At 47.9% G+C, this 286,811-nt stretch overlaps 2 protein-coding genes and 2 long non-coding RNA genes across 9 annotated transcripts; 2 read left to right on the top strand and 2 right to left on the bottom strand.

The window, feature by feature from the left end:
* Positions 1-60,960: 60,960 nt before the first annotated feature.
* Positions 60,961-70,312, bottom strand: LOC148683728 (uncharacterized). The gene is made up of 2 exons (XR_015946886.1): positions 70,050-70,312; positions 60,961-69,925 (listed from the first exon to the last, which is right to left on the bottom strand). It is a non-coding gene; the product is annotated as an uncharacterized LOC148683728 (long non-coding RNA).
* On the top strand, positions 69,015-197,045 carry TNRC18 (trinucleotide repeat containing 18). 6 transcript variants are annotated; one of them, XM_088657184.1, is made up of 30 exons: positions 69,015-73,082; positions 74,182-74,636; positions 77,532-77,881; positions 119,827-119,952; positions 122,157-123,992; positions 135,291-135,393; positions 137,605-137,810; positions 138,885-139,031; positions 143,595-143,782; positions 144,813-145,233; positions 147,426-148,403; positions 150,337-150,512; positions 151,994-152,130; positions 152,535-152,663; positions 157,389-157,560; positions 159,035-159,401; positions 161,420-161,692; positions 168,759-168,998; positions 175,223-175,674; positions 178,027-178,218; positions 179,392-179,533; positions 181,940-182,057; positions 183,612-183,687; positions 184,581-184,689; positions 185,917-186,033; positions 187,332-187,499; positions 188,867-190,161; positions 191,473-191,709; positions 193,439-193,513; positions 194,348-197,045. In XM_088657184.1, the coding sequence occupies exons 3-30, from the start codon at positions 77,686-77,688 to the stop codon at positions 194,552-194,554; spliced, it is 8,883 nt and encodes a 2,960-aa protein (XP_088513310.1). In that variant the 5' UTR covers positions 69,015-73,082; positions 74,182-74,636; positions 77,532-77,685; the 3' UTR covers positions 194,555-197,045. The 6 variants fall into 6 exon arrangements, with proteins under 6 accessions (XP_088513310.1, XP_060138600.2, XP_088513311.1 ...); XM_060282617.2 differs by having other exon boundaries at positions 69,015-73,451; positions 150,340-150,512; XM_088657185.1 differs by having other exon boundaries at positions 69,015-73,451; positions 188,870-190,161.
* Positions 97,876-113,107, top strand: LOC148683727 (uncharacterized). Its single transcript, XR_015946887.1, has 2 exons — positions 97,876-97,980; positions 98,074-113,107. It is a non-coding gene; the product is annotated as an uncharacterized LOC148683727 (long non-coding RNA).
* A 4,791-nt stretch (positions 197,046-201,836) lies between the features above and the next one.
* Positions 201,837-238,027, bottom strand: SLC29A4 (solute carrier family 29 member 4). The gene is made up of 11 exons (XM_035131425.3): positions 237,864-238,027; positions 228,073-228,246; positions 221,867-221,998; positions 221,073-221,186; positions 218,743-218,871; positions 217,945-218,019; positions 212,147-212,415; positions 210,180-210,318; positions 209,420-209,607; positions 207,792-208,032; positions 201,837-204,348 (listed from the first exon to the last, which is right to left on the bottom strand). The coding sequence occupies exons 2-11, from the start codon at positions 228,233-228,235 to the stop codon at positions 204,206-204,208; spliced, it is 1,593 nt and encodes a 530-aa protein (XP_034987316.1). The 5' UTR covers positions 228,236-228,246; positions 237,864-238,027; the 3' UTR covers positions 201,837-204,205.
* Between the last annotated feature and the right edge of the window lie 48,784 nt (positions 238,028-286,811).

The following is a 286,811-nucleotide window of genomic DNA, read 5'->3' as shown; positions in this document are numbered from 1 at the left end:
CGAAGAAGATTGGCAAACTAAACTATTGAACTATACAGGATAAACTAGTTACAGTATGCAGAACCCAAGACAGAAAGAGGACTTTGAATAACAAAAAAGGGGTAAAGGTTTAATGCTCATCCTTTAACCTTTGTGTATAGATTATTGCGTTAGTATAACTTTTAAAAACTCACTTGTATTAAGAGGAAAAAGGTCTTAAAATGGATTATTAAGATTATAAGGTTATAAGAACATGCATGAACAAGCATTAAACAATTAAACCAAGAGGGGGAGGGGAGGGAAGTCAAGCAAAAATTATGGTTTAATTTTTTTGATTATGGTGATTTTTTATCCCCCCCCTTTATATATTGTTGTTTTTATGTTTATTTTTGATGTCATCTTTTTGGAAAATTAATAACTTGTTATATATTTATATATGACCTCCAACAAAGGAGAGGCCACTACTTCCCAAGGAAGTCCGTTTCACCGTTGAATGGCTTTTACTGTCAAAAAGTTCTTCCTGATCTTTAGTCAGACCAGTGATGGACAACCTTTTGAGCTTGGTGTGTCAAAATTCGCCAAAAAACCGAGCATAACTCGGGTGGTGTGTCACTTGGAGGAAAAAAAACCATAATTTCGCGATATTTATAGTTTAAATAACAAAAATGTATAATTGTGATATATAACTGTATTTAATAAACCAAAAACTAATTATTTAACCAAACCAAACCAAAAAACCCTTATTCATCAGAAAGTACCCAGAGTTGTTGAGCTTTTTTGGGGGAGCTTCTGATCAAAGTTTTGGAGGTTTTTTTGGGAGGTGCAAAAGTTGCTTTGCTTTTTTGGGGGGGATGCCCCAAAGCTGCTGCGCTTTTTTTGGGGGGGGGGAAGTGAACAGAAATAAATGACGAATAATACCTCGCTGGAACTAACACGCAACACCGACATAGTCTGCCAAAGCGCAAAAAATCCAGCACAGAACGGGTTAAAAAACGAAGGCTGTTACACCCAATCATAGTCTGCCAAAGCGCCAGAAAAAAACAGCACAGAAAGGGTTAAAAACCAATCTCTGGCTACCAGCAACAACAACAACAAAAAAGGATCCAGGTTTTAACAGCGGAGACAAGCTCTAGTGGAGACAAGCTCCACTAGAGGAGTGGGAAAACAAATGGGGGAAAAAACCAACAACAACAGCTTGAATGGGCCGATGGGGCGCATGCCAGCAGTGAGGGCTCTGCGTGTCATGTCTGACACGCGTGTCATAGGTTCGCCATCACTGAGTCAGACTCTCCTTTGTTGTGATTTGAATCCGTTGGTTTGGCTCTTGCCTTCCTGAGCTGGAGAAAACAAGCTTTCTCCATCTTCCATGTGACAGCCCTTGATATATTTGGATATGGCTGTCCTCTTTTCATCTCTGCAAATATAAATGAATGAATGAATGAATGAAGAAATGTCATTTACTCTACTTCGGCAATGGTTGTACAGAAATAAATGTCTTTATTGTTATGCCGAAATGGCAAAATTAACTGGGAAGCTCAGATATCAAGTTTATGATTTATTTACAAGACCTCCTTGGGCAGGTTAAAACATTAGAGCAGGATTTTAACCACACTTGTAAAGTAATGGAAAGTATGGATAATTTAGAAGGATAAAAACTTGGATAAGTATTGATATGCAGTTGTAATTATTATTATTATTATTATTATTATTATTATTATTATTATTATTATTAGGACCCGTGGAAGGGGTGGGGTAGTCAGGAAATTCAAAGTAATATCAATATTTGGATTTGGAATTGTTTTATGTTACTTTCTAAAAATCAAATGAAAATTATTTTTTAAAAAGGATACAGCGGTAAAAAGAAATAAAATAAAATAAAATAAATAAATGTCTTTATTGTTGGAGGAAATGGCTCTTGATTGGGAGGGGTGATTTTCAATTGGAGGCATTTGCTGAGTTGGACCCCCACCTGCCCCAAGCACACAAATATATAGGATGATGGTTCAGCAGCCGAGCACAGAGAGAGGAGGCTCACCCCAAAAGTGAAGCCCCTGGTTACTGGAATCTTTGCTTTGCATGAAATAAAGAGCTGGGAAGGTGTTCACAAGCTCCCTCTGTCTGGAGGGCAGCAGCCCAGCTAAAAACCGAGGATGCTTATTTTGGTTATAATATACAACCTTTGTCATGGGAAAAGTTATGGAAAGAGGATTTGAAGTTTACGGCTTGCTGTTTGTTGAAAGAAAACTATATGAAAATGATGTACCGGTGGTATCTGAATCTGAGTAAAATTGCGAAAATGTATAGAACCAGCTCAAATCTGTGTTGGAAATGTAAAGGGAAAGAGGGTACCTTTTATCATATGTGGTGGCCCTGTGGGGTGGTAAAAGCTTTCTGGGAAATGATATATAATGAGTGAAAGAAAACGTTTAAGAAAACTTTTGTTAAAAAACCAGAGGCTTTTCTGTTAGGTTTAATAGGTGAAGAGTTCCCAAGAGAAGATAAGAAGTCTTTTTTATGTATGTATGCAACGATGGCAGGGAGAATGCTTCTAGCCCAGAGATGGAAAGAAGGAGAATCTGTACCGATAAAAGAAGAATGGCAGATGAAACTGATGGAATATACAGAAATGGTGAAACTGATGGGAAAGATCAGAAACCAAGTATTTTTAAAAGATTGGAATAAATTTTAAATATATTTAAAAGACCACAGTAGACAGTTGAAAATTTCAGGCATAGGCAAACTCGGCCCTCCAGATGTTTTGGGACTACAGCTCCCATCACGTCAGTGGTCAGGGATGATGGGAGTTGTAGTCCCAAAATATCTGGAGGGCCGAGTTTGCCTATGCCTGGTTGAAATCATTGGCAGGAATACAATGACACTTGTAAAGTGAAATGAACTTTGGTTACTATGATTACAAAATAGATGGATAACGGTTAAAGACGCGGGGGGTGGTGGTGGAAGAAAATAACAAATCTTTAGAAATGGAACACAGGGAGGGAGGGGAGGAGGTCTGAAGGTTCGAAAGAATCTTTTTATGTTTATGTTTTGGAATGGTTATGGTTATAGTGCATAACTTCATGTAAAACTAATAAAAATCTGTTTTAAAAAACAAAAACCGAGGGTGCCTTGCCTGCAGCTGAGGTCTTCTTGAGCCTGCCTCGGCAAGCCTTTAGAAAGGGGGCAGAAATGTTTGTGCTCAGACAAGTATTGCAAGAGGCAGTGGAGGCAGGCTGGCATTTTGAGCATGCCTGGATATGCTGGCTGCAATAAAAGCATCTGAAGCAGTGTCCGTGAGGGGGCCTGACTCCAGTCCTGGGAGTGAGCAGCGGATTTTCTGGCGGAGCGGACATTCTGCAGCATTTGTGGCAGGGCCAGTTCCAGCATCTCAGACTGGTGGAATAGGGGTGGTGGTGGTGGCGGCAAGCCATTAGGGGTTTTCGTTTACTGAAAAGTAAAGCCCTGAGGAGCAGGTCCCAGGAACAAGCTGGCAGCCTGCACAGATTTCTGAGCAAAGGGCGTGAAACCTCCTTCACTTCGAAAAATTAACAAGCCACTTAATTGAAACCAAAGAAACTTCAAAGTGGTTCTTTATCTTTAAACCGAACTTGTGCCAGGCACTCTTTTAGCAAAAAAGGGAAAAAAGAAGAAGTCTGTCTTCTGTGAAAGGAGGACAGGCAGGTGCCAGAGTTCAGGGCAAGCTGAGGTGAAACGCTCCTTAGATCTACCGGTAGCTGAGCAACTTGCACCCATTTTTGCAAAAACATCCTTTGGTTTCTGCACTCAGTTATACACACCGCTGGTCAAAGGCGGTCCGTTTGTAACCAGTGTTTGCCAGTGTTGTCTTTGAATACATCTCCAACTCCTTGAAGGTTCCATCAACGGTGTCTGACTCATTTGGGAAGACAGGGGAACTAATGCCAGTGTACTGGAAGAAGCAAAGATCGCCATTGTGGAAGCAACGATTCTTCAACATCAACTTCGTTGGACTGGTTGTGTTGTGCGGATGCCTGATGATCGTCTTCCAAAGCAACTTGAAAATGGAAAGCGTCATGCTGGTGGTCAACAAAAGAGGTTTAAAGACTCTCAAGGCAAATCTAAAAAAATGTAGTATAAGCACCGACAACTGGGAAAGACTGGCCTGTGAGTGCTCCAATTGGAGAACAGCCTTTATCAAAGGTGCCATGGGCTTTGAAGACACTCGAACTCAGGACGCAATAGAGAAGCGTGCTAAGAGGAAGGAACGCTTGGCAAATCCACACCCGCCTGGAAACTGATGTCCCCACTGTGGAAGGACATGGGGATCCAGAATTGGCCTCTGCAGTCACTTACAGACTCACCATTAAGACTGTTTTAAGGAAGACATACTATGAGGGATCGCCAAAGAAGAAGAAAGAAGATATGGAAAACCAATAAAAATAATATTTCTATCATCATCATCATCATCATCATTTTTAAAAAATCTGCTCCAGTTATCAATAATGCTATGTCTTATTATTTCCTGAAAACCAAGGAGCTTTTGTGATCCTCGACGGAAGTCCCTGGAAAGAGGCCCTTTCCTCTTCCTCCCGCTGCCACCTGAGGCCTGGCAGGTGGGCTCATTCTCTCCGGGATGAAGAAGAAGAATCCCGCAGAACTTGTTTGGGCCAGTCAGCATTCCAAGGAGCCGCCTGGTCAGAAAGGCCTCTTGAAAAACTTGTCTGCACAGAAAAGGGACAATTGGGGAGGGAGGAAAATAAGTGTGTTGGGCTGGAAGGGGGAGGCGTTAAAAGTTGGGGGGGGCATGAAGGGACATGAAGGATGCAGAGGAACGAGTGATGGGCTTGCCTCTTTCTTCCATTCAGCTGGTGCAGGATTCGGCAGCCAGGTTGCTCAATGGGGCAAGACGGTTTGAGCCTCTTTTTTATTTATTTATAATTTCTATTGTACATAAATCCAAAAAGAAAAAACAGCCCAACATTCAAACCAAAAATAAAGATAAGCAAAAACATAACAATACATATTAACCAAATAAACATTTTTCCTCCCCCATTTACCTATAATTAATATTTTGAATTATCAATCATTAACATTCTAATCTTTTGAGATGACTTCAATGCACCTCAGTATGAGTCATCCTTTAATTAACTGCCGTCGTTAGATGTTTCTCATTTCTTGGCATTATATGGTTTATTTAGCAGGCATCCCCAAGCTCGGCCCTCCAGATGTTTTGTGACTACAATTCCCATCATCCCTGAACACTGGTCCTGTTAGCTAGGGATGATGGGAGTTGTAGTCCCAAAACATTTGGAGGGCCGAGCTTGGGGATGCCTGATTTATAGTACTGTAACTGTTTTGTATTTTGCAATAATTAGTCAAAACATAATAAAGGTTTTACTTGAGAACAATGTTTTTTTAAAATACGGTAGATTTTATAACAGACGGTTTGAGCATCTTACACCGATCCTGGTCCGGCTGCACTGACTACCAATTAGTTTCTGGGTCCAATTCAAAGTGCTGGTTTTGACCTATAAAGCCTTAAACGGCTCAGGACTGCAATAGTGTACCTCAAGGACCACCTCTTTCCGTGTGAGTATAGGGAAGTATAATAATAATAATAATAATAATAATAATAATAATAATAATAATAATAATATAATAATTCTGCTCAGGCAGAATGATCAACTAGTCTGTCAGCAAACTGGGGAGACAGAAGGATGCATTGCAAGGAAATTCAAAGGCGTGGACACAAGTTTTATACAGGGTCCATAGGACGCTTCCTGTCAAAATGGCAGCCTAGTATATTTATTTTTTTACATTGAATCAGGATTTTTCCATACCACTCAAAGCATCTGCACCTTTTATGCATTTGCACTTGTCACTGGTGTGGAAGCTCAAAATATATGGGGAGGAAAACCTTTATTTTGTTGGTGCGACGTGTGTGTGTGTGAGAGAGAGAGAGGGGGGGGGAATAGATAGAACCTCCCTCCCCAACATTTTAAGATTCCTGCCTTCCCTTCAAGAGATCAATACTAGACTCTGCAGAGCCAGTCAATTCCAGATTCTCCCTGACACCACCCTCAAGGTGCCAAATACTAAGCTAAGCCCTGGCCTCGTGGCTTAGTGGCTACAGCGTCTGGCTGGGTCGGGTTCGAATCCCCACTCAGCCATGAAACTTGCCAGGCAGCCTGAAGCCAGTGGAAGCGAGGAGATGGAGCACCCATCATTCTCATACTCTTAAAAACCCGGAAGTAAGTGTTCCTGTTTTCGAATGCTTTTCGGAAGCCAAACACCTGTTGCGGCTCTTGGCTATTGTTTCCAGGGCGCCTGCACTAACCAGAAGCTGCGCCTTGGTTTTCGAACATTTCGGAAGTGAAACGGACTTCTGGAACGGATTAAGTTGGTGCTTTTGATTTTGCTATTTATTTTGCGTTTTTGTTTTTGAGGCTTTTTGGGTTCATTTGTTTTTGTGACTGTGTGGAACCCAGTTCAGCTACTGATTGATTGATTGATTGATTGATGGTGTGATTGTGGAAATGGATAAAAGCCCCCCATCCAAACAATGACTATCATCAGTGCAGGGAAGAAATTTTTTTCTTTCCATTTTTATCATCTACAATACTGTCTTATTTACTTTATAGTACAGTACATTGATTATTGCTTTCATTTTATGGATCAATGGTCTCGTTGGATAGTAAAATTCATGTTCAATTGCTGTTTAAGGGGTTGTTTTTAAAAGTCTGGAACGGATTAATCCATTTTGCATTACTTTCCATGGGAAAGTACGCCTCGGTTTTGGAACGCTTTGGTTTTGGAACGGACTTCCGGAACGGATTAAGTTTGAGAACCAAGGTACCACTGTGGATGATAGATAGATAGATAGATAGATAGATAGATAGATAGATAGATAGATAGATAGATAGATAGATAGATAATTACAACTCTGTGGAACTCAACCTCTGTGGCACAACTTGCCTCTAATCCATTCCTAGTTGTATATGCGTTTTCCGTTAAAAAATTACAATTAATCCCCCACCTCCAAAGTTTGAGAGCCAGTGTGGTTTAGTGGTTAGAGCGCTAGTCTATGACCTGGGAGACCAAATCCCCCCCCCCCATGAAGCTCTCTGGGTGGCCTTGAGCCAGTCACTGCCTCTCAGCCTAGCCTACCTCACAGAGTTGTTGTGAGGAGAAAATGGACGAAGTGAGGAATCATAGAGTTGGAAGAGACCTCCAAAGAAGGAGACTCCACCACACTCCTTGGTAGCAAATTCCACTGCCGAACAGCTCTTACTGTCAGGAAATTCTTCCTAATGTTTAGGTGGAATCTTCTTTCTTGTAGTTTGAATCCATTGCTCCGTGTCCGCTTCTCTGGATGGAGCAGCAGAAAACAACCTTTCTCCCTCCTCTATATGACATCCTTTAATATATTTGAACATGGCTATCATATCACCCCTTAACCTTCTCTTCTCCAGGCTAAACATACCCAGCTCCCTAAGCCGTTCCTCATAAGGCATAGTTTCCAGGCCTTTGACCATTTTGGTTGCCCTCCTCTGGACACGTTCCAGCTTGTCAGTATCCTTCTTGAACTGTGGTGCCCAGAACTGGACACAGTACTCCAGGTGAGGTGTGCATGCACACGAAAGCTCATGCCAATGACAAACTTAGTTGGTCTCTAAGGTGCTACTGGAAAGAATTTTTTTATTTTGTTTCAAACAGCATCTAGCACAGTGCATTACGGCAGCTACAGGCAGAAAAACCATTAAATGGTCTGCAAAGGTTCTTAGCAATTTTTTGGAGGTCTGCAGGAGGGAGGGGGAGTTTGGGACCCCCAGGCGGAGACTGTCCTGAAGCAGGTGGATGACCAGTGGTTGGACTCGGTCCAAGGCACCTCCCTGCCCCCCCTTGGTTTCTGCATGTTTCTCCCCTGGTAAGCGATGAAACAAAATACGAAATATGACCTTTGCCTTCAGCTATGAGTGATGACTCTGTTTATTAAATTGCAAGCAATCTCACGCTTCTCGGAGAGGCACTCATGGGCGGGCCTTGGTGATATGCAAAATGTTTTTCAGTTTAATTGATCAGTTGAAAGGCAGGCGATTAATCCGCAAAAAAAAGTGATAATCAGTTGACAGGCCTGATTTCCATAGACTTTGCTGTCTGGGGCCCCAACCACTGACGGAGTGGGGCCCAGCTGCAGTTTAAAAAGATCTAGTCCAGCATCCTGTTCTCACAGTGGCCAGCCAGATGCCTGTGGGAAATCAGGAAGCAGGATCCGAGCACAAGAGCCCTCTCTCCTCTTGTGCTTTTCAGCAGCTGGGATCCAGGAGCGTTGCTGCTGCCTCCCACGGTGGAGGCAAAGCATAGCCACCATGTCTAGGAGCCCTCGATAGATAGCCCATGCATTTGCCCAATCCTCTTGTAAAGCCATCCAAGTTGGTCATCCCTGCCTCCTGTGGGAGGGAGTTCCGCAGTTTAATTGTGCGCTGCCTTAAGAAGTCCTTCCATTTCTCTGCCCTGAATCTTCTGGCATTCAGCTTGTTGGCTGTTTACAAGTTAGGAGGAGAGAGGGAGAAAACATTCCGTCTATCCACTTTCTCCATGCCATGCATGGAAACCGAGCCAGATGAGGAACGGTTGAAGGAGCTGCGTATGTTTAGTCCGGGAAAGAGGAGGCTGAGAGGAGATTGGATAGCATCTGAAGGGCTGTCATATGGAAGAGGTAAAAGGGAACAAGCTTCTTTTCTCCTGCTCTGGAGGGTAGCACTCGAACCCGTGGATCCAAGTTACAAGAAAGGAGATTCTGACTCAACCTCAGGAAGAAATTTCTGTCAGAAAGGGCTCTTTGACATTGGAATGGTCTCCTTCAGGAGGTGGTAGACTCTCCTTCCTTGGAGGTTTTTAAGCAGAGGCTGGATTGTCATCTGTCCTGGATGCTTTAGCCGAGATTCCTGGATTGTAGGGGGTTGGACTAGATGACCCTGGGGGTCCCTTCCAACTCCACCATTCTATGATTTTACACACTTTGGTCATGTTGCTTCTTCCTTTTTTCCCCATAATAATTTTTATTAATTTTATAGACAAAAGAACAACAAAAACATACAAAAAAAACACACATTACAACAACAAGAATGAAAAACAGAAAAATCTCATTATAAATCTAAAATTCCTTTAACATTGTATGTAGGGACCTCCTCGAGTTCCATCGATCTGCGCTTCATTACATTTATTATCTTTAGCAATTTCTTATACATTTTCATATAAATTTCACATTGTTTCAATTCTTACGTCTCTCTAACTACTTCACATATTCTCTAAATCCACAGCTTTTATACCTTTCTAAATCTAGTCTTAATATACAATTTTAGCATATTTTTTCAAATAAATTTTGAAATCTTTCCAATCTTCTTCAGGTCACGTTGCTTCTTCCTTGCCTTTCCTCTCTTTATCGTTTTGATGGCCCTTTCTTGTACATACCTGCAGCTTCTCCTTTGAACTGTCCCCATCTCCGCTTGCAAGGATATTTCGGACTGGGCTGGGCTGTGGTGCCAGGTTCCCCGAGGACCACTGGGACCAGTAGAACCAGTGAGGCCAACTGGAATCCCAGCACTGGCTTCCAGCACGAGCTCAGGGTGGCCACTTACTGGGAAGGGGCAATGTAGCTCAGTGGTTAGATCACCTCCTTGGCTTACCAGGTTCCATCGTCCTTGGGCAGCATCTCCGGGGGGGGGGGGGCTGGCTGGCAAAATCCAGTTCTCGAACCCCTGGAGATTTGCTGCTGCCGGTCAGTGCAGACTGCGCTAATTTGGCCCCTGGGGCTCAGGATGAGGGTGCAATCTGACCCTACCCAAAAGTCGCTGAAGGACGATGACCGCCAACTCACTTTTTCTTTACACCTAAGAGAAATGGGTGTGTTTTTGGGGTCCCCTTTTTGGTGGGGGCGTCTGGGCTCGGGGAGGCGTGAGAAGGCGGCAAATGGGGGAAAACTTTCTTCGATGGGCTGTGTGCAGATCTACTCAGAAAGAAGAAAATGGCATTCTGAAACACCAAATTGTGCTGTTGCCAATGCCATCAATATTTTTTTTGTTCCAATGCAATGCATCCCTCCGACCAAATACAATCAATCTTGCCTTTTGAAAAGGAGGTTTCTTAAGGGTTCTCCTTTGAAAAACAAGAGTGCCTGTAGCTCCCCCCCCCTTCTCTTTCAATCCATCGCCAACATATTTAGGGGACTTAAAATTCATTTTTTGAGCGAGGGGGGGGCGGGGAAAATAAACCCTCTGCTGCTTTTGCTTCATTGCACCTTTTCCTATTTGCATGGAGGATAAAGCTTCTTGCATACCTTTGCATTCCTAATTTCTTAGGGGTTAGAGGTCTCTTACCTCCCTCTTTTGTTGCAGCTTTTAACACACACACACACACACACACACACACACACGCACGCACACACACATTTAAGCTTCTCCCCTCCCTCCAGCAAAAGCAATCTCTTCCCCGCCCCCACCTGCAGAGCAGCAGGTCGCTTTATAAAGTATTACGAACCCCGTTTAATTGAAATGCGCCACACGCTACCAGGAGCTCCATTAGCAGAATTAATTTGAATAGATGGCACTGAACGCAAAATGCGGGGGGAGGGAGGGAGGGAGGGAGGGAGAGGAGAGGGGGGCAGGTAACGTCGGACAGGCACCCCCAAGACGCCGTAGGGATCCCCCCTGAAATGTTGGGGGGGGCTGTGTTTATAAATGTTAATTTGTCATGTATAAAATCCTAACCTGCACGCTGCAGGTACCTTGTAAGAAGGGAGGTTGATAATTATTTTTCTCCAAATGAAATTTTAAAGGGGAGATGGAGAGAAGGCGTTGCTTTGAAAGGACAACTGTTGCAGAGGAGAAAGGAAGGAAGGAAGGAAGGAAAGAAAGAAAAAGGAAAGAGGAGCGAGGGGAGGGTGTGTGTGTGTGTAACATTCAGGGTGTTTTAAAACGCCCTTGGATTAGCTGGAATAACATCCTAATCCCGGCTGGATTTCAGCAAAACTGCAATCTTGGTGGGTTATTGGGGGGGGGATGTTTCTGCCCAGATGGTGCCCAATGCAGCCGTCAGGATTAATGTTGCAGTGCTCACCCCCCCCCCCCCGCCCACAAACACACATCTATTTCACCCATAAAAGCCTTTCTCGTGGCTGCATTTGTGCCTCCGGCTCTGGGAGTTGTCTCTCCTCTTTCTGCATCTTGACAAGTTGCATTTATTTCTGTTTCCAAATGCCCACCTTCCTTGGCGGTTGTGTTTCGGGTGCTACCATTTGTACCCACAATTCCACCCCCCACCCCCCAATGCAAAAAACTGGGATGCCAGTTCCGCATTCCTAAACTGCTTTGCATTTCGCCCCCTCCGCCTCCTCCCTCAGATTCCATCTCTGCATGCACCCTGCAGGCTAAAACAGGTCTGGGGGGAAACGAGAGGCGCTTCAGAAGCGGCTTGTGAGACGGGATGCAAGAATGCTGTGCCTAGGGGGGGGGGGGAGCATCCAAAAACCTAAGTGCGAAAAGATCCTTGCTGGATCAGGCCTGTGGCCCATTTTGTCCTCACAGTGGCCAACCAAATGCACGCAGGATCCTTTGCACATGAGCAACTCTCCAGCAACTGGCATTGAGCCGCATTGCTGCCCTCCAACCGTGGAGGCAATAACCCTCTCCTCCTCCATGAATTCGACAGAGCCTCTTTTAAAGCCATCCAAGTTGGTGGCCACCATTGCCTCATGTGGAAGGGAGTTCCAGAGTTTAACTGCACTGTGTGAAGAAGTAATTTCTTTTATCTGTCTTCAATCTTCCATTTCATCTTCCTTGGATGTAGAATCATAGAATCATAGAGTTGGGAGAGACCACAAGGGCCATCCAGTCCAACCCCCTGCCAAGCAGGAAACACCATCAAAGCATTCTTGACATATGCCTGTCAAGCCTCTGCTTAAAGACCTCCAAAGAAGGAGACTCCACCACACTCCTTGGCAGCAAATCCCACTGCCGAACAGCTCTTACTGTCAGGAAGTTCTTCCTAATGTTCTTCCTAATGTCCACGAGTTCCCACGCTAGGAGAGAGGGTGCAAAACTTTTCTCTGGCCCCTTTCTCAATGCCAGGCATAGTTTCATGAACTTCCATTGCGTTGCCTCTTAGTACTTGCCTTTTCTCTAATCTAAGAAGTCACAAACGCTGGAACCGTTCTCCATAGGAGAGTTGCTTCCTTCCCTCAATCATTTTGGCCGCCCTTTTCTGAACCTTTCCCAGGAGAGGCGACCAGAAAGCACACCGTCTTGTGGGTGTAGCTAAAGTGTTCCCTGAGTTCCGTGGCGGAAGGTGATCCATGCCCCTTGTTAATTCCTCGGTTAGATCACAGCCACGGATTACAATTGTTCTTGAAGGCTGGAATTTTATATATACCCAGGAGCAAGTGCCTTTGACTCCAAGGGGCGCTTCCTTCTGAGTCAAGGTTTGCATTGTGAGGCTGTAATCTTAAGACACCTGGAGGCTGGTCCCCTCCAAACTATCGCCTGGGACCGCTCTGTTTGAGTATTTTAGAGAAACACTGACTTCAGGAAATAAAAGACCTGTGAAAAGAATAACGAAAAATGTGTCAGGATCACTGCACTGCCACGTTCCTTCCTTGCTTACCTATCCAGGTAGAAATAAATCAGATGTTGGCAGCAGCCTCTGGAGCAAATGTCATTTGATTATTTTTTACATAGCTCAATTATCGCTAGCCAGGAAACGCCCAAGTATCATAAAGTCATCAAGACGTTTGCAATTTGCCTCCAGGGGCTTGTTTTGTGTGTGTGGTACACTGGATGCAAGTTCATCTCCTCTTTCAGGCAACTGCTATGCCTGACTCACAGACATGTCTGGACAGGTGAGCTGGCAAAAAGTTTTAAAAGTTTGCGTGGAGGGGGTGGCAGCAACTTCGATGGAATTATTTGCAAGGCTGATCTGTCCGAAAAGCTGGATAAGATCTTGGCGTTTTCAGCGAAGGAGGCAGGTCCCATTTGCTGTTCAGCAAGTTCTCCCCCGGCTGGGGCGGAGGTGAACCGTAATCCAAAACTCCTAGATGGCCACATTTAAATGAAATTGGTCTACACCGCAGACCTGTTGTTGTTTAGTCGTTTAGTCGTGTCCGACTCTTCGTGACCCCATGGACCATAGCACGCCAGGCACTCCTGTCTTCCACTGCCTCCCGCAGTTTGGTCAAACTCATGTTCGTAGCTTCGAGAACACTGTCCAACCATCTCGTCCTCTGTCATCCCCTTCTCCTTGTGCCCTCAATCTTTCCTAACATCAGGGTCTTTTCCAAGAAGTCTTCTCTTCTCATGAGGTGGCCAAAGTATTGGAGCCTCAGCTTCACGATCTGTCCTTCCAGGGAGCACTCAGGGCTGATTTCCTTCAGAATGGATAGGTTTGATCTTCTTGCAGTCCATGGGACTCTCAAGAGTCTCCTCCAGCACCATAAATCAAAAGCATCAATTCTTCGGCAATCAGCCTTCTTCATGGTCCAGCTCTCACTTCCATACATCACTACTGGGGAAACCATAGCTTTAACTATATGGACCTTTGTCGGCAAGGTGATGTCTCTGCTTTTTAAGATGCTGTCTAGGTTTGTCATTGCTTTTCTCCCAAGAAGCAGGCGTCTTTTAATTTCGTGACTGCTGTCACCACCTAGGCTGGTTGAATGAGCACCATTCTGTGTGCTGGGGTGCTCTGGGAGTTGTAGTTCTGCAAAGAGGGAAATTTCCAGAACCTTCATCAAACTGCAACTCCCAGGATGTTCTATGGGGGAAATTGGAGCAAAGCTTTGCAGCGCAGAAGGCCTCGAGTGGGCATCACTCTGTGTCCCTCTGTGTAAGTCAAAAACGTTTGACAGTGAACATCAAAGCTTTCTGGCAGCTTGGCATGTCAGGAGCCTGAGAAATTTTGCACATACATCAGCAGCTCTGGTGAGTATTTAATCTGAGGAATAGGCAGGCCAGGTCTTGCCCGACTTGGCTGAAGGACGCCGAAATGTGCCAATCCCTTTCAGCGTGAAACCTGTCGAGAGAATCAATAATTTTCTCAGATGGAATTGCTCCATTATGCTTTAAGAAGGAAGCTTGTTGCCTTTTTCTTGCTTGTTGCCAAAACGGAACTTGTGAGGCATATGTGGAAATAGCCTTTCAAATTCTCATCAGCAATGTTTGCATTTTCAGGGGAACAAACAGAAAACTTTTTCCGCAGTGTGCTTGGCGCAATGGAGCTGCTATTTCATAGTTGTGCCTTCATTTCCAAAATGTTTAAATCTTATTCAGTATTGAGAAAATGAAACTTAAGCGCTTGTCAGCTATCCTAGAACATTTCTAAAAGCTAAAAAGGTTTGAAGCCGGGAACAGGCTTATTTCTTAGGGAGCCTTTAGCAACTGGATCTGCCCACATTTCTTTTTCTTTGTACCTTATAGCACTACCACTAAAATTCAGAGGCTCTTTGTAAAGTGGAAGCTGAAAATGCAAGGTCTCCCCCTGGAATATTCCTGAGAAATTTAGGTCCCCGCAGCCTTGCTTGCTCAAGAAATTTGAGCAAGCAAATTTGTGTAACCCTGAGCTCTACCGCCATTGCCATTTGTTAAAAAATAAAGATTTCTTTCTCTGTTTTCTTCACTTACAGTCTGCATCACGTCCCAAACCCTTTTGAATGCTTAGTCCCCCCCCCCGACATAATTGGAAAAGGCAGGTAACAGTAGTCCAGATTCCTTGAGAAGACACCTCACTCGCCACTGCTGATTTTTCCCTTTAGGGAAAAGCCATGGGGAATTCCTGGCATGCTCTACCAGATCATGTGGGGCAGAGTCACAACCCAGCAGGGGTCTGGATACTGCCTAGAAGTGTGCCACCAATGGCCACATACAGTGGTACCTTGGTTCTCAAACTTAATCCGTTCTGGAAGTCCGTTCCGAAACCAAAGCGTTCCAAAACCGAGGCACACTTCCCCATAGAAAGTAATGCATTCCAGAATTTTAAAAACAATCCCTAAAACAGCAAATTAACATGAACTTTACTATCTAATGAGACCATTGATCCATAAAATGAAAGCAATAATCAATTTGCTGTACTATAACATAAATAAGACAGTATTGTAGATGATAAAAATAAAAAATATTTTTTCCCTTCCTTATAATAATAATAATAATTTATTATTTATACCCCGCCCATCTGGCCGGGTTCCCCCAGCCACTCTGGGCGGCTTCCAAAAAAACAGAAATTCTAAAATACAGAAATCCATCAAACATTAAAAGCTTCCCTAAACAGGGCTGCCTTGAGATGCCTTCTAAAGGTCTGGTAATTGTTCTCTTTGACCTCTAGTGGGAGGGCATTCCACAGGGTGGGTGCCACTACCGAGAAGGCCCTCTGCCTGGTTCCCTGTAACTTGACTTCTCGTAATGAGGGAACCGCCAGAAGGCCCTCGGAGCTGGACCTCAGTGTCCGGGCAGAACGATGGGGGTGGAGACGCTCCTTCAGGTATACCGGACCGAGGCTGTTTAGGGCTTTAAAGGTCAACACCAACACTTTGAATTGTGCTCGGAAACGTACTGGGAGCCAATGTAGGTCTTTTAGGACCGGTGTTATGTGATCTCGGCGGCCGCTCCCAGTCACCAGTCTAGCTGCCGCATTCTGGATTAGTTGTAGTTTCCGGGTCACCTTCAAAGGTAGCCCCACGTAGAGCGCATTGCAGTAGTCCAAGCGAGAGATAACTAGAGCATGCACCACTCTGGAGAGACAGTCAGTGGGCAGGTAGGGACTCAGCCTGCGTACCAGATGGAGCTGATAAACAGCTGCCCTGGACACGGAGTTGACCTGTGCCTCCATGGACAGCTGTGAGTCTAAAATGACTCCCAGGCTGCGCACCTGGTCTTTCAGGGGCACAGTTACCCCATTCAGGACCAGGGAGTCCTCCACACCCGCCCGCCTCCTGTCCCCCACAAACAGTACTTCTGTCTTGTCAGGATTCAATCTCAATCTGTTAGCCGCCATCCATCCTCCAACCGCCTCCAAGCACTCACACAGGACCTTCACCGCCTTCACTGGTTCTGATTTAAAGGAGAGGTAGAGCTGGGTATCATCAGCATACTGATGGACACCCAGCCCAAACCCCCTGATGATCTCTCCCAGCGGCTGCATATAGATGTTAAAAAGCATGGGGGAGAGGACAGAACCCTGAGGCACCCCACAAGTGAGAGCCCAGGGGTCTGAACACTCATCCCCCACCACCACTTTCTGAACACGGCCCAGGAGGAAGGAGCGGAACCACTGCATGACAGTGCCCCCAGCTCCCAAGCCCTCTAGACGGTCCAGAAGGATGTTATGGTCGATGGTGTCAAAAGCCGCTGAGAGATCCAGCAGAACAAGGAAACAGCTCTTACCTTTGTCCCTAGCCCGCCGGACTGGAAGGGATCCAAATGGTCCGCTTCTTCCAGGCGTGCCTGGAGTTGTTCCGCAACCACTCGCTCAATCACCTTGCCCAAGAATGGAAGATTTGAGACTGGGCGATAGTTGGCCATAATGGCCGGATCTAAAGATGGTTTTTTAAGAAGCGGTTTAATAACCGCCTCTTTCAGCGGGTCTGGGAAGGCTCCCTCATGGAGAGAAGCATTTACCAACCCGCGAAGCCCATCGCCCAGCCCTTCCTGGCTAGCTTTTATAAGCCAGGATGGGCAAGGATCAAGGAGACAGGTGGTTGGTTTCATTCGTCTAAGCAGCCTGTCCACATCCTCGGAGGTAACAGATTGAAATTGATCCCACAAAACTTGACTAGACAGGACTCTAGCACTCCCCCGCCCTGGCCCTGCTCCCACGGTGGAGTCTACCTCTTCCCGAATCTGAGCGACTTTATCTGCAAAAAACTTTGCAAAATCATTGCAGGAGATCATGTGGCCCGTACTGGGCCCGGATGGAGCAGGTGGTTCCGCTAAATTGCGAACCACCTGGAAGAGTCTCCTGCTGCTGTTTTCTGCAGATGCGATGGAGACGGTGAAGAAGGTCCTCTTCGCCGTCGCCATTGCCACTTGGTAGGCTCGAAGTTGAGCTCTAGCCCGTGTCCGGTCTGATTCAAAATGAGTTTTCCGCCACCGGCGCTCTAGCCGTCTCAACGACTGATTATAGTCATTGTTTGGATAGGTTTTTTTTTTTATCCATTTCCGCAGTCACACAATCAATCAATCAATCAGTAGCTGAACTGGGTTCCACACAGTCACAAAAACAAATGAACCCCAAAAGCCTCAAAAACAAAAACGTAAAATAAACAGCAAAAACAAAAGCACCAAACTTAATCCGTACCGGAAGTCCGTTTGACTTCCAAAATGTTCAAAAACCAAGGCGCAGCTTCTGATTGGTGCAGGCTCCCCGGAAACAATAGCCGACAGCTGCATCGGATGTTTGGCTTCTGAAAAACGCTAGAAAACCGGAACACTGACTTCCGGGTTTTGGGCGTTTGAGAATGAAGGCGCTTGAGAACCAAGGTACCACTGTATCCCAGAATCCCCTGCAATTGCCCTGGGCATCAGGGACAAAACAGCCTCTGCAGGCAGGCAAACCGATGTGGAAAACTTTGAAAACCTCTGACACAGTATGCTGTGGATCTATGTCTTTCTTTCTTTCTTTCTTTCTTTCTTTCTTTCTTTCTTTCTTTCTTTCTTTCTTTCTTTCTTTCTTTCTTTCTTTCTTTTTACACCAACCCTGCAGGGAGGGACCTGCGCCTGAGAGAGAGAGGTGGGCCTCAAAAGCAGCCCCTGGCTTTGACAAATGAATTCCAGTTCTTCTCCTGCCATGCTCACTCCTTTCCCGTCTAGGTTTGCTGCAGGAGAAGGTGGGCGTCGCAGTTTTGATTTGTTTCGGAAATGTCAGTTTCAAAGGAGAGGCTTTGCGTTGGAAGAGGCTCCAGCTCCAGCTTCTTTGCCTCCCAGTTCTAGTAAACAAAGGGGGATTTCTTTTTGCAAGCAGCCCAGACCTTCCAGAGAAAGAAGAAAAACTTGCACACTCAGCTGTTTGAGCTGGAGAAAGACGTTTAAAAAGAGTCACGCCCCCATTAAACAAAATAAACCAAAGATACAGAGAATAATGAAATACAGACACAGCAGGTTGAAATCAGCACCAGGCTGGATATTATCACTGAAGTTGTTGTTCCAAAACATTACAGAAACTACCCATTTCCCCCCATAAACCTGTCGATGGGTTTATATGTATTCCTTTGTAATAAGCTAGCTTAATCATCATTTAAAAGGTAAAGGGACCCCTGACCATTAGGTCCAGTCGTGACCGACTCTGGGGTTGCGCGCTCATCTCGCGTTATTGGCAATGGAGCCGGCGTACAGCTTCCGGGTCATGTGGCCAGCATGACAAAGTCGCTTCTGGCGAACCAGAGCAGCACATGGAAACGCCGTTTACCTTCCCACTGTAGTATTTTGACATGCTTTCGAACTGCTAGGTTGGCAGGAGAATCATCATTTACTATAGACCAAATTTTCTCAATCCATTCAGATATAGGAGGAGATATTTTCTCCCCCCCCCCCCGCATTTTTGGCTATTATAATCTTATTTCTTGATCATTTTCCAGAATAACATCTTTTAGATAACCAAGCAGAAATGCTTTAGGTTCCATATTGGAGATATTAGCCTGAACAGAGTGCTTCTATTTGAGAACAATTCCAGGAGATGTGTGTGCAATCTGCCTTGTTTAATTCAGTTTGCCAACATTTATCAAACCCTAACTTAGATATCAAGTTCAAGGCATTAAATACCATTCATGGAAGGTTTTCAAACAGTTCTCCTTTAGGTCTGCTGAAATTACAGTATATCAGAATGGAAGTTGTCCCCCAATGCAATCCCCTTGTCTCCTGATGGTTCTCTGCTCCAAATTTCGTGCCTGTTTTCTTGTCCATGTATGATCCAAGGTTACAGAATTTTGTGATAATGCCTTTATCCAAATGGGAAATAAATAGAATTTCCCATTTGTTCTCTTTCCTGACTTCCCCGCATATCTTTGAATCAGAGAGGAGGTTGCAGTGCTGATTTGAAAATATTGGAAGAGCAGAGATCTCCTTCCTCCCATGCGCTTGTTGTGGGATGTGATACATAAGTAGCAGTCAAGTACAGCATTCCTTGTTTTCCTAGAGTGGACATGCAGGGGAATGTTTGGTCCAGCCAGTCGAAAACTTCCTGTTTCCTCCTGGCTGGGGCATCCTTCCTTTGCATGTGACTATAGGTGGGTGTGACCTTACCTGTCCAGGTAACAAAAGGACAAGGCACGCAACACTCTCTCTCTTTGATTTCTCCGTCGTTAGAGCAGCTTTTTAGCTAGAGGTGCTCTTCCAGCCAACAGAGGACACATGGAATAGATCCACATGTGTGTACTTTGTAACTAAGTCTGCCTTCAGGGATCCAGCTGTGAACTGATGATGCTAGTAAACTTATTTTATATACTTTAAACAAGATTGTGGCAGTGTGTTTATTCTTTTAAGAGGGATTTAAGGGGACTTACCAGGAACCTGATAGTGAGAGGCTTACACAAGCCTGCAACCAGCTACCCGCTGTGCATTTAACGGGGAGTGTGAAACTCTGCTAAGTAAAGGAACTTGCTAGCGCAAGTAAGGAAGGATATTAATAAACAATATATCCTCTCCTGCCTTCCTGAACATTCCCACACTTGTGACCTCCTCACCTGATGGAAGATTTTGAGTGACCTACAAGCCACTCCGGTGTGGTCCCTATCCAGCCCTGCTTAGGACCCTCCCCTCCTCAGGCCCCTGCTCCCCACCCAGCTGTCCTAGAAGGCATCCTCGCAATGCAGCCCTGCCTCTTCCTTGCCCGAAAGGGAGGACAGAGAGATTGGGGTGGGGGTGCCCTTTTAGAAACCACTGACTCTTGCATGGCTGGAATGCTGCCCTTGGCAGAAAGACCAGAGTTGCAGCCACCGTTTTGCCCACCCGTTAGCCCACTATGAGAGGGGATGCAGCCCCCAGGCTGATAAAATCGCCCCACCCCACCCTGGGTTTAAGGGCGCTCTTTGTTTTCCTAGCACTGAAGCATTTCCTGCAAAAAGAGAGGATATCGTGGAGTTGGAGAAGGTTCAGAAAAGGGCAGCCAAAAGGATCAATGGGGTGGGGATACTCCCTTCTGGAGGAAGGTTGTAGCATTTGGGATGTAGAGAAAAGCCTAGGAAGAGGTGGAATGATAAGAAGTTTATGAAATCATGCCTGGCTTGGGAAAAGTGGATAGAGAAATGTTTTTCTCCTTCTCTGATGACACGAGAACTTTGGGGTGTAGTCCTTGTGGCTAGTAGCCATAGATAGCCTCCGTGAATTTCTCTCATCCTCTTTTAAAACATCCAGGTTGGTGGGCACATCACTGCCTCCTGTGGAAGTGAGTTCCATAGATTAACTGTGTGCTGTCTGGAGAAGGACTTCCATCTGTCCTGAATCTTCCATTCATTGGCTGTCCACTAGTCCTAGTGTTTCTAGAGAGGAAGAAACAGTTCCCTAATATGCATTTTCTCCCCGTCACAAATCATTTTATACACTGCTTTCCTGTTGCCTCTTATTCGCCTGTTCTCCAAGCTAAAGAGTCCCTTTCCTCATAGGAAAGAGAGAGGGGGGGGCATAGATTCCTTGAAATCCCAGGGTTGCAGCTGGTGCCCCCTCCATCCTTTTTTGTACTGCAGTAACACAATTTGTGACAGAGAGGGGCTTTGAACCCAGGTCTCCCAGGTCGTAGACCAGCACTGTAACCTAAGGTTACCAGATGTCCCCGTTTCCCAGGGACAGTCCCTGGATTTACAGATCACTCTCCATACAAAATCCATTGAAGTTGAAAAGTGTTCCTGGATTCATTGAAAAAAAATCTGGTAACCTTACTCTAACCACTGCACCCCCACCGACCGCATTGGACGTGCCACGTTTGAGCAGCGAGGGGATCTCATCATTCACACCAGGATCTCACAAAGACGGTATAAGCTAGAGTTGTCTTACACCACAGATCAACTTGCTTCATTTATAAGAAGAAAAGGCTCAGGAGGAGGAAACCCTATACAAATTCAGAGTGGCGTCCCTAAGACGGTTGGGTGGAGCCTTGTACGCCTCCTTCCAGCAACTCCTGCAGCTAAGCTGGTGGCCAGCATCTTGCCATGCTTTCCTTTGGACCCCATTGGTGAGGCCGAGAGCGGGGTCTGGGCTGCCCAGGACCTCCAGACAAATGGCCCAGGCTTGTGCCCCAGGGAGGTCACTTTGGGACGCGGGTGATGCTGTGGTCTAAACCATTAAGTCTCTTGGGCTTGCCAAAGGTCGGTGGTTCCAATCCCCATGACGGGGTGAGCTCCTGTTGCCAGGGCAGTCTCAAGCAGGTTGCGCGCCCTGGCGCTGAGGGGCAGAGATCGCCCCGGCGCCCTCGTCCTCGCAGGGCGCAGCATGGCTTCCGCGCCTACTGGCCCGGCGCCCTGGCACCCCCCGCCACCGGGACTCTACCTAGAGCCGGCCCTGCCTGTTGCTCTGTCCTAGCTCCTGCCAACCTAGCAGTTTGAAAGCACGCCAGTGCAAGTAGATAAGCAGGTACTGCTGCAGTGGGAAGGTAAATGTTGTTTCCATGTGCTGTGGTTTCCGTCACAGTGTCCCGTTGTGCCAGAAGTGGTTTAGTCCTGCTGGCCACGTGACCCGGAAAGCTATCTGTGGACAAACGCTGGCTCCCTTGGCCTGAAAGCGAGATGAGCGCCGCAACCCCATAGTCACCTTTGCCTGGACTTAACCGTCCTTGACTTTTACTTTTACTCCATTGTCTCTTGACAACAACACAATTCCACAGTCAACATGTAGTTAACTCATGCAGCCCTTGGCATGATGATTTTTACCATTGACACTCCAGTGGCGACCAGAACGATGCTTGGAGGATTTACCCTGGCAGGGAGCAGTGATGAATAACAATGTTGGAAGCTGCCTTGTGCTGGTTTGAGGCCACTGGTCCCTTTCTAGCTTAGCACTGTGCAGTTGGCTCGGAAGCGTCTCTCCGAGAGCTGCGGCAGTCAGAGACATCTTCCCAGCTGGGGGACCTCAGATCTGTAGATGGCAGGACTGAACCTGGGGCCTTTTTCACTCCGAGAAGATGTCCTGACCCTGAGCTTTGGAGAATTTAGTTGAAAGTAAAAGAAACGAACTCACTCTACATTTCTGTTTGGGACTCTCCACCCTGCCTGCTTTTGGCACAAATTTAAGCCTTGCTTGTTTACCCCTCCAGATATGTTAATTAAAGTGTGTGATCTCGTGCCATATCAGAAGATACCGAGAAGGAGAAGAAAAACGAGTGTTTTAGCTTTATTGCAGCATTAATTAAAAAATGTGAGATTGAAATCGTTTCAAAGTGTGCTCTTCAACCCCCCCACTACCTTGATTCTCAGAATCAAAGAGGGTCACGGGCCTTTTCTCTGTGGGCGTTGCTGTCATTTTTCTTTAATGCATCTTTCTCAAACCTGGCGGCAACCTGCCAAGAAAGACTCGCAGGTGTAAAGAGGGAAGGTCAGCCATTGTGGAATCTGGGGTCCCAAGTGGAAGCGCAGAAAAGAATTGTGGAGCCCAAGAGTTCTTCTTGTTCACTGGAGGAGTTGGGAAAGGACTAAGTCGGTCCCAAGCAGAGAAAATTGCAAGAAGCCTGGAAGGGCCAGGATGAGGAGGGCTCTGAAATTAGGCAGGAAGAGCCAGATGCACAAATATTAAGATGGGGGACACCTGGCTTACTAGCAGTACATGACAGAAGGATCGAGAGCCCTCTCCTCCTCCACGAATTTGTCTAATCCAGGTTGGTGACCATCCCTGCCTCCTGTGGCAGGGAGTTCCACAGTTTAACTCTGTGCTGGGCGAAGAAGGATTTCCTTTTCTCCGCCCTGAACTCTTCCAACATTCAGCTTTGTTGGGTTTCCATGCGTTCTAGAGTTAGGACATGACCCCCTTTCTCCTTGCCATGCGTGATCCCACACACTTCCATCGTGCCAACTCTTGCTCTCCTTTTCTCTCCGCCGAAGAGTCTTTTTCCGCCTAGGGGAGTCTCTCTCCAGCCTCTTCTTTTCCAGGCTGGTTGGAGAAGCCGCCTGCTCTGCATGTGGCTTATAAACTAGCAGGGAGCCGAGCTCCTTTGTGTCCATCCGTTGCTACCCTTGCTTAGTAACAGCGAGAAGGTGCAGGGATGCACGTCCCACTGCAGAAGCGAGCGGTCTCAGTGCAGCTGCTGGTCAGATTTCGGTGGCCCATTTTCCTTCCTCCCCCCTGAAACTGCTCTCCACGATGTGTGGATGGTGGTGGCAAGAGTGCCTTTCTTTCGCTCCTTTATTTTTGCTTTGCAAGGGACCAGTTCTCACATGCTCACTCGCTTGTTTTCTTGGAAGCAGGCAAGTGGTCTCCAGGGTCTCAAGGAGAGAGAGAGAGAGAGAGAGAGAGAGAGAGAGAGAGAGAGAGACTCCCCACCTCTTTCCCCTCACCTGCTCTTTTTACCTGGAGATCCCCTGAGGAAATGAACCTGCTACCTTGTGCATGCAAAGCAAGCTTCGAGCCACACCTGAGGCTGGTTCACAGATGATGTTCTTCAAGAAGTGTACCTGTGGAACTCCCTCCCACAGGAGGCAGTGACGGCCACCAAGTTGGATGGCTTCAAAAGAGGGTCGGGCAGATGTATGGAGGAGGTTATGAATGGCTACCAACTGCGATTTCTACAGTCTGCCTCCACAGCTAGAGGCAGCAACACTTTTGAATGCCAGTTGCTGGAAGCCACAGGAGGGGGGAACGTTCTTGTCTTCGAATCCTGCTTGTGGGTCTCCCGCTGGGGCATCTGGTCGGCCACTGTGAGAACAGGATTCTGGACTAGAAGGGCTGTTGGCCTGATCCAGCAAGCATATCTTACGTTCTTGTGTCAGGCCTGCAGCATGGAGTGAAAATGTTCATGTGCTATCAATGCTCACGACCTCACAAAGAGAACTTCTTCTACCTCATCCCCCAACCCTGTCTAGGGGGAGATGGGTTCTGCACTTTTGTATCTTTGAATCCTGCCCTTCCCTCCAAGGCGCAGGAATATTTTGCCCAACATGGGACTCGAACCCACGACGCTGAGTCTTATGCTGAGCCCTCGAGCCAGTCACAACGGACTGCAAAGGTGGAAGCCAGAGAGCCACACTTCCCCCTGGAGCTGGCTGCTAAGCAGAGCTGCCTTGGACAGGATTGGAAAAATCATAGAATCATAGGAAGGGACCTCCAGAGGTCATCCAGCTCAACCCCTTGCACTGCAGGAATCACATCCATGACCCTCTGGCCAGCTCAGAGTGCTGCTTTCCTTAGAGAAGGACAGTCTCTCATGTAGGGCCATGAGAGTGTATTGTACTGGAGATGCAGGTGGGGTTTTTTTAAAACTTGGGACTGTCTGCATTTTCGCAGTGTGTTCTCCCACCGAGAGACGACTTCCCCTGCAACCGACCGCAATGCACGCTGACCAGACTATCAATTTTTCTTCTGCAGTTGTCAATAGAGGCACAGCAATGGTGGAAGGAGCAGCCACTGCTCAGAGGGGTTTGTATGTGTGCATTGCATGTATGTGAGCAGAAATCAGATGCTGGAATCAAGGCCTACCAAGGCATGGTGGCCTCCCTGCGAGGCCACCCCTAACCCCAGCTCCCTAGGGCCACCCAGCACCTCTGGGCAGCATCCACCTCCTCATGGTGGCAAGGAGGCAAAAAGGGGTTTGCTTCACAGAATCGTTCAACTCCCGAGTTGGAAGGGGGACCCCCAAGGGTCATCCAGTCCAACCCCCTGAAATGCAGGAATCACAGCTAAGGGATCTCTGACAGGTGGCCATCCAATCTCTTGGAGGCAGCAGCTGGACACGCCCCCTGCTCTGTGATTTTTTAAAAAATAAAAAACCCTTTTATTTATGCTTTTCAGATTTATACATTTCACTAATTTTACCATCGTTTTAGCATTTCAAAACTTGACCTCTTTCCCCCTCTTTCTGCGGTTCCTTAAATTTATTTTCAATATCTTCTGCATATCCAAATTAACTTATTTTCCTCATTTATTCATCTACTTTAAATATGTGCTCTTATGGAACTGCGGGTTATTGCAGTGATCTTGCCAATGTTCTTATCTGTTTACAATTTATCTGTAAATATTCCACAAACCATTCCCATTCTTTTATAAAACGTTTGCTATCTTGATTTCTTATTTTTCTGGTAAGTTCCACCATTTCTGCATATTCCATAAGTTTTGGTATCCATTCTTCCTTTACGGGGACTTCTTTCCATTTGGGGGCAAGGTAGTTCTGTCCCTATACCGGTAATTCCCAGAAGGAAAGCTTCTAGTTTTTTGTTTGTTTGTTTTGTTTGTTTGTTTTACAAACGTTATTTTAAACATCCTTTTCAATTCATTATATCTAAAAATCCTTTCCCCCACATTGGTGCTTGGACAGTAAGGCAGATATCTCTGCAAATTCTAGGGAAAGCGATTGCTTCCTAGGCAGCTTGCCTCTGGAAATCCATCCTCTTCTGGTGTGGAGGCAATGAAAGGTCTCCCTCCCAGAGCTTGAGAAAGAGCTTGAGAAAGAGAATTGTCATTGTCTAGGAATCATAGAATCATAGAGTTGGAAGAGACCACAAGGGCCATCCAGTCCAACCCCCTGCCAAGCAGGAAACACCATCAAAGCATTCTTGACATATGCCTGTCAAGCCTCTGCTTAAAGACCTCCAAAGGAGGAGACTCCACCACACTCCTTGGTAGCAAATCCCACTGTCGAACAGCTCTTACTGTCAGGAAGTTCTTCCTAATGTTGAGGTGGAATCTTCTTTCTTGAAGTTTGAATCCATTGCTCCGTGTCCGCTTCTCTGGAGCAGCAGAAAACAACCTTTCTCCCTCTTCTATGTGACATCCTTTTATATATTTGAACATGGCTATCATATCACCCTTTAACCTTCTCTTCTTCAGGCTAAACATACCCAGCTCCCTAAGCCGTTCCTCATAAGGCATCGTTTCCAGGCCTTTGACCATTTTCGTTGCCCTCTTCTGGACACGTTCCAGCTTGTCAGTATCCTTCTTGAACTGTGGTGCCCAGAACTGGACACAGTACTCCAGGTGAGGTCTGACCAGAGCAGAATACAGTGGTACTATTACTTACTTCCCTTGATCTAGATGCTATACTTCTATTGATGCAGCCCAGAATTGCATTGGCTTTTTAAGGAAAGGTTGTAGACAATGACACTTCTCTTTCTCAAGCTCTGGGCAGAAGACCTACAGACAGCCACCCAATCTCCTCACCCACAATAATACCACCACCAGACTTAACATAGACACTGGTACCAGAGCCTGCAATAAACCCAGATGCCAACTTTGCTGCCACATACACCCGGACAACACCATTACTGGCCCCAACAACATCAAACATACTATCTCAGGACTATTTAATTGCTCATCTTCTAACATTGTGTATGCCATCAAATGCCAACAGTGCCCTTCAGCTCTCTATATTGGACAAACAGGCCAAACCCTACGCCAAAGGATAAATGGACATAAATCTGACATCAGGAACCAGAAGACAGAGAAACCAGTAGGAGAACACTTCAATCTCCCAGGACATTCTATACAAGATCTCAAAGCAGCTGTTTTATTACAGAGAAATTTCAGGAACAGACTGGAAAGAGAAGTTGCTGAATTGCAACTCATTACCAAGCTTAAAACTACGGAGAGACCTGGTCTGAATAAAGACATTGGATTCTTACCTCAAAAACACAAACGCGAGATAAATAGGAAAAACAGACAGACCTCAATGTAACATTCAAAACGGAAGTGTGGCACTCAAAACGAAGCACGTTCGTCTTCCGAAAAGGTTACTTCTGGGTTTGCAGTGTTCAGGTTCCAAGTTGTTTGAGTACCAAGGTGTTTGCGAACTATATATATATAGTTTTAATTCTGTTAGGGTTTAATTACTTCTTACCGTTTTGCATGTTTTAGACTTTCTATATTCTATCTCAACATTAAAAAAACTAAGGTCATGGCCACCGGTCCCATCACCTCCTGGCAAATAGAAGGGGAAGAAATGGAGGCAGTGAGAGATTTTACTTTCTTGGGCTCCTTGATCACTGCAGATGGTGACAGCAGTCACGAAATTAAAAGACGCCTGCTTCTTGGGAGAAAAGCAATGACAAACCTAGACAGCATCTTAAAAAGCAGAGACATCACCTTGCCGACAAAGGTCCGTATAGTTAAACTATGGTTTTCCCAGTAGTGATGTATGGAAGTGAGAGCTGGACCATAAAGAAGGCTGATCGCCGAAGAATGGATGCTTTTGAATTATGGTGCTGGAGGAGACTCTTGAGAGTCCCATGGACTGCTAGAAGATCAAACCTATCCATTCTGAAGGAAATCAGCCCTGAGTGCTCACTGGAAGGACAGATCGTGAAGCTGAGGCTCCAATACTTTGGCCACCTCATGAGAAGAGAAGACTCCCTGGAAAAGACCCTGATGTTGGGAAAGATTGAGGGCACTAGGAGAAGGGGACGACAGAGGACAAGATGGTTGGACAGTGTCCTCAAAGCTACCAACGTGAGTTTGGCCAAACTTCAGGAGGCAGTGGAAGACAGAATCAGAGGTCACCGGCTCACCGCGAACCCACTCGCCCGTCACTCCCTGGGTGGAAAATTGCCCCACTGCCGTTGGGCCACGCAAAGCTGCAAGCTGCCCCCCTCCTCATGTCAAAGGTTGACCAGATTTATGGTTTTTAATATTTGCACTATTGATTGTGAGGTTGTCTCGAGGGTCGTCGCAACAAGCACAATTGCTGATCCTTGGGCAGAGGCGGCTGCTTTTGAAGACTCCTGTGCGTGAAAAATGGATATTAACGGAGAGTAAGAGATTTAAAAGCATTCATAAACCTTGATGGGTTTGTTTGTGCAGTTTCCACCCCAACTTTTCCCTCCTGAAATCTTCTTCCCCTTATCCCCTTCCTCCCTTCCACTCTCTCTTTCTCTGACATACGAAGTTCTCCTCTTTCATAGTAGCACAAGAACGTCCCCCTGAGGTCCTGCTCACCAGCTGGTGATTCTGCAATGGGATTTGCAGAGACTGAACTGTATTTCCCGCATTGCAGGGGGTTGGGCTAGATGGCCCTTGGAGATCCCCCCAACTCTACAACTCTGTGATTCTAGGTGTCCCTGAGAACTCTGGGCCTTTTGAGTCTGCCACATTTTCACTTCCCAGGGGCCAGAGTTAATATGGAGACAGGAGACCAAAGGCTGGAGGCAACCAGCAAGCCGTTGGGGAAATTTGTTAGCGGCTGAGAAGACAAAATTGTGGCTATTTATTTAATATGAAAATGTGTTTATTTTTCCTTTACAGGAAAGCTCGAAGTGGCTAACAACTCAGAATAGAAATAATAATAGAAATGCTAACATCATCATCATCATCATAATCATCGTAATCATCATCATCATCAAGCAAATACTATCAATGCAAAACTGTAGGAACAGAAGTCCATTGGGACTTTAAAAAAGCATAGCCATTCTGGCTAGTAGCCATCAATAGCCCTCTCCTTCTCCATGAATGTGTCAGATCCTCTTTTAAGGCCATCGATGCCTCATGTGGGAGGGAGTTCCACAGTTTAACTCTGTGTTGCATAAAGAAGGACTTTCTTTTCTCTGTCCTGAATCTTCCAAAGGGTGTGTGTGTGGCTGATAGAAGCTGGAGTCTAAAGCTTCTGGAGGCTCCCAGGTTGGGAAAGGCCAATGTAAACTGACTACTGCCTGGTTAAAAGAAAGGACCTCTTCATGCGGCACATTGTTAAACTATGGAACTGCCTCCCACAGGAAGCAGGGATGGTCTTCAAGTGGCATGGTTTTAAAAGAGGATCTCTCTCCCTCTCTCCCCCCCCCCTCTCTCACACACACAAGGGAGAGAGAGAGAGAGAGAGAGAGAGAGAGAGTCCTCCTTTGCCTTCCTCCAGGAATAGAAGCATGTTTTCTTTATCTGCTCCTGAAGCAAGATTTATGGTCCCCAGCCTTTTCCCTGCTTTCTTTCAGCATTCTCTAATTCTTCTCGAGAACAGTAAATCAAACAGTTCCCTTTTAATTCTGGCTTGTTCTTTTTTACTGCCTCCACCTCTCAGAGCAGCAACTGCCTTCGTGGGGTGGACCCAGGGGAGAACTGAGCTTGCTTGCCACGGTGGGGTGAGATGGAGACAATGCTATTTTTCCTAGGGGGCAAAAGGTGCCGGAACTCGCCACGAGCGCCTCCCTTGTTCTCTTATAATGGCCATGGCGCCCACCTGAGAGGGACTTGGAACTGTGTCCTGGTGAGTTCTCTGCTTAAAAAAAGCCCTGGATGGAGATAGGGAGTCTGTCACTTCCCTGGGGGACCTTTTCAAATTCTGATGTCTGTGGACAGATAAAAGAAAGCTGAACTGTGGAAATCCCTCCTGCAGGAGGCATTGACGGCCACCAGCTCAGATGGCTTTAAAAGAGGACAAATTCATGGAGGAAAGGGCTTTTGGTGGCTACTAGCTAGGATGGGACCCAGGTGGCGCTGTGGGCTAAACCACTGAGCCTAGGGCTTGCTGATCAGAAGGTTGGAGGTTCGAATCCCTGTGACGGCGTGAGCTCCCGTTGCTCGGTCCCAGCTCCTGCCAACCTAGCAGTTCGAAAGCACGTCAAAATGCAAGTAGATAAATAGGAACCGCTACAGCGGGAAGGTAAACAGCGTTTCCATGTGCTGCTCTGGTTTGCCAGAAGCGGCTTAAGTCATGCTGGCCACATGACCTGGAAGCTATACGCCGGCTCCCTCGGCCAATAATGCGAGATGAGCGCGCAACCCCAGAGTCGGCCACGACTGGACCTAATGGCCAGGGGTCCCTTTACCCTTTACCTAGCCAGAATGTCTACGCTCTGAATACCAGTTGCTGGAAACCACAGGAGGAGAGAATTGCTCTTGGGCTCGAATCCTGCTTGCTGGTTTCCCAGAGGCACCTGGTTGGCCACTGTGACAACAGTATGCTGGACTAGATGGGCCACTGGCCTGATCCAGCAAGCTGTTCTTATGTTCCTATCAGGCAAACTTGCCGTAGTGCCCAATTAAGATAGCTACAGCCTCTCCCATGTTCTTCTGCCTTAGCCTCCTTTGAAAAGGATGGCGACGGCTGCCTAGAGCTCCTGTTCATGTGCAAAGTGCCATAGCTCAGTGGCAGAGCATCTTCAGGACATGGAGGTGGTCTCAGGTTCAGTGTCTCCAGGTATGGCTAGGAGAGAGCCTTGCTTGAAACCCTGGTAATCAAGGTTCCTTCAACCTGGTCCCCTTCAGATCCCCCCCCATTTTAATTTTTCAAAACTATTTTATTACATAAAACCATACACATGGTTTTATGGGACGCGGGTGGCGCTGTGATCTAAACCACTGAGCCTCTTGGGCTTGCCGATCAGAAGGTCGGCGGTTTGAATCCCCATGATGGGGTGAGCTCCCGTTCCTCAGTCCCAGCTCTTGCCAACATAGCATTTCGAAAGCACATCAAAGTGCAAGTAGATAAATAGGTACCACTCCGGCGGGAAGGTAAACGGCATTTCCATGCGCTGCTCTGGTTTCGCCAGAAGTGGCTTAGTCATGCTGGCCACATGACCCATAAAAACTGTCTGCGGACAAATGCCAGTTCCCTCGGACTGTAAAGCGAGATGAGCGCCGCGACCCCAGAGCCGTCCGCGACTGGACTTAATGGTTAGGGGTCCTTTATACACATGTCTGAGGTATACAGAAACAAACCACAGCTTGCCGGCTTGCCATCGGATGGTCCACAGCTTAAGAAATAAAATGACGCAGAGCTGAGGAAGGGTTATTGCAGATATCTAAAAGCAATCTTGCAAATAAAAAGATTTTGATCCCATGGAAGCATGACAGAGAGGTCAATAATTCCTGGAATACAATTGACTCCAGATAAAATCATACTTTGCAGGAACCTGCCAGCCACGAGTGTGTCTCTTGACCTAAGCCACGAGTGACCACCCTGTAGTTGCTAGTCCCTAGTTTTGGCTTTATCCCTGGAAATTTGTGGAAAACGGGTGAGTTTTTTTTAAAAAAAAGAAATTGCAATAAATAAGACCTTCTTAAACCAAGTACCAAGGGGGAAAGGCTGTGTTAGTCCTCCATCCCTGGGTAATGGTTAGCCAAGCAGAGGCAAGCAAATAAATTATAAGGGGTTCACATGTAACATCAGCATTATTGTTGGTGAAGATGCTCTTGACTACAACTCCCATCACCCTGGACCATTGGCTGGGTGTGTGGGGATTATCTGCCCCCCCCCCCGGAGATACAGGTCCATCTGCTTTGCTTTTCATTTGTGCTCTTCCAGTGGACAAAGTTGGTTCATGGGATGGTGAATCAACAGTTGGGGTGGTCGAGGGCAGCCTTTCCCAACCTGGTGCCCCCAAGTTCTCTTGGGGGCTTTGATGGTGCCATTTGCTGATCTGGCTTGTTGGCCAAATATCCTTGGCTGACCCTGCCTGCCTGGCACCCGAGGGACACCTCTCCCTTTTCGGAGGCTCTGCAATAATTTCAAGGGGAGGAGGCCCATCTCACCTGCTCAGAGCTTTAGGGCAACTTTGGGGTCGTAAAGAGTGGCTCCCCCTTTGAAGTGGTTTCAATTGCCGTGGCCTATAAATTATTTTTGATGGCTCCTGAATTATTGAAACAACAACAACCCTCTGCCGTTTTAGTGTTTTATGGTTGCTCTAGCCCTACGTATTGCTGCTGGCATTGCTTTTAAAAGAGCTACGTTACTGTTTCAAGTGGGTCTTGCGGAGAGAGGGCAGGGCAGGGATGGAATGAATGAATGAATGGGAGGTGGAGGACTCTCTTTCACTTTTTAAGCAGAGCCTAGATGGCCACCTGTCATGGATGCTTTAGCTGAGATTCCTGCATTGCAGGGGGGTTGGACTAGATGACCCTTGGAGGTCCTTTCCAACTCTACGATTCTATGACCTTGGAAACCAGTCGCTGCCTCTCAGCGTAACCTACCTCGCAGGGTTGTTGTGGGGGGGTGGAAATGAGGAGGGGGAGAACCAGAAGCACCTGCTTTGTCTCCTTGGAGGAAAAGGTGAGATATAGATGCAATCGATTAATAACTTGGCCTTTCCTTCTGCTAAGGCTGGGCTGGAGCACGTGGCCCTCAAATCCATTATCTCTGGCCCCTGGAACATGAGAATGGACCCCGTTTGTAGGATGCTCCCCCCAGGGAGAGCACCTTTAGGCACCAGGCATAAACTTTTCTCTTCAACCAATTGTAATTAATTAATTAATTAAATTTCTATACTGCCCTATACCCGAAGGTCTCAGGGTGATTCACATAAAATATCAAATACATAAAATCAAAACAAAACCAGCCCAATAAGTCCATCAAAACCGTGCACCAGGAAAAATGAGTTCTGCTGTGTGTACCACATGTATCTACAGATAAACCCTGTATATTGGGGTAGGGAAACTTTCTGATCCATGGACCAGATCCCAACCTTGCAGGAAAAATTCAAATCCCTGGCAGGCCAAGTTTGGCCCTCAGCCTTTGAGGGGCTGATTGACATCCAATGCCCTTTTAAAAATGTGTTGGGGTGATTATTGCATTGTTCTTTTTTATTATGTATTGTGTGCTTTTATGTTGTGATTTTATGTTGGGAACTGATCCCCAGATGGAAGATACGCATGCGAGTGTTTTTAGCAACATCGGACTTTTGCAGCCCTGAACATCGCCGACTCTTTCCAGGTAACCTTTTCCTCTAGGGACCTTTTGCCTCTAGCCCCGCCCACCACCGACACACCACCCCTGCAAGGTAGTCCACAAGGGCTTGCCAACCTCAGGCCAAGAAAGCTTCCCAGTCCTTGTGCGAAGGACTAGTAGCTTGCCTTTTATTAAATTGCAAATTGCACGACCCTTTCCTCGATGCCACAAAGGAAGGCCTGCCCCGAGGTTTTTTTTGGCAATGTGCAAAATGCAGGCATTCTTTCGATTAATTCATTTGGTTAAGAGGCAAGACAGTTCATCACACATCTCTTCCTTGGGTTAGTTGACAGCCGCCATCCTTTCACCTGTTTCCACCTTCCTCCCGGACACCTGCAGGGTGCAGATAACACTCACCTGCCTGCAAGGAGCGATGGGGCCGCTCCTGCCTCCGAAGGACAAGAGATGGCAAAGATGATGAAGATGAGTTTTGATTGGGCCACGAAGCCTTAATGCTGGTGCTTTGACATCGATCTGATAGCAGGAGATTAACTCCACTGCTAGACAAGATGAAAGATGTCAGGCTGTGAGAGAAAGATCAGTTATTGATCTGAACTCTATGATGCTGAGAGATGGAGGACGCCAGGATTCTCTCTCCTCCCCCCTCTCTCTCTCACACACACACAACGTAAGAATCATAGAATCATAGAATCATAGAGTTGGAAGAGACCACAAGGGCCATCCAGTCCAACCCCCTGCCAAGCAGGAAACACCATCAAAGCATTCCTGACATATGCCTGCCAAGCCTCTGCTTGTTGTTGTTGTTTAGTTGTTTAGTTGTGTCCGACTTTTCGTGACCCCATGGACCATAGCACGCCAGGCACTCCTGTCTTGCACTGCCTCCCGCTTTAAGCCTCTGTTTAAAGACCTCAAAAGAAGGAGACTCCACCACACTTCTTGGCAGCAAATTCCACTGTCGAACAGCTCTTACTGTCAGGAAGTTCTTCCTAATGTTTAGGTGGAATCTTCTTTCTTGTAGTTTGAATCCATTGTTCCGTGTCCGCTTCTCTGGATGGAGCAGCAGAAAACAACCTTTCTCCCTCCTCTATATGACATCCTTTTATATATTTGAACATGGCTATCATATCACCCCTTAACCTTCTCTTCTCCAGGCTAAACATACCCAGCTCCCTAAGCCGTTCCTCATAAGGCATCGTTTCCAGGCCTTTGACCATTTTGGTTGCCCTCTTCTGGACACATTCCAGCTTGTCAGTATCCTTCTTGAACTGTGGTGCCCAGACCTGGACACAGTACTCCAGGTGAGGTCTGACCAGAGCAGAATACAGTGGTACTATTACTTCCCTTGATCTAGAAGACGCTATACTCCTATTGATACAGCCCAGAATTGCATTGGCTTTTTTAGCTGCTGCATCACACTGTTGACTCATGTCAAGTTTGTGGTCTACCAGGACTCCTAGATCCTTTTCACATGTACTGCTCTCAAGCCAGGTGTCTCCCATCCTGGATTTGTGCCTTTCACCTCCAGAAGGCTAAGGCTGCCCTCACAGGGGGCATTTCCAAGGGACGGTTTGAATATACAGTACGTATTTTTGCATATATGAGGAACTTTTGGGACTGAGCTCTTGGGTGAGACGCGATTGTACCGCAGTTTTTTTAATATAAAAAAACCTGCATATATAAGAAACAGATGGAACCTCTCCGAAGAATGCAAATCACAGGAGAAAGGCGAGTGTGGCTCTGTCCAGGCCTGCGTGTCTGTTAACCGTTGTCAAAAATTGTTTCTGGGAAGGGCCACGAATTGTTTCTGGGAAGGGCCTGCTCCACTTCCTCTTTTGATGTGTCTCTTTGGCTCCCCAACCAGCCTGAAGTGGCAATCACTTGCTCTACCAGCAAACAGAAGCCAAGTTTTTATTTTAAGGTTTTATTATTCCCTTCGCCCAAAGTTGCTATCCTCTTTCCCTCCTCAAATCCTGGTTGCCGTTTTCCTTTCGGGGGCTCAGATGTCCTTTTTAATGAGCAAGAAAGTGTCAACAGGAAATTATTTTCCTTGGGGTTTCGCCAGCTTGATACTGGGGTATCAGCCTGACACCCCTAGACAAAAGTCATATTAAAAATTGAGAGTCGTAAGATAGCGTCTGTTCTTCTGGATTATTACATAGCTTTAAGGGCAGGGGGAAAACAATAATGCAAAGGATAAAATGAGTTAATGGTGGGACGTGCTAATTTGTGAAATATTTAGCTCAGCGTGGGAGGATGTTTGCTGGAACGCAGACTGAGGGAGCAGGATCCAGCCAAGATTAAGCACTGGGCAGCTCCCCTCCTATTCCTCGCACTCAGATTTCAGCAGGAGGGTTCAGTTTCAGGGTCCGGTTTTAGCAGAGTTTTGATGGGGTCAAACATCATATTCTGGGTACACTAATTAAAAAAAATTCTTCCAGTAGCACCTTAGAGACCAACTAAGTTTGTCATTGGTATGAGCTTTCGTGTGCATGCACACTTCTTCAGATACACTGAAACAGAAGTCAGCAGACCCTTATACAGTGGAACCTCGGTTTATGAACACCTCGGTTTACGAATTTTCAGTTTATGAAGGCCGCGGGCCCATCTGGAACAGATCAATTCATTTCCCATTACTTTCAATGAAAAAGTTCGCTTCAGTTCATGAACGCTTCAGTTTATGAACAGACTTCCGGAACCAATTACACCCATGCTTCGGGTTAAGTACGCTTCAGGTTGAGTACTCCGCGAACCGTCTGGAACAGATTAATCCACTTTCCATTACTTTCAATGGGAAAGTTTGCTTCAGTTTATGAACAGACTTCCGGAACCAATTGTGTTCATAAACCGAGGTACCACTGTATATAGTGAAAGGGTTGGGGAGGGGTGTTACTCAGAAGGGTGGTGGGAAAGGGTGGTTGACTGACTGATAGCTGTTGACGACTGTTAACGACTGCAATTGGTCTTACAGGAAAAAGCAAGGGGTGAGATAGCTAAAAATAGCTTCATCGTGTATAATGAGATAAGAATCCAATGTCTCTATTCAGACCAGGTCTCTCCATGGTTTTAAGTTTGGTAATAAGTTGCAATTCAGCAACTTCTCTTTCCAGTCTATTTCTGAAATTCTTTTGTAATAAGACAGCTACTTTGAGATCTTGTATAGAATCTCAGTCTATCAGCCAATCACCCATTCCCGCCACCCTCTCACTATACATAAGGGTCTGGTGACTTCTGTTTCGGTGTATCTCATTGATGGCGAACCCATGACACACGTGTCAGATGTGACACACAGAGCCCTCACTGCTGGCACGCGACTCATCAGCCCATCAGCCTGTTGTTGTTGTCCCCCCCCCCCATTTGTTCCCCGCTCCTCCTCAAACAGATCCTTTGTTGTTGTTGTTGTTGCTGCTGGTAGCCAGAGATTGTTTTTTTAACCCGTTCTGTGCTGTTTCTTCTGGCACTTTGGCAGACGATGATTGGGTGTAACAGCGTTCATTTTTAACCCATTCTGTGCTGGTTTTTTTGGCGCTTTGGCAGACTATGTCAGTGCTGTGTGTTAGTTCCAGCGAAGGTATTATTCGTCATTTATTTCTGTTCTCTTCCCCCCCCAAAAGAATAGCAGCTTTGGGGCATCCCCCCCCAAAAGCAAAGCAATTTTTGCACCCCCCCCCAAAAAACCTCCAAAACTTTGGTCAGCAGCTCCCCCCAAAAAGCTCAAGAACTCTGGGCACTTTGTCATAAATAAGGGTTTTTTGGTTTGGTTAGGTTAAATAATTAGTTTTTGGTTTATTAAATACAGTTATATATTATTATACATTTTTGTTATTTAAACTATAAATATCATGAAATTATTATTTTTTCTCGAAGTGACACACCACCCGAGTTAGGCTCGGTTTTTTGGCGAATTTTGACACACCAAGCTCAAAAGGTTGCCCATCACTGGTGTATCTGAAGAAGTGTGCATGCACACGAAAGCTCATACCAATGACAAACTTAGTTGGTCTCTAAGGTGCTACTGGAAAGAATTTTTTTATTTTGTTTCGACTACGGCAGACCAACACGACTACCTACCTGTAACTGGGTACACTAAAGTGTGGGATGTTGCCTTCCTGGGGGAAAAAACAAACACCCTAACTAATAAGCTAAGAGTCCTTATGAGGGGCCAAAGAAGAAAAGATGATTTGGGACCTGTTTGGTCTGAATTTATTTCATTTGCAAGCAAGAAGAAACAACTCCCCTCAGCCTACAAAGGAATATGGCTGATTCAAGGATTTGGGGCGTTTGAATGCTTTATTTACCTTCCCTTGGCACAATAGCGCCTCTATGTTTTGTTACCACGTCTTGTTTAACCGTTATGCCTTATGCTATGAATAGTTACAGCCTCCACCTACCAGGCATTCACATATCTGCGGTTTATTTACTTTGGTTTTATTTCGTGCCCGCTTTTGTTCGGCAGCAATCTATAATTGTATGTGGACTGTGTATCATCGTCACCAGATCCTGTTTGATAAGACTGCATAGAACATTCTTTCTGAAAACGAATAAACATTGTGTGAAAAATGAAAACATGCTCTTTGTACTGTTGATGGCGTTCCCCGCCACCCCAATCACTGAGCGGCGAGAGAATCCAGGGGTTCTGGGAGCTTATTCAGGGTTTGGTTTCCTTGGAAGGGACATGGGTGGCGCTGTGGTCTAAATCACTGAGACTCTTGGGCTTGCCAGTCAGAAGGTCAGCAGTTCGAATCCCCACGAAAGAGTGAGCTCCTGTTGCTCTGTCCCAGCTCCTGCCAACCTAGCAGTTCGAAAGCACACCAGTGCAAGTAGATAAATAGGTACCGCTGAGGTGGGAAGGTAAACTGTGTTTCCATGCGCTCTGGCTTCTGTCACTGTGTTCCGTTGCACCAGAAGCGGTTTAGTCCTGCTGGCCACATGACCCGGAAAACTGTCTGTGGACAAACGCCGGCTCCCTTGGCCTGAAAGCAAGATGAGTGCCGCAAGCCCATAGTTGCCTTTGAGTGGACACAACCATCCAGGGGTCCTTTACCTTTTTTACCTTCCTTGGAAGGAAGGTCAGTGGAGACTGTGGTGTCTTCAGGATTTTGTTGTTGTTGTTGTTTAGTCGTTTAGTCGTGTCCGACTCTTCGTGACCCCATGGACCAGAGCACGCCAGGCACTTCTGTCTTCCACAGTCTCCCGCAGTTTGGTCAGACTCATGTTGGTAGCTTCGAGAACACTGTCCAACCATCTCGTCCTCTGTCGTCCCCTTCTCATTGTGCCCTCAATCTTTCCCAACATCAGGGTCTTTTCCAGGGAGTCTTCTCTTCTCATGAGGTGGCCAAAGTATTGGAGCCTCAGCTTCACGATCTGTCCTTCCAGTGAGCACTCAGGACATATGGTTTATTTACACATAGATACATGGTTTACACATAGATATATGGTTTATTTACACACAGATACAACCTGAGCCTACGATGGTTGGGCTCACAGCATTAGCACCCCAACAGATCTTGCTTCTCTGTTTTGTCTCAGCTTTGGATCCAGCACAGAGCAAGCAGGTCTTGTGTCTCCAGCTTCCAGGCTGCTTCCATACCAGCTATTGTTCTATTACCTAGCAGCCAGGTGAGAGGGGGTAGGAAAGGCCCACCCCTTAGCCTTGAGGGTCCTATCACTCAATTTCAGCTCTTGCAACCTGGCTCATTCTTTGGGGTTGCTGGTGAGGACACTCGAGTGGCCAGCTAAGGTCCTAGAAAGAAACTTGTCCGACTTGTTCAGCAATAGGCTCCTCTGCTAGATTCTAAGCGACCGGAGAGAAGAAGCGACAGAAGAAGAGTGGAAAGACTTTAAAATCTATTTGAAAAAACATGCAAAAATTGTATACCAAGAATAGATTTAGAATTGTATAGAAGCTGAGGATTTAAAATCTAAGTGAAGTATACAGAAAGGATAGATTTAAAATTTTAAGATATGTATATAAAAATGCATTAGAAATTGCTAAAAGATAAAAATGAAATGAAGAGCAGATGGAGGGAACTCGAGGAGGTCCCTATACATAATGTTAAAGAAATTTGGATTTGTATTTAGATGTTTGTTTTCTTTCTTTTTATTGTTATGTTATTGTTCTTTAATGTGTTCTACTGCTTTTTAAGTTGTTGTTGATCTTTTGTTTTTCTCTTTTGTGTTTATAAAATCAATAAAAATCATTATTAAAAAGAAAATAGATTCTAAGCTTCATTGGGTACAGGACCCCAGGAAATGTCTCCTGCGGTCAAGGCCCTTCCTTTTCCATCTATCATCTTCCTGTGTGTATCTTCATAAACTCAAGATAGGCAACTACACAAAACATAAATATAAATGGAATTTACAGAAAGAAAACAAGAATTAGGAATCACAGAAAGATAAAAGAAGGCACCCCGGAATGGATCGGGTCTGCAACCCGAGGTACCACTGTAACAATAATAGTTTATTTATTTACGTATGACTGAGTTGCCCCAGCCACGGCCTCGATCCAGTATACCTGAAGGAGCGTCTCCACCCCCATCGTTCTACCCGGACACTGAGGTCCAGCTCCGAGGGCCTTCTGGCGGTTCCCTTGCTGCAAGAAGCCAAGTTACAGTCATACCTCGGTTTAAGTACGCCTCGGGTTGAGTATTTTCACTTTAAGTACTCCACGGACCTGTCTGGAGCGGATTAATCCACTTTCCATTACTTTCAATGGGAAAGTTCGCTTCAGGTTAAGTACGCTTCAGTTTAAGTACAGACTTCCGGAACCAATTGTGTTTGCAAACCGAGGTACCACTGTACAGGGAACCAGGCAGAGGGCCTTCTTGGTAGTGGCACCCACCCTGTGGAATGCCCTCCCACCAGATGTCAAAGAGAACAACATCTGAAGGCAGCCCTGTTTAGGGGAGCTTTTAATCTCTGATGGGTTACTGTAGTTTAATATTTTGTTGGAAGCCACCCAGAGTGGCTGGGGAATAACAAATTAATTTTATTTATTTGTTTGTTTGTTTATTGAATTTATATACTGCCCTATACCCGGGGGTCTCAGGGCAGTTCACAGAATAAAATCAAAGATGTAAAAATACATAATAACAATAACAATAACAATCCAATACTCCCCCCTTCCTAACGTTGAGATGGAATCTCCTTTCTTGTCATTTGAATCAAGTCCTCTCTTCCAGACCAGCAGAAAACAAGCTTGCTCCATCTTCCACGTGACACCCCTTCCTATGTTGACACTTCATATTCTGTGATGTTGTAATATTGTGATATCGATAGGAGGAATTGACGCGTAACTCCTCCGGCGCAGGCAGCCCCATGATATCATTCCGTTTGGACACACATTTAGCAAAAGCTAAGCGACTTGCGGGCTTTGCCAAGTTGACTTTTGCAAGAAGAATCCCTTCCCTTTATCCCCCCCCAGCCATGAAGCCACAGACCTGCCTCTCAAAGGCTCCTGTGTTTAGCCTTGGAAATGCAACATGCCCGGGCCTGCCGGGTTTAACACAGAAGAAAACTCTGTTAGCTGAGAAGATTAATCTGCCTCTCCCCCCTCCCTCAATGGTGAATTCATGCATTTTTTTGCCTTGTGGCGCTGGCTCCCTCTTTTGGCATTCCACCCATGTGCTTCAGCCCCCATGCGCTGCATCAAATGATATTTTGAACCTGCCACTCTGCAAAGAGGAGGAGGAGGGGTTGTGGGGAGAGGGATGGCTGCCAGCTGGGGCTGGCTTTAAGAGAGTTGCACAGATCCATGGAGGAGAGGGCTATCGATGGCTCCTAGACAGGGCAGCTATGCTCTAGCCCTCCACGAATGGAGGCAGCGACGCTTCTGAATCCCAGTTGCTGGAAACCACAGGAGTCAGGGCCGTCTTTACCCGGGGGTGCAAGCGGTGCGGGGCACCCGGGTGCCGAATTCTGGGGGGGCGCCAAATGTATACCTACTGTATACCGGTCCCTCTCGATCGGTGGAATTGAAAAGCAATGGAGCAAAAGTCCCCGCTCCCCTCCTCCATCGCTCTGTTACTCCATAGGGTCAAATATTCCCGACAAGTCAGGAAACAAAAGCAGTTTTCCCCCGCAGTGTTGTCGTTACAGGTGAGTGATTTCCCCCCTTAAAAAAGTCAACAACTTTGGCTTCCCCCCTCCCCAAAAAAGCTCAATAAAAGTTAATTTGGGGGCGCTGGGCAGAACTTTGCACCCTGGTGGCGCATATGGTAAAGACGGCCCTGACAGGAGGGGAGAGTTGTGTTTGAATCCTGCTTGCAAGTTTCCAACAACAGGCAGCTGCTCACCCGCTGTCAGAATAGGATGCTGGACTAGATGGGCCACTGGCCTGATCCAGCAAGCTCTGCTTATGTTTTTAAGTGCCTGCTTGGCTGGGGGGAACCAGCGTGAACCCCACTATCATGAAGAAGGAGGAAAGGGGGGGGAACAGGTGTGGGGGGCGGAGCCAGCCCTGCCTCTCCCCCAACTCTTGGAACTACTGGTGGCAAGAAAAGAAAGATATAAAACCCGGTTGTCAAGATCCAGGTTTGGGGCAAGCCTATGTCAAGAATGCTTTGATGGTGTTTCCTGCTTGGCAGGGGGTTGGACTAGATGGCCCTTGTGGTCTCTTCCAACTCTAGGATTCTATGATTCTTTGGTGAGAGAACCTCAGCAAGGCCGAGCAGGAATTCAAACCCTGGTCTCTCCCAGAAAGCCGTGAGTGTTACCCACGAGTAGAAAGGCTGCGTAAGTCAAACGATTCAATTGCCGGAAAAGGTGTTCTCTTCAAAGTGATTTGTTACTGTTCCTTTATTTAGACATCTCATCACTGCCACGGCAACATTGCTGCCAAGTTTTCCCTTTTCTCGCGAGGAAGCCTATTCAGCATAATGGAATTTCCCTTAAAAAGGGGGATAACTTGGCAGCTATGCACAGCAATGTTGTCAACACGGGTCAAAAATCCCCCCGTCCCCTTTTAAAAACAATGCAAAGGTTGCTGTTTAAAAGATATTATTCATTGCAGATTACGTATTCAAAGGTTTTATTATTATTATTAGAGACAGCGTGGTATAATATTTAAAGAAGCAGAGAGGGGCGTGCAAAAGGCAGCTCAGTTTTTATTAAGCTCGCTGGGTGAACTTGGGCCAGTCTCTCTCTCTCTCTCTCTCTGCCTAGCCTACCTCACAGGACTGTTGTGAGGATAAAAATGGGCGAGGGAGAAAGAGTTGCCTGCATCCCAGCCACCTTGGGTGAAGGAAGGGGGATAAAAAATGTGGCAAATAAATAAATCTGCTCCTTTGACCTGCATTCAGACCTTTGCTCATAAAGTTAATCCATTTACATATACGCTATATACGTCGTTCTGTAATGTTAATAACATTTAATTGCCATATTGTTATTGTTGTTTTCCTGTGCCTTTTAAAATGTTTTAATGTATTCTCTTCCTTCCTTTTTTTACTTTAATATTCTTAATAAAATAAAAAATATAAAATAAAACAGTTCCCCACCCCACCCCACTTTTAACTTTTTAAAACTTTTATCCCTTTATTGCATTTCTATCCCACCTTTCCTCTAAGAAGCTCTAGGTGGCCTGCATAGTTCTCTGCCTCCCCATTGAATCTTCACGACGACCCTGCGAGGCAGGTTAAGCTGAGAGGCAGAGACTGGATTTGAAGGTCACCGAGTGAGAGCTTCATGACTGAGTGGGGATTTGAACCCTGGTCCCTGGGGTCCAAGACTGACACTCTGACCACTACACTACACTGGCCCACTGTGAACAACAACCCTGTGAAGTAGGTTACACTGGAAGAGAGACTGCGACTGAGCCCAAGGCACCCCAGCAAATTTTGTAGCTGAGCAGGGATTCGAATTCTGATCTCTCTCTCTCTCTCTCTCTCTCTCTCTCTCTCTCTCTCTCTCTCTCTCTCTCTCTCTCCATCTGACAAGCCCCAAGACAGGTTGCTCTAAACACTAGGCCATATTGCCTGCTTTGTGGGTGCCCTTGAGGAAGCGAGGCAGCATATCGCAGCCTTCGAGGGCCGGGTGGGAGGGGTTAACCTGGACTCAGCTTGGCAGAAGCACCCGTTTGGAGGTGGCAGCAGGTCGGGGGTGTGATTTATAGGGAAGGACGGAGGCATCACCTGATACAACCCCAAATGTCAAGCGTGTAAATATGGACACCCACTGAGCCCCCCTGCCAGGAGGCACCTCCGGCCTCCGAAGCTGGCAGGGCCAAGGCGGCTGTGCCGTCTCCAAGGCGAGGCTTAGAGGCCGGATCCTGTTTCATGCTTGCACCGGCCTTGCCCTCCCCCTACACTGAAGCCGGGTGTTGGGAGATTCGGGACAGATAAGAGAAAGCCCTTCTTTGCTCAGCACAGAGTTAAACTGAGGAACATGCGGCTGCAGGAGGCAGCGATGGCCAGCACATATCAAAAAACAATACCAACAACAATACATATTCATAATCAAACATAGAAAAAAGAAAAGAGTTTACTTCCCCCTAATCCTTTCCCTGGTTCCATTGTTCATCATCATACCGCATGTCCATTTTAAATAAAAAAATCATCAAAATTACTTATTGTCCATTCATAATCTCATTACAATTAGAATCAAATCATAGAATCACAGAGTTGGAAGAGACCACAAGGGCCATCCAGTCCAACCCCCTGCCAAGCAGGAAACACCATCAAAGCATTCTTGACATATGCCTGTCAAGCCTCTGCTTAAAGACCTCCAAAGAAGGAGACTCCACCACACTCCTTGGTAGCAAATTCCACTGCCGAACAGCTCTTACTGTCAGGAAGTTCTTCCTAATGTTTAGGTGGAATCTTCTTTCTTGAAGTTTGAATCCGTTGCTCCGTGTCCGCTTCTCTGGAGCAGCAGAAAACAACCTTTCTCCCTCCTCTATATGACATCCTTTTATATATTTGAACATGGCTATCATATCACCCCTTAACCTTCTCTTCTCCAGGCTAAACATACCCAGCTCCCTAAGCCGTTCTAAAATCCTGCTAATGTATCAACCTGTGTCCATTGCTTCTGTATATATATGCAATAAAGCCCTTCCAGTCTTTCTTAAAATTGTTGTCGTCTCTTCCTCTTAGTTTCAATGTCCATTTTGCCATTTCAGCATATTCCATTAGTTTCACTCGCCAATCTTCTTGAGCTGGGACACCTCCTTCTTTCCAATGTTGTGCTAAGACTGTTGTTGTCGTGCGGCTGTCGTTGCATACTTAGAATCATAGAATCATAGAGTTGGAAGAGACCACAAGGGCCATCCAGTCCAACCCCCTGCCAAGCAGGAAACACCATCAAAGCATTCTTGACATATGCCTGTCAAGCCTCTGCTTAAAGAGTCCAAAGAAGGTCTTTAATAAGACCTTAGGACTTAAATAAGGACTTAAATAAGTCTTTTTGTAATCGGCTCCTATAATACCTAGTAAGAAAGTTTCTGTTTTTTTAAACAAACGTTATTTGAAACATCTTCTTCATTTCGTTATAAATCTTTTTGCAATATTTCTTTACAATTTTGCAATCCTGACACACATGAAAAAATGTCATGTTCTGAAACTAGCATAGTAGCTCCCTCCGAACCCGAAGAGCCACTTTGGAATGCCGACATTTTGTTGGGAGAAGATGAGGAAATAGATTTTAGCCAACTGTTAGTGGGAGAAAATTTCTAATGGTGTTGGGGCCACCACTGCAGAGGCCCTGCTTCTGGTGTCCGAAGCTGCAGCTCTTCACGCAGATCTGCCTTATAAACGGAGCTGGCAGAGAGGTGGCTAGCGCAGAAGCCAAGTCCATGACTTTCCCAAAGCCCTGACATTCGAGGTGGTTGTCTGTGGGGCTTTAGTTTTTCCCCAGGGGAGGTGGTGGGTGGAGGCAGTTTGGAACAGCTGCTGAGTGGTCCAAGTTCCAAAAGTGGCAGGCGGAGTCTTCAGGGCGGGACCTGGCAGCCCTCGAAACCTTCTTTGATCTTTCTGATGGGCAAGGCTTTGAGCAAGGTCCACAATGATGTCACCTGGTGTAATATGCACCTGATGATGTCACCCTCCAAATGAGCAATGGATTCAGTGCCCAGTTCTTTTTGGACATGGCAAGGACCTTGAGAGCCAAAGTCCACATGGCTCTGGTGTGTGTCAACATTTGCTTTCTCTTACTTAAACAAATTGGGCCTCTGGAAAGCTAGTTGGCCGATCAATTCCACCATTTCAGGCAGAATTCACAGGACAATTCCCCCCCCCATTTTTTTATTTATTTGATTTTCCATATTTAAATTTATATTCACACCACAACATGCTAAATAATAATAACACTGTAATTATTATTATTATTATTATTATTATTATTATTATTATTATTATTTATACCCCGCCCATCTGGCTGGGTTTCCCCAGTCACTCTGGGCGGCTTCCAAGATTCCCAAGAATCTCCTGGACTTTGTGGATCTTATTGTTAGTCCTTTCCTTCTGCATCTTTTATAATAATCCAAATTTTCATATCTCCATTATGTCCATAGTTCTTCGTTACATTACAAGTGTTATCGCAATCCCACTAACAATTTTAACTGCTTGCAATGGTTTTTAAGATAAATTTAAAATTTCCCCCATTCCTTATTAAAATGTTGGTCCTCCAAAACCAAAATTTCACAGGACAATTTTTGTCCATGTTTTCACCTCTCTCTCTCTCCCCCCTCCCTCTCTCTCTTGAGGGGGGGGGGTGTTGTTGGCTGGTCAAGTCTACCATTTCAGACAAAGGACAATTTCCCTCTGTATTTCCACTTCTATTTGGCTGGACTCTGTAAACTCAACGCCTGGGAGTGACTGCACTGCGCACTTGTTACAGATTCCTGTAGGAGAGGGCTGTTGATGGCTATGAGCCAGGATGGCTCTCTTCTGCCTCCAGCTGTGCTTCTGAATCCCGGTTGCTGGAAAGCTCCGGAGGGAAGAGGGCTTTCGCGCTCGGATCCTGCTTGTGGGCTTTTTCCCATGATGGGCATCCTGTTGGCCACTGGTGAGAACAGGATGCTGGACGAGATGTGCCATTGGCCTGATCCAGCAGCCTCTCCTTATGTTATGAACTTAGGCAGGGATAGCCAACCCTGCCAGGGGTGATGGGGGCAGTTCAAGAACATCTGGAGGGCAGCCCCCACGTTACTCTCAGGCTAACTTACAACGTAAATCAAGATATGTGGTATACCTCTAGCAATACAGTGGTCCCTTGGTTCTCAAACCTAATCCGTTCCGGAAGTCCATTCCAAAACCAAAGTGTTCCAAAACCAAGGTGTGCTTTCCCATAGAAAGTAAGGCAAAATGGATTAATCCATTCCAGACTTTTAAAAACAACCCCTGAAACTGCAATATAACATGAATTTTATTATCTATCAAGACCATTGATCCATTAAACAAAAGCAATAAACAATGTACTGCAGTCACACAATCAATCAATCAATCAGTAGCTGAACTAGGTTCCACACAGTCTCACACACACACACACACAAACACACACACACAGCCACAAAAATGCAAACTAATTAGCAAAAACAGACAGACCTCAGCGTAACAATCAAAACAATCAATTTCTGTATTTTAGAATTTCTGTTTTGTTGGAAGCCGCCCAGAGTGGCTGGGGGAACCCGGCCAGATGGGCGGGGTATAAATAATAAATTATTATTATTATTATTATAACGGAAGTGGGGCACTCCAATTGTCAGTGTAACACTCAAAACGGAGCACATTCGACTTCCGAAAAAAGTTCATAAACAGGAACACTTACTTCCAGGTATGCAGAGTTTGGGTTCCAAGTTGTTTGAGTATCAAGGCGTTTGAGAACCAAGGTGCCACTGTATGGCTACAGCCATAAACTTATATAATTTTAATTGATTTGCCTTCCTAAAGGAACCCTGGGAATACAACTGCTCTCCATCAGTAAGCCTGAACTACCCCCCCCCGAAGACCCCTGTCTCTTCTCTGGGTTCCCAGAGGAGAGGCTGGCCGCTGGGGGAAGGAAAGCCAGCTTTGTTTGGTCCATATGCATGGTCAATTCCGGCAGAAACGGTCCTGCCATTTGGCAGAGTGAAGGCTCTTCCTCAGGCGGCAGATTTGGGTGTCATGAAAAGGCAGCAAATTGTTAGTTCATTAATTTGATGGGATTGTTTCCCACTGCCTCAGAAGGGAAGAGGAGCTTGCTGGGTTTTCTGCCTCAGGTCCCAACATAACTTGGCTTGCTTTGGGGGCTCTGATGGACCTCGACTTGGGGAGAGAGAACATTTGCTTCTCTGCCTCAGGCAGCAAAATGTCTTGAAGGACCAGGAGATGTTGTGGGACTCCAACTCCCAGAATCCCTGGCTGGGGCTGATAAAATCCATCTGCATGTGGAGGGCTGGATTAGATTCCCCCCTCCTAGACTGGGAGTAGCAGGAGTGTGATCCTATGCATGTTTACTCAGAAGTAAGTCACACTATACACGGTTGGACTTACTGCCAGGTCAGTGTGTGTTGGACTGCAAGCTAAATCCTGGCTTTCTGAATAAACATAATTCATTCAAGGGCAGCAGTCCAGATAACCAATGCCACTTTTTAAAAATACATGCATTTTCCCCCCTCTACTGTTTTTGGATAAATGCAAAAATGAGGGGACCCAACACCATGTCCCCAGGCCTCCTGTAATCTGAGCACTGTTAATAGAATCATAGAATCATAGAGTTGGAAGAGACCACAAGGGCCATCCAGTCCAACCCCCTGCCAAGCAGGAAACACCATCAAAGCATTCCTGACATATGCCTGTCAAGCCTCTGCTTAAAGACCTCAAAAGAAGGAGACTCCACCACACTCCTTGGCAGCAAATTCCACTGTCGAACAGCTCTTACTGTCAGGAAGTTCTTCCTAATGTTTAGGTGGAATCGTCTTTCTTGTAGCTTGAATCCATTGCTCCGTGTCCGCTTCTCTGGAGCAGCAGAAAACAACCTTTCTCCCTCTTCTATGTGACATCCTTTTATATATTTGAACATGGCTATCATATCACCCCTTAACCTTCTCTTCTCCAGGCTAAACATACCCAGCTCCCTAAGCCGTTCCTCATAAGGCATCGTTTCCAGGCCTTTGACCATTTTGGTTGCCCTCCTCTGGACACGTTCCAGCTTGTCAGTATCCTTCTTGAACTGTGGTGCCCAGAACTGGACACAGTACTCCAGGTGAGGTCTGACCAGAGCAGAATACAGTGTTACTATTACTTCCCTTGATCTAGATGCTATACTCCTATTGATGCAGCCCAGAATTGCATTGGCTTTTTTAGCTGCCACATCACACTATTGTCAAGTTTGTGGTCTACCAGGACTCCTAGATCCTTTTCACATGTACTGCTCTCAAGCCAGGTCTCACCCATCCTTTCATTATTATTATTTTGCCCAAGTGTAGTACTTTACATTTCTCCCTGTTAAAATTCATCTTGTTTGCTTTGGCCCAGTTATCTAATCTGTTAAAATTTCTTTCAGATAATTAGGATTGCCAACCACTTTTTTAAAAAAAGGAATTGATTAACTGTCTTACTTTTAAACTTATTCCCCTAATTAACAGCTTAAAAATAAATGCCACGGTGTCACAGATTGGGCAGTGTTTTCCACTGAACCTTAACACTAATACGTGGCATCATAACACATTAAGGGACTGGTCTTTCCTCAGTTAACCCCCCACCCCACTCCGAAATATACAGTGCCTTGATCAAGAGAGGAGCGCAGCATCTGTTCGCACTCCTAAACTCTTAACACACATATGAATTAAGTAAACCCCTTTTTCTTTCATTAGCAGTGGAATCTTACACATGGTGCAATCCTGGACCCATTCACCTAGGAGCGAGCCCCGTTTAACTCAGTGGCTCTTCTGAGTAAGGGTGCATCATTAATCTGGCTTTGCTAAACAAGGAGAAGCACAGGAACTGAAGCCCCGGCCCTAACTGCAACTTCTGTGGTATCTGAGATCTCATCCAGGCATTTCCCATGCACTTTCAAAGCTCTCCAAAAGGACTAGAAACTTGGTGGGTTTTTTTTTATTTTTTTAAAAAGGAAATTAAACCTGAGATTTCAAGACAGCAGGATTCGGCACACAGCACCACGTCTTCTGTGACTTTTTTAGTGCAATTGCATGCCAGAGTATCTGGGCATCCCATAGCCTCCCGATGTGAGACGTAGGTGTGCAGAGTCAGATCCCCATTAGATTTTAAATCCTGTTGTGGACGCACATCAGCACTTACTATCTCTGAGTGCCATGTACCACATTTGAAGACTGGGCCAATGCCATTTTATAGAGACCCAGGACGTCCCAAAATCCCACCTGGGAACCCACATTTCCTCCCTGCAAAGCGACCGGACAGTCCAGGGCATCTCTTGTTTCAGAGCCAGCGGTAATGCACCCCTTCAGATAACCCTCCCTCTGCCCGCCCTGCCGGTTCCTCCCCGATAATCCTGCTCGCTGTGTGGTCCTCCCTGTACTACGCAAGATTATGGGAAAGCAATAATGTAAGTTATGTTAATGCTCTGCTTACACATAACTCATCCACCACTGTCTTCCAGCGGGCTTTCTGTTACATAACATAACGGCGCATTTCCATTAGCATCCATCTGCCAAACAATATAACATGCACGTGTACAGGAAGATTACCTTAAAGGGACATCAGCTTGTCCTTGAGGTCCTCGAGTCCCACTTCCTGGTGGAAACCTGGCAGCCAGCAATCATGGCCAAGGGGGGGGGTCCTTCTCCTGGGGTGGGGGGACAGGATGGATGGAGAAACCCTGCTGGATCAAGCCAAAGGGGGCCTCATCCAGTACAGCACCCTCTTCTCCCAGTGGCCAAGCAGAAGCTTGTAGGAAACCCCTGTTGTTGTGCGTCACCCTGAGCTGCTTGGAAGAAGGAGCAGATTCAAAGTCTTGCCATTGCAGGATCCATGCCCCCCTAGAAAGGATTGTGTTTGCTTGGGTGAGAGATGATAAAATCTGAAGGCAGCCCTGTTTAGGAAAGCTTTTAATATTTGATGAATTGTTGCATTTTAATATTTTGCTCCCATCTCTTGTCAGGAGTGCGTGGTGTGCTCTGGTCCATGGGGTCACAAAGAGTCGGACATGACTAAACAACAACAATATTTTGCTGGAAGCTGCCCAGAGTAGCTGGGGAAACCCTGCCAGATGGGCATGGTATAAATATTATTATTATTATTATTATTATTATTATTATTATTATTATTATTATGTTCTCTCTGTGGGATCATGAGCACCGATAGTGCATGGACATTTTCACTCCATGATGAAGTTCTGGCATAATGGATAAAACAAAAAGGTGAAGGACCCCTGGACAGTTAAGTCCAGTCAAAGGCGTCTCTGGGGGTGCAGTGCTCACCTCCGCTTTCAGGCCAAAGGAGTCGGCATTTGTCCACAGACAGCTTTCTGGGTCGTGGGTCCAGCAGGACTAAACCATTTCTGGCGCAGCGGGACACCGTGATGGAAGCCAGAGCGCACGGAAATGCTGTTTACCTTCCTGCCACAGCGGTACCTATTTATCTACTTGCACTGCTGTGCTTTCGAACTGCTAGGTTGGCAGGAGCTGGGACAGAGCAGTGGGAGCTCACCCTGTCCTGCGGGGATTCAAACCACCGACCTTCCAATTGGCAAGCCCAAGAGGCTCACTGGTTTAGACCACAGTGCCACCTGTGTCCCTTAAGAACGTTAAGAACGTCCCATAAGAATGTTAAGATGAGCTTGCTGCATCAGGCCAACCAGATGCCCATGGGACCAGGATTCAAGCACAAGAGCTCTCTCCTCTCCTGTGGCTTCCAGCAAGTGGTATTCAGAAGCAATGCTGTTTCTGAATGTGGAGGCAGAACATACCCATCCTGGCTCATATGCCACTGAAAGCCTTCTCCTTCTCCATGAATTTGCCCCATCCTCTTTGAAAGCCATCTGAGTTGGAGGCCACCCCTGTTTCCTCTGGCAGTGAGGCCCATAGCTTAACTATGCAATGCACAAAGATGTACCTTCTGTTATCTGTCCCGAATCTTCCAGCATTCTGCTTCCTTAATTTGCCCTCTCTGTAGCTGGGCTGGGCTGGGCCTCTCCTCCCAAGCACTCCAGCCACAAAGGTGTCATATTTTTGGCCAGGTAAAGGTAAACAAGGAAATGATGTGCAGAGTCCTTGGAAAAAGCAAATACCAAAAGGGTTGTGTGCCAGGAGGGGAGAGTGGCGGTGTGGGTGGGTGTGTTTGCAGAATGAGTTGATAAATCAACGTGAGCTGACAGTTTGGGGAAAAGAGCTATTAATAGCACAGTTGTCCTTTGGCATTACATGATCAGCCTGTGCATTCTCTTGGGATCTGCCAGCAGCAGCTAGCTGACAGCATGGGGAATAATCCTCCATGCTCTGCTAACTTCCAGATTGGATTATTGCAATGCGCTCTCTGTGGGGCTGCCCTTGAACGCGGCTCGGAAATGTCAGCCGGTCCAAATTACAGTGGCCAGATTGCTGGCTGGGGTTGCCTTCAGACGACACACAGCTCTACCTCTCTTTTAAATCAGTGAAGGCAGAGAAGGTCCTGCATGAGTGTCTGGAGGCAGCTGGAGGATGGATGGCGGCTAACAGATTAAGGTTGACAACTCAGAAGTACTGTTTTGGGGGGACAGAGAGCGGGCAGGTGTGGGGGAACTCCCTGGTCCTGAATGGGGCAACTGTGCCCCTGAAGGATCTGGTGTGCAGCCTGGGAGTCATTTTGGACTCACAGCTGTCCATGGAGGTGCTGGTCAATTCTGTGTCCAGGGCACCTGTCTCCCAGGTCCATCTGGTACGCAGGCTGAGACCCTACCTGCCCACAGACTGTCTCGCCAGAGTGGTGCATGCTCCAGTCAGCGGCGAACGGTGCCGCTTGGCTGCCCGGGGCAGCACCCCCTGGGGGTGGGGCGTCATTCGTCGTGACGTCACGATGCACAACATGCGTGCCAGGATGGACTGCGCATGTCTGCACATGCGCAGTCCATCCGGGTAGCCGGTGCGCTCTGAAGCAGAGCGTACTACAGACTGGTTTGCCGGCACCACCGCCCGGCAACCCACTCCGTAGCACGCTCTTTTTCTTCCTGCTCGGGTGGAGCAGGCAAAGGCGGGCCAGGGCCCAGAGGCGCTGCCCCCCTGTGAGTGGAGCTAGTATGCCCCCTACGCCCCTCCCTTGCTACGCGCCTGGCTCCAGTTATTTCCTGCTTGGACTACTGCAATGCACTCTGTGTGGGGCTACCTTTGAAGGAGACCTGGAAATTACAACTAATCCAGAAGGCAGCAGCTAGACTGGTGACTGGGAGCGGCCGCCGAGACCATATAACACCGGTCTTGAAAGATCTACATTGGCTCCCAGTAGGTTTCCGAGCACAATTCAAAGTGTTGGTGCTGACCTCGAAAGCCCTAAACAGCCTCGGCCCAGAATACCTGAAGGAGCGTCTCCACCCCCATTGTTCAGCCATTGATGGAGAAACAAGATCTGTTGAGGATGCTCTGAGCCCCTCTATCTTATGCACGTGTTGTACGTATGTGTGCAACATACAATGTTGCCAGATTCTGCACAGCAGCGCTCAAAATTCATCTGATGATGACCTGTGCCACAATCTAGATTTAATGAGTGCTCTGTAGATTGATAGCTATAGTCTTATATATATACTAACTCTTATGATCTGCCACTCCCGTCTAATGTTCCTAACCCTTCTTTTAGACTTTACTAGCTTCCTTTTTTAGATTTTTATAGACTTTTAATTCTTTTTAGTTTTTCAAATCGTTTTTCAGATTTTCAATCACTGTACCCCCCCCCTAATGCTGGTCTATGACCGTAATAAAGATTTGATTTGATATATATTGGTGGATTTGATTTGATATATATTGGTGGCTACTGAACAGGTCTTTGGCCAGGATGGGAGACTGGTTGGGCCCCAATCCTTGGCCTGATACCTCATGTTCCACGACAAAAGAAACCCAGCACATAAATGCTGGAAAATAAGACAGGCACAGATATTTGGACAAGCAAGGCCAACTTTGGACTTTACTACCAGAGACAAATTCCGGCAACTGCAGAATCAGAAGAAGAAAACGAATCTGGATTGGTTTGTTTGCTTGTCTCCCCCACCCCCTCCTTTGGCAGCCCAAACTTAGCCCCGTTCCCCAGCCCCAGCCCCAATGCGCCTCCCCACCATTTTTCATCAAGCGAAGCTCTTGAGACCTCAGGACCCGCCTTCCGCGGCGATTTCCTTGACAACACGGAGAGGCAGCAACAGACAGCTGCTCAAAAGTCCTCCTTAGAGCAACCTGGAATTTGATGTCATAACAACAGTTTTTCTACTGTGTGTGTCAAAAAGGAAAGGGCTCTCCAGGAGGGGAAACGGGAGAGATTTAATTATAGAGCTGCATTGTCATATCCCTCTTCTCTCTCTCTCTGAGCATGGGTTGTTGTACATGTGCATCTCCCGCTATTATAATTTGGCTACAAGTGCGTCGTGGCTGATGGGACCACACACACAAAGGAAAGCTGTGGGTGGAACGGCAGGGGAGCGGGGCACCCGACTTACCTATCTCTGGGTGCTCCAAGGACACGCTCTTATTTTGATTTCTGCAAATAAAGTTACAAGAAAGTGGTGGCAAGCATGACCCGAGCACAAGGGCCCTCTCCTCTTCTGCGGTTTCAGAAGCATCGCTGCCTCCCGTTGCAGAGTCAGAGCGGAGCCATCCTGGCTAGTAGCCACTGATAGCTCTCTCCTCCATGAATTTGTCTAATCCTCTTCTAAAGCCATCCGAGTGGGTGACTATCCCTGCCTCCTGCAGGAGAGAGTTCCATAGATAAACGATGCGCTGCATGAAGAACGACTTTCTTTTCTCTGTTCTGAATCTTCCAGTATTCAGCTCCATTTGGGATGCCCATGAGTTCTACTGTTAGGAGAGACTAGGGGGATTTCCCCACTTCTGTCCATTTTCTCTATGCCGTGCATAAACTTTTATCATGTCATCTCTTAACTGCCTTTTCTTTAAACCAGGGATGTGCCAGGGATACCACGGACTCTCGAGATGTTGTTAGCCTCGGTAGGGCAGAGCACCCAGTGGGCAGCAGGGGCGCTGGCAGGAGTTGTAGTCTAGCAACATCATGGCGGTCCACATTTTCTGGTTAACTGCCCCAGCAGAGATTGCTGTCAGGAGTATGGGCAGGAGTCAGGCTCTGGGGCCTATAGTGCTTTGCAGGACTGGGGCCTGCCTCAGCTTGTGCTGGAGAAGCAAGGAGTGGCCTCACAGGTGAAGACCTCAGCTTGTGCTGGAGAGGCAAGGAGTGGTCACTCAGGTGAGGCCACTTGATACCTCACTGCACCTGGTGGCAGGAGCTGGGAGGGATAAAAGCTCAGCATTTCCCTTCAGCTCTTTGCCACAGCAATGCTATCCCTGCCTGGTTGCATCTGGCCTCTTGCTCCTTGGACCCTTGCCTTGCTCCTCGACCCTTGCCTTGCTGACACCTTGATCCTCGACCCTCGGACCTTCGCCTTGCCGACGCCTTGCTCCTCGACCCCCCAGACCTTCGCCTCTGCCTTGCTCCTTGACCCTGTGACTGCCTGCTGCTGGACCCTCAGCCCTGCACCTGTTCCTGCTTCTACACCACCATCTTGCCTCTGGTCCTGACGTCCTCAGCCAGGGCTTCAACCGCCCGCCGACCGGACAGTGGCATTGCTCCATCCAGGTGTGAAGAGATAAGTCCTGCTCCCTGGCTATGGGCCTACCTGATTGCAATGGCCAACAGCACTGAGACGTCCTTTAAGATTTTCCCACAATGCTCCAGTGCGCCCAGCATAGTGCCATTCTGGGGTGTTTCGGGAAATTTGAATGACAGCTTGTAGCTGCTCAGTGGGGGAAACCAGGTCAGGGGGTCAATGTTAATAGGAATCCTACTTTCTAGTCTTACTCGGGGGTTGGAAGTATTGACCTGGTCCAGATGTTTGGGTGAGCCTGCCCTCCCCTCCCTCTTCTTCACCACATCAGTTTCCAGTTTAAACCAGTGCTTTCCCCCCTAAAAAATGTTTAGGGGTACTCTCATTTTGACTCAAGAAAACCACCATTTTATAGTTCAAATTGGGAAAAACAAATACAGTAAATGGACTAAAGTACCAAGATTCACAAAATGTTTAGGGGTATGCGTACCCCTGCTTACCCCCCCCCCGGGGGGGGAAAGAAGCACTGGTTTAAACCAACCACTGTTTGTTGGTTCTCCTGTTCCGGTCACTGTGGTTAGTTCTAACTATGATTTATCTGACCATGCCGGGCTAAAAAGCACCATTTGATCTCGGCATGTGTGAAGGAAACAATATAAACCACAGTTCATTGGTTCAAACAGATGCATTTAAAATAGATGCTTCCAACCTTCTCACTACTGTGCTGGCAAAGAAGGCTTTGGGGAGGGCAGAACCCAAAGCTTTTGTATTTTACAATAAACTATGGGTTGAGTATGACATTTTAAACCTCCCATTGCCTGTCTCCAGGTGTAGAAGCCCCCAGAAGAACTTCAATTCCTTACCCTGCCTAGATCACAAGTAGCCAGCATGGCCAGTGGTTTCAGCTTCAGGAGACCTGACAAACTGTGGTTGATTTAAAATGATGGGAAGTGGAATCCAACTTTTGTTATGGTGCTTCTTGTAGCCAGTGGCTCCACTGAAACCGCACTTTAAATTTTGAGCTGCATGTGGGTTTGTGGGAGTTTTCAGGTGGTTCATTAATGCTGTGTGGGTGTCTTGTAGAAATTGTTTTTCAAATCTTTTAAATATCGTTGAAGCTGTAATTTTAATTGGCCATTGTGTAAGCTGCTTTGAGTTTTGCTCAGCAAGACGGCTTATAAATAGTTTAAAATAAATGGCATGAGGGACCCAGTAAGTGATTCTATGTGTGGGTTAAAATGAAAGTAATAGCCTCTGCTTCTTGCACAGTGACTTATCATGAGGCCAGTCCTCAATGAGAAGAGAGAGAGAGAGAGAGAGAGAGAGAGAGAGAGAGAGAGAGAGAGAGAGAGAGAGAGAGAGAGGAAGCCATAGATATGAATGCTTATTTCCCATCCACATTGTATTCATTGAGAGACCTGCTGTGGCCAAGGCAAATTCCCTTTTTGTGACATTTCATACAGCGGGATTATTCCCCCTCAGGGGTAACATCCTTTCATTGGGGCACAAGAATAGGAATGAATGGTTTTACTTAAAACTAAGCAGCTTCCTGCAGCTGCTGAAAACTTCACAGCTTGCAAGTGTTAAGGCGCGCCATGGCATTGACAAATGAAATTCTCCCATGGAAATACTTTGGGCGACTCTTAATTAAATTTGCTCAGGAGTAAGGGGTGAACATAAAATGAGATAGTTGAGGAGGGCAGCTCTGAATCCTTATCCTAGCCAGAAAGCACAAACCGGGGGGGGGGGGGAGGATGGTTACCTTTGTAGCTTTGCATTTCCTATCCACAAGGAAAACACCGCTGCTACATTTCCTGGCATGGGGTTCAGGAAGAAAACAAGACATGGGGTTTGTCCACACTTCTGCTTGTCCTGTAACTAGTAAGCATGGCTCCTAGAGGTTCTGCCTTTGCTTTGCCACTTTCCCCCAGAAAACCTGCTCTTTAGTGCTAAATTGGAACAAACAGCAGTCCATGGAAAACCCGATTGCCCTTTGTTTCCTGTTCAGTGCTAAAGAGGCAAACAGAGATGCTGCTAAGCCTAAATCGAGCCTTCAAACACAACCTTTCTTTATCGTGTCATAACCAGTGCTTCGTCGAATCATAGAATTGTAGAGATGGAAAGGACCACAAGGGTCATCTAGTCCAACCCCCTGCAATGCAGGAATCTTTTGCCCACCGTGGGACTCGAACCCATGACCCTGAGATTAGGAGGCTCTCGCTCTACCTGGACACTGAGATCCAGCGCTGAGGGCCTTTCTGGCAAAAAAAGAAAAAAAATCTCGTGCTATTGTAGGCTGCATCAACAGAAGTCTAGTGCCCAGATCTAGGGAAGTAATAGTCCCACTCTATTCTGCCTTGGTCAGACCACACCTGGAGTCCTGTTGTCAGCTCTGGGTGCCACAATTTAAGAAGGATATTGACCCGCCAGAACATGTGGGCAACCAACATGGTCATGGGTCTGGAAACCAAGCCTTATGAGGAACGGTTGAAGGAGCTGGGGATGTTCAGCCTGGAAAAAGAGGAGACTGATAGGACATATGATAGCCATCTTCAAATATCTGAAAGGCTCATGGAAAACTGAGCAAGCTTGTTTTCTCCTGCTCTGGAGGGCAGGACTCGAACCAATGGCTTCAAGGGACAAGTAAGGAGATTCTGACTCAATTTCAGGAAGAACTTTCTGACAGTAAGAGCTGTTTGAAAATGGAACGGTTTCCCCTGGAAGGTGGTGGACTCTCCTTCCTTAGAGGTTTTGAAGCAGAGGTTGGAGGAGCATGTGTCGTGGGTGCTCTAGTTGAGATTCCTGAATTTCAGGGGGTTGTGTTGACCCTGGCGATCCCTTCCAACTCTACGATTCTATGAATTGCGGCTTGGGATCCAGCACAGATCTAGCAGGTCACTGTATCTCCAGCTTCCACCCTGCTCCCAGCTTCCTCTCACCCTCCTCTCCGGCTATTGGCCTCTACCTGGCAGCTAGGTGAGAGCAAGTGAAAGGTCCACCCATTCATCCTATGGCACAGAGAAATTCTTCAGTCATGTGAATCATGGGGCTTAAATAGTCATCCACAGCCATTGCCTGGGCAAAAGGACTGGTTTGGCAAGCTTTCTCTCCTACCTTCTGTCTCCACAGATTCAGGAGCCCAAGACTCAGAAGGGGTTCAGGGCATCATCTAGGATGGCACCCCAAACCCACACAATTTATACAGATATCTTTATAATTGCATATGCATGGGTCTCCCTGCTCACAACAACCCTGTGAGGTAGGCTAATCAGAGAGGCAGTGACTAGGTATGTTCACATTTTTGTTTGAATAACAATTTGGGGACTTTGCATTGCCCTTAAGCCACCCTGGGAATCCTTGTTGTTGTTGTTTAGTCGTGTCCGACTCTTCGTGACCCCCTGGACCAGAGCACGCCAGGCACTCCTGTCTTCCACTGCCTCCCGCAGTTTGGTCAAACTCATGTTCGTAGCTTCGAGAACACTGTCCAACCATCTCATCCTCTGTCATCCCCTTCTCCTAGTGCCCTCCATCTTTCCCAACATCAGGGTCTTTTCCAAGGATTCTTCTCCTCTCATGAGGTGGCCAAAGTATTGGAGCCTCAGCTTCACGATCTGTCCTTCCAGTGAATTCCCTATTTAGGGAATCCTAAATAGGCTAAATGTGGGGTATAAATCTTTCAGTTAACCAAATCTGAGAACTCTGAATCACTAGATTTATATTTTTATCTTGTAGCATGGTAAAAATGTTTCCCAGCTTTTCCTTCCTTCCTTCCTTCCTTCCTTCCTTCCTTCCTTCCTTCCTTCCTTCCTTCCTTCCTTCCTTCCTTCCTTCCTTCCTTCCTTCCTTCCTCCCTCCCTCCCTCCCTCCCTCCCTCCCTCCCTACCAAGGTTTATCTTTTTATTACTGCTATGAAACTGGGACCAGAGCAGCTCATCATCTTCTAAACAGGCATTTTTATTTAAACAAGTGTCCTTCTCAGACAAACAGGTGCTCATTGCCTTTGCAAAGAATGCCATCTCCTCCCCCCCCCACTCCAACGTTATGTTTGATTTCGTGTTATTTTGAGGTGCCTTCTGAAATCTAACCTTGGGCAGAAATTGCCTGTATTTTCCAGAGCATTCAAGAAGGCCTCTTTCTCAGATACAGCAAATTTGCCGATAAGGCAGATCTGGATTTTCCAGTTCACAGAGGGGGGGGGGAGAGAGAGATTCCTGCTTGTTTAAAAGGGCAGTGAATGGAGGAGGCGAATTTTAAGAAGGACGCAGCAAAGGCACAGCACGAGGAGGAGGAGGAGGAGGAAGAGGAGGAGGCAGGTAACTTTTCAACTTTCATTCTCTCTGTCTCCTGCCGCGTTGATGCTCTGTGATCTTCCAAACACAGCACTTGCGTATCACCTTGAAATGTCCCTGGCAACGAATCCTTCAAATGGCAAAGGCAGTTGCAAATATTTTCCATGTGGGAGACGGGGGGGGGGACATACACACACACACACTTTTACATGCATATTAAGGTACACTCAGCTGCCTTGGGATGAAATGTCTTGGAACCTAGAGAACGCTCTCTCTCTCTCTCTCTCTCTCTCTCTCTCTCTCTCTCTCTCTCTCTCTCTCTCTCACACACACACACACACACACACACACACACACTTTCCCTCAATCCCAGAATTATCTTCTTGACTTTCACTTGAGATTGGGATGCATCTCAGGTCATCTGCACTCCGAGGAAGAACCCCAACTTCAGACCCTCTGAGTGTCCCTATTTTCCAGGGACAGTCCTGGATTTACAGAAGCTGACCATTCAACCTCTGCTTGGAAACCTCCAAGGAAGGAGAGGCCACAACCTTTTGAGTGGACTTCTGTTCCACTGTCCAACACTTCTTGCCATCATAAAGTTCTTCCTGATGTTTGGTCGGAATCTCCTTTCTTGTAACTTGAAGCCGTCGGTTCGAGTCCTACCCTCCAGAGCAGGAGAAAACAAGCTTGCTCCATCTTGTCCCGCTTTTCCTTAGGACGTCCCTATTTTCATTGGAGAAATATTGGAAGGTATGGTAGGGTGTTCCTATTTCCGTTGGAGAAACAAGCAGAAACAAGATGGGGGCATCAGCACACAACACATCCTGAAAACAAAATTAAAAAAATTCCTTCCAAGTAGCACCTTAGAGACCAACTACGTTTGTCATTGGTATGAGCTTTCGTGCGCATGCACAAAGTCCTCAGTCCAATGAGCACTGAGCATGTCCCATAGGCTCAGCACGTTTGGTGCCACCTGGAAAAGAAAACTAAGTGCTTGGGGGTGGGTGTGATCTTGGCAATGCAGGTGGCAGAAATGGGATCTCCTTCCTGTGTTTACTGGTCTTCTCTGGGTGGCAGAGGGCTCTCCAAGGTGTCTCAGGGCGACAAGGCTCTTCTCCCACAGGCGACCAGATGGTTTATCCACTGCAATCCCAGCAGTGAAACCTTGGAGCTTCTGCATGTCCTCTTTTCACTGCGCTGTGGCCCTGCCTCCCAAATTTAGACCCTTGCTTTTCCTGTTGGGACCCAGGTGGCGCTGTGGTTAAACCACTGAGCCTCTTGGGCTTGCTGATCAGAAGGTCGGCGGTTCGAATCCCTGTGACGGGGTGAGCTCCCGTTGCTTGGTCCCAGCTCCTGCCAACCTAGCAGTTCAAAATGCAAGTAGATAAATAGGAACCGCTACAGCGGGAAGGTAAACGGCATTTCCGTGTGCAGCTCTGGTTTGCCAGAAGCGGCTTTGTCATGCTGGCCACATGACCTGGAAGCTATACGCCGGCTCCCTCGGCCAATAATGCGAGATGAGCGCGCAACCCCAGAGTCGGTCACGACTGGACCTAATGGTCAGGGGTCCCTTTACCCTTTACCTTTTCCTGTTGGGAGCAGCCCCCACGCCAAAGGTTTCGTTTCATTTCTTGACGGCAACTTGTGACATTGCTCAGGGAATGGTCAGCAGCTCATATCCAAGCTCTCTCCTAGGTGAACACAAGCTCCTTGCGGGTGCTGGTTTGTTTTGGTTTTGTTTATTGTTTTTAATCAGATTTTTCAGATTCGCAATGGCCGTGAGAGTCCCAGTTTTAAGTGCACAGCAGATTGATAAGATATGCAAAAGGCATTCGGCTTTCAGATTTGTATGCATATCTCTTGCTGTTTTTCGTGCTTCGGCTTCCATATAATCAGAAATACATTTGATACGAGCGAGCAGAGGACACCAGGCTGCCCTTCATCCAAAATCCCACCATCAAAGCATTCTCTGCCTCCCCCCTTCTCCCCTCCCAAAGCAGCCACTGCAGCAAAAACCCACCTAGCAAGGCTTTGAGACAATGTTGTGCCGCGAACTTCAGCCTCAGAGTCCCTGGGGGAAAAATTTAAGCATAACACAATTCTCTTCTCATTCCTGCAGTTTCCTGCTGTCCCTTTATTGATCCATTTTGGCCAAAAAGGTCAGACAGAAAGGATAACTAATTGTGATGCATTATGGGGCTGCCATGGTCTTTAAACAGTTTTCTCTGGGCCTTGTTCTTTATTTAATGTTGTCTTTAGGAAAAGTATTCTTCCTTTATTTATTTTTTAAAAAAACACCAGTAGCTATATACCAGTGCCAACTTTTCAGACTAATTGGAACATAAGTAGAGCCTTCTGTATTGGGCCAGTGGCCCATCTAGTCCAGCATCCTGTTCTCACAAGGGACAACCAGATGCATGAACATGTTGCTCCGATTTCCTTTGAGCATCTCAGCGAAGTGGGGTGGGGTGGGGGGTGCGCGTTCTTCTTGTCTGGACAGCACAGGACACTGCCTGGGCTTGTGGCCCGGGGAGGCCACTTCAGTGCTGTTAATGCAGCGGTTTGACTTCACCCCCAGAAGTGCACTCCATTGTTTCTCAAGACAGACAGGTGGCAACAGCTGCGGGATGTGATACATAAGTAGCAGTCAAGTACAACATTCTTTGTTTTCCTAGAGTGGACATGCAGGGGAATGTTTGGTCCAGCCAGTCAAAAACTTCCTGTTTTCTCCTGGCCTGGAGCATCTGTCCTCTTGCAAGTGACTAGAGGTGGGCGTGACCTTACCTGTGCAGGTAACAAAAGGACAAGGCACACAGCACACCCTCTCTTACTCCTCTGTCGTTGGAGCAGCTTTTAGCTAGAATGGCTCTGTTGGCTTCCAGCCAACAGAGGACACTGGGGTTATCCCCATATGGGATAGATCCACATGTATATACTTTGTAACTAAGTCTGCCTTCTGGGATCAAACTGTGAACTGATGATGCGAGTAAACCTCTTTTATATACTTTAAACAAGATTGTGGGATGCTTATTCTTTTAAGAAGGATATATGGGGACTTACCAGGAACCCAGGAATCTTACAAGGAACCCAGGTGGCGCTGTGGGTTAAACCACTGAGCCTAGGGCTTGCTGATTAGAAGGTCGGCGGTTCGAATCCCTGCGACGGGGTGAGCTCCCGTTACTTGGTCCCAGCTCCTGCCAACCTAGCAGTTCGAAAGCATGTCAAAATACTACAGTGGGAAGGTAAACGGCGTTTCCATGTGCTGCTCTGGTTTGCCAGAAGCGGCTTTGTCATGCTGGCCACATGACCTGGAAGCTATACGCCGGCTCCCTCGGCCAATAATGCGAGATGAGCGCGCAACCCCAGAGTCGGTCACGACTGGACCTAGTGGTCAGGGGTCCCTTTACCTTTACCTTTACCAGGAACGTAATAGTGAGAGGTTTAAACAAGCCTGCAACCAGTTATCTGCTGTGCGTTTAAAAGAGGAATGCAAAATTCTGCTAAGTTATAGAACTTGCTAGCGCAAGTTAGGAAGGATATAAATGAACAATATATCCTCTCCTGCCTCCCTGAACATTCCCACAACAACCAGGTGCACATTATGGGAAACCAGCAAGCCAGATTTGCGCACAAGAGCCCTCTTCCTTCCTGTGGTTTTCAGCAACTAGTATTCAAAAGCATGGCTGCCTCAATAGACCTCTCCTCTTCCATGAATTTGTCTAATCCTCTGTTAAAACCACCCAAGTTGCTGGCCCTCTCTGCCTCCTGTGAGAGGGAGTTCTACAGGTTAACTCTGCATTGCATGGATGACTTTCCTGAATCTTCCAGCATTCCGCTTCATTGGATGTCCACGAGTTCTGGTGCGGTGAGAAAGGGAGGGAAAAAAAATCTCTAACCACTTTCTCCATGCCAGGCATAATTTTACAAACTTTCAGGAAGTCGCCTTTAACTCACCTTTTCTCTAAACTAAAAAGTCCCAAACACAGAAACCTTTATTTGCTCCACCCCCATGATCATTTGGGATGCCCACTTCTGAACCTTATAAATACATAAAAACTGTCCCTCCTACTTGCAAAATGCTCCAAATACCATGAAAACTGAATGTTTTCGCAGTTCCCCTTCAAAGCAGATCATCAAAAATGTGTCCCAAAGGCCCTGAAGGACTGTCTTTATTTATATATTGCGCTTTTTGCTTGGGTCAGGCCCTGCCCTGCCATTAGGCAAGAGAGACCAAGTGCCACACACAGCTCTCCCCTCCAACAGAAGGTTGCAAGCCTCTGCGCTCAGGAGGAGGGACAGCCAGGGTGTTGCTACTGCTGCTGCTGCTGCCGCCGCCCTGTCGGCCTCATGCTGCCCAATGATAGGGCCAGCCCCAAGTCCTGTATCCCAGCTTCTGTCCCCCACATAGTCTGAAGCACACCAATTGCAAGGGAGAAAGCAGGCCATTTGCACCCTCCATGGTCGAAACACAGGCTGCGAAGAGTGCCATGCAAGAGAGAACAGGAGCCCAGCCCAAAGCGAGCGCCCCTGCTTCTATGATAGACCCCTGGAGCTCTGCTTCCCCATCACACTCTTGAACAGAACAGAAGTGCACAGTGTCTGAGTGAGAGAACGCCTCCCAGCACAACAAAACATTAGACACTCAGGTTGTAACCTTTGCTCATCTGCATGTGCGGAACAAACATTAGTTTTCGTATGCTTTGCAACTTAGGACATCATTCATTCTCCCTCTCTCTCCCTCAAGCTAGTTTCTTCTCTTCAATTAAATGAAAAAACCAAGGCCTTTGGGCCTCTCTGCAGAATCGCACCTGCGATTACATTTCCTGGACAGTTTTTTTTCGCTTCTGTCTCCAAAGCTGCGTCAGAGATTATAACTTCCTTTCTGTTCTCAAATAATTTGTTGGGCACCAGTGGAAGTGGAAGACTTTGCAAGAGGCAAGCACAACCTCGAGGCTGTGGGTGTCTGTGTGCATATATGTGAGCCCACACCCAGGGCTGGATGTAGGTTGGATGAGGCCCTCGGCTCCTGAAGGTAATGGGGCCCTTTCTATGTCCAGCTGTCCTTTGTCAACCACAAATTGCTGCTGTTTTTCTGTGTTGAATATATGCTATATGGTCATTGATGGACCTCATAGGTATCTCAAGCCATTTGCACATGTTGCCATTTGTCCATGCAGAATGTAGGCACCCTATATATAGAAAGGAGCAAACCAGGGATATTTTAGGGAGCAGGCGAGCAGGTGGGGCCCATGACTTACATTATAGGAGCCTACACAACACAAAACACTGTTGCTCTAGGTAGGTTTAATTTTGTTTTTTAGCTTATATTTTGGAAATGTACATCAAGTTGTTGTTTTTCTTAGTGGGGTCCTAAGCTATAGCTTCTTTAGCTTATATGTAAATCCAGCAATGCCCACACCTGTAGCTTTTAAAACAGACAATGCTATTCTTTTTAAAAATGACAATCTTCGCATGCGAATATTGCAGCCAGATGTTTCTTATTTTAAAGGATCGATGCATTTGCTCACACTTGCCCCTTTATTAGGGCAACATTTCCTTACCTATAAGACTGAAAGTTCCTCAGGCCAGATCTCTCTCTCTCCTGTGTATCACATTTATATCCTGCTTTTCATCCAAAGAGCTCAGAGCTGTCCTCACACCACCCCTCTGAAGTAGGCACACTGAGAGCTAGCTGCTTGCTCAAGCCCACGCAGAGGCTCTTTCAGCTCGATGGAACCTTATTGCAGATACATGTACTTAAAATTTCGTCTTTTTTAAACGGATAAAACATAAACATTGTATGGAGGGCCCACTTGCAGCCTTTTCCCATCCCTTCTCTCTGCCCTTTACAAATGGCTGGATCTCAGCGCATCTTGCATATTCAGACCATGGTTGGTTTTAGAAATCTGTCGCTTTCCAGCTAAAAGTCCAAGCAAACTTCAGCTGGTATGAATTTTCCAGGGCGCTCTGATCTTGGTTTCTCTAATCAACTGGTGCCTTGGGGAGGGAATAGGTTAAACACCCCCCCTACTCTCTCTCTCTCTCTCTTTTAATAGTACCCTTTTCTTTTGAAACTGGCTTTTCTTTTAAAGGATTCATCAGCAAGGGGGGGGGGAATCAATGCTCTCCCGCCAGCCAGCACAAACATGGCTTTAAACAATGCAGATTTCCAAGTTAGAAATCTGTGCCTTCCCCTTAACAGTATATCTCTCACCGTGCCTTGAAAAATGGCACATTAACGATGCAACAACACAAAAAAATGTGCACACCCAGCACTCTCTCGAATTCTGGAAGTGTGACTGCAGATTCTCTCATCCTCTTGCTTTTCCCAGCCCCCCCCCCCCCAGGGATTTATAGCTCAAAAGCAAATTCTGTATCAAATGCACAGCAGGATGGAGGAATGTTTGTGGAAATAAGAGCGTAGTTGTACTCTCCCCAGCCTAGTTTGGGAAGAAAACCCCTGGTTGAATTTTTTGGCAGGCAATTAAGAAATGGAAGGCAGGAGAATCTCTCTCTCTCTCTCTCTCTCTCTCTCTCTCTCTCTCTCTCTGTGTGTGTGTGTGTGTGTGTGTGTGTGCGTGTGTGTGTGTGTGTTACGAATAGGAAGCAAGCAGGAAAGATGTTCAGGATGGGCCATAGCTGCCAAGTTTTCCTTTTTCTTGCGAGGAAGCCTATTCAGCATAAGGGAAAATCCCTGTAAAAAAGGGATAACTTGGCAGCTATGGGATGGGCTGGTTTCAAAGGTCTTCCCAACTGTGTGGTTCATCTCACCTGGGCAACTAGAGAGTAATCTCAGACGTAAAGCTCCTGTCCTTCCCCCACTAAGCCGGCTCTCTGAGAGGCTGGACATTTTGAGCTGATGAGAAATCGCTGGAAAATTCTGTTTGCCCACACGCTGCAACGTGATGTGATCCTATCAGCTTGCCAGGCAAACGCAAATCGCTTAACCCTGAACGAGGAAGAGCGGAGCGTGTTGAACAACGGCTGCTCAGCTGTATTAGGTTGTACAAATGCAGAAACAGGTGTGTGTAGAGAGGGAGACACTCCGGTGAGGCCATCCTGGGAATGAGATTGCAGGTTGCTTCAGGAAGTGTTGGTTCTTCCCAGCAATCCGTGGTTCATTTTATTGGGGCTTCTCGAGGACACTGCTCAGTCCTCTGGGCTCAGTGACAGAGCCCCCACTTTGCACAGAGAATGGTTCAGGCCCAGAGCTTGAACTGCGGTAGAATACATAAAATCGGAAGGAAATCAGGATTCTCACCAAAGAGGTTCAGATTGATTGAAAGAGCACGGCTTACAATGAAGTTTAAGGAAATTGTTCCATAAAGAAGGAAACTGAGCTGGTTCAAGTCCATTCCACAAAACCTTGGGCTTCAGTCTCATATGACTCTCAGGGACCCCTTCCAGCTCTATGATTTTATGTTATTTTATTTGGGTGTAAATGCCACTGTTCTGAGTAGAACTTACTTCAGAGTAAGCAGGTTTAGGATTACCCCTCAGTCACTGGAGGACTCTCAACAGCTCTGAGTAGTCTTAGTCACATTTTCAAAAAGTATGAAGCAATTTGCAGATTTCAGAAACGATCTTGCGGTGCCTGAGAGTCCATTGCATTCCTAACTACTTTTAATAATTGTGGGTGTTTTTTGGGGGAGCGGAACAAAAAACAAACCAAAAAGGGTAAAACTTTGAACCCTTCTAAAGGCTGCTTTATTAAACTGTTACATTTTCTGAAATAATTTATTAAATTTACACCTCACCCTTCCTCCAGGAGTGCAGGGATAAGGGCAGGCTTCCTCAACCTCGGCCCTCCAGATGTTTTTGGCCTACAACTCCCATGATCCCTAGCTAGGACCAATGGTCAGGGATGATGGGAATTGTAGTCTCAAAAGATCTGGAGGGCCGAGGTTGAGGAAGCCTGGATAAGGGCATAGTGGATGTTTGTCATCTTCGCTCATCAACAAACTGTAAAATGCTGAGCAGTTTTTCATTTTCAACTTATCCTAGCTGATGTCATGTGAATATTTTCCTTTGCACCTTCATACTGATGTTTTACAATGCATGGAGAAACTTGGAGGCTTTGCGCCCTGTGTTGTTACCTGCATGACTTAACAGTCTGCCTGTCTGGAATACTTTGTGCATTTTTAATATATATGGTTGCATCTGTTATTTTAAAAATAAAAACATGTACAAAAAATTAAATCTGCAAACAGAAACAATTCTGCAAAAATGATTAATAACAGCAATAATGTTTGGTGGAAACGTGACTTTCTGGAAGAAGGAACTGCCCACACTGTTGCGGGCACCGTAGTTCATATCAATGCAAAGTGTTGGGAGGTGCAATCATAGTAATGACCGCACAGAAGGCAACTGAGCTGGGCCTTCTCCCCTATGCACCGAGGAACTTGATGGTCAAAGTTTGCAAATTCTGCAGCCCCACCCTTTTTACAACGCAGATGAGAAACTCTGCTCAAATAGCAGCATCTTCTGTTACCAGCTCTGCTGGGCAATCCACCTGCAGAAAAAAGGCTTGGGGGGGGCATTGAGAAATTATAATGGGCCTCCCTGTGTGAAAAAGCCTTGACCTTGACCAAGGATTCCTGTTCAGTGTTGTGTGTTTGCTTCATCCTGTTGGAGGAAGCCGTTGCTGGTGGGTCTTGTGGTTAACAGAATAGCAACCTGCACAAGATGCCTTACAAAGGGAAGGAAGGAAAAAGTCCTTTTTCGGAGGTCAGATGGCCACCTGTCAGGGACTCTGGACTAGATGACCCTTGGGAGTCCAACTCCATTTTACCGTTCCAAGATTTTCAAAACCTCTGATTGTTGGGGCAGCAGATTAAAATAAGTGCTTCCCACTTGCAGTGTTATAAATGAAAGGGAACTGACATTGCTTCAGAGGGATAGTTTCTGTGTGTTTTAACTGGTGCTGGCCAGGAATAAAATAGAAATGCTTTTGTAAAAACACCCGACGTCTTTGCAAAACCAGCTTTCGTAGTCTTTGCAAAACAAGCTTTTGTACAGAGTATACTGCAGGTACACGCTGCAACAAGGGAAGATTGCAAATGGCTCTCTTTTCCCAACGAAAGGTGTAACAGATATGAATATCCCCCCCCTTTCTTAGCCCACCCATGTTAAGCCAAAGACAGCATGTGAAAAGGTGTTCAAAGCCAACTGCTGCATACAGGACTTGCCCCCAAACCCTGGAGGGAGCAATAGGGTGGTGCAATGGTCAGTATGTAAGGCCGGGACTGGGGAGGCCTGGGTTCAAATCCCACACCCAGGGAAGCAGCTCGCTGTGACCTTGCGCCAAATCTGCCACCTCTCAGCCCCACCTGCTTATGCAGTTGCTGATGTGATAGAATGGGTTGGGGAGCAATTCAGTTCTGCTATTCAGTTCCTGGCAGGAAACGCGATGGGTCTCTCAGGAGGCAGCTGAAGGACTGTGTCTTCTCCTGGCTCAACAGGGAGATGCCATGGCTGCCCATCGAGCCAGCGCTCCATGAGGCCACAAGGGAAACAAGGCCTTCCTTACCCTGCTCTCCAGCAAAAAAAATTTGGGGTCCAAGATATCCAGTTGGGAAATTTAAAGTTTTACATCATTGGTGGGGTTTTTTGGGGGGGGGGGAGGATCCTCCTTAAGGCCAGAGTCCTCCCTGCCCAGAACTGGGCTTTTAAATCAGGTGGTTACAACAGCCCAGCGTTGCCAAAAGGAAACTCTGTAAGATCATATTGCCATTTATGCCAGCTTGTGCAAATGCATATATCAGTATCTGGCTATCGACCCACTGAGGCCTGTGACCCAGCAGACACACAGCCAAATATTTAGACCCAACTCCCCCCTTTCTTAGGCAAGCTATATTTGGGTTTCAGCAGCTGAACGCCCAAATGGGTGAAGTGTCAACACCCGCTTGCTGCATCCGAGTCTTAAAACATGGGCACAGGGACCAGAAAACCCATATATCATCCACCGAGCCCATCGGGGAAATCCCCAAGCCCTAAAAGATTCCCCAATTGTTGCCGAGGAAGATGCCCCACACCTTTGCCACAACATCTATTTAAATAAATCAAGTTGTCTGTTGGAAGGATGGGGGAGAACACATAAAATACCGTCAGAGCCAAAATAGTTTATGGTTATTTCCATAAACTGGGACAAAATCGGCAGGCTACAGTTGAGAATTTTCCTTTTTTTAGGAAGGGGGTCAAAATCGGAAAAGCTTTGTAACCCACAGGTTTAAAACTGGCAAGCTTTATAAAGCAAGGGGGACACATGGGTAAAGACTTTGATCTTACACATGAAAGCTTTAATACAAAGAAAAAACAAGCGCACGGGGGGGGGGGGAGACCTTGACTGTTTCTAACCCCTTTCCTACCTCGTTAAGGCAGGCAATTCTAATAAATAAATATTTCAAGGTTCCTCTCTGTCTAAGGACTTAGTTCTAGTTAGTACATACACTTGCAATGGGTCCGACTCCTGAGTAAACATGAACAGGACTGCGCTATTGATCTTTTAGAAATAATTTGTGAAACAGCCCCCCCCCTCTTTCCCTCTTCTTTGCTAGCACAAGGGTGGTGCCTGCAAAAAAAAACACGTTCCCAAAAGCTTTCCATCTAACCACCAACTGCTTAAAAAAACAGCAAGTACTGTAAAATGTTTTATTTTCGTAAGAAGCAGCATTGCTAATCTAATCACACGCACACGCACACACACACAACTGCAAACTATAACACGTGAGACTTGGGGTGTGATTTTTTTAAATTATTTAATAGAAAAAACAAGAAACGAAGACTTGTAAATTTAATAGGAATGTAGTGTAAACTGGTGATAGACGACATAGTGAAAGTGCTACCAGCAGTGAAAGTAGTGCAACACCACCACTACAAACTCACTAATGTGTTTCTGTAGGCAATTATATGTTTGTGCAGTTAAGCATTCTTTAATCATTATTATTATTAAAAGGAAAAATGTGATTTCAATAGGGTTTACACACAGGAAAGCAGATGTAGGGTTGCAGCCCCAAAGCTTCCATGGGGTGAGAATCTGGAAGGTGGGGGAGTGTTCTCTCTGTGTGTGTGTGTTTAAAAGCTTGCTTCAAGGTTAGAACGACCTTTGGTAAGTGGTGGGGGGGGGAGATTTTTTTTTTTTTTTACTATTTTGTGATCCAGGCAGCTTCCTAAATTAATGCATTTACGATTCCTCAAGATGTATTAGCCCTGGACATCTACTGTATATAAGACAAAAGGGCAGAAGAAGAACCCAGTCAATGCTAAATTAAATCTGGTTTTTTTGGGGGGGGTGAGTTGGGGGGTGAGAAAGAAATCCTTAGGTCTGCAATCCTCTGCACTTACCGGAGAGTATACTGAGCCACAATAGGGTCTACTTCCGAGTAAACATTCACAGGCTGTGCTGTTAAATAGGCTTTTTTTGGGTGGTTTGGGGGATACATCTGCAACTTCAGGATGGACAAACCTAATTGGGAGGAGAATCGATCGATCTATTCAGGAGGAGAAAAATATATATATATATACATATTGGGATGGACAGTTTGTTGCAAAAACCACCAGCAACATTCCTCGTTGTTAAAAGTAAACACAATGTTTCACAGATCTTGGTGGGATGGGAAAGGGAATTATGTGCTATTTTTGCGGGGTTTGGAGGGGGGGGGAAGATGGTGAAAATGAAGAACAGCTCCCTCCCTCCATCTAAAGTCAGACGAATTGGTGTAAATACTTACGGCAAAGCATCTCCCCCCTCCCCCGAAAAAGCTCGGCGCGCAACTGCAAGCCTGGCCGGACAGCTCTTTGCATACACTAACCTGGAAAGCGGCGCGTTGCAAGCAGGTTTTTAAATATATATATAAAAATACTGAAATCGGGGAAAGAGGAGGAGAGAGGCAAGGCAAGGCAAGAAAAGCGCAGAGAGATCTTCAATAAGGCTCCTTTTTAGACGTCTCTTCGTCGTCTTCTGCCCCCCCCCCCATACTCCACCCTGCTGCCAAGATGGCTCCCAGCTGTTGTTTACCAGGCGGGGGGAAAAGCGAATTTTTAAAAAATGGGTGTTGTTTTTTAAGAGATGCAAAAGGTGGAGGGGGGGATCCGCCAGGAGCCTTGCAGTGACGGCGAGCGGTTCTGTGCGAGTAGGAACTTCTTTTTTTGCAGCCGCAGAGGCGACCAGACCCAATTTGGGATTTGCTGCATTTTTTAAAAAACCGGATTGCAAAATCTCCTCCCGCAGCTGGGGGAGGGATCGCGCGGGGTGGGGACCCGACCTGCCTCTCTTCCACCCCCCCCCCCCGCATTGCTGTTTGCAGCGGGAAATGGCATGCGGGCGGGGGAGAGGATCGGGCCCTTACTCCCCCCCCCCCGCGAGAGCTGTATTTTTCTTGGTGCAATCCTCAAGCGCTTTCTTGCCTTCGAGTAAACCCATCCGGGAGGGGAGACAGGCGGGCCTCGCTCCCGAGGAGGAAGCACGCAGGAGGATCCGGCCGGGGAGTAAAATCTGGAGACGCGGAGGAGGGACTGGGTGGGTCACTAACCCGGGGAGGGTCGCGAAGGCGGCCGGATGGGCTCTCGGGCGCTGTAATGAAATGCAGATTTGCGCCCCGGCCTGATGGGAACCACTTATATATATTTTTAAAGGGGGGGGGTTGCAAAAGGACGCGCTTTGCAAAAAGGGAAATAAACAGGGGGCGCTTTTGTTTTATTGACGAAGCAAGGATTTATCGCACAGCTTCTCTCTCTCCCCCCCCATATCAAAACTTGCAGCTTCTGGCGAGGATCCGGGTGTGAAAACATTAAAGATTACCGGGGGGGGTTGCTTTAAAAAAAAAGTCCTTCGGCTGGATCCAGGCTTGTACGCTTGCTCTGCTCCAGAGAGAGATGGGGCCAAATAAATACACTCTCCCCCGCAAAAAAAACCCGACCAAGCACCCCCGCTGCATGGAAAACCGGGCATCTGATGCAACCTTCGAGAGGGGGCTCCGTCCTGCAAAAAAATTTGGGGGGGAGGGGAATACCTACATTTTTAAAAGATCTGCAGGCTTAAAAAAACAACACACAATTCCATGCAAACCCGTTCCCGTTGTAAAAGAAAACCGGAGTGGGAAATGAGGCGGGCGGGCGGGCCCTCCCCCTTTCTGCATTCTGCCCAGGCGGCGGGGCTCTTGCCCCTCCTTTTCCCCTCCCCCCTTAAAAAAAACAATTCTCTTGTTGCTCCTTCGCTAATTTGGATCCCATCCATTCAATCCCGAGGCAAAGTCGTCACTCCTTCAGTTGCCCGGGGGGTGGGGGGTGGGAAGAGACCAAGCTTGGCTATTTGTTGCTATCTCCTTTGCATCGCGACGTTTTAACGCCCCCCCCCTCCGGCCAAAAAAAAAAAAACCCCATTAAAAGAAGTTTGCATTTTTCTTCTTCGGCTTCTATTTTCGGTCGCTTTCTCTCTCCCCCCCCCCTCCCGCTCTTTCCTTCCCAAAGAGGGCAGTCTAGAAACTGCCTCGCTGGAGCTTCGGGGGCAGTTTGAAACTGCTACGGTAGGTGTGTGTTTTTTGGTTTTTTAAAAAAAACATTTACGCAGGAATTAAGTAAGGGTAGGGTGTCTCCCCTCCCCCTTCCAATTTCTCTCCCTTCCCTCTATCCAAATAAATGTGTCCAAAAGCGATTTCTGTTTTGTTTTGTTTAATGTTTTTTATTATTGCAAACACTCTCTAAATTCACACACGCAGAATAAATATCCGGTCCAAGCAAAATGTATCTTCCATATCTCTTTCCTTCGGGTAGTTTTGCGGGGTGGGCGATTTTAATCCACTACAGCAAAAAATACGGAGTATTCTAAAATTGTACTGGTTCTGTTAGAACAGTTCAAAGGAATCTCCGGGGATCATCTCTAGCCTAATCTCCCTCTCAATAGAGGAATCACAGCTAAATCACCCTATTAACCCAAAACAAGCTCGAAAACAGGAAATAGGATATTTTTTGCTTTTCGTTTTCTTCCGAGATGTTACCTGCAATTCGGTTTATAAAGGCAACCAGTTTGTTCCTCCGGTCGCCCTGGTTCAAACTGCTTTGCAAAGCGAAATGAGGTTTTTTTTGGGGGGGGTGTTCAAACTGGACTCCCGACAGCCAGCTCCGTTTACTCCGAAGTGAGACCCAAAGTCCACCGGCAATTGCAGTACTCCCACGCCACAGTGCACAGGCTCGCAGCCACGTTTCTAGACCTCAACTGAAAATATCCTCGCCTTTTCAGCCTCGCCAGCACCAGGCTCCCAAGACTAGGCCTGGGATGTTTGTTGGCCGGAGAGATCGTGTAGACACAACCAAGCGGCGTGAGAACGGATCAAGCTAGAGAAGCCCAGTGTTAAGGGTTCTCCCCCCTCTCTCTTGGGGGTGAGGATAAATCCGAAGTCCTTAAAAAGTGTAGTTGGGGCCTTGGGGGGAGGGAGGATAGAGGGCTGAGCAAGCTCCGGGGCGGAGGGACGACCCCTCCCCCAGGCATTAAGTCGGACTGCAAGGAGGGGCGCTGCTGCCTCAAAGCTGAGCTGCTCTGCGGCCCCGATCCATGCCTTTTTACTCGGAAGTAAGCTGCCCCTCCATACAGAGCGCCCTTGCCCCATCCCCGGTCGCTTTGCTCCCAAGCCTGGGCAAGCAGCAGCGCGACGCCTTACTCTCCATCCCACCCGCCGTCCCCCGTCCCCGGTTGCCAAGAGTCTTACCTGCGGAAGAGGGTTTGGGGGGGTACATGGCGGAAGCTTACACGTGAGTAAACGTGCCTAGTCTCTCGGGCCGCCGATGCTGCGCTTGCTTTCCTCCCTGGGAGTTTAAGGCCGGCTTACTTCCGAGTAAGCATGCAGAGCGGAACAGACACTCCTCCCTCCCTCCCTCCCTCCCTCCCTCCCTCCTTCCTTCTTGCCCAGGCGCTGCAACCCGCCTGGGCCACCAAAACGCTCCGGGGGCTACCAGTCTCCCAACCCCCTCCCCCCGCGCTCAAGAAGCGTTGCAAAGAAATGGGGGGCAGGCCAGGCGGTGGCCGGCTTGCAACCCCTCCCTCCGGGTTGGGGGGAGGGTTGGAGATGGCAGCTCCCCCCCCCGCTTTTTTGTTTATGATCAGCCGGAGCAGACCAGAGGCGAAGGAGATGGGCGCGCGACAGGGCAAAAAAAAAAACCGGGGGTGGGGGGACACCTTGAAACCGCCCCTCTGAATTCTCACCGCCCGCTTCGCCCATTCAGCCCGCCCCGCCGGGGAGCCTTGAAACTTCCCCTCCCCTCTCTCGCCCCGCTCGCTCCATAATTGGCTTTATAAGGATGGCGGCGGGCCAAAGTGTTTACATGAGGCTGAGTGGCAGGCGGGGCAGCCAATGGGGAGGCCTACTATGAAATTTTGGCTGGCTGGCCCGGAGGGGGGGCGGGATGCAAGGAACAATGCTTGTTTCATTGCTAAAGAGGCTTCCCCCCCTTCCTCCCCTCCCCCTCTTTTTTTTTTTTTAAGAGATCCACGGAGAGGAACTTGAAAGGGGTTTTTTTTGTGTGTGTGTATTGCACCTTTTCCAAGCCCGGGCTGTATATGTGTGGATCTTGAAGTCTCCCGACCAACAAGGCGCCGACCTGGAGCCTACGAGGAAGCCGGACCCGTTCACACGACGAGGGAACCCGAGTTTGTGAAAGCCGCGAGCCGAGGATTCCGCCTGTCCTGCCGCTTTTCCGGGTGGAGGGGAGAGCCCAGGAGAACCAGGCAGGGGCATTTTTGGATGCTCAGAGTGGAAGAGGAAGAGGAGGAAGAAGGGGGAGGAAGGCCGCTGCAGCCCCCACCCCGGAAAAAAACAACACCCCGCTTGTGGATCTAATTTTTGAAACACGGGGGGAGGGTTGGGGTCCAGGTGCGAGAAAACCCGGCTGAAGAATGCCAAAGAGGACTAGATAAAAAAATACAACTCATTCCGAAAGGTAAGCTTTACAACTCTTGCTGACTTGGGAAGTTCTCTCTAGGGAGGGGGGGGAAAAGCTTTCTCAGTAGCGTTGGGGGAGGGAACCCCAGGGCAATTTCAGGACCAGGTCGTCCCCCTCCCCCTTTGACCCTCTCCACTTTCCCTCCTCTCCAAATTTTTCAAAATTTCTCTTCTCTGGATCAGGGCGCCCCAGATTTTGTCTCTGCCCCCCCTCTCTTTGGCAAACGCCGTCAGGGAAAGCGAATCCGAGAACCAGGCATTTTCGGTTAGGCTGCTTTTAATTAAAATCAGGAGTCCAGCCATGTTTTTTTTGGGGGGGGGGGTAAGAACTGAGATCAAGGAAAGTAAAAGGCATTAAATGAAATTCTGTACACGCACAGCCGCCCCCCGCACCCCAAATATCTATATGTATTGGTTTGGGATGCGGTAGTCTTGTTTTTAATTCCCATATGATCTTCAAAGTGTGCCCATATCTCACACACAGGAATCCGAAGTGTGTGTTTCTGTATATTAAGGCCAAACAGGAATTAAAACAAGAACCTTCCCTCTCCAAAAAAAAAAATAGAAATTGAAGCTTAGAGTAAGAAGTTATGGGGAAGCCCCCCCCCACAAAAATACCCATACGTGCAACTGAAATGGACAAACGGGCCATTTGCCCTTTATATCCTTAAAATGCAAAGCCACCGATTTATTTTTTCTCGTGGCTTATAAGAAAATGGTAACATACGTTTCATCTTGTATCTAGTTCAGTGGCATGTATTGGATTGGGGTGGGTGTTGTCTAATAAACACGGAGGTAGTTTTAACTAAACCCAGATTAAAGTAAGAAACTCTTAATTAAACCTAGTAAGGGACCAAACGGGGATTTTTTTGTATGCTGCCTTCTCATCAACCAGTTCATAAGAACCAGTCTGGGGAAATTCCAAGGCGATATTTCCCCCCGGGAACAGAGAGCTAAAACACTGACTAAATTCTTTTTGTGTGTGTGATTTTAAGGCAGCTGGTGAATGACTTCAGGGTTGGAGAGAGGGGGAATAGCCTTTCTTTAAAAAAAGAAAGTCTTCTTCCAACAAGTCCCTCTTCCACTCTTTCCATTTTTTTCAGTGAGCTGAATTCTAAATATTTTGGAATATTTTATGGGGGGGGGAAGGGGAGAGAAACAACCAAAAATACTTCGGAAACTTCTCTCTGCATTCCTCCTCGTTTAAAAGAAGGCTTGTTTTTAATGGCAGACATTGGAGCCTCATTTTTTGGAGAGAGAAAAATTCTGTCCCATGATTTGGAAGCGACCCCCGCTGAGTAACTAGACGGAGGATACAAATGGCTACAGGATTCTTGCCAGTGTTACTGGGGGCTAAGCCCCATTGAACCCGGAGAGGCACTGAAGTCAGTGGGGTTTACTCCTGGGTAAATGGGGCGAAGATTGCAGCCTTACTTCTTAGACAGTCAGTTGGGCTTCCTTGAAAGGAAACTAGCACGATTTCTCGCAGAGGAGAGCGCAAGAAACCTTTTATTTTATTTTTAAAATTCCAACCAGTGTAGGGAGGCCGCTGGAAACCGAACCGGGTTGGTGGCTTCCTTAATAATAATAATAATAATAATAATAATAATAATAATAATAATAATAATAATAATAAAACCCCATTTTCCTTCCGAGCCATTTTGCCCAAGTGGCGTGAAGAAATCTCGGGCTCCTTATCAGGGCCAGCTTGCAGCGTGTGCGTAAAAGGTTAAACATTAAATACTTTCCAGGGCTAAGAAGATGATAAAATATGTAATGGGTTATTTTCGCCTCCGGGCGAGTAGGAGCTCCCAGCCCCCCACCCGCCGCCCTTTCCACATTTTTGTCGACCCACATCTCCTGATAAGATGGAGGGGAAACAATGAGTATTTGTCAAAATCGATACTGGGGAGGGAGAGGGTGTCCAGGCAAAACGTGAGAAGAGAGGGAGAGGGGGGGAAACGAGAGACGAATCGGGATTTTAAAAGACAGTCCATTTTAGATAACAGCTAGAAGGAAGGTGGGTCTGGTTAAATTCCTCATACCTTCTCCCACCCCATGACCGAGGTTGCAAGAGAGGCAGGAAAGTGTCTCGGTTAAGGGTGCGATCCTAAAGAGCCCTTTCCACCCCTAGGGAGCAAGTCCTTTTCAGCCAAGGCGTTTCGGATCGGGCCGCGCAGCTGCGGTTTCAAACGCGCTGAACGCGAGCCTGATTTTGTCTCTCTTCGAAGCAAGCCCTGTCGACTTTAAACAGGGATATATATCTCTCTCTCCTTTCGAAAGGGGGGCTGGGGCACGATCCTGGGCCTATTTACTCGAGAGTAAGCCTCATCCCATCGGAGCTGGCTGCCCGGGGACACGGGCGCGTACCGGCGGCGGCGGCAGCTTTCGATTGCAGGCCGAAGGAGCTTACTCGCGGGTAAACAGCCGCTTGGAAGAAACCTCCCTAACTTTTTAAAAGTCTTTATTTTGTACACACACACACATTTCCCCCCTGCAAACAAAATGCATCGTATATTATATTCTATTTATTTTTTAAAGTCTTCTAAATGTAAACTCGGGTTCCAGGGACGAATCTTTGAATTTAAAATTTGGGGAGTGCTGGACGCCCACTTCCTTGGGAGTAAGCCCCATTGCACCTCGTGAGGTTTACTTGTGAGTAAAGAAGCCCGAGTCTTGTTTCCTTTTCTCCTCTCGCCTTTTTTTGAAGGCTCAAAAAGGCAGCTGTGTATGTATATATGTATACGGTATCTATATGGCGGGCTCTCATTTCCCGCTGCAGGTTGGAGACCCCTCGGTCGGTGGGGCTGGGTGGGGGGCTAGGAGGGAAACTGGAGGAGCTGCTGCCGCCTTTCTGCGAGACTCAAGCGGCGCCTTTCGCCTTCTTTTGCAGGCTCCCGTCCGGGGCCGCCTGGGCAGCAGCCGGAGCCCCGCGCGCGCGGAGAATGGTTGCGCGGACGGGCGCGCGGCGCGGGCAGCGGCGCTTGTCCTCGCTGCGCCTTCGCTGAGTCCGGCGGCGGTGGCGGCGGCGGCGGCGGGAGCGCAGCATGGATGGGCGAGACCTCGGCGGGCCCCCGCGCGCCGTCCACCTCCCGCCGCCGCCGCTCCTCTCGGGCCTGGCCATGGACGGCCACCACCGCGCCGCCGCCGCCCGGCTCGCCCCCTTGGCGGCCGGACTGCCGCCCGCGCCCCTCGGCCCCGCCAAGTACCTCGCCGCCGGACTCAACCTCCATTCCCACGCGGGTAAGTCGACACGCAGACGTGGAGGGGGTGGGGTGGGGAAGAGGAAGGTTTATTTGGGGGAGGGAGGGGAAAGGGGTGGGGGTGGAAGGAAGGGGGGGTCCGCCTTTGCTCCTTCCTCTGCAAATTTACCTTCGAAATGCTCCCCCACTTTAGGGGATCCCAAGCTTGGAAAATTGGGTTGGTTTCCTTCCCCACCAGCCTCCAAAAAATATACTGTATAATCCCGCTTTCCGAAAAACAGGCAAGCCCTTAGTAGGCTGGTCCCCCCCCCCCCGCAAGAGATTGCATTTAAATAGCAGTAATAATAGCTGGATAAATCCCCTGCAGTCTGTTGGCCTCCCCACCCCAAGAACAGACTGAGCCCCCTGCCGTTTCCCCATATGGCTGAAGGCCCCATAAGACAGGAAACCTGGGGATGCCGTAGAGAGCACCCTCCCCACAAAAATGAATTCAACAAAATAAAACCTGGCGATCCCTTGGGAGCAGCCCTCCACCTTCTAATTCCAGAAGGGGCTTTATAGAAGTGCCTGGCCGCCTTAAGTACACACTCCTCCACCACCCCCCCGATTTTTTTTTTAAAAAAATAAGATGCCACATTAATTCCGCTTTCTTAAAAGCTTGCAAACCACCCTACCCCAAAAAGTGATTCTACTTAAATAGTTGGTATGGCTTTGCAAATACTCTGTAGTCTATTGTGCCCCCTCCCTACGAAACAGACCACCCCTTTCCCTACATGGCTGTAGGTCCTGTGAGCCAGAAAACCTGGGGATCCTATAGGAGTGTTAGAGAAAAAAATGAAATAAATGCAATAGAATGAACCTTGGGAACTGATAGGAACCCACCCTATAATGGCAGGCAGGCTGCTTTGGATAAGGGCACAGCCCGCCCCCGCCCCCAATCACTGTCTTTTAAGGCTATGCCCTACATAGAGCAATTGGCTTGGGGTGCGCTTGGCCCTTCTAGCCAGCCTCTCTCAGAGGAGTCGGCTGGCCCATCAGGATTTCTTGAAATCACCCCCCCCCCTGCCCCGCATACACAAAGCACTGCACACATTTTCAAGAGCAGCAGAGAAGCATAAATCTTGGACTGCCTGGCATTCCAGACCTGTGGAATTCTAGACCCACAGGATTCCTCCCTTTTTCTGGCAGCGGAAAACAGGCCTTCCCTGGCTGTGCAGCTGAACTTGAACCCTTGAACCAAATGCCTATATTTTAAATAAATCTGTGCAAGGAAAGCTTTCCCTTTATACAACCTGGGGAGCGAGATGTTGGCCACACCGGTGTCTCTCTCCCACACCTTTTCCCGCACTGAGATATTTGTGCAAACTGGGCTGTGTTGGGAGACTGGGTGCCTCTAATGGCCGGCTGTAGCGGTGGCGGCTGTTGCCTTAAATAAGTCTGGAAGTTGTTCTCTTCTTGCCACTTTTATTCTTGCTACTGGTGACTGCCGGACTCTTTCTCTAGTGTGGATTCTGTGACTTTGCATAGCACTGAATGTTCCAATCGCTATGGGTTTGTTTGTTTTTTGCCTTCTGCCCCAATATAAAGCATAAAGTGGGGTTGAGGGGAGAAGATTTCTCTCTTCCTTCTCAGGGGAGGGGCAGATTTAAGATTTTGCCCGTTTAGCAAAGCCATTTGGCAGCCCCTCCAAAGTTCCACAAATACTGACAGATGGCTGGGGACATTTTTTTTTAAAAAAATCTCTTTTCTCCCCTTCCCAAACTTTTCCTCTTTTCCCTTTCAAGATTTGAATGACATCTGTTGTGGATCAGGTTTTTTTTGCATCTCAGTTGCAAAATGATGTTTTTACCGGAGATTTGGATTTATTTTTTGTTGTCCTAGCTTATACTTTAAATGCATGGAGAATCTTGTGGTTTGAATTCGTAGAGGTGGAGAATAATATGGAAGAATGTTGTGGGGGAGGGACACTGCCCCCTCTCCCCCCTCCCTGTTTCTGGGCACCTTTTAAAATATCCAAAGATTCTTTTGTCTTGCTAAAGTCTGTTTATCTTACTGGGCCTGCCGTCTTCAAATATATACTGTACATTGTACAGAACTTAGCTGGCTACGTTTGGTTAGTTACCAGTGTTTGGCTGTGTTCATTTTAACTTTTTTTATTTTTAAAGTGAAAGTGTTGAAAAGAATTGCTGCCAGGATTGAAAAAGAAAAGAATTATTTACCATGTGCCCAAAGCAAACCTGGGTTTCTCTTAAATGCACTAATGGAGGGTAAAAACTGCACTTATTTATTCATTTCTTGGCTCTCAGGTACGGTAGAATAAACTTGCATAGTAGGGTCCATCTCCTCTTTTCTGAAAAAAAAAATCCCCATCTCCTGCAATCTTTTCTTGGAATTCTTTTGTGTGTGAGAAATGGATTGTTTTTCAATGAAGTTAAAGTGCCATCTTTGGGTGTGAGGGCAAGTGTGTGCATGCAATTTGAAACAGATGAAAAAGTTCTGGTGTTTACAGAAATTCCTTGTTCCTGGATTTCTTTCTAGCCCTCTGGAGGTGAAGGAGGGAGGACACAGTGGGGGATGTCTGTGCATGTGTGTGATACGAAATCCAGGAGAGCATTAATCCATGTCCAGAACCTTTTAAAAAATGCCTCTTACTGCAGGCATGTGCTCAATTTAGCTTGGGATGGATTTTTGCGGTTGGGTATCTGTGCAAGAGCCAAGCGGTAGCTGGTCTTCTGAATTTTTTTTTAAAAAACCCATAGACAGAAAACTGCTGTTTGGAGAGGAATCTAAGCCTCCCCAGCCCCTTTAAAACAACAGCAATCGTTCCCAACTTGATGGGGTTTTTTCCTTGCAGTTTTCCCCAAGTGCTTTAGGCGTTTTTTCCTTCCCTGTTAAGGTCTAAGTAAGACTTTGAAGCTGCCTGGTGTTCCCCCCCTTCCCTTCCTCTTCTTCCCAAATTAGATCCCCCCTCTTTTGTTTTTAAATACTTGGATCAGACAAAATAAAAAAAAATTCCTTCAGTAGCACCTTAAAGACCAACTAAGTTTTAATTTTGGTATGAGCTTTCGTGTGCATGCACACTTGCATTTTTTTATTTTGCTTCGACTCAGACCAACACGGCTACCTACCTGTAACTGGATCAGACAATCCCCCCAGAACATGGGCTAGGTTTAAAAACAGCTGGCAACCTTTTGCAGATGTGTGGATTCTAATCTGTTGCAAACTGGAGGGAAATGGTGCCTTCAGCGATGAGGACCTCAAATTCTGCCATCTCTGGCTCTTTTAAAACCTGTGCTGAGGCTTGCTGGAAGCCAGTAAAAGGCAAATGTGTGTGTACGTATGTGTGTACACACACACACACACACACACACACAGAAAGAGAGAGAGAGAGAGAGAGTTGTACTACAATGCCCTGCTGTGTGTTTGCCTTCTCCCCTCCCCCCTCTCTGCTTCATAGAAAAAAAGAGAGAGAAGAAAGCGCTAGGCGTGCATAGGTGACTTGGAGTTTACCAGGAGGGGTTTGGGAGGGTGACAAGTTTTGCAATAATGAAACCTCACCCGCATGGAATGAATGACTTTGAAATTTTGCAAACCTGATTGCCAACATCTGCAAAGAAGGAAGTCTGGTCGAGTTGAGAGGGAAGATTTATTGGCTTTTCTGAATAGGTGGCAATGCCAATTTTCCAGGTGCTAAAACAAGGGGTGTAGAATGAAGAGCAATAAAACTAAGCACATAAGCAAACACCCTTTTATTTAACACCTCCCCCCACCCCCACTCCTAGGGCAATCTCTAATCTTTGAAAAAGTGAACTCATTGTCCAGACAAACTGAAGCTGGGAATAACACTCAGGGTTGTTTTTTCACATGGACTTTTTTTTAAAAGCATTTCATTCTTTCTTGAGGCCTCATAGCTGCTGGAGAGGTTCTTAGAATCTGTTGAAGAAAACCACTGACGTTCACTGTTTATTTCTCGGTATATCTTATGTTGAGGTTGTTTTCTGATAGGATACAAAACCATTTTAGCCTACTTTCTGTTTAGTCTGTTCTCTGCCTGCCCACTTTTCCGGTTATGACCTGGCGGTTCTAAACCAGAGTTGTGAATAACCACTTTCCCGATCGCCACTGGTGAACAGGTGTGAGCTTCCAGGCGAGCAGATGGGAAGTTTTTACAAAAGTGTGTGTGTGTGTGTGTGTGTGTGTGTGTGTGTGTGTGTGTGTGTGTGTGTGTATTTTATATATATTTATAAAATCTACAAACTTGTATGTGAGTGTATACACATAGATTTGGTAGCAGTTGTATAAGCACACCCACCCACCCCAACTATGATTCTGAAGACACATGATATACGGTAGTAGGTTTGCTGAACTGGAACAAAACCAGGTTCCTGGATGGAATATGATGTGTCTGCTACCTGGAGTTCAAAAGTAGAAAGTTGTGGGCCAGTAACTTCTGCTCACTTACCTGCAAAGTTGTACTCAGTTCTTGTACACCTGGAGCTCAGCCACAGGAGAAGGACAGTGGGGTATTTAAAGGATTTATGAACCCAGTTGTCTTGTATACCTGGTGTCTCTGCTGTGGGGGCCCCCACCTTCAGAGGGCAGGCAGGCAGCAAGCAAGCAAAGAAGGGCCTTTTCTGTGGTGGTGCCCCAGTTACGGAATTTCATTCCTGGAGATGTTCACCTTTACACTATTCACGTTACTTGCACGACAGGTGCCAGAGTCAAACCATTTTATCCGCTTTTAACGTAGAGGGGAAAACTACAAAGTCCTTGCTGCTTTTGATGGTGTCTTGTGGCTGCAATTTTTCTTTGCTGCGACTGAAATTCTGGTGGTGTTTATCCGATGTTTTTAATTGCGTTCTTGGAAGCTGCTGCCTTCGAAACTATACATTTTGAAAAGGGAAGGTGGGAACGGAACGAACGTTTTTTTAAAAATGAACTCTCTGGCTTTTGGGCAAGCCCCAAACGGCTTACCTCTGGAAATGGATCTGGTACGATTTGTGCCCTTTTATCCCTTTCTTTGTAAGAATTGGCACATTTATTTTGGGTCATGAGTAGGGGAGCTTTCCCAGATGGAAAAGCCAAAATGGAGCTACCTTGCGATGGGTGGGGTGCCTAAGGTTGGGTGGTTTGTGCATTTCTGGGGTGGTTGAGGGGTGCAGAGTGTCTCCGCTGTGCTCTCCTGAGAGATTTTCCTGTGGGATCTGTGTCCATGAAGGCCCACCCACTTAATGCCACACAGTACAGTTTTGGCCTGCATTGCACCAGTAGAGTAGCCAAGGGTAGCAGTTCACCATTTTGATGGAGGAAACAAAATGTGACCGTGGGAGGGGGTTGGACTAGATGACCCTTGGGGGTCCCCTCCCAACTCTACAATTCTTTGCTTCTGCAACAAATTGAAAGGGGTGCAGCATCTGTTGTCCCAGGGGCCAGACAGATTGAGAAACCCACAATCAGGATTCAAGCACCCAGAGCCCTTTCCCCTCCAGTGGCTTCCAGCAACTGGGATTCATTGATGGTCTTCTCCCCCAGAGGACCCTTCTCTCTCTCTCAGTCCATGACTGCTAAGCTTCTTCAGCAGCCCTTGGTGAGGAACGGTTGAGGAAGCTAGAGCCTGGAAAAGAGGAGGCTGAGAGGGAGATGTGTCATCTTCGAATATCTCAAGGGCTGGTGGCATGGAAGATGGAGCAAGCTTCTTGACTCCTTGATCTGGAGGGTAGGACTCGAACCCATGGCTTCAAGTTAGGAGATTCCAACTCGACATCATATTCCGACAGTAAGAGCTGCTTGACAGTGGAATGGGGACTCGCTTGGGAGGCAATGAACTCTCCTTCCTTGGAGGTTTCTAAGCAGAGGTTGCATAGCCATCTTTCTCGGATGGTTTAGAATCATAGAATCATAGAATAGAATCATAGAATCGTAGAGTTGGAAGAGACCACAAGGGCCATCCAGTCCAACCCCCTGCCGAGCAGGAAAAGCCATCAAAGCATTCTTTACATATGCCTGTCAAGCCTCTGCTTAAAGACCTCCAAAGAAGGAGACTCCACCACACTCCTTGGCAGCTAATTCCACTGTTGAACAGCTCTTACTGTCAGGAAGTTCTTTCTAATGTTTAGGTGGAATCTTCTTTCTTGTAGTTTGGATCCATTGCTCCGTGTCCGCTTCTCTGGAGCAGCAGAAAACAACCTTTCTCCCTCCTCTATATGACATCCTTTTATATATTTGAACATGGCTATCATATCACCCCTTAACCTTCTCTTCTCCAGGCTAAACATACCCAGCTCCCTAAGCTGGGTTGAGATTCCTGCTTTTTTTGGGGGGGGGTTAGGGCTGGACAAGAGGATGTTTGGGGGTCCCTTCCAACGAGACAGTTCCTAGGCACCCTGCTGAAAGTCTTTTGGTGGGTGTGCATCACATCCAGTGTGGGATGCGGATTAAATGTGCGTCTGTTACTCTTAAATAGCAGTTGGCATCATCCTGGCTTCTATTGCTGGGCCACTCTGGAGCGTGGCAGCCTCTTGGGCCAATGATGCTCGCAGCATCAGGGCGGATAAAAGCAAGTACTGTACTTTCCCACACAACGTGTAGTTAAACTGTGGAACTCCCTCCTGCAGGAGGCAGGGATGGCCTCCAACCTGGATGACTTTAAAGGAGGATTAGACAAATTCCTGGAGGAGGAGAGGGCTGTGGGTGGCTCCTAGCCAGTGGGAGGCAGAACTGCATCTAAATCCCAGTCGCAGGAGGGGGAGAGTTGCTCTTCTACTAGAATTCTGCTTGCTATTTTTCCACTGAGGCACCTGGCTGGCCATTGTAGGAACATCTATTCTTATGTTCTTACTGCCGGTAGTGGAGAAAGCAATAGTCCCCTGCCCTGAGCAGCTTGCAGTATCTTCTCCTCCTTCTCCTTCTCCTTCTCCTTCTCCTTCTCCTTCTCCTTCTCCTTCTCCTTCTCCTTCTCCTTCTCCTTCTCCTTCTCCTTCTCCTTCTCCTTCTCCTTCTCCTTCTCCTTCTCCTCCTCCTCCTTCTCCTTCTCCTTCTCCTTCTCCTTCTCCTCCTCCTCCTCCTCCTCCTCCGAAGCCACATATTTAGATGTGCACCTGTTTGATTTCCACCCGCCCAATCTTACTCCCAAATAGCTCCTAGCACCAAACATTTCCGAATCGCCAAAACCTGCCGGTGCAGGCAAATTCATTGGGTTCCATTCCAAGCAAAGATAACCGGCATCTGGGGGCCTCTCCAGATGTTTTGGAGCACAACTGCTATCCGGCCCAGCCTAGCTTTGGTTCCCATCCCAAACATCTGCCTAGCTGGAGGGGTTGTTTGAGTTTTAAGCATGGCAGCGATCTGCATCTGAGGCACAAGGGAAGGGGTAGAGGAATAGAAATAGACCCTTTTAGTGCAGAGGTTTCCAACCTTTTTGTAAAGCATTTTATTAAATTTTCCAAATAAACACATTTAAAACACAAAACAAAACAAAACAAACATTCAAAAACAAATAACACACACAACTATCTTTTTGACAATTCCTCCCAAAATTCTCCTTTTCAATGCTCTGCCGAGCTTGACTTCCCTCCCTCCCTTCATTCATTTGGTTTTCTATTCAGCTCTTATCTCGCAGTTCCTTTATTCCATCCATTTAAAATCAATTCGTAGGATTTATTTCAGTCCTGCAAGTGTCTTTAAACTTCTACAGTTCTTTTCCATATAGTCTACAAATTTACTCCAGTCTTTTTGGAACCTTGTTTCCCCCTGGTTCCGGATCCTGCTAGTCAGTCTCGCTAATTCTGCATAGTCTATCATTTTTGTCTGCCACTCTTCAATCGTCGGTAAATCCTGAGTTTTCCATTTTTGGCCTGAGGTTTTCAACTTTTTTGAGTCCACGGCTCCCTTGGCCAACCACATACTTTCTGCGGCACCCCCTGTGAGGCTCAGGAGCCCAGTTATGTCACCCTTTTTTGAATACCCTCCCTTGTGGGGTGTTCCCTCAGCCTCCTCTCCTCTGCCCTCTTCTTGAGAGTCCGCAGCTGCTGCCCCTGGTCTCTCAGCTGCCCCAAAGAGAGGTGCCTCCTCACACTGCCCCCCAGGGACTTGGTTGGGACTTGTCTGTCCATTCCCAACTGCAAGGGCTGGTGGACTGGCTGGCTGGGCTCCCTCGCCCGCTGGATTGCTTGCTTGCTCCTGGCAACCAGCAGCCCCTAACCAGCCCCAGAGGCACCATTCGCCTGGGGAGCTTGTAGCCAGGGCTGCTGCACCAAACAGTTGTGCAAACCTTTGGGAGGCAGAGATGCAAAAGGGCATCGGAGGAGGAAGGGAAGGAAAGAGGGACAGAGGCTCCTGTTATCCACACACCCCTGACCATCATTCAAGGCACCCCAGGGGGCCACGGCACACTGGTTGAAATTTACTGCTTTAGTGGTTATAGTCAACCTGCACCGTGTGCAGATTTTGTACAAAGATATAGTAAAATCATGTACAGCAGGCACGTCCAACAGGTAGATCGTGATCTACCGGTAGATCACTGGCTCCCCTCAAAGAAGCTCAACAACTTTGGCTCCCCTAAAAAATGCTCAACATTTTAGCCCTTCACCCCCCCAAAAAAACCAGGGCTTTCCCGCTTCAGAAGAGCTCAACAACTCTGACCTGAACCCTTAACAAATGGGGCTTCCTCCTTCCTAAAAAATCTCAACAACTTTGACCTGAACCCCTAAAAAACGAGGCTTTCCTCCTTCCTAAAAAAAGCTTAACAACTTTGACCTAAACACCCCAAAGGGGGGTAGATCACTGCCAGTTTTTAACTCTGTGTGTAGATCACAGTCTCTTCAGAGTTGGCCACCCCTGATGTACAGTATTGATTTCTTCCCCTGCCTGCCTGGCCATTCCCCACCCCCTCTTCCTGCTTCCTATCCCAAGCAAGGATTGATAATAATAATAATAATAATAATAATAATAATAATAATAATAATATATTTATTTATACCCCGCCCATCTGGCTGGGTTTTCCCCGCCACTCTGGGCGGCTTACAACAGAAAAATGAAATAAAATAATCTATTAAACATTAAAATCCTCCCTAAACAGGGCTGCCTTCAGATGTCTTCTAAAAAATCTGGTAGCTGTACAGAATGCCTGCTCTTTTTTTAAAAAAAAAGAAGACCAAGCTTCAAGTCCTCGTTGTGCAGGAAAAATAGTCAGCTGCATTTCCGAAGGGGGCGCAGCTTTACCCCCCTGGCATTCTTTTTCTCTCATCAGCTGTTGAATGTGCAGTGGGGGGACACTCTGTAGCTCTCTGGCCACTAAACCTTTGGGTATTATCCTTAGCTAAGTGCTTTCGGCAGGGCCGTCTTAAGGGTATCCAGCACCGTGGTGCAAAATCCCTCCGGCGCCCCCCCCAGGCTTGCTAGGCGCCATTGGAACGGCGGCTGTTGCGAGGGGGCTGTTGTGAGGGGGCGTGGCGGGAACAACGCACCGAAAGGAGCCCTTTTGGGCGCTCCTTCCGCTCCCCCCCCCTGCCTGGGCTCGGGAGCAGCCAAGCTCTTTCCGCAGCATGCCCCGGCCTCGCCTCCACATGGGCCGCGCAGCTCCCCCACTGGCTTGGGCGCCCCTGAGAGGCTGGCGCCCTGGCGCAATGTGCCAGTCAGCCCAGTAGGAAGGACGGCTCTGGCTTTCAGCTGACATGGGGCTGGGGACGCAGCCTCCAGGAATCACGTGCAGCCACTCTTAAAAGCACCTTCCTTGCTCTCTGTTTTAAATAATCGCCATTAGCAATTTAAACTTGTGTTGTAGTTGGTGGAGAAGGGATTTCTCGCCCTGCTGGCTTGGACACTTTTCCATTTGAGATGACTGCAGCTGCTTTCTATTCCTAAATCACAATTTCTATTCCGCAGTCACAATTCCCCTGCCCTGGCAAAATAATTAAACAACAGCCCCGCTTTTAGTTTTTGCATTAAAGTTATGGGAAGTGGAAAATCATATTTGAAGCCATGTTCAAATATATAAAAGGATGTCATATAGAGGAGGGAGAAAGGTTGTTTTCTGCTGCTCCAGAGAAGCGGACATGGAGCAATGGATTCAAACTACAAGAAAGAAGATTCCACCTAAACATTAGAAAGAACTTCCTGACAGTAAGAGCTGTTCGGCAGTGGAATTTGCTGCCAAGAAGTGTGGTGGAGTCTCCTTCTTTGGAGGTCTTTAAGCAGAGGCTTGACAGGCATATGTCAAGAATGGTTTGATGGTGTTTCCTGCTTGGCAGGGGGTTGGACTGGATGGCCCTTGTGGACTCTTCCAACTCTACGATTCTATGATTCTATGGGGAGAAATGGTGTGTGTGTGTGTGTGTGTGTGTGTGTGTGTGTGTGTGTTTAGCAGCCCCATCCAAATGCAACCTCCAGCTGGAGAAAAGGGCTGTCGTGTGTTGGTCTCCCAGTCCTAATAAATGTCTCCTTTTAAAAATAGCAGAGTGCTGCTGCAGCTTTTCTGGTTATTTTAAACCCTGCCTTTGGAAGATATTTGCCAGGCAAAGCCTTGTCTCTAGGTAGAGTCCTCTGGTTCCCTCCCCTCTGGTGAACAGGGTGTGTTTGTGTGTGTTTTGAGGGGGTGGGGTGGGGGGGTTGGGAGCAGAAGATGGCCTTGCTGGCAGGAGACTCCCCACCAGCTGCCTCGTATTTTCCCGAATTTATTTCTAATGCTAACTTTCCCAAGAACAGCAGCCTGTAAAGAGACTGGGTTGGGGAACAGGCTGGCCTTTGTGCTGCCGGGGTTGCAAATAATGTGGACAGGGGGAGAGAGAGCAGAGGTGATTTTTACCTTCTCTGGCTGGGACCTGGCAGAACGACATTGCAGTTTGCAACAGAGTCTTACTCTCTTGAGCAGACTTCTTGCCTGCTTTGGCCGCAGTGACACACACCTTCGCCCCCCCACCCCGCTTGGATTTCAGCAGCATGCTCTGTAGGGGGCTGCCTTTGAAAAGTGCTTGGAAATGTCCACAAGAGCCAGACTGTTGACAAGGGACGGTTACAGGGAGCAGGCAGCTCCCTGGATGCAACAGATTCAGGGCAGATAAAAGATATCTTATATCCTTGAACCTGGCTTGGGACCAGATGGGCAGCCAGGGCATTAAAAAAAAAGAGGTGTGACACGTTGTCTGCCTGATGTTCCCATCAGCAGCCTGGCAGCCGCATTCTCCACCAAAATGGAGTTTCCGAACCAGGCCCAAGGGCAGCCCCACATAGTGCATTGCAGCAGTCCAGCCTCAAGGTTCCTATCATGAGAACTCCCAAGAGATTGCGATCTACTCTCAGTGTTAAAAACTGGCAATGATCTACCCCCTTTTGGGGGCTCCAGGTCAAAGTTGTGGAGCTTCTTTTAGGGAAGAGGAAGGTCCATTTTTTAGGGGTTCAGGTCTAAATTGTGTAGCTTTTTTTAGGGAGGAGAAAAGCCAGTGATCTTCCAGTGATCTACCATAGACGTCCAGTGATCTACCAGTAGATCACAATCTACCTGTTGGACGTGCCTGCTGTACAGGAATGGCCATAGCCACAGAGGAGCCTTGGGCAACCTTCATTTCAAGGGGGACCTGTGTGTGTGTGTGTGTGTGTGTGTGTGTGTGTGTGTGTGTGAGAGAGAGAGAGAGAGAGAGAGAGAGAGAGAGAATATGAATAGCCACTTCTAAATTAGGGAAGTGTATTTCTGTATTTGTTACGCCTGTAGGTGTTTGAAAACAGTCGCAGTTGTTGATGTTTCTAAACACAGGCTTTTCTATCTCAGGGCAAGAGACCACCACCCAGCAAGACATTTCTCCTCAAATTAAGGGCATCTCCTCTTAAGCCTGCCTCTCCTCTCAGGAACAATTTAGGGAGCGGAGGGGTTTGTGGGCTGTGGATCTGAAATTGAGCAAGGTAAAGGACCCCTGGATGGTTAAGTCCAGTCAAAGGCAACTATGGGGTTGCGGCGCTTGTCTCGCTTTCAGGCCGAGGGAGCCGGCGTTTGTCCACAGACAGTCTTTCCGGGTCATGTGGCCAGCATGACTGAGCCACTTCTGGCGCAATGGAACACCAAAACCAGAGCAGTGCATGGAAACTCCATTTACCTTCCTGCCGGAGGGGTACCTATTTATCTACTTGCACTTTGACGTGCTTTCGAACTGCTAGGTTGGCAGGAGTTGGGACCGAGCAACGGGAGCTCACCCTGTTGTTCGGATTCGAACCACTGACCTTCTGATCGGCAAGCCCAAGAGGCTCAGTGGTTTAGACCACTGAAGTTGAGTGCCTATACAGGGTTGCCAACTTCTTGAACTCACCCCTGGCCTTCTCCCTTGAGCAACAGCTAACAAGTGAAGTGAGTGTGTTACAACACTTGAACTCGGGTCCTGCTTGCTTATGGGCTTACCTTGGGGCATCTAGACCAGAGGGCCGGGCTAGACAGGCCTTTGGTCTGATCCGGCAGACGGCAAGAGCAGGCTAGCCCAGGAAGTTGGCAATTCCAGTTGAGCATGCTGATCTTGAAATAGCTCCAGCAAGGGAGTTGCTGGCAGGAAGACCTGGTGGGGCAGCTACCGGTATAATGAGATTGTTGTTACAGTCGCTCAGTCCAGGCTTTAGCAACATGTTTCTTTCGCGCCACTGTTATTGTCCTGATATTATGGCTTTAATAGGTTTTGTTGTATTGTATTCCATTGTAAGTCACATGGAAACTTCGAAAATACGAAGCGAGAAAAAGTCTCGCAAGTCCTGAGCACGTAACACCAATCCTGACCTCACCATGCTGGCTCCCAGTTAGTTTCCCAGTTCAAAGTGTCCTATAAAGTTTATGCAATCCCTCAAAGACTGCCTCTCCCCATAGCACCTGACCCAGACCCTGAGACCATCATCCCAGGCCCCTCTGAGGCCGAGCAGAGCCATTCTGGCAAGTAGCCCTCAATAGCCCTCTAATCTTCCTGTCATTTGTCCAATCCTCTTTTAAAGCCACCCACGTTGCGCAGCCTTGCCTCCTGTGGGAGGGAGTTCCACAGTTTAACTCTGCACTGAGAGCCAGTGTGGTGTAGTGGTTAAGAGCAGTGGACTTGTAATCTGGGGAACCGGGTTCGCGTCTCCGCTCCTCCACATGCAGCTGCTGGGTGACCTTGGGCTAGTCACACTTCTCTGAAGTCTCTCAGCCTCACTCATTTCACAGAGTGTTTGTTGTGGGTGAGGAAAGGAAAGGAGGTTGTTAGCCGCTTTGAGACTCCTTAGGGTAGTGATAAAGCGGGATATCAAATCCAAACTCCTCCACCATGTCTGTCCTGTATCCTCTCAACGTTCAGCCTTCAAGGGATGCCCAGCAGTTCTAGTCCTATGAGAGGGATAATTTTTTTCCTCTGTCCACTTTCTCCAAGCTGTGCTGTCCATAATTTCCTAAATGTTTATCATGTCTCCCCTTCTCTTAACTAACACGTCCTGACTCCCGAATGTGGCAACCTTGATTCATAGGGGAATTGCAAAGTGTTTGGACCAGTGTTAGAAACTCAAATGCATAAGCTAATCGCCAAATTGCACCTTAAACCTAGGTTATGGTCGCCTCAATGGATGTCTAGGTAAAGGTAAAGGGACCCCTGACCATTAGGTCTAGTCATGACCGACTCTGGGGTTGCAGCGCTCATCTCGCTTTACTGGCCGAGGGAACTGGTGTACAGCTTCCAGGTCATGTGGCCAGAATGACAAAGCCGCTTCTGGCAAACCAGAACAGCACATGGAAACGCCGTTTACCTTCCCGCCAGAGCAGTACCTATTTATCTACTTGCACTTTGATGTGCTTGCGAACTGCTAGGTTGGCAGGAGCTGGGACCGAGCAACGGGAGCTCACCCCGTCGTGGGGATTCGAACCGCTGACCTTCTGATCGGCAAGCCCTAGGCTCTGTGGTTTAACCCACAGTGCCACCCGCGTCCCTAATGGATGTCTAGGTGCTTAAAAAAAAAGCAGTGGGATTATTACTATTTTATTCATTTCAATTCTATTCCACTTTATATTTTAAAGAAAATACCCCAAAGCAGTTCACAACACATTGAAATAGCACATAAAACAATCCAGACAGAATAAATCAAAAGGAAGCTTCGAGGAAAGTATTTCGGATCCTTCTCTAAATGACATTTTGCTTTCCCCTTATTTATCTGCCTACTTAATTTATAGTGTTGCCCCATTGCAGAAGGACTCTAGGATAGGATATTTCAAACAGTGAAAATCTGGACAGGAAAGTTGTTGAGATTCCCCCCCCTTTTTACCGTTTTTGAGCTAATTTATGGAAAACTGGCAAAAACGGCACCACCAACATGGGTCCGGATTTTCCCATTTCTGCCCGACGCTGCTGCAGACTGCAGTATTCCAGATATGTCCGGGGAATCCAGCAAACCTACTCTAGGAAGGCAGGGTAGTGTAGTGGTTAGAGGGTTAAACGAGGACCAATGAGATCTGGGTTCAAATCTCCACTCCATCAAGAAGCTCATTGGGTGACCTTGGAGTCAGTCACAGCCTCTTAGCCTTACCTCACAGGGTCATTGAAGGGATTAACTGAGGGAGGGGGGTAAACAATGTCCCCCTTGGAAAAAAAAGGTGGGCATTAAATGCAAGAACGTCTGACCACAGTGGAATAGCCTCTGGTCCAGACTTACCTGCCTGTTTTTGAGCTGATGGTCCCAAAAGCCTGCTTCAATGTGATTATCCAGATATAACCAAGGAGTGGATTTCCCCCTCTCACTCCCATAAGGAAAAAGGGGTTTGTGTCTTGTGCTGTGGACGAGGAAGATCAGTATTTTTCTCTGGATACAGTTCTGGTAGATCATCAATATTGTTGAAAGATGCAAAGCAAAGTTCCGATCAATATTGATTGTTGCTTCCTGTAGAAATAAGGGAAAACCATAAGATTTGTTTCCGTGTGCTTAGATTTACGTACAGTGAGCAGGTATGGGAAAACTGGGGGAACACTGGGCAGTGGAAGCCTCTTTCCAGCCATAACTGTAGAATCGGGCGTCCAAAGAGCAAAGGGTGCCTTATTCTGGCCTTTGGGCGCTCGCCTGTGGCGAGTCTGACTGGCTTCCGGGTGACCAGGGAGGAAGGTTCTGCAAGCCAATGCAATTCTGGGCTGCATCAATAGGAATATAGCATCTGGATCAAGGGAAGTAATAGTACCACTGTATTCTGCTCTGGTCAGACCTCACCTGGAGTACTGTGTCCTCCAGTTCTGGCACCACAGTTCAAGAAGGATACTGACAAGCTGGAACGTGTCCAGAAGAGGGCAACCAAAATGGTCAAAGGCCTGGAAACGATGCCTTATGAGGAACGGCTTAGGGAGCTGGGTATGTTTAGCCTGGAGAAGAGAAGGTTAAGGGGTGATATGATAGCCATGTTCAAATATATGAAAGGATGTCATATGGAGGAGGGAGAAAGATTGTTTTCTGCTGCTCCAGGGAAGCGGACACGGAGCAATGGATTCAAACTTCAAGAAAGAAGATTCCACCTAAACATTAGGAAGAACTTCTTGACAGTAAGAGCTGTTTGGCAGTGGAATTTGCTGCCAAGGAGTGTGGTGGAGTCTCCTTCTTTGGAGGTCTTTAAGCAGAGGCTTGACAGGCATATGTCAAGAATGCTTTGATGGTGTTTCCTGCTTGGCAGGGGGTTGGACTGGATGGCCCTTGTGGTCTCTTCCAACTCTATGATTCTATGACTGTGAGCAAATGCCTCTGCGTTAGGCAGCCATTGGGCCACAAACAATTGCAGCTGGAATGTTGCAGGGGAGGGCTGTGGAAAAGTGCGGCTTTATTTGCTAGTAAATGTTACAGCCTTGTTTGCAAAATGTAATTCCTGGATTGATGGATTTTGTTGTTGTTCTCTCTCTCTCTCTCTCTCTCTCTCTCTCTCTCTCTCTCTCTCTCTCTCTCTCTCTCTCTCTCGACAGCCCCATCCTCTGGGGAATCATTACTCAGACTTTCCTTTTTTTGAATGGCCTTTCATAACCGAGGTGAAAGCCGAGGTGGGTGTGGAAGTGCACATGGCAGAGAGATGCGGCTTGTCTGCATTATGAATTCATGTCTGCGTCGCACCCAGTTCTTTATTAATGTACACAGATGCATAAATCGGTGCGCTTGGCACATAACACACTCTCTGTGTGTACCACACCTGCTATCTGGGCCAAGGCAGGGAAGGTCAGCTCAGACCCACTGTCTGTGTCCTACAAACCAGGGGTCCAGAGCTCAGCGGCCAGAACTGGGGGTTCCAGCTCAGCAGCCGGAAGGGACGGATCCTTTGCGCAGGTGTGCTTGCCTGCCGGAAAGCCAGGCTCTTAGCCTTATGCCAGGTGTGGCCCATCCGGGGTCTTCTTGCTGCTTCCAGTCGCGAGGGGCTGATGCTACAGGCACATCCTGTGCTAGGCTAGACCCCCAAATTCCCGGCAAGGAGTTTCAGGTTCTTGGGTCTGTTCCTGAAGGCTTTAGGGACTGGTACTAAAAGCTTTGTCCCTAACCTGGGCGCGATTCCAAGTTATGACCTAAAAAGCCCAGTACTGTATGGCACTTCCCCCTACGAACCTGCCCAGGTGTTGCAAACCTCGGGAGAGCATCTTCTCTCTGTCCTATCGGAGGCACGGTCGGTGGTGACCCAAGAGAGACAGCGCCTTTTCTGCAGCTGCCCCCCATATTGTGAAATTCCCCCCCAAGAGAGGTCAGGCTGCTGGCCTCTCTCCCTGTTATCCTTCCTGTTCACACAGCCCTCTGGAAATTAAGAGACGGGAGGTGCTGACCTACTGGCAGGGTTAGAAATCCCCCAGGCGTGTTTTGCAGCTGGCGTGGGTCCAATTGTGACCACATGGAGATCTCTGTGCCTGACATCTCAACCTGGCAGAAGAGCTTATTCGTGGCATTTTTCTCCCACCTTTTTCTCCAAGGAGTCCATGGTTCCACCTCCCTCCTCAGTTAATCCCTACAACAACCCCGTGAGGTAGGCTAAGAAGCTGTGATGACTCCGAGGTCACCCAGTGAGTTGGGATTCGAACCCTGGTCTCCCAGGTCCTCCTCCGACCCTCTAACCACTACACCCCACTGCCTTCCTAGAGTCCTTCTATGGGGCAGCTCTATAAATTAAGCAGGTCAATAAATATGAGGAGTGCAAAATGTCATTTAGAGAAGGATCTGAAATATATTCCTTGGAGCTTGAATTCGTTTTATTCTGGATTGTTTTATTTGATGATGTTTTAATGTGCTGTAAACCACTTTTTGGGATTTTTTCCCTTTAAACTGTAAAGGGGTAAGAAAATAGCAGAATATATTCAGAAACACCTTAAAGAGGATGACATTAAATGAGACAGAATCTTAAAATGCAATTGTATGTAATTTGGGTTCTAAACATCAATGTTGGTTGCGAGGGAAGTCGCTTGTTTTGTTGAATTGGACTATAACTCGGTAACAAATGTAACCTTCAATCTGGAAAAGGAATAAAATATAGTGTGTGTGTGTGTGTGTGTGTGTGTGTGCGCACGCATGCAAAAGTATAGAAATGAAATGAGTAAGAATAACAACAATAATAATCCTCACTTGGTAAAAAAATAATGCCTAGCCATTCTGTTGTGGCGACCATAACCCAGGTTTAAGGTTCTACTGGTGAATAGTTTAGATATCTGTGTTTCTAACGCTGCCTGCTAGGCTGCAGTTACGGTAAACTAAATTTTAATGCCAGTTTTAAATGCAGTTAATGTATTGCAACTAGTTTGTTTCTATTATTTTGTAGTGATGTTTTTAAAATGAGGTTCTTGTATTCTTGGGGGTTGGGCTGGATAGCCCTTGGTATCCCTCACAGCTGTGCAATTTTGTGGTTTTAAAGCTGCCTCGAAGCCCAGCTTGGGAGAAAGGTGTGATATGAATACGTCAAATAAATTAAATAGATAAGCTCCCATAAACTCCCCTGGATCTAGACTGCCGAGATGCATGATTTTAGGACCCACCCTATTTTCATGATTGTCGGTTGTTTTAAATTGTTTTTAACATTATCTTCCATTTCATCTCTATTCTGCTTTCTGTTTTTAACGAGGGGGGGAAATATCAAAGCGGTTTACAGCCGACATCAAAACACTAGATAAAGCATCGCAAAACAAACATTGCAGGAGGAGATCAAACACAAAATATACGTTCGAGGCGACGTAATGAACAGGACACTAAAATATTATCTTAAAGATTTCAGAATAAGACAATACACACGAAGGTCAAGTATAGAGAATTTAACGCAGCGAAATTAAAATGAATTTATCTTAAAGATTTCAAAATCAAACGTTACTAAGGAGGTCAAATATGCAGTACACATTTAAAACAGCTCAATTAGCAAGGAAATAAAATTATTGTTTTTAATGCTGTAGCCTGCCCTGGGACATTAGGGGGAAGGTTGGGTAATAAATAAAGCAATACATGATAATTATAATTATTATAATAATAAGGTTTGGTGCTGGGCTGTCTGATGCTGATGGGAGCCATAGTTCAAAACCTCTGGAGGGCGCCAGGTAGAGAAAGATAACACCTTTCTTCCAAAATCCCTTGCCTCCCCCCTCTGAGGTTGGGAGTTCTCTGCCTTCCGCAGCATTTCTTATTTATTTGTTTATGGGAAAATGTCACACTTCTAGACTAAATGACCCTTGAGTCCCTTCCAGCTCTAAGATTCTGTGATTCTGCTGCTGGTTGCAAGATCACAAAGCAGTGTGCAATGGAATGTTTTTTTTTAGAAAGGGAGAAATAAAACCCACACTTGTATGAGAACAATTGCAAATGCAGAAAATCCCAAGCTGACAGGTTAGGAGCAGACCAGCATTATTTGCCATCGATGGCTCTGGAGCAGGGGCCGGCAAAGTTTTTGTGGCTTGGGCCGGTTCACGGTCCCACAGACACCGCGGTTGGCCGGAGTGCGCGTGCGTGCAGACACGCAAATGCTATTTCCGGCACACGGGGGAGGCGTGCGCAGCTTCCCATTGGCTGCAGGAGCTTCCAGCAGCCAATGGGAAGCCAGCCAGCGTTGCGGAAGGCGGTCCCTGCTCGGCTCCACACCAGTTTAGCACAGCGCACCAGAGCCGGCTGAGCAGGCTGCGGGGGTCCATGGGCTGTTTAAGCGATCCCCATGGGCTGCTTGTGGCTCATGGGCCTTAGGTTGCCGACCCCTGCTCTGGGAAGTCTGCAAGTGTTCAGCATGCGCTGGAATTTCACCAGCGGGGAGATTGTTCCTTAGAGAGGAGGCCCACGGATGGTCTGAGGGACAGTGGACTTGCCCCCTGCTGAAAAAGTTTGCTGACCCCTAACTAGTCCAACCCCCTCCAATGCAGGAATCTCAACTAAAGCATCTCTGGCAGAGGACCACAACATCTGCTTAAAAACCTCTAAGGAAGGAGAGTCTACCACCTCCCGAGGGAGACCGTTCCACTGTCCAGCAGCTCTTAATGCCGGAAAGTTTTTCTTGAGTCGGAATCTTCTTTCTTGAAACCTGAAGCCATGGGTTCGGGTCTACCCTCCAGAACAGGAGAAAACAAGCTTGTTCCCTCTTCTCTGTGACAGCCCTGGAGATATTTGAAGATGGCTCTCATATCTCCTCTCGGTCTCCAGGCTAAACACACCCAGCTCCTTCAACTGTTCCTAAGGCTTGGGTTCCAGACCCTTGATCATCTCAGTTACCTTCCTCTGCACCTGTTCCAGCTTGTCAATAAATATTCTCCTTAAATTGTGGTGCCCAGAACTGGACACAGTATTCCAGGGGTGGTCCGACTTAAGGCAGAATAGAGTAGTTCTATTACTTCCCTTGATATGGACACTAGTTTGATGGATTTCTGTGTTTTGATGTTTTGTTGGAAGCCGCCCAGAGTGGCTGGGGGAACCCGGCCAGATGGGCGGGGTATAAATAATAAATTATAATAATATATATAATAATAAAATAATAAAAATAAATAATAAATTATAATAAATTCTTCTTCTTTTCTTCTTCTTCTTCTTCTTCTTCTTCTTCTTCTTCTTCTTCTTCTTCTTCTTCTTCTTCTTCTTCTTCTTCTTCTTCTTCTTCTTCTTCTTCTTCTTCTTCTTCTTCTTTATTCTTGTGTTGATGCAGCCTACAATAGCATGAGCTTTTTTTGCTGCTGCATCGCACTGTGGACTCTGGTTAAACTTGTGGTCCACCGAGACCCCCTAGATCCTTATTCCATGCAAGCCTGGTCCGTGTCTCTCATCTTCTGCTTGTGCATCTACTGGTAGTTATTCCTGTAGAAACTGACATTCTGGAGGTCACAAAAGGGTTGCGGTGGTGAGGCTTGCAAGATGTTTGCTTGCATGTGGTTGTCACATAAGCAAGATTGTCAGCCATGGGTTTTTTCTCACTTGCCTTCCCTCCTGGGTGCCCCAGGCAGGCAGGCAGGCAGGCAGGCCAGCGGCTTAAAGACTTTTTTTAGCCGATTAACTCTCCTGGCTTTAAAATGATTAAGCAATTAAGCAATTACGTTAATTATGTTTGCATCCCGCCCTAGGAGTGCAGGGCGGCGACTCATGTGGGGGTTACTCTCTCTTTACTGCTGCAACAACCCTGTGAGGTAGGCAAGGTGGGGGGGCAGCAGCGGCGGGAGCTACAACTGATCACCAGTTTGCCTTGCTGGTTGTGGTAACTGTAACCTCCCTGGGGCAGGGGCCTATTCCTGTTGCTTATGATGATCCTGCAGAAAGCCATATGCTAGAGTTAGTGTGTGATGGAGTGGGGAGGGTGTCAGGGTGGGACCTGGGAAACCAGGGTTCAAATGCTCACCAGGTCATGAAGCTCACTGGGCGACCTTGGAAGCCAATCAGATGCCTTTCTGCCTAACCTACCGTACCTTGTGAGGATGAAATCCAGGGGGTTGGGGGGGAGAGGGAGAATGCTAGCTTGAGCTCCTTGCAGGAAAATGCAATATAATATGAATGCAATAAATAAATAGAGTAATAAATAACAATGTATGAGGCCTTTGTCCTTCTTTAGTAAGTGCTTTAAATCTTTTATTATTGTTTGCTGCTGCTTCAGCTCCCCTTAACTTTCGCTTGCCTCCATTTTGCACCTGGTGGAATATCTGGGCCTTCACCTGGCCAAGCTGAGACGCTCCGAGGAGAATCAAACACCCAGTTTGTGCCGTTCTGGCATGAACAGCACTGATTCTCCTTGTCCCTGGTGTAGGGCTGGGCGATATTTGGTTTTCAACATCGCCATATATCACCATCTAAACATCTCAATATACCGATATATCACAATGTAAGGATGGAACTATGTAGAAGCCTTGGCTGGCTTCACGGTTTTTTCTGCATCGTGTTTTCTGCCAGCGCCTGCTCTTGCGATTCGCTGCTCCCTGCAGGAGTCAAGGGAGAGCTGAGCCGACAGTTTGCAGGAATCGAGTGAAGCATTGGCTGACTTCACATTTTCCCCACATTGTGATTTTTGCTACACACACACACACACATCCTGATTTGTGATAAAGTGGTACCTCCACGGGATCTGTTCCGGAGTTTTGGTCGGATCCCAAGGAATTTGCAACCGGAGGTGCCTGTTCTGCGTATGCGCTCGGCACATAGAGTGTTTCTGCGCATGTGCACGCGGCAAAACCCGGAAAAATACTTCCGGGTTTCACCGCATTCGCATCCTGAAGGATACGCAACCAGAGGTGTGCGTATCGCTGTATATTGCCAGGTGAAAAAGTCTGAAGCCAATATCCCGATATGGACTTCAAACTGGCTTTGGATTATATATGTATCATTATATCACCCATCCCAGGCCTCCTCCATCGTGCCTGAACTGCAGGTTGCAATACTTGAGTGCACGAAATATGTGCTGCTGGGTGGCCCAAGCTTTTGCAATTTTGAGCTTGGCAAAAGTGCAAGGATTCACCACAACCCCTGCTGCCGCCAGAGGGCCGTGCTGTTAAAAATTTGCATGATGTTTACATAACTTGATCCGCACGGCCTCATCTTTGATTGTGCATTTACCTTTGGATCAGCTTTGGAATTCCTACTGATAGGCGCACCAAACCTTATTTAACCAGGTTTACCCCAGAAGTACATTTATTCGCGCTGGGTTTGCATGATACACATAGATGCTTTGGCTGTGACCGGGACTCCAAAAATTCGGGTGGACGGTGGATGCCAGGGACCCAATCCTCTGCTCCTATGCAAGCACAGTGCAATCTTATGTATGAAGTAAGTCACATTGCATTTCGTGTAGGTTATTCCCAGGATTCTTGAAGCTACGAACATGAGTTTGCCCAAACTGTGGGAGGCAGTGGAAGACAGGAGTGCCTGGCGTGCTCCGGTCCAGGGGGGTCACGAAAAGTCGGAAACGACTAAACAACAACAACAGTGTGCATTGGGGGGGGGGGAAACCTGCCAATATCCTGATGCCATTATACATATCTATAGTGTGGCTGCAATGTAATGCTATGCCCAGTTCTGGTCACCTCACCTCAAAAAGGATAGTCTATAATTGCAAAAAAGTTTGGGGAAAGGGCACCAAAATGTTCAAGTATACATTTCTAGACGGAAAAGGCACTGATGTTCCACCTGCAAGGAAAAGGGCGAACCTACCCTTTTCTCTTTTTGTTGTTGTTGAAAATAATTTTTATTTGATTTTACAAGTGTAAAGTTATAACAATACAAAATACATATCCATATTTAGAGGCACTGGTGAAGGAAGGGGGCGCGGTGGGTGCGGTCCAACCCCAGGAGTCATTCCTAAGGTGGGTGACACCGCCCCTGCCCCCCGGGATGCTCGCCGCAGGCAGCGCCCCCCCCCCGGGTGCACAGCTTGTGTACAGCTGCCTCTACACTGAGGTCTGTCTGTTTTTTTGCTATTTATTTTGTGATTTTGTGGCTCCTTTGTTTTGTTTTTGTGACTGTGTGGAACCCAGTTCAGCTACTGATGGATTGGTCGTGTGACTGCAGTACATTGTTGATGGCTTTCATTTTATGGATCCATGGTCTCATTAGATAGTAAAATTCATGTTCAATTGCTGTTTTAGGAGTTGTTTTTAAAGGTTTGGAACGGATTAATCCATTTTGCCTGTTGCCTTTGTCCATGGAGTTTTCTTGAGAGTCCCATGGACTGCAAGAAGATCAAACCTATCCATTCTGAAGGAAATCAGCCCTGAGTGCTCACTGGAAGGACAGATCGTGAAGCTGAGGCTCCAATACTTTGGCCACCTCATGAGAAGGGAAGACTCCCTGGAAAAGACCCTGATATTGGGAAAGATGGAGGGCACTAGGAGAAGGGGACGACAGAGGACGAGATGGTTGGACAGTGTTCTCGAAGCTACGAACATGAGTTTGACCAAACTGCGGGAGGCAGTGGAAGACAGGAGTGCCTGGCGTGCTATGGTCCATGGGGTCACGAAGAGTCGGACACGACTAAACGACTAAACAACAACGACAATCCATTTTGCATTACTTTCTATGGGAAAGTGTGCCTTGGTTTTGGAACGCTTTGGTTTTGGAATGGACTTCCAGAACGGATTAAGTCTGAGAACCAAGGGGCCACTGTATTGCAGCCTTCAGCACTGGGGGATTGTGTGTGTGTGTGTGTGTGTGTGTGTGTGTGTGTGTGTCTTGCCCATCCTGTTCTGCCTTGGGTATTCTCAGTTAGAGCCATGCCACAGATTTGAAGCAATTGCGATGCACATTTAAAGTGCCCTGCACCCTCTTAGGGGAATCCTGGTTTGTGGGAATTTCACCTTTTCGAGGGGAAACAACAGTTCCAGTGTTAGAAACTCAGATGCGGTATATACAAGCTAGGTGCCAAATGGCTTCTTAACCCAGGGTTACAGTCGCCAAAACGCAATTCCTAGTTGCCATTTTGGGGCCGGACGGCTTGAAAGTCATATTTTCAATAGTCGTACCTTGTTTTGCAGCCGGCAGCCGTTCCAGAGCCCTGGCCTCTAGCCGAAAAGGATGCAGGGCAAAGTGCCGCGTCTGCGCATGCACACAGAGCTGTTTGCGCTTCTGCACATTGCATGAGTGGCAAACCCGGAAGTAACCCGTTCCGGTACTTCTGGGTTTGCTGCGGATGTTTGCCGGAATGGACGCTAGACAAGGCAGACGTTCGCGGAAGTATTACTGTACCACTTTTTTGGTTCCTGACATTTGTTCTGATTGTGCAGATAACATATCACAGGTAGAATTCTACAGGATGTTTTGCTAGAGTGTGAAAACAGGCAAGACCCCCAGATCCCCAGGCATGCATCTCCAGATGGGGGAGACATCAGGCGCCATCTGGGCATCTTCACTTGGTCGCAAGTGGCCAATAGCCAGGTGCAAAATGCACCTCTGGACTTGGCGAATTTCGAACGCTGCTTTCTTGTAACTTGAAGACATTAATTTGGGTGCTGCCCTTCAGAGTAGGAGAAAACAAGCTTGCTCCCTCTTCCATGTGCCAGCCCTTGAGATATTTGAAGATGGCTCTCACAGAGAAGCCGACACGGAGCAATGGATTCAAACTACAAGAAAGAAGATTCCACCTAAACATTAGGAAGAACTTCCTGACAGTAAGAGCTGTTCGGGAGTGGAATTTGCTACCAAGGAGTGTGGTGGAGTCTCCTTCTTTGGAGGTCTTTAAGCAGAGGCTTGACAGCCATGTGTCAGGAATGCTTTGATGGTGTTTCCTGCTTGGCAGGGGGTTGGACTGGATGGCCCTTGTGGTCTCTTCCAACTCTATGATTCTATGATCTCCTCTCAATCTCCTCTTTTCCTGGCTAAACCTACACAGCTCCTTCAACCGTTCCTCATCAGGCTCCCCCCCAACCCTTGATCCTCTTGGTTGCCCTCCTCTGCACATGATACCCTGAGCTGCTGGGATTTGTAGTGCAGCGATGCCTGGAGTGCCACAGGCTCCCCACCATACCATATGAAGCAGTCCAAAGAACCATGTGTGTGTGTTTCTGTGTCCTCCCCCCCCCCCCCGGGCAGGGGTGAAGGAAGGCGTCGTGACACCCGGGGCGGGCGTCACAACGTAGGGCTCATGTGCGGCATCGCTACGTAAACCACACACACTGCCACACATGCGTTGTATAGCGGTTTGCCGCTGGAGCGGCACCAGTGGCAAACTGCTATGCAGCGCTTGTGCAGCGTATATGCCGCACATGTGCTGTACTTAGCGCTTTGCTGCCGGTGCCAGGATCCTCTCCTCGTGGCTGCAGCCGCGAACAGAGGTTCCTCCAAAAGCAAGTCAGGTGTTCTGAAAGCCCATCTCCAGACAAGTCCTGAGGGCAAGGAGATGTCAAGAGTTTTATTGTTCTTTGGGTGATGGGGACTTAAGAGGTGTTGGGAAAGGGGTCTGATAAAGTGACCTCATGTTGAATTCGTGTAACCTTTGCATCTCCCCATTTGTGACATGCCAGTGATGTAGTGATGATGTATCAGTGATGCTCCTCGAAGTGTCTTCTGGGGGAAAGACGGAAGTTTTAAAAGAGAGTGTCACCCCATGCTCAGGGTTCTTACTCCTGGGGGGACCTGATGAGCAAAAATAAAGATCATGGTCTACTTGAGGCACCCCTAAACTTCGACCCTCCAGATGTTTTGGACTACAATTCCCATCATTCCTGACCACTGGTCCTGTTAGCTAGGGATCATGGGAGTTGGAGGCCAAAACATCTGGAGGGCCGCAGTTTGGGGATGCCTGGTCTACTTACTGCCGTTTTGCTCCAAATGATTTGGCTGGAACTTCCTGCATGGACCCGCGGGGGACTTGTGTCCCGACAAGCTGGGCTGTTGAGTAGTCTCTCTCACCCCGGAATTTTTCCTTAACAGTCCTGACAGTCACTGTTGTGATTGTTTGATCTCTTGCCAGGGCAGAAGGAAAGGCCCTCCATCCCAAAGGCTGGCAGTGCCAGACAGAAGAGCTTCAGCCAAGCGGGCTCAGCCAAGTTGGCAAGCCCTCCCTTGAGCCTCAGGGAAAGGGTCCAAAGCTTTGCTCTTCTTCCTGCTGGCCCTCCAAGTTCCACTTTGGGGAACTAGGGCTGTTTTGCGGGGGGCAACACAAACTCAGTTAATGGGTGGTCTTTTCCGAATATATAGAGAGAGCGAGAGTCAAAGAGAGTTCTACTTTTTTTAATATAATATGATTTTTATTGATTTTCAAAAAGAGAAAGATGAAGGAAAAAGAATAGAAAAAAGAGTTATATCATAATATCATAAAAATTCCACCTATCGAGATTACTCTGAATCTCTTGACTTTCCCCCATCCCTTTCATGGGTCCTATTAATTCTGTTCTCAACTACATATCAATACTTCTCCCATTTTTCATATTTCTAGATTATCTGTACTTTCTGTTACAATACAAGTGTGTTTAAAATCCTGCTAATGTTTTGAGCTGTTTACAATGATTGTGTATATACACATAATAAACATTTCCCAATCTTTTTTGAATTCCTTGTCTTGTTTCCTGAGCTTCCCAGTTAGTTTTGCCATTTTGGCATAGTCCATCAGCTTGATTTGCTGGGCGGGGAGAGAGAGTTCTTTATTGAGTTTTTACATATTAACCCCCCCCCCAAGAAAACCAGGACACAATCCTAAGACATTACTGCAAATAGACAAACCTCCAAAGAACTCCCCCACCACTTCGTTTACTGAGATAAACAGGATCCAGACCCCAGCCTGCAATGCAAGGTGCAATATGAAATTTGAACAATACAAACTTAAGAAGAAGTCTGAAGCCGCATTTTGATATTTTGGTGTTGTCTTCCTGCTTTGTTAGCCTTTTAAACAAAATTTCTGACTTGCAAATATGGAAAAATGAAAGATTCCCTCCACCCTATGGATTTCAATGTTTCCTGAGGTCATTTTGTATGTTCAGTAAAGAAAAGCCAAACAGCTGCGAATGGATCTCTTTCCCATTGCCCCCTCGTCAGGTTTCGTTTATGGGAGAGTTTCTCCAGAATTTTGCACCCGGTGGACGGCCTGAGCTTGGTCGACTGACAAAGTGTGGCTCGCCCTTAGCCAAATAGCTCGGGAGATAGGCTTGGGGTAGGCTCCTGATCAAAGGGCATTCAATTTCAGCATTTTAGGAAGGAAAGCAAGCCACCTCCACAAGGCGCATTGCCCAGGATTGAAACCGATGTCCACCAAAGTTCAAACTCTGTACTGTGGTACCTTGGTTCTCAAACGCCTTGGTAAACAACTTGGAACCCAAACACTGCAAACCCAGAACGGGAAGTAAATGTTCCAGTTTGAGAACTTTTTTCAGAAGCCAAATGTCCTCCATTTTGAGTATTACGCTGAGGTCTCTGTTTTTACTATTTCTCTTGTGTTTTTGTGGCTCTTTTTTGTGACTGTGTGGAACCCAGTTCAGCTACTGATTGATTGATTGATTGATTGTGTGACTGCAGTACATTGTTTATTGCTTTCATTTTATGGATCAATAGTCTTGTTAGATAGTAAAATTTGTGTTCAATTGCTGTTTTAGGGGTTGTTTTTAAAAGTCTGGAACGGATTGATCCATTTTGCATTACTTTCTGTGCCTTGGTTTTGGAACGCTTTGGTTTTGGAACGGACTTCCGGAACGGATTAAGTTTGAGAACCAAGGGGCCACTGTACATGTTTCAGTTTTTCTTGATGCACCCACCCCAATGTTTTTGGGATGCGGAATATCAAAGCCAAACTGGAACCTCGCAAGGGTTGTAGTGTAGTGCGAACGTTTGACTTCCTGCCTGCGACATCTCTGCATTGGCTTGATTTTGACAGGCTACAAGTAAATAAAGTCCCCTTCCCCGTAAGAAGAGTCTGACTGCTGGATTAGACCACAGGGCCTGTCTTGTCTGTCTGGGAAGGGGCTCTTGCATTCGTGCCCTGCTTGCAAGATTTCGTTCTTTGCTGTGAGAGTGAGGATGCTGGGCTAGGTGGGCTCGTCTGTTGCCCTGATAAAATTGTGCATGCCGGCTGTGCTCACATGTCACTCTCTTCTCTTTGGTGATCTCTTGTAGCCGAGTAAGATTGTCTTCCATAAACACAGTTTTAACAATGAGTCTGTAAGTGACTGTGGAGGCCAATTCTGGATCCACACGTCCTTCCACAGTGGGGACATTGGTTTCCGGGCAGGAGTTGCTAAGTGTGCCTTCCTCTTAGCACGTTTCTCCCTTGCATCCTGCGTTCGAGTGTCTTCAAAGCCCATGACACCTTTGATAAAGGCTGTTCTCCAACTGGAGCGCTCACAGGCCAGTGTTTCCCAGTTGTCAGGGTTTATACTACATTTTTAAAGATTTGTCTTGAGACAGTCTTTAAACCTCTTGTTGACCACCAGGATTACGCTTTCCATTTTTAAGTTGGGAATAAAGTAGTTGCCAGGGGCGGCGCGTCCATTTAGGCGAACTAGGCAGCTGCCTAGGGCGCCAAAATGGAGGGGGCGCTGGCTAGCCTGCCTGCCGCACCCCGGTGCTGCCTGCGGCTGCCTCCTCCGTGCCTGTCACTGTTGAGCGGCTTCAGGCCGCTGTCCCAAGGTGCGCGCGTGCCTCCAGAGAGCGGCCTGAAGCCACTCAACAACAGCTGACAGGTGCTGTGGAGGTGGCCCCAGGCTTGCACTCCCAGTGCGAAGCTCCAGAGGTGTGCGGGAGCCTGAGCCTGGAGCCACCTCGCCGCGCCTCTCAGCTGTGTGTTTTTTTAAAAAAATATTTTTTCTACTTTTTATTTTTTCTATTTTTAAATTTTTATTTATTTGTTTTATTTTTATTTTTAATGGGGGGGGGCGCCAGAAGGTGATCTTGCCTAGGGTGCAAAAAACCCTAGCACCGGCCCTGGTAGTTGCTTTGGAAGACGATCATCAGGCATCCGCACAACATGACCAGTCCAACAAAGTTGATGTTGAAGAATCATTGCTGCAACACTGGTGATCTTTGCTTCTTCCAGTACTCTGGCATTAGTTTGCCTGTCTTCCCAAGTGATGTGTAAAAAATTTTTGACCGGGACATTTGCAGGAAAACCGAAATGCTTGTTTACAAAGCTATTGTACTACCAACCTTACTATATGCCTGTGAAACATGGACCACTTACAAACACCATCTCCAACTCCTCACGTGTCACAGTAAACTATGGGCATGCAAAGGTTATTTTAAACATAACCTTTGCTTAAAAAAAACCCCAACCTGAAGCCTTCCTTTTAGGAATTTTAGGTGCTGAAATCCTAAGGGAGGAGAAAAGACTATTCATGTATGCGACCACTACTGCACGGATGTTATTGGCCCAGAGATGGAAAGCAGAAAAAGTCCCTACCAGAGAAGAATGGCAGATCAAGTAGATGGATTATTCCGAAATGGCAAAAATGACCGGAAGAATCAGAAATCAGGAAGACCAAAATTTCAATAGAGAATGGGGGAAAGTGATAACTGAGCTTAAAGACCATTGTAAGAAGTTAACACCATTAGTATGATTGGAATATCACTTGTAGTGTAATAGTGGATTTTGGATATACAGTGGTCCCTCGACTTACGAACTTAATCCGTTCCGAATGCACATTCGTAGGTCGAAAAGTTCGTAAGTCGAAAAGCGGTTTCCCATAGGAAAAAAAATATTCAGAAACATTCGTAAGTCGAGGAAACCACTTTTAAAACTGCCAACGGTTTCCGTTTGGATGTAGAAAAATTTGTCAGCGTGTGGCCATTTGTCCCGTTCATAAGTCGAAAACTTCAGATGTCGAGTAATTCGTAAGTCGAGGGACCACTGTAACGGAGATGTAAAAGATTTGGATCATCATAAAAGATGCGGGAGGAAATGATTAATAATTGGACCCACAAAGGGGAGGATGGAAGTCCAGGAGATTCCTTAGAATCTTGTTTTCATAGAATCATAGAGTTGGAAGAGACCACAAGGGCCATCCAGTCCAACCCCCTGCCGAGCAGGAAACACCATCAAAGCATTCTTGACATATGCCTGTCAAGCCTCTGCTTAAAGACCTCCAAAGAAGGAAACTCCACCACACTTCTTGGCAGCAAATTCCACTGCCAAACAGCTCTTACTGTCAGGAAGTTCTTCCTAATGTTTAGGTGGAATCTTCTTTCTTGTAGTTCGAATCCATTGCTCCGTGTCCGCTTCTCTGGAGCAGCAGAATATATGACTGTAAAATTTTATTCTGAAAAACCAAATAAAGGAAGAAAAACTAAACCATGGACATGCAGGTGATTCCACCGAGTGGAAGCCGCCGGCTACAACCCTTGGTAGTAGAGTTGCATCCATCTGCAGGATCCCAATTTGTTTTGCATGACCAGTACGCTGAGAACAAGCCTCTGCTTCTGATAAGGGCTTGTTCAGAGGGAAGCAAACAGCAATTCCTGGTTCAAGCAGAACACAAAGCCAAGCCCATGGTTTGCTGCTCCTGCTGCCTAGTGCCAAAAAGTAGAGGGGGGTCACTCTGGGCGCATAGAGCAGGCCATTAACCAGAGCTTAATGTGATGTGTGAAGGCAGCCACTCCGTCAATTATAAATTACTCTTGCATGGCAGAGGTTGTTTTAGATACATGCAGAGTTTATTTTGTATCAGTCCCAGGGCGTAATAAATAAAACTCTACAACTATAGAGGTTTCATTTTTTTAAAAAATGAAGGAAGGAAGGAAGGAAGGAAGGAAGGAAGGAAGGAAGGAAGGAAGGAAGGAAGGAAGGAAGGAGCAATGTAGAAGTCAAAATGTGCTTTATTAATAAACCCTCAGCAGGAACGAATGACCGCCAGATACATGCAGTCTGCAATTGGTTGCATGTCGGCGGAATTTGCTTCGTGGCAAATGCAAAGTCAGTGGCGGATCTGATCACGCCCGTCTTTGAATTTGATGGTAAATGATTGATTCGCTTGACAGTCTAACCGTTGAGAGCGTCGCTCCGGAAACCGATGGGAGAATCTTGCCGCTAGCTTCTTCCAGAATTGCAGGGGTGGAGTGGGGTCTATATGCAGCCCCCCCCATTCACATTCCCCGTTGGTCCCCTTTCAGGTGGCAGCCTCTTGGCACACACTTGGGATGTTGGCAGTGCCAGGCTGCAAACACACATGTGCCCAATAGACTGGCTGTTTCTCTGCCCTCTCTCGCTGCTGGAAGATGAGACAACCCATCAAATTGATATTGCCGCCCTCAGGGAGGGGAGGGGGCGCTCAGTTGGAGCCTGCCGGGTTCTCGAGGTGGGGGCAGGCATAGGATCGGCTGTGTAAATTAAACTTTCCAAAGTGACAACCGGCTCAGGGAGCAGGCTGGGGTGAAAATTAAGACTCTGGCAGTTGAAGGCTGGGTATTAGGTGTGGGGAAGATGTTTTCTAATCCTCACAGCAAAGGCTGAACTGGCAACGTTGTTCATGTAGCAAGAGAATCACCTGTGATTTGGAAAGGGTTGAATCCCAGAGATGGAGGGAGCAACCTCACTTTCTTCTAGAGCGGTGTGACCCAGGACTCTGGCTTTGCTCTGTAAGGAAAAGGTAAAGGGACCCCTGACCATTAGGTCCAGTCGTGACCGACTCTGGGGTTGCGCGCTCATCTCGCATTATTGGCCAAGGGAGCCGGCGTATAGTTTCCAGGTCATGTGGCCAGCATAACAAAGCCGCTTCTGGCAAACCAGAGCAGCACATGGAAATGCCATTTACCTTCCCGCTGTAGCGGTTCCTATTTATCTACTTGTACTTTAACGTGCTTTCAAACTGCTAGGTTGGCAGGAGCTGGGACCAAGCAACGGGAGCTCACCCCGTCGCAGGGATTCGAACCGCCGACCTTCTGATCAGCAAGCCCTAGGCTCAGTGGTTTAACCACAGCGCCACCTGGTCCTGTTTGCTCTGTGGTGAATGCCAAATTATATAGCATAGGAACCCCCACATTTTGCCACCTGTAAAACTGTGACACAGTTCCTCTTTCTTTGGGCAGATTTGTCCTGCTTCTGTAAGATATACAGTCCAGTGCTCGAAATTCGCCAGGTGTGTTTTGCTCCTGGCATGGTGGGTCCAGGTGCAGCTACCTGCATATTTCTGGGCGCCAGGTTGGCGACTGTCATCTCAATGGAGGCAGCTGACTTGTTCACAGCAAAGGATGCAGGTCTTGTGCTTCTGCACTGCCACGTGGATTGGGGGGATCCCTCTTTGGCATCTTAGTCCTCCATCACATCAAGGGAAGTGAAAGCAGGGCTGAGTGCAGATATAAAGTGGTCCCTTGGTTCTCAAACTTAATCTGTTCTGGAAATCTGTTCCAAAACCAAAGCGTCCTAAAACCAAGGCGTGCTTTCCCGTAAAAAGTAACGCAAAATGGAACAATCCGTTCCAGACTTTTAAAAACAACCCCTTGAAGAGCAATTGAACATGAATTTTGCTATGTAAAGAGACCATGGATCCATAAAATGAAAGGAATCAACAATGTACTGCAGTCACACAATCAATCAATCAATCAATCACTCAATCGGTAGCTGAGCTGGGTTCCACACAGCCACAAAAACAAAAAGCAAAAGAGCCACAAAAACGAAAACGCAAAATAAATAGCAAAAAGAAGACAGACCTCAGTGTGGCACTCAAATCAGAAGCGTAACACTCAAAACGGAGCACGTTCGGCTTCCGAAAAGAGTTCATAAACTTGAACACTTACTTCCGTGTTTGCAGTGTTCAGGTCGATAGCATTTCCACTGCGTGTGTTTTTCCTTCTTGCATATTGGGACAAGTGAATTGTTGCAAGAGTAAGCTGCAGTCAAGCAATGTAGTTGAGATCATAGAATTGTAGCGTTGGAAGGAACCCCGAGGGTCATCTAGTCCAACCCCCTGGCAAATAATGTGGCAACCTAGATTTAAGGGGCCATTTGGCATCTACCTTAATATATCTGGATTTCTGACACCGCTGGAGTCACAGAAACGCCACGTTCTGGCTCGTGTTAACCGATGAGAGAGTCCGTCTTCACGCAGCGCATAGTTAAACTGTGGAACTCTCTCCCACAGGAGGCAGTGGTGCCCACCAGCTTTCGTGGCTTTAAGAGCACGTTGGGCAAATGGATGGAGGGGAGGGCTTTTGGTGGTGTGGGAAACAGGCAAAGGGGAAAGGTGCTTTTTTGAGATAGCCCTCTCTCCTCCCTCCCCTTTCCGCAGAGCTGCCCAGGTGCCTTCTCGCTGCCTTTCTGGACCATCAATCATGGATTCTTTGCAGGACACCCGCAGTTGGCCTCTCTGTAAGGGGTCTGGATTCCAACCTGTCTATGTCATCGCATTCCCGTTCCACGAGGAGCCTTCCTCTGAGAGAGGCTCTCCCCTGCCTATTCCCGAGGGTCAAATATAGCTTTGGGGGGGGGGAGATGCTGGCAAGCTGGTGGCATTCTCTGGAAGGTGGAAACATCTGCCCCCACCTGGGTGCGGAAGGTGCCTCTGGGTCTGCGGCCGGGAGGGACTTGGATGACCCCTGGAGAGATGTTTGGCAAAAAGGCTCTCTTTGCAGCCTTCCAGAGCCATGCCCTTGCCTGTTCTCTGTGTTGAAAGGCATTGGGGGAAGTTAGCAGCCGGGCAAATCTCAAGGCGGCTCTCATCCCTTGAAGTATCTACTAGGAAAAATGTGCAATTGAGGGCTGGGCAGGGGAAACGGCAGCTCTCCAGGTTTTGATCTTTACGGCTCCCATCCTCCATAGAATCATGGAATTGTAGAGTTGGAAGGAACCCAGAGGGTCCTTTATAGTGCTAGAAATTTTCCCAGGTGCATTTTGTGCATTTTTCAAATATATAAAAGGATGTCATATAGAGGAGGGAGAAAGGTTGTTTTCTGCTGCTCCAGAGAAGCGGACACGGAGCAATGGATTCAAACTTCAAGAAAGAAGATTCCACCTAAACATTAGGAAGAACTTCCTGACAGTAAGAGCTGTTCGGCAGTGGAATTTGCTGCCAAGGAGTGTGGTGGAGTCTCCTTCTTTGGAGGTCTTTAAGCGGAGGCTTGACAGCCATATGTCAAGAATGCTTTGATGGTGTTTCCTGCTTGGCAGGGGGTTGGACTGGATGGCCCTTGTGGTCTCTTCCAACTCTATGATTCTATGATTCTATGCTTCTATGATTGTGCCTGGTGTGGGTCCAGCTGCGGCCCTGTGAAGCTGTGTGCATGCCAGGTTGGCAATGGGCATCTCCACCTGGCTGGCCCCTCTAGCTTTTCCTATGCAGGTAAGCGAAAGAGCTTATTCGTTGCATTTACCTCCCACCTGTTTCTTCAAGGAGAGGACATGGTTTCCCCCCTCGCCTGAGTTAACCCCTATAATGACCCTGCCAGGGAGGTTAAGAGGCTGCAACTGGCCAAAGTTCACCCAGTCAGCTTCATGACAGAGTGGGGATTTGAACCCTGATCTCCCAGGTCCTCATCCAACACACTAACCACTACACCCCACTACTTTCCTAGTCCTCCTGCAATGGGGCAGCTCTATAAATTGAGCAGGTAAATCAATATGGGGAAAGCAGGAGGAGCAGAAATGTTTTCCTTGAAGCTTGAAATGGTTTTATTCTGGATTGTTTTATTTGATGTTTTAATGTGTTGTCAACTGCTTAGAGAGATTCCTAGAGAGATGGCCTAGAAATGAATTAATCACCACCATCATTGGAAAAGGAAAAGTTGCCTAGGCTTTCCATTGTAGCGACCGTAATCTAGTTTTAAGGTGCCACTTGGCGATTAGTTTATACAGTGCTTTTTCTGGTGCTATGTAGGGGTACGCATATCCCTAACCTTTTTGGTGAATCTTTGTACTTTTGTCCATTGACTGTCTTTATTTTTCCCAATTTGAACTATAAAATGGTGATTTCCTTGAGTCAAAATGAGAGTACCCCTAAACATTTTTAAAGAAAAAAAGCACTGAGCTTATATACAGTGGTCCCTTGGTTCTCAAACTGTAATCCGTTCTGGAAGTCCGTTCCAAAAAAGCAAAGCGTTCTAAAAGCAAGGCACGCTTTCCCATAGAAAGTAATGCAAAATGGATTAATCCGTTCCCGACTTTTAAAAACAACCCCTAAAACAGCAATTGAACATGAATTTTACTCTCTAAATTTACTATCCATAAAATGAAAGCAATCAACAATGTACTGCAGTCACACGACCAATCTAACAGTAGCTGAACTGGGTTCCAAGCAGTCACAAAAACAAAAAAGAGTCACAAAAATGCAAAATAAGTAGCAAAAACAGACAGACCTCAGCGTAACACTCAAAATGGAGCATGTTCAGCTTCCAAAAAAAGTTCAGAAACCAGAACACTTACTTCCGGGTTTGCAGTGTTTGGGTTCCAAGTTGTTTGAGTACCAAGGTACCACTGTATCTGAGTTTCTCACCATAGCTGCCAAGTCTCGCGCTGAAAAATGCAGGATCAGCAGCGGCGCGGCACCGGAAGTCACCTCTATGCATGTCTGGACATGCGTAGAAGCGACTTCCGGTGCCGCGCTATCCATGTCTGGGCACCGGAAACCGGGGAGCGCCAGCACCCAAAATGGACCCTTCCTGGCAGTTAAGAAATCCGGGGGATTTAAGGGATTTTTTTCCAATCCGGGCTGCCAGCGGGAAACGGTTTAAAATACGGGGGTTTCCCGTGAAAAACGGGAGACTTGGCAGCTATGTTTCTCACCCTGTGCTGGTGGAAACCACAGGAGGGGAGGGGCTTGGGCTTGGGCCCTGCCTGAGAGTTCCCCATCTGTGAGAGAAGAGGATGCCCAAGAAGAAGGACCAGTCGTCTGATCCGGCAGGCTCTTGGTATGTGAATGCCAGGGGATGAGAGAAGTGGGGCAGGCAAAGCACCCCTCTCTGCATGCAGATTCTTCCCTGCAGATTAGCCCCCACCCCGAACACGCGGCTGCTTTGCATCTCAGAAGCTGCAGCCCTGCACTTGCCCCCATCGCCGCGGCAATGCAGGCTGCAGCACCTGTGATTGAGCTGTGTTTCATAAGGCAAGAGGATGTGGCCGGTCACGGCCAGAGCAAGGTGTTGGACTAGGCTCTTGTCAAGTTTCTACATGGAGGAGGAGTGCCTGGGAAGCCAGGCCTTCTGCAGAACGAGTCCCCCTCCCCAAAGATGAATCATGAGTAATTGAAACCTTCCTTGTTCCTCGGTGGCCCAGTCCATCGAATGGGGTTAATGAGCCTGACCTACTTCGGGAGAAATTGGGAGGAGAGCCTGCAAGGGCTGATGTTGCAAGAAGTTGGCAAATCCACCCGTCTCGTCCCTGGAAAAAGAAATCTTAATCTTTGTTCCTTTTTCTAAACACAAAAGGGTGGGGTTAATTTGTGTGTGTGTGATATATATATACATCTGACTCACCAACAAGAGAGGAAGCATCCGGTCATGAGATTAGGAATCAACAGACCACAGAAACCACATGGAAGAAAAAGGACTTAGCGGGTGGCTGTGCTTTCAAAGATGAGAGCGAAGCTGCAATTGACCCGGCGCCCAGATTCGCCCAAATCCTGCATGCACAGCAAACGCCAATCATGGTGTGTGCAGAAACCCCCTTGCACACATCTCCTTTCTTGCCCCCTTCCCGGGACTGGGAAGTCGCAGGGGCCGCTTGCCCTTCTGCACGGTCAGCAAGATTGCTAAAGTCTTGCAGTTGTTTTGAGTTATGTAACCCTTAGGAGGTTTCAAAACTCTTGTTTGTGTCTACAGATGAAATGTCTGGTCTGAGAAGGGGGGAAAGGGTTGCGATTTCTTCCTTTCTGCTGGTCAGGTGCCTTTGGCCCGTTCTCCAGACCCGGCCTGTGGGTGCCTGCTAGATGGTTTGTCCAATAGGAAAGGGGTCAAGGATGTCCCCTGGGAGGGATGGAGAAAGCCATTCAGCCTGTTTCTTTTCCTTCCTGCGAACGCAGCCAATCTGGGCCAAGGCCGTTGCCACAACCCCATAGCCTCTCCATGGGATTTCCAATAACTAAATTAATCGAGAGGGGCAGTCTCCAGGTTATTTGGACAGACAAATGCCCGGGCGGATGTTTAGCAAAGGCATTTAAAATCAAACTGCCGTTATCCTGACGCCATTACGTTAATCTAGGGTGCGACCGCATTTGGGGGTGCTGTGCATAGTTCTGGCCATCTCAAAAGGGAGGTGGCTACGCTGTGCAAAATGGTGTTTTGGTGTTCAACGTTCATGCATTTTGGAGACACGCGATGCAAATTACTCCCCAGAAAAAAGGATCTTGAGGAGTTGGAAGAGGTTCTGAAAAGGGCCACCCAAATGATTGAGGGGGGTGGAGTGGCACTCCTATGAGGAACGGTTGCAGCTTTTAGGACTTTCTCGTTCTGCCCTGGCTCCTCTCTGCCTTGCCAGTCAGTTTCCTTGTAAAACAGAATTGGACGCCTCAGAGCATTCCAGGAGGCATTCCAGGAGGCGGCTGTCTGCTGTCCAAGGAGTAAGCTACAGACCGTTAAAAAAAGGGAAGAAGAAGAAAAACAAGTCGCTGATAGCCTACGTGTAACTTCCTTTCCTGCCCCTCTGTTTAAATTCAGCCCCCCCAAAAAACTTAACATCGTATGTGCGGAGAGCTGTTGCCTATTTCTCCTTTTGGAGTAAATTCCGAAAGCTGGATAAATGGGAGTTTTTATTTCATAAAATTAATACGCTGCTTGACTGTAGAACAAAGAAAGCCCACCACAAAGCAGTTTACCGGGGGGGGGGGGGGAAGATAAAACAATAAAATTTCCATCAAGAGAAATCAACTACAATAATTTGAAATGTTTAAAAAGTGAAAATAGCAATAGATAAAACTGAAGCTTGCGTCAGTTTTCTTAACAGGCATGTCCAAAGAAGACTGTTTTTTAGCAGATACTCTGAAGGCACCCACCCAATATCAAGAGGCAGGGAGTTCCAAAGTGCAGGTGCTGCCACAATAAACAATTGAGTTCTTAGGGCTGCAGAACAAGTAGTATGGGGCACCTGTAGCAGTCCAGAGGGCATATATGGGGTGAGGAGCCCTCCCAGAATGTATATTTTATACAGTGGACCTGCCACTTAGAAAATAATAATAATAATAATAATAATAATAATAATAATAATAATAATAATAATAAATTATTTAATATTTATACTCCGCCCATCTGGCTGGGTTTCCCCAGGCACTCTGGGCGGCTCCCAACAGAATTAATGATAATAATAACCAATAAAACACCAGACATTAAAAACAACTATCTGACTTTTAGAAGACATCTGAAGGCAGCCCTGTTTAGGGTAGTTTTTAATGTCTGATGTTTTATCACTTTTAAAAATTATTATTCTATTGGGAGCCGCCCAGAGTGCCTGGGGAAACCCAGCCAGATGGGCGGGGTATACAGAATAAATCATTATTATTATTTCTTCTGCTCATTGTGAGGAAAGGCAGAGAGGGTGCTTGGACTTGGTGGACTTCTGAGATTTGGCTAGGATGTGCAAATGTTCTTCCAACGGGCCATTGGACTAGATGTCCACCTGTGCCCAAGGAACTTCAGCCCAAAGCCGAGATGGCAAAGCGGTGGGCTTTTCAATGGGGTTGCGTCTCTAGGTCCAAGCAAACAGCATGGCCCATGGGTCAGGGGCGAAGGGGATTGGGAGTCCAGGAACATCTGGGGGGGCATACAGATGGCCCCCATCCCTAGCCAAGAGTCGCGGTGCACTAAATCTATTGATTTATTGCACTTGCCTCCCACTTGCATCTCCAGGGAGCTCAAAGCAGTGTACATGAATTTCGTCTCCCCATTTTAATCCACACAAGAACTCTGTGAGGTAGGTTCAAGCAAGAGGCAGGGGGGCTGACTCACAAGGTCGCCCAGGGACCCTCATGGCCGAGTGAGGATTTGAACCCGGGTCTCCCTGGGTCCTAGTTGGAAACTCTAACCCAGCGTTTCTGAACTGTGGGTCTCTAGATGTTGTTGGACTTCAACTCCCATCACGAGGCCCAAGGTTGATCCAACCACTACAACGTCCTGGAGGAATGAGTGATTCAGCCATGAGCAGGAATGTCCTGTGTGCGAAGTCACAATGAGATACAGGGATATGTGACGGGGGAGAGAAGCAATGAGTCATGCAGGAAGCTTCAGCATGGCCGAGCGTGGATTCGAACCTTGGTCTCGATGCACCGGGTCAGCTGTGGGGAACTTTTGGCCCTCCAGATGTTGTTAAACTACAGTTCCCAACACCCCTGGCTGGCGGCCATGCTTGCTAGGGCTGGGTTGGGAATCGTAGTTCAATGACGTTTGGAAGGGCTAAAGGTTCCCCACTCCAAAAGATAAATGGACTGGTTCTGTGCATTTTGCAGAACCCGTCCGCCGATTTTTAGATGTGTTTTCATAGAATGGTAAGAGTAGGAAGGGACCCTGAGGGTCATCTAATCCAACCCCCTTTAATGCAGGAATCTCAACTGAAGCTTCCATGGCAGACCTTCCATGAATGAGAGTCCACAACCTCCCGAGGGAGTTGGTTTCACTTCCAAACAGATCCCACTGTCAGAAGGTTCTTCCTGATATTTAGTTGGAATCTCCTTTCTTGCAACTTGAATCCATTGGTTTGAGTCTTATCCTCCGGAGCAACAGAAAACAAGCTTGCTCCCTCTTCCACGCGAAAGACCTTGAGATATTTGAAGATGCCTATCGTATCTCCTCTCAAGTCTCCTCTTTTCTAGGCTAAACATGCCCAACTCCCTCAACCGCTCCTCATAAGGCTTGGCTTCCAGACTCATCTTGGTTGCCCTCCTCAGCTTGTCAACATCTTAAATTGTGGTGGACAGATCTCAACACAGGACTCCAGATGTGGTCCGACCGAGGCAGAATAGAGCCGTTCTATGACTTCCCTTGACCTGGAGACTAGACTTCTGTTGATGCAGCCTGGAAGAGCATTAGCTAATGTTCTCCTTCTTGCAACTCTGAGGCCTGTGCAAATCTGTTTCCCGTTCTCAGATTGCATAACGCATCCGCTGCGATATTTTGCAAGATGTGTGGTTTCCTGGGCAGCTAAGGCTCCCGGTTCACCCGTGCCCCGAACCTGGCCAACTGTTCCTCCAGAAGACTACCATTCTGCTGCCATTCCGGACCACGAAACCCACGTGTGTTACGTTCTTTCAAGATACGAGGCACTCAAAAGCTTGCGGGCGCGCTTCCTCTGTCGCCAGGGCTGGCCGCGGTGCGCAGGCAGGGTGCTTGGGAGGAAGCAGGCCGAAACATGTGCAGGGTTTTCCAGCCATGCGCCACAGCGTCTGCTTCCCTTCTGCAGCCACAGGCCCGTCGTTGTGGCTGACGCGGTTGCGCAGCAGGGTTAAGCAAGACTCACTCCTGTTGCACGCATCCTTCCTGCCAGCTGCTTTCCGGTGAAATATCGCTAACGGACGCCGCCGTCCCCAGTTTTTATGCGTGCTTTTGGGGGTGACAAAGGCGGAGGTGGTCAGAGCAAATAGCCAGCAAGCCGAAGCAGCCTTAACTTGGTTCCTTTCAATCTTTCAGAAAACAATATTTCTCCCTCCTCCATATGACATCCTTTCATATATTTGAACATGGCCATTAAGGGGTGATATGATAGCCATGTTCAAATATATGAAAGGATGTCATATGGAGGAGGGAGAAAAATTGTTTTCTGCTGCTCCAGAGAAGCGGACATGGAGCAATGGATTCAAACTTCAAGAAAGATTAGGAAGAACTTCCTGACAGTAAGAGCTGTTCGACAGTGGAATTTGCTGCCAAGATGTGTGGTGGAGTCTCCTTCTTTGGAGGTCTTTAAGCAGAGGCTTGACAGGCATATGTCAAGAATGCTTTGATGGTGTTTCCTGCTTGGCAGGGGGTTGGACTGGATGGCCCTTGTGGTCTCTTCCAACTCTATGATTCTATTATTCTTTCTTTGCCTGGGGTGAAAGGGAGTTGAAGTCCATGACAGGCAGGTGGCATCTCTCATAAGAACAACCCTGTGAGGTAGGCTAGGAGGAGAGGTGGTGACAGAGCTCAGAGTCACGGAGTGAGCTTCGTGGCCTAGTGGGGATTTGAACCCTGGTCTCTCCCAGATACTGCCGGTAGTCCGACATAATAACGTCTACGCCGCTCTCACTGAATGCATGAGATGAACATGGTGCTGAATGTATGGGATGCACAGAGGGGACATTTGTGTACATTTGCAGCTCAGAAGCATCTCGTTTTCTCTATTTCAACCATAGGCAGATGAAGGCGGGCTGGTTGGAATCACGCGAGTTAAATCAAGGCAAGGAAGGCATGAGATTCCCGCATTGCAGGGGGTTGGACTAGATGACCCCTGGGGGGGGGCTCGTCCAACTCTATGAAGCTTAAAACCTCTTTGGTTTAGGATGCTCTCACAAGATCTTGTGGCACGACCCGACTTCCCGCAAGATCTTCTGAGAGCACCCCTAGCCCTCCCGTTTAAAAACATGGATGCGTTTTATTCTGAATATTTTGTAATCTTCTGGGAATACGTTCAGGCTAGTATCCCTGAAGCATTAGGGTATCCTACTACACCCTTAGAACCCAAAATATTTCTGCTAGATAATCTAAAAGATGCTATTCCAGAAAATAATCAACAAATAGTGTTTATCACTGCTGCTAAGATTATAACACCAAAAAAGCAAGGGTGGGAGATATAATCTCCTACTATACCTGAATGGATTAAGAGCATTTTATCCATAATAATTTATGACTAAGCCAATTTATTACAAAATAATACATATAGACCGGCGTAACAGGTTCATGGCGGGGGTGGGGTGGGTGGGCTTCTTTTTTTTTGGCAAAGTTTTGGAACAACAAAGTCAATGACAACATCCAACTTTATGCTGCTTTCAACCTGCTGTGGCAGTATTTCTTGATGATCATCATCTTTGGTTTATTTTGTTTATTCTTCATCATAATAAAATTAGGAATGCATTTTTAGAACCTTTCTGTGCTGTGTTCTATGCTGGATTCAATGAATGTTGTTTAATCACTCTTGCATGTCACTTTTGAGTTGCATGGGTTTCTAAAAACCAATCGATGTGTAATAATAATAATAATAATAATAATAATAATAATAATAATAATAAGGTTTACATCTGACTTCCCTCTGTCCCTCTATTCCAGGATTCTCCCACCTTCCCAACGGTCTGTATCCCTCATACATTCCTCTGAGCCACCTGGAGCCTCACAACAGCGGCAGCCCCTTGCTTGCTCAGCTGGGCCAGCACAGCCTCTTTGAGTCTCCAAAAGGTGAGTCGGGCTTCCCCCCCCCTTCGGTGCCCCCAACTGCCCCTGGGAAGCTCCCAAATGGCACGGATGCAGAACACACACTCTCTCTCTCTCACACACACAAACACACACACACACACACACCATTCCTGTGGTTGCTCACCACCACCACCAATTTATACCCTACCCATCTGGCTGGGTTTCCCCAGCCACTCTGGGCAGCTCCCAGCAGAATGTTAAAAGCACGATAAAACATCAAACATTAAAAACTTCCCTAAATAGGGCTGCCTTCAGGTGTCTTCTAAAAGTCAGATAGTTGTTTATTTCCTTGACATCTGATGCTCCCACAGGGCGGGCGCCACCACCGAGAAGGCCCTCTGCCTGGTTCCTTGCAACTTGGCTTTTCGCAACGAGGGAACCGCCAAAAGGCCTTTGGTACTGGACCTCAGTGTCCGGGCAGAACGATGGGGGGTGGAGACGCTCCTTCAGGTCTACTGGGCTGAGGCCGGTTAGTGCTTTAAAGGTCAGCACCAACACTTTGAATTGTGCTTGGAAACGTACTGGGAGCCAATGTAGGTCTTTCAGGACTGGTGTTATGTGGCCTTGGCTGCCGCTCCCAGTCACCAGTCTAGCTGCCACATGACTGGGTGGCTCTGGTCCTGGAAGTGCCCCTGGGCATCATGAGGACTAGTAGCCTGAGATGGCTCCTTCTGTCTCCTTCCTTTGCCTGATCCTCTTTTTGCAGCTGCATAAGGTGGTCGCCTGTTGCCTCCCATCTCGGGACACGAATTTCTGCAATGGGAGAAGGGCAGACCCCTATTTCTCCATCCAGAATCTAATTTCAGGGTGGCCTCCAGACCTAGGGGAGGAGAAAAGCTGCTCTCTCTCTCATCGATTTCCTCCCCAAACAGGCATAATTTCAAAGACTTCTGTCACAGAAGGCTTGGTCCATTTCAGGCAGTGATACACATGGTCTTCTCCCTCCCATTTGCTCCCCACAACAACCCCGTGAGGTAGGTTAGGCTGAGAGAGGCAGGGACTGGCTTGTCATGGCCAGGTGGGGAATTGGAACCCTGGTCTCTTCCGGCTCTTAGTACGGCCCTCTAACCACGGCGCCACACTGGCTGAATGTGTATGGGAGGAATATGGTGCTAAATGTATATGGGATTTTGCAAAGGGACGTTTGCATGGTACAGGATGAGTGCATCTCACATGCCCTTGCAAGCAGATGCCATAAAAGGTAGGCTGGTTGAAATTGTGCAAGTCGTATCCAAGCGAGGCAGAAAGCTTAAACCCTTTCACCCACCACCCCGCTGGGTCAGCTTGGGGCTCCCTGGCACACGATGATACTTTGTTTTATTTTTCCATTTTTTTATTGCTGAATTTCAACATGCTAATCCACGCAAAGGGACCCAGGTGGCGCTGTGGTTAAACCACTGAGCCTAGGGCTTGCTGATCAGAAGGTCGGTGGTTCGAATCCCTGCGACGGGGTGAGCTCCCGTTGCTCGGTCCCAGCTCCTGTCAACCTAGCAGTTCGAAAGCACATCAAAGTGCAAGTAGATAAATAGGAACCGCTACAGCGGGAAGGTAAACGGCGTTTCCATGTGCTGCTCTGGTTTGCCAGAAGCGGCTTTGTCATGCTGGCCACATGACCTGGAAGCTGTACGCCGGCTCCCTCGGCCAATAATGCAAGATGAGCGCGCAACCCCAGAGTCGGTCACGACTGGACCTAATGGTCAGGGGTCCCTTTACCTTTACCTTTAATCCACGCAAAAAGGAAAAAGCAAGTGTCTCAGGCATACGGAAGCTAAAGTAAATGAAAGTCATTAGGACCTGAGAACTCTGCCCCCCAAAACCCAAAGCAAAATAATCTCTTAGGAACTAACAGGGTACTAACCCAAGGCAAATTATAACATACTTTACCATTAACATTGCAGTGTTTGGTTTATTACATTAACTTGTTTACTTTCTGTGTTATAGGGTACAGATGGTGTGAAATAAGAAACTAACCCCCCCCAAACCCATCTCTGCTCTCTATATGCCAATCTGTGCCATTAACACATCCCTGCCAGGCTCTTCATTATTATGCATATGCAATTAAGTCATTTCGTTGGAATGATCACATTGTTTGGGTCCCTGTGGCACTTTGAATCCGTGCAATGATGTTTCCTTTGCAAGCTCTCCACCTTGCTTGGGGTTGCCTAAGTCTGTTCCTTGTTTTGCAGATGGGTTTTACCTTGGAGGCCACACAGGGCAGCCCCCCCTGCACCCCCAGGGCCCCCCCTCGAGGACGGCAGCCGGCCACGGGCCCAGCGCCCTCCACCGCGAGAAGGAGCTTGGGCACCTACCCAGGGCCTCGAAGGACGGCGCCAGGGACGTCAGCAAGGAGCGGGCATGCCGGGGCGACGTCCTCCTGGCCGGCCCCAAGAAGGAGGGCAAGGCCCGGGAGGAGCCCAGGCCGCAGAGCGTGGTGGACCTCACCCAGGACGCCAAGCCCGACAGCGACAGGAAAGTGAACGGCCCCGACAAGGGCTCCTGGGTTGGGGAGCAGCCGCTGCCCCCCTTCCTGGCTGAGCACTCGCCGAGCCGCGGTGCCCACGGCGGAGAACCAAAGTTCAAGAACCCGCTGCAGACCTCCTCGCTCAGCAACTGCAACGGCAGAGGGGACCCTCTGGGGAAAGCGCTGGGCTCGGAGCAGGACCGCTGCGCCAGGGACCCCGCACGGCACGACGAGAATATGAGGCCTTCCTCACACTCGGAGCGGCTGCGGAGGGGGGATTCCGGGGCGGGGGCAGCCGCCTTGCATGTGGCCTGCAGCTGCCCCTCTCCGGGGCAGCCGGGGAAGCTGGCCCCCGCTTCCTCCGCCTTCCCCCCGCAGCCGGTCCATTCCAACATGTATACCATCTTCCCTCTGGCGAAGGAGCCCGGCAGGGAGCACAAGGTCATCGCGCCCACCTTTGTGCCTTCCGTGGAGGCTTACGACGAGCGCAGCGGGCCCATCCAGATCGCCTCGCAGGCCCGGGACAACGGCGGCGGCAAGGTGAAGGAGAAGGACCCCCCGGCCGCCCGGGTAGGTGTCCTCCAGGCCTTGCCCGAGAGGTGCTTGGGCGACGGCGCCCGCAGCCTGCTGCCCCCGGACTTTGCAGCGCACAGCGATGCCAAGAGGATGGAGGTTCTGCGCGAGAAGGGCTCCGTCATCCGGGCCACCTCCACGGCGCTCAGAAAGCAGGGGCCCCCGGAGACGTTCCTCAACAGGCCCCGGCTTGGCTCCCCTGAAAGCAGGGGCGACTTCCTCACCTCCAAAGACTTGCACAAGTCGGGCTTGGAGCCAGAGCATCGCTCCTGCGAGCGGGAGTGGTTTCCGCGGCCCGGCTGCAAGGACGCGGCGAAGATCTATGGCACTTTGGACTCTTCTTCCTCCTCTTCCTCCTCGTCCGCCTCATCCCGGGGGCAGCACCTCGACCATGGCCAGCCCCCGAAGCCCTCTGAGCAGAAATGGAAGCCTTTCGACATGGGCAACTTTGCCACCACGCAGATGGCGGTGTTGGCGGCACAGCACAACCAGGCCAGCCGAGCGGAGGAGGAAGCCAAGAAGGCGTACCTCGACCCCGGAGGCCTGCAGAGGACTGTGGTGACGGCGACTCGGAGTGCAGAAGGCCTCCACCCTACCTCTCACGGAGAAGGCTCGGCCATGCAGAGCCTCATCAAGTACAGTGGAAGCTTTGCCAAGGAGGCGGCGGCTCGGTCGGGCAGCGGCAAGAAGAGCCCCTTTGGCGGTTTGGGGCACATGAAGGCCGACCCCGCCCTGCAGGCCTCGGCCAGGATCCAGCAGCTGCTGCCCCACCAGGCCAGCAAGCAGCTGAAGAAGGAGCCCGAGCGCCCCGAGAGCGCCAAGTCCTTTGGGCGCGAGAGCATCGGGTCGCAGGGAGAGGGGGAGGTGCGGCACCTCCCCGTGGGCATCGCCGTGGCTGTGGCGAGGCAGAAGGACAACAGTGGCGGCGGCAAGGTGGGACAGGGGTTGGCGGACCGCGATCGCACCCTCTCCCTGAGCAACGTCAAAGGTAGGTCACCTGATGGAGAGGCTGGCTGGGCATTCTCTGGCGGGTAGCAGGTGATGGTAGAATTGTAGGATGGGGAGGGAACCGAAGGCTCAGCTTGTGCAACTCCCTGCAATGCAGGAATTAGATCAGGGGTTGGCAAAGTTTTTGTGGCTTGGGCCAGTTCACTGTCCTGCAGGCGCCACGGTGGACTGGAGTGCGCACGCACGCACGCATGCACAAACACTATTTCCGGCTTGGAGGAGCTTCCTGTAGTCAATGGGAAGCTGGCCAGCGTTGCGGAAGGCAGTCCCCACTCTGCTCTGCGCCAGTTTAGCACGGCACACAGGAACTGACTGAGCGGGCGGTGGGGGGTCCATGGCTCGTTAAACTACCCCCATGGGCCGCAGGTTGCTGACCCCTGAATTAGATGGATCAGGCTGGGCAGGCGTTGCTTGTGGGGCTGTGCCCAGTGGGTGTGGCACAGCCGCCGTGGGTTCACAGATTCAGAAGGGGCCTCAGAACTCACCCAGATCGCTGCCAAAGCTAGACGTCTGTGGCTGAGGCTGGCAGCCGGACCTTGCAGTCCCAATGTCTAGGGGGTGTTAGGTTGGCCAAGGCCGGTGTGTTGTGCTGCAGTGCCTAGCAGGTGTGGGGTGATGTGCTGGGGGGGGGGCTTCTGTTGCTCCACAGCACCGCCCCTCCAGTTCATTGGTCCTACGAAATATATGGTTGGTGGTTTTTTTGTGGTTTTGCAAAGACGCCTTGAGTTGCCTGCGGCGAGAGAAGGTGGCTGATAAATTTAATAACCAATAGTGATAGTAATAACTCCCTAGGCTGAAAAGGTGTGTGTTTAAGTCTGAAAGCTCTCCTAGCATGCAAAGAAATTTGTTTCTGACCTTTGCAGACATCCCAAAGTCCTTGCACAGAGACTTGGTGGGTTACTTGCGAAGGTCTCTCTCCTTTGGCTTTCAAAGGCTCTGAGCTTCTCTCTCTATCCCTTCCGCCCCTCAAACAAGCACCTCTTTATCTGTGAGCTGCCACATTTAATTTTTACAAGAGGTGCCATAATCACCCATGGCTCTTTGCATACTGAGCGGAGGCTGGTCAAATTTTTGTTTCCCACAAGGTAGAAACTGATGCAACAGGCTGGGAGGGCATCTGCTGAACTTGCAATGAATTAGACTGGCCATTGGGTGTCACTGTCGTATCACAAAAAGGAGTAAACGGTTTTTATTTTTGAGAGAGAAAATATGTGCTTTATACACTGTATATGAGAGAGGCTGCCTGACCCTATATATGCTTACTCACGAGAAAGCCCTACTGTGCTCAGTATGGAATGATGCAAAATGACCGCAGGTTCCTTCTAGCTGGGTCAGCCCTGCATTTTGAAAAACAAATCTCTCCTTGACCACTGCTGTTCAAAACAAGCTGAAAATCTGCCCTTGGTGATGGCAGCCATCTTTTGTTGTTGTTGTTTAGTCGTTTAGTCGTGTCCGACTCTTCGTGACCCCATGGACCAGAGCACGCCAGGCACTCCTGTCTTGCACTGCCTCCCGCAGTTTGGTCAAACTCATGTTCGTAGCTTCGAGAACACTGTCCAACCATCTTGTCCTCTGACGTCCCCTTCTCCTAGTGCCCTCAATCTTTCCCAACATCAGGGTCTTTTCCAAGGATTCTTCTCTTCTCATGAGGTGGCCAAAGTATTGGAGCCTCAGCTTCACGATCTGTCCTTCCAGGGAGCACTCAGGGCTGATTTCCTTAAGAATGGATAGGTTTGATCTTCTTGCAGTCCATGGGACTCTCAAGAGTCTCCTCCAGCACCATAATTCAAAAGCATCAATTCTTCGGCGATCAGCCTTCTTTATGGTCCAACTCTCACTTCCATACATCACTACTGGGAAAACCATAGCTTTAACTATACGGACCTTTGTCGGCAAGGTGATGTCTCTGCTTTTTAAGATGCTGTCTAGGTTTGTCATTGCTTTTCTCCCAAGAAGCAGGCGTCTTTTAATTTCGTGACTGCTGTCACCATCTGCAGTGATCAAGGAGCCCAAGAAAGTAAAATCTCTCACTGCCTCCATTTCTTCCCCTTCTATTTGCCAGGAGGTGATGGGACCAGTGGCCATGATCTTGGTTTTTTTGATGTTGAGCTTCAGACCATATTTTGCGCTCTCCTCTTTCACCCTCATTAAAAGGTTCTTTAATTCCTCCTCGCTTTCTGCCATCAAGGTTGTGTCATCTGCATATCTGAGGTTGTTGATATTTCTTCCAGCAATCTTAATTCCGGCTTGGGATTCATCTAGTCCAGCCTTTCGCATGATGAATTCTGCATATAAGTTAAATAAGCAGGGAGACAATATACAACCTTGTCGTACTCCTTTCCCAATTTTGAACCAATCAGTTGTTCCATATCCAGTTCTAACTGTAGCTTCTTGTCCCACATAGAGATTTCTCAGGAGACAGATGAGGTGATCAGGCACTCCCATTTCTTTAAGAACTTGCCATAGTTTGCTGTGGTCGACACAGTCAAAGGCTTTTGCATAGTCAATGAAGCAGAAGTAGACGTTTTTCTGGAACTCTCTAGCTTTCTCCATAATCCAGCGCATGTTTGCTATTTGGTCTCTGGTTCCTCTGCCCTTTCGAAATCCAGCTTGCACTTCTGGGAGTTCTCGGTCCACATACTGCCTAAGCCTGCCTTGTAGAATTTTAAGCATAACCTTGCTAGCGTGTGAAATGAGCGCAATTGTGCGGTAGTTGCAGCATTCTTTGGCACTGCCCTTCTTTGGAATTGGGATGTAGACTGATCTTCTCCAATCCTCTGGCCATTGCTGAGTTTTCCAAACTTGCCATCTTTTAGCCTGCATAATTGTGAGGGTTGTGTCTGTGTGCAGCTACACACATCACTTAAGTTCTCTGTAATGTTGGTCACTCGGCTGCTGCTTCTTTTGAGAAAAGCAATTTATTGGAAGTGTCGGCCGAGCCAGGAGGCTGGCGCTCAGCTGGTTTTCGATGGGTCTGGGATGTGGCTTTTGGCAGGTTCACCCTGTGGCAAAGCCCAGCCTTTTTTGGCCAGTTTGGAGGTGGGGCACTTTGGGGTAGGCGTCCAGTGAAGCACAGAACCTGTTTATTCAGCTGATGTGTGTGTCTAAAGAGGCGGTTGCTGGGGAGGGGGCAGGAATAAGACCTAGCAACTGGACCTAAAAAAACTGCTTAGTTTTCTGTTTGCTTGGCTGTCAACCTGTGTGTGTGTGTGTGTACTGTATTTTATTTTAATTTTTAAAGGCATAAACTCCAGCTGTGCATATTTATCCAGGACAGTCCCCGTTTCATGGTCCTGCCCGTGGAATATCTGCATCCCTGTTTAACTTTGCTGGGTCATTTGAGGAAAATTGTCCTTGAGCTGTCCTGAAGAGTCCCGATTCTTCCTCAAGAACTCCTAGTAGAAGTTATGTTCCTGAATGATGTGTTGGCAGTGGTGGTAGAGCAGGGGTCAGCAACCTAAGGCCCATGGGCCACAAGCGCCCATGGGGGGGTCGTTTAACCGACCCATGGACCCCCCCCCGCCCGCTCGGTTGGCTCCCGTGTGCCACGCTAAAGTGGTGCAGAACAGAGCGGGGACCCATTTCCGTGACGCTGGCCGGCTTCCCATTGGCTGCAGGAAGCTCCTGCAGCCAATGGGAAGCTCCTGCATGCCTCCTCTGTGCCGGAAGAAGCACCAGAAATAGCGTTTGTGCATGCGTGCACACTCCGGCCCACCATGGCATCTGCAGGACCGTGAGCCACAAAACCTTTGCTGACACCTTCACAGGTACAGTGGTGCCTCGCTTAACGAATGCCCTGCTTAACGAAATTTTCGCTTAACGAAAGGTTTTTTCTAGCGGAGGTTGCCTCGCTAGACGAATTCGTTTTATGAAAAATTCATCTAGCGAATCGCGGTTTCCCATAGGAATGCATAGAAATTCAATTAATGCGTTCCTATGGGCAAAAAAAAAAATTCAATGCATTCCTATGGGATTCGCTAGACGAATTTTTCGTTATAAGAAAAGACCCGTGGAATGAATTAAATTCATCTAGCGAGGCACCACTGTACATTTTGAATGATAGATAGATGATAGATAGATAGATAGATAGATGATAGATAGATAGATAGATAGATGATTGATTGATAGACAGATAGATGAGAGAGTGTGTGTGTGTCTGTGCAAAATGGAGGCTTGTTCTTTTGGTGGTGCTGGTAATATCCATTTCTGGGTGTCTTGTTCTGTTTTCAATGCTCAGCTGTTGTCCAAGAGTGTTAGGGTGTTCTTTGCCTAACCATAGCTTGCCCAAGAGTGAAAAGCAGGTCTTGCTCAAGACCTCTGCATGATTGCTCTTATTTTAAAGCCGGACGTAGCTATTTGCTGCATTTTGTGGAAACAGACCTGAAATCACTTTGATGTGATGTGTACTATGTGGAGATCTTGAGCAAGCGGCTGCTCCTAGCGAGGTAGTGGAAATGTGACCATGTGGCAATAGGCTGCTGAGAACAAAATGGCGGTGGTTGTGCTCAGCTGAGGAGCAAAAGGAAGTAGGAATGTGGCCAGAGAGCCTGCCCACACACCACAAAAGGTCCCTCCCACCAGCAGCGACTGTGGACATTTAATGGGTTATTTTTTCCATGTTAGAGGGAGAATCTGGGTCAAATGTTGTCTGGCCTTTTTGGTCCAAACAGCCCTGTGTGGGTACCGCAAAAATAAAATCACATGAAGGAGCCACACTGGATTCCACCATAAACTTCATTTTGGAAGCAGCCTTGGGGGGAAGGTAGGAAGCTGCCATTTAATGGGCGAGCCTATTGAACCATTGAGCTCAGCATTCTTGGCTCTGAACGGCAGCAGCTCTTGAGAGTCTTGGCCAAGAGTCTTTTCACAGGGTTTGCGGTGTGGTTCCTTTTAAAGGACAAATGCCCAGAACCGAAGCTGGGATAGTCCATATGCAAACCATGTGGTCTACCACCAAGCAGTGGTAAAATAATAATAATGTATTTGGGGACACGTGTTCCCCCTTTTCTAGCTGTTTTGTGGCTCTTGTTTTGAGTTGTACATGGGTGTGCTGTGCAACAGAGAAGGAAAAGGAACGAGAGACCTGATGAAAAAATCAAACCTGTAGCAGAATTAACTGACAACTCGCGTTACTTCTGGGTTTGAAGGGTCAGGGAGTCATAGCTGCCAAGTACCCCGTTTTCTCCGGGAAAACCCCAGTTTTACTTACCTTTTCCCGGTGGTCCCCCATATCACTTCGTCTCCCATTTTTCTCCATTATTTTCTCCTGCCGGCGGCCATTTTTTTCTTTCCGATTTGCCCTTCTATGGGCACCAAAAATGGCCGCCAGCGGCTTCAAAAGTCGCATCTACGCATGTCCGGAAGTGCATAGACGTGACTTCTGGTGTCGGCGGCCATTTTTGGTGCCCATAGATGGGCGGAGCGACACCGGAAGTTGCGTCGACACACTTCCTGACATGTGTATAAGCGACTTTCGAAGCCGCCGGCGGCCATTTTTGGTGCCCATAGAAGGGCAAAGCGACACCGGAAGTTACGTCGACGCAACTTCCGGTGTCACACGGCTGCCGTTCCCGGATTCTGCAGTCCGGGACTTGGAAGGTAAGCAGGGAGTCCGTCCATTTGCCAAATTGAACAGAAGCTCTGCACAAAATATTAGAGCGTGAATTATGTGTAGCAGTGCCGTGTCGAGGCTGAAAGCCTATGGGGTGTTAACATCCCTGGGTGTAACTCTCACAAAATTAAGACCACGTGGTCTGTACACCTCCCTCCTCCGTGAGAAAAAGTACTTACAGTGGAACCTCCATTTTCGAGCGTCTCGGTAGCCGAACGTTTCGGCTTTCGAACGGCGAAAATCCGGAAGTAATTGCCTCCTTTTCTGAACACGCCTCAGAAGTCGAACGGCTTCCAAGGTGCCTTTCTCCATTTTCTCAGTGGGATTTGCCAACTGCCCTTTGCACCTTCGGAAATTGAACGGTCTTCTGGAACGGATTACGTTTGACAGCCGAGGTTCCACTGTGTTGCCCACTGGCTAGTTTTTTAAGTTTAGGGGTCCCTCATGAAAAATGACCCATATTGTTAAAATGCGCACAGAATTTGGCTCAGGGAGGGATTTTTGCACCCCGACTGAGGTTGCTGAGACTTGGGAGGGGCTGGTGCAGGCATTTGAGTGTGAGAGAGGTAGAGAGCCAAGAGCGAAGGCATCTGAATTCTAGAATTTGCAGAGCGCTCCTTAAATTTATAGCCGAGAGGAGCAGGACTCCAGCAGGCCGAGGATGCCATTCCTTGCCGCCAGCTCGCAAGGCATGCGCCTTCCCATGCTCGCCAGTGGCCCTGCAGCCTGCCTGCCTGCCTGCCTGCCTGCCTCTCCTTCCTTCCTTCCCTGGCCACGCTCTCCGAGGCAGATGCGTTGGGCTTGGCAGAGGGAACCCTCCCTCCTTGCACTTCAGAAAGGGAGAAGCAGCCTTGGACGTATCCATCAGTCCGTCTGCCACCAATGGTCAGGCCAGCGCTTTTGTTTCGGGGCCTCGTTTTTCTGGCAGACACCCCCCTGCTCTGCCTCGCACCCGGTTCCCACAGCACCCCACCACCCCGCCCACCGCTTTGGCTGGAGCCAGGAGATTGGGGGGGGGCTGCCAGCCCATGGAGGGGATTTGTTTGTCTGAGCTGGTTTGGAGAGAGGGCCCCCCCAACCCTTGCCCTGCACCGCCCTGGCCGCCCCACCCTGGCCGCCCTCCCCGCCTGCGTTAAACATAATTTACTGAGCAGAACTAAAAGCCTGCAAACAAGGCTTGCATTCTGCCAGGCTGCCCAGGCAGTTGCTAAGCGATGGAATTGGCTTTCAGAAAGAAAACAAGGCCTGCCTTTCTCTCCAGCCATGTCCGCCCCCTTTCCCCTCCTGGTCCTGGTGTGCCAAGAGACATTTTCACTAATAACATTAGTTCGCTTGCGCCGAGTGGAGGGCGCATGAATGCTCAGAACCGTTTCCCCCCCCACCCTTAAGAGAAAAGCAAGTAAACCTACACTCCTTTAATGCGGGGGCACTGGTTGCCAAGGCAACGGGGGCCGGGGTTTCTCCCCCCCCCCTTTCCTGGCTTTAGCCTGCGCATAACTGATTGAATTTCGAAGGCGCTTCGTGCGTCAAACGTCGGGCGTATTTTATCGAGACAAGACCGGCCATTGAGTTGCTGGAGACAATTGCAGGGGGGGCTATCTTGTTGCAGAAATGGGGTGGGTGACATTTATTTGCAAGTTGTGTGTTGCGGGGGGGGGGGGGGAGAGCGAGAGAGCAAAGAGTATTATTATTTGCAGTCAGGCTTCACAATGAACCGCTGCAGCAACAAATAGTCTGGAATAATAATAATGCGGCTTGCAAAAATAAACATCACGCTGGTTGTTTGTTTGGTTTCAAGCTGTTCTGGCCCACGCGAGAGTGGCAGGGAGTGTGTGTGTGTCTGTGTGCAGGAGACGGAGTCCAGGCTGGCTCCAACCCAGCAACCCCCCCCCCCGGAGAAGCGGCCAAGCATTTCATTAAATAAATAAAGTGCACTGCATTGGGGGGGGGGTTAGCGTGGTGGAAACGCCATTGCAGCGAGGGGCACCCCCAAGGCTGCCTGTTGGCCGGGCTTAGTTAGCAGGTGCAAAAAGAACCTCAAATCAGCTGGCGCCAAGCCCTCCGCATTTGGGTTGTGGACTCTGGCTGGCATGCCCTGTTGGGAACGCTGGGCAAAGAAGTTTGGGAGACCGAAAGCAGCAAGGGCCCAGCCCTCATAGGCTCTCCGTGTTTTCGCCAGCAAAACTAGTGAGGTGTTTCGAAAATCTTTCGCAAGGGAGCCCTGTTTATAACGCAATTATAGCCCCGTGTGCATTTTGCTCAGTCTGTAGAGCACAATCCTCTTCATCTCAGGGTTGCGGGTTCGAGTCCCACGTTGGGCAAAAGATTCCTGCATTGCAGGGAGTTGGACTAGATGACCCTCAGGGTCCCTTCCAATGCTCCTCTCCTCTGATTCTATGATTTCATTTCCTTCTGACCTCACTCTTTACCACTCTGCAATATATGTACCTGCAAGGCAGGATAGGACTTTGTGTCTATGATGGAGCAGAGCCCATCTTGCCCTAAGAAATGTGCTAGGCTTTGAAGGTGCCACAAGATTGTGTTTCCTGCAAAAGGAGATCCCCTCTGGAAGCGGTGACTCTCCCGCTCTTCACACCTAGAGTCATTGCTTGCAGCCTCTGTGTGCTTCCCGATCTCCATTTGCTGGGATGGCCCTCACCTTATTTTTTGGAGGGCGGAAAATATCTGTACCTAGAAAACCAGCAACATATTTTCTCCTTGATTTGGTTTAAAAAGACAAACCCAAAACCCAAAAATCCTTTCTTTGCATCCCTTGTTAAAACGTTAGCTAGACTCATCATACGTACTTTAGGGTTTTCCTCCCTTCAGCGGAATGAGCAACAAATTCAGCAGCGGAGAGAGTGAAGTCATAACACATTTCCATCTCAAGAGGGCAGAGGGACTGTAAGAATCTCTGGGGAGTAATTGCGTCGGCCGTGCGCCTCCAAAAATGCATGGACGTTGAACACCAAAACACCAAGCAGCCTGCCATTTTGCACAGCCGAGCTGCACTTAACGCTTCTCTAGCATATTCTAGCATCTTCAATCTGAAGGTGCGCTGTTTTCTTTTCCTTCAAATTAGCGCAAAGCAGGACTCTTCCACAGCAAATCCATGCCACGTACAGCTGCTGTATGCCTTCCGACCCCTAAGGGTCATCTAGGGTCAACCCACTGCCAATGCAAAAATCACAGCTAAAGATGGGGAGGGGGTGGTCCTTCCTAGGAGAATCGTGGTGTGAGAAGCACACCCCACGTTTTGTCTGCAGAAGGGGGGCTCTCCCTTCCTTTTCCCAGCGCACCTGCATGTCTGATTTGTGCACATCAAAACCAGATCAAAAGTGTAGCTCTATGCTTAATGAATTTAAGACTTCTGAACATTTCAGGACTGCAGTCTGGGTGCCAATTCTCTCTCCCACCCCAAGTGTGCCTATGAGGCATTGAAATGTGAAAGAGCAGCATGTTGTACTTTTTGTCCATCAAATAATTTTTGAAGAGAAATCTAAAAGTGCACATGGAGTAAATGATGCCATTAAAATGTGCTGATAGCTATTTTCTAAATATAAGGAGCTATACAAGTTTCATTCTTCCCTGGTCTGCGGAACAGGGCAGTTTACTCCTCTAATTCTGAGAGTGCCTTGAATCTGCTCCTTCCCAGCATCCTAGACTCACTTTTCCGAGTGTAAGGCTGCAATCCTAATCCCATTTCCCTGGGAGTAAACCCCATGGAAGTGAACAGGATTTATTTTTGAGTAGACATAGGATTATGTTGTTAATCTGCCCCTCACTTCCTCCAGTCCTGTTTTAAAAGCAATTAGGCACAGCTTCCTTAGGTGTTTACTGGTGTTATTTAGTAGGAAGCTAATACAGTGGTACCTCGCAAGACGAATGCCCCGCAAGACGAATTTTTCGCAAGATGAATGTGTCTTGCGATCTGATGGTGACTCGCAAAACGAATTCGTTTTGCAAAAAATTCATCTTGCGAATTGCCGTTTCCCATAGGAATGCATTGAAATTTAATTAATGCGTTCCTATGGGCAAAAAAGAAATTTCAATGCATTCCTATGGGAAACCGCGATTCGCAAGACGAATTTTTCGCAAACCGAATTGACTCGCGGAACGAATTAAATTTGTCTTGCGAGGCACCACGGTACTGATTTTTAAACCATCATTTTGCATTGACCAACCAGTTTTTGCAATATTGTGGTGGATGCATTTTTACATTTCCAGAGCGAAAGATCAGGGATGGGGGTTTGTTGCAGGACAAGCAAAGGTTTTCTGGCACTGTGAATGTTTATTTTTCTTTACCTGAATGGCATTATGTATTTGTACCTTTCTTTTGTCCCAGGAGCTCAAGGCTGTAAATTAATAATAATAATAATAATAATAATAATAATAATAATTTATAATAATTTATACCCCGCCCATCTGGCTGGGTTTCCCCAGCCGCTCTGGGGGGCTTCCAACAAAACATTAAAAATACAATCTTGTCTTCCCTTTCCCTCTCCCCCTTTAAAACTTTCACAGCAGTCCTTTGAGGTAGGCTAGACTTGGAGTCAGTAGCCCAGACATCAAAGTTGTGAAACTGCATGTACTTAGAGTATTTTTTGGTTGTTTTTATTTATCAGGGTTGCCAACTTTTCTTTGTTTTTGTCTTCTGTAAGTATTCGAACTCGAGGGGGGGGAGCTGTTTTGTGGCTGTGTGCATGTTTATTCTTCTTTCCATCAATGGCCCTATATATTTAGAGCTTGCTTTTCCTCCCAGGAGCACATGGTTGAGTACACCCTCCCCTTTTATCTTTGCAACAGCCCTGTGAGGTAGGATAGGGAAAGTTAATATATATGCCTAAGGAGCAGTTCTTGCCAATAGATTGCAGGTGTGGGTAGGCACAACCCAGAAACAGTTTACCAGGGCCTGGAAAATCCTGTTGACATCCCTGTAAGTGGGAACTGCAGCCCATCGCACAAGCTTCCTTGTTTCATGAAAGCATCCCTCTTATCAGGGGCACAAAATCATTTCCAGAAGCAAATGATAACACATTTATTGCATGATTCAGTCTCGGTTCTTCACGACATTGAGTCTTGTGTGATCCAGAAGCTTGCACACCCTCACGCCAACCTAAACCGTCTCCTCGTAGATAAGACACCATACCTAATGCATAGCTTTCTGCAGGCCTGACATTGACACGTGGCAGCTGCCTGCAGGACCTACAGCCTCAAAAAAACAGAAAATCCCAGGTGGCTGGGCCTGGAAGCCAACTTTTTGATGCCCTGCAGTGGTTCCTGACATGAGATTGCTTTGGGACATTGTGGGGAATTGAAGGGAAGTGTTTGGGCTTCACATTAATTTCCCACACTGCGCCAAACTGGTGTGGCAGAGGGCATTGTGGGAAGTTTACATGCCAGCTCCCAACTGCTGTTACTGCCACAACCAACCAGGTTGAATGATTTAGGAGGGGTCCCATCAGCGTCGCCAAAACCAGAAGCCCATCTTGACTCTCAGGACATAGATTTGCACCATAAGTTGGTCCTCCCATGCTCTGCTATGGCCTTCCCACAAAGAACCGCAGTTCTATGGGAGCGGGACGGAACTAGAGCACTCAGCACCCACCCAAATCCCCCCGGCGTTGATCTTGTTCTCTTGCCAACTGTCCTGCTCGTGACTTCCAGGACACGGACGCTCCGGCGAGGACTGTGGGGACGACCGGCCGCGCCACCGAGACAGCCACCTCCTGGCGAGTCGTCTGGAACGAGACCAGGAGAAGCTTCTCAGGTGACGCCCCTGCGGGGTGGGCTGTACGCAGCGCAAGTTGTGCTTGTGGGAGCTGCTTGGCAGCTGGGGTTCCGGGAACGTTAGACTGCCAGGAAGATCTGGGCACAGAGGGGAGTTTCTGGGCAGTTTCTTCCCAATTCTGTGTCTCCGTTTGGTGGGTGGTGGAGGAACTGAATGGGGGCTAAACAGCTGCTTCTGGGAAACATGAGATGTTGCCCCCCTGTCCCGGTCTGGGGCTTCTGATTGGGGGATTCTGGTTGGCCACTGTGGAAAACAGGATGCTGGACCAGAGGGGGTCTCTCTGGTCTGTCCTCCTCCTCCTCCTCCTCCTCCTCCTCCTCCTCCTCCTCCTCCTCCTCCTCCTCCTCTTTTTATTCACTCAAGGTGGCTCACAAAATTTTAAAAAATGCAGATGAAACACACATAGATGAGAACAGGTGGCACTGTGGTTAAACCACTGAGCCTCTTGGGCTTGCTGATCAGAAGGTCTGCGGTTCGAATCCCTGTGACGGGGTGAGCTCCCGTTGCTTGGTCCCAGCTCCTGCCAACCTAGCAGTTCGAAAGCACATAAAAAATGCAAGTAGATAAATAGGAACCGCTACAGCGGGAAGGTAAACGGTGTTTCCATGTGCTGCTCTGGTTTGCCAGAAGTGGCTTTGTCATGCTGGCCACATGACCTGGAAGCTATACGCCGGCTTCCTCGGCCAATCATGTGAGATGAGCGCGCAACCCCAGAGTCGGTCACGACTGGACCTAATGGTCAGGGGTCCCTTTACCCTTTACCTTAACGAGCATTTAAGCTACCTGTGAGGTTAAAGCAATACAAAAATCAGATTTGTTAAAATACAGATGGTATAACAGCAAAGCTCTTTCCTTAAAAAGCAGTCAGTTCCCAAAAGGACTGCCATAATAATAATAATAATAATAATAATAATAATAATAATAATAATAATCTTCGCCTGCCAGCGGAAGGGAGCAAGCCTGGCCTCCTTAAGGAGGGAGTCCCAAAGCCTTATGTTCTTAGTTTAATTCCCGTGCCTTGAAATAAATGTCATCTCTATAATACGCCCCCAGTATGCCAGTGCATCAAAGTTTTAAAGATGCTTTCACTATTTTATCACTTGTGGTCTACTGCCCTGGGCTACTTTGGGACGGTGGTCAGAATATACATTTAATAAACAAATGTGGAACTTGAAATTCAGAATTTTGTTTACAAAATAGCATAATGCATTTTAAGCTGTGGTTATGATTAATCTGATATATGGTACCATAATGGCACTTCCCGGCACTTTATAACAACTCTGGAGGGCAGAAAGTTTCTACAGTTACTCTGACCCCCCCCCAACGAAACAAAAAAGAAAAAAGCCAGCCCACCCCCAATTTGGGCCACTTAGGGTTGCATAGAATGGAATTTTTTTTACATGTTTATTCAAAATAAATCCCATCAATTTATTCCCAGAAAAGTATACACAGAAAAGTAAGCATACAATTACAGCCTAAAGAAAAGCACTTCCTTTTTTTTGAAACTTACATCATACATCATATTCCATAACAACAGTACTCTTCATTTTTACAAAAACCAAATCAAAAAAGAAAAAGGAAAAAAGGAAAAAAGAAACCCCCTCCCTTTTCATCCCCCCTTCTTTTCCCCTCCCTCTACCCCCCTTGGACTTCCTGTCAGTACCTGATATATGATCAATATTATAACCCAGATGTACATAACTCAATAAGATCTTCTACATTCAACATCTAATACATTACTTTCTCTTGGGGGCGTCTTGGTTAAACAAAAGTTCTAATAGTTCATTCTCCAAGATCATTCAAATGCTTGCATAGACAACAAACCCTTACTATATGTTTGCACGTATTGTTTGTATCTTTCCCAATTTCCCATAAATAGAATGGATATTTATGGGTGTGTCAGGAGACTGTGGAACTGAAACCAAATTCCTGGGCTGTGCGTGTGCCCAGGGGAAGATGTACGTAGTGCCCAGAATTGGGCACAGGCCTCCAGGTGTGTTCTGACCCAGGCAGAATAGTGGAGTACTGTGATTTCACTTGATCAGGACTATATACTTCTGTTGATGCAGCCTAGAATAGCTATGGAGCCCTTGCGGCTGAGAGGAGTTATAATCTAAACAATTGGCGGGCACCGGGTTGGCCAAGGCTGCCCTCGCTCCTAACCCTTTCCCTCGTCTTTCCTCCCCTTAGAGAGAGCAAAGAGCTGGCCGACTTTGCACGGATACATCCTGCCGGCTGTGCTGCGAACGGCTTGAACTCCAACCTCATGGTGACTGGGGGCCCCCCCTTGACTGGCTCAGGGCGGTGGTCCGCCGACCCGGCGTCCCACCTAGCGGCCCATCCGTGGCTGCCCAGGACCAGCAGCTCCTCAATGTGGTTGGCGGGGCACCCCTACGGTGAGTCTGTGGGGCAGGGGTTCCGCTCACTGGCGGGATCGCAGGATTTGACCGGCACCTACTGAACTTGAGGGGCGGGCGAGTGGGCAGGCAGAAGGTCTCTGCTCTTGTGGGGAGGGGAAGCATCCATGTGGGCAAATAATCTGTGAAGGCCTCACCTGGAGCAGTTTTGTTCCAGCGGCAACATTTCCTGGACTGCTGTTTCCCAAGACAGAGTGCCAGGTCATTCATTCATTCCTTCATTCACTTATATGCCACCTTTCATTGGAAGATCACAGGGCAGTTTGCAATATACCGTATTGGTCCAAATATAAGCGCACCTGAATATAAGCCGCACCGCACCTTTAAAATTCAAGGGAAAAAAGGAAAAAAGACAATACCCGAATATAAGCTGTTCCTTTAAATTCCGCAGGCACTCAATCCTGTTCCGTTTTACCATATGTCTGTTTTAGCAGTGATATCGTAAAAGCCAATTTTTGCAAGGCTGTGAATTTAAGCTGCACTTTCACTTTTCACGGTCGGAATTTTGAAAAAAATTGTGGCTTATATTCAGGCCAATACAGTATAAACACAAAAATGCATAGCGTAGTAACAGACTTAAACAATACCAGTTTAAAAGGCCATAGATGGTTTCATTAGCCAAAGGCCTGGGAGAAGAGGAAGGTTTTCCCCCCACCTCAAGTTGCGTAGTGAAGGCGCCAAGAGAGCCTTGAGAGGGAGAGCATTCCACAAATGGGGAGCCACTGCAGAAAAGGCCCCGTTCTCGTGTTGCCACTCTCCGGACTTCCTGCGGAGGAGCAACATGAAGAAAGGCCTTGGATGGTGATCACCGGGTCTGGGGCGGTTCAGATGGGGAGAGGTGGTCCTTGAGAGAATTGTGGACAGGAGCCGTTTAAGACTTTATAGGTCAGAACCCGCACTTTGAATTGGGCCCGGAAATTGATTGGCAGCCAGGCTGGGATGAGTGTAATATGAGTGAGCAACCCGGCTGCCGAATTCTGCACCAGCTGAAGTTTCCGAACCGTCTTCAGAGGCAGCCCCGCGTATAGTAATCTCTAGTCATTTTTCTCTTAGGTCTCGGCCACCCTTCGTTGCACCAAGGGATGAGTCCTGGCTTCCCCGCTGGCATGGGGGGAGCACTCCCTTCTGCCTACCAGTTTGCCAGGGACCCTCAGTCTGGCCAGCTTGTCGTGATCCCCAGTGAGCACCTTCCGCACTTTGGTGAGTACCTAAGCAAGGAGGGATGGCTTGGAAGGCTCTTTTCTGGGGCGGGGGAGCTTTGTGGATGCTAGGTCTCCCTTCACCCTCAAAAGCCCAGGGCCCAAGCCATGGCTGTTTCCCTTTCTTCCAGCTTGGCCCCGAGGCCATGTTTCCGCAAACCTCACTCAGCTGTCCATCACTGATGGGCAGAGTTCAATCCTGTTAGGGCAGAGCGTTCAATCCTGCGGGGAACACCGTGCCCTAGCACATTTCTGCAGGACTGAGCCCTCTTGCAAGCGAGCGAGACCCCTCTTGCCAATTCTTGTGGGTTGGCTTTGACAGGCAGGTCAGATCACCCACCTGTCAGACACCTGATGCCATGACATCAGATGACTGACAGGTCTGTGACTCCTGTCACAAGTTGGCCCACTGGGGTGGAGGAGATAAAGATTTGGCCCGCCATGCCGAAAAGGACCCCCATCCCTGGATTACACGCATCACAGAAAGTGCTGGAAAGCTTTAAATATGGAGGAAGAAGTCAGGCCCCCTTCACTGTCACCCAAAGCACCCACGATTTTAGCTAGTTTATTATATTTATAAATCGCTTCACACAAACATAGGCACCCTGAAGCGACTTGCAATAATAAAATGCAAAAAAATGGGTAGCCTTCTAAAAACAAGTAGCTGAGGGGGCTGGCAGAGGAGGCAAGCGGGGGGCAGTATCCCTTTGGGTCTTCTGTAGCTGTGACATTAATGGAGCTAAGATTTTCAAGATGTTTTGATACACCCAACTTTTCCCCATGGAGGTGTATTCATGGGAACATTTCCCTCTCAAAAATAATGGTGCATATTTGATGGCAGGGGGCAGCTTTTCCTGTCTTAAGACATTTCTTAATGTCTGTGTGTATAGGTTCTATTAATGTGGCCTTGCAAGGAACTTGGCAGTGTGTGGAATTCAGCATCCTGAGAATCACAGCCCTCCCCCTTTTAAAAAAAAGCTTATCAGAACAGGTTTCTAGCCCGTGTGACTATGTTGTTGTTTAGCCGTTTAGTCGTGTCCAACTCTTCGTGACCCCATGGACCAGAGCACGCCAGGCACTCCTGTCTTGCACTGCCTCCCGCAGTTTGGTCAAACTCATGTTCGTAGCTTCGAGAACACTGTCCAACCATCTTGTCCTCTGTCGTCCCCTTCTCCTAGTGCCCTCAATCTTTCCCAACATCAGGGTCTTTTCCAAGGATTCTTCTCTTCTCATGAGGTGGCCAAAGTATTGGAGCCTCAGCTTCACGATCTGTCCTTCCAGGGAGCACTCAGGGCTGATTTCCTTCAGAATGGAGAGGTTTGATCTTCTTGCAGTCCATGGGACTCTCAAGAGTCTCCTCCAGCACCATAATTCAAAAGCATCAATTCTTCGGCGATCAGCCTTCTTAATGGTCCAGCTCTCACTTCCATACATCACTACTGGGAAAACCATAGCTTTAACTATATGGAGCTTTGTCGGCAAGGTGATGTCTCTGCTTTTTAAGATGCTGTCTAGGTTTGTCATTGCTTTTCTCCCAAGAAGCAGGCATCTTTTAATTTCGTGACTGCTGTCACCATCTGCAGTGATCAAGGAGCCCAAGAAAGTAAAATCTCTCACTGCCTCCATTTCTTCCCCTTCTATTTGCCAGGAGGTGTTGGGACCAGTGGCCATGATCTTGGTTTTTTTGATGTTGAGCTTCAGACCATATTTTGCGCTCTCCTCTTTCACCCTCATTAAAAGGTTCTTTAATTCCTCCTCACTTTCTGCCATCAAGGTTGTGTCATCTGCATATCTGAGGTTGTTGATATTTCTTCTGACAATCTTACTTCCGGCTTGGGATTCATCTAGTCCAGCCTTTCGCATGATGAATTCTGCATATAAGTTAAATAAGCAGGGAGACAATATACAACCTTGTTGTACTCCTTTCCCAATTTTGAACCAATCAGTTGTTCCATATCCAGTTCTAACTGTAGCTTCTTGTCCCACATAGAGATTTCTCAGGAGACAGATGAGGTGATCAGGCACTCCCATTTCTTTAAGAACTTGCCATAGTTTGCTGTGGTCGACACAGTCAAAGGCTTTTGCATAGTCAATGAAGCAGAAGTAGACGTTTTTCTAGAACTCTCTAGCTTTCTCCATAATCCAGCGCATGTTTGCTATTTGGTCTCTGGTTCCGTGTGACTATAGGTAGAGGTTATTACAATGTTATAAGAAATTTCTGCTGAAATCCCAGAAGCCAGAGGGGGAACTGAGGGATTTCCAGAGATCGGTCTTTGTGTGCCCATGTGGGCATGGCGACATGATGCAAAAACTGGCAAATACATACCTAGCTGCCCAGTTTGTAGAATTCAGAATGCAGCAGTTTTGGGCAGGCGAAAATGCAACGAATGTGTAGCCTTAAGTGTGGTCAGATCACAGGCACATACGTCCACATGTGGTGGGAATGTCCCAAATTTGAACTCTTCTGGGCAACGACCATACGAGAAATATGCAAAATAACTAAGCAAGTATTAGAAGTCACCCCAGAACTGGCCCTACTAAATATCTTCCAAGACAATAATGCCCACTCCCATCACAAAGAGCTCATAGCCCACCTACTCTCAGCAGTCAGAAACATCATAGCCGGACACTAGAGAGACTTGTCAGGAGTAAGACTTGCCAGTACCAAATAGTATGGGGAACAGCCTTATTAGAAAAACCAACCAATAAGCGTAAACTGACATGGGGACAAATAGAAGAAGACTCCTTCACCCCGGTTTGGTTCCCCTTTATCACATACACAGCCCAACAAGACAACGACAAGAATCCACTAACAGAATACGAATAAATCTGGTTAACCTGATTCAAAAACATTCACCCACCCCACTCACACATGAAAACAAAGTTCACCACAGCCAGTCACAAACAAACAACCACACTCTAGGCCATGGGTAGGCAAACTAAGGCCTGGGGACCGGATCCGGCCCAATCACCTCCTAAATCTGGCCCGCAGACGGTCCGGGAATCAGCGTGTTTTTATATGAGTAGAATGTGTGCTTTTATTTAAAATGCATCTCTGGGTTATTTGTGAGGCATAGAAATTCGTTCATCCTTCTCCCCCCCCCCCCGAAATATAGTCCGGCCCCCCACAAGGTCCGAGAGAAAGTGGACCGGCCCCCTGCTGAAAAAGTTTGCTGACCCCTGTTCTAGGCCAACCCCAACTTCTCTCACCACCAAAGGAACACAAGCGAATAGTAAAGAGAACCCGCACAAGCGACGCGGACACGAAACCCCAGACATACACTAAGTCAGTGTTTCTCAACCAGTGTGCCTCCAGATGTTTTGGGACTACAACTCCCATCATTCCTGACCACTGGTCTTCCTAGCTAGGGATGATGGGAGTTGTAGTCCCAAAACATCTGGAGGCACACTGGTTGAGAAGCACTGCACTAAGTGAAATAGAAACATCGCCACCTGACCCCCGTCCCCCCTCCACCTCTTTCCCCCCTTTTCTTCCTAAACTGATCTATAGAAAATGTAACCTAAAAAAAAGAGACATTGCACATACTTTTGCAAATAAAGAATACGTTTTTTTTAAAAAAAGTGTGGCCAGATGCAGGGGAAAATATTTTTTAAAAATTCCTTCAGTAGCACCTTAAAGACCAACTAAGTTTTTATTTTGGTATGAGCTTTCGTGTGCATGCACACTTCTTCAGATACACTGAAATAGGAGTCCCCAGGCGCTTATGTAGAGAAGGGGTGGGGAGGGGGTGGGGAGGGGAGGGGGTATCACTCAGAAGGGTGGTGGAAGTGGGTGATTGACTGATAGCTGTTGATGACCAAAAACGACTGCAAATGGTTTTGCATGAAAAAGCAAGGGTTGATAATAATAATAATAATAATAATAATAATAATAATAATAATAATAATAATTTATTATTTATACCCCGCCCATCTGGCCGGGTTCCCCCAGCCACTCTGGGCGGCTTCCAACAAAACAGAAATTCTAAAATACAATACAATGAGATGGCTGAAGATCGCTTTATCATGTATAATGAGATAAGAATCCTATGTCTCTGTTCAAACCAGGTCCCTCCATGGTTTTGAGCTTGGTGATAAGTTGTAATTCAGCAACTTCTCTTTCCAGTCTATTTCTGAAATTCTTTTGTAGTAAGACAGCTACTTTGAGATCTTGTATAGAATGTCCTGGGAGATTGAAGTGTTCTCCTACTGGTTTTTCTGTCTTCTGGTTCCTGATGTCAGATTTATGTCCATTTATATTTGTTTGTGCCCCTTTGGATCCCGAGGGAGAGAACACTCAGTCGGTAGAGCGTGAGACCCTTCATCTCAGGGCTGTGGGTTCAAGCCCCACGTTCGGCAAACAATTCCCGCATCATCATCATCATCATTTATTGAATTTTTGTTGTGCCCTAAACCCGCAGGTCTCTTTGCAGGGGTTTGGAATCAATGACCCTCGTGGTCCCTCCCAGCTCTAGGCATCTATGAACATGTTGTGGGGTTTTTGTTTTGTTTTTTGAGTGGCGGTATGGTTGTGACTTCCTGTCCGCCTTGTCTCCCTCCGCAGCGGCGGAGCTGATGGATCGCGCGCCGCCTCTCTGGCCCGCCATGTACCCCCCGGTGAGGAGCTCCCTGCAGCATGCGCAGCAACTGCAGCTCCTCTCTCACCAGCAGCTGATCCGCCAGCACGAGCTCTACATCTTGCAGCAGCAAGCCGCACACGCCATGGAGCTCCACCGGAGTGCCCAGCTGGTGGTAAGTCCCCAAGCGCAAGGGCAAAACTGGCAACCCGCTCCAGCGACGCCAAAGGCCCCAGCCGCACCAGAGTTTTCTCCTTTCCGAAGTGGAAGGAAGCGGCTTTGCCCGACAAAGGGGCCTCCTCCGTGTTGGACTCGACTCCCACCGTCCCAGACGGCTTCTGACCCCCAGAGTTGCCACCCAAAACGCCCAGCAGGCCCCTGGTTGGGCAGGTTGCAGCTTGAAGTTTGGGAGGGGGGGAAGTCGTAGGTGGAACAATGGCTGGCTAAATTGGAAGCATTGTCAAATTGTTTATTTGTTGAAAAATTGTAAATAAAATGATTTTTTTTAAAAAAATTTTTTGCAGGTGCATGCAAATATTGGTGAATTCCGACAATTCCTAAAATGTTGTATATCTGCATTATTTGTTTACATTTTATATAATTCACACGCCGCTTGCTTGCTGCAAAAAACCTCAAAGCGGTTTGCATAAATAAATAAATAAAGCAAGCAAATGGAACCGAGAAAAAATCCACAAAAACGCTTACAAACATGACGAGAGCTATACAGTGGTACCTCTGTTTATGAACACATTTGGTTCCGGAAATCTGTTCATAAACTGAAGCGTTCATAAACTGAAGCGAACTTTCCCATTGAAAGTAATGGAAAGTGAATTAATCCGTTCCAGATGGGTCCGCGGAGTACTCAACCTGAAGCGTACTTAACCCGAAGCATGGGTGGAATTGGTTCCGGAAGTCTGTTCATAAACTGAAGTGTTCATAAACTGAAGCGAACTTTCCCATTGAAAGTAATGGAAACTGAATTAATCCATTCCAGATGGGTCCGCGGCATTCGTAAACCGAAAATTCGTAAACCAAGGTGTTCATAAGCCGAGGTTCCACTGTATTGCTAAAAGCAGATTGAAACTGTCTCCATTTTCTAAGGTCAAAATCCAGCTCTGCGCAAGTAATGAGCCGCCGCTATTCTTTTTCTAATGCCCTAATTATTCTTTTGCACCCTTCTCTCCCCCCCCCGCCCGCCCGTGCAGGAGAGGTTAAAAGCGAGCGAGCAGCGGGCAGAGATGGAGGAGAAGATGTCCAAGCGGAATCTGGATGGCGCCAAGTCTGGACTCGCCACCTCCGGCTCGGGCCTCCTGCGCCGGAAGCCCCCCGCCCTGTCGCCCAGCACCTCTGCCTCCTACAGCAAGGCCGTGAGTCCGCCTGCCCTGTCCCCCAGGGCGTCCCCTGTGCCCGTCCTCAAGGCGGAGGTGATCCAAAAGATGGAGGAGCCCCCAATGCAGCCAGCCTACTCCTACCCTGCCACCCCCATCTCCCACCCTTCCAGCCCGCCCCCCGCGTCTCCGCCCCCGGCCCCCGCCATCCCCCCGAAGGAAGAGGAGGAGCCCGACAGCGCAGAGAAGAAGGAGATGGAGAAGGAAGCCTCCAGCCCGTACCAGGCTTTGTTTCCAGGTAAGAGAGCCCAGCCCTGGGCAGGGAGCCCCCTTGCACTTGGATCCCGGGGTCCTTGTCTTCGAAAGACAATGTGCTCCCCCTCCACCATTCAGAAGTCATTGGCATGGGGAAAATGCATGGCTGGAGGGTGAAGCAGAAACGAGGGAAAACCCAGCAGGAGGAAGCTATAAGCTAGGGGCCAAATGGCTCCTCAAACCAAGGTTGCAGAATGTATTGTTTTCAGTTTGGGGCACGGCCGCTCTAAAGTCTTGTTTTTCAAGTGATGAGCTATCAGTTAAACACCTGGCTTAGTTCAGAAGACAACCTAATAATAATATTATTATTATTCCACCATTTGGCTTCTGTTTGTAGACAGAGGTAAAGTTCGCAAACTGGGACACTACTTCCGGTTTTGCGGAGTTTGTAAACTGAATAGTTCGTTAACAGGACTGTTCGTAAACCGAGGTACTACTACTAGTAGTAATAATTATTATTTATACATACATACATACATACATACATACATACATACATACATACATACATACTCTGCCCATCTGACTGGGTTTCCCCCGCCACTCTGCATGGTTCCCAACAGAACACTAAAAACAGAATAAAACTTCAAACATTAAAAACTTCCCTAAACAGGGCTGCCTTTAGATGTCTTCTAAAAGTAAAAAAAATTCCTTCAGTAGCCCCTTAAAGACCAACTAAGTTTTTATTTTGGTATGAGCTTTCATGTGCATGCACACTTCATCAGATACCACGTATCTGATGAAGCGTGCAGGTATCTGATGAAGTGTGCATGCACACGAAAGCTCATACCAAAATAAAAACTTAGTTGGTCTTTAAGGTGCTACTGAAGGAATTTTTTTATTTTGTTTCGACTCAGACCAACACGGCTACCTACCTGTTCTAAAAGTCAGATAGTTGTTTATTTCCTTGACATCTGGTGGGAGGGCGTTCCACAGGGCGGGCACCACCACCGAGAAGGCCCTCTGCCTGGTTCCCTGTAACTTCGCTTCTCGCAATGAGGGAACCACCAGAAGGCCCTCAGTGCTGGACCTCAGTGTCCAGGCTGAATGATGGAGACACTTCTTCAGGTATACCTCAGGTATAACCTTGAGCTAGGTTAAAAGCTTTGAGAACTTAAAGAAGAACAGTCACTTGATCCGGGGATATTCCACATCTATATTGGCCTCTTCCGACCTCCTTTTCTTAATGGTTACACAGACCATTCATAAGGTAGGAATATTTGTCACAACTGTGAGCAGGGCAGCGGGGGGAGGGAAGTCAAGCGGCAACAATTCACTATAACATTGTCAATAGGCATCAGGCTGTAGGGTCTGCCACACTAAACAGTTGGGTTCTTGCAAATGCAGAACAGGTATTATGGGACCTATTCTGCCAATCACAGCAGCCCAGGTGGCGGATGTGGGGCAAGGTGATCTCAATGCATGCCTTAACTAAAAACAATGTGGGTGCTTCTTGAGGAAGTATTTGTCATCCCGATCGATTGATGAATAACATTTAAACAGCTAAGACTTCTGCAGTCCTCTGCCAAACCCTGCTCACTCTTCCTTCTCATTCAAGCCTGTCTCTGCAAACAGAAGCGTTAGAAAAGTTCAATTTTAAAAATACATGTAAAAAAGTTCCCGTCTCCTGAATCCTGACTTCTGGTTGAGCGCAATTAGGGAAATCTTCCAGACTTGCTTTAGGAATTCTTCTCCCTTGGAAAGGAAGGAATTCCTCCTTCCTCCCTTTCTTGCAGTAATTTTATTCATTTTCAGATAAAGGTTGTGCAAGATTTTGCAAAACACAAGAGCTCTCACACGGGACCTGATCACAATGTACATAGCCCCTCTACAGTTACAGCTCTCTGTTGAACAAATGCAGGCATAAAATAAAACCGAAGTAAATAAATTGCAGGGACATAAGTGCCTGGAACTAATCATAACAGTTAAACAAGACGTGGCCCCTCTTGTCTGCCAAGGGAAACCAATGGGTGGCCATCTGTCAGGGATGCTTTAGCTGAGATTCAGGCACTGCAGGGGGTTGGACTAGAGGACCTTTGGGGTCCCTTCCAACACTACAATTTGATATAGCGTCACCATGTCAGCCATATTTGTTTGTAGAGGTGGGGTTGGGTCTTTGGGCTTCCTCCTTGCTTTCTGGCCATGATCCCAGCTTCTCTATCTCTCACCCTGCAGAGATTCCTTCGGGATACCCATTCCAGGCGCTCCCGGCTTCTTTCAGAAGACACTACCCATACCTCCTCCAGCCAACGGCAGCCTCGGACGCAGATGGCTTGGCGCCCGATGTCCCACTTCCCACTGGGGACCCCGAGGGCCTGGCCCTTTCCCCAGAGGTCAAGCCCACCCACCTCTCCCCATCCAAAATTGTGAAGCCCATGCGGGCGGGCGAAGAGGAGGAGGAGGAGGAGGAGGAGCCGGAGCCTCTTGAAGAACGGGTGAAGACGGAGCTGGAACTGGACACCAGCCACGAGGGGGGCATCTGCAAGCAGGCCGTGGGAGCTCTGGACCTGGCGGCCTCGGTGGCTGGACCACTCCAGGACGTGGGTGGCCGGGGGCTCCTCATGTGCCACGGCAAGGCCTTGAGCAGCTTGAGGCATGAAGAAGAAGAGGAGGAAGAAGGAGGAGGAGGAGAAGGTCTTCAGGATTGTCAGCCTGTGTACGAAGTGATGGCCTGCCCTGCAGATCTGGAGAGCCAAGAAGGGGCTGCAGGCGCTGATACCTGCCCTGTCCACGCCGACTACGAAGGTGCGTTGCTGCACCGGCCCACCAAGCAGGGGGAGGAGCTGCCTCTTTCCCCGGAGCTGCCTCACATCTGCTCTCCGCAGGGGAAGGAATTCCCCGTCCTCCTTCCAGAAGAGGAAGAGGAGCCGCTCCCGGAGGAGCCCTGCTGTGGGAGCGAGCCGGTCTCCTGCCTCGTCTCACCCCTGGATATCGAGCCGGACGACCCCCTGGCCGGGATGAACGCCCTGGTGGCGGCCGCCGAGTTGCCCCAGGCGTGCCCGCTGCTGGTGGGTGACGGCGTCACCCAAGAGGCGGTGGTGAACCTGGAGGTGTCCTCTAGCCTGTCTCCGGAACACACTTTCCTGCAGGGGATCACGCTGCTGAGCGAAATCGCCGAGCTGGAGCTGGAGAAGAGGAGGCAGGAGGCAGGAGGTGGGTTTGGGGGGCAGAGGGCTGCGTTCCTTGCACTGAACATTGCAGGACCTCAGTCTTGGTAAACATGCATGAGCTTGGACTGCAAAAGTCCGACTAGTGCCTCCTAGAGCATCTGATATTGCCTCTCTGCAGAGTCAGATCACGGGCCCATTTGGCCAGGATTGCCTCCTCTGACTTAGCAGACTCCGGAATCACAGGCAAGGGTCTTGCTCGTTCCCAGCTGCCTAAGATGCTTTTTAACTGGGTTGAACTGGGGAGGGCGGGGCTGCATCATGCAAAGCCCCCTTTTTTTGCCTCTGAGCCATGGCTCCTCTCGAAGACAAGGTGTGTTTGGGGGGCGCGAGGTCCTGGCCAGGAACAAGGCCTGCGTCAGTGCAAGGGACTGGAGAGGCTATGCTCAAAGACACATGCGCTGTACAGCCTTGTGAGGGAGCTGGGTATGTTTAGCCTGCACGATTGAGAGGTGACATGAGAGCCACCTTCAGATATCTTGAGGGCTGCCACGTGGAGCAAGCTTGTTTTCTGCTGCTCCAGATGGCGGGACCCCAAGCAAGGTATCCAGTTTACAAGGACTAAACATCAGGAAGAAAATTCTGGTGGAAAGAGCCGTTCAACAGCGGAACTGAACCCCAAGAGAGGTGGTAGACTCTCCTTCCTTGGAGATTGTTAAGCAAAGCTTGGAAGGCCACCTGTCGGGGATTCCTTAGCTAAGATTCCTGTGATTCCTCTCCTTGCCCACTGTTGGTTCACTGAGTGCCATGTTTTGCTCTTACTGCTGAACTAGGTCAGTTGCGGCTTGCTCATACTATAGTTTTCTTGGAATGGCCAGGGGCCCGCCTGGACCAGCTTCCTGTCAGGGCCGGCGCGTCCATTTAGGCGAACTAGGCAGCTGCCTAGGGCGCCAAAATGGAGGGGGCGCTGGCTAGCCTGCCCGCCGCACCCCGGTGCTGCCTGGGGCTGCCTCCTCCGCGCCTGTCACTGTTGAGCAGCTTCAGGCCGCTATCCCGAGGTGCGCGCGTGCCTGCGGAGAGTGGCCTGAAGCCACTCAACAACAGCTGACAGGTGCATTGGAGGCGGCCCCAGGCTCACGCTCCCTGTGCAAAACTCCGGAGGCGTGCGGGAGCGCGAGCCTGGGGCCACCTCGGCGTGCCTCTCAGCTGTGGTTTTTTTAAAAAAACTACTTTTTTCCTACTTTTTATTTTTTATTTATTTATTTTATTTTTTATTTTTTGTTAATTGGGGGGGGGGCGGGGCGCCAGAAGGTGATCTCGCCTAGGGTGCAAAAAACCCTAGCATCGGCCCTGCTTCCTGTTCTTGCAGGGGCCTAGGAGAAGCCCACAAGCAAAGGCTGAGCTCAACAGCTCTCTCTCCCCGCCTGTAGTTCCTAGTCCCTGGTGTTCGGAGGCACGCTGCCTCCAGCAGTGGAGCCAGACCATAGCCATTGTGGCTGGTAGTCACTGGCGCCCTTGCGCATCGTGGTACCCATAAACCTCTTCTGAAGCTGCGCATGTCCGTGGCCACCCCTATGCCTTAGTACAGAAGCTGTGGAGTCCACTGCCTTAGTTGAAGAAGCCCATCAAATCTCCCACCATTCAGCTCTACTGAATGAACCTGGGTTCTAGAGTTATGAAAAAGGAATAGGAAGTTCTCCCTGTGGTCCACTCCCCCCCCCCAATATCCGTGCATTTGTGCTTTGAAGCGGGCTTCCAGTTCTGGTTTGTTGCCAAACTGTAGTCGTGTCACAAACCCAGGAGAGTTGGGAGAGGGAATCGGGGCAAAGGCTCGCGACACACAGCCAAGTCGTGATCTGGCTGTTTCATCCGGACCAGACCATTGTGTGTTACGTGTGTGTGGCTTAGGGCTGCCCCCCCCCCTCTGTGAAACTGAGGCTTCTCCATCCTTCTAACCGAAGCCCAAACCGCCTCTCAAGCAGGTCTGGAGAGCTTTGCCGCCCGCCCGACCCTGGAGAGCCTGTTAGCGGCCAGCACTCAGATGCTCATGGAAGTCCTCTCGAACCCCTTTATGGACAGCTTGAAAAACATCCGCCTGCCCCGGGAACTGGATCCCAACAAAAAGTACAGCTGGATGCAGAAGAAAGACGAACCGGTGAGGAATTCTTTGGAGCTGACTTGGCTCTTAAAGGTGGTGATGGGGGAGGCATTGGGGGGAGGCAGCAATGATGTCAAGGTGCTCTGTGGGAGGGTGGGGGAACTCGCTGAGTGACAAGATGCAGCTGAAGCAAGAGAACCTTCTGAATTATTCTGTTGTTGTTGTTTAAATTTATATACCGCTGTCGCCCAAAGATAACAGGGCAGTTTGCAACATGAAAACAACATGCATAACAAGAAGAATAGAAAGACTTCCCCCCTCCCCCAGTAATTAGCCAAATCCCTGGGGAAAGATGAGTGTTTTCGCTTGGCACCTACAGATATGTAATGAGGGCGCCAGGTGAGCCTCCCTGGGGAGAGAATTCCTCAAATGGGGAGCCACTGCAGAAAAGGCCCCGTTCTCATGTTGCCGCCCTCCAGACCTCTCGTGGCGGAGGCATGAAGAAGGACCTCAGATGATGACCACAGGGTCTTAGGCCGTTGAGCACTTTAAAAGTTAACACAAGCACATGATGTGGACTCTAGAATCAAACTGGCAACTTAAAGTCACTCAGGCAGACTCAGTGCGTCATATGCTCTGAGCACCCTGCCCATCCGTTGAGCTTTGAAGTGAGCCACATCCGCAGGGCCTGCAAGTCTGAGCTGTTCCACCAGGACTTTGGGCAGGATGCGGGTTGACTTACTGTCTTTTGTATAAAACAAGCCCAAGGTAAAGGTAAAGGGACCCCTGACCATTAGGTCCAGTCATGACCGACTCTGGGGTTGCGCGCTCATCTCGCGTTATTGGCAAGGGAGCCGGCGTATAGCTTCCAGGTCATGTGGCCAGCATGACAAAGCCGCTTCTGGCGAACCAGAGCACCACACGGAAACGCCGTTTACCTTCCTGCTGGAGTGGTACCTATTTATCTACTTGCACTTTGACGTGCTTTCAAACTGCTAGGTTGGCAGGAGCTGGGACCGAGCGACGGGAGCTCACCCCGTCGCGGGGATTCGAACCACCGACCTTCTGATCGGCAAGCCCTAGGCTCAGTGGTTTAACTCACGGTGCCACCTGCTTCCCCAAAAACAAGCCCAAAGGAGGCCCCCAACCTGCTCACAGGTCCTTGTATGACCAGTGGAAACAGCTGGTCCTGACAAGTATTAACCACTCTCAATTCCAACCTGATAATTGCCACCTGCCCAGATTTTAACTTGTCTGAATTAATTTTAAGATGTATTTTAATTAATGTTTTTATGCATATTGTGTTGTTTTTATGATGTTAGCTGCTCTGAGCCCAGCCTTGGCCGGGGAGGGCAGGATACAAAAATAAAAATATTTATTTATTTGTTTATTTATTTTATCATCATCTTGAGTAGCAAATGAGGCTGTGTTGTCTTCTGAGCTGCCCTCTCATCATTGCCCTCACTATCCTCTCTTCTTCTTCTTCTTCTTCTTCCCTGCCTCCGTTCCTGCCGCATCCCCAACTCTTCTCCTCTCAGATGCACTCCATCAAGTCCGCCATCGAGAACATGGACCCTATGGAGCTGGACTTCAGGATGAGGCTGGCCGAGCTGCAGAGGAGGTACAAGGAGAAGCAGCGCGAGCTGGTGAAACTGCAGCGGCGGAGAGACTCGGAGTAAGTTGCCGCGGAGGAGCCCCCCATGGCCTTCCGCGGCTGCTTGGTTGGCGCCTCTGTCCCTAGACTTGCCTCCTTGGCTTTCCTCGTTCCGCTCTCGGTGGTATCTGTATCGGTGTGCTTTGAACTGAGCTTTGCAAAAACGTCGAGAGCAGGGCAGCCGCTTCACGACTCGTGTACGTGGCCTTGAGCGCTCTCCACGTTTTGGATTTGCGGTGGCCTTCCTGGAGGCGTTCGATCTGATCGTAGGGCAGCTTGAGATGTTTGGTGACGGATCTAGGTTTTCTTGAACGGCTTTCGGTGGCCTCCTTCCCATTTCTTTCTCTCTCTCTTTTTGACCACTTATTTTATTTTCATGCTTGTGTCGCTTTTGGTTAACAGCCCAGCGTGTGGTTTCTTTTAAGGGAAAAGCAGGACGAGAAAAGTAGAAGCTTGTCAAGACGAGGCCCAGGAAGGCCCAGGAAGAGGAAGCACGGACCGAGCGCTCTGTCGCCCCCTATGGAGAGAGGGAAGAGGGACAGCAGGAGTGGAAAGTAAGGCGGGACTGTGGGGAGAGCCGTGGGCAGCAGGGTCTCTTCGTCACACACAGAGCAAAGCAGGGGGGGAAGAGAAGTTCTATCGGTAGCAGAACAGCGGAGTAGCACACAAGACAAGGCGGCTTGCTGATTTGTGGGGTCCTGATCCTGGCAATGGCCTCTGCGCACTGTCGCCATTGTAGATCTGTGTAGAAGAAACCTGGGTCTTCCTGGGTCTTGTCCATGGCACTGGTTCTTCTTTTGCTTCCGTCTTCGCTCCCTAGTGGAGGAATTTTTTAAAAATTCCTTCGCCTCTGCTCAGGAGTCTGGGACATATTAGAAGCGCAGCAGCTTTAAGGAATCCTGCTTGGACATGGCGAACCAGGGCTGTTCCTACTTTCCTTGAGTCTGTTGCCAAGACGGAGCCTTAATGGTTCTGCCAAGGGCAGCTCCTGCTCGCTCCCTCTGTCTCTCTCTCCTCCTCTTCCTCTCTTGCTGTCGGTCCAGTGTGTCTTTGCAAATCTCCGTCTCTTTTTAACCCTGTCCACTGTTTGCCTGCTTAGCTGGTTTGGGAAACGGGGAAATTGCTGCTATCTGGAGCTTGTGTAAGGGAGGGTGTTTGATGTGTACAGTGGTCCCTTGGTTCTCAAACTTAATCCATTCCGGAAGTCCGTCCCAAAACCAAAGCGTTCCAAAACCGAGGCGCGCTTTCCCGTAGAAAGTAATGCAAAATGCGTTAATCCGTTCCAGACTTTTAAAAGCAACCTTTAAAACAGAAATTTAAGATGAATTTTGCCACAGCAGGTCTCGTATGAACACAATCCTGGCTCAGAAATATATATAGTTTGTAGCCATTCTGTGCAGATGCAGAAATGGGTACCAAATGCTGAATTAAAACATCTTGAGAATTTATGTACACACACGAAGTTTCTGTAGATTTTCAAAGTTATGGAGGTGTGTACATGCCTGGTGGAATCTTGAAAGTCAGAGCAGGGGTGGTTTGTTTATTTGCAATATTTCTAGACTGCCTTTCAACATCTCGTTGCCTTCCCAATTTCAGTATATGGGGGGGTGGGGTGGAGAGTCCCCCATGCCCCTCCCCTGTGACTAGCAAAAGCCAAATAAACAGAGAATCAGCTGTTTTTGATGGTGCAAGATTATGATTGTTTCATCAGAGAACTTTTAATTGTCGTTTCAAAGCGCCAAGGACATACTGTCCTGGGAGTGGCTGAGCTTAATTATGGATAAGGTCCCTCCAGAATGTCTTGCTGCTCCCTGCTAGCTCAGAATAGAGCTCTGCTGTGCTAAATTTAAGCAGTTGGATTGGAATAACATTTGCAAGAATGTGATTTATTTATTTTCTGCAGAATTTCTTCTGCCTGAGGCACAATTTATTGAATTAGGCTTACCTCTCCTCAGGATTTTTGCTCCTGGGGCGCCCTAAACCAACGCCTCTGGCCAAGCCCCCTGTTCCTTTGCTGCAACAGCTGCCAGCCAGCTAGCTCCCCATTGACAAAATAATTGGGGATTCAAGTAGGTAGCCGTGTTGGTCTGACGCAGTCAAAATATATATAAAAATTGTCCAGTAGCACCTTAGGTAAAGGGACCCCTGACCATTAGGTCCAGTCGCAAACGACTCTGGGGTTGCAGCGCTCATCTCGGTTTACTGGCTGAGGGAGCCGCCGTTTGTCCGCAGACAGCTTCCGGGTAAAGTGGCCAGCATGACTAAGCCAGCATGGAAACGCTGTTTACCTTCCCGCCAGAGCAGTACCTATTTATCTACTTGCACTTTGATGTGCTTTCGAACTGCTAGGTGGGCAGGAGCAGGGACCAAGCAACGGGAGCTCACCCCATCGCGGGGATTTGAACCGCCGACCTTCCGATTGGCAAGCCCTAGGCTCTGAAGAAGTGTGCATGCACACGAAAGCTTATACCCAGAACAAACTTAGTTGGTCTCTAAGGTGCTACTGGACATTTTTTTTAAATAATTGGGGGTTAGCAATGGTCAGCTCTGTGGACCAACACCGGACGGCTGCCAAGAATTCCGGGTCTTGAACCTGGAACTCTGTGGACTTTGGCTTGTGCCCAAGCCTTGGCAGTGCCCCCTTGAGGTGCAGAAGGGAATTTTGCAAGATGCAATTAGATAACCTTGGTATAAAAGCTTAGGAGCCCAGCTTTCTGTCCTTGCCTGACCCAACAGAGCAGGATGTTCACCTTTGCTGGGCTTCGTAACTTTCCTTCAATGGAGCTTGGATGGCCATCTGTCAAGGATACTGTAGCTGAGATTCCTGCATGCCAGGGACTAGGTGGCACTTGGCATTCCTTCCAACTCTGCGGTCCTATGATTCTATAATAATAATAATTTATTATTTATACCCTGCCCATCTGGCTGGGTTTCCCTAGCCACTCTGGGCAGCTTCCAGCAAAATATCAAAATACAATAATTCATCAAAAGTTAAAAGCTTCCCTAAACAGGGCTGCCTTCAGATGTCTTCTAAAAGTCAGATAGTTGTTTATTTCCTTGACAGCTGGTGGGAAGGCGTTCCACAGGGCGGGCACCACCACCGAGAAGGCCCTCTGCCTGGTTACCTGTAACTTTGCTTCTTGCAGGGAGGGAAATGCCAGAAGGCCCTCGGAGCTGGACCTCAGTGTCCGGGCAGAACAATGGGGGTGGAGACGCTCCTTCAGGTTTATCTAGGTATATCTAGGATTCAGTCTGAAGCACTCTCACTAACTCTGGCTCACCCCTCCAGCTCCAGCAATTAGCCAGGAACACACTTGAGCTAGGCTTTGGTGCTGGCTAATCTGCACACACTTTTGGCTTGCCCCCCCTCTCTTTTAATTTATTAAAAGCCTTCCTATAGCCCCAGCTTTCCGTTTTTCAGGACCCAGGGCAGCTTGCAACATGTTAAAAGCGTAATAGAACTTTTTGAAATGTGGTTAGCAGTAGTAACTTTGCAAGAGGGAAGAACAGCAGGCGAAACAGCTGGGAGCGTCCAGCGGATCAGCACCAAGCCATACTGGGCCCAGAGTGGCTGGAAAAAGAAAAAGGCAAGGGGTGAAATCAAAATTGCACGCAAGGGCGCCTTTCTGTGTAACAGCCACAAAAAGTGCTACAAAGCAGGCTCTTCCTCACTGGGGATTTCTAAGTAGAAATGGCACACCCATCTGTCAGGAATGCTTTAGTTGAGGTTCCTGAATTGCAGGGGGTGGGAGTCAATGACCCTTTGGGGGTACCCTCAACTCTCTCTCTCTTTTTTAATAAAAATACTTTATTAAATATTAAACATATTAACAATAAAATCAGCATAATTCAACATAACATAAATCAATGCAAATGAAAAAAATCAATATAACACAAATGCAAACGCAAATCAAAATTATACAAAAAACCAAACTTATTAGAAAAAGTAAAAGAAGAGGGAAAAAGAAAAGAAAGGGGGAAAAAGGAAAAAGAAAGGAGAAAGAAGAAAATACAAGAAATAAAATTACAATAAACTTCCCAACATTTCCATATCGATTCCCTATTATAATGAACATTACTATGCTTTCCCTTATAAACTTATCATTTTATACTTATCTCATTTTATTCTCCTATTCTTACAATTCCAGTGACCTTGTGCGAATTTAATCAAAGCAAATTACCCATCTAGCACTAATACCTTCAGCCCGAAGGTAATCCTCTACATATTTCCATTCTTTTATCCATTTCTGTCTGGGGGTACCCTCAACTCTCTATTTACAGCGGTACCTTGGTTCTCAAACTTAATCCGTTCCAGAAGTCCGTTCCAAAACCAAGGCACGCTTTCCCATAGAAAGTAATGCAAAACGAATCAGTCTGTTCCAGACTTTTCAAAACAACCCCTAAAACAGCAATTGAACATGAATTTTGCTGTCTAATGAGACCATTGATCCATAAAATGAAAGCAACAATCAATGTATTGTACTATAAAATAAATAAGGCAGTATTGTAGAGGATAAAAATTAAAATTACTTCCCCCTCCCTTACCTGCACTGATGATAGCCATTGTTTGGACAGGGGGCTTTTTATCCATTTCCACAGTCACACAATCCATCAGTTGGTAGCTGAACTGCGTTCCAGATGGTGACAAAAAGTAACTAACCTAAAAAGTCTTAAAAACAAAAAACGCAAAATAAATAGCAAAAACAAAAGCGCCAAACTTAATCCATTCCGGAAGTCTGTTTATCTTCCGAAATGTTTGAAAACCAAGCTGCAGCTTCTGATTGGTGCAGGAAACAATAGCCGACAGCCACATCAGACGTTTGGCTTCCGAAAAACATTCAAAAACCGGGACATTTCCGGGTTTTGGGCGTTTGAGGACCAAGGTACCACTTTATATGATTCGATGGCTGTAACAAGACTATATTGACGAGGAGATGATCTTTGCGATCAAGTAAGACAAAATACCGTTGCAATTGCAAAGTGTGAATTTCACCAAGGGGTTCCTCCCAACTCAACTATTCATTGCTTTTGCCCTCAACTTTGCAGAAACACAGAGCGACGTCTCCCAGGACTTCCCATCGCGCCGGAGGTACCAAATGTCGCAAATAACCGCCACACCTTTGCTTTTAGGAACTCTCTAGCCACAGCCCTTCCGTCACGCTTACTGGTCGCCACCAAAGTGCCAGATTGCAAGGGGGATCTGCAGTTTGTCTCCCGTGACCCTGCGAGGGAAGCTAAAGGGAGGTCCGGTCACCAAATATTTTCTCTCTGGCTTCCAGGCTGAGCAAATCCTTGCTGCTCTCCGAAGACTCTGAGGCTGGCGAAGGAACCAGGAAAAGGCACAGGGGCCTCCTTCTCGAAGAGGACGATGCAGAGAGCAGGAGCGGGAAGCTGAGAGGACGGAATCGCAGCTGGGATGAGCAGGACATGCTGGCAAACTTCTCCAGCGAGGTTGGCAGTTAATAATTTTTTATTATTATTTACACCCCGTCTATCTGTCTCAATTGCCTCAGCCACTCTGGGTTGCTTCCCGCAAATATACCAACAAAAAGCCAAACAATTAAAAAAATTCCTGATTCAGGGCTGCCTTCAGATGTCTTCTAAAAATCAGATAGATGTTTCTTTCCTTGACATCTGATGGGAGGGCGTTCCACAGGGCGGGTGCCACCACTGAGAAGGCCCTCTGCCTGCTTCCCTGCAACCTCACATCACATTGAGGGAACTGCCAGAAGGCCCTTGGCACTGGACCTCAGTGTCCGGGCTGAACGATGGGGGTGGAGATGATCCTTCAGGTATACTGGGCTGAGGCCATTTAGGGATTTAAAGGTCAGCACTCCCTTCTGCGCATTTCCCAATTTTGCCTCGCAGAATAGGCTCCTGCTTTCCCAGATCTACATGACAGGGCTGGCCCAAGGCATTGTGCTACCCGAGGCAACGGGAAGTTTCTTCTCCACCTGGTTCGTTCCATGTCCGGATTTGCACCCGAGTAACAGCACTGGTGACCGAGCAGCATCTTCCCGTTGAGGCCAGCATGGCCAAGGCACCTCTGTCCTCCCAGGCCCTCCTCTCCGCTGCTTCCTGACTCCCGACACCTGCTGCTTGAGGCAGCCACCTCAGTCTGCCTAACATTAGGGCTGGGGCGATCAGTGGGGCTTCCAAATGGTGTTGGGGAATCCTGGGGCTCCTGAGAAAGCGTCCAATGGTGGACGAGGCGCCCAGGGATGGAAAGAAGAAAGAGGCCTGTCCAAAGAAGAATGGAGAATGAAGATGATGGACTATGCGGAGATGGCAAAGGCTGACTGGGAAGATCAGGCACCAAGAGGATAACAAATTCCACAAAGAATGACCTAGCTTTATATTATATTATATTAAAGAACCCTGTAAAAATCTAAAAACGTTAGCAGGATTGACATAGCACTTAAAATAACAAAGGATAAAACTGAAGTATAATAATTTGGATAGGTGCAATCGGATGCAGTTAAAAAAGGAAGATAAATTTTGGAAGCCAAGGGAAGGGTGGAGGGAAGTCTGGGGGTTCAGGGAACTCCATAAAGGTACTGATATGGACTCTGGTTTAATGTAAACGTGTGTGCGTGCGTGTGTGCGTGTGTGCAAAAGATTGTTTTTTCTTTTTGAAACTTTGGGAAATTTTTCTTTTAAAAAAAGCAAACAAAAAAACCCCCAAATGGTGGACAAGGCTCCTTGCTGACCATTACCAATCTTCCTTGGCGAAGTGTAGATGTTCTCAGGCCATGTGGGTTTTTGGCAAGGTCCAGTAGGAGTGTCCGGTGCCACACATGCGCCGTGCCCAAGTCCATGCCCCCAAATTCCTTGTGATGCTCTTAGGTCCCAGAAGGGCGAACCGGAGACGTCTGTGCCACGAATTCACCCGTGCCCCGTTGCGTTTCCTCCTTTCCCCCCGCAGCTAAAGATTAAGAAGAAGAAGCTGGCGTCCGAGCAGGAGCAGCTGGTGAGCAAGCTTGACAAAGCACTCTCCCTCGGCAGGCACAGCAAGCTGAAATCTCCTTTTAAGTTTGCCGACGGCTCCGCGGGGAGGCCGAGAAATGGCGGCTGTTATGGCGGCAGATATGCGTCTCCGCACGAGGCCTTGTTCGGCAGGGACGACAAGAGGAGCTTGGCCGAAACGCTGAGCTACTCGCTGAAAGACCCCAAAGAAGGTAAAAACAAAATGGCTGCCAAAATAAAGAAGATGGAGGTGGGGCTAAAGCTCAAGGGTCACCTGAAGGCATCCATTTCATCAGCAATATCCGAAGCGAGCAGTTATTCGTACAGTAAGTAACTTGGTTATTTCTGCTCTTCCTCAGCTGTTGCGTTTCTGGTGGGCTTTGTAAAGGTTTAATCCTGCTTCATCCAACCTGCTGCCCTCTGGATGTTTTTGGACTGCCGCCCTCTTGATCCATGATGGGAGCTGGAGTCCGTCAGCCTTTGGAGGGCACCAGGCTGGGGAATATTGGATCAACTTCTGTAGGCTCATAGTGGCAGCGAAGGAGTCCTGCTTCACCACGGGGGTGTGGGCAAATAGATCGAGGGACGATCAGAGCAGAGGGATCATGGGAAGAAGTTTCATCAGGATGTCAGATGGATTTCCGTTCAGCATTTTGCACGCTGGAGAGATCTTTGAATGGCGATCGGCCGCCATCTTGCCTCTGGATCCCCACTAATGGGGAACCGTGGTGGGAGAGGAAGGCTGCGTGCTCCTCAGAGCATGGTGGGGAGGGCGAGAGAGATCTTTAGGCTGATCCCGCAGTCCGTGCTGCGTGGCTTGCCTCTTCCGCTGGGGCGAGGGACCAACGGCTCTCCAAATGCCATTGGACTCCAGCTCCCAGCAGCTCCAGCCACGCAGGGCCCAACAGTGACAGGGCAGAATTTTGGGGAAGGATGCCTGGCAAAGAGGACAAGGAACAGATTCTCTCCCTCTCTCATAACCCTGGAACATTCAACGAAGCTGAACGTTGGAAGATTCAGGATAGAGGAAAGGAAGTCTTTCCTCATGCAGTACCGATGGCTACTAGCCACTGGCTGGAAACCATGGGAGGGGAGAGTTGGTCTTGTGTTCGAATCCTGCTTGCAGGTTACCCACAGGCACCTGCTTGGCCACTGTGAGAACAAGATGCTGGACGAACGAGATGGGCCAGGGTCCTGCTCCAGCAAGTACATCTTCTGATGTACTTCATATTGAGAAATGATGGGCATTGGAGTCCCACGATGGCAGGGCCACGAAATCCCGATGGCTGCCCTTGTGAATTCTGTAGGCTCTTCTTCTACAGTGGAACCTCAGTTGTTGAACATCATCCGTTCCGGAAGACCATTCGACTTCCGAAATGTTCGACAACTGAGGATCAAAGGGCTGTCGGCAAAACCCATTGAAAAAATGGAGAAACGCACCTCAGAAGTCGTTCGACTTCCGAAGATCGTTCGAAAACGGATGCATTCACTTTTGGGTTGTTGGTGTTTGGCTTCCGAATTGTTTGGCTTCCGAAGCGCTCGACAACCGAGGTTCCACTTTATAGGTGAAGGAGAAGTTCCTTGCTTACAAGTATACTGCCTAGACATTCAAATACAGTGGTGCCTCGCTTAACGAATGCCCTGCTTAACGAAATTTCCGCTTAACGAAAGGTTTTTTCTAGCAGAGGTTGCTAGACGAATTGTCTAGTGAATCGCGGTTTCCCATAGGAATGCATTGAAATTCAATTAATGTGTTCCTATGGGCAATTTTTTTAAAAAAAAAATTCAATGCATTCCTATGGGATTCGCTAGACGAATTTTTCGTTATAAGAAAAGACCTGTGGAATGAATTAAATTCGTCTAGCGAGGCACCACTGTATTGCTGGGCTGGGGCAGTTGCCTCTTCAAACTCTGTGAATCCCACACCATTCCAGTACTGCCATGTGAATTGTTTGAGAAAATGGCGCCGTGTCTCCCCACATTGGCGCCATTGACCACCATTTCCACGTGAAAGAACCATGCAGTGTCCCCACGTGGTGGTTTTTCATGGAAATTCCTTGAACGGTGTGGGATCCAGTTGTGTGTAGCCTCAACACAACTCCCTCAGTAATCTAGGCCCTGAGGAACATTTTGCTTCACACCCGCAACGGATAGGTAGTCAGGTTCTCCTTCCCTTCTCCAATGGCATGCAGCCAAACTGAAGCTAGGAATAATAATAATAATAATAATAATAATAATAATAATAATAATAATAATCGGGGCAGCTGGTGGGTACCTCCCCCCCTGCAAATTATTCTGTCACCTTGTTTTGAACACCCAACCAAAATAATTACGTTGGCTGCAGATACAGACTCTGAGGAAGATGACGGATCCCTGAAGGACGAGTGGTCTTCTCATGGCTCCAGAACGAGACCCCCCAGCCTGTACGGTGTGGTGGCCCCCAAGAGCGGCCGGATGGCCGGAGGCGGCCTCAGGGCGGCAGCCAAGAAGGGCATCTGTGCCGCCAGAACTCTCAAATCTAAACTGGCCACCACGGCAAGCAGGAGGCCGCAGTTTTGCTTGCTGCCCGGAGAGGGGTCTTCCTTCAGCGATTCTTCAGAGGACTCGTTCGATCAAGGTTACTAGATTATAACAAACCAAACCAAGTGTCCGTGTTTGAGTGAATGAGGGGCAGTAGGGAGCGGGGCTCCGACCGACCATCTTGGTCTTCATGGTAGTTTCGTTGGTATTCTTTTTTTAAAAAAACAACATCATCTGCTTGTGCCACTAGCTCTTATTGTTATTGCAGCGGTTCCTTGGTTCTCAAACTTAATCTGTTGCAGATGTCGGTTCCCAAACCAAAGCGTTCCAAAACCAAGACACGCTTTCCCATGGAAAGTAATGCAAAATGGATTAATCCATTCCAGGCTTTTAAAAACAACCCCTAAAACAGCAATTGAACATGGATTTTACTGTCATAACGAGAGCATGGATCCATAAAATGAAAGCAGTCAACAATGTACTGCAGTCACACAATCAATCAATCAATCACAGTCGCAAAAGCAAAACAAAAAGAGCCGCAAAAACAACAACAACACGCATAATAAATAGCAGACAGACCTCAGCGTAACGCTCAAAATGGAAGTGTGGCACTCAAAACGGAGCACGTTCGGCTTCCGAAAAAAGTTTGCATACCGGAGCACTTACTTCCGGGTTTGCAGTGTTTGGTTTCCAAGTGGTTTGAGTACCAAGGCGTTTGGGAACCAAGGGACCACTGTATTTTCTTACTGACTCGCTCTTCTAAGAGCTCTAAGATCACCTGGAGCGTTTGGTCTTTGCTGTCCACCCCGACCCTTCCCAAATCTCTTTCTTTCCTTTTCTTTAACCCTCCATCTCTGGCCACCATCGCTGTTGTTGTGTGTGGTTCGTTCTTCTTTTCTTCCCTCCCCCGCCCCCGAATTTCATCTTTTTTCTTTCTTTCTTTTTGCATGTGTTAGAGGTCTCGGGAGGAGGTTTGTAACTTAGATGCCATGTTGTGCGGGAGTTGCCCCCCTTGATGTCTGTACTGCAATTTGGTACCAAGCTTTTTATTAAAAGTATCTAGTTTGTATTTAACTAAACCAGTCTGCCTCGTCTCTCTTGCTGCATCTCTCGCTTGCTGCTGCTTCGCCCCATTTCGCTGTCCCCTCATCGCTCCCAAAGATTGTGGTGTTCTTTGTATTATTCAAATATCCCTGGCTTGCAGATTCTCTTAAGGTGCTTTGTTTTCCAGGAGGAAAAAGCACATTATGTATCGATCTCTTCCCCCCACCCACCCACCCACCCAAACATAGCTTGTCATGTTCTGCAAATTCACTTTTATAAAGGAAGAAAGACGTAGCTTGGAAAAAGAAAAAGAAATGATTAAGCTTAGTAATTTTTGCTTCTAAAAATGGCTTAATTCTATAAAATGAAACCTGTTTTTCTTTGTCAGTTCCAATTGGGCTCAAATAATTTAAAGGCTTCCCTCCACCCCTATTAATTCTGCTTTAAATATATATATAAAAAGCAGGTTGTGAATATTTCAGACCTTGCAACAAATGTACAGGAGCAAAGGAATTACTGTACTTAATATGAGATCAGTGTAGAGGGAGAGATTTGAATGCAATGCCTTGGGGGGGAAACAGCAGTTTTATTAGTGCCCTTTGCCCCTTGGCAAAGAGGTGGAGGGTTGGGGGAGAGAGAGAGAGAGAGAGAGAGAGAGAGAGAGAGAGAGAGAGAGAGAGAGAGAGAGGAAGGAAGGAAGGAAGGAAGGAAGGAAGGAAGGAAGGAAGGAAGGAAGGAAGGAAGGAAGGAAGGAAGGAAGGAAGGAAAGAAAAAGGGGCAAAAGGGGCAGAAGGAGAAATGCTTGGGACTAGGCCGCTAGACCACAAGCGTCCTTGCCCCCTCTTCTTCCCGATTTTAGAGCAACTCATTCAATAATTGTAACAGGGAAAGGTCATTGGAACGAGACCTCAAATTTGGATCCTGCAAGGACCAGCAAGAGGGGAGAGGGAGATATGGAATCCAGCTGTTACCTTCAAAGTAAAGACTTTACCTGATGAGCTGGGTTCGAATCCTACTTGTGGTCATTGAGGGACTATTTATGGTGATGGATCTTCCTTTTAATCCAGTTCTGCTGCCTCCCCCACCCCCCCAACCCTCCAGTCCAAGTATGCTCACTTCTGGAATAGAAAACCATAAAATGGGATTGCATAAACATGAAATCAATGGCAGCGTTGAAGAACCATAATAATTTTTAAAAGCATTTGAGAGAAACAATGGAACCCGAGGGGGAGGGCTTTCCAGTAAAGATCTCTAGCATAACTTCTATTAAGCTGCAATCCTGTGGACACTTACCTGAAAGTAAGCACCACTGACTACAAGGGGAATGACTTTAAAGTAGGTGTGCCTTCGCTCGCCCTGTAAATGTGCCTTCCTGGTTTAGAACTAGCCTGTCTCCTTGCCCCATAAGCTGTATTTCTGCAAGGCTTTTTAAAGTAAACATAGACCCTTGATGAAACGTATTCCTTCCTTTTTAAAAAAGAAATTTAGTTTAACCTTTGCCCTGGAGGATCATATGGAGAATTTCCTCTAAAGCAGGCACCCCCAAACTCAGCCCTCCAGATGTTTTGGAACTACAACTCCCATCATCCCTAGCTAACAGGACCAGCGGTCAGGGATGATGGGAGTTGTAGTCCCAAAACATCTGGAGGGCCGGGTTTGGGGGTGCCTGCTCTAAAGTGTCAAAAAAATAATAACACTTCCCTGTTTTCTTTTTACGTCTTTGCCCCCCAACGTCTTCCTGGCTAGGGTTTTGGGGGGAACAAGAGATGGAAGAGAGAGGACTCCCCGCTACCACCAAAATAACAAGAATAATAAAAATTACGTGTTTATTTGGTGATGAAAACAGAACTCGGGAAATGTGCATTATTGGCATAATCTTGGTGGGGAGGGGAGGGAGGGGAGAGCGTTTTTTGACCTTTACGACGAGGGATATTTGGGTAATGGCGTTTCTAATGGCTTTCCTTGATTTTACTAAAAATTAACCTCAGCTTTTCTAGCCTTGCTTGCTTTCTCCTTGCAGCTGCTTGGCCAGCCCCTCCGCCCCTGACCCCTACCCATGATGCTTTTCATGTCTCTGTCGGTCCCTCGCGTTTGTTCTCGCACTCCGCTCAAGAGGCAAAGCGATTGGCTTGGAGCAGGGCAGGCTCTCTGCAGCGAAAGGTCCCTGAGCATGAACCCCAGCTTTGTTATGTAGGTAGGCAAAAAACACTTTTGTTCCCCCTTTTGACGTCCTCTTTGAACCTCGGCAGCCTCGTGGTCGTTTGGGTTATTGATGACAAAAAGCTGGAATTTTCTGGTTCTCCCCTTCTCTTCCTTAAAAAGTTAAGCGTGCCCATTTCGATTGCCGCAAGGAACTTTTACGAACGGCCAGCTGTTTCTTGCTGAGGGCTCCAGAAAAAGCGACACTTTTGGGGGGGGGCGGATTATAATGTGGTGCGAACGTTTCCACCCTAGGCAACATGAGAACGGAGATTCTTACATTAAGAAGAACTTCCTGACAGTAAGAGCTGTTCGACAGTGGAATTTGCTGCCAAGAAGTGTGGTGGAGTCTCCTTCTTTGGAGGTTTTTAAGCAGAGGCTTGACAGCCATATGTCAAGAATGCTTTGATGGTGTTTCCTGCTTGGCAGGGGGTTGGACTGGATGGCCCTTGTGGTCTCTTCCAACTCTATGATTCTATGTTTTTCGGGAACAAAGAATATCCCTTGAGGGAAAACACAAGACCTCCTTTGCCGGCCTAGTTCTCTACCCCCTCGGAAGTTTCCTACTAACCAACGCACAAAAATTGAGTGAGGATTCCTCCCTCCCCGCCCTTTGAACGAGAAGTAGGCCATTGTCCTAAAAAAGATGAACTCCAGTAGCGCCGACTTCTTTGCTTGAAAAGTAGGTTGATGCCTGCAAGGCGGAAACTCAGCTTCTCGCAGAGGAATCATAGAATTGTGGAGGTGGAAGATACACCAAGGGTCATCTAGTCCACCCCCTGCAATGCCCGATGTGGGACTCGAACGCACAACCCAATGAGCTTCACCATGGCCAAGTGGGGGAGATTGGAACCCTGGTCTCTCCCAGGCCCTAGTCCGACCCTCTAACTCCGCACCACACTTGCTTGTAATTATTATATTATAGTAAATATTACATCACCCCCTAGAGACAAAAATAAATAATAGCAATGCCACCATATGAAACAGAATTAATAATATAATAAGAGTGGTGATTGATTATTATTATTATTGTCGCTAATGGAAAGTCTATTTCTGGAGTCGGCAGTATATAAACGAAAACGGAAAAATAACGGAGGCTTGTTATGCCTTCTGCAAATGCGTGTAAGCTGTGAAACGAAAACCCCAAAGTTACTGGAATTTGGACAGGCCAATTTAAATCCAGATGTGGAGGACCCCATAGCTGTCTAACGTCTGCCTGCCCTTAGCCAGCTTTGTGCACCGCAAGTCTGCTTGGCTCTGTGATGAAACCGTCTTGGCTGCGATATCGATGCCAAATTAATCTTCTGTGTGCATTGCTCTTTCTCCGCTCCCCTCATCCCGCACCCCTTGTTGCATTTATGTGGTGACTTAACAAATGTCTGTCTGTCGCTTAACCAAACTTTTGCTTCCCTTATTTTTGCTGCTCTCTTAAGCGACTTTGAGCACATCTATGTGTTATGTTGACTTTTTAGCTTATCTTACAGTGGCTCTTAGCTGCCCTGAGGATCCTTTTCAGGGTATGATGCTGCTGGCCACTTACTGGAGATGCTGTAGCCGTGGGTTGGGATAGATGGCCTTTGGGGGTCCCCTTTCCAACTTTGGTTCCTATTTTAGAATGCGAAGGTGGGATATAAATAACAAAAGTAGATCGACTTTCAGGATACTTCCATAAAAGTTTTAGGCCACTCACTTAGCAATCCAGTGTGTGTGTGTGTGTGTGTGTGTGTGTGTGTGTGTGTGTGTGTGGCCTTACTAAAATAAACTCCCAATTTGTAAGATTTGAAATCCACACTAAGTGAGCAGTTTTGGAGGTGCAGCTGTCCTGTTAGCTTTCGGCAGCAGCTAAGTAACTCAATGCAGGTCACTTGCAACTTGCGCAGGGGTTACAATTTAAATCACTGGTCATTAAGACTTGATTTAAATCTTCTTCTTTTTTTACAGAAAGATTCATTCTTGCTGGTATAATCTTAATATATACAACCAGATGAAGGTTTCATTTTTGGAATAATAAATTTTCAGAGTAGTTTTTACAGTTCTGTCAAAAATTCCTGATGTGGTTATACTATTAGAAATACATAGACAGATAATTGTGAAATTATTGTGAGGTTTAATAAGTTAACTGTTTCCATTTGGACAAACTTTTCTGCTGTTCTTTATTGGAAGGAGAAAAATAACCATCTCCTTAATAACAATTTATTTAACTGAAACAATAACATTATAACATATGTATCCATGTTTGTTAACTGATGTGGTTAAACAATTAAAAAAAACCTTAGACTGAGCTTTAGCACTCATGAAAAACTGAAAACAAATCCTTATTTACAATAGCCTTTGGACGAGAATGTAACTTAAATAGAAAACTATCTTTAGAAATTTTTTCCTCCAAAAGTATTTTATTTCATTTTAAAAATCCAATTTATTTTTTTTTAAATATCTGTTTTTTAAACATTTATTTTTTGTTTGGGGGGGATAATTATGGGGAAGAGCTGTTTCTAGTAGGTCCCCATTTTGGGCAGTTGCCCAGGGTGAAAAGCTTCACCCTGCTATATTTTTCCTGGGGTGAGGGGAGAGAGAGGATGGAAGTTTGCAAGGCTAGAAGGTTTAGCACAACTTTCATCTGCTCAGTTGTGTATAATGTATCAGAAACCCATTAGTACTGGGGACCCTCGGTCACCCCTTTCCCCCAATCCCTTGCCAAATAGGTTGCAAATTTGCATCTGGAAAATGGGGATACCAGAACTCTTCCATTATAGCCTTTGCCTTTAACAAAAGTGTAGTAGCGGTTGAAATTAGTAGTCAGAAGTCCTGCGCTTTTCCATATTCTGCATCAAGAAAAGCTGGTTACTGAGTCTTTCTGCATTGGTGCGCAATCGCAGAATATGCACATCCTTGGATATAGCAATGGCTCCCATTTTAATGACTCGATAAGCTCAGTTTCTTTTGGGGGGGGTGATGGGGAGTGGGAGATGAAGACAGGTGCTGTGCAGGCGGTGACGGGAACACCTGGGGTTTGCAGGAATTAAGCGTCAACTGGGGACACTTAATGTCAACTGGGGACACTTAAGGAATTTGATTTTTGTGAACTCCCAATACAAACCGACTTGCTCTCCACCGCCTGGACTAACCTGTAGATCGGGACACAGATATCCTTTGGGATTTCACACCTTTTGCAGATTTAGCAATGCTAAATGTATTGCGGTGCGTTCAGAAATACGTACAGTGGTACCTCTACTGTACTTACGAATAACTCTACTTACGAATGTTTCTACTTACGAATGGAGCTCCGTCCGCCATCTTGGATGCGGTTTAGATAGGATTTTTTCTACTTACGAATTTTTAGATAGGGTTGCTTCGACTTATGAATTTTTTCTCCCAATGCATTCCTATGGGATTCGACTTACAATTTTTTTTCTACTTACGAATGTGCGTTCGGAACGCATTAAATTCGTAAGTAGAGGAACCACTGTACTTTGGGATGGAATGTGATTGCAAATGGGTTTTGCGAGGAAACTTCTATTCGAAGATGGGTATTTAAATGCAAATCTTCAAGTGGATTTTTAAAAAGTCACACGGATGTGGGGATAGCTGTGGGGAGCAGACGTAAAAGTGACGCGGGTTGGAAATGCTGATATGCCCACCTCTAGGTGTAGCCCTCATTTTGTTGCCCCTGTTAAATTCTGGGGGGGGGGCAGTGTTAGCCCAGAGTTGTTGGCCTTCTCTTGCCCTATAACTCCTCGCGAGTCTCCCCTCTTCCAGCAAAGGCCCCTGAGCTTCCAAGGAGGCAAAGCAAACAACCCAACCCTGAACCTTGTGTTGGCTGAGAGCTTGCATGATGGGTGGCTGCCATGATCTGCTGAGATTGAGAGGCTGCTTAGCTGCGCCACGCTTCAGATTTGTAATGGCATCTTATCTTCTCCCAGATTCTAGCTCGGAAGAGGAGGAGGAGGAAGAGGAGGAGGAGGAGGAGGAAGCGGGGGACTATGGAGTGGGGAGCAGCGCCAGGCTTTCGTCCCCCGCCTTGGATGAGAGCGGCTTGGGGCTTCTGGCGAGGTTTGCGGCCAGCGCCCTGCCCAGCCCCATTATCCCACCCTCTCTTTCCATCGTCCAGCTGGAAGCCAAGCAAAAAGCCAAGAAGAAGGAAGAGAGGCAGAGCTTGATGGGTGAGTTTGCATTGATGGGTCAGGCTCAGTTCTGGCACTCAGAACGGATCCCTGCGCTCTGCAGAAGCTCAGAGGCACTGCACACTTCAGCTCTAAGCATCTGTATGTCTTTTGCACTGCGCTCTGGGTGTTGGGTTCAGGTTCCTAGGAGACAGGCACCCACAAATTCGACCCTCCAGATGTTTTGGGACTACAATTCCCATCATCCCTGACCACTGGTCCTGTTAGCTAGGGATCATGGGAGTTGTAGTCCCAAAACATCTGGAGGGCGAGTTTAGGGATGCCTGCTAGAACACAAAACAGAACCCACAAGTTAGAAATTTGTTCTTCTTCCAACCTAATAATAATAATAATAATAATAATAATAATAATAATAATAATATATTCATATCCTGCCCACCTGGCTGGGTTTCCCCAGCCACTCTGGGTGGCTCCCAACAAAGGAAATCAACAACTATCTGACTTTTAGAAGGCATCTGAACTTCCCTGTTTAGGGAAGTTTTTAATGTTTGATGTTTTATCATGTTTTTAAATATTCTGACATCTGATGGGAGGGCGTTCCACAGGGCGGGTGCCACTACCGAGAAGGCCCTCTGCCTGGTTCCCTGTAACCTCACTTCTCGCAGTGAGGGAACCACCAGAAGGCCCTCGGATCTGGGCCTCAGTGTCCGGGCAGAACGATGGGGGTAGAGACGCTCCTTCAGGTCTACTGGGCCAAGGCAGTTTAGGGCTTTCAAGGTCAGCACCAACACTTTGAATTGCCCTCAGAAACTTACTGGGAGCCAATGTAGGTCTTTAAAGGACTGGTGTTATATGGTCTTTGTGGCCACCAGTCTAGCTGCTGCATTCTGGACTAGCTGTAACTTCTGGGTCACCGCCCCACCTAGATAGTCCAAGCAGGAGATAACCAGAGCATGCACCACTCTGGTGAGACAGTCTGTGGGCAGGTAGGGTCTCAGCCTGCGTACCAGATGGAGCTGATAGACAGCTGCCCTGGACAGCTCCTCCATGGACAGGTGTGATTCCAACATGACCCCCAGGCTACGCACCTGGTCCTTCAGGGGCACAGTTGCCCCATTCAGGACCAGGGAGTCCTCCACCCCCACCCACCCCTTGTCCCCCCCAAAAACAGTACTTCTGTCTTGTCAGGATTCAACCTCAATCTCTTAGCCACCATCCATCCTCCAACCGCCTCCAGGCACTCACACTGAACATTCACCGCCTTCACTGGTTCTGATTTGAAAGAGAGGTAGAGGTTGGCTGGACAGAATGACCTTCATTTGGCCAACAAGGACCTCCAGTTAAAGAGGGTGGGAGGAAGCCCTTCAAGAAATCCTGCTGCCAGTCAGAGGAAGGCTCAGGCCAGTGGTCTGACCCAGGGCACGGCAGGTTCCCACATTAACCTACCCTGGTTTAAAGGTAAAGGTATCCATGACCATTAGGTCCAGTCGCGGACGACTCTTGGCTCTATAGGCCCAAGGGAGCTGGCGTTTGTCCGCAGACAGCTTCCATGTCATGTGCTAGCATGACTTAAGCCGCTTCTGGCGAACCAGAGCAGCACACGGAAACGCCATTTACCTTCCCGCTGTAGCGGTACCTATTTATCTACTTGCACTTTGATGTGCTTTCAGACTGCTAGGTTGGCAGGAGCTGGGACCGAGCAACGGGAGCTCACCCCGTCACAGGGATTCGAACCGCCGACCTTCTGATCAGCAAGCTCAAGAGGCTCAGTGGTTTAACCCACAGCGCCACCTGGGTTCTGTTAGTCTGATGTAGTCGAAACAAAATAGAAAAATTCCTTCCAGTAGCACCTTAGAGACCAACTAAGTTTGTCATTGGCTACCCGCGTCCCTTATCCTGGTTTAGGGCTACGCAAAAGTCCGGGGATGAATCCTGGGACATGGGAGCTGGGCTGGAGAGGCGGCCCCATCTGGCAACAGCTTACCACCGCCTGTCTGGGGCTTCCTGCATGAATAATGGAAATTTCGCTTTTTCAAATTCCCTCGTGTGCCCGTGGCTGGATAAGTCCCCCCAGGGCAACATCTCTCGAAGGCAGGCAGCTCTGCTAAAAGGCTCCATTTATAAACCCCCTTTATTAATATGTATTAAATGATAATGAAATTATAGCGGGATTCGGAATGGGAAAGGGCACCTGCCTTATTTTTAGCCTCTCGCTTCTTCTATCGGCTCTATCTTTGCACATCTCTTGCCATCGCACCTCCCTCCGTTGCAAGGAGATAGTTTGAGATGCTTTCCTGTGGCATCTAGATGTTCCCCAAAGGTACTATATAGGTGTGACAAAGGCCTTAAAGGGATTAAAGGGGGATGGAGGAGGAGGTTGTGGGTGCAAGGGGGCCTTTCCTCCTCCCTCCTTTTCCAGCTGCTCCATTCTGTTCTCCATTCTGTCCCTGGTTTTCAGTTTCCTTCATCTCAACACTCAGGTCAACATTCAATAACCACAGGGCAATAACCCAGGGCCATTTCAGGGGTAATTAGAATGATTATCGAATGTATTTCTGTCCTTCCTTTCTCTCAAGTTCCAGGTGGCCCCTACAACATTAGGGACTATCAAATTTTTCACTTTCAAATTGCAAAAGTGAGGGGTGCTAAAAAGTTGGGAAATGACTTGGGAATTCATAGTATATTTTGGTTGTATTAATATAAGTTAGTCTTGCTTGGTAAGTAAATGCATGTAAAATTCCACAGAAATCATTAAAAACGATTGCCAAGTGCTTGAAGTTATATATTATTAATATTATCAACATATTATTAAACTATATTAAACTACCAACGTATTATTAAACTATATTGAACTATACTGAAGGACAGCTAGAGATAGTTGTAAAAAGAGATTGTTGTTGTTGTTGTTATTAATTTTTATTTGATTTTACAAATACATATCATTTTAAAACAAAACCAATTACATATACATATAAAGAGATTACTCTGAATCTTGAGACTTCCCCCATCCCCTCCATGGGTCTATATGTCGACATTTACAACTGCATTATCATTCCATTATGCACATGTTAAAATCCATCTAAATTGTCCATAGTCGTCGTTACCTTACAAGTGTGATTAAAATCCTGCTGATGTTTTCATCTGCTTATAATGGTTTCCTAAGTAAATTAAAAATTTCCCCCATTCTTTTTTAAAGCTCTTGTCCTCTTAGTTCCTGAGCCTTCCAGTTAATTTTGCCATTTCAGCATTGTCCATCAACTATTATTTTGAATTCAGCAAAGGCATCCATCTCTTTGTGTTGGAAATACCCCATTTCTGAATGTTTTTTTAAAAAAAGATTTTGGATACAGCAATGATGTATAAATGGACTTACCATAATTGTGCAAGGGAAAACATTTTGCAAGCAGAACAGATTTGTGGGGAAATGGGAAACAGATTATTCAGTTACACCTGCATCTTCCTCCTCCCTTCTTATTGATTACCTGCCCTTCAGCCTAAGGCCCTGAATTATTCACCTTCATCTGGTGATCAGGAAGCTTCAGCCCCCAGCTCTTCAGTGTCCGGCTTCTTAACCGGAAGATTAAATTATGCAAAAAAATATGGGGGTTTGAATTGTTCGTATGGATTGCAAAATTCATCTTTTTTCCCATAATCAAGGACACCTTGGTGCAGACTCTCCCTCCTCCTTTTTAAAGCCTTCATAATAATTACAATTGAGTAACCTAATGCAACTTCAGGCTTCGGAAAAAAATGTGTGGGAAATTTTCGGTTTGCTCTTTTCCTGGCCCCAGGTGCGCATTGCTGATTTTGAGCGGTTAGGGAGTGTGGTCAGAACTAGAGATGGGAAGGCCTGGAAAGAAACCGGGAAAATTTGGGGGGGCGGGCCTTTTTCTGTTTACCCCCAGAAAAAACGGGGGGGGGACGGGCCGCTGGGTTTTTTGCATCCCCCCCCCAGTTTTCCCACCAGGCCTTTCCATCTCTAGTTGGGACATGAATCGATTTAGGTATTGCCTTTGCCTCTGTTCCAGAGTGATCTAGATCTCCTAGATCCCTCAGTAATGTCCGCAACGGAAACTTTATTTCGAAAAAAACCGCATTTGAGAATAAGGGAGCGAGAGAGCTCACCGCTGGAAAAGAGTCAAGGGGGATTTCTGAGAGAAGTACCCGTGGCTTGAAGAAAACAAAGGCTGAGGTCTCCGCCTCAAAAGCGGGAGGATCTCGTGACCCATTTATGGGTCCGAGAGCGGCACTGGGGGGATTTCCACAGTCTCGTTTCCTGAATTTGGCCTTCCTTCTGGATGTGGAAATGGAGATGTCGGTTCAGGCTGGCGAGAGGGCAAAAGACTTTCTGGCAAAAGGAGGCCAGAGAGACTTGGGGGTCCAGTGATTCCCCAGGGGTCTCTCAGTCTGTGAGGTAAGGGGGGAGAAACGGGGGCTACAAGAGCTGGGATCTGGCATGGGGAAGCCCTTCCCCACCAGGTAGACTGCTTTCTTTAGAATCACACTATCCAACTGGTCCAGTTCCCCCTTTGTTGTTGTTGTTGTTGTTGTTGTTGTTGTTGTTGTTGTTGTTGTTGTTGTTGTTGTTTAGTCGTGTCCGACTCTTCGTGACCCCATGGACCAGAGCATGCCAGGCACTCCTGTCTTGCACTGCCTCCCGCAGTTTGGTCAAACTCATGTTCATAGCCTCGAGAACACTGTCCAACCATCTTGTCCTCTGTCGTCCCCTTCTCCTAGTGCCCTCAATCTTTCCCAACATCAAGCTCTTTTCCAAGGATTCTTCTCTTCTCATGTGGTGGCCAAAGTATTGGAGCCTCAGCTTCACGATCTGTCCTTCCAGTGAGCACTCAGGGCTGATTTCCTCCAGAATGGATAGGTTTGATCTTCTTGCTGTCCATGGGACTCTCAAGAGTCTCCTCCAGCACCATAATTCAAAAGCATCAATTCTTCGGTGACAGTTCCCCCTTACTTACTTTCTTCTGCTGCTGCCCACCGGAGGGAGAGACCCCTGTCCGGATGCTTCCGAGCCCTGAACTTCCACTGTGGGCCCAAAATCAGTTCTTTTAGGGGCTTGCCTGGTTTTGATTTTGCTTCAAAACCCACCAACCGCTTATCCAGGCGACTGCTGCTCAAAGCACGACTTGTGGTTGATAGAGAAGGCGAGGAGAGAGCCAGTAGGACACCAGCGAAAGGACTTTGGGCTTTAGGGTATCGGGACCGACAACTGGGCTTCTGTTTATTTCATTTATTTCATAGAATTTATACACGGCTTGATTGTAAAACACACACACACACACACACACACACACTTATCAATAAGAAGTATTAACTGCAATTATTTAAAACTTCATAAAGTTTATAAAGCAATAGACGGAAACATTAAAACTTGCATTAAGTTTCTAAACATCTGGCTAGGCTTGTCAAAATAAGGTCGGAGCTCCTGAAAGTCAAACGTTTTTCACAGAAATATCTGCAAAGAGGAGAGAGAGAGAGAGAGAATTTGGGGGCAGTTCTCCTTGTTTTGGATGTCTTCTGAATGATTTGACACACATGCCAAAGTCCAAGAATCCATTTTTTTTCCTATTTTCCCTGGGGATGTGCAATGTGCATTTTTGCAACATAAGCCATCTTCCTGTGCTGTCAGGTGCCTTGAAGGTATGCTGTGAAAGGTGGTACATGTATATAATATTGTTATATATTGCCTTTCCTAGCCTCTTAGCTGTTTGCATAAAAATGCAATGGGACAATACATTACAGCAAATTCAGCAGCTGGGTAACAGCGAGTCAAAGCGTCACCTATCAAGCCAGCCTCCGAAAGACCTTTTCGAAGGCCGCATAAGGGAGGAGCCGGTCGTTTATTGTGTTATTTAAAAATGCTGGTAGCATTAAGATAAATTCAACAGTGTTAACAAGTTTTGGTGGATGTAACATGGATTACTGAATGGCTTAGTTCATGTAAAATGTATGGCATGCAAAATGAACCACGGAAGGAGAAGGGAAGTCATTGATTTAAGGTTGTTTAAATGAATATTTGGAAATGTAATTTAGAAAAATTAATTGGAAAAAAAATTAAAAGAAGAAGAAGAAGGGAGGAGCTGGTCGCTGTAGAGGCCGTTACAGAGGCCACCTCAGCAAAGGCCCTGCTCCTTCGCTGTAATAGCACTTCCCAAACAAAAATGTAGATTTTGGCCCTTGACCAGGAACGTACCTTGCCAAGTTCAGTTGAGTTGCTTGGTTTGACTGCCCCTTTTCTCCACGTTTAGGGACGGAGTTTGAATACACAGACTCTGAGAGCGAGGTGAAGATCAGGAAGAAGTCTCCCTCCAGCCTCCTGCGTGGGAAGAAGGGGCTGGTAGAAGCAGGCAGTGCCCCAGGTGCCCAGCCAGGGAGCGCGATGGACATCACCTCCTCAGGCAGCTTGGAGAGGGCCAAGATGGCGTCCGAAAAGAGCAGCAAGAAGCTGAAGAAGTTCAAGTCTCCAAAGGACCTGAGCTTCGAGTTTGGGCTGGAGGCGAGTGACGATGACCTCTGGAGCCGCCGGCGCAGCGAGCGGATCTTCCTCCACGACGCCACGGCCTCTACGGCCGGGCTGGCTGCCACGGCGCAGACCAGTTCGACCCCTGTGGCCAAAGCTGCTGGGCGCTGCGTGAAGGGAACGCCCCTCAGCCCCAAGAAAGACGGAGGCAAAGGGAAAGAAAGGAAGGAGCTTGGAAAGGTACGAACCACGAGCCGCTCTGTGTTGGGAGGTGCAAAGGGGAAAGGCGGCACAAAATTCTGCAAAATGCAGTGTTGGCGAACAGGATCTGGCGACAATATACATAAGTCCATATGCATTTATGGATTGCTGTCGGGGAACGAGACATAAAACTCTGGATGCATTGAAGGTAGTGACTGGGACTATTTGTAGTACAGTCGTACCTCGGAAGTCGGACGGAATCTGTTCCGGAAGTCCGTTTGGCTTCTAAAACTTCCGGAAAACAGAGCACGGCTTCTGACTGGCTGCAGGAAGCCCCACCGGACATTTGACTCCCCAAAATAGTTCGCAAACTGGAACACTCACTTCCGGGTTTACGGCGTTTGGGAGCCAAAATGTACAAGAACCACGCTGTTCAAAAACCAAGGTATGGCTGTGTAGGCATAATAATATTTAAACAGGGCAGGGGTGCAAAACATGGGCCCTATTATGCCAAGTGAAATAATTAAAGCATTTGATTGCCCTGAGTTGGCCATATTCGTTTGTTGGCCAAGGAATATGTGTATTAGTTTTTGAGGCACATGGGCATGTAGAGTCTTAGAGAAGTGGCCACAGGGCCTGGGCCTGCCATGTTGAGCAATTCACACAGAATTGTAGAGTTGGAAGGGAACACCAAGGGTCATCTAGTCCAACCTCCTGCAATGCAGGAATCTCAGCCCGCCTGTCACCTCGCTTCTCATCGTTGGAAGGCCCAGTGTGTGGCCGGCCAAGAAAATGGCAAATTCCACACGAGGAGAGGGCTTTAAAAGAGGATTAGACAAGTTCATGGGAGGAGAGGGCTTTTGAGGGCTAAGGGACATGGCGACTCTTCTCTGCCTCCACGGTCAGAGGCAGCAATGCTTCTGAATACCCATTGCTGGAAACTGCAGGAGTGGAGAGGGCTCTTGTGCTCGGATCCTGCTTGCTGATTTCCCACACGCACCTGGTCGGCCACCTTGCTCCCCAGTCTGGTGAACTCCAGTGGTTGGACAACAGCAGCTACCATCATCCCTGGCCATGAACTCTGCTGGCTGAGGTTGTATCTGGAGGATCTGCTCTGTGGTGTCTCATGTATGCCTGCCGGCCATCAATTTTCCGTACTGTTTTGGAAGGAACCCAAAGCATCATCTCGTCAAACGCCTTATATAAGGTCCGACCGACTAGTCCAGGCATCCCCAAACTTCGGCCCTCCAGATGTTTTGGACTACAATTCCCATCATCACTGACCACTGGTCCTGTTAGCTAGGGATCATGGGAGTTGTAGGCCAAAACATCTGGAGGGCCGAAGTTTGGGGGTGCCTGGACTAGTCCATGTCGTGGAGCATCTCCAGGGCCCCGTGGCCACGAGAGGCCTTTCTCTTTGAACTGGGCTGAAAGAGGGGCCTCCTGCATTTACTACACGGTCCATATTGACTCAGCATTGACTCAGATTGATGGTTCCAGAACCTATGCAGAAAGCGTCATTTGAGCATGTGCAGAATGCGGTTCCCCACACCTTTAAGGAAGTCCCAAGCAGTCACCCCACACCTGAGACTAGGGCTGGGCAAGATAAAAGAGGATAGGAGTCCCAGGCAGATTTCGGTCCCCCTGCTCCTCTTGAGTCGCACTCGATGACCACCTGCCTTTCCAGGGGCGTAGCCAGGATCAAAATTAGGGGGGCAAGGGGCGGGGCCAAGGCACGTGGGGGAGGGGCCACAGTGGGGCAAGGAAAGCCATGGTCGTTCAGGGGTGAGGGGGCACCAGGATCAGCCTGAAATCGGGCTACTCTGACCCCCTCCTCCCCCTCCGCAACCGACAGGGGCGAGGGGGCACCAGGATCAGCCCGAAATCGGGCTGCTCCGACCCCCTCCTCCCCCTCCGCAATCGCTGGGGTGGGTGGAGGGAAAGCTGGCTTTCCCTCCACCCGCCCCACAGCCAGCCAGGGAGAAGGGAGACGTCCCTTCTAGCCGGCTGGCTGTGGGGCGGGTGGAGGGAAAGCCCCAGAGCTGCACAAAGCGTTTGGCTGGGTTCCCTCCACCCACCCCACAGCCAGCGGCTAGAAGGGACAACTCTCTTCTCCCTGGCTGGCTGTGGGGCGGGCGGAGGGTAAGCCAGCCAAACGCTTTGCACGGCTCTGGGGGCTTTCCCTCCACCCGCCCCACAGCCAGCCAGGGAGAAGGGAGACGGCACCGGGCGGCGGCAGGCAGTGGGGCAGGCTGGCCAGCGGCCCTGCTTCTAGGGGGGGCAACTGCCCCCTCCTGCCCCCTGCCTACGCCCATGCGCCTTTCCCTTCCTTCTGACCAGCAAGACTGATTGACCGAGAACTTTCTTTCCCTTCTTATTTTCGTTGTGCAGAAGAAGAAAAGCAAAGAAGGCCCCTTCTGCTCTTCCTCCTCCTCATCCTCCTCGTCCTCCTCGTCCTCCTCTTCCCTCTCGCCTCCAGGCATTGCCAGCTCCATGCCTGACGCCCGAGGCAGCCTGACCAGCTCCCTGGGCTCCAGCAAGAAAAGCAAAACCAAGGCCAAAGCCAGAGAAGTGAAGAAAGAGGTGAGGCCTTTGCACAGGCTGGCAGCGCCTCTTAGATGTGTGGAGGAGCGTTTGAAAACGGCATCTCCATCCACCCCCCCCCCTCAGTCCAAAGTGGTAGAATCCACTTCAGCAACCATCTCCACCCCCACCCCCACCCCCCAAAATGTGTAGGTCAGATCTGAAGCATACATACTGGGAAGCTCTGCAAATTTCACCGCTCTTACTTTGCATAATTCATTCTGCCACTTTGCATAATTTATTCTGAATAATATCAATTTTGGGGGCGGGAATTTGCACACGTTTCTGCTGTTTTGCATAATTCACTCTGCGGTTTTTGCTGTTTTGCATGATGGGCTTCTGGTTTTGCTAGTTCCGGGGGGGGGGGGACAGTCAAGGTTGCTCAAACTGACCCCTACCCCAGACTGTGGTTTGTGAGATTTCAGAAAGCATCTCATTGCAGCCATGGGGTGGAATTCCATAGGGAAAAATAAAGGAAGGTGAGGGTCCAAAGGAAGCTTGATTCTGTGCCCACTGCAATTTTGGACACCTCTTCTGCGCTCCCAGCCCTTAGTATATTGCACCCCCCAAGGAATGCCACCCTGATCCCCACAGCCAGTCCATCCTCAGAGGAATTTCCTGGTCTTTTGGGTCTTGGGTACCACTGGGGAAGCGGTAGCCGTTTCCAGAGCCTCCTCGGAGCAGGCGCTGGGCAGCTTCTCCTGCTCCACAGCCTGCAGAAGGGGACTGCGGAAGCAGCTCTGTCCCTCCCAGAATTAGGTTACTACCACACCATACATTCAAAGCTCAACGATACCAAAACAGCCATGGCTCCCCCCCAAAGGATTCTGGGAGCTGTAGTTGGTTAAGAGTGCTGAGGTTTGCGAGGAGACCCCTGTTTGTTTCCCAGAGTTCCCTGAGCGGAAGAGGGGACTGGCTGTTAAGCCACCCTAGGGATTGTGGCTCCGCAAGGAGAATCGGGGTCCCCTAGCCAAGCTCGGTGCCCTTCACAAACCACAGCGCCGTTTCACTTGAGGCGAGGGAAATAAACGCAGACAACGGGGAGGTCTGGAAAAGCTAGCAGATGGAATGGGGGCCAGGGGAGGAAGAGGAGGAAAAGTTCTGCCACAGGGCTGTGGGTCTTGGGAGAAAGGTTTTTTTTGCTAACCCCCGCTTGCTTTGTCCCTTGCCCAGAACCGAGGGAAAGGAGGGGCCGTCAGCAAATTGATGGAGAGCATGGCTGCCGAGGAAGATTTTGAGCCCAACCAGGACAGCAGCTTCTCGGAGGATGAGAATGTGCCGCTCAGTTTGCTCCTAGAGAGGCCTCTGACTCCGGGTGAGAGACGGTTCCTGGTTCCTTAATCTCTTCCTGCCCCATCTAAAAGGCTGCAGACAGTTTCAAGAACACTCAGTCCGCATGGAGTGTTTGTATTCTCCCCCCTCCTCCTCCTATTATTATTTTGAAAAATTACTTGGTTTTTCAGATTAAAATCTTGCAGTCATATATCAAACATAGAACATAAAAACAAGATTCTGAGGAATCTCCTGGACTTCCACCCTCCCCTTTGTGGGTCCTGTTATTAATCATTTTCTCCTGCATCTTTTATGATGATCCAAATGTTCTACATCTCCATTGTATCCAAAATTCACCATTAAACTACAAGTGATCATTCCAATCCTACTAACAATTTTAACTGTTTAAAATGCTCTTTAAGATAAGTTTTAAATTTTCCCCTTTCCTTATTACAATTTTTGTTCTTCCTGGTTTCTTATTCTTCTGGTCATTTTAGCCATTTTGGGATAATCTTTGTGATCCTTTAGCTCACCCGGTAGTTATAGAAACTACTTTCTGACGTAGTTCAGAAACTTCATTCCAAAGACAGCGGAACTCCCTCCCACAGGAGTCAGTGGGGCCACCAACCTGGATGGCTTTAAAAGAGAATTAGACAAATTCAGAGGAGAGGAGAGGACTATGGATGGCTACCAGCCAGGATGGCTCTACTCTGCCTCCACAATTGAGGGCATCCATGCTTCTGAATCCATGCTTCTGGATCCATGCTTCTGAATCCATGCTACTGGGACCCAGGTGGCACTGTGGGCTAAACCACTGAGCCTAGGGCTTGCTGATCAGAAGGTCAGCGGTTCGAATCCCTGTGATGGGGTGAGCTCCCATTGCTCGGTCCCAGCTCCAGCCAACCTAGCAGTTCGAAAGCACATCGAAATGAAAGTAGATAAATAGGAACCGCTATAGTGGGAAGGTAAACGGCATTTCCATGTGTTGCTCTGGTTTGCCAGAAGCGGCTTTGTCATGCTGGCCACATGACCTGGAAGTTGTACGCCGGCTCCCTCGGCCAATAATGTGAGATGAGCGCGCAACCCCAGAGTCGGTCACAACTGGACCTAATGGTCAGGGGTCCCTTTACCTTTTTTATGCTTCTGAATGCCAGTTGCTGGAGACCCCAGGAGAGGAGAGCTCCTGTCCTCAAATCCTGCTTGCTGGTTTCCCACTGGGGGATCTGGTTGTCCAGTGGGAGAACAGGAGGCTGGACTAGATGAGCCATTGGCCTAATCCAGCAGGCTCTCCCCATGTTCTTATGTACTCACTGGGTCTGGCTCTGGGTCAGGAGCTGGCAACTAAGTTCATGAGAATGTGGGAAGCTGCCTATAGCAGGTAAAAGCCATTTAGCTTAGTGATGTCAACACTGGCTGGCTGTTGTTCTGCAGGGTTTCAGCCAGGGACCTTTACCCTGTCTGCTCGGGGGGTGCCAGGGACTGAACCTGGAACCTTCTGGATGCCAAAAAAATGCTCTGCCATTGAGCCACGGACCTGCCCCATGGAATCCCCATATCCCTTCAGGATAGGAGAAGGCAACCAGGGGCATCTTGCCCATAGGGGCAAGTGGTGCGGGGCGCCAGGGCACCAAGTTCTGGAGGGCACCAGGGAAGAGGTGAGAGACTGGACGTGGCGCCTCCCGGCATCAGCTTGCTGCCCTCGCCCACCTTGCTGAAGCAGCACCGCGCCCGGAGCCTCCGCCTCTTCCCTGCTGGAGGAGCCGCCCTCCAGCCGCTGCCCGCCTCCTCCAGCCCCACATGGCTGCTGGCAGCGCCATAGAAAGGTCGGCAAGTCTGGGAAACGGGGGGCGGAGGGATATTTGCACCATGGTGCCAGATATACTTAAGACGGTCCTGAAGGCGACATAATTCCAACAAAAGAAGAATGGTTATTATAATTAAGTGAATATCTCGAACTGGCGAAATTAACAGAAGTAGTTAGAAACCAATCAAGTGAAAAAATCAGGAGAGAATGGGGTGTCTTTATATGAAGAAAATCGGTTCCCAAAATTAGGACTGGCTTGGTCTAGACTAAAAACTCCACAGGTAGTCAAATTGTCTCTCCATAAAGTTCAAAATGATTACAGACAACTCAAGATATGAGGCCATCTAAACTGTATAGTGGTCAAAGGAAGTTACTTTTTTCTTTTCCTCCCCCCCCCCACCTCTTGTTGGTGTATCTTTGTTCATTCAAATTTCTTTTTCTACTTTGTATTTTTTGTAAGCTCCCCCCCCTATATGCTTTTGTAATTTTAATTTCCTAATTCATTTAAATGCTTTCTTCTTTGTATGTGTGTAAAAAAAATATGAGAAGGCTGCATATGCCGTAAGTAACATGAGTGCAGATTTCTGCTGCTTTTGAAAGTGCTGCTAATTCTCTCTCTCCCTCCCTCCCTCTGTCGCCCTCCAGCCCCCCGTTCTTGCATCATCGACAAAGACGAGCTGAAGGATGGTTTGAGAGTCCTCATCCCCATGGATGACAAGCTTCTCTACGCCGGCCACGTGAAGACCGTCCACTCTCCTGACATGTAAGAAAAAGGACGGGCGCCACATGCTAGGAGAGTCATGGTGCCTTGGGAGCTGCTGTCCGGCAACATATTAAGCCCAAAGCTCCCTCATCCCTGGGGGTGGCGGGAAATGCCCCACCGAGATTCCTGCCTGTGACTTAATCAGAAGCAGAGGAAAATGATGACAAGCAACTGTCCTGGAATTCTACTCAATATTGATTGATCCAGAACAGAATCTATAGGGTATAGTTAGCAGAGTAGAAACTTAAAACACGTTGCAGGATTTGCAAGACCAGAGGCAATTGTATTTCATCCAGCAGAGCTTGACTGCTCCTAAGGGGAGGGGGGGTTATTGGGTTACTGCTTTTGCTTTGATTTTACGGTTTATGTTGTGGTCTTGTGAACTGCCCTGAGAGCTCTGGGAATAGGGCGGTGTATAAGTGGAATAAATAATAATAATAATAATAATAATAATAATAATAATAATAATACTGAAGTCAAATGAGCACAATGGTCATAAATCCAATACATTCAGGATTTGCGCTGTCCATAAGAAATCCAGTTGCAGCAGACTTAACTTAAACCTGCAATAGCTTATAATAAGACTAAACCTTAACACTATACAGTATATAGAACATCACACCAGAAGGGAAAGAGAGAGAAAGAACGAGAAAGAGAAACCCACTCTCCTGGTCCTACCTTTATAGTCAGCATGGCCTTGACAGAAGAGATAACAGAGCCAGCTTAAGCCAAACATCATGAACCTTCTGATGTCTCTTTTCACACAGAGAAGCTTCCAGAACCCTCTTGAATGAATTAGAATAGGAAAGATCTCTCCACATCAGAACAATACTTTCTGCACCGAGAAATGCAAACTGACGGCAACCTGTTGAAGGCAAAAGCCGTTAAGCAGTACAAACCTGGCTCAATTTACTTGCTAAACTCCCCGGCCACTTTTTGACACAGTGATCCCTGCAGCCACCGAGAAACCATAAAGACCCACGTAGCAGGGGGACCAGCTGCCTTTAACCCTGTTGCAGAAACCAGCTGGATATAGTAGTGTATTTTGCATCCAACATCACATTGAATAGACATCTCTCCCACACACCAAAACTCCTGCTGTATTTTCATCTGCTGCCATTTTAAGATAGATGCAAAACAATTTTTTTTTTGCCACTTGCACAATTATGCACGCGCTTTATCTGTGCAAGGCCATTGAGTCCAGCTTTGATTAATGCAGAGTTTGGACTTTTATATCGTGCTCTTAAGCGCAGAATAATGCTGCTAAATATTCATTGCTTCTGACTTTGGGACCAAAAGGCCACTCTTTTTCGTTCATCTCCACCCATAATCTCTGGCTTAAAAACAACAGGCCATGCTGCAAATATTTCCAGCTTGATAAATAATCTCCTCCTGCAGATCAGCCCGAAGCAATATGTTTCCCGAGGAAACTGGCTTGTAGAACATTCTTGGGCATCAAAATTTCTCTCTGGTGGTTTTGTTTTGACTTCTCGGTGTTTCTGAGCCTCCTCCTCTTCCTCCTTCACTGTTGATTTTTGGGTTTGTGCGTTTCAGATACCGAGTCGTGGTGGAAGGAGAGCGAGGGAACCGACCCCACATATATTGTCTGGAGCAGTTGCTGCAGGAGGCAGTAAGTAGGACCCCATAATTTTCTAGGAAGGTGGTGTCTTGCCAAATGCAAGGTGGTTCTTTTAAAATGAGATTCAGAAGCAATATAAAACATAATAATAATAATAATAATAATAATAATAATAATAATAATAATAATTTATTTATACCCCGCCCATCTGGCTGGGTTTCCCCAAACACAAGTGAGTGAGAAGATTTTATTCTAAACAGCAAGCAATCTTCTTCTTGTTTGGTGATCCCTCGTAGCCGAGTAAGATTGTCTTCCATGAACGCTGTTTTAATAATGAGTCTGTAAGTGACTGTGGAGGCCAATTCTGGATCCACACGTCCTTCCACAGTGGGGACATTGGTTCCCGGGCGTGAGTTGATCACTGTGTGGATTTGCCAAGCGTGCCTTCCTCTTAGGACATTTCTCCCTTGCGTCCTGAGTTCAAATGTCTTGAGCAAGCAGTAGATACAAACCAAGCAAGCACTTCCACCTGCCACTTGGAAGCCTCCAAGAAGCGGAGAAGCGACTCCCCCAGGTAGCCTCAGTTTGCACGGCCCTGCAGCTAGCCAGTCCATGCACAAGCTTCTCAAAAACCCTGCCCCAAACCCATCCGATTTATAGATAGCTAGCCTGTTAGCCCGTGTGGCTTGCCCGACTGGCTACATGCAGATTATTAGTTAGCCACCTCGCCCAATGCCTCACTTTCTCCAAACAATGCCCAACATCAAAGAAGGTACCCAGCGCTATCGCTTCCTCCTAAGAGATTAGGACATTAAAGCTTTAGGTTGCTTGACAATGGGAAGACCCAAGAGATCTGCCAGCAGGTCTTGATCTACTTTTCCCTCCCCCCTGCCCTACCACACAGGGCAAAAAGCAAGAGTTAACGGATGCTTCCTTCTGCACAGATCATTGACGTGAAACCTCCTTCGGTGCGATTCCTCCCAGAAGGCACGCGAATCGCCGCCTACTGGAGCCAGCAATATCGTTGCCTCTACCCAGGGACAGTCGTACAGGGTAAGACCGTCATGCAGTCAGGTGGCGAGGGAGACAAAGGAGCTCGAAAGCAGGGTGGATTTGATTTAAATCAAATCGATTTAAATCACGATTTAAATCACAATTTAAATCACTAGTCAGTAAGACTTGATTTATTTATTTATTTATTTATTTATTTATTTACAGAAAGACTCACCCTTGCTGGTATAATCTTAATATTTACAACCAGATGAAGGTTTCATTTTTGGAATAATAAATGTTCAGAGTAGTTTTTACAGCTATATCAAAAATTACTGATTTGGTTATACTGTTAGAAATACATAGACAGATAACTATGAAATGATTGTGAGGTTAATAAGTTAACTTTTTATATTTGGACTTTTTTGCTGTTCTTCATTGGAAGGAGAAAAATAATCATTAGTAACAATTTCAACAATTTATTTAGCTAAAGAATAACTTTATAGCATATGTATCCATGTTTGTTAAGTGATGTGGTTAAAACAAATCCTTATTTCCTGATGAGTAGCTTTTGGACTATAATGTAACTTAAATAGAAATCTATCTTTAGAAAGATTTTTCCTCCCAAAGCATTTCATTTTTAAAATCCGATTTAAATTTTTAAAAAATCTGATTTTTTTAATTTTTTAAATCATTGATTTTTATCCGCCCTGCTCTAAAGGAAGATAAGGAGATAGCAGAGAAGGAATTATTTGCATCTGTCTTCCTAGCAAAAATTATAGAGAAGATCCCAGCGCCTGAACTAACTTTTGCAGAAAGAGTCTCTTAGGAAGAGGCAGGTGGTGGTGATATGAGATGAAGTGCCAAGCCTTACTGACAAAATAAAAACTGGCAAAACACTGGGCCTGGACGGGTCTGAATTCAAATGTGAAATTTTAACAAAAATACGCAACTTGTCCCTCAGCCTCCATAACAGAACTGGAAAGTAGGCAATGTAACACTAATTGTTGTTCAAGGGATCTGGGAAGTGGGGGTATGGACTGGAAATTACAGGCTGGCTAGGTTAACATCAGATCCAGGAAATTGGGAAGGATTGTTAAGCATCATAGAAGAACAAGCCTTGCTGAAGCAGAACCAGCATGGCTTCTGCAAGGGAATGTCCATTGGAAGTGTCAGAAAGCATATGGATATTTGTGATCCACTTAATGCAATGTAATTGTACCTCACCAAAGACTGCAGAGTGAACTTGTGCGCGCCCTGATGATAATTTATTTCCTTTTCTATCCAAAGGGGCTCATGATCAGGAGGAAGATGGGGATCTGATAACAGTAGAGTTTGATGATGGCGACACCGGCCGGATCCCCTTGTCCCACATCCGGCTCCTTCCACCTGATTACAAGATCCAGTGTGAGTTTGGCCCTTCGGTTGCAGAATCCCCGGGCATCAAGAAGAGAGGTTGGAGAGCCCACCTCTCTCAGCCCTCCCCACTGCCCCACAACAGGAGAGAGGCCCAGTTCCCTTTCTCTCCTGATGACCCTCATTTCCCCACAGTAGACTGGTAATGGGAACCCAGAAACATAGGATCCCCTTGTGTGTTTGTGTGTCCCCCCACAAGCATCCACTTTCCCTCCCCAAGAAAGCTTTATGTCATCAGCACATTCAAAGCATATTCATAGTACCTGATTGCAGCAGGAACAGAGTGGAGAAAAGGGATTCAATGTGTTATTCCTACATTGCAGGGGGTTGGACTAGATGGCCCTTGGGGATCTCTCCCAGCTCAGTGATTCTAATTCATACACCCAATATGCCTAAAAGAACCAGATTTGTATTGGGTTGGAACTAGTCTATTAGTGGTTTTCACATTCACATATTCAATAAAGGATCTTCACAAATGGATTTTCTTTTTCTTATTTATTGAATTTATATACTGCCCTATACCGGGGGGGGGGGGGTCTCAGGCCGGTTCACAGAATGAAATCAAGATATAAAACCACAAAATACACGATAAAAATAAAAACAACTGAATAGCTCCCCCCCACAAAAAAACAACACATTTTAAAAGGGCACAGGGTGTAAATCAGGCATCCCCAAACTTCGGCCCTCCAGATGTTTTGGACTACAATTCCCATCTCCCCCGACCACTGATCCTGTTAGCTAGGGATCATGGGAGTTGTAGGCCAAAACATCTGGAGGGCCGCAGTTTGGGGATGCCTGGTGTAAATCAACCACAGGCCTTCACTTTCTTTGATCTCTTTGCTTTCTCATCTTACAGGTTCACTTCTCAAAGAAAGCCACTCTCCAAACCCTTTGCTTACCAGTAACACAAATTATAAAAATCTAAATTTTTTCCAGAATTCGGCTACAATGGGCTGAGCTGCTAATCAAACCTGGGGAGTCAATTTCTGATCTTTCGGGTCCTTAGCAGGCCTTTCACATAAGTCCGCATTGGAGATTCGGGGACATTTTGCTCTGTAATCTTCACGATTCCTTAATAAATGAAAGCTCAGAACTTGTGGGTCTCCATGCGGGTACTGAGCTGCTTTCCCCCCCCCCCCAGGGTTCTGAGCTGCTTGCATGCATTCCCTCCACAGGTGGGAGTCTCAGTCTGAATAAACCCTTGTTGAGCTGGGGGGAGTGGCGTGTGTGTCCCTCTTCTGTGTGTGTCTTTGCGGCCCATGCCCAGAATTGCTGCTGGTCTCTTTCAGGTGCCGAGCCATCTCCCGCCCTCCTGGTGCCCAGCACAAAACGCCGCAGCCGCAAGTCCAGCAAGGATACCGGGGAAGGGAAGGAGGGCAGTGGCACAGGGTCCGAGGAGCCAGCGGCGTCCAAAGGCAAAGGGCGTGGGAGAAAACCAAGCACCAAACAGAAAGCCGGTACGAGGCAGCAGCTTCTTTAGTGGGTGGAAATACTGAGGGCGAAACCCTGGAGAATGCGGGAAGCAGCCATAGTCTAGCCCAGGCCAATGGGAGTTGGAGTCAGGAGCTGCCAGTGGCTCTTCAGGGTCGGAAGCAGAGAGAGAAGTCTTTCTTTCCCATCACCTGCTCCTTGCAGATGCCTTTGGGGACTGAACCTGGGACCTTCTGCATACTGCCCTCTCCGTAGTTGGGAATTTTGGAACTCCCTGCCTGAGGAAGCCCGACTGGCTCCTTCTTCGTTCTCCTTCCGCCGGGAGGTGAAGACTGTTTTATTCCAACAGGCCTTCAGGAGATGTTTCTTAAGGAAAGGCCTCTGGAGTGCCGAGCTGCTTTTACTGCCTCTATTTTAACAGATATGCTTTTATAGTGTTTTAATTCTATTTAATTGCTTTTAAATTATTACATTGCATCGGTTTTTAGCTTGTTTTGGTATTTTATCTATGTTGTTTCAATGTGTTCTAAGCTGCCTTGAGTCCTAGTCTGGGGAAAAGGCAGGATAGAAATGTAATAATAATAGCAAAGATTTCTGATCGTCTAGGTTGGTGTGTTAAAAAGCTTTCGATTGACTGAAAAGGCACCTCCAGTTAATCAGGCGCACACCATTAAAAATAAGTTGGTTATTTTTAATAGAAGTACTTCTAAAAGAACTGTAAATGGCAAAGGCTACCTTGGAAGAACATTGCCTTTTTTGTGGGAAGGAATGTTCCTTCTAAGAAGAGTGTCTGCAGAGAGCATAAATAGTCACGGCATCTAAAAGCATAGCGAGGAACATTTTTCCTCCTTCAAAACTCTTGTTGTATTCACATGATTAAATCAACTAGGATTTTCTTCCATATGTACCTGGGTATCTCTACACCTCTCTATGTATAGGACAGTCAACTGAACTGAACTTCAAAGATGGATCTCGGAAGGCCACTGTCAAACATCACATTATAATATATGCAGAAAACTGAGTTAATTCGTTCCTTAAACATGTCAGCTTCTGCATCCTTTGTAACACTATTTGGATTTTAGTACTTGGAAAGAGAGGTCTCTGCTCACTCACCTCTTTCTATGCCTGGGTCTTCAGCTCTGCCTTCTCCAGTCCACATGATCTTTTGTTGGGCTATGATGCCCATCAGCCGTAGCCATAGCAAGGCCAGAGAGCTGGAGTCCCAACAACGATCGGAAGGGTACCAGGTTGGGAGCCGGGGGCCAGGGGAGCTGGAGACACCTGCCTCATTGTTTGACAACATCCTTCCAAGATCCAGAGTAGAGGCACTCTGGCCTTGGGCAAAGGCTATTCCCCCAAAATTTGTTTTGATTTTACTTTTTCTGCTTTCCAGAAGATGCCGTCCTCAAGGAAGAAGCAAGCCAGGGGGAAGCCTCAACCAGCCCATCGCTTGTGCCAGAGAAGCCCGTTTTCCTTAGCAAGCAAAGCGCAAAAGGCTCAAAGAAAGCGCAGCAGATCCCCGCCAGGACCGCGCCTCAGACAGAAGAAAGGCGTCACAGCAAAGGCAGCAAAGTGAAGCCCTCCTCCAAGATGCCTGGCCTGGCCCAGCCCGCCTTCCAGCCCCCGGCATTCAGCAACACCCGGGGGGACGAGCCCTATGCCGAGATCCCGGGCGTCCTGGGGGCCTTCAGCTCTTCAGACGCCTCCTCTGGCAAAGCTCGGTCTAAGAAGGAGAAATCTGCAGAGGAGTCGCAAGAGTTTGGGTCGTCGGCCAAAGCCCAGAGGAAAATCCCCGACAGCGATATCCTCATCAAGCTGGACCACGAAGGAGTGATGTCTCCCAAAACCAAGAAGACGAAGGAGGCCATGCGGATGCTGGGCAGCTCCAGCCTGGCTGGCAGGAGGGACACCAAAAGCATCCTGGGGCTAAGCTACAGCCCCGTGGCCGACGCCAAGCGGCAGAAAGCGTCCAGGGCCAAGGGGGCTGGCGGTGAATCTCCGGCCCCAAACTTTGGGGGGAAGTTTGCCAGCTCCGGAGAGAACTCTGCGAAGCAGCCAGAGGACAAGGCGCAGGCTGGGCCGGCGGGAGACGAGTCGGAAAGCAACAGCAGTGGCAGCAGCTCCGAGTCGGAAGGGGAGGAGGAGGCGGAGAAGAACGGAGGGGGAGCCCCCGATAGCAGCTCGGCCAGTTCACGGGCCTCCACGCCTGTCTCCTCCTCCAACTCCTCATCCTCCTCTTCTTCCAGCAGTTCCAGCTCTTCCTCGTCCTCGTCCTCCTCGTCCTCGTCCTCCAGTTCCAGCTCTTCCTCCTCCTCGTCATCGTCTTCCTCTGCCACGGATGAAGACTCCTCCTGCAGCTCGGATGACGAGGCGGCCGAATCCCAGGCGGGGGCCTCCTCCACCCAGCAGACCCTCCCCGCCAAAGTGGCCAAGCAGGCGGGGAAGTCTCGCTCGGCCGCAAACCCCCAGAGCCCCAAGCAGGAGCAGCAAGCGGTGCAGAAGCAGCAGCAGCAACAGCAGCAGCAGGCGGGGGGCAAGACCCGCCCCAAGAAGCGGGAGGGGATCCATCTGCCCACCACCAAGGAGCTGGCCAAGCGGCAGAGGCTGCCCTCGGTGGAGAACCGGCCCAAGATCGCGGCCTTCCTGCCAGCGCGGCAGCTCTGGAAGTGGTTTGGGAAGCCCACCCAGGTCAGCTCCTTCTCCTGCTGGGGGGGGGGTGTCTTTCCTTTGCTCTCTGGGTCTCCGGCTGGGACCTCCCCCCTCGCTTTCTCAGGGGTGTTATCTTAGCGCACATTGCAAAGTTTGCATGACACAGGATGTGAATGAATGTAAATACAGCCTCTGTGAATAATAATACTCTGGGCGGCTTCCAACAAAATATTAGAATGCAACGGTCTGCTAAACATTAAAAACTTCCCTAAAAACTTCCCTGCCTTCAGATGTCTTCTAAATGTCAGGCAGTTGTTTATTTCCTTGACATCTGGTGGCAGGGTGTTCCACAGGGTGGGCGCCACCACCAAGAAGGCCCTCTGCCTGATTTCCTGTAACCTCACTTTTCGCAGGGAGGGAACTGCCAGTAGGCCCTCGGAGCTGGACCTCAGTGTAAATAAGTTATGATGGATGTAATAATGGAATACTGAATGGTCTGGTTGCTGTAAAATATGCAGGGATTTATGATATGCAAAATGAAGCATGGAAAGAGAAGAAGGGAAGTCATGGATATCTTAAGGATGTTAAAATGAGTATTTTAAATGATAAAACAGAAAATTTAATAAGAAGTATATACAGAAAAAAAATGTAGGGAACATTGCTTTATCTGAACGTCTGGCCAGGCATAGACATCATTTACGGTAGTCTGCATTGCAAAGCCAAATTGAACAGTTTTGATGCAGATTGGTTTTTCATTTTTTGTTATTATATAAATAGGGAGGGTCTTATAGGCACTACTCCTGGTGGTTGGGCTATATAGACTCATCTTAAAAGCTTGGCTATATTTCACTTCACCTCTGCAATTTGTTTTTTTATACTGAATATGCCCCTTGTGTGGATCTCTTCATAAGGTTAGGTGTCCATTTCTACATATCATTATGACAAACCATTTAAAAAAAATATCTTTTTTTTAAAAAAAAGAGACGCATTGAAGCCCCCATTCTGTGGAACCCTGGTTGGCAGATGTTCGGGCCACAAAAAGACAGTAAAAGGCCACCACGACAATTGGGATTGTTTCCCAACTCATTTCCAAAATCAAGGGAGGAAACCGACTTGTAAGAACACCCACAAGATTTCAACTTTACAGATAAGGGTGGGCAGAAGTTAGATCTGCTGGTGGATCTCTGAGTGATCTGTAGTGGTACATATTAAATTTTCTGTTTTACAATTGAAAGTACTCATTTTTACATCCTTCAGATATCAAAAAACTCGAATACATACCCTATAAAAAAGAGGAACCTCTGAAGAGGCTCTGAGCTTACGCCACTCCTCTCTCTCTTGATTCCACAGAGGCGTGGGATGAAGGGCAAAGCTCGGAAGCTCTTCTACAAGGCGATTGTCCGCGGAAAGGAGATTATCCGAATCGGAGACTGCGCCGTCTTCCTGTCGGCCGGCCGCCCCAACCTGCCCTACATCGGCCGCATCCAGAGCATGTGGGAGTCCTGGGGGAACAACATGGTTGTCCGAGTGAAATGGTTTTACCATCCGGAAGAAACCAACCCTGGGAAGAAGCTCAACGAAGGCAAGGTAGGAGACCCAGGCGTGATCTCGCAACAGCAGCCGAGGATTCCTTGAGAAACGAGCCAAGAATGGCTGGGGGGGGGTGTTGCTCAAGGGGTGGAGGTCTCTATATGGTAAAGGTAAAGGGACCCCTGACCATTAGGTCCAGCCGTGACCGACTCTCATCTCGCATTATTGGCTGAGGGAGCCGGCGTATAGCTTCCAGGTCATGTGGCCAGCATGACAAAGCCGCTTCTGGCAAACCAGAGCACATGGAAACGCCGTTTACCTTCCCGCTGTAGCGGTACCTATTTATCTACTTGCACTTTGACGTGCTTTCGAACTGCTAGGTTGGCAGGAGCTGGGACCAAGCAACGGGAGCTCAACCCGTCACAGGGATTCGAACCGCCGACCTTCTGATCAGCAAGCCCTAGGCTCAGTGGTTTAACCCACAGCGCCACCTGGGTCTCTATATATTAGCTCAGAGCAAAACTTAGCGGAAGAATGAGAAATCAAGATGACAAACATGTTATAAATGAATGGTTTATTGAATATTCACACATAAATTGCAAACAGATAAAAACATTGGCAGGATTATTGTAATAACCTGCAGTTTTGTAAGAGTATCTATTTAAAGCAGATAAATAAATGAGCAAATTAAGTGGATTTGGATACGCAAAAAGATATTAAAAAATAACTTTAAGGAACTGCAGAAAGAGGGGGAGGGAAGTCAAGTTTTGAAATGTTAAAATGATTGTAAAATTAATGAAATGTATTAACCTGAAAAGTATATGCAGTGGGACCTTGGTTCTCAAACTTAATCCGTTCCAGAAGTCCGTTCCAAAACCAAAGCGTTCCAAAACCAAGGCATGCTTTCCCATAGAAAGTTAATGCAAAATGGATTAATCCATTCCAGATTTTTAAGAACAACTCCTAAAACAGCAATTAAACATGAATTTTACTATCGAACGAGACCATTGATCCATAAAATGAAAGCAGTAAACAATGTACTGCAGTCACACAACCAATCAATCACTAGCTGAACTGGGTTCCACACAGTCACAAAAAAGCTGCAGAAACGGAAATGCAAAATAAATAGCGAAATAAACCGGGGGGGGGGGGATAAACGAATTCCTATGCCCCACAAATAACCCAGAGATGCATTTTCAATAAAAGCACATTCTACTCATGTAAAAACATGCTGATTCCCGGACCGTCCGGGGCCAGATTAAGAAGGCGATTGGCCTGGATCCGGCCCCCGGGCCTTAGGTTGCCTACCCATGGATTGAAACATTAGCAGCCCTGGTGAAAGTCATCCAAAACGCCTGCTGCCACAGAACATAATAATAATAATAATAATAATATAATAATAATAATAATAATAATAATAATAATAATAATAATAATAATTTATTATTTATACCCCGCCCATCTGGCCGGGTTCCCCCAGCCACTCTGGGCGGCTTCCAAAAAAACAAATTCTAAAATACAGAAATCCATCAAACATTAAAAGCTTCCCTAAACAGGGCTAAACATGCGTAGAGTGCTTTTATTTTGCCACTGAATCTCCACCACCGAGTATCCGCTGCTCACCTTGCATGTCCGGGGAAACCAAGATGGTTATGGTGGGGTTTTCTGCGGGGGGCGGGGGGAGAAGCTTTGAACAGTCCTGGGCTTTGCCTCCTAATCTTGCTTTCCCTTTCTTGTTCCTCTCCTCGCCAACCCCCACTGCTCCGTCACTCTGCTTGGTTGTCAGCGCTGGGATCAGAAACCCAGCAGGAGCCTATCGACCGCTCTCCAGGCCTCCAGCCAGAGGAAGGACTTCATGGAGGTGTGTAACAACAACAACAACAACAACAACATATTTATTTATTTATTTATACCCCACCCAGCTGGCTGGGTTTATCCAGCCACTCTGGGCGACTTCCAGCAGAATATTAAAATCCAATGATTCATCAGATATTAAAAGCTTCCCTAAACAGGGCTGCCTTCAGGTGCCTTCTAAAAGTCTGATTGTTGTTTATTTCCTTGACATCTGATGGGAGGACGTTCCAAAGGGCGGGAGCCACTACCAATAAGGCCCTCTGCCTGGTTCCCTGGTAACCTCACTTCTCTCCATGAGGGAACTGCCAGAAGGCCCTCAGAGCTATATTGTTATTCTAATAATAATAATAATAATAATAATAATAATAATAATAATAATAATATCTTTAGGCACCAGATGAAAACTGTTAAACTATCTGGCTGCTGTGAAGAAGGGCTTTGTCCTGCCCACCATTTCTCTTAGCCAGGCTGTCTGGCATCTCCTGCCAGTCCTCTTCCTATGCAGGATGGGTCCCTAAAAGGCCTAGCTGACAAAAGGGACCAAAAAGAGCCAAGATTCCCTGCCACTACCAAGAGGGGAGTGAGCCTCCCACTGCCTGAGGCCATTGGCTCATATTGTCCAATATGTGGTTTTGGGTTCTTTCTTCTTCTTTGGTAATCCCTCGTAGCCGAGTAAGATTGTCTTCCATAAACATGACTTCAACAATGGGTCCGTAAGTGACTGTGGAGGCCAATTCTGGATCCACACGTCCTTCCACAGTGGCAGCCCAGAGGTGTGTCCCAAAGTGCCTGCTAACTCTCTCCTCTCTCTCCCTCTCTCCCTTTTCCATTCCTCCCCCAGCGAGCGCTCTACCAGTCCTCGCACGTGGATGAGAACGACGTCCAGACCGTCTCGCACAAATGTCTGGTGGTCGACCTGGAGGAGTACGAGCAGATGCTGAAGACCAAGAAGTATCAGGACAGTGAGGACCTCTACTACCTAGCGGGGACGTACGAGCCCACCACGGGCATGATCTTCAACACGGACGGGGTGCCGGTCATCTGCTAACTGCTTCTGGGAAAGGGAATTCCGGGAGGCACCCCAACACTCCCAAATCTTTCGGATCAATACAGCCCACCCAACTCTGTCCGTGGAGTGGGGGTGGTGGTGGAGCAGAGCGGGGCAGAAGTGAAGTTTATGTGCCTGTTTCCAACGACAGCATGATTGTTTAAGCGCCCGGCCGCATTGCGACAAGACAGGTTCCAGAAGACGAAAGAGGTTTGCCTTGCCCAAAGGGATTTCCTGAAATCAGCTGAGATCCAACCGCTCGTCTCTCCCTCAGAAGAAGGGAACAGATTTGCAGGAAAAGAAACGGCAGGTCGGATTCTGCCTCTCGGGAACGAGCGTGGCTTTGTGGCCACAACCCCTGAACTTTTCCCTCGGGTTCAGACTTCCATAGGATATTTCAGGACACCTGTCGTTCGTTGTTTTTCCTGGACTTTCCGATTCCAAGGTGACCCGTCCCACCTCCCCTCACCAACCGCCAACCGACTTTTGCCAGGTCAGGGAGGGGGCAAACCGTGCGTCGACTGCCAGTTAAAGAACACTTTGTTGTGGACACTCTCGCCTCAAAGCACCTGCTCTCCGCTCTCTAGCAGCAGCCCCAAAATCTCTGGCTGCAAGAGGGGCAGGGGGTCGCTTGGGCGCAAAGAGCTGTGGGCCGACATCCCTCTTAGGTTACGAGGAGCCGAGCGGACGGGCGAGGAGATAAGATGCTGAACCATTTTCACAGCACAAGGGGGGAAAGCCCCCCTCTATTTTTGGACCAGCCCCACTTTCCCAACCTTTTGGGGGGGGTTGTCTCCCAAACAACAGAATTTCCCTTCCTCGTGTAAGTTGAATGTAAGTCGCCCAGTCCAGCTTGGAAACATGGGTCCTCCTTCATCAGATATTCTCTAAATAATATTACACAGTTTGGGGGGGGGGGAGAAGAAGCGTGTTTTGCTGCTGGTCATTTGCTGCTCGCTCTTCAGGAACTCAGAAAAACACTTTTTCCTCCTCCTATTTTTTTTTTACGTCTTCTGGACCCGGCGAGCTGCCTTCTGAAGATATCCACGCAGAATGAGATGCCTCCGCTCTCCTCCGACCCCGCTTCTCCATGCCCCCCCCATGGCACTACTTACGACGGGCAAGGAGGAGCCTGGCAATTGCAGAAACCTCACTTTTCCTCCCCGCCCCTCTCTGCAGGATGGCGGGATCCTGCGCTGAGCTAAGTGCGGACCCAGCACACACCGAATCAGATTGTTCCCCCCCCCCCCGCGCCTCCCCCAAAGTTTGTGAGTGTCCATTAATTTGCCCCTGGATCTCTGCCGTTTTTCACCTCCCTTTGTGGGTCAACAGCTCTGGACTTTGCAGGGCAAAAAGCCCACGTTCAGTAGGGATGACCAAGAGAGGAGGTTGGTTTTGAGGGACGGAGGCAGAGGGACTCGAACGACGACACAGTGTTTTTGCACTTAAGAAAACCTCACACACTACAAGCCCAAGACGCCACGATTGTTTCTGCCCTGAACAGAGTGTAGAATTCCAGCACTACAGAGGGGAGTTACTTCACTTAACTCGGACAGATTTTTTTTAAAGAAAACTACCTGGTACAAACAGAAATACCACACACCTGTAGCCGTGGAGAGAGAGAGGGGAGCCTTCCCCTCTCCCCAAATTTTGCAATCCCTTCCTTCTTTTAAAGAACCACAGTGGTGCTGCACGGCCTGCCCTGCTCCCGGCTTTTCGAAGACTTCGGTGGATAATATTTCTACAAGCGACATCAGTCACTCTGTACCAAAAGACTCGTAATGTGCCCCTTACACACATACACACACCAACCCTGTATTATAAGCTCTTTAAAGAAAAGAAAAGAAAACTTTAAAAACAGAGAAAGGAAAAGCAGAGGGGGGGGAGAGAAGAAGCGAAAATGGAATCAACTTTTTAATTATAAATATAAAGTATAAATATATAAATATATATAAATATATAAACTTTTTTTAAGAAATAGCTGTGAAAAAAATTATGAAATTATAAAAGCAAAACACAGTCTGACATTTAGAGTCTTATTTTTTATTTCCCGTTGGATTGTGACTGTAAAAAAAGAAGAGAGAGAAGAGAAACACAGGGGAAACAGAAGATTCAAAACGTTGCTGACACACGAACTGCGTACTGTATCTGTGGAAGCAAACCTTGCGTGAGCAGATGTCTGAAGAGAGATGCAGAGAGAGAGAGAGAGAGAGAGAGAGAAAGAGAGAGAGAGAGAGAAAGAGAAAAAGAAAGAAAGAGAGAGAATTTATGTGAATGTTAAATAGAAAGCACTTAACTGCCCATTGCCTTCTATGGAACACAAGGATATTTTGCAGACAATCGAGAGGAAAGGAGCCAGGTTTTTTGTCCCTTTCTCCCCCTGTTTTATGTTTTTGATTCACACCCCCCTTTTTGCATTCTGTTTGTTGCCGAATTATGTGCGATCCTTTTTCATAAAAAAGCAATTGAAAAACAAAACGAAAAAAAACAACCCGAGCTCTGCCTTTCTTTTGTCGTCTTGGTTCTCCCCTCCCCTTAAAAATAATAATGATCAGGGTGTGATCCTGTACTTGCTGAAGCCGAAGGAGCTGTAAAGATGGGGCAGAAGGCTCGCCGATCGGCGGCGGCTGCCCCACACTGAAAAAGAGGTCCATTAAAAACCCCTGCAGAGAGGGTGGAAGGAGTTGGGTTTGGAGCAGGGGAGGGACAGGATCCCAAACACCCACACGGTCACAAGGACACAAGAGAAATCCACACCGGGATGGGCTCTGGCTAAGGAATTCCTTTGGATCCGATGGGAGCCGGGTAAAAGCTCTCAGTGGCGGCCACGACAGCAAGCAGTAAACTCTTCTGAAGACCAGCTCCTGGAAACTTCAGGAGGGAAGAGGGCTCCTATGCCAGGAACCTGCTTGCGGGCTTCCCTTTGGGGCAACCGGTTGGCCCCTGTGAGAACAGGATGCTGGGCAAGACGGGTCCCCAATGGCTGCATCCACCAGGGCTGTTACATTCTTAGTGTGGGAATGTTCAGGTTGGCAAGAGAGGATCTATTGTTTATTAATATCCTTCCTAACTTGCGCTAGCAAGTTCCTTTACGTAGCAGAGTTACATTCCCCTTTTCATGCACAGCAGATAGCTGGTTGCAGGCTCGTGTGAGCCTCTCACTATTCTACAAATCAGTCTGTCTCAGATTGAATTGTACGTTCCTGGTAAGTTCCCTCGAATCCCTCTTAAAAGAATACAGTACATGTGGAGCTGCCCCATATGGGGGAATAATCCCAGTGCTTCTGCTAGCTGAGAGCTGACAGAGCAGTCCTAGCTAAAAGCTGGTCAAACAAAGAAGGAAGTTAAAAAGAGAGAGTGGGTGTGCTGCGTGACTCGTCCTTTTGTTACCTGGACAGGTTAGCTCACGCCCACCTTCTATCACATGCAAAAGCAAGGATGCTCCAGCCAGGAGGAACAGGAAGTTTCGACTGGCTGGACCAAACATCCCCGTGCATGTCCACTCTAGGAAAACAAGGAATGTTGTACTTGACTGCCCCTCATTGGATCACATCCCACATTTACGAAGGGTGGTATCTCTCCTCTCCCCCCTTTCCTGCCTCCCTCCTTCGGTTCTGAGCTGGTGATGGTTTGGCTGCTGCAGAGCTAACAGCATCCTGTTCTCTCAGTGCCTGCGGGATCTGAGTGCAAGAGCCTCTCCCCTCTTGTGGGATTCAGAAGCATGGCTGGCTCTGGCTGGGGAGCCCTCATGGCTAGTAGCCGTTCAGAGTCCTCTTCTCCATGCCCAGCCCACTTTTGAAGCCATCCAGGTGGGTGATCACCACTGCCTCTTGTGGCAGGGAGTTCCAGAAGTTGTGCTCTGCTGCTGCGGCCATCAGCAGAGCTTTGGGCCAAAGGAGCCCTGAATTCCCTGCCGTACGATGGCCCGGCATGTGTGTCCTCACAGCCCTGTTTGCTCCGAGAGCTGCCTGAGAGTAGACAGTCCTGAGGTTCTAAACATGAAACAAGTCCTGTCCCTTCTTCATCCTGGCTGGGGCTGTTCGTGTTCAGAGGCCTGGCTGGCCCTCAGCCTGCTTCCCCCCACCCCGCTAAGGGTTACGGTGCAGACAGGGCCGTATTAAGCATATCAGGTGCCGTGGTGCGACGATCCCTCCGGTGGCCCCCCCTGCCCTGTTTCTCAGCGCAGCGCCCCCCCGGCGACCTGGCGCATTGCACCACCCAGCCTTGCCTTAGCGCCAGGCCCTGGGTGCAGATGAGCCAAGCAGCCTGGAAGCAAAGAATAAGAGGCCGCCTCTCCACAGTGCGTGGGGGAGGGTGGAGAAACCCCACATTCACCCTGGCAGTCCCCACAAAATGTGCTCCCAGCATGGACATTCGAGCCACACCGTGTCTGCTACAAACTGCGCGCTGCATCTGTTCACAATCCAGCCCACTCGGGCAACGCCACCTTGTTTTGTGTAGCGACCCCTTTTCCCAAGTGGGGAAGCCAGGCTGGGGGTGGGGGGTGATTTGGGCTATTTGGAGGGGCACTTTCCTGCCTCCTTCCTACCGTCTCTAGTTGGCCAAAATATGCCCCAACTTTCAAAAGGCTGTATCATCATCACCATCCTGGGGAATAAAAGGTGTTAGGAGGAAGCAGCTGGCAGGGGGCAGCGAATACCCCCACCTTGAAATTTACCCTATCCTGAAAATGCTCCCATAACCTTTCAGATTACAATAATCCAATGAGCTCAATGTGGGGCAGCCCTGGGGGACAAATTGGAAGCTTTGACTGGTCCCAGAAATCTGGCTGGTCTTCCCTTTACATTTCACATATCCCCCATTTTCAAACAGCTGCCCTGGTTGCGGGTTTGTTTTTGGGCCCAATTCAAGGTGCTCATGTCGGTGATTGAAGCCCTGAAGGACTTGAGCCTCAAAGACCTGCAAGGATGCCTGCTTCCCTACAGACCCTCTTGGGTACTGAGATTGGCAGGGGGGCCCTCTTGGTGGTTCCTCCACCCTCACTCCGAGTGGCGACGGCTAATTTCCCAGTTCCCGACACTTCCTTCCCAAGCAGCACCCACTAGGAGACACCGATGCCCACAATGGGTGCCTACTGGGCACATAGGGAGGGCAACATCGCCATCTGGTGGTTAAAAGGCTACAGCCTCATCCATTCTTCCTTGCAGGCCAGTCTGGTGCGTAATTTGCACAACTTTTGCCTGCTTGGAAGCCCCTTGCCTTGCCTGCTCCTTTCCAAAGCAATTGCAGATAAAATGCTCGTGTATTATTATTATTTTGTTTCTCTGCACTGCATCCACCTGCATGCGTATTCAGAGGCAGGCCGAGTGGGTCATCAGGACACAGAAAGCTTTATACAGACCCCCTGGTCCATCGAGCTCAGCATTGCCTGCACTGACCGGCAGGATTTCAGGTAGAAGTCTTTGCCAACCCTACCTGCGACCTCCTCACAAGGAAGACCCTCTGCCCCTGAGCTGCAGGCCTTCCTGTTCGATCCCAAACTGTCGTCTCACACAGGGACAGGGAACCCAACGTCCTAGGAGTCCCACCAGGCCAACTTGGCATGGCTGACTGGATCTGTAAGGCCACAAGGTCCCTGCCCCCCAGCACCTTGCCATCGACATGACCTGCCCCACATCCACCCAAGCAGTGTGATGCAGCAGCTAAAAAAGCCAATGCAATTCTGGGCTGCATCAATAGGAGTATAGGGTCTAGATCAAGGGAAGTAATAGTACCACTGTATTCTGCTCTGGTCAGACCTCACCTGGAGTACTGTGTCCAGTTCTGGGCACCACAGTTCAAGAAGGATACTGACAAGCTGGAACGTGTCCAGAAGAGGGCAACCAAAATGGTCAAAGGCCTGGAAATGATGCCTTATGAGGAACGGCTTAGGGAGCTGGGTATGTTTAGCCTGGAGAAGAGAAGGTTAAGGGGTGATAGGATAGCCATGTTCAAATATATAAAAGGATGTCATATGGAGGAGGGAGAAAGGTTGTTTTCTGCTGCTCCAGAGAAGCGGACACGGAGCAATGGATTCAAACTACAAGAAAGAAGATTCCACCTAAACATGAGGAAGAACTTCCTGACAGTAAGAGCTGTTTGGCAGTGGAATTTGCTACCAAGGAGTGTGGTGGAGTCTCCTTCTTTGGAGTGGAGGCTTGACAGCCATCTGTCAGGAATGCTTTGATGGTGTTTCCTGCTTGGCAGGGGGTTGGACTGGATGGCCCCTGTGGTCTCTTCCAACTCTATGATTCTAAGCCTCCAGTCCAGCAGTACTGTGGTTAACTTACAAAATCCACTTTAGGGGCCGAGTCATGCTACTGCCCCACGGTGCTCAGGGTCGCTTTTCTGTTGACGGCTCTCAGATTATCCTGCCTCGCTCCCTTCAAGACCCAATGCCTGTGCTGGCAAGGAGCAGCCGAGGGGCCCTTTGCTGTGCCCAGAGCAGGTGTCCTGCCACTTGACCCTCACCAGTCTCCTAAAAGGAGCGTGTTGTGCAACCCGGACACTTCTTCTTTCTGGCAATGGCTCTCCAGAGGCCTTGGCCAGTCCTGTCTGCTCTACCACTGAGCAATGACCTTCCACCACGAAAACGAAAATGCCCGGATCAGACCAGCAGTCCTGCAAGCAATGCCTGGATCCTCCTCCTTTTAATTTGTTTGTTTCAAGTGCTGCAGTGGGGCTGATGGGGAGAATCAACAAAACGCACAGGTTTCTGGTTGCAGAGAAGAAACACCGCTGGAGATTAGTCTTAGGCGGTGGGGGGGAATCAACAGAAGCCTTTGAAATGCACGGGGATCGTTGGTCCAGATGGGCAGGATATAAATAATAAAATTGTTGTCGTTTGCACAGAGAGGTGTGGTGCTTAGAGCAGGGGTAGGCAACCTAAGGCCTGGGGGCTGGATGCGGCCCAATCACCTTCTCAATCCAGCCTGCCGACGGTCCGGGAATCAGCGTGTTTCTACATGAGTAGAATGTGTGCTTTTTATTTAAAATGCATCTCCGGGTTATTTGTGACGCATAGGAATCTGTTCATTTTTTCTCTCGCCAAAATATAGTCTGGCCCACCACATGTTCTGAGGGACGGTGGACCGGCCCACGGCTGAAAAAGTTTGCTGACCCCTGGCTTAGAGTGTCAGATGTGGGCGGCACCAGGGTTCAAATCCCCACTTCCCACGTGTTGAGAACATCTGCAGAAACGATGAAGTCTGCGTACCCCCAATTTAATGCTCCACCCCCCTCCAGCCCCTTGAGACAGAAAAACTGAATTGGAAGTGTGTTTTCTTTAGGGGGGGAACATACCCAACCCAACAGTTTTATTCATCAGCAAACACACATGCACACGCCACACGCACACAAGACTTCACAACAGGGAGGTGTGGGGCGGACGCCCGGCCCTCCTCGAAGAACCTGTTCCGTGGCCCAGCCCGTGGCTCTCGTGGATGCAGGCCACGGAGGGCTGGCTGTGTTGAACAAGAGACACACATAGCTGGGTGCAAGGGGGAGCTGGCAACGTTGCCCGGGCTGCAGCGCTGCAATGAGGGTGTGCCACGCTAACCGGGTTAGCAAAACCGGTGCCACGCCGAGTGCAGAAATGATGCCGACTGCGGGGACTTTGGGGGCCGGGGAGGGGGGGTGGCACACGTGGGAGAAAGAGACAAAAACAGACCTTTGGCAGAAGACACAGGGCTGTGGGAGCCTAGTGGGCGAAGCGGCCGCAAAACAGCCGAGGGGAGGATACAGCGTGAGGGTGGGAGGGAAGGGGTGCTTCACCCGACTGCCTAACCCCGCTTCCCCTCCTGCACCCATGCACCCTTCCCCACCCACCAGTTTCCTCTTCACATCATATCCGAGCAACCCTCCCCGTGCACACACACCCCTTTTTCCGTCTGCAGCTACTGGGAGGGGCTTTCCCAGATGTCCAAGACAATTGCTGAAGGCAATTGGGGGGGGGGGTAATCTGCATCTTGGACTTTCTCGTTGCAAAAAGCAAGCCGCTATTAGCAGCTAGCCAGCTTCGGAGAGGCTGTCCGCCATCACGATGGCGCTGCGCCCAGAGACGCAAGTTTGGTGCTTCTACAAAGCAAGGTAGATCTGTCACAGCTTGCGCAGAGATCCACCTCCTGCATCTCTGCTTTGGGCAAGCTCATTTTGGAGACAGCCCAATGGAGTGGGGGGGGGCTGCAACTAGGACAGAAGAGGCCTTGGGGTAAAACTGTCCACCTGGGTGCAGGATCAGACGGTTTTCGGAGTTTAGCTTGTTTGCTTCCTCAATAAAAAGGCATGGAGGGGATACAGAACCACTAGCTTGCTTCTCCCATCCCTTAATACTTCGGAGTGAAGATTCCTAAAACTCTTATGACCAGATAATTTATCCATGCAACCTTTTGGGCCCCCAAGGGGTAACAGCCAATTTATACATCCAGTGGGGGTGCAGACAGGATAGTCTTTGCTTTAGAAACTTGTGGAGGTGGGAAATCTCCTGTTTGAATTCTCAGTTTTCACATAACTGCCCTGCACTTAGAAAGGTAGCAGGTAGGGCCTTTTTTCATCCAGATCTCACTGGAACCCAGTTCCAGCCCCTCTCAGGTTGGCACCATTACAAGAGAACAAGGGTGAGTTCCAGCACCTCTTTTCCTAGAAAAATTGCACTGGTAGCAAGTTAGGGAGAAGACCCGGCTAGGCCCTTCGACATGCTAGCTTTCTATGTGAAGGGAGCCTGTGGCTTCTGTACTGAGTAATTTCCAAATTAAAAATGCACCCCTGCAGCCTTGCGCCGTGTGATGCAGACAAAGCCAAACCACACACTTCCTCTCCGCTGCAACGTAAAAGCAGTCCGCCTATTTTAATTTCAACTGGACAAGTCTCACCACAGGACAAAATTTACCATGACGGGACCGATCTGCTGCGGGGGGGGGGGGGAAGGCTGGTGTGTGAACAAGCCCCCTGGGGGTTCCTGCCTCACCCCGGTCAAAGCCCCCTCCAAAGTCAGGGGGGAGACAAAGCCACACACCTCCCCACTTTGGGCCAAAGCCGAATCCTTCTGAATCCCCTTTCCCACAAACTCACAGAAGCCAGGCCGCCCCCAAGCCCAGCGACCGGCAGCACTTGCAAGGGGTCCTACCTCGCAAGGGTGGCGGGAGAACTCGCATGGGGGTGGGAGGGCGTTCCTCCTACCCCTGAGGAAAGGGGCCAGATGGGAGCAGGGATCTGGCCCCGGGGGGAATTATCCTGCACCGAACAGTAAGAGCTGATTGACAGTGGAATGGAATTCCTTGGACTTTGCTTCCGTGGAGGTTTTATTTTGGGTGGCCGCCTGTTGGGGACTCTTCAGTTGCGGCTCTTGCATTGCAGGGGGTTGGGCTAGATGACCCCTGGGGGTCCCTCCCAACTCTACAACAAGGTTCCAACAAGCCTTGCGCAGGAGAGCTTCCCCGCTGCTGGTCCTTCCCCTTCTCAGCCGGAGGGAGGAAGATGGTCGCTTTGCATTTTCCCAACACGGTCCGGCAGCTGCTCCTGCAGAACGGCAGCCTCTCGCGGGAGACCCCTCCTCTCTCTCTCTCTCTCTTCCTCTCTCTCCCTCCCCACCTCGCCTGGGACTCTGGCGGTCGGAGGAAGAAGCGGAGGCGGCCCTGGGGGGGGAACCTCCGCTCAGTACCCTGGCGTGATGGAGCTGTTGTAGGTCTCGGTGCGGAAGCAGGTGCTGTGGGACATGCTGGTGAGCCTGTAAGCCAAATAGGCCACGGCAGAGCCCAGAGTCAAGCCCGACATGTAGGAGACGGTCATGGTGTTACCTGGGAGGGAGGGAAAGGAGAACAGGAGGGCAAAGGGTTAAACAGGGTGGCACCCCAAGAGTTATCTAATCCAGCCCTTGGCAATGCAGGACCCACAGGTAAAGCCTCTCCGATGCATGGCCAGCCAAAAAAACGTTAACAATTATTGTTATTACAGTGGTACCTTGGTTCTCAAACGCCGAAAAGCTGGAAGTAAGTGTTCCGGTTTCTGAACATTTTTCGGAAGCCAAACATCTGATGCGGCTGTCGGCTATTGTTTCCGGGGCGCCTGCCCCAATCGGAAACTGCGCCTCGGTTTTCGAATATTTCCAAAGTCAAGCAGACTTCCGGAACTGATTAAGTTTGGCGCTTTTGTTTTTGCTATTTATTTCGTGTTTTGGGGGCTTTTTCGATTTATTTTAATCAATTTGTGTGGCACCCAGTTCAGCTGATTGATTGATTGATTGTGTGACTGTGGAAATGGATAAAAGCCCCCCATCCAAACAATGACTATCATCAGTGCAGGGAAGAAAAAAACTTAATTTGAATTTTTATCATCTACAATACTGCCTTATTTATTTTGTAGAACAGTGGTACCTCGGTTTATGAACACAATTAGTTCTGGAAGTCTGTTCATAAACTGAAGCGAACTTTCCCATTGAAAGTAATGGAAAGTGGATTAATCCGTTCCAGATGGGTCCGCGGAGTTCGTAATCGAAAATTCATAAACCGAGGGGTTCATAAACCGAGGTTCCACTGTACAGTACATTGATTATTGCTTTCATTTTATGGATCAATGGTCTCATTAGATAGTAAAATTCATGTTAAATTGCTGTTTTGGGGGTTGCTTTTAAAAGTCTGGAACAGATTAATCCGTTTTGCATTACTTTCTATGGGAAAGCGCGCCTTGTTTTTGGAATGCTTTGGTTTTGGAACGGACTTCCAGAACGGATTAAGTTTAAGAACCAAAGTACCACTGTACTGTAATTCCTAGACAGAGGTGTTTTCTACCTGGGCTTTTCAGGAAAGGTTATCCCACAGAAAACCTTGCAATTAAAACCCATCCAAAGGTATAGTAGAAAGGAGAATACAGTCATACCTTGGTCAGGCGCAGTGCTAGGGCTTTTTGCGCCCTAAGCAAAACATTTTCTGGCACCCCCCCGGGCGCATGGGTCATGACCCATGACGCCCCAGCGCACCTGCGGAGCTTTGGTGGGGAGTGGGAGGCTGAGGCCGCCTCAACTGAACAGCTGAGAGGTGCAGCGAGGTGGCCCCAGGCTCACGCTCCCCCTGCGCGCCTCCGGAGCTTCGCGCCCGGAGCGCGAGCTTGGGACCGCCTCGCCACGCCTCTCAGCTGTTCAGTTGAGGCGGCCCCAGGCTGCCGCTCCCTGCGCGAAGCTCCGAAGGAGCGCGAGCCTGGGGGAGGGGCTGCCTCTCTGCTCCACTGCAGCCTGCAAGACTCTGCTGATCATGCTGGCTGGCGGGCCCCGCTTGCCCTTCTGCCGCTGCCACTTCTCTGCCGCTCCCCGCGCACCTCCGGAACTTCTCGCCGGGAGCGTGAGCCTGAGGCTGCCTCGCCCGCCTTTCAGCTGTTCAGAGGAGGCAGCCCCCGGCCTGCGCTCCCCGCGCGCCTCCGTATAGCGGCCTGAGGAAGCACCGGCGGGCGGTGGTGGGCGGTGGGCGGCTTGGTCAGCGCCCCCTCCATTTTGGCGCCCTAGGCCGTGGCCTAGTTTGCCTTAATGGAAGCGCCAGGGCTGACCTTGGTTTAAGTACGCCTTAAGTATTTTCAGCTTAAGTACTCTGTGGACCCGTCTGAAATGGATTAATCCACTTTCCATTACTTTCAATGGGAAAGTTCGCTTCAGGTTAAGTACAGACTTCTAGAACCAATTAAGTACTTAAACCGAGGTACCACTGTATAACACAAGGTTGGGTTTGCTTTTTCTGCAGGGAAAACATGTTTTTTGATTCCTGGGACTCTCCAAACCACGCAATCCTTTTTGCTTCTCATTTTTCAGCCAGAGCAGATTTTTTTTTGCTGATCTACTACAGATCACTCAGAGATCTACCAGCAGATCTGGATCTAACTCCTGCCCACCCTTATCTGTAAAGTTGAAATCTTGTGGGTGTTTTTACAGGTCAGTCTCCCCCCCCCCATTTTGGAAACTAGTTGGGAAACAATTCCAATTGTCGCGGTGGACTTTTACTGTCTTTTTGTGGCCCGAACATCCGCCAACCAGGGTTCCAAGGAATGGGGGCTTCAATGCGTCTCTTTTTTTAAAAAAGATATTTTTTAAAAATGGTTTGTCATAATGATATGTAGAAATTGACACCTAACCTTATGAAGAGATCCACACAAGGGGCATATTCAGTATAAAAAAAACAAATTGCAGAGCTGCAGTTACATATAGCCAAGCTTTTAAGATGAGTCTATATAGCCCAACCACCAGGAGTAGTGCCTATAAGACCCTCCCTATTTATATAATAACAAAAAATGAAAAACCAATCTGCATCGAAACTGTTCAATTTGGCTTTGCAACGCAGACTAAATGATGTCTATGCCTGGCCAGACGTTCAGATAAAGCAATGACATCTGAAGGCAGCCCTGTTTAGGGAAGCTTTTAATATTTGATGAATTATTACTGTATTTTAATATTTTGATGGAAGCCGCCCAGAGTGGCTGGGGAAACCCAGCCGGATGGGCGGGGTATAAATTAATCATCATCATCATCTTTATATTCTATTTTTGTATATAGTTTTTATTAAATTTTCTGTTTTATAATTTAAAATACTCATTTTCACATCCTGAGGATATCAGCATCTTCCCTTCTTCTCATTCCGTGGTTCATTTTGCATCTCATAAATCCCTGCATATTTTACAGAATACCATTCGGTGTTCCATTATTACATCCCACATAACTTATTCACACTGTTGAATTTATCTTAATGTTGCCTCCATGTTCCCCACATTCATAAACTGTGCTTCCTGCATGGGAACTTTGGGCGGTTTCCAGGGCTATTACCAATCCAGCTGCTGATAATTTTATTATTTGCAGACCGCCCATCTGACTTGGTTGCCCCAGCCGCTCTGGGCAGCTTCCAACAAAATGGAAGAAGACAGGGAGACATCAAACATTAAAAACTCCCTTCAGATGTCTTCTAAAAGCACTCGATTCACGTAAGTTCTCCGAGAATTGGCGTCGTTCTCTAATGAAAGAACGGCCCTGGCGTGATCTGGAGGCAAATGCCGCCGAGTAACAGCCCAAATGGATGAATGCATCTCTCAGGGCAGAGTCGAGAGGCACGTCTCACCCCACGGCGATTCCTGCCACCCACAAGCCCTCTCTCGGTGCAATGGGACCCAGATGCGATTCTTCCCTTTGTGGATACTCTGCCAGCCCCTTCCTCCATGACGACACCCCTGCAGGGTAGGGCAGCCGGCTCCTCCTCCCCCCCCCGCTTACCTGCCAGCTCCCGCTGCTCGGGGCTGACCTTGCCCGCCGCCAGGATCATGGGCACACTGCCAAAGTAGCCGTTGGTGATGCCCATGAGGAGGGAGAAGACGCAGGGCCAGGCCGGGTGGCCGAAGGTGGGCTTCCCGCTCGGGTAGACGCACATGATGAAGAGCGGGATGAAGACCACCCTCAGGCAGGAATAGATGAGGAGGTGCGTGCCCCTCCAGTCATAAGGCAAGGCAGCCAGGATCTGGAAGGGCAAAGAGGAAGGCTTGAGGCTGGAGCCGGGCGATTTGGGGAAAGCACAGACCTGGAGAGTTAGGAGGGACCCTCAGGCAGGGGCGTACAAAGTGGGGGGGGTGGAGGGGGGCCGCCCTGGGTGCCACTCTGGGGGGGAGGGGTGACAAGATGGACCCTGCCTCCCCCCAGCTGTAGAGTGGCCGAGGGCGCGCACAGTCAATATGGCGCAGTCTGTACAGGATGCCACACATGCGCAGTCCGTATGGGATGCCACTCGCGCAGCAGCCTGTATGGTCGCCGTGCAAGTGGCAGCCCGTACAGACGCCTGTATGAGTGCGCATGTGCGGCATCCTGTAGGCATTGCGCACGCATGCCAGCCCTTCCTCGGAGGCCTTTCAGTAGAGGCCCGATGGCCGCCTGCCAGGGATCGTTCCTCAGTGATTCCTGCATTGCAAGGGGTTGGGCCCAGATGGCCCTCTGGGGGCAGAGCGGAGGAACCCTCTCCGGCACCCGGGGTGGGACACCGAGGGGCGGGGCGAACGGCCCAATGGCGCATGTGTGACGTCCATACGGATTGCGCATATGTGCGGCATCCTGGGCACAGCAGAAAAGTTGTCCAAATAGAAACAGTTAACTTATTAAACCTCACCATAATTTCACAATTATCTGTCTATGTATTTCTAAGAGTATAACCAAATCAGTAATCTTCGATAGCACTGTAAAAACCGTACTCTTAAAATTTATTATTCCCAAAATGAAACCTTCATCTGGTTGTAAATATTAAGATTATACCAGCAAGAATGTGTCTTTCTGTAAAAAATAATAATAATTTAAACCAAGTCTTAAGGACCAGTGATTTAAATTGTAACCCCTGTGCAAGTTGCAAGTGACCTGCGTTGAGTTACTTAGCTGCTGCCGAAAGCTTACAGGACAGCTGCACCTCCAAAACTGCTTGCTTGGTGTGGATTTCAAATCTTACAAATTGGGAGTTTGTTTTAGTAAGGTTTATCAACACACACACACACACACACACACACACACACACACACACACACTGGATTGCTAAGTGAGTGGCCCAAAACTGGTCCTGGACGTTGATCTATTTTTGTTATTTATATCCCACCTTAGCATTCTAAAATAAGAGCCAGAATTGGAAAGGGAACCCAAAGGCCATCTATCCCAACCCACGGCTACAGCATCTCCAGCAAGTGGCTGACAGCATCGTACCCTGAAAAGGGTCCTCAGGGCAGCTAAGAGCCACTGTAAGATAAGCTAAAAAGTCAACGTAACACAAGGATGTACTAAATTTGTGATTTAAATCGATTTGATTTAAATCAAATCCATCTTGGGGAGAACTACATGTGCCACCTCCTCTCAGTGGGGTGCTGGGTACCTACCTTGCCCACAAAGTCCGAGAGGTTGAAGATGGCCATGATGAGAATGGGAAGCCACTCCCCGAGGGTGCAGTTCCGGATTTCAGACTCCAGTCCGGGGAAGAGGCACAGCGTGATGAAGTAGGTCATCGCGATGGAGAGCATGTACGCCCAGATGACTCTCGAGACGATGTAACGGTGGAGCATCATGTCTGCCGACGGGGGCAAAGGAGGCGGGGGTCACGGAGTAACTAGGACTGGGGAGTTTGCACCCTTTTTGCAGAACAGCAGCAAGGGGTTTCCACAGCATGGAACATCGTGGGGAAAGGCCGGGCAGCGGCTGAAGCCACAAAAGTCTTGGGTACCTTTCTCCCCAGGAGGGATCAGAGGTGTAGCAAGGTCAGCTGTTACCCAGTGCAATTTTTTTTGTCACCCCCCCAGCCCCCACTGCAATTCTTGGGAATGTTGCCCAGAGTTTCGTTGAGCTTTTTTTAGGGAAGGGTGCCCATCGCATAAAACCGCCCGCCAGGGATGCAATAGCCTCCCACTGAGGGGTGCAAACGCCATCTGCCAGGGGGTACCAGACTTATCGCTGGGTGTATTCGCGTGATCAGCGGGCAGATTTTCGCACCAACGAATGCGGCAATCGCAAAAATCCTCCCGCCGGGATTGCGAGCGCTGCCACGCCGATTCACCCAGGGAGGTTTTGTCACCCCCCCAGGCCTTACACCCGGGGGCCCACGCACCCCTTGAGACACCCCTGGGCGGGATACCTTGCCCTTACCTCTGAAGCTCGGCCAGCTCCTCTGGAATTTGGCCCGAGGGACGTCAAATCTCACGTAGGTGCCTCCGCCACCAGCCAGTTCCCCTTCCTGCCCAAAGGCTTCTGGGGGGGAGGCCTCTTGCCCACCCGGCCGGTTCTCCTGAGAGAGCAAAAGGGGAGGGAACAACCAGCCTCAGCACCAGCTGTACTTCAGGGAATCTGATCCCCCTCCCTCACGGTAGTCTGCCAGTAACAGAAAGGCAAGGAGCTCTTACCAAGGTCTTTAATTCAATATTCACAGAGAGAGACGTAGAATTGCCGTCTCTTGGATAATGGCGTTGCTCCAAGTAAAATCCCACCCCCTCTGTCTCTCCCATTCTGCGTCATCCCTGCGCCGGCTGATCTGGGCTTTCTGCCTCTGAGCTTTCTGTTCTCCTACTCTCAATGCCTGCCTGATCCTGGGAGACAGGGGGGGGGGGCAGGAATGCTTTCCAAAGACACTGTCAGCGGTCTCTGCCCTGTCTTCTTCCTGCTTCTCTCCCAATATTTCCCAGCTCCTCCCCCCCTGCAGCCTCTGAGCTATGACCTTCCACAAACTACCGTACTTGTAAATCTATACTGTCCCCCTCTTCTCTGGGAAGTGGAAGAGTTTAGGAAACGTTCTAAATCTGCCATGAAGATGCTGGCATACCGTGCCAACACCATTACTGGCCCCAACAACATCCAACATACCATCTCAGGACTATTTAATTGCTCATCTTCTAACATTGTGTATGCCATCAAATGCCAACCGTGCCCTTCAGCTCTCTATATTGGACAAACAGGCCAAACCCTACGCCAAAGGATAAATGTACATAAATTTGACATCAGGAATCACAATACAGAGAAACCAGTAGGATAACACTTCAGTCTCCCAGGACATTCTATACAAGATCTCAAAGTAGCTGTCTTATTACAAAAGAATTTCAGAAATAAACTGGAAAGAGAAGTTGCTGAATTGCAACTTATTACCAAACTTAAAACCATGGAGAGACCTGGTCTGAATAGAGACATTGGATTCTTATCTCATTATACACGATAAAGCTATTTTTAGCCATCTCACCCCTTGCTTTTTCCTGCAAGACCAATTGCAGTCCTTAACAGTTTACCAGCTCCATCTGGTAAACCCTACCTGCCCGCGGACTGTCTCGCCAGAGTGGTGCATGCTCTACTTATCTCTCGCTTGGATTACTGCAATGCGTCTATGTGGGGCTACCTTTGAAGGTGACCCGGAAACTACAACTAATCCAGAATGCGGCAGCTAGACTGGTGACTGGGAGCGGACGCCGAGACCATATAACACCAGTCCTTTCAAGACCTACATTGGCTCCCAGTACGTTTCTGAGCACAATTCAAAGTGTTGGTGCTGACCTTGAAAGCCCTAAATGGCCCAGTATACTTGAAGGAGCGTCTCCACCCCCATCGTCCAGCCCGGACACTGAGGTCCAGCTCCGAGGGCCTTCTGGCGGTTCCTTCGCTGCAAGAAGCCACGTTACAGGGAACCAGGCAGAGGGCCTTCTCGGTAGTGGCACCCATCATGTGGAACACCCTCCCACCAGATGTCAAAGAGAAAAACATCTACCAGACTTTTAGAAGACATCTGAAGGCAGCCCTGTTTAGGGAAGTTTTTAATGTTTAGCAGACTGTTGCATTCTAATATTTTGTTGGAAGCCGCCCAGAGTGGCTGGGGAAACCCAGCCAGATGGGCGGGGTATAAATAATAAATTATTATTATAGAATTATAATAATCATACCATGGGCAAAATTTCCTTATTGTGGCCAGATTATTCTGTCACTTGATATCATATAGGCGCTGTATGATTTGCTTATTTTAAATTAAAAACAACAATAATCTGAATTTTCAAATGCAATAAAGCACAAAGTGGTTCCAGCCTGACACCCCCCGCCCAACTTGTGGGCCCACTTTGCACGGGGAAGGGGCCACTTACAAATCGGATGTCCTCGGCTGTGACATCGTGGTGGACCCTGTACCCCGAACCATGGCCCCCAGGCCCCCTGCACTCGGGGGGCCCCCTGTCCCGAGAGCGGGCAGTGTAGTATTTCACAAAGTGTGTCCGCTTCACCAGGAGGTGGAGGACGAAGCAGATGAGCTCGAGGGTGATGGAGATGAAGAAGAAGATGATGGTGTTCTCCTTCTCGTCCGATAGGAGGAGTTTGGTGAAGATGCGGCTCAGCGAAATGATGACCCCGGCGGTGCCTGAGGAAGTGAGAGCAGAAAAGCTGGTGGTTATTATTATTGTTGTCGTCACTAAATTTATATACCGCCCTATACCCTCAGGTCTCACAGGATAAAATTACAATATAAAAACACAGATACAGTAGACCCTCGGGTTACGTTTCACAACTTTGGTTTGCGAAAGTGGCAAACCCAGAAGTATTTTCCCGGCTTTCGCCACTCGCGCATGCGCAGAAGCGCTCTATCACGTTCGTGTGCAGAAGCAGCGCCTCTGGATACAGATTTTTCAGGGTGTGCACAGACCCCCCAGAATGAATTAAATTCGTATCCAGAGGGCCCACTGTGCATAACGAAAATACAAACAGAAACAACCGAACAACACCCAGACCCTGATTACTGCAAAGCAGGGGGTTGGACTAGATGACCCTCAAGGTCCCCTCCAACTCCACAGTGTGGGACGTACATCCACTGGTGGTAGTCAAATGCAACATTCCTCATTTCCCTAGTGGGCACAGTCAGTGTAACTTCCTGAAGCATCTCCCCCCTGCATGTGACCTGGGAGATGGGCATGGCTGACTCCAGAAAAGAGCCAAGTCATGCAGCCATCTTTGTCTTTCTATTGTCTTGCTCTGTCTTTTGCTGCCATGCTGCTCTCCTGCAGCCATTTTGTTATCTCAATGGAATTTTGCTGTCTGCCGGCTCTCAGCCAGCAGCACCTGAGTTCAGTCTCCATATGAGATCAACTCACTGTTTCTTTGTGTAACTACCAAGTAAATCCTGCCTTTCAGGGATCAAACTGTGAACTGAAATTTAAGTAAACTTTTTGTTACTTTACAGTGGTAGCTCCGGTTACGAACATAATTCGTTCCGGAGGTCCGTTCTTAAGCTGAAACCGCTCGTAACATGAGGTGCGCTTTTGCTAATGGCACGCAACTTCCGCTCACACCCTGGGGCACAGTTCGCAACCGGGAGCATCTACTTCCAGGTTAGCGGAGCTCGTAAACCACAGCGTTCGCAAGGAGGACGGTACATAACATGAGGTTCCACTGTACAGTGATACCTCAGGTTACAAACGCTTCAGGTTACAGACTCCGCTAACCCAGAAATAGTACCTCGGGTTAAGAACTTTGCTTCAGGGTGAGAACAGAAATCGTGTGGCGGCAGCAGGAGCTCCCATTAGCAAAAGTGGTGCTTCAGGTTAAGAACAGACCTCTGGAACAAATTAGGTTCTTAACCAGAGGTACCACTGTACTCAGAAAGACTCTCGTGTCTTTATTCTTTTAAGAGGGATTAAAGAGGACACCGGGAAATAATCTTAACTAAAAGATTCAAACAAATCTGCAAAGTAGCTTCCAGCTACCGGTATAATGAGGGGAATCGGCTCTGCTACATGGCTCACTAGCGTGAGAGAAGAAAGGATAATGCTCATTCAATATATCCTTTCCTACTATCCTTAACATTCCAACATTCCTTAACATTCTTCCGTGTATCTGAAGAAGTGTGCATGCACACGAAAGCTGATACCAATGACAAACTTAGTTGGTCTCTAAGGTGCTACTGGAAGGAATTTTTCTATTTTGTTTCGACTACATCAGAGCAACACGGCTACCTACCTGTAACTATTCCCACACACAGTTCTATGAAGAAGGGGGAAGGGGGGGGGCGAATACAGCAAGCCAGATGCAACCCTGAGCCTCACCTGCACTGCAGAAACCTCCCACTTTAAGACTTCCATATGGTCGCAACTTGCACAGGGGTTACGTCCCAAAGATTCCACGCCTGTGCAAAAACACTTGTATTTGGCCTTTGTGCTAGCATCCTTCCCTTTAATAATAATAACACCCCACCTTTTTCCCTGGTAGGGACTCAAAGCCGCTCGAAGATGAGACAGAAACATAGGGGGGGGGACGACACCCACAATAATTTAAAATAATTAAACATTAATAGAATCTCTCACTGTCTGAATTGATCTATTAAAATAGCACAGCACCAGCCCTTTCATGAAAGCAGTCAGTTCCCCAAAGCCTGTTGGAACACTATGGCAGGGGTCCCCAAACTAAGGTCCGGGGGCTGAATGCGGCCCAATCACCTTCTAAATCTGGCCCGTGGACGGTCCAAGAATCAGCATGTTTTTACATGAGTAGAATGTATCCTTTTATTTACAATGCATCTCTGGGTTATTTGTGGGGCCTGCCTGGTGTTTTTACATGAGAAGAATGTGTGCTTTTATTTAAAATGCATCTCTGGGTTATTTGTGGGGCATAGGAATTCATTCATATTTTTTTCAAATATGAAAAAGTTTGCTGACCCCTGCACTATGGTATTCAGCTGCTGGCAGAATGACGGCAAGGAGGGAACCAGTCTGGCTTCCCTAGGCAGAGAGTTCCAAAGTTGCCTGGGAGAAGCCACCACCGAGGAGGCCCTCTCCCGCCTCCCCACCAAGTGGTCCTTTGAGGGTGGCGGGTCCGAGAGAGGGGCCTCCTCCCCTGCAGATCTCAGTGCCTGAGCATGCCTGCATGAGGGAAGATGGTCTTTCTGAGAGCCTGGATATAAGCAGCGCTGGGCTTTATAGACCACAGCCAGCGTTTTGAATTGTGCCTGGAACGAGGCCAGTAGCCATTTATTCTATTCCATTTACGAATTACAAAATGCCTCAGAGCCAGGAACGTCCTCTTCCCAATCTGCTTCGTTTGCCTTATTTAGCCGCAGCCCCAGAATCTAGATTTCCTTGGGGCCAAAATTTGGGTCAGCTGGGCTGAGAGGCTGACTCTTCTGCCGCAGGGCTGTGACGCTCTCAAGCATCAGGCCCATAAGACGACCTCCCTCGCGAGACAGAGAAGCGGCCGGTTTCCTAGCAGCCTGCTGGAGAAATCTCTTCTCCGGAGTTTCAGTTGATTAATCTTCCAGCTCAAGCTCCTTATTAGTCAGATTAATAAATACTGCACTCCCGAGGAGCATTTACTGCCCACGGAAATCAATGGCAGCTCCTGCTTCTCTGTATGAGAGAAATCTTGGAATCTACAGTCACGTACCTACAGAAGTGCAGCGGAGGAAGATCCAGATTCCTTCTCCTCTAGTAACTAATTGTTCATGTTAAGAAAAGCTCTTACCATTCTAGTTCCTCCCTGGGGGGAAAGGCATTCCCCCCCCCACACACACACAAAGCAGGGAAGTTTTTAGTGTGTGAAGTTGTATTGTGTTTTTACTTTTTGTTGCTGTTGAGAGCAGCCCAGAGTGGCTGGGGCAACCCGGTTGGATGGGTGGCATATAAAGAAAGTATTATTATTATTATTATTATTATTATTATTATTATTATTATTATTATTATTGGGGTTGTGGGGAGCGAGGAAGAGTGATTTTGATCACCTGTGCTCTTTTCCCTGGACAAATTAGCAGCCCACCTTGCACATATCGTTTAAGAAAAGCACCATCGGGAGATCTCGATATCCAGACACATAGCTGGCCCTGAACAAACAGGACTTCAGATCTCCTTCCTCACCAGTACGGCTGACATAAGATCATAAGGAGAGTCTGCTGGGTGGGGCCAATGGCTCATCTCGCCCAGCATCCTGATTTCACAGTGGCTGAACAGATCCAATGATCATGGATGGTGGGCCCCAGGAGGGGACTCTGTTGGCTATTTCTCCCCCGGAGTAGCCATGCATTTACATTCACACACATGACTGAAATAAGTACTTCAAAGGACTGCTTGTCCATTTTCTTCTTTTGGAGTTTCTGCTTTAATGGAAATCACTGTCACTAATGGCTGGTGGTTTCTCTGGAGCAGAATTAGGCCAATATTGGAGGAATCACGTGGGCATGCTTAACTCTCTGTGAAGAGACATTTGCATCGGAGGAGGAGCTGATGGGGACTGAACAAAGCATTGTGACCAGTGGTGGAGGAAGGGGTGTGTGGTGGGTGCTGTCCACCCCAGGTGTCATCCCTGAGGGGGGGTGACATCGCCGCCCCGCCCCCAGGACACACGCCATGCTAGCCCTGCCCCCGCCGGTGGCTAGCCCCTGGGTACACAGCGGGTCTGCTAGCTCTGACTCTGATTGTGACGGGTTCTTCTGACCCACTAGAGGTCAAAGAGAACAACAATTACCAGACCTTTAGAAGGCATCTCAAGGCAGCCCTGTTTAGGGAAGCTTTTAATGTGTGATGGATTTCTGTATTTTAATGTTTGATGGATTTCTGTATTTTAGAATTTCTGTTTTGTTGGAAGCCGCCCAGAGTGGCTGGGGGAACCCGGCCAGATGGGCAGGGTATAAATAAATTATTATTATTATTATTATTATTATTATTATTATTATTATTATTATTATTGGGTCTGCATGATAAGAGGCTTGTGTACAAGGCTCAGCAGTAAAACCTGTTTGTAAGAAAGCTTTTGAAATTTTGAAAGGAAAAAGAAAAAAACCCCGTGGCTGAACAGATGCCTCAATGGGAAACCCGCAAGCAGGATTCGAACACAGGAGCCCTCTCCCTTCCCGTGGCTTCCAGAAGCTTTACTGCCTCCAACTGTGGAGGGCAGAGCTCAGACGTCCTGGCTGGTAGCCATCGATAGCCCTCTCCTCTTCCATGAATTTGTCTAATTCTCTTTTACTACTGCAAGGAAGACTTGAATCGCAACCCTGTTTGGGATCTAGATCTCACCACTTTGGGGTTTAATATCAATGGACAAAGTGACGGACCATGTCCAAGAGAGTCAAGCAGACAAGAAAACCCCTGCTTTTCAATCAACCTGGCAAAATGTAATTTATTCCATGTGCAACATCCATGGAACAGGGTTATGGGCCTCTGAGGACATGCAGGAACTTGAGCAACGACAGCTTTGCTTAAAAACTGAAATGACCTAAAAGTCAAATGCAATTAAGCAGACTTTTTTGGTGCTTCGGTGGAGTGGGGTAGAATTCAGAGAACTGCAGAGTTTGAAAGGATCATCTATTCCAACCTCCTTGTGATGCAGGAATCACAGAAAAACAATCCCTGACAGATGAATTGTTGAATATTGATTCTTGTTTCTCATATACCGTATTGGCCCAGAGATAAGCTGCACCCGCAAATAAGCCGCACCTTTAAAATTCAAGGGGGGGGAGGAAAAAAGACAATACCTGAATATAAGCTGCTCCCTTAAAATTGGGTTACAGGCTGAAAATCGCTGTGGTTGGTAGAATTGTAACTCCCAGCCAATTTAAGCCTTTGATCTTGCAAGCCCGCAAAAGTGACCGTACAATCGCTAACATCGCAAATCGCTATTCAGTTGCTACAACTCCGCAGGCGCTCACACCCGCAAATGGCAAAGGAACAGTCTCAAGCTCGCAAATCAGCAATAAAACAGATTCCTGTTCCGTTTTACCGCACGTCTGTTTCAGCAGCGATATTGTAAAAGCCCATTTTTGTAAGGTCACACATTTAAGCCACACTTTAACTTTTCACAGTCGGAATTGGGTGTGTGGGTGTGTGCGGCTTATATTCGGGCCAATACGGTAAATAAGTGAAAACAATTTAAAAACTGGGGGAGGGGTTGGGTTTTGGGCAATACTCACTCTCGCCGGTCATCACCCCCTGGGTGTAGCGCTTTGGTAACATCCCGGTGTAGCCATAAAAACTGGATTGCTGCACTTAAGAGGAGAGAGACAGACAGACAGACAGACAGACAGACAGACAGACAGACAGACAGACAGACAGACAGACAGAAGAAAGGATAAGGAGCATGGCTATTCAAGCTCGATTCCAGGCTTATTCCGGAAATGGCTATCTGGATTCGTTTTGTGACACTTACGTCCTGCCTTTGATCTGGGCTGTGCCTACAGGGAGCAGAGGAATTCCGGGAGGAAAATGGCAGAATCGTGGAATTGTAGAGTTGGGAGAGACCCCGAGGGTCATCTAATCCAACCCCCTGCAATGCAGGAATCTCAGCTAAAGCCATTAAAGGGGAGGGGAAACGGCCTCGGCCCAATATACATGAAGGAGCGTCTCCACCCCCATCGTTCAGCCCGGACACTGAAGTCCAGCTCTGAGGGCCTTCTGGCGGTTCCCTCCCTGCAAGATGTGAGGTTACAGGGAACCACGCAGAGGGCCTTCTCGGTGGTGGTGCCCGCCCTGTGGAACGCCCTCCCACCAGATGTCAAGGAAATAAACAACTATCTGACTTTTAGAAGACATCTGAAGGCAGTCCTGTTTAGGGAAGCTTTTAATGTTTGATGTTTTATTCTGTTTTTAATCTGTTGGGAGCCACCCAGAGTGGCTGGGGAAACCCAGCCGGATGGGCAGGGTAGAAATAATATTTTATTGTTATTGTCTCCATTGTGAGGCTGGCTGCCCCCTCGCCGCCCCCCGCCTACCTGTGCAACCAAAGGCCACCACGCCCACAGCAATGAGGTTGATGGCGTAAGCTTGCGCCTGGGTGAAGAGGTCCAGCCAGACGTCACAGATGCTGACAAAGAGGAGGGGGCCCAAGGCAAACAGGTACCCTGGAACAGAGAAGGGGGGGGATCATTTCTCAACAGGAAGTGCCGGGAGTTCCAAGCTGCAAGCCAATCACATCCACTGATGTAGACAAACCGCATTCGCTGAAACCCTACAAACTGACCCAGACGCTGTGTCCATCACCTGAGGCCCTTCTTCATTCCCTGGGCGAGGTCCGGAGGGTGAAAACATGAGAACGGGGCCTTTTCGGTGGTGGCTCCCAGCTTGCGGAATATGCTCTCCCCAGAGAGGCTGGTCTGGGACCATTGTTACATTTATTTAAGTGCCTTTTTTAAGTCCTTTTTTTGCAAGGCTTTTGGCTCTTCATTAGCTGTGGCCCGCTTGAGTGGGTGGCATGCTTTATTTGATTTTAATATATGTGTTTGTTTCTTGTAGTAAATCACTTTGAGTTTTTTGCATGATAAATACAGTGGTCCCCTGGTTCTCAAACGCCTTGGTACTCAAACAACTTGGAACCCAAGCACGGCAAACCTGGAAGTAAGTGTTCCGTTTGCGAAGCTTTTTTGGAAGCCGAACGTGCTCCGTTTTGAGTGCTCCGTTTTGAGTGCCACACTTCCGTTTTGAGTGTTACGCTGAGGTCTGTCTATTTTTTCTATTTATTTTGTGGTTTTGCTCCTGACCACCTAGCAGTTCGAAAGCACATCAAAGTACAAGTAGATAAATAGGTACCACTACAGCGGGAAGGTAAATGGTGTTTCCGTGTGCTGCTCTGGTTCGCCAGAAGCAGCTAAGTCATGCTGGCCACAGGGCTGGCCCTACGCCCGCTGGCCGCTCCATCACGCAGCAGCGCCCTCGGCAGCAGCACTGCACACTGAGCCCACCCGCCTGCCGCGCTGGGAAATGGGGCGGGGGGGCGCCGGAGGGATCCGTCGCACCATGGCGCCAGAGGTGCTTAAGACGGCCCTGGCTGGCCACATGACCTGGAAGTTGTCTGCGGACAAATGCCGGCTCCCTCGGCCTATAGAGTGAGATGAGCACCGCAACCCCAGAGTCTTTCACGACCTAATGGTCAGACCAGCTCTGTGTTACAAAGATATCTACAAACATGACACGAAGGCTGGCAACATCAACTCTGCCATCTGGGAATCCGTTTGCAGACAACTGCTGCATCAGGAAGATTTTGGGTGTCACAGGACAGGACAGAATTTCAAGCAAAGATGTGCTCTCCCCAGCCCACCTTCCCAGCATGTTCACACCCCTGTCTCAGCGACGTCTACGCTGGTTTGGTCATGTCCACAGAATGGAAGGTGGCAGGATCCCCAAGGATGTGCTCACAACACGGAGCTAGCTTCATGCATCAGGCCCATCGGCAGACTAAAGAGGCCTTACAAATGTGACATGAAGGCTGGCAACATGAACCCTGCTGTGTGGGAATCCCTTGCAGATGACCACAGGGCCTGGAGAGAGACAGTCAGGTTGTGCATCCGTAGTAGTGACCAGAGGAGGAATGGCCGCTGGGAGGAGCGCAGAGAGAAGAACGCCTTGGCGCATCTGCAGCAGCACAACCGGACGTCTACATCTGCCCCGGCTGCAACAAAACATGTCTCTCCCCTATTGGTCTCTACAGCCGCAGCAGGTGCTGCAACTGTCCAACAGCTTGACCTCACACACACACACACCCAAGGTGCACTCTTCCATTGTCTCCTGAGGCAGATGGATGTCAACCAGATTATATTTTGCTGGAAGCTGTTCTGAGTGGCTGGGGCAACCCAGCCAGATGGGCAGCATATAAATTTTTAAAACTATTATCATCACCGTCTAGGGGGCCGCATCCATTCTCCCTAACCTGGTGCCCCCAGATGTTCTGGATTACAAAACGTCTGGCTGGGACTGATGTGATTTGTAGTACAAAACACTTGGGGTTGATCTACACTCAGGCGGGAAAGCGCTATAAATGTCAGAAATCAAATCGTTATAACAAAAGGAAAAAATCCACAATGGAAAATATCAAAGGTTGTTTTTTTTTGGCATGTTTCTAACGCATTCAAACACTGTTTTTTGATTAATGTAGCTGACTCCTTGGAGCGCTCGAGGTTGGCGAAATGTGGCCTACATCTTTCCCGAGATCTGTGCTTTTAAAGGAAGATTTCGACAAACGGAAGAAAGCTGTGCACAGAGGTTCACTGCATTAGCGGTGAGCCTAACATGAGCTCTGCATGACCCAAGCTGGGGCAGCCAGACTTACCCACCGCGATCCTGGTGTGGAGGCTCAACATTTCCACCAGTGCGTTGTTGAGGATGACGGCTGCCAAGGCGACCAAGATGTAGGTAAGGCTCATATCAAACACGATAGAAGTCCCTGCAGAAGGAGAGCAAGGCCGCAAGGAGGGCAAAATAAGTTTTCAGGATACAGGCTCCGGGTGCATATGAGATTTGCTTTCTCTGACTGCTAGCTCTGCCTTCAAACCAGAAGCAAGACGGGAGCAACTCCATCCATCAGCTGGACCTCCTAAAATTATCTCCGCGGCGCTTTGAGAGTTTTCGCACCTGGTGATTTCGGCTTCAATACATTGATATCACTGCAAGGTTTTTGGAATTCAGTTTTTACAGAAACAATAAATATTACGATAGAAACTATTGTCGCTGCATCATCTCGATGATACCAAAAGTACTCGTCTCGTATATGATCTTAGCAGATTTAGATCTTCTTTTTGTAAATGTTAACATCCCACGCTTGTTTAGTCGTTTAATGGGGTCACGAAGAGTCGGACACGACTAAACGACTAAACAACAACAACAAACATCCCACGCCAGCCTGGAACGATTCGGTTTAGTTTTTACGTGTTTGTCTCATGTTTTGTTATTTGGATAATATGGATGGAATTAAATAAAAATACTTAAGAAGGAAAGGAGGGAGGGGGATATATCCGAAGGAGTGATGAATGCCTGGGGATGGGATGACTGGCTCCAGGAAAACAGCATCAACCTGAATTTTTGGACCTTCCCAAATGTTCTTCTTAAATACTGAGGAAACAGTACCTGGGTATTTGTGATGGAGATAGTCAACGTCCGTGATAAAGCTATTGTAAGGCAAGAGGAAGCCAACCCCTGCTAGCAGCATGGCAAAGTAGATCCCGTGGTAGCGATCCTGGGGCGCAGGGTCTTCGCAAACTAGAGCCAGGAAAGAAAAGAGAAAATGAGAGATACAGGATTGCGGGAGACCTAGAAAAGGTTGCTTCACCTCAAAAAGGAAGTTGCAGAGTCGGAAAGAAGGGTTCAGAAAAGGGCACCCGAAATTATCAAAAGGATAGAATCATAGAATCATAGAGTTGGAAGAGACCACAAGGGCCATCCAGTCCAACCCCCTGCCAAGCAGGAAACACCATCAAAGCGTTCCTGACATATGCCTGTCAAGCCTCTGCTCAAAGACCTCCAAAGAAGGAGACTCCACCACACTCCTTGGCAGCAAATTCCACTGCCGAACAGCTCTTACTGTCAGGAAGTTCTTCCTAATGTTTAGGTGGAATCTTCTTTCTTGAAGTTTGAATCCATTGCTCCGTGTCCGCTTCTCTGGAGCAGCAGAAAACAACCTTTCTCCCTCCTCTATATGACATCCTTTTATATATTTAAACATGGCTATCATATCACCCCTTAACCTTCTCTTCTCCAGGCTAAACATACCCAGCTCCCTAAGCCGTTTCTCATAAGGCATCGTTTCCAGGCCTTTGACCATTTTGGTTGCCCTCTTCTGGACACGTTCCAGCTTGTCAGTATCCTTCTTGAACTGTGGTGCCCAGAACTGGACACAATACTCCAGGTGAGGTCTGACCAGAGCGGAATACAGTGGTACTATTACTTCCCTAGATCTAGATGCTATACTCCTATTGATGCAGCCCAGAATTGCTGGATGAAGCGACTCTCCAAAGAGAAAACGTTGCAATGTCTGGGGCTCTTTTTAGTTTGGAGAAATGGTGATCAAGAGGCTACATTTATTTATTTCGTGGGGTCTGTAGTGAAGAAAACCTCAAAGCAGCCCACAAAGAGAATAGGGCAATTAAATTATCCGTTAAAAACAATGCATTCGAAAACTGAAAGCCAGCAATAAACAAAAAACACCCCAGGATTCTGGATATCTGGGTAGGCTTGCCCAAGCAGGGGTGCTTTTTGCAGGTGCCGAAAAGTGTACAGTGGTACCTCAGTTTTGGAACGTAATCCGCTCAGCTTCCGAAACGTTCAAAAACCGAGGCGCAAAGGGCTGGCTGCAAGCTGAATTGGAGAAATTGAAAACCACGCAGCGGCAGCCCTTCGACTTCCGAGGCACGTTCGAAAACAGAAGCAATTACTTCTGGGTTTTCAGCATTCGGAAACCGAAACATTCAGCTTCTGAGACGCTCAAAAACCAAGGTACCACTGTACAATGAAGGCGTCTGCCTGACGTCAATAGGCAGGGAGTTCCAAAGTGTGCAGGCGCCGTCACAATAAAATATTTAATTCATCCAGCCAACTAAACATTGCAACCCTGCTCACAAATAACGCCTACTCTGCTCACTGGGCCTTCTCTTGAGTAAGCGTGCACAGGATTGGAGCTGTTATGAGGAATCATAGAATCATAGAATCCTAGAGTTGCAAGAGACCACGAGTGCCATCCAGTCCAACCCCCTGCCAAGCAGGAAACACCATCAAAGCATTCTTGACATATGCCTGTCAAGCCTCTGCTTAAAGACCTCCAAAGAAGGAGACTCCACCACACTCCTTGGTAGCAAATTCCACTGCCAAACAGCTCTTACTGTCAGGAAGTTCTTCCTAATGTTTAGGTGGAATCTTCTTTCTTGTAGTTTGAATCCATTGCTCCGTGTCCGCTTCTCTGGAGCAGCAGAAAACAACCTTTCTCCCTCTTCTATGTGACATCCTTTCATATATTTGAACATGGCTATCATATCACCCCTTAACCTTCTCTTCTCCAGGCTAAACATACCCAGCTCCCTAAGCCGTTCCTCATAAGGCATCATTTCCAGGCCTTTGACCATTTTGGTTGCCCTCCTCTGGACACGTTCCAGCTTGTCAGTATCCTTCTTGAACTGTGGTGCCCAGAACTGGACACAGTACTCCAGGTGTGGTCTGACCAGAGCAGAATACAGTGGTACTATTACTTCCCTAGATCTAGATGCTATACTCCTATTGATGCAGCCCAGAATTGCATTGGCTTTTTTAGCTGCTGCATCACTAAAGGGGAAGGCAGGGGTATAAATCTCTGTTTGTGGGCTCCCAGAGGATAAGAACGGAAGACGTTCCAGCTTGGAAAAGGGATTTAACCACCCGTCTTTGCTTTTAATTTCTAAGATGCTGGCATTAATGTTTGAAAGCGGCAGGCTCTTGCAGAGTATCCAGCGCCTGAGGGGATGAGGCATGCTCAAGACGATAAATACCAGTCTGATTAAATTCCATTCAGCAAATTGCAACCTTTCGGTTAGATACTCAGGAGGTGCTCAAATACCATATCTTTGCTGTGCATCATCTCCAAATCACATATCACGGAGCGTGGAAAGACCAGCATATATACAGAGAGATTAACAGAGTCTAACAAACAGAGGAAAAGCAAAATCTGTTGGTCACATTGCACCGGAGTTATGTGGTTTAGCATCACCCAGAAGAAGCAAATCACAATCCCTGGCTAAGTTTTCTACAACCAAACCAAGGTCTGTGCTTCGTTTTGCTCCAACAAACCACCAGCAGTAAACCAAGAGCAAATCTGGGCTGCAGGTCACAGTTTCCTGGGAGAAAACAAACCACTCTCCTGGGCTTGGCTCTAAGGCTGAGCTGAGGAACGTGGTTTCCTTCATCCCAGCCTGAGAGGAGCAAAGTGTTTTCGATCCACAGCAAAACGTGATGTTTAGTGTGCCAGGCAAGTGAGACCCATGTCTCCTTTTGGAAAATATAGAAAGCTGGAAAATTTCTCATTACAAGTCTTCGGACAACCCTGCCAGTGATGTCAATCAAATATCATATAAATTTACTCCAGTCCTTTTGGAATACTTGATCGTGCTGGTTCCGGATTTTTCCCGTCAGCTTCGCCAGTTCTGCAAAGTCCAACATCTTCATCTGCCCCTCTTCTTTCGTTGGTTCTTCTTCTTGTTTCCATTTTGGGTCTAAAAGAGTTCTTGCCGCAGTTGTTGCAGACATAAACAGTCTTTCATCTTCCCCTGGTATCTCTTCACCCACTATCCCCAAAAGAAAGGCTTCTGTTTTTTTAACAAAAGGATTTTTAAACATTTTCTTTAACTCATTATATACCATTTCCCAGAAAGCCTTTACCTCTTTACAAGTCCGCCACATGGTAGTAGAAGACACCTTCCCTTTCTTTATATTCCCAACACTCATTGGTTCTTGTCTTGTACATTTTAGTCAGTTTAGCTAGTGTTGTTGTTGTTGTTGTTGTTGTTGAGTCGTTTAGTCGTGTCCGACTCTTCGTGACCCCATGGACTAGAGCACGCCAGGCACTCCTGTCTTCCACTGCCTCCCGCAGTTTGGTCAGACTCATGTTGGTGGCTTCAAGAACACTGTCCAACCATCTTGTCCTTTGTTGTTCCCTTCTCCTTGTGCCCTCAATCTTTCCCTACATCAAGGTCTTTTCCAAGGATTCTTCTCTTCTCATGAGGTGGCCAAAGTCTTGGAGCCTCAGCTTCAGGATCTGCCCTTCCAGTGAGCACTCAGGGCTGATTTCCTTCAGAATGGATATGTTTGATCTTCTTGCAGTCCATGGGACTCTCAAGAGTCTCCTCCAGCACCATAATTCAAAAGCATCAATTCTTCGGCTATCAGCCTTCTTTATGGTCCAGCTCTCACTTCCATACATCACTACTGGGAAAACCATAGCTTAAACTATACGGACCTTTGTCGGCAAGGTGATGTCTCTGCTTTTTAAGATGCTGTCTAGGTTTAACACCGCTTTTTAGCTGGTGTTAAATACCATCTACTGTATACATCATGAGAAAAACTCCATTTTGAGGCATTTCCGCAAACCAGCTCTGGGCATATTTTAAAACCCGCATGAATAACACCCACTGCCTCCTCACCCTCCACCCCCGGAGGTTGGATAGCTGTCTGTCCAGGGGGCTGGACTAGAACAGTGTTTCCCAACCTTGTGCCTCCAGCTGTTTTCGGACTACAATTCCCATCATTCCTGACCACTGGTTTTGCTAGCTAGTGATGATGGGAGTTGTAGTCCAAAAACATCTGGAGGCACAAGGTTGGGAAACACTGGACTAGAAGACTCTTAGCATCTCTTCCAACTCCATAGTTCTAGGAGGCAACTCTGAAGCGCAGGGGGAAGGGCAAATGTGATTTGAAAGACCCCACTTAGCTTTAAACCGGCAATGCATACCAAGCCTCCCCGAAAGGAAAGAAAGGGGTGAGGGGAGATGGCATGACATGGCATGGAGTGTCCTGGAGAAGGGTGTCGTTGGTGGGAACCCTGGGCAAGAGATGCACTCCACCCAGCAGTCATAGAATAGCAGAGGTGGAAGGGATCCTGAGACTCATTTATTCCAACCCGCTTGCAATGTTCTCTTCTTCTTTTTAATCTTATTTACAATTTTCAGTTTTATACATTTCAATAATTTTACAGTCATTTTAACATTTCCAAACTTGACTTCCTTCCCCCTCTTTCTGCAGTTCCTTGAACTTATTTTGAATATTTTCTGCATATCCAAATTAACTTAATTTGCCCATTTATTCATCTACTTTAAATATATACTCTTAGAAAACTTCAGGTTGTTACAATAATCCTGCCAATGATCTTATCTGTTTACAGTTTGTAAATATCCCACAAACCATTTCCATTCATTTAAAAAAGTTTGTTGTCTTGATTTCTTTTTTTTTTTTCCAGTAAGTTTTGCCATTTCTGCATATACTGTAAGCTTTTGTATCCATTCTTCTTTTGCTGGGACATCTTCTTTCCATTTTTGGTCAAGTAACATTCTTGCCACTGTAGTCGCATACATAAATAAATTTCTGTACAGTTTGGGTAGTTCTGGCCCTATAATTCCCAAAAGGAAAGCGTCTGTTTTTTTTTTTTTAACAAACGCTATTTTAAACAGCTTTTTCAATTCATTATATTATCATTTCTAAGTAAGCCCCTGCAATGTCTTCTTATAGCTCCATCTGGTACACAGGCTGAGACCCTACCTGCCCGCAGACTGTCTCACCAGAGTGGTGCATGCTCTGGTTATCTCTCGCTTGGACTACTGCAATGCGCTCTACGTGGGGCTACCTTTGAAGGTGACCCAGAAGCTACAACTAATCCAGAATGCGGAAGCTAGACTGGTGACTGGGAGCGGCCGCCGAGACCACATAACACCGGTCTTGAAAGGTCTACATTGGCTCCCAGTACGTTTCTGAGCACAATTCAAAGTGTTGGTGCTGACCTTGAAAGCCCTAAATGGCCTCAGTCCTTTATACCTGAAGGAGCGTCTCCACCCCCATCATTCAGCCCAGACATGGAGGTCTAGCTCCAAGGGCATTCTGGCAGTTCCCTCGTTGCGAGAAGTGGGTTACAGGCAGGGGCCTTCTCGGTAGTGGCGCCCGCCCTGTGGAATGCCCTCCCATCAGATGTCAAGGAAGTAAACAACTATCCGACTTTTAGAAGACATCTGAAGGCAGCCCTGTTTAGGGAAGTTTTTCATGTTTGATCACATTATTATTATTATTATTCTGTTGTGAGCCACCCAGAGTGGCTGGGGAAACCCAAACAGATGGAGGGATATACAGTGGAACCTCGGTTTACGAACACCTCGGTTTATGAATTTTCATCTGGAACGGATTAATTCACTTTCCATTACTTTCAATGGGAAAGTTCGCTTCAGTTTATGAACAGACTTCCGGAACCAATTACACCCAGGCTTCGGGTTAAGTATGCTTCAGGTTGAGTACTCCACGGACCCGTCTGGAACAGATTAATCCACTTTACATTACTTTCAATGGGAAAGTTCGCTTCAGTTTATGAATGCTTCAGTTTATGAACAGACTTCCGGAACCAATTGTGTTTATAAACCGAGGTACCACTGTATTTATTATTATTATTATTATTATTATTATTATTATTATTATTAGGGGGCTCTTGTGTGGTCCAAAGCGTCGGGAGTCTACAAAAGTGGACATTATTGAGGAATCAAAGCCAACTGCATAAAGTGAGGAGTTTGATCCCGACCCATGGCACGCTGCGTGGAAACGACACCCGGTGCTCATACCTGGCTCCATGAAGGTGAGGACTCCCTTGGCCTGGCAGCCTTTGGCCTGAAGCTCCTCTTCCTCCAGCTGGTAGCTGTCAAAGCTGAAGCTCATCACCACGTTCCCCTCGGGGGTCACCACAGGGCTGAGGTCCTTGAAGTGCTCGCCCCCTACGGAACCCATGGCGGGAGGCCCTATGTGTGGGGAGAGAGAGAATAGGAGAGCAGAAGTTGAGACAGCTAGGTGGGCAATGGGCCCCCAACACACCTTGCAAATCCCTGAGCTGCTCAATTGCACTCGGCGCAGCAATCGTGAAGGGAAATGGCACATAGCAGCTACATGACATTCTCTTGACGTGTGAGACAAGAGAGTTAAGGGGGAAAGCATAAGCAGAGCCTGCTGGATTAGGCCAATGGCCCATCTAGTCCAGCATCCTGTTCTCACAGTCAGGGCCGGATTTTGGTTGGATGAGGCCCTAAGCTACTGAAGGTCATGGGGCCCTTTATATGTCCAACTGTCCAAATTGTCGCTATTTTTTGTGTTGAATATATGCTATATGGTCATTGATGGACCTAATGGCCATTTGCCCATGTTGCCCTGCAACCAGTCCCTGCAGAATGTAGCCACCCTATATATAGAAAGGAGCAAACCAGGGATATTTTAGGAAGCAAGCGAGCAGGCGGGGCCCATGATTTACATCCTAGGAGCCTACACAACACAAAACACTGTTGTTGTAGGTAGGTTTTATTTTATTTGTTTTTATCTTATATTTTGGAAATGTACATCCAATGTTTTTTTCCTTTAAATTTTTTAGCCCCCCCCCCCAAGAGAGTGGGGCCCTAAGCTATAGCTTCTTTAGCTTATAAATAAACTCGGCACTGCTCACAGTGGCCAACCAGATGTCCTAACAGGAAGCATGCAAGCAGGATTCGAACACAAGAGCGACTCTCCCCTCCTGCGGTTTCCAGGGACAGTGGACCGGCCCCCTGCAGAAAACGTTTGCTGACCCCTGGTTAAGAGCGTCCATTCGTAGCTCCTTGGCTCTCTCTGTTATGCAGATCAAGTTCACAGATGCAAAACTGCACCATTGACACAACTATACATGCAAGTAGCGTCTTGGCGTGAGATTTGCATTACTTTTCTGTAGTCTTTTAATTATTGGCGTGCGGGTGAGTGCAAAGTGCGTGGACCGGCAGATGGAGAAACGTTTTCCTCCCTCGAACATGTGGGCATGGAGCTGAATGCTGGGAGATTCAGGAAAGATAAAAGAAAGTCTAAGCGGAACTGTGGAAACTGCGGAACTCCCTGCCACAGGAGGCAGCGATGGCCACCAACCTGGATGGCTTTAGAAGATGATTGGGCAAATTCTTGGAGGAGGAGAGGCTCCTATCAAAGGCTCCTAACCTCAATGCTTTTTAAAAATCTGTATTAGGTAGCAAATTTCTTTCATCTATCAGAAAGCGGGAGTGGCAGGCCACCCTCCCTCTCTACTTTATCTAGCACGCTTTGCTGCGCTCTACCAGAAGACCAGCCTTGCTTTTTTTTAATAGCTTCAGCTGTCTCTAGGAAGGAGTACAGATGTTTTCTGCGCTCTTTCCTGGTTGTGCTTAATTAACCCCATGTTAACTCCCTTCGGCTGAAGAATAAAAGCACACAAACAGCCAGTATGAAGAGAGGTGGGGGGGGGGGGGAAGAGATTGCTGCCTGCAAATCCTCGATAGGAAAATAAAAAGAAAAGCCTCGACCAAGATAAGGCCAGACAGGAAATGATTTCCATACACAGCAACTGCAAAGAGAGGTGTGGGCTGTTTGCTTTTTATATTGCAACCCTATTTTAAAACCTGTTATCTAACGCTTGTTGTCAATATTGAGACAACAGCCACGCCATGTGCTTTGTTCCACGGGCACGTTTGACAACCCCCCCTTTGGTTATCCTCGATTCTAATCTGAGGCTGGAGCAGATTCTCCGCTGCCCAGTTTGAGACCAGATGTAGTAAAATAACGGTCGGGGGGTGGGGGGGCACACACAGATATCGCAGGCATGAACCAGACGCATTTCATGGGCACAGCCCTGGAAATGGGTATATATAGTGGCTGGGGTGTCAACCCCTAGCACTGCTCCTGGTCGACGTGAGAAATCTGGCACGCCTTATCACACCACTTCTGCACTGATATTTCAACCAAGCTGTCCTGGAAGGACAAACTGTATCTGTCCCCAAAAGTTTGAGCTTTAGAGAAAGCAAAAGGCTCTGGTGGTCTGAAGTAGGAGCCAGTTGTGTACGCTACCTATTTGTTATTTGATATTAAATTTATTTATTTATTAAATTTGCATCCCACTTAAATTTGTGCCCATAGATCTCAGGGCGGCTCACACAACATCTCAGGGCGGTTCAGAAGTGATTGGCTGGCTGCCCTGTCATGTCATCAAGTAGCCGCCCCCCTTGCCTCCCTGCTGCAGTTTTGCACTTTCAAAAAGAGTCGTTTTAACAAATGGGTTTTTTAAAATATATATATATATATATATATATCCAGAGGGGTAGCCATGTTAATCTCTTGCGACAAGAAGAAGACTCCAGCTCCTTGGCACTTTAAAGACCAACATGTTTATCGAGGCATCAAGTCTTAAGCCTCTCGTGTTGGGCTCCAAGTACATCAAAGCTTATGCCATGACAAATGTGTTAAGTCTTTAAGGTGCCACGGGACTTTTCTGCTTTTTTTTGTGTTAAGTAATAAGGTGGGCAAACGCATTTGTGCTTTTCAGGCACTGATTTTTTAAAAATTCCCCCTTCATGGGCAGTCTTGACTGGGGCATCCTATAGAAAGCATGAATGAATGAATGAATGAATCATCTCCTTGTGAAATTGTTGTTGTTTAGTCGTTTAGTCGTGTCCGACTCTTTGTGACCCCATGGACCATAGCACGCCAGGCACTCCTGTCTTGCACTGCCTCCCACAGTTTGGTCAGACTCATGTTCGTAGCTTCGAGAACACTGTCCAACCATCTTGTCCTCTGACGTCCCCTTCTCCTAGTGCCCTCCATCTTTCCCAACATCAGGGTCTTTTCCAAGGATTCTTCTCTTCTCATGAGGTGGCCAAAGTATTGGAGCCTCAGCTTCACGATCTGTCCTTCCAGTGACCACTCAGGGCTGATTTCCTTAAGAATGGATAGGTTTGATCTTCCAGCAGTCCATGGGACTCTCAAGAGTCTCCTCCAGCACCATAATTCAAAAGCATCAATTCTTCGGCGATCAGCCTTCTTGATGGTCCAGCTCTCACTTCCATACATCACTACTGGGAAAACCATAGCTTTAACTATACGGACCTTTGTCGGCAAGGTGATGTCTCTGCTTTTAAAGATGCTGTCTAGGTTTGTCATTCCTTTTTCCCCAAGAAGCAGGCGTCTTTTAATTTCATGACTGCTGTCACTATCTGCAGTGATCAAGGAGCCCAAGAAAGTAAAATCTCTCACTGCCTCCATTTCTTCCCCTTCTATTTGCCAGGAGGTGATGGGACCAGAGGCCATGATCTTGGTTGATGTTGAGCTTCAGACCATATTTTGCGCTCTCCTCTTTCACCCTCATTAAAAGGTTCTTTAATTCCTCCTCACTTTCTGCCATCAAGGTTGTGTCATCTGCATATCTGAGGTTGTTGATATTTCTTCCGGCAATCTTAATTCCAGTTTGGGATTCAACTAGTCCAGCCTTTTGCATGATGAATTCTGCATATAAGTTAAATAAGCAGGGAGACAATGTACAACCTTGTTGTACTCCTTTCCCAATTTTGAACCAGTCAGTTGTTCCATATCCAGTTCTAACTGTAGCTTCTTGTCACACATAGAGATTTCTAAGGAGACAGAGGAGGTGATCAGGCACTCCCATTTCTTTAAGAACTTGCCATAGTTTGCCTTGTGAAATAGAAGGTGCAAACAGTAGGATTTGTGCAAGAGGCAAAAGGCATGTGAAACAGAATGGGTAAACTATTTTTTAATTTTCATGCACCGCTTTTAAAAATTCACAGAGCCGGTTTATATAACCTTTTGCTTGGGACGAGGCTGTTTGTTTGTGTTGTGATCTCAAAAGGCATCTGTGGTGAACTGGTTGTGCAAATGCTTCGCCCCAAACATGAGCCTCAGTTTGCTCATGAGCCTCTTTCCGTCCAGTGTCATTGCAAAGCAACCCAGCAGAGCCTGGCTTGGGGCCCAAGTGTGGCCTTCAGACTAGTTCCACCATCCCTTCATATTTTTTTATGGCTTCTCTAGAATTCAGCCCGTCAAAAAGCAATTCCCGGGGAGAATACACACCAATATAGATAATAAATTAGGAAGAACAATGCAGCAAAACACTCACATCAGCAACCGTAATAAAAGGCAGCAGACAAAAATAGTAATATTACAAATTGGAGACAGATTAAAATGTCTGGGTGAATAAAACATCTTAACCTGGTGCCAGAAAAGAAGTCTAGTGTCCAGATCAAGAGAAGTGATAGCATCACTCTATTCTGCCCTGGCTGGACCCCACCGGGAATACTCTGTCCAGTTCTGGGCACCCCAGTTGGAGAAGGATATTGACAAGCTGGAATGGGTTCATGAAGGGAACAAGGCTAATAAAGGGTCTGGATAATAATAATAATAATAATAATAATAATAATAATAATAATAATATATTATTTATACAGGTAGGCGGGGGGCGGGGAGGGGGCAGCCAGCCTCACAATGGACACAATAATAATAAAATACTATTTCTACCCTGCCCATCCGGCTGGGTTTCCCCAGCCACTCTGGGTGGCTCCCAACAGATTAAAAACAGAATGAACCATCAAACATTAAAAACTTCACTAAACAGGACTGCTTTCAGATGTCTTCTAAAAGTCAGATAGTTGTTTATTTCCTTGACATCTGATGGGAGGGCATTCCACAGGGCAGGCGCCACCACCGAGAAGGCCTTCTGCCTGGTTCCCTGTAACCTCACTTCTCGCAGAAAGCCCTCAGCACTGGACCTCAGTGACTGGGCTGGACGATGGGGGTGGAGACACTCCTTCTGGTATACAGGGCCGAGGCCATTTAGGGCTTTCAGGGTCAGCATCAACGCTTTGAATTGTGCTTGGAAACATACTTAGGACAAGTCTTAGGAGGATCCGTGGAGGCAGTTGGGTATGTTTAGCCTGGACAAAAAGAGACTGACAGGTGGTATGAGAGCCATCTTCAAATATCTGATAGGCTGTCACATGGAAGATGTTTCTTTCTCCAGCTCCAGAGGGGGAGACCAAGGGCTTCATGTCAGAAGAAAGGGGATTCCAGCTCAACATCAGGAAGAACTTTCTGACAGTACGAGCTGTTTGACCGTGGAATGGTCTCCCTTGGGGAGATGGTGGTCCCACCTTCCTTGGAGGTTTTCAAGCAAAGGTTGGATGGCCATCTGTCCCGGATGGTCTTGAGACGATGCTCTGGTGCGCTGCTGTTCCTCAAGTGCCGCTGCTCTCCGTTCTCAGCATGTGACCCAAGAGGTTTGTTGTTGCTTCCATAATGTCACTTCTGTGATCTTAAAATGCGCGTGGTTAGAAAGGGCAGCTTCCTCCACGGAAGAGCGCGGCACTTAAGATCTGGCATCGATGCACATCTTGATACAGAAGGCAAAAAACACTAAAGCCACATTTCTTTACCCTGGTCCCCTCCAGATGTTTCAGATGACAGTTCCCACCGGTCTTAGCCAACACATCTGGAGGAGAGCATCTGGTCAGTGGATGCTGACCAGGGGACCATCCCACATACAGAAGCCACCAAGACAGCATCTCACAAACTAAAATTATCTCATGAACTAGAAATATCAAAAGGGAAGACCTCAGATGGCCCTTTTTATATATGTGATATGATTTTATTTCTTATAGAAATATTGCGGCACATGGTATATGAAGATGTCTGGCTCATGTGAATATAGAATATTAAACCCTTTATCCTCAAGAATGATGGAATGGCATTCCTGCATTGCAGGGGGTTGTTTTCACCTATCTTTCATATTTGCAAAGGTGATATTCATATGAGTTAATACTTCTATTATCCGTTTGGAGCTGTGCTGAACCTTTGTACTTCTGTCCTTCCGGGTTGTGATGCTTTGTGGTTTAAATTCTTGAGTGTTCGTCCCTTTTGTTCTGTTTGGGCGCTCTCTCTCTCTCTTTTTGTTAACAAATCCATATTTATTATTTTGAGAGTCAGCTAGGCAGGCAGTTCAATCTCTGACTGCATTGTCCACCACACAGTAGCTGGGGTTAGAGACCCACGGAGCAGGCTGCTCTGTGCCCCAGCACAGCCTATGGCTTGTGAGCCTGTGGCCAGAGGCAGGTGCCTCATTCTGTCTAATGATAGGGCCGGCAGGGATTGACGCCGGACATCCATTCTCCTTCAGAGCTAAGGCACCTCGCCATCCTTCCGTTTTTCTGTGGGGCTATGGGACCTGCTTTATGGGGGGGGATCACTCTGCCTTTTGGGGGTCATCCTTTTCAACTCAGGAGGGAGAGGTAAGGGTCCCCAACTTCACCAAGGACCTGAAGACATTATACTTGCTCCGACACCCCTTGAACAGGTGAATCAGGGAGAGGGAAGGTGCAGCTCTCTAGAGGTCACAAGCTTACAGTTCCCCTCATACCTGGCAGGGAGTTAAGGATGTTGGGAGTCCAGTGATGTCTGTACGGCTTGCAGACTCAGCTTCCCCTTGGTGTAATGAGAGGGATTTCATTCAAAGGTAGACAGTTGTGTAACAAGCCCATAGGAGGCCAAAACTACAGAGCCTTTGCCTCAGTTCCAATAAGTTGGAAGGGAACCCCAAGGGCTATCCAGTCCAACCCCACTGCAATGCAGAACTGCCAGGAAAACCTATGGCTACACATGAGTAGATGCAGGCAAGGGAGCATTCACAGCTCCCCCACTTGCAGTGGGGAGAAGCTGGGTAGGCAAAGATGAAGGAAAGACCCTTCCATTTACTCAAAGTAAGCCCATCCCGTACACCAACCCAAGAAATCTGCAATCTTGCGAATCGGGTGGAAGAGAAGCACCGCAAGGTTGCTGGGAATTTGCTATTTCTTCCTTACCTGTATTTTGGAATTTATTAAGGTATCAGTCCCGCAAACATGGGAGGCAGATGGCCTAAGAGCACCCCGAATAAATAAAAGGTGACGCTTCTGTTTGGGTAGTCACAAGAAGACAAAACGTTTACCCGAGACTGGAATGTGCGGGGAACCCCATACATTTTAAGGCCTTGACACAGCCAGAAGACCCCTTGGTTTGCAAAATCGGCCATGGGAGTAATTGTATTGGGTACCGGCGGGACTGGATCCCGAGAAAGCATCTGCACCCCTTCCTCCAAGGAGCTCACGATACTAAACACACACCCCTTTATCCTTACAACAATCCAGAGAGGTCCGTCAGGCTGAGAGGCAGCAAAGGTGGTCTCAGATGACACCCTCCGTGCTACCTCATTTTAAGCCAGCCATCGCTAAGCTAACCAGCAGGCACTTTGCACTACATTTCCCAAGGGCCTCGGCCAGCACAGCTGCACTGGGGGGGGGGACTGTAGTCCAAAACTTCTGAGGGTCACAATGTTAGCTATATATAACATACCACAGAAGGTGTGTTTCTCTCTTTTAGACTTTTCGGAGAGCTGCGCAAATTGCAGGGAGGGAAGCTAACATAGCCAAAATCCATTCCCAGAGAAGCACCCTAGGTTGCTCTGCTGCAACTAGAGAGTCCTGCGGCAACTTAAAGATTAATGCATTGGTTCCTGTACTTTGGAACTCCCTGCCTATTGATGTCAAGCAGGCGACTTCACTGATCTCTTTTAGGCACCTGCTAAAATGCATTCTTAGAGAAGCTCACTTAGAAAGTTATGGACACTTTAGCCTGTTTTAGCATTTCAACCTTTTGAATGCTTTAAAGTCCTGTTGTACTTTTTAAAAAAATATTATTTTTTGCTCCTTTATCTTTCTGTAAACCACTTTGACCGTTGTTTGTGTACAGCCCAGAAGTGTATAAATTTTATGGAATAAATAAATGAAAGCTGGCATTGCCAGATCAAGTTCATCCGTTTTGTGTGGAATGAACGAAACTACCGGTAAATAGCTATAAGTGGGTTTTGAATAAAATTGGGGTGGTTTTGAATTTTGCTGTGTTATTATCTTCCTTGGTAGGTCCTGCAAACCTGAATAATGGTTTCCCTAGGGTGGGGGTGGGGGACCAGGGATGAGCTGATGAAACCAAGGAAGAAGGCCCCACCCCAAAAAAAGTTTGGGAATGACTGGATTAATGTATTCATTGCAGCACAAACTTCATTGGGTGAAATCCAAACCACTTTACAAATGCCAAGCACCTAAATAGCCACTTCCTTGTTTGCCTACGGAGAACAGAGATCACCTACACACAATCAGCTTTTTTAAAGTAAGAAAGGGATCAGGTCCTCCTTCTATCTCCCCTGCTACCCACACTGATCCTGCAAGTCCATGCATGTGCCACAAACAACCAATATCAATCCACTTAAGGCAAACTGGCTAATAAAAACCCTGACTGGCGAGCAACTTTTTGTGCATGTGTGCAGGTTTGCAAACCTGATGTGAACTCACCCAAAAACCCGTACGCACCTTAACTTGGGAATAGGCCCCATTGACTCCTGTGGGGGGGCTGACTTCTGAGTAGCTGGTGCTGTGGCTCATCACAGCCCCCACCCAAAATGCACCCACCGCACCCCAAGTATTTGAAAATGTATCTCCCTGCCAGTCACCGACGGAGGCTGATGGGAGTTGTAGTCCAACACATCTGGAAGGCGCCAGGCCAGGTGAGATGGCTGGCTGAGATCCAAATTCAAATTCTCCTAGGACCAGTTTCGGGGCACTCTCATTTTCCTACTCCTATTGAAATACTGCCCCTCAATGAGCCCAAACTTAGATTCACAAAATGCTTAAGGGTATGCGTCCCCCGTGTCCCCCCCCCCAGAAAAAGCACTGCCAGGAGCTAGGTAGCTGTGAAGCTCCCTAGGTGATCTTGGGGGCCAGACTCACTCTCTCTCTTAAACTAGCCTACCTCGCAGGGTTGTTGTGGGGGATCCAATGGAGGCAGAATTGGCTGGACCGCTTCTCGGAGGAAGCTGAATAGCACCAAGGCCAGCGCCAACAGAAGAGGAAGAAGAAACAGGAGGGGGTGTCGGTTCCAGGGAGCTCCATGGGACCTACTTGCGAGTAAGCAGGCTCCGGGGGCTCTTAGAGGTGTCTACTTGGAAGGAAGCGAGCTCTTCCTCCAATGGGACATGGGGAGGGGAGAAAGAGAGACACCATCCCCCCTCCCCTCCTCACCATCCAGGCTCACCAAGCGCGCGCGCCCTTGTCCGAAAAGGCCAATTCGCTTTGCCCATTCCGAAAACCGAAGCGGGGCAAGGTGGGGCGCAGGAGTCTGGCCAGCCCCCCAACCTCTTCATCTCTTCGGGGGCGCCTAGAAGGGGAGGGGGAAGACGAGGCTTGCGAGGGGTGCTCATGGCCACCCTCCTTGTTAAAAATGGCAAAGGATACCTGGCTCCCTCCTCCTCCTCCTTGGGGACCAGAAGGGGTCCCTCTGCTGTGCCCGCGGGGTCCCCGGTTGCAGGGGGGCTGCCTGCCTGCCTCCCTCCCTCCCTCGAGGACTAGGGGGCGCCCGGGGGGGGCTCCTTGGGACGGCGAGAAGCAGCCGCGGCTTTCGGCGCCCCCCTCCCCGCGGTTTGCAGCCCCCTTTGTCCGCCCCCCCCCCCAGGAAGACAAAAGATCAGCGCCCGCCCGCTTGCCAGCCAACAGGTCCGCCTCACCTCCAGCCGCCGCTCGGCTCGCCGGTCCCGCTCAGCGCCGCCAATGCCAGTGCCAGCGCCGACGCCGCTGCTCCCCACGCCGCTGCCCGGACCGAGCCGCCGGCCTCGCCCCGCCGCGCCGCCCCATCGCCCCGCCGACGCCGGTTCCGGGCAACCTCGGCGGATCGCGGCTCCGGGAGGGGAGGGAAGGGGAGGGCTCAGGGGGGGAGCCTGGCCCGGAGACAGACCCCTCCCCTGCTCACCCCTCCCCTCCCCTGCTCGCCCCTCCCCCTCTCCCCTTCCTTTACCCCTTCCCTCCCCTTCTCACCCCTGCCCTCCCCTTCTCACCCCTCCCCCTTCCTTTCCCCCTCCCCATCCCTTCTCACCCCTTCCCTTCCCCTTCTTTCCCCCTGCCCCCTCCCCTTCTCACCCCTCCCCTCCCCCTTCCTTTCCCCCTCCCCTCCCCTTCTCTTCCCTTCCTTTACCACTCCCCATCCCTTCTCACCCCACCCTGCCCTCCCCTCCCCTTCTTTACCCCTGCCCCTCCCCTCCCTTCTTCTCACCCCTCCCATCCCCCTTCTTTCCCCTTGTCCCCTCCCCTTCTCACCCCCTTCCCTGCCCTCCTCTTCCCTCCCCCTTTTGTCCCCCCCCATAACGCTGCAAAGATTGACAGTCAAATTAAAGGTTTGTCCCACCCCCCTGTTGTCAAATTGGTAGATGGAGGGGGGTAGCCAGCTGGGAGCAAATTCATAGACTCATAGAGTTGGAAGGGACCCTAAGGATCATCTAGTCCAACCCCCTGCAAGGCAGGAAAATGCAGCTGTCCCATACGGGGATGGAACCTGCAACCTTGGCGTTCTCAGCCCCACGCTCTAACCGCTGTTTCACCACCATTATTGCTTTTATTTCACAAAATGTAGATGCCGCTTGCTGCTGCTGTGGTTCTTCTGCAGTGTCTGTGTCCCACCATTTTTCTTCAAGGGGGTGTACATGTTTCTCCCCCACACACTCTTCATTTAATTCCCACAACAACAGCCCTGCGAGGTAGGCTAGGCTGGGAGAGGTAGCTGGTTGGCGTCCAAGGTCCCTCAGTGAGCTTCAGGGCCATGAGTCGTGGCTAGAGGGTTGGACTGGGACCTGGGAGACCAGGGTTCAAATCCCCACTTGGCCATCAAGCTCCCGGGGGGGGGGCAGGCACACACTCTCAGCCTAAACCACCTCACAGGGTTGTTGTGAGGATAGAATGTGTGTGTGTGGGGGGAGAGAACTATGTGTCCCACTTTGAGCTTGCTGGAGGAAAGGTGGGCTATAAATTTAATAATTTAATTTTATCATCTACCTGTTTATCCTGCCTTCTCTTCAAGGATGGCCATCTGTCAGGGGTGCCTGAAGCTATGATTCCCGTGTTACAGGGGGTCCCCTCCTGCATCACATTATTATTATTATTATTATTATTATTATTATTATTAGGTAGACCTGAGGCTTGTAAGCCTGGGGGCAGAGCTACCTTAGGGATGTGAGCCACTTGGGGGACAATAGTTGTCTGGAAAACACAGCACAGTGGACGCTTGGGTTGCAATTCAGCGCTTTTGCATGCGCAAAGCCCAATTAAGTTATTCTGCGCGTGCACGAGCGCCGAAACCCAGAAGTAACTCGTTCTGGTACTTCCAGGTTCGGCGTGGTGCACAATCCGAAAATGCGCACTCCTAAAGATGTCCTCCTCCAGAAGGATGCTTTAAAAAGAAGAAGATATTATTGTTATTATACATCAATTTACATAGCACTTAACAAATACAATACAATACTTTGGATACATTACATATAATACATACCCTACATACCACCTACATATCCGATGTATACACCACAGATATTTGACTTCCAACTTCCACAGATATTTGACTGAAACTGCCTTGGTCGCACTGGTCGATGATCTCCGGCGGGCTAGGGACAAAGGTAAGAGCTGTTTCCTTGTTCTGCTGGATCTCTCAGCGGCTTTTGACACCATCGACCATAACATCCTTCTGGACCGTCTAGAGGGCTTGGGAGCTGGGGGCACTGTCATGCAGTGGTTCCGCTCCTTCCTCCTGGGCCGTGTTCAGAAAGTGGTGGTGGGGGATGAGTGTTCAGACCCCTGGGCTCTCACTTGTGGGGTGCCTCAGGGTTCTGTCCTCTCCCCCATGCTTTTTAACATCTATATGCAGCCGCTGGGAGAGATCATCAGGGGGTTTGGGCTGGGTGTCCATCAGTATGCTGATGATACCCAGCTCTACCTCTCTTTTAAATCAGAACCAGTGAAGGCGGTGAAGGTCCTGTGTGAGTGCTTGGAGGCGGTTGGAGGATGGATGGCGGCTAACAGATTGAGATTGAATCCTGACAAGACAGAAGTACTGTTTGTGGGGGACAGGAGGCGGGCGAGTGTGGAGGACTCCCTGGTCCTGAATGGGGTAACTGTGCCCCTGAAAGACCAGGTGCGCAGCCTGGGAGTCATCTTAGACTCACAGCTGTCCATGGAGGCACAGGTCAACTCTGTGTCCAGGGCAGCTGTTTATCAGCTCCATCTGGTACGCAGGCTGAGTCCCTACCTGCCCACTGACTGTCTCTCCAGAGTGGTGCATGCTCTAGTTATCTCTCGCTTGGACTACTGCAATGCGCTCTACGTGGGGCTACCTTTGAAGGTGACCCGGAAACTACAACTAATCCAGAATGCGGCAGCTAGACTGGTGACTGGGAGCGGCCGCCGAGACCACATAACACCGGTCCTGAAAGACCTACATTGGCTCCCAGTACGTTTCCGAGCACAATTCAAAGTGTTGGTGTTGACCTTTAAAGCCCTAAACGGCCTCGGTCCGGTATACCTGAAGGAGCGTCTCCACCTCCATCGTTCTGCCCGGACACTGAGGTCCAGCTCCGAGGGCCTTCTGGCGGTTCCCTCACTACGAGAAGCCAAGTTACAGGGAACCAGGCAGAGGGCCTTCTCGGTAGTGGCTCCCACCCTGTGGAATGCCCTCCCACTAAAGGTCAAAGAGAACAACAATTACCAGACCTTTAGAAGGCATCTCAAGGCAGCCCTGTTTAGGGAAGCTTTTAATGTTTAATGGATTTTTGCATTTTAATGTTTGATGGATTTCTGTATTTTAGAATTTCTGTTTTGTTGGAAGCCGCCCAGAGTGGCTGGGGGAACCCGGCCAGATGGGCGGGGTATAAATAATAAATTATTATTATTATTATTAACTCTTTATACTTTGTTTCCAAACTTAGCTCTATACGCATATCATATTAGCTATTCTACTTTTCTTTTATGTTTATCTAATCAGATTTACTATACCTTCCCTCTATTTTCAAGATTTAGTCTGTATCTACCAGGAGACTTGCATTGTCCGTATAATTTTTAAGATATTCTTTGAAGATTGGCCATTCTTTATTAACTTTTTGAATAGTATTTCCTCTTATTCTCCCTCTTAGTTTTGCAAGATGTAAATATTCAATCATTTCTGCTAACCAGTGGGGTTATTGTTACTTTTCCAATTTTTGGCTATCAAAATTCTCGCCGCTGTGGTAGCGTACATAAATAAAGGTCTACAAGTTTTCTTGATTTCCACAGACATGATACCGAGCAGAAAGGCTTCCGGTTTTTGTGTGAAAGGGAATTTAAACATTTTTTTTTTCAATTCATTATAGATGACATCCCCAAAATTCTCCTAACTTCTTGCACTCCCAGCACATATGGATGAAGGTGCCTATCCCCTCCTCAAGACAGAAGGATGCTAAGGATGGAACCTTATATTGTTGTGCCCAGCAATGGCAATCTTTGACATCACCCCTGAAACTATTATTGCCATTCCATACTGCCTTGGGACTGCCTTGGAGAACAAGGGTTTGTTTTTTTGTATTTAGAACATTCCTTGCCTCCTGCAAGCACCAGACTCCTGCCGTCACTTCCTGGGCCACCATTCCAGCCAGGATGGCAACTAGGCTGCCCCACGGCAGCTGAAACTCCTGCATGCTAGCCCCCCCGGGAAAATCCAGAGCCATAGGAAAACAGGCAATGTGATTGATCAGAAATAGGCGTATTATCGAAAAAGTTTCCTGCCACATTGCAGCGCTCATGGAAATTGGGGGAATGAGTGTTGTTGCAAGAAAGCATCCTAGCCCAGACACGGCATATTCTCCTCATTTGGTCCAGGGAGCCTTGGCGGAGGACCCAATTGGCTGGAGACCCACCTAGCTTCTGTCAAATCTTGTCCAAACCCACCCACTACAGTACCTTTGTTTGCAGCCATGTAGAATTAAAAAGAGGGATCATAATCTGGCGTAGGAGACAGGCAGCTCCTTCCATTTGACATCACCTTTCCATTAGAAATGTCCAAATGAGTGTACCAGGAAAACACAATCCCATAATAATAATAATAATAATAATAATAATAATAATAATAATAATAATAATAATCCTCAAGCATCTTTTGGTCCATCTCCTGGAAGGCTCCATCACGGAGGAGGCCCCATCCTAAACCCCTCTAGATTTTACCTTGTGAATTCAAGCGCCCTGGAGCAAAGCTCCCCAAAAAGCTTAAAGAAGTGGAGAGAAAAGGCGACCCTTTGTGCGTCGAGGTCAAACCCAAGAGGCCTCCCCACAGTATAAAGAGAGAGAACAGAGAAGCTGACCTCCTCAGACAGCGATTGCTGGCCTCAGGCTGCATTACAACTGGGCCTGCATTTAGGAGACGAAGCTGGTCTTCTGGAGAAAATGGCTGCCTTTGGCGGGGGGGGGGGGGTGAGGAGGGGGACCCGAGGCGAAAGTAGAAGAGCAATGTGGGTGAAGGATGCAAAGAGCAGCCCCCTCCCTCCCTTCCTTCTTGCAAGCACTGGCTGCAAGCATGAGGGGCTGGTTTATGAATTGCAATCTTCTGGCAGTCAATAAATGCCGCCCTCCATCTATCAGCTTGCAGGTCCTGTGGGGGCGCAGTATTGGCTTTGATGCCAAAGGAAATTAGGGAGACGGAGCACCTGCTTCCCCTTCTGCAGAGAAACCTGGGCAGCAAGCTATTCTGCTTTATATGCCCAAGGAGCACCTTTGTTTATTTATTGGGGGGGGGGGAGAGAATGTGCAACAGACCACACAATTTCATTGCATTATTCTGGTTACAGGTAGGTAGCCGTGTTGGTCTGGGTCGAAGTAAAATAAAAAAATTCCTTCAGTAGCACCTTAAAGACCAACTAAGTTTTTATTTTGGTATGAGCTTTCGTGTGCATGCACACTTCTTCAGATACAGTGAAATAGAAGTCCCCAGGCACTTATGTAGAGAAGGGGTGGGGAGGGGTGGGGATGGGGAGGGGAGGGGGGGATCACTCAGAAGGGTGGTGGAAGTGGGTCATCAACAGCTATCAGTCAGTCAATCACCCACTTCCACCACCCTTCTGAGTGATCCCCCCTCCCCTCCCCATCCCCACCCCTCCCCACCCCTTCTCTACATAAGTGCCTGGGGACTTCTATTTCACTGTATCTGAAGAAGTGTGCATGCACACGAAAGCTCATACCAAAATAAAAACTTAGTTGGTCTTTAAGGTGCTACTGAAGGAATTTTTTCATTGCATTATGTTAATCTTTGTTGGACCCTAAATGGAAGCGAGCAGTGCAGACCAGACTCAGAACAGAGCTTCTCTGTCTGCAAATGCAACACTATGTTTGTTTGCTTCCTTCTTCTCTAACCAGGCTAGCCAGGGAACCTACATTGCAGAGGACAGTCCTCTATTGGATGTCTGGGTCTGGGTCTGGGTTAAAGCTAAAGAGTCCCGTAAGGGAGAAGGGGCAGGGCAGCCTTGAAATCGCCCTTGAAGTGCAGCTGCCTCCTTGGAACTGGAAGGCCGCCTTAATTTTAGCCCAGCTGCAATTAAGGAGAGACAGTTCAAAACCAGCATCAGTGTAAACGGCTGAACAGACCCAAATTCAGCCCAACATCTCAACTATAAATGCAGCTTGAAATAAATACGTTTTGAAATCAGTGCTGAGCAGGTCAAATTCCTTCAGGAAGGAATTCCACGAATACGGGGTCACCACCGAGAAGGCTCTGCTTGCCACCAGCACCTGCCAACCACATACAGCTGCTGTTGGTGGTTATTCAAATAACCTGAGCCCAAACCTTTTCAGGGCCTTAAAATTGTAAACGCCGGCAGTGCCCGCTCTACTTGTCTGCAGACTGCCCCCCCCAAAGGATCCTGGAACCATGCTGATTCCAGTTTTAGAGCCCATCTTAATGTCCCCTATATCCAGAGAAATAGAGTTGGCCAATGGTACTGTATTCACCCAGAATAATACAGTTGATCTCTGTTCTACCGACCGGCCACCATGACGTCAATGCCAGGAAAAGTCTTAAAACAGACAATTGAATGGTCTGGCTGTAAGCACTTAGAAAAGGATGCTGTGATAACTAAAACCCAGCATGCACATCTCATTTCTTCTCTTGATGGATTTACAAGCTTGGTGGATCAAGGGAATGCTGCCGACGTAGTGTATCTTGATTTCAGTAATGCTGAAGTCCCCCTTGAAATCTTTGCAGAGAAGCTGGTAAAATGTGGGCTGGACGAGGAAAGTGTTAGGTGGATTTGAAGCTAGTTGGCTGACTTGAACCCCTTAGGGATCGCTTCCAGCTACCATTCTATGATTTCTGGATAGGAAAGAACAGAGAGACCTTGAGTTTAGTGACCTTTGTCAAAAGCCAGACCCCTGGAAGATTGCCCTCTCCTCCTAAGCGCCTGCCACAGTGGCGTTCAGATACAGTTCTCTCCTTCCCATTAACCGCACGCCCACTCATATCCACGGAAGAGAGGCAGAAAGAAAATGCTGCCTGCCAGGATAAAAAATTAAGCCAATTAGGGACTAGCCGACTGCACAGGCCAACCAGCAGTTGCCCGGCTTGCGAGCGAGAGTGCCAGCCATTTATCCTACTCCTGGCTCTGCTGGCATTTCCCATGCCCCTGTGGCACGGGGCCAGTTGGGCAACAGGCACAGCTGTGGTGGAACAAACAGAAGCTGTTGCGGCTGCAAAATAGCAGGCCAGGAAATTAATTATGGAACTGATTGGCGCAGTTGCCTTCCTGTGCCAGCAAGAGTGATACAAGGTGCGGTGATTTAGGGGGGAGGCAGTAGATAGCTGGCTTTTTCAATGTTATTATTATTTCCCTTATTTTCTCACGTTTCTGTCTCACCTTTCTCCCAAGGAGCTCAGGTTGGTGCACCTAGCTCAGGCATCCCCAAACTGCGGCCCTCCAGATGTTTTGGCCTACAACTCCTATGATCCCTAGCTAAGAGGACCAGTGGTTGGGGAAGATGGGAATTGTAGTCCAAAACATCTGTAGGGCCGAAGTTTGGGGATGCCTAGCTCTTCCCCTCCCCATCCTATCTTCATATCAGCCCTGTGAGGTAGGTTAGGTGAGAGGCAGTGACTAGCCCCCATTGTCACCCAGGGAACTTCATGGCTGAGCGGCGATTCAAACCCTGGCTCCCCACAGTTGTACTGTAGTGCAATATCCTGTCTGTTTAATCACACCGAGGCCCCATCTGCACTATACTTTTAAAACAGCATCATGTCACTTTAAACAGCCATGGATTCCCGGGAACTGTAGTTTGTCAAGGGTGCCAAGAGTTTGGAGACCCCTAGGTCCCTCGCAATTCTGGTGTAGTTTAACAGCCAAGCCCTCTTCACAGGCAACTCTGGAAATGGAGCAATGTGACCTCCCAAAACATTTGCGGGTACAAACAGCATTGAAAGCAATGGCTGCCCCCCCCCCCCGAGCATCATGAGCACAAAGAGCCAGGAATGTGCCATGAAAAGGATGTTTGCAGGGCCCACGCTGGTTCCTTTTCATAGAATCATAGAATCAGAGAGTTGGAAGAGACCACGAGGGCCATCCAGTCCAACCCCCTGCCAAGCAGGAAACACCATCAAAGCATTCCTGACAGATGGCTGTCAAGCCTCTGCTTAAAGACCTCCAAAGGAGACTCCACCACACTCCTTAGTAGCAAATTCCACTGCCGAACAGCTCTTACTGTCAGGAAGTTCTTCCTAATGTTTAGGTAGAATCTTCTTTCTTGTAGCTTGAATCCATTGCTCCGTGTTTTGAACCAGGGCATCTCCCAGAACTCCCTGCTGAAATCCTGTAACTAAATCCACCGTCGATGCATCAAGAATATGTTGCCAAATATCCTGCAATAAAACTCTGGGTGCTGACTTTGTTGCGGCACCCAGGCCGCGGAACTCCCCGCCTCAGGAGATTCACTCGGTGCCTCGCAAGTTGTTCTCACCAATTGTAGGCTATCATTTAAGTAAAACGCAAGATTTCACTGTGGGCCTCTATTGCTTGGAGTGTGGGGGGTGTTTTTTTTTAACTTTCTCTGCCATATTTTAGCTAATTGCTTTAAATGTGATTGCATTTTCTATCTGGGCTGCCCTCTTTCCATGCTTCCAAGCGGGCAAGCTTGGAACAAATAGCATGCTATGAGTTTCTGTGCCGCATCTTTCTGGCCAAGCCAGAACCGCAATACACAACCTCAGGAGTGAGAATCTTGTCGGCTTCTTCTTCAAATGCAAATGACGGGAGATGGTACAAAACATTCATTTCGCTCCCCGGAGGATGGCACACTGTAGTTTGCAAATTCCCCTGTTAATAAGTCATGCCCAGCTCTGACGGACTGCGCAGCCTCCCACCCCAGCGCCACTGTGCCATCTGGGTTGTTGTGCAGCGATGAAACCTGATTTATCCCTACACTTATTAAGTTAAGATCTATTAGTCTCGTTTACATCGGCCTCTGCCCAGGACAAAGACCTGCACCGCCTGCCGCCCCCCCCCCCATGAAAAAGCAGAGAGGAGATGGTTCGGAGGGGCAAGATGCAGTTGCCATGGTGATGCCTTCTTTGCCACTATCCTGGCACATGTCTCCGTCAGGGACATGCGAGGAGGGCCTGGTTGCATAACCCAGATGCTTCCTGCCTTGGCAATGGCACTTCTCCCGCGCAAGGTCACAGGGACGGCGGAGACACAGATGACGCTGGTGGCAAGGAGGCCCAGGCCGTTGCTAGGGGGAGCGGTTGCTAGGAGAGGCCTAGGCTGCCAGCGACAGAGGGGGGTCCTTATGTGCTCCCCTCCGGTGCGCTGAGGGTCTGGCGCTCGTTCGCTTGGTGTTCGGCAAATATAGACAGACAAAGTACTTTGCTTTACACCGAGTGCTCTTCTTCTTCTTCTTCTTCTTCTTCTTCTTCTTCTTCTTCTTCTTCTTCTTCTTCTTCTTCTTCTCCTCCTCCTCCTCCTCCTCCTCCTCCTCCTCCTCCTCCTCCTTCCTCTTCTTCTTCTTCTTCTTCTTCTTCTTCTTCTTCTTCTTCTTCTTCTTCTTCTTCTTCTTCTTCTTCTTCTTCTTCTTCTTCTTCTTCCTCTTCCTCTTCTTCTTCTTCTTCTTCTTCTTCTTCTTCTTCTTCTTCTTCTTCTTCTTCTTCTTCTTCTTCTTCTTCTCCTCCTCCTCCTCCTCCTCCTCCTCCTCCTCCTCCTCCTCCTCCTCCTCCTCCTCCTCCTCCTCTTTTGGAACAATCATATTAAGAACAGGAGAGTCAACACAACTATACAAACGGGAGAAGTTACATGAAAAAATAAGACTCATTGCCGCATTGAGTCCAAATTGAAACAGAAGCAGAATTCCCATAGCCTTTTCTTCTTCTTTTTTTTACCAATGTGCACAAGAAAGCAACCAGCCACCGAAAACCATAGAATCGTGGAATTGTAGAGTTGGAAAGTCCTGCCATACATCCGGAATTTCCCAGATGTCTCCAGAATACTGCAGTCGGAAGCAGTGTCTGTGCGGAAATCTGGATGTGTGGCAACCCATGTCGGCAGTGTCGTTTTTTGCGGTTTCCCTTAAAAATAGCTCAAAAACAATTTTAATTATTTTTGCTCTGGATTTTCATTTTTAGAAATATGGCAACCCTAGAGTTGGAAGGGGTTCCCCAATGGTCATCTAGTCCAACCCCCTGCAATGCAAGAATCTAAAGTAAAGCAGATGGCCACCCAACCTTTAAAACCTCCAGGGAAGGAGAGGCCGCCACCTTTCAAAGTCATCTCTTCCACTGTTGAACAGCCCTTACTGCTGGAAAATTCTTCCTGATGCTTAGTTGGAATCTCCTTTCTTGTAACTTGAAGCCATGGGTTCGAGTTCTACACTCCAGAGCAGCAGAAAACAAGCTTGCTCCATCTTCCATCCATGGGACAGCCCTTGAGATCTTTGAAGACGGCTCTCATATCTCCTCTCAGTCTCCTCTTATCCAGGCTAAACATCCAGGCTACTCCTTCAACCATTCCTCATCAGGCTTGGTTTCCAGGCCCTTGATCATCTTGGTCACCCCTCCTCTGCACACCTTTCAGCTTCTCAACATCATCCTGAAATTGTGGTGCCCAGAATTGGACACAGTATCCTAGCTGTCTGAAGGTATCTGAAGAAGTGTGCATGAAAGCTCATACCAATGACAAACTTAGTTGGTCTCTAAGGTGCTACTGGAAGGAATTTTTCTATTTTACTTTTATTTTATCCCAGGTGTGGTCTGACCAGGGCAGATTAGAGTGGTGCTCTGACTTCCCTTGACCTGGACACTAGACTTCTGTCGATGTCTAGTGTGGGCTCAGGTGCCCCCTAAGCCTGGAGGAAGAGAAATCCTGCCCTTCACTCCAGCCCACTTCACAGGGACAGAAACCGAGTCCTTATCAGTCTTCTTCCCTTTTCCCCCTGTGCCTTTTTTTTTTATAAAAAAAAGTTGGCTGAAGCCTCCTTTTTGCTTTTAAAATAAATTGGTCTGGCTGAAGGCACATTCCATTAACAGCCCAGCCGAGGCTGTCATTTCTAGAGCCTTGTAAATATTGATGGGGTCAAGCGGGGCAGGCGCTTCAGCTGTTGGCAACTCCGGGCTCATTGCTGGGCAGGTTATTCTGCAAAGGCAAGGCCTACAGGGTTAGGAGAGAGCTCTGTTTCCTAATGGCTGACACCCAGACCAGAGGCCAGGAGGCTCTGTGCAACTGTCCGAGGCTGCCATCATTGCAGGGACCCTGGCGCTGCTGCAGTGGGCTTCGCCTTCCGCAAATGAATGTTCATCATTCCCTGGGGTTTCCCCAGCCACTCTGGGCAGCTTCCAACAAAATATAAAAATACAATAGTCCTTCAGATATTAAAAGACTCCCTAAACAGGGCTGCCTTCAGATGTCTCCTAAAAGTCTGGTAGTTATTTTTTCTTTGACATCAGCTGGGAGGGTGTTCCACAGGGTGGGCGCCACCACCGAGAAGGCCCTCTGCCTGGTTCCCTGTAGCTTTGCTTCTTGCAGTGAGGGAACCGCCAGAAGGCCCTCGGCGCTGGACCACAGTGTCCGGGCTGAACGATGGGGGTGGAGATGCTGCTTCGGGTATGGTATACCAAGGCCATTTAGGGCAGGCATAGGCAAACTGGGCCCTCCAGATGTTTTGGGACTACAACTCCCATCGTCCCTAGCTAACAGGACCAGTGGTGAGGGATGATGGGAGTTGTAGTCCCAAAACAGCTGGAGGGCCAAGTTTGCCTGTGCCTGGTTTAGGGCTTTAAAGGTCAGCACCAACACTTTGAATTGTGCTCGGAAATGTACCAATCCCTTCTTTGGTCGTGTGGTGCCCAAGTTTTCAACTCCAGGCATGTGTGGTGGTTGCCACAGATGAGGGGCTCCCTCTGCATAACGCAGTTCTTTATCTCGCAAGATTTTTTTACACCGCTTGTTTGTAACAACAACAACAACAGCCGTAACACAATTTACAACAAAACAACAACAACAACAACCGTTAACACAATTCACCAGAAAGATAAGACGAGAAATTAACAGCAATAATTTAAGACATCCTTAGACTAAAAACAGATTGAAAACTTCTAAATATCTGGGGAGGTGTCAAAGTGTGAGCTGGCAGTAAATCACAGGCTTGTCTGAGTTTCAGGCCTAATGAGCAGAGCACCTCGTCCCCAATTGGCCTTGCCCCATAGATCAGTTGTCGAGACCGAAAGCCCCTGCCTCCCCAAATCTGTCGAAGTCTCCTCCACTCCACCGCTTTTCCCCAAGCAATGAGAGTCTGTGCCTGTCAGCAGGCTATGGGCAGCTTTGCCCGTTTCAGCTCTCTACCTGCCAGCCGGTTGCAAAAATGTCTCCACTGGCTGTATTCCAGCTGCTGGCAGGAGCTGAATGTGGGAAGTCAGGACAATAAAACACGCTGACACTAAGTATTTGGGTTGATGGGTTCAAATAGGCCGGAACTTTATTGGTTGCAGATGTGAGCGGTTTGGCTTAGGCATTGGGGTGAAGCCAAGCTATGTCTTGACTCCTGCCCATCTGCAGGGAGTCCACTTAAGGGTAAAACCTCTGGTAGGGGGTGCCCTATGACTTACATCAAATAGGGGCACCTCAAGGGATCCCCGTAGGGGCTGTGACATGGCCCCAGCCTACGCCCAGACTTCAGACAGGATTCACACCCCAGATCCTTATGATGCCTTATGAGGAACGGCTTAGGGAGCTGGGTATGTTTAGCCTGGAGAAGAGAAGGTTAAGGGGTGATATGATAGCCATGTTCAAATATATGAAAGGATGTCATATAGAGGAGGGAGAAAGATTGTTTTCTGCTACTCCATCCAGAGAAGCGGACACGGAGCAATGGATTCAAACTTCAAGAAAGAAGATTCCACCTAAACATTAGGAAGAACTTCCTGAGAGTAAGAGCTGTTTGGCAGTGGAATTTGCTACCAAGGAGTGTGGTGGAGTCTCCTTCTTTGGAGGTCTTTAAGCAGAGGCTTGACAGGCATATGTCAAGAATGCTTTGATGGTGTTTCCTGCTTGGCAGGGGGTTGGACTGGATGGCCCTTGTGGTCTCTTCCAACTCTAGGATTCTATGATCCCTTTAAGAGGATACCCTTACTGAGGAGGGGCAGGCGAAGGCTACAACCTCCCCTCCAACCAAACAAATGCTTACCCACTCCTTAACCTCACAAAAGTTGTGACGCTGGCTGCTAGGTGGGCGAAAACCAAATGGCCGGTGCCAGTTTGCCAAGTGGAAAGAATTCCTACCTGGCCCCAACAACATGGCGACCGACAACTGCCATAGCAAGGCCATATCAGAGCAAAGCATGGAAAGAGGGTGGGTGGGTTGGGTGATCTGACGAAGGGGCGCGAAAGAGGGGGTCGGCCAGCTGCGGCGGCGCGATTAAATTGCCCACTCCACATCCACCCTGCCAGCTGAATGGCACAGATGGCACAACCCCCAGCAATGATGACGCAGGGGAGAGGCAATGTCCTTCTGTCCCTTTGGCCAGTAAACTGTTGAGACCTGGCTGCCTGGCCACAACGCCGGCCACCGGGTGAAAGGTGAGCGGCCTTCATGGAGGAGAGGGCCGCAATGGCTCTGCTCTGCTTCCATGGTCAGAGGCTGGAAAGTGGGGGGCCGAGGGCTCTTGCACTCACGTCCTCCTTGCATGTTTCCTATAGTGGCCACTGGGATAACAGGATGCTGAAATTGCCGGGCCATTGGCCTGGCCCAGCAGCCTCTTCTCACATTCTTATGTTAAGAGGTGAGGGGGTCTTCACCAGTCAGTAAAAAAGGACCCCTGGACAGTGAAGTCCAGTCAAAGGCAACTATGGGGTTGCGACGCTCATCTCAGTTTCAGGCCATGGGAGTTGATGTTTGTCCACAGACAGCTTTCTGGGTCATGTGGCCAGCATGACTAAACCACTTCTGGCGCAACAGGAGACTGTAATGGAAACCGGAGCGCATGGAAACGCCGTTTACCTTCCCGCAACAGCGGTACCTATTTATCTACTTGCACTGGTGTGCTTTCAAACTGCTAGGTTAGCAGAAGCTGGGACAGAGCAATGGGAGTTCATCCCATCGCGGGGATTCGAACCGCCAACCTTCTGATCAGCAAGCCCAAGAGGCTCAGTATTTTAGACTACAGCGCCACCCGCGTCCCTTCACCAGTCAGTAGCCACCAGTCTCTGGTGCTAACTTAAACAAGCATCTTTTAATCAAGCCTATTAAGAGGACCCTTTTTACAGAAGCCCAGACATCGCTGTCTCTTCCCTTGGCACAACAGCACTGATGTTACCATACGTTTTTTGTTCCCTCTTTGCTCCATCGAGGTTTCTGGTTTAAAGTCTCATCGCTTGCTGACATGCAGCACAGACAGGCTTCTTAAAATAATCCATGTCACTTTCTGTTCTTTCCATCTTATATCCACCGGGATCAAAAAGCTGCTTCTGAACTACGAGGAATTTGCAGCCCTGGTGATAACCATGACAACTTCCTTATTATTCCAAAAGCCGCTCTTCCCACCGCCACATGCATCAGCTACGGGAGTTGTAGCTAGCACCCTTCATTTGCTGCTCCTGCCTGCTTCTCTCTCTCAAGTGCACCTTTCTGAAGTCCGAGCCAACTCCTCTCGGCAACATCTCGGGGAACAGGGTTTTGACAGATCGGTTTGCAATCTGGAGCAACCCAATTACGGTACGGAGGAAATTCTGAGTAGCGTGCGTCTGCGACAGACCACTGTGTGCACACAAACCCCCATGTGCACACAACAAGCCTGTGCAAAAGAGCAACTTTATTTATTGCAGCGTCCCTCAACAGACAGCTTGTGCAGCTGGGCAAGCGATAGTCCCACATGGCCTCTGAGAGTAGCTTAACCCAGGGTTAGCCCTGGTGCTGTTGCGTCAGGTGACATGATGCGCTGGAGGTCTGGGTGAAGCTCAGCTTGCAGAAGAGGAGTTTGCACAAGTCAATAATACAGCTACCCTCCAACATTTCTCCAGTAAAAAGAGGGACATCCTATTAAACAGAATTAGGGGTCTCCAGATTCCCAGACTAACCCTGGCACCTCTTGAGCTGACCTCCCTAACTCTTTGGTGTCAGACCAAAGGTTCTGAGGTTGCACCCTGTTCTACAACTTCCTTCTCCCCCCCACTTATCTCTTCGGCCCCAAGATGAGAGGCCACCTTGGAGAGATCGCCTGAGAGAGCAATGGACCAAGCATGGCTGCCTCCTTCTTCTCCAAACTATCTGGTTACACTAGAACTACAAACTTTTCTACCCAAGTGTAAGGGGGAGGGATTACAGAGAACCCCCCCCCCTCTCATCAGAAGCAGCCCGTCTCCAAGCAGTCATGAAAGTGCGGGGTCTGAAGGGGTGAGTCAGGAAACGGAGGAGTGCCAGGGCTCTGGCAGCATTGGAGAGCCCCTGCTCCACAGACAGGAAGAGAGAGAGGCGGGAAGGGTGGACAGGCAGAAGGCAGACCGTAGACCCTTCCCCAGACACCGGTATTGAGGAGGAGGAGGAGGAGAAAGGCGAGGAGATTCACTGTCCCGAGGCTTTTATGTTGGTCAAAGTCGCGAAGGCACTGCCGGATTCTGATACGAAATGAGAAGACATGAAACCGACAGCTCACTACACTGTAAATAATGTGCACCAATAAAGACTTTTAAAAGACAAGTATGTGGAAGGTCGTTACTCAGGAGTAGTCGTAACAACCCTGACACCAAGTTATGCACTTCCTACAATAAATTACTCTGTTGTTTGTCTCACACCGCAACCATCTCTTTCTCGGTGCAATTGCAACAAGTTTGCTCTCTAACCAAGATTCACCTGCCGAACGCTGCTCATTTTGCATGTGGAAGGGTTTCCAATAGGTAATTGACCCAGTTGTGGTCCAAACATAGGGCCCATCGAAACTTGCCCAGTCCACAAAATCCATATTTTACGTATTTGATTTGAGCCCTGGAGATCCATACCTGAGTGGCTTATATTTGGATGTGATTTTAATCCAGTTTTGATGTCCATCCTCTACATTTCCCAGTATTTGCTCTTTCAAGCAACCTTTGCCTCTGCGCTACATTAAAAAAATGGCCACACTACCAGAGAGAGAGAGAGAGAGAGAGAGAGAGAGAGAGAGAGAGAGAAAGAAAGAAAGAAAGAAAGAAAGAAAGAAAGAAAGAAAGAAAGAAAGAAAGAAAGAAAGAAAGAAAGAAAGAAAGGTACCCACAGAAAGCTGGTATGAGCACTTTTGAAGTGGAGCAAATGTCCTTTTCAGATGTTCCAAGAATAGAGAAACTCTGGATTTAGCAAAGCGAAGGTCTGGGACAGCAGCTGTTTCTGTGAACACTGTACGAACGAGGAGGAGCTAAAGGAAGCACAAGGGATGCCTATTCCACATTAAGCTGAGGTGCAGATTGGCCCCTGAGACTTCTGTAAGGAGAGAGAGACAAACCTGCCAACTTTGTTTTCTATCCATTTCTATTCTTTTCCCCAGCCTTAAACTCAGTTTCCCAAATTTCCACTTCAATTTACAGTATTTAATTACGTAGTCCTCGCAAAACTTCACCAGCACTTCAGTGTGCATTTATCCCGATAGACCCATTTTAATGCGCAACCTCCCTTAACATAAAGCCTTCTTAATGCTATTCTCATTCATAGATGCATTTTCAACCACACTTTCCCCTCATCGACACAATACTGTACACATTATTTGGTTGGAGAAACTGCATCATGGCTTTAGAGCTGCGTTTCAGTTTCCAGATTGTTCTGGGGAGTGCAAATGATTTTGAACCAAACCAAATTTCTTCCCAAGGCCCATCTGCAAGATGAATACTCTGGAATAGCAACGGAGTCATCCCTGTGCCTTGCCCTCTACCCATTCAGCAGGTGACCTGCTCTATCTATCTATCTATCTATCTATCTATCTATCTATCTATCTATCTATCTATCATCTATCTATCTCTGCCTATATACACAGAAACGTAATGCTGTCATCACACTGGCAGTATCGGAGGACTTCTGGTGCTGCATTACACTCCTGGATTTGAAAGAAGGAATGAGGTCGAGAAGGTGGAAGCGAGCTTAGTATAGTTGCATCGGGCAGGAAGGGGAAGCTCTAGGGGGGGTTAATGTGTGGGGAGGAAGGCAGAGGGATTGGTGGGCAGAGCAAACAGGAGCACAGCCCCTAGTATATATACCTGACTTCTTGATGGCCCTGATGCCCGCCCATTGATCTCCTAAACATTTTTAACTCTACTGGAAGATGGTGGGGTGGCATTGCACTCCCGCCCCCACCGCCATTAGGGAAGGGCCATAGCTCAGTGGTAGAGCATCTGCCTTGCAATTCCCCATGGCATCTCTAGGTAGGGTTGAGAGAGACTCTGCGCTTGAAATCTTAGAGGGCCACTGGCAGCCAGTGTAGACAATATTGAGTCAAATGGACCAGGGTTGTAGCTAGCTGCCCCGGCACCCAAAGTGGCGGGGGTGGGGTGATCCAGCCACGGGGGTGGTGCGGCAATCTGCGCACGGAGTCCGCCTGGCGGACGCAAGCCCCACACTGCCGTTTCGAACAGCATGGCACCACGAGCCACTGCGTCACTCCCAGGAGAGATGCGTGGTTTGGGCACGCTGCAGGCCAGGCCCCGCAGTAAGTCCCGCCGCCCGCAGAGTGCCATTTTGTCACCCCCCTCCAGGATGACACCTGGGGTGAACCGCACCCCCACCCCACCCCATCCTACGCCCCTGAGATGAACCAATGGACCAACTCGGGATAAGCCAGCTTTCTATGTTCCCAACGATCCATTGCGTTCTCTTGGCGCTTTTGGAAACTTTCTTTTCGTGGCGCCATGTGACTTTCCCCGAACATGAAAGAGCAACTGTTTGGCCTCCTCCGTCTCCCTTCGCAGAAGCTGCTTCCCATTTATAGCAACATGTTCTGTTCCCCTTCAGACCAAATGTTTGTTCATTTCACAGGATCTCGGAGCTGAGATGATGTCAGCGAATGATTTCGGAGCAGAAGAGGGAGCTTCTCGCCCTGGCTGGCGATAAGCAGGGTGGGAGATATCATTGGGGGGGGGGGGGTAGGAGGTGTGCAACTCAAAAAAGGTGCCTTGGCCTTTAAAGAGTTTCAGAGCAGAGGGGAAAGGTTTGATTGTCATATTGGGGTGCAGTCATGTTAACAATGAACCTTAAAGGTTCGTTGTTTGGATTTAATGATTAAGAGGAACAGTTATGCTGTGAGAGCCTGACACTAAGCACCTCGCTTTTCACCTCGATTTCTGGGTGTTAAAGATGGAATCAGCCAATTCCCTGTCTGGGTGAATGTTGCTTGTATTCAGATGTCTGCTCTGTCCAATTTCCACATTGATCAGCACATTTAAACTTTCCTTAAAAAAAAAATCCACACAAACATTTGCAATTGCATCTTTTAATACAGCTTTTATTTTAATCTCAACGTATTCATTTCTAAATGTAATTCAATCCTAAATATAAGGATTTTTTGTATGTTTTCTGAGATGAGTGTACTGCAAATTTTAGAATCATAGAATCCTAGAGTTGGAAGAGACCACAAGGGCCATCCAGTCCAACCCCCTGCCAAGCAGGAAACACCATCAAAGCATTCTTGACATATGGCTGTCAAGCCTCTGCTTAAAGACCTCCAAAGAAGGAGACTCCACCACACTCCTTGGTAGCAAATTCCACTGCCGAACAGCTCTTACTGTCAGGAAGTTCTTCCTAATGTTTAGGTGGAATCTTCTTTCTTGTAGTTTGAATCCATTGCTCCGTGTCTGCTTCTCTGGAGCAGCAGAAAACAACCTTTCTCCCTCCTCTATATGACATCCTTTTATATATTTGAACATGGCTATCATATCACCCCTTAACCTTCTCTTCTCCAGGCTAAACATACCCAGCTCCCTAAGCCGTTCCTCATAAGGCATCGTTTCCTCACACTCAAACCCTGGCAGAAAAGATGTAGCAACTTGCTGCAGTTCCATAAACACTTTCCCCCATTATTTTATTTTTCACATGTTTTTCAAAGGTCTCCGATATCCAGAAAGAGAGGAGCTGGAAACTGGTGTATTAATGCAACCATAAACAGGGGGGTCCCTGCTTTTCTAGCTGCACAAGCCTATTTCTGGAAATCTTTAGGTTCCATTCTGCTTCCTAGTGTAGTGTTATAGGGTTTTTTTGGGGGGGGGGAACCAGTCTGGATGACCCCCCCCCTAGGTCCCTTCCATGCCTGTGACCCTGTATCCAGTGATGTTTGCAATCTAGAATCTTTGTTAAGGCAACAGCTTTGGCTGGCGGGTTCAGCGCCGATATTTGCCGCATCCAAAGATATTGCTCTGTCACCATAGAGACAAATGGGAGTTGCCTATTCCAACCTCACCTGGAGAGCGAGGAAAATCTTAGAATCATGGAGTTGGAAGAGACCACAAGGGCCATCCAGTCCAACCCCCTGCTGAGCAGGAAACACCATCAAAGCATTCTTGACAGATGGCTGTCAAGCCTCTGCTTAAAGACCTCCAAAGAAGGAGACTCCACCACACTCCTTGGTAGCAAATTCCACTGCCGAACAGCTCTTACTGTCAGGAAGTTCTTCCTAATGTTTAGGTGGAATCTTCTTTCTTGTAGTTTGAATCCATTGCTCCGTGTCCGCTTCTCTGGAGCAGCAGAAAACAACCTTTCTCCCTCCTCTATATGACATCCTTTTATATATTTGAACATGGCTATCATATCACCCCTTAACCTTCTCTTCTCCAGGCCAAACATACCCAGCTCCCTAAGCCGTTCCTCATAAGGCATTGTTTCCAGGCCTTTGACCATTTTGGTCTCCCTCTTCTTGACACGTTCCAGCTTGTCAGTATCCTTCTTGAACTGTGGTGCCCAGAACTGGACACAGTACTCCAGGTGAGGTCTGACCAGAGCAGAATACAGTGGTACTATTACTTCCCTTGATCTAGATGCTATACTCCTATTGATGCAGCCTAGAACTGCATTGGCTTTTTTAGCTGCTGCATCACACTGCCGACCAAGGATGGGCCAAGGATGGGGGACACCATTTTAAAATGTGCCATCGCTGGAAGGATCCAGCTTCCCTCTAGCACCACGGGGCGGCTCAGGCCTTGCAGAATATGTATTTCTCAATTAAACAATGCAAAACAGCAAACAAACAAAAATCTTTCTCCTTCCTGCTTTTCTCTCTCTCTCTCTCTCTCTTTAAACTGGCAGCCTGGCATGGCTCCCTCAAACAGGGGGAAAAGGCCAGCGCTCTCCCCACGGACAGCCTCGCCTGTGCTCGATCTTCCACATGGGTTCACCTCCCGTAATGGGCTCCCCCAGCTACAGCCCAGCCATCCTGGCTGGAAAGATTCTGCTTCTTTAAATAAACACCCCGCGCCTTCAGATGCCTCTCCAGGGGGGCAGCTTCCTCCAGGGCAGCTCAGGAGAGCAAGCGAGAGCAGGAAGGCAGAAAAGAAGAAGAAAAGGAGGTTTTGCAACAAAGCCCCTTTTCGAGAGCAAAGAAGACGGCAAAGAAGAAGCTCGTGCGCAGCGGTGCTCTGTTATTCATGAACTACTGAGGCTTGCAAGGAACACAAACAAGCCGCAGGATTTGACAAAATGCAGCTCGCTCGCTTCCAGTTCGGAAGAGTCTGAAAACCAGGTCTCTCTTGCTCAGTGGTTTGGGCCCAATGTACATCAAAACCCATAACCAGCTTTTCCTGTCCCCAGTGCCCACTGAAATCCCCGAGGGCTGCCCAGGACCCCCTCTTAACATTGGCATCTGTGTGCCAGGAACGAGCCGCTGGCCTCCCTTGCGTGTGTCTGAACCTTCATACAGATCTGCCGCACGGGAGAATGTAACCTGCAATATCGCCTGACCCCATGCAGTGGTGTCCAAACTTTTTAAAATGAGGGCCAGATTTGATGAAGTGAAGGGCCGTGAGGGCCGACCAAAGGGCCAACCTTTTTAGGGTTGAAGTTGTTGAGGATTTTTTTAGGATTTTACCCTAGGAAATAAATTGCCACACGGGCTGGATTAAACCGACCAGTGGGCTGGATTAGGCCCCTGAAACAGATTTTGGACACGCCTCCAAGTATCACAGAATTGTAGGGCTGGGAGAGATCCCCAAGGGTCATCAAGTCCAACCCCCTGCAATGCAGGAATCACAACTAAAGCATCCGTATATGACCTCTCAGCAACTTCAAACAGCCAAACTGGTGCTGTTACAAGTGTCACATGATACCCATTGTGCATTTGTGAGAGAACAATATTTTCGTGTGGCAGCATTTACACTCTGGAACTCCCTGCCTCTTGATAGCAGACAAGCACCTTAACTGTACTGTTTTTGGGGGCCTGCTAAAAACATCCTTACCTACCCAGATCTGTAGAAGTTGACGTATGTTTAAATCTGTTCTTTCGTTTATTGCTGATTATATCTTTCGGATGTTTTAAAGAGCTGCTTTTACTGGTAATAATTTTATTGTTTTATTCTCTTTGTAAACTGCATTGAGCTGTTGTTGTTTTTAACCGTCAAGCTGTGTATAATTCTTATGAAATAAATAAACCTAAACAAATGTAATACTGACAGCTTGGGCTTGGGCCTGTTTGAGCATGTAACCACATTTGCCCCCAAACGGATAAAAATATGGCATTATATGTCGGAGCCTTTTGCCAATGCAAGCAGACCATTCACTCTTCCTGTTCCACATGCTACAATCAAACTGGGTAATCTTGAATGAACTATAGTTTTCCCGTTCCACCGAACCCCGAAAACTATGCTTCTCAGCTTTGGAACAAGGCTAAGATCTTAAACCTTAAAGGCTTGAAGTTGGTCTAAGATTCTGGCTTGTTCTGAAGCTGCTAACCACAGTTTCCCAATTTGGGAAAACTGGTAAACTGTGGTATATCACACCTCCCTGTTTAATTGCTGTGTGCAGAGAGGAGCTTATTAGGCAGAGATACGAGAGTCCAAATGCATGATTCTCTGAAGGAGCTTTTATGTTTTCTCTCCTTGCTTCACTGGCCACTCAGCTCATTTATAACTTTGTCTTTAAAAACCCAGATATTTTTGTCCTCCTGTCTTATTGCTGCCAATTTCCATCTCTCTCTCTGACTGTGTCTTACTCTGTTTTGCTACTCATAACCATTATGCATTAATTTAGCTTCGGAGAACCAACAGGAACAGATGCTGCTGTTCTACCACGCAAACCAGGTTTCCCCGCGGACAAACTCCCTGCCTGTATCAGCTCTGCGTATGGGATAGACACCGACTAATCCTAGTCTCAGATCTCTCTGGCAGAGCTGAAGCCTAACAGGAAGGCAGGACCTCTACATTTCAAAAAACTGGGCCAAAGAAAACAGCTGCCGGATGATGTGGATGATGTGAAGTTCCAAGCTGAATGGAGTAAATTCATAGAATATGCCAAGGGTAATTATATGGGTATGAGAGCGTTAGGGGTAGCAACATAACCTCTACAATGTTACGAATCTGATGTAAATAGAAAATACGAATTAGGATTGACAGAATTTACCACCTATGGGATGGAAGGAAGTCAAATAGTTTGGATTACTTGTAATTTGAACGACTGTTAATATGTTTATGAAAAACGAATAAAAATTTATTTAAAAAAAGAAAGAAAGAAAGAAAAGAAAACAGCTGCCCACAGACCAATTTAATCTCAGCAGCACATTATAATACTCTGCGGAGAAAGAAATTCACAAATTATTCATCCACACTGCGGATCTGAGAGTTTTGACCATAAGGTTTCCACGCCTTCATAATTTCTGCAGCTTTTCTATATTCTGGGATGCCTGTTTTGTAATAAGTCAAAACGTACAATAGGCAGTTGTCAGCACCATAGAATTGTAGAGTTGGAAGGGACCTGAGGATCATCTAGTCCAACCCCCTGCAATGCAGGAATATGCAGCTGTCCCATATGGGGATCGAACCTGCAACCTTGGCGTTATCAGCACCATACGCTAACCAACTGAGCTATCCAGCTGATCATGAGGAAGGCCGGGTTTAGCTGTGGGACTGTGCTTCGTGAACAGACCACAAAGAGAGTGTTCTTCTTGACTGCAAGGCGCCATGTGATACCCATCCCATGTTTGTAAGCATTTGATTGTTTATTGTGGCAGCACCTACACTCTGGAACTCCCTGCCTATTGATATCAAACACGGCCCTTCACTGTACCCCTTTTGCCTGCCTAATCTATGGCCTGTTAAAGCTGGGGGATGGCACTGTTATGGTTATTTAATTTTTATTTTTGAAATAGCTTTTATTAAAGATTTCCTTGGATTACAAAAGAATGTGCAATGTCTCTCTTTTTCTCTCTTTGTTGTTGTTTAGTCGTTTAGTCATGTCCGACTCTTCGTGACCCCATGGACCAGAGCACGCCAGGCACTCCTGTCTTGCACTGCCTCCCGCAGTTTGGTCAAACTCATGTTCGTAGCTTCAAGAACACTGTCCAACCATCTCATCCTCTGTCGTCCCCTTCTCCTTGTGCCCTGCATCTTTCCCAACATCAAGGTCTTTTCCAAGGATTCTTCTCTTCTCATGAGGTGGCCAAAGTATTGGAGCCTCAGCTTCACGATCTGTCCTTCCAGTGAGCACTCAGGGCTGATTTCCTTCAGAATGGATAGGTTTGATCTTCTTGCAGTCCATGGGACTCTCAAGAGTCTCCTCCAGCACCATAATTCAAAAGCATCAATTCTTCGGCGATCAGCCTTCTTTATGGTCCAGCTCTCACTTCCATACATCACTACTGGGAAAACCATAGCTTTAACTATACGGACCTTTGTCGGCAAGGTGATGTCTCTGCTTTTTAAGATGCTGTCTAGGTTTGTCATTGCTTTTCTCCCAAGAAGCAGGCGTCTTTTAATTTCGTGACTGCTGTCACCATCTGCAGTGATCAAGGGGCCCAAGAAAGTAAAATCTCTCACTGCCTCCATTTCTTCCCCTTCTATTTGCCAGGAGGTGATGGGACCAGTGGCCATGATCTTGGTTTTTTTGATGTTGAGCTTCAGACCATATTTTGCGCTCTCCTCTTTCACCCTCATTAAAAGGTTCTTTAATTCCTCCTCGCTTTCTGCCATCAAGGTTGTGTCATCTGCATATCTGAGGTTGTTGATATTTCTTCCGGCAATCTTAATTCCGGCTTGGGATTCATCTAGTCCAGCCTTTCGCATGATGAATTCTGCATATAAGTTAAATAAGCAGGGAGACAATATACAACCTTGTCGTACTCCTTTCCCAATTTTGAACCAATCAGTTGTTCCATATCCAGTTCTAACTGTAGCTTCTTGTCCCACATAGAGATTTCTCAGGAGACAGATGAGGTGATCAGGCACTCCCATTTCTTTAAGAACTTGCCATAGTTTGATGTGGTCGACACAGTCAAAGGCTTTTGCATAGTCAATGAAGCAGAAGTAGACGTTTTTCTGGAATTCTCTAGCTTACTCCATAATCCAGCGCATGTTTGCTATTTGGTCTCTGGTTCCTCTGCCCCTTCGAAATCCAGCTTGCACTTCTGGGAGTTCTCGGTCCACATACTGCCTAAGCCTGCCTTGTAGAATTTTAAGCATAACCTTGCTAGCGTGTGAAATGAGCTCAATTGTGCGGTAGTTGGAGCATTCTTTGGCACTGCCCTTCTTTGGAATTGGGATGTAGACTGATCTTCTCCAATCCTCTGGCCATTGCTGAGTTTTCCAAACTTGCTGGCATATTGGGTGTAGCACCTTAACAGCATCATCTTTTAAAATTTTAAATAGTTCAGCTGGAATATCATCACTTCCACTGGCCTTGTTATTAGCAGTGCTTTCTAAGGCCCATTTGACTTCACTCTCCAAGATGTCTGGCTCAAGGTCAGCAACCACACTACCTGGGGTGTACGAGACCTCCATATCTTTCTGGTATAATTCCTCTGTGTATTCTTGCCACCTCTTCTTGATGTCTTCTGCTTCTGTTAGGTCCTTACCACTTTTGTCCTTGATTATGGTAATCTTTGTACGAAATGTTCCTTTCATATCTCCAATTTTCTTGAACAGATCTCTGGTTTTCCCCATTCTATTGTTTTCCTCTATTTCTTTGCATTGCTCATTTAAGAAGACCCTCTTGTCTCTCCTCACTATTTTTTGGAAATCTGCATTCAGTTTCCTGTATCTTTCCCTATCTCCCTTGCATTTTGCTTGCCTCCTCTCCTCCGCTATTTGTAAGGCCTCGTTGGACAGCCATTTTGCTTTCTTGCATTTCCTTTTCCTTGGGATGGCTTTTTTTCCCCTCTAGATATTATTATGTTTTTGTTATTATGCTCCATAAGATGTGTTCTTAATGTTGCATACCTCCCTGGGATCTTTTGATAAAGGGCGGGATATAAATTGAAAAAAATAAATAAACAATAGTTATGAAAGCATTCTTGATTAGGCGAGCCTGACTAAGGTGCTTAGAAAGCCGATGCAACTTTTAATTTAACCCATTTTAATATTTTAACTTTTGTATATTTTAAAAAGTCTTGTAAGTTTTTCTTGATTTCATTGTTTTATCCTTTGGGGGTTTTGGTTTGAGGTTTTGCGATCAAGTGGTGTAGAAGGGCGATCAAGTGGGATTAAAGAAATACATACATTTTGCCCAGGCCCCTCTTTGGAGCTCACCATTTTCCCTTGGGGGGGAGAGAGGTCTCTAACCTCCAAAGACATTCTTTTAATGCCACTCAGCCGGCAGCTTTTCTCCTGCCCTGACAGCTGACTGACCAACCAAGAAATCGACTAGGACAAGGCTGCCTCCAAACCCTCCATTCAAATTCCTTGATAAATCTGTAAGATTGTGGTGTCAGAGAACTTTCCTGGCATTATGTCATTATGTCAAAAAGAGAGCCAGTGACAAGCTGGTAGGAGCGGAGGCAGCGGAGATTTTTGGGGAGGGAGGGAGGGCACCCACCGACTCCTCATCCTCAGAAACTCCATCTCCGCAGAATTTCTAGCAAAAGCTGTCAGGTGCAAGCCAGAGGTCTCTCTCCATCTCCGTCTCACAAGGCCGCCCTATTCTCTGCCATTGCTAACCTCCGGGAAAGGCGTTTGTGGAAGCCTCCTTTCTGTAGTGTTCAGGATTCAGCCCTCCATGGCAAACTCAGCCCCGTTAAACTGCATTACCGAGGATTTGCATAATCTCAAGTGAGGGAGGGAAGAGGCCTGGAGGGAAGAAGGCCTTGACAATATAAAGAAGAAGAGGGGGGAAAGCAAATGCAAAGGAGCTTAGCTGAGAAGGAGGGAGACGCAATCTGATAAAAGGAATAAACCCGTTAAGAGAATGTGTGCTTCAGTGCACCAGTCTATTAAAACCCCAACTTAGGAAAAATCCTCTTAAGTCATCATCTGATCGCGTGTTCAAATTCCTAATTGAATAACACATTCATCGAGAATGTACACAGCGGTGTGTGCATGCACACAAACACACACACAAAGATTTAGGTGGAGGAGATGCAGAAGTACGTAGCAGCTTGGGGAATATATACGGGTCTTTAGGATCCTGGCTTTGCCAGCCTGGACCATCACAGGGAAAACAAGAAGAGTTCAAAACTTCTCAGTCTATAATACCAACAAAGGAAGAATGGTTGCGAAAACTAAGTGAATACCCAGAATCGGCTAAACTTGCAGATTCAATAAGGAATCATTCAAAGGAGAGAATAAGGAGAATGGGATGGGTTTTTTTAAATCAAATATATGAAAAATGGAGGTTCCCAGACCATCACTTGACTTAGCGTAGATTAAAACCCCACTGGCAACCAGAATGTTTCTCCACAGACTTACCAACTGAATGCAGATATTTAGGAAAAGGATTTATCAAGTAGGGTTAACGGGTAGCAAGAAGTCATGTGAGGAATCAAGGAGTCACTCCAGAAGTTGCAAAAAGGCGGCTTGCACTCTCTACAATGATTTGTATTTGAAAACGCTTGTTTTGGGGGCTGTTTTTCATTTCTTTTCCTTTTTCCTTGCTGATATGCTATTTCTTTCTTTTTTTCCCTTTTTTTCCTTCTTTTTAAATATTCTGATTATTTGATATGTGTGTATGTATGCATATGTAAAATAAAAATAAAAAATTCAAAAAAACAAAACTTCTCAGTCTTTTCGCCATTTCTCAGTTATCTGCAGGAGCAAAAAGCAGTTACCTTTAAATATATACTTTTGGTCTTTCATCTTAGTTTAAAACTTCTCTTCTGCCTGTATTGTTTGCAAAAGTTGGCTCTCTCTCCCCCCCCCTCCATGGGACTGTGTGTACACTTAATGTTTAAGGCATTTAAAAAAAACAACCACTTCCAGACATAGAAATATAGGATTGTAGAGTTGGAAGGGATCCCAAAGAATCATCTAATGATTCTAATCTAAGGTTACCAGATTTTTTTTTCAATGAATCCGGGGACAATTCAAATTCAAATAAATAAGTAAATACGCGCTCGGGACATTGATCCTGCAGCGGTGGTGGTGGTGGCAGAGTGGCGGCCGCCGCCTTGACCTCAACCGCCATGTTTCCCCTTCCTCCGAGGCTTCTATCTCCTTTCTCCATGAGCCTGGGAAGCCCCTGATTTGTTGGTTCTTTGGCGGTGGTGGGGAAGCAGTGCGCGGTGGGTTGGGCATGGAAGGCGGAGAAGGACTGAGAGCAGCGGTGGGAAGGCTCGGGCAGCGCGATGCCTTCCTTCCCATCGGAGCAGCCCTGATCCCAACTCCTTTGTTGTTGTTTAGTCATTTAGTCGTGTCCGACTCTTCGTGACCCCATGGACCATAGCACGCCAGGCACTCCTGTCTTGCACTGCCTCCCGCAATTTGGTCAAACTCATGTTTGTAGCTTAGAGAACACTGTCCAACCATCTTGTCCTCTGATGTCCCCTTCTCCTAGTGCCCTCAATCTTTCCCAACATCAGAGTCTTTTCCAAGGATTCTTCTCTTCTCATGAGGTGGCCAAAGTATTGGAGCCTCAGCTTCAGGATCTGTCCTTCCAGTGAGCACTCAGGGCTGATTTCCTTAAGAATGGATAGGTTTGATCTTCTTGCAGTCCATGGGACTCTCAAGAGTCTCCTCCAGCAAGCAGGAGCGGGCAGGGATCCTCTCAGGGCAGCCTCGATCCCACTCCTACTTGCATGCAAGCAGGAGGGCGCAGAAATTCCTCAGCTGGGAATGAAGGCTCCCCGTTGCCTAACTGAGAGATCTCTGCCCTCTCGCCCCTCCTGCTTGCACCAAGCTCCGATAGGCAGCATGAAGCCTCCCTTCACAGCTTAGTTGCTGGGGTCAGGGAAGGTGGAGGCAGCTCGGAAGCTGCATCTTAGAGCCCCTGCACCACCATCATATGAGGACTTCCGAGCAGCTCCTGAAGCCAGCTAGAGCCAAATGCTCCAGGCTGCTGAGAGACTGCCACTGCTGCATTTCCCGGGGACATCAGATGAAATCCGGGGACATTCCGGGGATTGAATTTGTCCGGGGACTTATTTGCAAATCTGGGGACTGTCCCTGAGAAACGGGGACGTCTGGTAACCCTAATCTAATCCAGCCCCCTGCCATGCAGGAATCACAGCTAAGGAATCCATGGCGGATGGCCATCCAATCTCTGCTTAAAAACTTCCTGTGGAGGAGAGGCCAACACCTTCCAAGGATTTCCGTTCCACTGACAAAAAGCTCTTACCGACAGAAACTTCTTCCCAATGTTTATTTGGAACCTCCTTTCTTTTCATTTGATTCCGGTGAAATTTCACTGGATTTAACTGGTTCAGGGCCAAGCAGGGCTGAAGCAGGAGAAAACAAGCTTGTTCCATCTTCTGTGTGACAGCCCTTCAGATCTTTGAAGACAGTTCTCATCTCAACTCTCAGTCCCCTCTCCTCCAGGCTAAACATACCTGTACAATTTTTCTCTGGGTTCTGGAAGGATGCAATGAATCGCTAATAAAACCACATATTTGTTAAACAATCCACTTCCAAGCAACTGGAGAAGATATGTAGAGAGAAAGAGACAAGCTTGGGAACCAACATTGCCCCATGAGATCCAGTGGATCCATGAATTATTTCTACATTTGCATCTATACATATGAATTAGCAGCTGCCGATTTCATGCAAGTCGGTGTCCTCTTCCGATCTCTCCCCCTCTCTCTCTTGCACAGCAGCAACCCTGTGCCACCCCCAAAATATGTGTAATCTATTTGATTTGCAACAATTTGACAGTAAGTGCAACTAAACCCACTCAAGCTAAAACATTCTGTTGAATAATACAGATGTTAGCGCGTTGGATTAGGGCCAGGAAGACCAAGATGAAAATATACTCAGCTCTAAAGTTTGCTGAGTGACCTCGGGACAGCCAGCCTCTCCCAGGCTAATCTACCTACCTCGCAGGGGTGTTGTGAGGGAAGAAAGTTGCAGGGAAAATAACAGTATGTTCTGCTGCCGCCGCTGCCTAACTTTCCCTGCTGTAACAGAGCAGCGCATGCCTTGTGCCATGAATGCAAACGCAAACGGCTGTCTGCAAAAAGTACCTACCCTCTATTTAGCAAAAAAAAAAACCAAAACAAAGCATGGACTCGTCCGCTGAGCAGCAGGAGATCTGAATCAGACAGGTGCTCAAGCTTAAAAGCACAGGTGCCAACCTACAAAGGGGCAGGTGTTCCTAGGGAGAAGACGCGGCGCTGACTGCTGCTGATAAGAGCGGCTGGGGAACAGAGAATCAATCTTCTGATCTCTAGCAGCAATAAGGGCTGCCATGGTGATACATTATACCTTGAAAGCTGGGCCCCATTTGCCAGCAGACCGCTGCTAATACTGGCAAGAGGCGAGGACTTGACGGGTGTGGGCACAGGCTCCCAGCTGGGGGAGGCAGTGGGCCATCTTGTGCCCCCCCGAGTGGTACCTGGGGAGACCCACCCCCTCCGCACCCCCTTCATATGCCCCTGCCCCTCCGATCCAAACAAGCACTTCTGTGCCCCCAGTTCTCTGTACTGACAACGTATTTCACTTGTCACATTTCCCTGCACCTCTGTCCTCTCAAAGGAGTGTGTTTATGCAGGGGTCAGCAAACCTTTTCAGCAGGAGGCCGGTACAGTGTCCCTCAGACCTTGGGGGGGGGGGCAGACTATCATAGAATCATAGAGTTGGAAGAGACCACAAGGGCCATCCAGTCCAACCCCCTGCCAAGCAGGAAACACCATCAAAGCATTCTTGGCATATGCCTGTCAAGCCTCTGCTTAAAGACCTCCAAAGAAGGAGACTCCACCACACTCCTTGGTAGCAAATTCCACTGTCAAACAGCTCTTACTGTCAGGAAGTTCTTCCTAATGTTTAGGTGGAATCTTCTTTCTTGAAGTTTGAATCCATTGCACCGTGTCCGCTTCTCTGGAGCAGCAGAAAACAATCTTTCTCCCTTCTCCATATGACATCCTTTCATATATTTGAACATGGCTATCATATCACCCCTTAACCTTCTCTTCTCCAGGCTAAACATACCCAGCTCCCTAAGCCGTTCCTCATAAGGCATTGTTTCCAGGCCTTTGACCATTTTGGTTGCCCTCTTCTGGACACGTTCCAGCTTTTCAGTATCCTTCTTGAACTGTGGTGCCCAGAACTGGACACAGTACTCCAGGTGAGGTCTGACCAGAGCAGAATACAGTGGTACTATTACTTCCCTTGATCTAGACGCTTTACTCCTACAGATGCAGCCCAGAATTGCATTGACTTTTTTAGCTGCTGCATCACACTGCTGACTATATTTTGAAGGAAAAAAAATGAATGAATTCCTATGCCCCACAAATAACCCAGAGGTGCATTTTAAAGAAAAGGGCACATTCTACTCATGTTAAAACACCAGGAAGGCCCCACAAATAACCCAGTATACCTCCACCCCCATCGTTCAGCCTGGACACTGAGGTCTAGCTCCGAGGGCCTTCTGGCGGTTCCCTTACTGCGAGAAGCAAAGCTACAGGGAACCAGGCAGAGGGCCTTCTCGGTAGTGAAATCTCCCATCAGATTTCAAAGAGATAAACAACTACCTGACATTTAGAAAATATCTGAAGGCAGCCCTGTTTAGGGAAGTTTTTAATATGTGACATTTTAATGTATTTTAATCTTTGTTGGAAGCTGCCCAGAGTGGCTGGGGAAACCCAGCCGGATGGACGGGGTACAAATAATATATTATTATTATTATTATTATTATTATTATTATTATTATTATTATTTTAAATAAAAGGACACATTCTAATGTAAAAACACGCTGATTCCCGGACCGTCTGCAGGCCGGATTGAGAAGGCGATTGGGCCGCATCCGGCCCACGGGCCTTAATTTGCCTACCCATGATTTAACGCTTAAAGGTTTCTAAATGGTTTTCATATAAGTTCCAAGAAGGACCTGCTCCAAATCCTAAGGCAGCGATGTGGCCTCTAGCCAGGTGAGGTGGCGAAAGGTCCCACCCAATTGCCTCTACTGCAGCAACGGAGCCACCTCTTTGGATACAGAAACAGAGGATCACCGAATGTGCGCAGCTTGCAGACATAACATGTACTGTAGAATAAGAGAAACACAGGATCATAGAATGTACATGTACTATAGAATAAGAGAACAAGAAGAACATATGTTTAGAGAAGATTGGAAAATGCTTATTGAATATATGGGAAATAACTGTACAGCTGAAAACGCTGGCAGCATTCGGATAAATTCAACAGTGTAAATAAGTTGTGATGGTTGTGATAATGGAATCCTGTGGTATAGTTGCAGGGATTTATGATATGCAAAATGAACCATGGAAAGAGAAGAAGGGAAGTCATTGATACTTACCTTCCAAGTCCCGGACTGCAGAATCCGGGACCGGCAGCCGTGTGACACCGGAAGTTGCGTCGACGTAACTTCCGGTGTCGCTTTGCCCTTCTATGGGCACCAAAAATGGCCATCACCGGCTTCAAAAGTCGCCGACACCGGAAGTCACGTCTATGCACTTCCGGACATGCGTAGCTGCGACTCTTGAAGCCGGCAGCGGCCATTTTTGGTGCCCATAGAAGGGAAATCAGGGGGGGGGAAATGGCGGCCGGCAGGAGAAAATAACGGAGAAAAGTGGGAGACGAAGTGATACGGGGGAAAAGGTAAGTAAAAACGGGAGTTTCCCGGGGAAAACGGGGTACTTGGTAGCTATGTTGATATCTTAAGGGAAAAGGGGGGGACTGAGAAGGTGAGCGTCAGCTGTTTGTCCTGCTTATTCTGCTGCCCAGGTACCACCTGCCGACTTCAAGGTAACCTCAAGGCCTCCTCTGACCACTTCCTTCCTGCAGGTTCTTTATAATTAAATCAGACTTTGACCAAACAGACCTGCAAGGGGGAAGTTATTCTTTATCTTCCTTGCTATAATTACTGGCTTACCCTAAGGTTCCAGGGCAGGTAACAACATCATCCCCCGCAACTGTCCTGGAAAAACCAGGGAATCCCATTTTTTCTCACGAGAGAACATTTGGGATGCTGCGATTTCGTGCTGTGATTTCCCCCCCAAAAGGTTTTAAGGGGGCTGCGATCTCACATGGTGCCCGAAAATGTGTGCTTTTGGGTGCCGTGCCCCCCAAATGCACTTTTTTGGGGAGAAATCACACAAGATCTCACAGCACCCAAAATGGCCACTGTTCTTTTGCGTGGAAGGGCTATGGAAATACTATTCCTGCACGATGGTGTCCTGTCACATGATGAGGTCACATGCCCACCCCTTCACGGCTCGTAAGGAAATTAATTAACACAAGTGGGACAAAAACCAATCAGGCAGCCATCCTCAGAAGCAGGGAGGCAACGGATGAACTTGACGATTCATCAAAGGCCTGAGAAAATGCTAATATTATTCACGAAGTCAAAAAGGCCCAGTGTGGTTCCGCTGTGTTTGAGAGCCTTTGTAATTATTTTGCCATTTAAAACAGAGAAACTGTTTTTCCTCTCCCTGCTTGCTTCCTTTTTTACCCCCAATCTCTGTCATGTACAAATGTTGCATGCAGAGAGCTCAGCAAAGAGCTACATGGAGCCACTTGGGGATTAGGTTCAGGGGAAGGCTGGCTGGCTGGATGATACAGAATAACTTTGCTCCAGTTTGGATGTGTTCCCTCCTCTTCCCTCCCCTTTTCGTGCACAGGTGAGGTCACTCGCAGCAGGCTCATTTGACAATAGTGAGAAACAGGGACTTTGCTGCCATCGGCTGGGTCCTGCAGAACTCTCTGCCACTAGAGAATCAGCAGGCACCTTCTGCTTCGACTTTTGAATGCCTGCTGAAAACTTTTCTATGCAGTTGAATACAGTGGTAGCTCGGATTAAGAATTTAATTCGTTCTGGAGGTCTGTTCTTAACCTGAAACTGTTCTTAACCTGAAGCACCACTTTAGCTAATGAGGCCTCCTGCTGCCGCCACGCGATTTCTGTTCTCAGACTGAAGCAAAGTTCTTAACCCGAGGTACTATTTCTGGGTTAGCGGAGTCTGTAACCTGAAGCTTCTGTAACCTGAAGTGTCTGTAACCCGAGGTACCACTGAATTTTCTTCTCCTTCTCCTTCTCCTTCTCCGGCGATCATTGGATCGGGCCCATGGCCCATCGAGTCCAGCATCCTGTTCTCCCAGTCAGGGCTGGCCCTACGGCAAGGCTGGGTGGCACAGGGTTGCCAGGGTGGCGCGACGCTGCCGCGCCCGCAGCAGCCGCGTGGCGGGCATTGGAAAACGGGGCGGGGGGGCGCCGGAGGGATCTTGACACTACGGCGCCAGATATGCTTAAGATGGCCCTGCTCCCAGTGGCCCCCCAGGTGCCTCAATGGGAAGCCAGCAAGCAGGACCCGAGTGCGAGAACCCTCTCTCTTCCTGTGGTTTCCAGCAACTGGCGCTCAGAAGTGTGGTTGCCTCTGGCCGTGGAGGCAGAGCACAGCTCTTGTGACTAGTAGCCATGAATTGCCTCAGCTCATCCGTGAATTAGTTTAATCCTCTTTTAAAGCCATCCAATCCAGCTACTGAATTGTATGATAGTGGGAGTGTTATGTACTGAGCTGAATCCTAGAACAATAGGATTCAGAATCAGCGGGAGCTACCCAATCCAACTCCAGGTGGAAGTGAATCCGCAACCTGATTGGCCTGCTGGAGCAGCCAATCAGGCGGCTGGCAGAAGTGAATCTGCTACCTGATTGGCCTGTAGGAGCAGCCAATCAGGCTGCAGGCAAAAGTCAATCCACAATATAATTGGCCCACAGGTGTAGCCCTGAAGTAGCCAATCACGCAAGGCCCATTGTGTAAATAATGTATATAAGCAGATGGTTTTGGGAAAAGAGCCATTCGTCTTCTCTTCTCCTCCTTGATGACTATGAGCTGAATAAAGAGCATGAAATTCACTCTTGACTCCGAGTATATTTCACTCGGAGTCAAGAGTGAATTTCATGCTCTTTATTCAGCTCATAGTCATCAAGGAGGAGAAGAGAAGACGAATGGCTCTTTTCCCAAAACCATCTGCTTATATACATTATTTACACAATGGGCCTTGCGTGATTGGCTACTTCAGGGCTACACCTGTGGGCCAATTATATTGTGGATTGACTTTTGCCTGCAGCCTGATTGGCTGCTCCTACAGGCCAATCAGGTAGCAGATTCACTTCTGCCAGCCGCCTAATTGGCTGCTCCAGCAGGCCAATCAGGTTGCGGATTCACTTCCACCTGGAGTTGGATTGGGTAGCTCCCGCTGATTCTGAATCCTATTGTTCTAGGATTCAGCTCAGTACATAACAGGGAGGCTTAAACAAGCCTGCAACCAGCTACCCACTGTGTGTAAAGGGCAATGCACTCTGCTTTGTAAAGGGACTTTCTAACGCAATTAGGAAGGATATTAATAAACAAGATATCCTCTCCTGCCTCCCTGAACATTCCCACACTTCTTCCCTCAGAACATAGTTGAGACCATGGAATTCCCTCCCACAGGAAGCAGCGATGGCTGCCAACTTGGATGGCTTTGAATGAGGTTTAGGCAAATTTATAGAGGAGGAGAGGGCTATTGGTGGCTACTGTCCAGAATGTGCATGCTCTGAGACCCACAGTTGGAGGCAGCAACCAGTTGCTGGAAACTTGCCATGGGAGAGTGCAGTTGTTTGCTGGTTTCCCACTGGGGGATCTGGTTGGCCACTGGGATAGCTCAGTTGGCAGAGCATACGACTCTTAAGCTCAGGGTCCTGGGTTCAAGACTCAAGTTGGGCAAAAGTTTCCTGCATTGCAGGGGGTTAGACTAGATGACCCTCCTTGTCCCTTCCAACTCTACAATTCTCCGATTCTAGGATTCTGGATTAGATTGGCCATCGGCCTGCACAAGCAGGCTCTTCTTAATCTTAACCCTCAAATACTAAGACTGAGTAGCACCCACCTTTTCAAATCGCTGGGGATTCCCATTCACAACCTGATAAAATTGATTTTAATCATTTGAGTGATTTCTGTAGGATCCAAAATCCCTAGATGGGCTATGACTTCTGGGCACAAATGACATTCCCAGTTGGTATGCAAAACAGGTGCTGTCCATTGGCATTAATTCAGAATCTGACCTATTAATCATACGCCCTGAAACTCTAACAAAGCCATTCGTTAATCTGATTAATTCCAGTGCGCCCATTTTAAGTCTGCTAATAAACAGTAGCAAGTTATCTGCATACAAAGATAGTTGAAATCCCACCTTCTCAAAATTGTAACCCTCCCTGCTCTGTCCAATCCTGCAAGCTGGTGGTTCCAAACCAAGGCCTAATAAGCGATGGAGGGAGAGGGCAGCCCTGCCTTGTCCCTCTCTCTAAACTGAATCGGAGGATAATGGAGCGTAGGGGTCCTGTTTCTGGCCCCATCCCATGAATGGCAGGTGCAGAGGGAGGGAAGATGGATGTGCAACATAAGCAAAACAGATGCAAATCTGCTCAATTTGCCTAATGCATACAGGTGGCAGGGAAGAAACATTTTCTGGGTGCAGAATTTACATCCAAAAACCCAAAAAGAGCGGATTACGCACTCCAATGCCTTGTGGTCTCCATCGCTGCCTGTGTGCCATCCTCCTAAGCTCATCCCTTGGCTGTAAATGTCACATCTCACCCGAAAGTGATCAGCAGACGAGCTAAGCCCTTTCCCAAACATCTTGCCTGCCGCTGCCAAACAAACGCAAAGAGCTAAAAATAGCCATGTTTTTTTTCGTCCAAACATCCCTTCTCTGAAGATAACATGTTTGTGACGATTCGGGTGAGGCCGGGCCCCATCTTTCCTTCCTTCTGCAGGGGGACACTTGTCTCCCACCACCAGCCTCCCCCCCCCCCAGGACTTGCACGTTGTATTTTAAAAGCAAATCCAACCCCTTCCATGTTTGCAGCAGGGCCCTCGCATTGCATTTGCACAGTGCACAGCAGGCGCAAGGAAGCAGCTGCAGCCACGTCCGCTGATGCTCTGAGATCTGAGCCAAAATTGATCCAAAGACATTTTGCTTTTCTTTCTTCCTCCTGCCCCCAACCTAGAACAGGAAGACGACTTAGCAGACTACAAAGACACGCACTCACAAGCCAACGCCTAGGGGCCGAAGTCCCTTCTCCCCCCCCCCAAAAAAATATTTGATGGGTCTGCCCTCCATGTTGATAAATTCTTTCAAAATATTTTGTTTTGTTTTGTTTAGTCGTTTAGTCGTGTCCGACTCTTCGTGACCCTATGGACCATAGCACGCCAGGCACTCCTGTCTTGCACTGCCTCCCGCAGTTTGGTCAAACTCATGTTCGTAGCTTCGAGAACACTGTCCAACCATCTCGTCCTCTGTCGTCCCCTTCTCCTAGTGCCCTCAATCTTTCCCAACATCAGGGTCTTTTCCAGGGAGTCTTCTCTTCTCATGAGGTGGCCAAAGTATTGGAGCCTCAGCTTCACGATCTGTCCTTCCAGGGAGCACTCAGGGCTGATTTCCTTAAGAATGGATAGGTTTGATCTTCTTGCAGTCCATGGGGCTCTCAAGAGTCTCCTCCAGCACCATAATTCAAAAGCATCAGCCTTCTTGATGGTCCAGCTCTCACTTCCATACATCACTACTGGGAAAACTTTCAAAATATAACACCATCCTAAAGATAAGTGATTAAATACCCCACCCCAACCTGGAAGCTAGTGTTTAGGCAATACATACTGTTATAAGAATTTTAAGGTCATATATAAAAAATACCTGTTGTCTTTGTCCATGGAGTTTTCTTGGCAGGGATACTGGAGTGGCTTGCCGGTTCCTGCTCCAGGTGGATCACGTTGCATCAAAACTCTCCACTATGACCTGTTCATCTTGGGTGGCCCTGCATGGCATAGCTCATAGCTTCTCTGAGTTATTGAAGCCCCTTCGCCACAACATGGCAGTGATCCATGAAGGAGATTACTGGACAGTGTTCTCGAAGCTACCAGCATGAGTCTGACCAAACTGCGGGAGGCAGTGGAAGACAGGAGGGCCTGGCTTGCTCTGGTCCATTGGGTCACGAAGAGTCGGACATGACTAAACAACTAAACAACAACAACAACAAATATAAAAAATAAATGTTCATAACTGTATATATAAAAGGTCCTGAACAAATTGACCTCAAATATTTCTCTGCAAGGTCAGAGTGGGAAACCTCCCCATTGTCTCTTTCCTCACAAATCCTGCCTTAAGGGCACATTCAAGATATGAACAGGGTGTGAGCCTGTGACCTGGATTCAGGAATTAAGTAGTTATAATAACAAAATAGTGGCCAAAACCCAGATAATGCAATCAGGTAACTTGCCAGACAGGAGATAAACGACGCACTCAGATTTCTGTTGTAGACCGCCTTTTTTGTGATGTATGTATGTTTCCGGGGGTGGTCTTGGACTCCAGGTCGGGCAATTAAAAATGTCTATATAAGGGCTTGCACACCTTTGTCCTGGATCCCTCCTGTGGGGGGGGGAGCACCCTGTTGCAACAGCTTTAATAAAGATCAGGCTTCCTAGCTGCTTTGCTTCTCAATATTCTCTGGTTGGCCTCTGTTATTTTCTCCTACTGATAGAGAACCTACAAAAGGGTACCCCATAAAGGAAAAGGAGCAGGTTTTTTTACTTATATCAATACAAAATATCAATCAAATAGGCATTCCTGAAACCTTGTGGGATGAAACCCATGACTGGAATGTAGGAATTGAGGGGTATATAACCTGTTCAATAGGAACAGACCCAGTAGGAGTTTTATGTAATATGCAGCAGCATTACATATTACATATTCCACGGGTGGCACTGTGAATTGCTGATCAGAAGGTCAGTGGTTCGAATCCCTGCGACAGGGTGAGCTCCCATTGCTCGGTCCCAGCTCCTGGCTACCTAGCAGTTCGAAAGCACATCAAAGTGCAAGTAGATAAATAGGAACCGCTACAGCGGGAAGGTAAACGGCGTTTCCGTGCGCTGCTCTGGTTCGCCAGAAGTGGCTTAGTCATGCTAGCCACATGACCTGGAAGCTGTACACTGGCTCCCTTGGCCTATAGAGCGAGATGAGCCCCACAACCCCAGAGGCGTCCGCGACTGGACCTAACGGTCAGGGGTCCCTTTACCCTTTACCTAGCAGCATTATAGGTAAAGTATGTGCACAGTTGTGAAGAGATTCAGGACCTGGAGCATGGAAGGTAGACTGAGAGTTTATGGGTAATTTTTTTTTATGTCATAAAAATGGTTTCTTTTAACTGGCCAGCCAAGGCTATTGCTTTAACAAAGGAACTGGCTTAGATGGTTCAGCAGCCTCTTCTGTTAGATTTGAAGCAGGCCCTAGAAGGGAACCACAGTATCATCTAGACGGGACCCCCCTCCCCCCAAAAACCCTCACAAAAATACACTTTGCTGCTTCCTTGGAACTGCAGCCAACAGCGTGGCAGTGTGTCAAAGTCCCAAGAGGGACGTGGGGGGTGTCTGACCTCACAATATAGCATCTTTTGCACTGAGCCATTGTGAAGGATAGCCCCAATGCCCAGTCACACCAGCACTTAAACACTGTTTGTAAAACGGCTTTGCAAATTAGTGGGGTAGGCGGGTGTTGCTTTCGCTGCTGGCCACTAGGAGGTGGGCTACCCTAAGGCCAGTGGATGCTTATTCTTGTAGACACAAAGTATGCCTCTAATTTTAATTCAGAAGAAAAACAATACCATGCTTCATCTCGCTGCCAACAAATGAAAGACCACAGACAGTCAAATATAAATTGCATCCAAATCCAATTTATTTGCTAGCTTTTGCCGTCATGCATACACAAACGGCAGATCCAAACACATCTCGCCCGGTTCAAAATAAGATCAGAAATTACTTCATGCATATAAAATAAGATTACAAATTTGACTTTTCACTTTTGTGCAGTGTGTATTCTCTCCAAAAATGAAAGAGAAAAGAATTCGTTTAAGAGCACAAACGATGCCATTTGTTACTTTGGGAGCCAAACGGCTTGACTAACTGAACAAAAGACGCTCCTAGCTATGCTAACCACATATTTGCAAGTCATTTCAGGATTACTTGAAGTCATTAGTAAATTTAAAATGTGTCAGCTGGGTCAGGAACAGAGTCTGCTGTCCTGCAGTCAAGGCAGAAAAAGCAATTTTCCCTAGTGGTGTCTCGGAGCATTATATTCATTATATATCATTTCCCAATACTCTTTTACCCTTTTACAAGTCCACCACATATGATGAAACATACCCTCAGCCTCATTACATCTCCAGCACTTATCTGATTTGGACTTAAACATTTTTGCAAGTCTGCTTGGAGTTAAATACCATCTGTAAATCATTTTCATGTAATTCTCCTTCAAAGAATAACAGGCAGTGAACTTCAAATCGCTCTCCCAAAGTTCCCCTCCGATATTCAAATCTATATTATGTCCTGTATCTATTGTGACTCCTGGAGGTTCCTGACCAGGCATCCCCAAAGTGCTGCCCTCCAGATATTTTGGCCTACAACTCCCATGATCCTTAGCTAACAGGACCAGTGGTAGGGGAAGATGGGAATTGTAGTCCAAAACATCTGGAGGGCCAAAGTTTGGGGGTGCCTGTTCCTGACCATGACAACGAGCAGGGCGACAGCAGAGAAGACATTTCAGGACCTCGGAGAGCTCCAAGCAAGACAACTTGCTCCACCCAGCAAAGCTCACCTGCAGCCTTTTACCCCAACTCCAGTACATTGGGTCCCTTGAATGTGGGCCAGTCCCTCAGGAGGTTCTGGCTCAAGAAGACAGGACAGGACACAAATAGGGCTGTAAGCGAGGCTACTCCCACTTCCTCCACAGTCAGAGGCAGTAAACGCTTCTGAAACCCAGTTGCTGGAAACTGCAAGAGAGGAGAGTCGCTCTTGTGTTCGAATCCTGCTTGCTAGTTTCCCACAATAGGCAAGAACCACTGTGAGAACAGGATGCTGGACTAGGTGAGCCATTGGCCTGATCCAGCAGGCACTTCTTATATACTTTTGTTCTTACTGGAACCATTCTCCTTCACAGATGTTGCTTTTAAAAAGGCGCATAAAAATAAGCAACGACCAAGAGTGCCATTATTTTGCCATTAGTCTGCATTCATTCAGGAAGCAATCGCTCCCGTTACGCACATTGGCAAAGCAGTAAAAACTGTAAAAACTGTTTAAAAAACTGTAAGAAAAAGTTGAACACCTACAATTCTATGATTCTTTGCTGAGATTCCTGCATTGCAGAGGGTTGGACTAATTGACCTTCGGGTCCCCTCCAGCTCTACGATTCTGTGAGCCAAAGCTGCCTCAATGGTCTGCGTCAGGCTGTTCATCCTGTATTCCCTACGCAGACCAACGTGGACCTGCTCCTGCCATGATCTGAAGCAGAGCCATGTGGCTGCAAGACCCTTTCAAGTGGAGGCGGCAGCAGGGGTCTGCATGCAGAGTAGGTGCGATGAGGCTGAGCGGTGGTCCTTTGTATAACTGCATGATATCAGATCAATAAGAAAGAAACTGGCTGCTGCTGCTGCACTTTAGGAGGACCAGAACATTCATAGGAGGCTGCAAGGAGGCAACTCGAAATTCCCTCTGCTCTGAGCTGCTTTTAGAGCTGCTTCTCTTTGCACAAGTTCAGTTTGAAAAGAGCGGCTCGGCCATTCTTAAGGACCACCTGAACTGACTGGCACACAGGGCCGGATTGAGGTTTGATGAGGTCCTAAACCTACTGAAGGTATGGTTTTATATGTCCAGCTGTCCTTTGTCGACAACAAATTGTCACTGTTTTGTGTTGAATATATTCTATATGGTAATTTATGGACCTGGGGGACGCAGGTGGTTTTGTGGGTTAAACCACTGAGCCTAGGGCTTGCTGATCAGAAGGTCGGTGGTTCGAATCCCTGTGACGGGGTGAGCTCCCGTTGCTCGGTCCCAGCTCCTGCCAACCTAGCAGTTCGAAAGCACGTCAAAGTGCAAGTAGATAAATAGGTACCGCTACAGCGGGAAGGTAAACGGCATTTCCGTGCGCTGCTCTGGTTTGCCAGAAGTGGCTTTGTCATGCTGGCCACATGACCTGGAAGCTATACGCCAGCTCCCTCGGCCAATAATGTGAGATGAGCACCGCAACCCCAGATTCGGTCACAACTGGACCTAATGGTCAGGGGTCCCTTTACCTTTACCTTTTAATTTATGGACCTAACAGGTATCTAAAGCACATAACAAATAGGAGCCTACACAACACAAAACACTGTTGCTGTATGCAGGGTTTATTTTATTTGTTTTTTATCTTATATTTTGCAAATGTACATCCAGGTTTTTTTCCTTTAGTTTTTTTTGGGGAGGGGGGCCAAGGGAGTGGGGCCCTAAGCTATAGTTTGTTTAGCTTATACGTAATTACGGCACCGCCGGCACCTTAAGAAGCTGTGGGAATGTTGAGGAAAGTAGGAGAGGATATAATGGTTAAATATTATCCGTCTTCACTCACGCTAGTGAGCAAGTAGCAGAGCACATTGCTGGAAGCAAGCTGATGGATTCATTAGAATAATTTAAGTTAAGCAACCCAGTCCGGCTTGCCCAGTCCAGGTTGTTGCTGGTAAATTTCCCCTTTTATTTCCCTCCTCAAAATAATAACAACACGACAGTCTTGTTTAAAAGTAAGAATAGAGTTTCCTTACATTCAGTTCACAGCAGTGCTCTGAAGGCAGGCTTTGTCTTGCGGTTACAGTTACGGTATTTTTCTGTGTAAAAGACCCCCTTTTTCCCCTAAAAAAATTATGTTTAAGAATTGGGGTGTCGTCTTATAGACGGATAGTGCAGGGGGGGGGACGGGCAATTGGTTGCAGCTGCAAGCAGGAGACTGTCAGCGGATACTGGTCAGTTGGTGGGTGGCCGCAGCAAGGGCTGTTGTCGATCGGCTGCCCCTGTGGCAATTAGATGGGTGACTGGCGGCTTTTGCGAGTCAGGTGAGGGATTTTCAGCAATCCTCCCTCCAAAAACTCAACAACTGTGGGCAATCCTCCCCCGAAAAAGCTCAACAACTCTACAACTCTAGACAATCTCCCATTTTCTTTATTTGGTGTCCGCCCCAAAAAGGGGCGCCTTATACACAGAGGCGTGTTATACATGGAAAAAATATGGTACATTTGTAGAGAAAAGAAGTCTGAGCTAGGCCTCAAGACTTTCCAGCTTGTGGCTTCCATCCTCTGTAAGGATGAGCCATGTGCTGCTGGCTAAGAGCCAGAAGAGAGGAAGATGGCAAAAAAGCAAAAAAATTCAAAGAGACGAAAGAGAAGGTTAAGGGGTGATGTTCAAATATATGAAAGGATGTCATATAGAGGAGGGTGAAAGGTTGTTTTCTGCTGCTCCAGAGAAGCAGACACGGAGCAAAGGATTCAAACTTCAAGAAAGAAGATTCCACCTAAACATTAGGAAGAACTTCCTGACAGTAAGAGCTGTTCGGCAGTGGAATTTGCTGCCAAGGAGTGTGGTGGAGTCTCCTTCTTGGGAGGTCTTTAAGCAGAGGCTTGACAGGCATATGTCAAGAATGCTTTGATGGTGTTTCCCGCTTGGCAGGGGGTTGGACTGGATGGCCCTTGTGGTCTCTTCCAACTCTAGGATTCTATGATTCTACATGACTAGCCCTTTTATAGGGTCTGCTGGGGTCACACCCATCTACCTGGCCACACATAGGGGGAGGACGCGCCAGAGCAGGTATGACAGGAAGTCCACTCTAGGAAACGGGAAATGTTGTATTTGACTGGTTCAGTGGCGATGCATCCAAAAGGTCAGCCTCAGAGGGTCTCTCTGTGGGACCGCCTTTAGAATCAGTAGCTGACACAGGGCCTTTTCTGTGGTAGCCCCAGGTTGGCGAGACTCGCTCCACTATGGCTCCCATCGGTCCTGCCCTGAAACAGCCCTTGAAACTCCATTTATTTTGAATTTTTTTTTAATGCAGATGCTGGACTCCATTTGTGATTTTTAAAAAGGTATGCCACTAACCGTTTTTCTTTATGTTCTAATACTTCTACGTAAGCGGGCGGCTGTGCAATGTAGCTGCTGCTCTAAATGACTGCGTGGTTGTTTGAAATAGATACTGATGTTTGTTTCTGCAAACCCACTTTGGAGGGTGACTTTTTTCCTAAATGCAAATTGGAAGGGGGGGGGGGGACGCACACTAGTGCCGTAGGATGAAAAGTTTTAATTTTCCTTAAAAAGAATAAAGAATAAACCCCAAGTAATTTCCCAATTAGAAAAACAACAACATGGAACAGATAAAGAACACAGGACAGAAGGTGTAGGGGGGGAATCGATTCCCTTTGCATATTTTAATGGCTTCAAAAGTTATTTTAATTTAGGCGTGTATATGAAAGCAAGTGTTCCATGTGGACCTCTTGATATGCAAATGACTGTTCAGCCGGGGCACATGAAAGAGGGCTTCAAATGTGACATTTTAAAAAGTTTTCATCTCTGCCCCTCTTTTAAAAAAAAATTTAAAAGAGTTTTTCTCAGAGAATAATGGGAGGCAAGAGCTCAGGGCTGCTCTCCTTTGTTGCTTGTGGCCTTTGTCTGTCTGCCATGGTGGGAGGGGGGGCCTTAAAAACAAGACGCCAAGTTTGTGTGTTCAAAGACTTGTTATATGGACCAGGCCAGCTTCTCACCCAGGGCTCCGGGTCCCCCTTCATCCCGTGAGGTTGGCAGCAGAACCAAAGGGGTTGGCACCTGGGTGGCACTGCAGAGACCACCAAGGATGGAGACAGAAAGGAAGGGAGATTCATAAGGAGAGCCAGCCTGCTGGGTCAGCCCAGCATCCTATTCTCACAGTGGCCAGCCCTGGTGGGAAACCCGTGATCAGGATTCGAACACAAGACCAGCACTTTCAGGTCTTGTGGCTTCCAGGAACTGGTTTTCAGAAGCCTTGCTGCGTCCAACCATAAAAGCAGAGCTTAACCATTACAGCTAGTTAGCCACCGACAGCCTCTTCCTGCAGGAATTTGTCCAATCCTCTTTGGAAGCCATTCAAATTGACAGCCATCACTTCCTCATGGGGGAGGGAGTTCCACAGGTTAACTTTTCCCACAGGTGTGCAGAAAAGATTCTGAACTGATCCACAGGATTGTGAGCCAATGGCAGCATAGTGGTTACCATTTAAGGTATTTTTTTCCTTATATTTTCTTGCACCCTGGGCTTTGTTTATTTTAAGAGAAGTATATATATTTTAATACATACATAACGCTGAATCTGGAAGCAGCCTAGTGCCTGCAATCAGCAGAGTTAAGCGTGTCTTAAAGACTGCGTCTTATATTTACTTCTGAGCAGGCATGCAACAGGATCGCTCCGTAAATCTCTCCCAAGATCAATGGGGTGGAAAGTGCTTAATGGTCCTTAATAGGGTTGTGCCCTAAAATAAACAGATAGGTGCATAATGGGAATGAAATCGCCAGGGCCCTTGGTAATTTATTTTATTTTGGAGCTGTAGCTTTTAAACTTTTGTTCAGTCCCATTTGTGATTTGAATTTTAATCTTTCCTTGGCTCAAAGCTGACCTCATCCAAAGCTTACCTTAATTAGCTGGCAAGAGGGCTGGATTTTGTTTTGCAAAAGAATCTCTGCTGTTCCTGGAGCAACTTTCTCCTTTCAGAGCGCACTGGTAATTAACGGAAGCAAGATAGTCTGGGATGGGGGAGGGCAGAGGGAGAAATATATCGTTACCTGCCACCCTAATCTCCGAACAGTGAGATACCCCAGGGGTTGCAAGCACTTACCCCGGGTTTCGGTTGTGCTTTGGGGACAATTCCAACAGATTCCACACAAAAAACGCTTTTGTCCCTGCAGAGATGGCAGTACCGAATCAGTGGCACTTGTCCTTCTTGCCTGCACTCTTTATAAAGACTTGGGGAATGAATTTTTCACCCCTTTTTTATTGTCGCCCAGCCACTGCCTGTGTGTCCTTTCTCTTGGCAGATCAAGATGAGCAGGTGACAGCAAAGGTTGCAAGGTTTTTACCTGGGGCAATTAGAACAAGACCCACTATTTGCCTATTGATTCAAAACCTTAAAATGTATTTCATATAATTTGACTTTTTAATTTTTATTCTTTGTACATCGTATTGTAGTGGTTTTTTTATAAAAGATTTCTTGGTTTACAAAGTATGTGCAATGTCTCTTTTTTCAAGTCACATTTTCTACAGGTCAGTTGCATTTGTTGAGACATTGTTGTTTCATCGCTACGGCCGGTGGCTGACGCAAATATTCATTCATTCATTTCGGTTTACTTGGAACATCGGTCAGTGGAGACTGCGGGTGTCTTTAGGATATATGGTTTATTTACACATGTAGATACAACCTGAGCCAACGATGGAGGGGCTCACAGCATTAGCACCCCAACAGATCTTGCTTCTCTGTTTGTCTCAGCTTTGGATCCAGCACAGAGCAAGCAGATCTCGTGTCTCCAGCTTCCAGGCTGCTTCCACACCAGCTATTGTTCTCTTACCTAGCAGCTAGGTGAGAGGGGAAAGGAAAGGCCCACCCCTTAGCCTTGAGGGTCCCATCGCTCAATTTCAGCTCTTGCAACCTGGCTCATTCTTTGGGTTTGCTGGTGAGGACACTCGAGTGGCCAGCTAAGGTCCTAGAAAGAAACTTGTCCAACTTAGAATCATAGAGTTGGAAGAGACCACAAGGGCCATCCAGTCCAACCCCCTGCCAAGCAGGAAACACCATCAAAGCATTCTTGACATATGCGTCAAGTCTCCGCTTAAAGACCTCCAAAGAAGGAGACTCCACCACACTCCTTGGCAGCAAATTCCACTGCCGAACAGCTCTTACTGTCAGGAAGTTCTTCCTAATGTTGAGGTGGAATCTTCTTTCTTGAACTTTGAATCCATTGCTCCGTGTCCGCTTCTCTGGAGCTGCAGAAAACAACCTTACTCCCTCCTCTATATGACATCCTTTTATATATTTGAACATGGCTATCATATCACCCCTTAACCTTCTCTTCTCCAGGCTAAACTTACCCAGCTCCCTAAGTCGTTCCTCATAAGGCATCGTTTCCAGGCCTTTGACCATTTTGGTTGCCCTCTTCTGGACACGTTCCAGCTTGTCAGTATCCTTCTTGGACTGTGGTGCCCAGAACAGGACACAGTACTCTAGATGAGGAGTACAATATTGTTCAGCAATAGGCTCTTCTATTTGATTCTAACCCTCACTAAGCACAGGACCCCAAGAATTGGAAGGTCCTCAGGGCACCATCCAGACTAGCCCCCCCCCAATAAAATACTTCACTTAATTTCCCCCAGCAATGAACCACGCTGATGATCAAAGAGTTAAATCCTTTTGCGTTGGTGGGATGCAGGCAACCCAAGAGGTGGGGACTATGTAATCCGTCTTAGCTCCTTCCTTGCACAAAAGGAATATAAACGTAATAACTGATAATTAATGAATAAATATGGCAAGGAGCTGCGGTGTGTGTGTGTGTGTTCAAACGCTGGCTTGAAAAAGATCCAGCCACTATAAAGTGACATGAAGCAAATGGTGTTTCATTTTCCAGCATGGATATTGAGTCAACAGAACTGAATGCTGCAGATTCTCGCCTGCCTCCCCCAGCCCCAGTCTAATTTATGCCCTACCTTCCACAAAAGCACCATGTTCATTAACTTGTTTCAAAATCATGTCAGCTTTTACTGTAGAAAAAGAAAACCTACAATCTCATCTACAAAAAGGAGCCCTTTCGTTGCCCGAATCCCCATGTTAATACCTTTGATGTTTAATTACTGGGGTAGTGGCGGAGGGAGAGAGGAGAGGCCCTTGCTTTTCAGCTTTCTTCCATATTTCAACTGCTTTGGGCAAGTTTTCTTTCAAACTGAACAGCAGTTTTGTTTTTAAGGGGGTTGGATTCAAATGGAATTATCCTACTCCAAGATGCCCAACACAGCCAGCTTCCGTTTAGCCATTTTCACTGTCCAAATCCACCCCGGACATTTCAAGCAACTGTAGCTTCCCCTCCTAAATAATAATAATTTATTATTTATACCTCGCCCATCTGGCAACCCTTGCAACCCTACAATTCTCAAGGTGCATAAAGTTAGTAAAGGTAAAGGGACCCCTGACCATTAGGTCCAGTCGTGACTGACTCTGGGGTTGCGGCGCTCATCTCATGTTATTGGCCGAGGGAGCCAGCGTACAGCTTCCAGGTCATGTGGCCAGCATGACAAAACCGCTTCTGGCAAACCAGAGCAGCGCACGGATATACCGTTTACCTTCCTGCTGGAGCGGTACCTATTTATCTACTTGCAATTTGACGTGCTTTCGAACTGCTAGGTTGGAAGGAGCTGGGACCGAGCAACAGGAGCTCACCCCATTGCAGGGATTCGAGGCCACAGATTCCCTTCACAGAGTGACAGTTCTTTGAATTCCCTGGGGAAAGGGATTGGCTGTTAACCCCTCCCTCCCCCAAAATATACTCTAGCGCTGACCCTGGGTAACCCCGTTTAACATGAGATGGGAGCTATTTTCATCCTGCGGGGCACATTTCCTTCTGAGCAACTCTGCAGGGCGCTGCATGGGCAAAGCCAGAAGGGAAAGCAGGCAGAGCAACGAAAACCAATTTTACTTTTATACTATAGGCTATTTTCCACCCTTCTGTGTATTCTCCCCAGACAAACAAGGGGCACCATCAGTTAGTACCACAGAACCGTAGAGCTGGAAGGGACCAGGAGGGTCATCTAGGTCCAACCTGTTGCGAGGCAGAAAACTTTGACCCAACGTGGGTCTCAAACCCACGACTCTGAGATCAAGAGTCTCACACTGTATTGACTGAGTCCAAGGACACTTCTCAGCAGTGGGGTAGCACGGGCAGGGCTACAGGGATGGCTGCGCTGGATGCAAAATTCTTAGGGGCACAAAATTCCAAAAGAAAAAGATAGCAAGGATAAATAAAAAAGAGCACCTCCTCCTCCTCCTCACAGAAAATCTCGCAGTGTTTGTGTGGGCAGACTGCGGAGTGGATTTGGGCGACAACCGGTCGCCAGGGCGCACGCTGCACAAGCTTCTTAGAAACACGCCCCCTCCCCACCAATGCCACGCCCCACTCTGTTGTGTTTGATGCCCATGGGCGCTGTGGCCGTCACTCGGGGAATTCGCAACTGCCCCTTTGTTCCAGCCTATCGGCAAGCAGTGCCAAGGATACCTGCTTTGCCCCGGATGCTGGCAACCCCTGCTTTGCCACTGCTCCCCAGGGGGACAAGACACCCGAGATGCAAAGCCTGTGAGGCATCCGGCCTGGCAAGTGCTCCGAGGGTCACATGGGGAGATCGGAAGAGGGGGCTTACAGCCCCAGGCCTTGACCACACCCTGCATCTGCTGCTCACACAAGCATTTGCTTCCTCCCGTTTCTTTCTCACCCTAATCTTGGCAAACATCCTTCTGCAGAATAGCGCCGTCGACTCTCTACCTGTCTTACCACGGCTGCTGTTTGAACAACAGGGTTTTCCTCCCAATTATCCGTGGCGCAGTCATGACTTCGCATGATGTCTGTAGCTGCATTCTGCCCCCCCCCAAAAAAACCAAACCAGGAGAGGTTGACCATCTAGTGGCACAACGAGAAACTGCTAGATGCTGGGAGGTACAAAAGCACACCAATTAACGTTGTGTACCCTCTGCAATGTATTGCTAGATTTAGAATCATAGAATCGTAGAGTTGGAAGA

This window comes from Zootoca vivipara, chromosome 13 (genome assembly GCF_965207765.1).
Source record: "Zootoca vivipara chromosome 13, rZooViv2.hap1.1, whole genome shotgun sequence".
In the NCBI taxonomy this organism is placed as follows: domain Eukaryota; kingdom Metazoa; phylum Chordata; class Lepidosauria; order Squamata; family Lacertidae; genus Zootoca; species Zootoca vivipara.
The sequence above is the reverse complement of the archived record's forward strand: the minus strand, read 5'-3'. Positions and strand labels throughout refer to the sequence as shown.

What these genes read in the sequence shown, in the direction of transcription:
- SLC29A4 (XM_035131425.3), bottom strand. Translation starts at nt 228,235, where the DNA reads ATGGGTTCCGTAGGGGGCGAGCACTTCAAGGACCTCAGCCCTGTGGTG. An exon ending in GAGCTGGCCGAGCTTCAGAG is followed by an intron (nt 209,608 to 210,179) that starts GTAAGGGCAAGG and finishes CCCCGTCGGCAG; the next exon opens with ACATGATGCTCCACCGTTAC. An exon ending in CGAGCAGCGGGAGCTGGCAG is followed by an intron (nt 204,349 to 207,791) that starts GTAAGCGGGGGG and finishes CCTCCCTCCCAG; the next exon opens with GTAACACCATGACCGTCTCC.
- TNRC18 (XM_088657184.1), top strand. Translation starts at nt 77,686, where the DNA reads ATGGATGGGCGAGACCTCGGCGGGCCCCCGCGCGCCGTCCACCTCCCG. An exon ending in CCAGAGAAGTGAAGAAAGAG is followed by an intron (nt 178,219 to 179,391) that starts GTGAGGCCTTTG and finishes TCCCTTGCCCAG; the next exon opens with AACCGAGGGAAAGGAGGGGC. An exon ending in AGCAGTTGCTGCAGGAGGCA is followed by an intron (nt 183,688 to 184,580) that starts GTAAGTAGGACC and finishes CCTTCTGCACAG; the next exon opens with ATCATTGACGTGAAACCTCC.